Below are 243,793 nucleotides of genomic sequence, written 5' to 3'. Positions count from 1 at the left end.
CTGCGAGTCTCCCGAAAAGTGAGTTTGGGAAGCTGTCGATTCCATACCTGTCGCACGAAATTAGTGCAGAGGGGATTCGGGCAGTTCCGAAAATCGCTAAGGGAGTTCAAGACCTGCCATTCCCGAAGACTCTGAAAGGAGTGCAGTCTTTCCTTGGAAGTCTGAACTACTATCATAAGTTTATTGAAGACTTTCCGGTAGTGGCTGCAGTCCTGTACGAGCTTTCAGACGACCAAGTGCAAGCCGGACGAGATCTCACCAGGGCCAAGGCTGCGTTCGAGATTCTCAAGAAGAAGATCGTTTCGACCCCACTGCTCCGGCATCCAGACCGGACAAAGTCGTTCGTGATCATCCCGCATGCCAACCGTTGGGCTGCTTGCGCGGTCCTCGGTCAGGAATACGATGGAAAGATCCAACCGGTGCGGTTTACTGGACGAGTTCTGAATGACGCTGAGCTCCGATATCACATAGCTGAGAAAGAGGTGATTGCTGTGTTAAGAGTCCTTCAAGTCTTCCGAACACGTCTCGAGGGTTGTCGTCTGGAAGTCTACACTCGACACTCAGTCTTCAAGTGGATACTCCAGTCGAAATCCGCTGACGGACGCTGTGTTCCGTGGGGGGTTATGCTCTCACACTGGGACATCACCGTCCGGAAGGTTCAGAAGGATGAAGACGGTCTGGCGGCTATCATGGGAGCTGGGATCACCCCACGTGAACATTTGGACGAAGTCGCGGAAGCACTGATACCTGCCAAGGGACGCGTTCAGAAGCCCCCAGTTCTCAGTGTGGAGATGCTCGACGATACCTATCAGGGCGTCGTCTTGAGTTTCGATGGTGCGGCCAAGACGTCGACTCGGCGAGGAAGCTGCGGATGTATACTTTGGCAGCTCCCAGGTTGGAAGGTGCTCGAAGCCCGAGGTTTTGTTTTGGACGACGTGACAGTCAACGATGCGGAATATCATGGATACCTGAAAGGAATCCAGATGGCGCTCGACCGTCAGGTCGAAGACTTGGTGGTTGTGGGAGATTCTCGGATCGTGATTCAACAAGTCCAAGGTCTCATCAACTGTCACCAGCCGAACCTCCAGATACACTTGGTTGAGTGTGAAGTCCAGAAGGGTAAGTTCCGGACGTTGCGACTGGTCCATGTTAAGCGCGAGTACAACCAAGCTGCCGACTACCTGACGTCGAAGACGCTGGCGCTCGGAGTGTCCTGGACCGTTCAGGATTCCGAAGAGCGGACACACCCGGAAAGAGTGTCGAAGATCGCAGAGAAGCTGATGAAGCCAAAGGTGGTCCATTTGGACGGAGACCCATCTCCGCGTCCTTAGACTTCGGCCCGGATGGAAACTGACGCAGTGGTTGCAGACCCGCAGTCCGCGCCGCTCTCTCGTGCGGCAAGAGTCTTCGCCGCGTTGACAAGGTCGAAGACCAAGGACGCCGTGCATCCGGATCCGGGAGTTGAGGACATTGCTCCTCCTGGTGATGGTGAACCTCAGCGACCCATGGGTCCCCTCGAGTATCAGGCCGAACGGTGGAGACGTATCAGGACGCACCAGGATCAGGACGCACCAGGATCAGGATGCCTACTTGTCCGAAATCAAGTCGTTCCTGAAAGGGGATATCGACAAATTCTCGCCGAGAAGGCTCCGCAAGATCGCCAAGGTGGCGGACTTGTTTGCGTTGGATGCTCGGGATGTGTTATACCGTCTGGCCCGATCGACTCGAGACCGCCCTCGCGACTTTGTAGATGAGCCGAGACTGGTGATCCCGAAATCCCTGCGGCCAGACATGCTGCACTACGCACACGAGGATTTCCAAGGTGGTCACCAAGGTGTCACCCGGACGTACGAGAGACTCCATTCGGAATTCTACTGGCCGGGGATGTACGCCGATGTTGAGCGTTGTGTCAAGGAGTGTGTCGACTGTACGAGTGGCAAGGGACGACCGCCCAACGAAGGACCGTCGCCCGGAAATATTGTCTCGATGGACTTTGTCACTCACATGCCGAACGTGGAAACACCTTTCTGCTGTTGTTCCAGGATGCGTTTTCCGGATTCGTGATGTGCAAGCCCATGCGGTCGACTACTGCTCAAGACGTCGCAGAGGTCTACGAAGAGTGTGTCTTCCGGAGGTTTGGAGCGAGCTCCATGGTCCGACATGATCAGGACCCCCGCTTCATGAGTGAAGTCTTCACACGGTTCAGAGAGCTTCTGGGAAGCAAGCAGCGAGCCACTCTCGCTTATCGTCCGCAAGCAAACAGTCAACAGGAGCGTTCCGTCCAGACTGTTGTTCGAAGTATCCGAGCGTACATTGCTGAGGCGGACCAAAGTGACTGGGACGACCACGCGGAGAGGCTCATGTTCGCTCTGAACACGTCGTTTGATGCCACGCGTCTGGACACACCCTTCTACCTGGTGCATGGTTGGGACGCTCAAGGGACGCTGTCTGCGATGTTGGGTCCGAAACCCTCTAGCGTTCCGGCGCGGACTGCCTATGAGTGGCGTCGGAAGCTTCAGCGGCAATATAGCTATGCGCAAGCATGTGCCGAGGATCTGCAGAAGAAGGCGAAGCGCCAGCGTTCTGAGGTCCAGATGCAAAGGTGGAGAGAGCTGTCCGCACGACTGAAGGCTGGGTTCGAGAAGGGAGATTCGGTCTGGCTATACATTCCGAAAGTCCAGCCGGGTCTCAGCGTAAACTTGCCCACATGTGGCATGGCCCCTTCCGGATTGAGGAGATGCACGACGACTTCCGAGTCAGGCTCAAGATTGATGACACTGGGTACCGGGTTAATCCCTGGGTACATGTCAGTCGACTTAAGCCACGTGCCCTCTTCCCGAAGCGTCCAGTCGGAGAGGTCGAAGTGTCCGGAGACGATGACTTCGATGCGGCCTTACTTACGGAGGACAGCTGGGAGCCAGACTCATAGCGTGACGAGTATGAAGTGGAGAATATTCTGGACCTCAGGTGGTCTAAACGGACCCGAACGTCTAGACGCACTCGAGAGTACCTCGTTATATGGAAAGGGTACGACGACCCCGAATGGTTGCCCGTGTCTCAGCTCAGTTGTGGAGCATTACTGTACGCGTTTAATCAAGGTGCACGTGCACGAGCCCGGTTCCAGACGATGCAGGCTGGGGACGATTACCCCAGAGCCTAGTACATGTCTGAACTGGATCGACTGCGTGAATGTGCCCCTCGACGGAACGTGCTTTGAATCGATAGGTTTGCGATGTGAGTTCAGATATGATATTTCGGAGTGTCAAGTGGAGAACGAGTGGAGAGTCTTGGAAAGGTGAAGTTTGGAGTCTGAGAGCGTGGTGTTTCAGGACTTAGGTGACAAAAGATAGGAATGAGGAAAAAAGGAGAAGATGTATTCAAGAGGAATTACGCAGAATGAGTGCGGACGCTACGCCTGCGACTTGGTCCGGAGATTAATCTTCGATCGAGTCACGCTGTCCGGCTGGAATCAGAGTACGGCGAACATCTTCCGGCAGATGGGCGATGCGCTCGTCGTCCGAAGAGCAGAGTCCCCATTCCGTACGAGCCGGCTCGCGAGCATCCAGAAGCTCCATCTGTTCCTTCAGAGTGTAGCGGACATCGGTTCCAGGCTTGGTGTGGTCCCGACTCATCAGGATCCAGTAGCAGACACGCTTGGGAAACTTCCAGATGCCCGGCTCGTTCCAGATGGAAGCCGGGACGACCTTGTCAATGTGCTTCTCCTTGGTGGCAGCCCGCTTCCTGACGCTCTCATGGTTCTTGCCACGCCGGAGGCTGAGTTTTCGGACAAACTTGGAGTCGCAGTCCCGATCCAGCACAATCCAATGGAGCGCATGCCAAAACGCCTCTGCGTTGTCTTCCATGAAATCGATCCAATCTTCGATTGCCTTGATCGCACTTGTGCTGAGACTGGAACCCCGGTGGAAGAAGAACTCCGCCCGGCGCTCACCGGACATCTTGGCCCAGGGATGTGTAGCCAGGAATTCCTTGAGCTCGTCGGGTTGACAACGGTCTTTCAAGATGTCCAGATCAGGTCGATTTGGCTCGAAATCCGGAAAACCCAGCGTCTGGAATGGTGCATGTGCGGTCGGACTACCAGGCTTCATACGGACGCCAAAATACATCCAGGACACTTCATTCGGGCCAGGTGACTCAATCCGTCGTCGCTCTTTCGCCGTCAGTTTGGCCGGACGCTTGGCCGCGAGTGCAGTCGGGCCTCCAGAGCTGCGGCGTTTCGACTTTCCAGACTTGGACTCCGCCTTGATCCCGGATCTGTACTTCTTCCTGGACGACGACTTGGACTTGGTCTCCGGCTTGAGCTTCTTGGGCGTGTCCGATTCAGCTGAAGACTGACTCAGACGTCGACGCTTGGAGGCTCGCTTAGCGATGCTAGGAGGGATGCCATCCGGAGAGCCGTTATCATCATCGTCTGCCTCACCGTGGTCGGATACTTCGCCTGCGTCATCATCCCCGTTGCCTCCGTCATATTCGTCGTCGACACCGTCGTCCGGATCTTACTGAGGGTCGTATTCTTCGTCCTTGTCTTCAGCCTCGTCATCCTCGTCGTCCTCGTCTTCTTCGAGCTCAACTGCGTCTGGATTGAGACTCGGGAGCGAGCCATCCCATTCCGGGACATCGTCGTCGACCTTGCGCAGACTGTCCAGAGCAACCGAGGCGACTGACAAGTAACGACGCGGCACGTGCTTAGTCCACAGTGCAGTATCCAGACGGTGCCAGCGCATCATCGACACGAGCATGGCCACTAGGTGATACAGGGGGAACCTCGAGTGGAGGCACTTGTCCTGATTGATCAAGTCCAGTGCATCCGGGAATTCCAGACCATCCTTCATCAGGAGCTATAGATCAGGACGCAAGTCCTTCCAGACGACCGGATAGTCCGCCAAGTGTGCCCGGTCCTTCGCGCTCGACAAAGGCAGAGGCGACTCCTCTGGACGGCACCGAGAGTTCGAGTCCGGAACCCAGTCTGTTGGGAACTCCTGCACTTGGTCCGGAGCCACCTTGCTCGACTTGGACTTCGACTTGGGAAGGGACTCCGCTTGACCCGAACGCTTGCGCTTGGACCCGGATGTCTTGGACGGTGAACCCTGCGACAAGTCGATGACAGGACCCGGCGGAGGCGGTCTACTCTCCTTGATCTCCTCATCCTCGTCCGCAAGCGGGTCCAGCTGAACGAAGCTTGGTGCCTGGAACCCCAGATTGTCGTTGGCCATGACCGTAATGACAGTCTGCCACTCTGGAGGGACTGGGGTTCCAGACTCCAGATGGTCCAAGAGGTCCCGGAGCCTAGGCCAATTCATCATGACCGCCGCGTGCGCGTGGAGAAAGTTCATCACATGAGCCGTTCGGAGACGCGGTCCTTGCAACCGTGGAGCCAGGGTCGGTCGAGGCGCCCGCGCGACCTTCAACTCCGCTTCCAAAGTCTTGACTTGAGCGCGCAAGCCCCGGACGTCGCTCTCACGCTCCTCCATCAGAAGTAGGAAGTCAGCACGCGCTTGAGCCATGGTCGCGTTCTTCTCTTTCTGGAGCCCCGCCACTTTGGAGACCCAGTAGTCCGCTTGGAACTGCTGCGCGCGCTTGAGCCGAAGAACTTCCTCCTGAAGTTCGACCTCCGACTTCACTGCTGCGTCCTGTCCCAGTCGACGCTTGATCATGTCGTACTTGGCTGTCACCTTCCGAAGGAGGGACACCGTTCCGAACGTTCGATAGGCCAGTTGCTTGGCGTCGAACTGAGACAGGATGCTCGCCAGCTCGCGCTTGACCCGGAAGCTCTTGAGTTGGGCCGTGAGCTCGGACTCCGAAAGCGGATCCTCGCGCGGAGTCAGGATGCAGTCGCTGATGACGTCGTCTTCCTCGAAGAAGTCGTAGAGGTGGGCCAACTCAGTGGCCCCCACACTCTCCATCTGGACCAATGCCTCCAGACCACCGAAGCCATCTTGCAGGAAGATCCTGCCGTCGTTGTGTCTCTCGGTCGCCGGAATCCCGACAACCCGGACGGTGGTGTCTGGAGCCTCCCCTGGCGCGATGTCAAACGCCGCAGGCTGACTAGGCGTGGAGCCCTGCCCGGACGAAAGCCGATCCTGCGCTTGGAGAACCTTCGCTTGCTCTGTGTCGAGCGTTTGAAGGCTCTTGAGGACCGCGGCACCTGACCCTTGTGGCTGATTCACCGGGCTCGAGGCTCTTCTGCTGGGTGGAGGCGTGGGCGTCTTGTTCTTGGACCCGGAGGCCGGAGTCCCCCCTTTCGGGGCGGGCGGCTGCCACTCCGTCTCCTCCTCTTCCTCCTCCTCTTCCTCTTCCTCCGCCTCGCTCTCATCGCTCGAGCTACGAGAGGCGCTCGGACGAGGTCCATTGCCTACGCCTGGTGTGGCGGAGCCAGCCCCGGCCGGGGCGCTGCTCGCGGCGCTCGCTGCAGGCGCGACCACCATCGTCTTGTTTGGCTGATGGGAAATCGCGATTTGGCTGCGTTTCGACGAAAGAAGTTTCCGATTGATGTTTTGCGACCCGATTGGCTGACGCGACATGGGACAAAGAAGGGAGGCCACTTCCGCGAGCTGGGCTACCTTGCCGCCCTCCGGACCACTCCGACGTTTGGACATTTTCGTCCGCCTTGCTACGCGTGGTCTCATCGCAACCTATCAGTTCGGGAGTAAATTCCTCTATGAGAGATTGGAATGAGAGGGACGGTTGACACGAAGCGGCTCCAGAAAATTTGCCCAAGTCTCTGCTCAGTGACCCGGCCAGCGACAGGCCCGTAAGACATGCGACGGAAGAGCACAAGAGAAGAGCGAAGACACAAGCGAGAAAGAAGGCTCAAGCAAGTCCAGACAGAGAGCCGAAGAATATTGCTCAAGATCGTCCAGACTCCCGCCATAGTGAAGTCAAGTCAAACTCCAGACTCATTGGTCTCCGGACCCCGGACGCAGGATTCCAGACACCAGGCTCCGGACGAAGATCTTCGATGGGCGACCGGTCGCGCCCTGTCCCAGCCTGATTTGTACCCAGAAAGGCCTTCCAAGTTTCAAGTATACTCCGACCAAGATGTTAACGACCGACCATGATATGTTATGCACTGACCAGATTCCTGCCCTATCCATGACCTGCTCGACATGCGACGTGATTACGCCACGCCCCGACTATAGTGAAACCAAGATAAAAGAGCTGATTCCAGAGAGAACAGTGGATACAGAAGCCTAAGAAAAGATAATCAGAGAGTTCAATTTGCCAAGAAGGGCGCAAGTGCTTCCCCGTCCCCAGGGACGAGGTGTGCTGTCAAGTAAGCGAGAGGAACAAGCCTCGACCGGAGGGATTAACCCTGCCGGCGGCCCTAAGCTACAAGACCTGCGTTTGGACGCGTCGTGACCGCGAATACCGCCGTGGAACTCTCCCAAAGGCTAAGACCAAGTTAGGCGGTGATCGGGCGACGCGCGCTCCGAGGTGACCTGTCCTATTTCATATTCCAGTTGTTGGTCCTTCGTTCGGAGGTCCCATTTCATATTAACTGCGTTTCTAGGAAGTTGTGTGTAGTCACCCCTAGATCCGATTGATTGACTACTGTGTGATAGGATTGTATATTGTCTGACCGGAGGTTGCTCTCCTTTTGGGAGTTGAACGTTTGGAAAGTCTTCCGCCTGGAGCTAATTATCTCCTTGCGGGAGCTAGTGCGCGTGAGTGAAGGGTGCTTTCGGACTCGACCGGTGGCCCGGAAGAAACCCCACTAGACCGGTGTACGGGCCCCCCGCTCAAGGGCCCCCCAAAGAATAAGTAGCGGCTGTATATTTGTATATTTGCATATTAACTCTCTGATTTTGAAGGTTTGGCTGGAAGGATCTGCTTGTGATCTCAACCCCAGTCGTGGAGACCTACGTTTGAAGTAACGTAAGCGCTCCACACCCAAGACCTTATCATTGTGAAGACAACTCACCAGGTGAAGTTCGTTCTATTGAAGATAAACGACACCTACAGGGATTCACAAGGTCACACGGCACCTCCGTTGGGAGCACCTAGTGCTGCTATCGGAGTCTGACCCCATTGGGAAAATCCGTAAGGAGGAGTAATTCTCCGGACGGGCGGCCCCGTGGCATCGTGCTATACACCTGGGCGGCAAAAGGCGCTCACCCGCCTCGCCACACTCAGGCGCGGTGGGTACCAATATTGGGATCCCTAACTGGCGAGTACAAAATTGTGCTTTTTGAAAACGAATTAGTCTTTGTCGCGAAAGCTATCAATTACGAATTAAAATCAGATTATGGCTAGAATCGCACTTCTATGTGTCACCTAGAGTTAAGTTGCGATTATGAATGGTCTGGGTTGCAAGCCTCGGGTGGTTTTCACGCAACTTCAAGTTAATTGTCAAGTTTGACGCTCTCTCCTGCCGTCGACGACAAGCGCAAATTCAAAGACTACTAGGTGGATGCGAGTAGATGGTAGTATCGCCAGACTTTCCCCACCGCATTGCCCCCAGTTCGACTGTTAGAAGCCTGTTCACCCGGAGGTCACTATGGCCTAGGTCACGCTACCGTAGTCAGGGAAATACGGGCAGCGTAGGACCACCTCCCGTGAAGAATTTTCATCGGGACCCGCACTTGATGCCTTCGGAGACAGTAGAGAGAGCGAGACGGAAAAGCAACAGGCACATAGCATCTTTTTCGTTAGTATATATGGCCGTGTTCGAGCGAAGTGTGATTTACCAGAGCCTGATTTCAACGCGGTCGCCAAAGAGAAAGATATTTTCGCGACCACGGTGTTGAACGTGGAGACGCGCAGCGCGCGCCCCACTCGCAGAGCAACATCTGTCTGCCAGTCGAGAATTTTTTAAGGCGTTAATATTACATTAGCAATTACGAGAGGAAAATGTTCAGATCGCCTGCTGCGATCTGGATAATACAGACAGAGCGCTGCCTGCCATTCATAGTGGGATGACGACTAGAGGTCGAGGAGCGAGCCCGTCGAGGACAGCCCGAAGACGTGCGCACTTCCTCTTTTACCTCTAGGTACCGAGCACGGGTCTAGAGTAGTAGGCATATGAACAGGGGACAAAGAGAAATACATTGCAGTGGGTTACTTGCACTGTGTGTTCGGTTCATTTCAATATATCAAGTAAAATGAGCAAGACCCAAGTTGACAAGAGCTCGGTCGACTCGCTGTGGTTCAACGGAAAGCCCCTGCGCTTCGCTTCACGGAAGAGCAAGCTGATCATCCACCTCAACGCGCTGAGCGAGCAACGCGCGCTGGACGAGCTGCAGCACAAGCGTGCAAAGCCGCTGACCCGGTTCGAGGATTTGCTCGAGGTCCAGCCGCCGCGTCCTCCAACAGAGGATAAAGACGCGATGTGGCAGCATAACTTGCACGAGACGCTGCTAAGTCAACAGTCGCCGTGCATCAAGCGGCTGCTATGTGAACGCTGCCGAGCGATTTCAAGGGAATCGCGACCACGCGAATGAACGAGTCTGTGCACGTGATTTGGCGGCTCGTGGAGAAGCAGTGCAGCCTCGGCGACACATATAGTATATTCCGTTGATTCTCACGTGGCTCACTGTGTGCCGAGTGTTACCGGCGTGGCCTAGCGGGAGGCCAACGAGCAAAAGACACTGGCGCTCCGAGCTTGCGACGCGGCCGAAGAGAAGTGACCTTAGTCCTTGGGGCCCACGCCCCGGTCGCACAAGATTGATGAGGTTAAAACATCGGAACCGGAGCGCAGGCTGTACTGCGTTAATTATGTACCCGCCGAATCGAACGTTGTCATGGTTCCTTCGACATTCACGGATTCTGCCCAGAGTAGTGTAAAAAACCATATATTTGCATACAATCATTGGCAGCATATAAAACACAAAGTGCATATTTTTCAGACGTTTCGCTCTGGTTCTGGCATACGATTGTCCGACCACCACTACGAGTCATCATTGTGCAAACAGAGGTTGTGATAATGTCCTTAACCTTAAAAGGCACTCAATGAGTCGGAGACCTGTCCGCAAGCTGTTCTGTCAGGCTCGAACTCACAGCTACGGGCCGGCGGGGGGGGGCGGCAGTTACTCTCTCAGAAAATTATTTTTGATTTGTATTTACGGTCCTTCAATTTAGCATAATTGAGCTCGAGAGAGGCTGTCAGTTATCAGTCCCACCATGCAAAGCAGTAAATTGTAAAACCATCACAAAGCATAATTGACGTTTTACGGACGTGGGTACAAAACTCTAGGGATACATATATTGGAATTGGTGGTTCCTAGAGCTGCCACGCGTCCGAGGCTTCGATCTCCAAAGCCCCAGTACAACTGTCTTTCTCCTTTAACATGTACACAAATACACTCACTTTCCAGCTTTCCTTCTTGTGATCTCCTCTCCGGTTCTCTCTCTCTTTTCCTACCTCAGCCCTAATGGCTCGACAGCCTCCGAGCAACTTCGAGGTGCCCGTGACCCTTGCTTGACGCCATTAGTACAACGATAGCTGTCGTAGGACCACTGAAATCCACGGGGTAGTTGGTCTTCATGGGTGCTGAACATTAATCAAAATATCAATATAATCGTCAATTTCAATTGTATCATCGCACTAAACAATCAAACCTATTATACAACGCCATTGTTTCCAAGGATCGAACGCGGAACTTGAGGTTGTTCTGTAGTTAGTACTCCTTGAAAACTTGGTCAAATTGCGCACATGTCTCGATGACTCCAGATGCAAAACTCGGTAACACATTTAGAATCTTATTCTGATCCTTGGCAAGCGCTTCGTATTCACCGCAATGTGTGCTTACATACTTTCGAGGCATGTACTCCGTGCCCACCAATTCGTCATTTCCATCATCATCACTTCTGTAACGGGGTTACACGTACAAGTGGCTGCAAGCCACTTGTGGATTTAACAAATAGGTTAGCTGTTAAAAGTTTTGGATACTTCCTCACCTTGGTGTAAGACACACCAATGGATACATTGAAGTGGGCCACCACAATGAGTGGTCCACACATACCCAAAAATCCTATTGGTAGAAAGCAGCATCTTTCTACCAATCAGAGACATGCATATTAGCGGGGCTCTGACAGCCAGCCGCTGCCAACCCCTTTCATAGATGATAAACAGTTTTAGCAGATTTAGGAGAAAGATCAATTTACAAACAATACAGTTCTCATTTTACCTAATCTAAGTCACTTGGAATCCTTTCTTGTTTAAATTATATTTGTGTATTCAAATATAATTAACTCAAGTAATTACTAAGTATTTACGCTTCCTCATACACGTAGCGCGACGTGTAAGCTAAAGTAGTAAGTCAAGTTAGACCCACTACACCTGGTAGCACTTTGAAGTCCGTCCAACAACCGACTGCTTGACGTTCGTACGAGGTGTACGAACGCGGAGCCGAGAACCACATGAGCACGGAGGTGCCCATGGAGAGCTCCAACACGCCTGCAACGCATGTTGCACGCGCTGACTGCCCCCACCTGTCTGACCCAGAGTGGGAGGCCCTCCAACGACTGTCAACAGTCATTGGAGAAGCGGCGATAGCTACGATGTTGCGTACGCTATCGCCGACGGAGCAACATGGTGTTGCTCTACGATTCATCATGAAGGAGCAGCGTGATGCTGCTTCCTCAGTGACGGCGTCGTCAGGGACGACACCGCGTGCTCAATCATTGAAATTGACCGTAAGCAATTACGTGGGAAGAGATGGCGAGCCTCTCCTTCGGTGGCTTGTCGAGCTCGACACAGCCATAGCGGCTCGACGCATCGTCGACCCGCTGTCGAATGTCGCGTTCGCCATGTCCTGCCTTGGCGGACGCGCAAGGAGTTGGGCGTATGGACGCCGACTCTCCGATCCTACGTGCTTCAGCACGTACGCAGTGTCCAAAGAGGAGCTCAAACAAGCGTTTGATCCCCCGCAAAACGAGTTCCGGTCGAGGGCGGAGTTCCTCGACCTTCAGCAGGGTAAGCATGACGTCCATGCTTACGCGCAGCGCGCACGATACTTGGTATCAAATATCGTGACTAACCCGATTGACGGGGCGACCAAGGTCGTCACGTTCATGAAAGGACTTAGAGATGGGCCCGTGAAGACCTATCTCTTCCGAGAGTACCCGAGTACTCTCGAAGCTGCAATCACCCTTGCCATGCAAGAAGAGTTTAGCCTGCGGCAGGCTAAACTCCATGTAAACGTACAGAGGCCGCTACCGCGCCCGGTAGCGAGGACGGGAGGTCCAGAACCAATGGACCTCTCGAACGCAACAACTGCTGGTTACCAGCAGCAGGGAGGCGACGTGCGATGCTTCCGTTGCGGAAGGATCGGTCACTTTGCACGGGAGTGCACAGCTCCCATGCCCCCTGGAGGTGGCCGTCGTGGCGATGCTAGGCATCGCCGCGGACCAACAAAAAACGCGAACATCCAGTAGGCGCGGGGCGCCCTACTGGTAATGCAGTCGCGCGTGCCGACATCGGGCACGCGACACTGAGGCCTGCAGCCCCCAGTGAGACCAGCTCTCACTGCAAAAAACAAGATGACAGGCCGAACCTAGTCATCTTGAAGATTTACACGAAGAGAGCGAGTGACTCTCTTCGAGCTTTGGTAGATTCAGGCGCGTCGAACAACTTTGTTCGACTACAAAGCCTGTCGAGACTTGACTTCGAGGAGGTAAATGTACCTCGAAGTCTTCTGGAGGTACGACTGGCAACAGGTGCCATCGTGAAGACCGAGAAGCGCGTCGTGAACGTGCGCTTCTCGTACAAACAACGAGTGTTTGTCGAACGCTTTATCGTCCTGGACCTGGACGATAAGTTCGACGTGGTAATGGGCATGCCGTGGCTTGCACGGCATGATCCGGTGATAGACTGGAAGAAGCGCACGCTCGTGCGCTTCGGACGCGACAGCGGAACAGAGAGCGATGGCCCTGTTACCGCAGCGCACGCACCAGCAGGTGCGCGCGGCTTACCAGTCGAGACAGCGCTTAACCCTTTGACTACCAGCCAGCTGGAGTGATTTATAGGTCCATAGGGACCCATAAGAGGTCTAATCGCAAGATGCGATTGGCCAAAACTAAAAGCTACGAGACGACGGCAAAGCACTGTACAACCTAACAGGTCTCCATGGACCTGTAAAATGCATTACCGCACGAGCCACAAACAGTTCGTGTGACCTGCCATAATTGTTTTCTCGTCTAGCTAGCAGCCCCGCCTCCCCTTCGTGGACAAAAGAACTTCGATGCGTTGTTCAATGTAGCCGACGACGACACGTGAGACTGGGAGACCGACATGGACCCTGGCCTGGAAGGGTGCGGAGCAGGTTCGAATGTATACGAGCTAATATTCAAATTCATACATCAGGCAACGCTACAGAATCCTAACCAAACTAGATAAGCTTACAGTGATAGCGTTATAGCAAGCCAGTGTGAATGTTACGCAGGATTGCATGTGCAGGAGTGCGAGCGGTTGGCGGATGTAGATTGAAACTGCTACTACATGGGGTGCTCGGCTAAGCACGCATACTTGGGATAATGCTATAACGGAATGACGCTGAGTCGAGAGCGCGCGGGCTCCGACGCCACCGCTCGGAGGTCAGCATCCTCAGTGGGCTCGCCGTGATGTCCACCCCAAACGGCTCCTACTTCCATAGACCATTGCCGTTGTAGCGACACTGACCAGGGCGCGACGGCATGTAGCTCGACCTCTCAAACTTTTGATTGGGAGTACCGTGAAGTAAACCACCGTCGCCACGTGTAAAAATTGGTGTTTTTGATTGGTCGTTTTTTCCCCTGTGCGTTGAATTGATTTGCTGGAGCCATAGGTCCAAGGAGACCCGTAAGAAATCTCTGGTAGTGAAAGGGTTAATGCCGCTGTCCCGGAGTGCCCAAGAAGTGCGCGAGGGCGCGCACAAGTGAGACCCACGTCGGCAATGCTGCCGACGTCGGAAGAAAAAGATGTGTTGGTTCCGGGAACCAACACCCACGTTCAAGCATGTAAGGGACAGTCCCTGACCCGAAGAGGTCAGGTCGACAACGACGCGTCGGCTCCGGGAGCCGACGCACCCTCGGTCACGAGGGCCTCCGCCAATGAATGGCGTCGAGGTGACGAAGGCGTGTCAACTCCGGGAGTTGACGCTGCAAACAGTGCGGACGGTTGCAAACGTACCGCACTGACGCAATTTGCATGCTGTCGTGCAGCCGGGCTGCACGACGAAGCGCCATGCGATCAAGCCGGGCTTGATATCGCGCGCCCACAGATGGGGTCTGCCGGCGAAAGGACACATTGCCATGCAGCCGGGCTGCACGAAGGAACATGCGGTCAAGCCAGGCTTGATACCGCGCGCCCGCGGACAGGGTCCGCCGACGAACAACTGTCCACGGCCGGGCCTGGACCAGAAGAACAACTGTGCGGAGCCGGGCTCCGCACAACAAGAAGACGGCGCAAGCGGAGAACGCTGCGCAAGTCTCGGTCCGGGACCGAGCCGCATCAAGAGCAGTCTGCTGGGCAGACTGAGGCGGTGACGCCGGATGTCGAGACGCTAAGCGTCTTGACGCGCACCGATACTGGATTCCAGTATGAGAGATGGAACTCGCTAATCCTCCGACGTCGGCGTCGGAGTTGACTTCGCTTCCAGCCATGAGCTGGAATCGCTTCACACGCGACTTGCACGATGGACGCATCGAGCAGGTCTGCGTTCTTTCGAACAGCGAAAGAACGGAGAGCGAGAGCGAAGAGCTGAGGCAGCTCTTCATGGGAAATACCACTGAGAGTGAAGACACTCTCAGTGCGAAGACGAAGCGAGAGCGCTTCGAGGAACAAGGTTGGGACTCGTTAAGGTCGAGTCCCTATTACGAATTGTTGAGGGAGTACAAAGACGTACTCCCGGAAGAGATTCCTGCGGAGCTTCCGCAGGATAAGGGCATTCAGCACGAGATTGATCTCGTGCCGGGCACGAAGTACTGTGTCACGCGGCAGTGGCCACTGCCGCGAGAGCAAGTAAAAGCAATCGACGACTTCTTTGAAAGTCGTCGCAAAGCAGGACAAGTGCGGTAATCAAAGTCCCCGCACAGTGCTCCGACGTTCTGTGTCAAAAAGCCACAGGGCGGATGGCGCATCGTTCATGCCTACAACAAGCTGAACGATGCGACGGTACCGGCGCAGACGCCGATACCGCGAAAAGATGTTATCATCGATTCGATGGCCGGGAGCACCGTTTACAGTGCTCTCGACTTGCGAGATGGATTCTATCAAATCCTAATGTGTGAGAGCGATATCCCTCTCACAGCAGTGAGCACGCCAAGCGGCATGCTCTGGGAATGGCTGGTAATGCCGCAGGGGCTTAAGAACGCCCCTGCGACCTTCAACAGGTGCGTGACGCACTTGTTGCGCTCGGTGCGCGACTTCGCACCGAGCTACTTCGATGATGTGTTCATCCACAGCCGAGCTGTGGACGGGAAGACCGACGTAGAGATGCACAGGGTGCATCTCCGGAAGCTACTTGAGCTTATGCGAAAGCATAAGCTCTACGCGAACCTGAAGAAGTGTATCTTCGGGGCGAGCGAGATACCCGTCCTCGGGTGTCTCGTAGGGAAGAATGGTGTTCGCCCTGACCCAGAAAAGGTCAGAGTGGTTAACGAATGGCCAACGCCTTGAAGTGTCAAGGAACTGAGGCAGTTCCTTGGCTTGGCCACGTACTTGTGCAAGTACGTGGAGGATTATGTGGGCAACATCCGCCCGCTGTCGCAGCTTCTTATGAAAGAAGCTGTGTGGATTTGGACACTCGATTGCCAAAAAGCATTCGATGCAGTCAAGCGGGGCTTGACTGAGGCGCCGATCTTGGCAGTGGCTGACCAAGATCGCCCATTTCACGTAGTGTGTGACGCATCCGATTTCGCGATCGGATGCGCGTTGATGCAGCACGATCACGAGGGCCGTGATCGTGTCGTCTACTACCAATCGCGTCAGCTGAAGCCAGCTGAGCGCAACTATCCGGTGCATGACAAGGAACCCCTTGCCATGAAGTACGCACTCGCAAAGTTCCGAGTGTACTTGCTTGGAAGTAGACCATTTGTGGTCTACACCGACCATGCTTCACTGCGCACCGCAGTGAAGTCGCCACACATATCACAAAGAATGGCGAGATGGCCCTCATTCTTTGCGGAGTATAACTTCCGGGTCGAACACAAACCCGGAAGATTGAATGTAGTGGCCGACGCGTTATCACGTCGACCGGACTACGCGGAAGCTGCTGACGTCAATGCTATTGACGTCATGCGATCAAGCAAACCCACATCGTCCCTGTTGGATGATGTGAAGGCCGCGTACGCGCACGACGCGGACGCGAAACTCTTGCTGGCCTATGGCACAGCGCCTTCTGACAAGTCCCGTCAGAAGCTGCCCAAGCACCTTCGAGCGCGTGCACACCGCTTTCGTGTGCACGACGGACTACTGCTTTACAACGCAGTCGACGACAACGCGGATCGCGTTGTCGTGCCGAATGACCATGACCTGCGACTCAGGATCATGTACGAGTATCATGATGCCCCGACTGCGGGACATCTCGGACGTGAGAAGACTTACGTCCTTCTCACGCGCGACTTCTACTGGCACCACCAGTATAAGTGGGTGCGCAAGTACATCCGTGCTTGCGAGGTATGCCAACGCGTAAAGCCTGCGCCATTCGCGCAGGCTCCACTGCAATCACTACCGACTCCGTCGGAGTGTTGGAAGTCCATGTCTTTGGACTTCATCTTTGGTCTTCCCCCGGACAGCGGAGGGAACACCGGTGTTGTGGTCTTCGTCGACCGCTTCAGCAAGATGGTACATCTTGCTGCGGTGCCGGCAGAAGTGACCGCGAAGCAGACGGCCCGTCTGTTCGTCGACATGGTGTTCAAACACCATGGCATGCCGTCGCACTGGGGCAAGAAGTGTTTACACTTCTTTAGAGCCAACTTTCAATGTCGACTGCGGATCATCCGCAGTCGGACGGCCAAACCGAGCGCGTGAATCGCGTGCTCGTCGACATGTTAAAGAGCTACGCTCACTCGTTCCAATACTGGAGTGAGTGCTTATCGATGGCAGAGTTTGCCATCAATAACTCAGTGCATGCCTCGATCGGGCATACACCGTTCTACGTGAATGCCATGCGGCATCCACGTCTACCGAGTTTACTCGGAGTGATGGCTCCCACTTTAAGTGGGGGAGGATCTACGACTGCAATACAGCAGCCGCAGAAAACCGCTGACACTTGCACACTGTCAGCTGCAACAATGGACAAACCACATGAGTCTGCGCAGGGCGCAGACTCCCTCAACAACAAGGCTAACGACTACGGGTCTGCGCAGGGCGCAGACACCGCAAAGAACCACGCAGAGGCCGGGCCTCTAGCGGAGAGCGAGCTGAATGACTTCAGCTCGGACGCAATCAACTTCATCACCAAAAGACAAGCCGTAATTCGGTTTGTCCAAGACACAATAGCAGCTTCTGTTGATCAACAGAAGCTGAACGCAGACAATGCGGGCAGAGGCAACACAAATGAATTTAAAGTTGGTTCATTAGTTTTGTTAGCTACACAAAACCTGCCTAGACATGCAGTTTCGGATTTCGGAGCAAGCTTGCTTGCTCCGCGCTTCATCGGGCCGTTCACTGTGTTGGCACGGCACGGCAACGCATACACGCTAGACATACCGTCTAGCATGCGCCTCCATCCGACCTTTTACGTCGGACGGCTGAAGCCATACCTGCAGCACGAGCCATCTAGCTCGGCTGACCCGAAGCCTCGGCAGGAGCCGAGGCAGAAGCGGAGGACTTGGCCTCGGCGACGAGCAGCCTCTCCTCCAGCGCGCGGACGCGCTGGAGCAACCCCTTCATCTGGGTCCCCAGCTCGACCTGGATATTCGAGGCGGTCTGCGAGACCGCCGCGACTTGGGCCTTCTGGTTCGCCAGCTCCTGTTTCAGGGCGGCGAACTCAGCGCCCTGAAGACGCTCCACGGCGGTCACCCGGTCGTGGAGAGGCGCATACTGATCAGCCCGGGGCTGATCATACCCGGGGCGTGTTCTCACCCCCGCCACCGCCGATCCGTGACGCCCGCGGCTCAACCCGCTGGATTGTTGAGCGGATTGTTGACCATAGTATCCCGAAAACGAACCCTCAAGGGGCTCGTTTTCGTATTCGTTGGAGAGGATTTCCTCCCCATCGAGATACATGGGAGCCGCGGAACGTCTTGCTGGAGGACGTTCCGGAAATGGTGAGGGCGTACGAGGAGCAGTACGCGCTGGCGCAGCGGAGTAACACGAGCGCTGCGAACATCGCCAGCGCCCGAACCCTCACGTGCTAAGAACTTAGCACGGAGCTCTTGAGACTCTCGGGCACACGGAACGACGTGTACCCGTTCAGGTCGCGGTCGCTCAAGCGGACCGCGCCTGAAGCACTTCGTGCACTGAAAGCCCTCGGGCACAGCGCACGGCACATTCGCCTCCTCAGCAGCAACATGAAGTTGCTCCAGTTTTCCACGCTTCGAGTACGTCTCGAAGCGATCACGCGCTTGCTTAATCCGATCACGGTAAGCACTCGGCCTCTTGTTGAAGTTCTCAACAAAGGCGTTCCAGCTTTGACAAAGTGCCTGCCATTCGGGCACTTTGCTGCGAGAAGATGTCTTCTTGCTTTGAAACCATCGGAGCTCATGAAAGAGTCCGATGTAGTAATCGCGCCTTTGATGCGTTTCCGCATCAAAGTGCAGCTCAGCAGCCACAGCGTCATCTTTGATGGCGCTGCATACGTACAGCGGTACCTCGTTCGGAGGTACCGAGTTCCCATACCGGTCCGTAATCTCGGACGCAGACGGCATCCACGGATCGCGCGCTGCAGGCGCAGCGCGCGGAGAGCCTTGAGCTTTAGTATCACGCGCTGCAGTAGCAGCGCGCGGAGTACTGAGAGCCCCAGCGGAAGCGAGTGGGGTATTGCTCTCAGTACGCGAACGCTTCGAGCTCGAAGCGTCCGATTCGTCCCCTTCACGCGGGCGAATGTTCTTCGCATGAGGGTCGAGCGATTCGCTCGACACTGAGTCTTTACGCTTTGAGGGCGAGTCCTCCTCGCCCTCCATGTCTTCATCGTCGTCGTCGAAGTCGACGACGTCGCCGTACTTCGCCTTCTGGCGTTCGAAGTAGTCGTCGATGGAGAGATGACTCCCCACCGACTTCGAGGTCTTCTTCGGAGGCGCGCTCATCGTTGAATGAGCGCGGATTTCTTCTCCAAACGCGGAGAATTAACGAATGGTCAATTCCGAAGATTGACGTGCGGAGACCCCGCGCGTCTAACCTTAAGGGGGGGATGGTGTAACGGGGTTACACGTACAAGTGGCTGCAAGCCACTTGTGGATTTAACAGATAGGTTAGCTGTTAAAAGTTTTGGATACTTCCTCACCTTGGTGTAAGACACACCAATGGATACATTGAAGTGGGCCACCACAATGAGTGGTCCACACATACCCAAAAATCCTATTGGTAGAAAACAGCATCTTTCTACCTATCAGAGACATGCATATTAGCGGGGCTCTGACAGCCAGCCGCTGCCAACCCCTTTCATAGATGATAAACAGTTTTAGCAGATTTAGGAGGAAGATCAATTTACAAACAATACAGTTCTCATTTTACCTAATCTAAGTCACTTGGAATCCTTTCTTATTTAAATTATATTTGTGTATTCAAATATAATTAACTCAAGTAATTACTAAGTACTTACGCTTCCTCATACACGTAGCGCGACGTGTAAGCTAAAGTAGTAAGTCAAGTTAGACCCACTACAACTTCCATCATTACCAACAACATCATTGGTGCATCAAAGAGTATTAGCCAGAAACCGCTCGTACAATTGAGCTTAATGGAAAATAATCAATGCCCTTTTGCGCAGATACCGGGGCTGAAGTGAGTGCGATTGGGAGTGGACATGTTCAGAAATTAATGGAAAAGGATCGCTCGGTGAAGTTAATGGTTATTGACAAACCAGTGACAGCACAACATTTGGAGGACATAATCTAACAACAAGTGGACAAGTCAAACTAATGTGAAGTTGAACACGGCTGCAGGACACGTGAATATTGTTGAACCCAGCGATTGCCTTGTGGTGGAAGAAGATGACGATGTATTCATCTCAGGTATAGACGTGCTGTCTGATTTGGGGATCGATGTGGACCGACAATTGGAGCAACTAGCGGATAACAAGGAGACGGTGGATGATCCGATCGGACGCGATGATGATGAACCTGTGAGTTTTGGCGTGGAAGATAATTTAGCCGTAGCGATAATGAAAGTGATAGGTACAGCTATCGAAAATGGTTTCCCTGTGGAATACTGAGACCACCTTGAAGCGATTTCTACGGAGTTTGATATCTGGAGATTGCGCCTCGGCAATGACCCTCCTGTTAAAGTGCCACCACTGTTCATTCGGTTAAGGAAAAGATGCAGCACCCGTGAATGTAAGGCTAGGCAGTATCCACCGCACCAAAGAAAAATTCATAAAGAAACTTAACGAGAAGTTACATAACCACATCAGTCACTACCACCAGATTACTCCCGGTTCCTATGAAGAAATCACTTCACCTGATTGTTGAGCGCTGGATTCGTCAAATGAAAGGTGTTCACGGCTGTCAGATTCGTTTTCCTCTTCCAGAATGAAGTCAGCATCGCTGCTGTCATCCTTCTCGATCCCACGCGCAGCGTACATGTAGTTAAGGCTTATCCTTGACTTGTCGCGCAAGCGTCGACCTGCTGCGTGTGCAATGAAGAGATACAAGACATGTCAGTAGTATCCATACGAGAACACATGAACATTTATCTTACCGCTCGCAGGGTTATCCTGCGCAGAAGCCATAGAACCACAGCCGCTGCGGCTCGATCCGTGATCCACGTGGCGTCCTTCCGGCAATTGAGCAATGGGAGGCTGTGGGTGGCTGAACTTTCCGATCGCATTTAACCGAATCGTACCTAGTGTGCGAACTTTAAATATTACCGTACCTAATCTGTGTGGGAATTTAGAGATAAGAATTACGCCCGGAGTTTTTGAAGTCTCAGACTGAAGGTCGCGATAACCACTCCGTCGAATTTGGCGGAGTCACAAGCATACATGGGACAAATTGACTTGATATTAGTATACCTTCTGATAGCACTGGCCAAGCATACAGCCTGATTTGGTGTAAAATGCCGTGGTTTTTGTGTCCCGGTGGCGCTATATTTTGGTAAAAAAAAAAAAAAAAAAAAGAGTCAAGCCTATACAATATTCAAGTGAAGAGGGTAATGTGTGATAGTTATAAATGCTTTTGTGCACACGAAATTTCCCGAAAGGGCTCTAAATGAACCTGTCCGCTGGAATATCCTACCGTTGGTCATAGTTATTTGACCTATAATACCAACAGTTTGATTGGAACAATTCGTATGGGGAAGCTATCGCCTCTTTCGTTTTAGCGCAGCCAAGTGCTTGCAGGTAAATTAAATCGTGGTCGACTAATCAACCTTATACATGTATAAGGAGTTTTGTTCGACTAGGTACGAAAATCCTTACCATACGCATGTCAAGCAGTGGAAAATTGACGGGCTTCACGAAACCATATGCAATGTTTACGTCCAACGTACGAAATGTAGTGTAATGTATGGATGTTCGCATTGGGCGTCGTTGCCTATCCCTTCTGCACATGCCACCTGCACCATCATCGACGCCGAGAAATGGCTAACCACTCATGCCGCGGAAAGCGGAGCCTCCTTCTTCGGGAGCTGCGCTAATAGTTCCGCTCGTTGATTGATAATTACCCCCCCTCGTCAACCACCATCTTCCATCGCTCTTACTGTGCCCGCCCGGGGCTTCCACTTAAGTCTTGTCTGCCTGCCCTTTATGCTACCTTGTGACTGTCTGGGCATCCGTTGTATCTGTTGAAATCGCACTGCACTCCACGGGTTCAACTGGTCGGCTCTTCCTCCCGTATCTGCGTGTCTTGAAATCCCATGAGGTGACCGTCCAGCATCGCAATAAATCGCTCGTACTCCTCCAGCTTCTGCTTAAAACCGGTCATCTGTTCGCGCAGCTCATGCATTTCCTGCCGCACGGCCTTGTATTTCTCTTGCAGCTCCACCAGTCGGGACTGCTCGAGATCCGTCGCGTTAGGCTCGGTTTTCACGGTCACGCTTTTCTCCTGTTGAAGGTTCTGTTGCTCCCTCATCAGCTTAGCTGCGAAGAGCTGCTTGTACTCGAGCTCAAGTGCCTGCGCGGTTGTCTGCAGTTCCAGGAGATTCCTCTGTGGCGGACAGATTGGCAACGCACACACCGGTAAATCAGTCAGTCGGCCCGTTACCCAATCGATCGCCTGCGGTTTCCAAGCGCCACCGCATTGCATTCGTCAATTGCTCTCACCTTCTTGCGCTCGCGGGACTTCCGTTTGAGGTCACGCTGCTTGCGCCGCCGCTCGATTTCCGCGGCATCCAGTTCCGGTGTCGCGCCGGGTTCCGTTTTAGGCTGCGGGCTCGCCATGACTGGTGCTCGCCAGAGAAAGTAGTAGAATGACCAACGCTATGCCACCTCAGGGGTGCAGGTGTCAGCGTCAGCATGCCCAGATGCAACCAGGTCGAGCGAGAAAAGGACGCGTTGTGCTCCGGTGCTCCTGCAGGACGTTTCGCATGTGCTCGCTGCGGCGACTCGCGACGCAGGGCTGCGTATTCGTTTACTGCCAGCCACAGCGCTCTGCACGCTTGCCAGTGCTCGAGCTGGATTCTCTTCGCTAGCATCGACACGAGATTGAAAAAAAGCACTCGATGCACCGCGATTTGAAAACAAAACTTCCGAAATAGCATATTTTGTACAGTGCGTAACGAGACCTCTTAATGTTGCCGACTATACGACCTGCTGTATCTTATAATGAAGCGGCGTGTTCAGCACCCCACGAGTCTCCGCTCAAATCGCTGCGGCACGCGGAGCGAAGCGCCGGCGGACAAGGGCGCCTAGGAAGCCGCGTTTCTTTTCCTTTGGGGACGCGCTCTCGCCAGCAGCAACCCAGTCAAGCGCACAGCTGTTGCTCATGAACTTCTCCTCGCGTAAGACCCGTGCAAATGTGCATCGGCATGAGCCCAATAAGCATAATATTGATGTCGAGGGCTCTACATGAGCGGCATACATACCTTTAAATTAAATACCTGGTACGCTGGGCTTATCGTCTGCTTGGTCTCCGTCCGCTTCGCCCGAGAGATGCAGTTAACATCAGGGCTGGTCCCATCGGAAAAATGTTCAACAGCGACATTTGCGAAAGCCACGTGATCGGCGTGTACATTGAACACCGAGCCGGTGCGGCCGGAGCATAGCTTGCTCATGCAGCTTGCTAGTAACGCTTAGTCGATGCCTGTCCACATTGCGCCTGCTACAGTACCAGTAGGTTTCTTCAGCGACCGTGTACCTATCAGTCAGAGAGCCTGCTTACATGTCCTTTGGGAAGCGCGCCTTTGCGGAAGAGCTGTCGCCGACACCGTGCTGCGTCGACTCAGTGGTCGAGGTGTGTGACACTGGACAATCAAGCTCGAGCGAGACATCAAGATGGACCCGACAAACGCGAGGTAGACATGTCGAAGCCACGAACGCAACAGCTTTTTGTGGCCAGCAATCGAGAAGATTATGCCCAAAGCACAGAAACGAGTTGGCAAGGCGCACACGCCAGTGTATACATTGCACCTAGCATCATCGAGTTGGCAAGGCGTACATGTACATGTATTAAAACATAGCATGCCATTGTAGTATACATTGCACCTAGCATCATCAAGCAAGGATTAGTGATGTCCATCCACGTGACATGTTTATCATGTTCACACGCGTTTGTAAACACCCAACGTGTACCATACCTCTTCAGCGCGAAAACGGGGAAGAAGGTACTTCCATTATATGTTCCCGCGTTTAGTTTTCAGTCCACTGTGCGTTTTCCAGCGGCATTCACTACAAACCTTAACTCTAAAGCGCGTTGAATGAATATAAATCTAAAGGCTGCACGCACCGGTGCCCTTCAATTCAACTTGCATGCATCCGACCAGCACTGCAACCGTAGTTCTTTCAGCACTCTAGATGATGTCTAGACCGCGCAGGTACGAAAAGACGACATATGCCGCATACAGCATCAACAGGAACGCGCAAGCAAGTGGGTATAACCTCCAGCGCGACGAAACCAGTACTGCCACCACGAACAGAAGCACGGCGAACAGGATGGCAATCGAGACGTCCAGGTCGTCTCCTGATACGGGCACGGTCTCGCTGTACACTAGGTTTGACAGGAAGAATGGTAGCCCTAGGCCGAACAGAATGTCAAACACGTTGCTGCCGAGTGCATTGGACACAGCCATATCGCCATGGCCATCGCGCGCCACGAGGATCGAGCTTAGCGCGTCCGGAATGGAAGTGCCTGCGGCAATGATAGTGAGTCCCATGAGTGCCGACGGAATGCCGGTGATGCACCCGAACTTGGTCCCAAAGGCGACGGTGTAGTGTGAAAGCACGCCGATCCAGATGATGGAGATCACAAACGTCGCGGAGTAGCCCTTGGGTCCAGAGAAGGCAGGGTAACGGCAGTCTGGGATCGTGATGCGAGCCAACGCCACAATGGGCCACGTGAACACAAACCACATTTTGGCCAGAGCGCCTTCGGGTGGAACGAGTACGTCATCGAAGTACTTGGGCAGCTGCTCCTCGGTGTCTCCTGCAGCAGCCACGTCGCTCGACGGGTCCTTCCCACTTGTCTTCACAACAACCTTCCCAGGTGAGGCTGGTGCCTCGACGTCCACAAGCTCTTCTGTCAAGTGCGTGTGGTGCAGCAATTGCTGCGCCTGGAACATGCGGTACTTGGAGCGCAGCATCGGATTCATTTTGTCCTGCTCGCCGAGAAACCCATGCTGGCTGTGCGAGCGCCCCTCTTCTTCCAGCGAATGTTGCACGTCGCCAGTCGCCACAACCACCTCCGCTGTCGACGCGGTATCCGACGTAGATTCTGTCATCGTTGTCAGTTTCTCCTCCTCCTTCTCTAGCGCGTCGGCCTCCGGCCGCTTGCAGCACAAGTTGACCACCCGCTCGTTGAACGCCATGTAGCCGATGTAGCTCGCGTACGAGCAGACCATGATCACCGAGTCCAGCACGTCGATGGTGCCGTCCCACACGGCGAAGGCCAGCACCGCGATGGACCACGTGTACCAGAGCGAGTCGCGCAGCAGCGGGCGCCAGTCCAGCTTGAGCACTTGGCCCGCCAGCAGCCCCGAGAGCGAGATGATGATGAGGATGTTGAAGATGGCCGAGCCCACGATGGTGCCGACGCCCAGGCTCTCCGCCGGCTTCTTGAACACGTTGTCGGCCAGGGACACGAAGAGCTCGGGCGCGGAGGAGCCCGCGGCCATGAACGTGGCGCCCGCCACGTCGGGCGACAGCGCCAGCGCGTCCGAGATTTTCTCCAGCGCCGACACGAAGTAGTCGTCGCAGATGATGGCGAGCGACACGAAGATGTAGCCCAGCGCCATGATGTACAGCACGATGCCGCCGCTGGTCTCCCAGCTGGCCAGCTCGCCGCACGAGTCCGAGTCGGACGAGGCTTCGGCCAGCGCGCGCGTGTCCGCCGCCGTCTCGGCCAGCAAGCGGCTGCTCATGGCCACCAAGCCGGCCGCGCAGCCTGCGACCACCACCGCCACGCCCGCGGTCTGCCGCGCCAGCCTCCGCACGCGGCGGCGTCGCTGCTGCTGCTGCTGCAGCTGGAGGGTCATCGGTGCCTGGGTCTTGCTTGTAGCACGCGGCGCTGATTTGAGAGTGAGACGGTGGCAAACCGCTACAAATCAGTTTTGCGGGAAGTGGATTTTAAACCTAAAAAAAATGTTGTGCCTCCCTGCGAGCCTTCGACTAACTGCAGAGTTAGTCGATGAAGTGCCGGTAGGTATTCGTGCCAACCAGCTAAATAGAGGAGAGCTATCCGGATAGCTAGCATAGGTATGCTCGTACCTACTTGCACTGTAGTTGCAGTTTATTGTTATACGCAAAGTTTTGATATGGGAACTTGCGCCGTTCCGTGGTGGTTTTTAGTGAAGTCGATGGTTCATGCTCTGCGACTTCGCTGGTCAGCTACCGCGTTAGCCCGACTGCAAGCCGTCGCCGCTCTTGCGTCACCTCGCCTGGTGGAACGTGCGAGAATCTGCGGATCTCGCGGTGAACATGTTGTCTTTTTGAGGTGCAGGCTCGAGCGACGACTACAGGCTCTGTGTAATGCTCGCCGAGTAACGCTGGGGTCAGCTGGAGACAAGAATGAGCCGTTAACGCCCGCTCCGCCTCAACGCCTGCAACCCAGCAGAGAACACCAGCGGAGATCATGGAGCGGAGATAGACCTCTAGCATTAGACCTGAACGGACGCGCTCATTCTAGCTTTTCCCCGTATCGTCGCAGTGCTCGAAACCACAGCACCGGCCCTGCCTTCCAGCCGCACCCCCACTTCTCTGTCCGAACGATGCAGCTCGTCTTCGCATCCGTGGCGCTTCTCGCCGCCGTATCCTCTGTCGCCGCGACCCCCCAGTCCGACTTGGCGCTAATCACCGGCGCGGCTCCCATGGATCCGAGCGACATCGTCAACGAGCAGTTCGCTGCCGTGCCAGCTATCACGGGCGCTTCGAGTCCCAGCGATGTCGTCGACTGGCTCGTCGGTATGGACGAAATCTTTACGCGGGTGGCCACGGGAGGGTTGAGCTCGCTGCCCCCGAACGGACTAGCAGCAATTGAGACCATGGAGACCGATATCGCAGCCATCCCCGCTCTCCTCGACAACGCGCCCGTGCTCAAGCACTTGCTGCACGTGCTGCCTTCGCTCTGGGACATTGGTTTCTGGTATCGCCCAGTGAGCGAGTGGAAATCGAGCTTCGGGTGCATCTTCAACCAGGCTGTCGCCGCCGCCAAGGTTGCGAGCGACGCCAGCTGCTACGACGCTGCTGTGAACGCCACCTCGCTCATAGTCCGCTTCACGAAGGACCAGGTCTTCTGGGACGGCGAGGACCACGGCGACAGCGTGGAGCTGCAAGGGCAGAACAAGGACTACTTGGCGTACCTGCCCGAGCTGGTGGAGCTCTTGTCGAAGCAAGAGTACTTCACCGTCACGGAGGCACAGCTTCGCCAGTTCATGGCGACCAAGTTGCCGTCCAAGACAGAGGGCATGAACACGGCCGTAGCGTTCCCGGTGTACGTGGACACCAGCATCTACAGAGCCTCGGACGCCGCCGCGCTGTACAAGTTTGTCTGTAGCTAAGCTTGCACGCACCTTGCTGCGTTGCTGTGTAGTGGAGCTCCATCTTCTAAAATCGCATAGTACACGTTCACACGTTCAGATCACGTCCGAGCCGTTCATGCTGGTGAGGAAGTCAGCGTGTGGTGCCGACTTCAATGAAACGGACAGTTAGCGCTGATGACGGCACTTTCTCGCTGGCTTTGCTGGCTTTGCGGGGCTGCAGCGTATGTGTACACTGAGCACTACAACTTGTAGTCTACAAGGCGATGACGGGCACTGGGTTCTTGCACTTGGCGATTGCAAATAAATATGTGGCATTAACAACATGCTGCCTTGCATGCGCGCTGTTCGCTTTCTAAAATATGATATAGTAGCCTCGCGCACTGGCGGCAGCGAGAGCCGTCAGCAGCAGCGCACGCACCGCCAGGGCCGTCTCGACTCGCCACTTCCTTCGTCTGCGGCAGTTGCTCGTACTTCTCACTCTCCTGCCGCGTCGTTCTCGTGATAACTTCATTCGTTCAAAAATTTTGCCGCAACGCGCGGCTTACACGATCTCATGGTCGCGGGGCGCCGCGTCCTCCTTCTCCTCCTCTTCTTCCTCAGCGGTGACAGCTGATCGTCGGCCAACCCGCGGCTGCTCGCCCTTGGGCGTGGGCGGCACCAGCTCGTACACCGACTCCTCGTCCGAGTCGTTCGACAAGTCCGACGCGCTCGAGGACGCGGCCGCAGCGGAGCTGTTGGACTCGTCCACGCGGTCGTTGATCTCCACGACGCGGATGTCAAACGGGACGGCGGGCGTCGAGGCGGCTCGGTTGACCGGCGCGCTTCGGCTCCTGCTGCTGCTTGTGGTAGCGGTGGCGCTCGCCGGTTGAGTCTGCTGGCGCCGGTACTGCGCCGCCTGGATCTGCGCCAGCTTGTGGTGCAGGCGGTCGTCGTCGCCGCCGCCGCGCTTGACGTCCTCGCGCCACGACGCCAGGCGCAGCGACAAGCGCGAGCGCCGCGCCTGGTATAAGCGGTAGGCGCCGTTGATGCCCACGCTCTCGCGCTGCGGTGGCTCTTCCAGCTCCCGAAGCGTGCGCAGGTCCGCCTCGTCGTAGTGCACGCGCCGCACGCAGATGTCGCTGCAGTCCTTGCAGCAGAAGGTGTCGCGCAGCCGCTCGCGGTACGCCGCGTTCTTCCAGAGCATGAGCAGGAAGGGCGAGAGCCCGACGACCAGCAGCAGCACGAAGATGAGGTACTGCAGCAGGTTGCGCGTGGTGTCGTCGTCGCCGTCGGCCATGGGCTCGTGTGTAGTGGTGGTGGGTGGTGGTAGTTGTAGCTTGCTGGGTCGCCTTGAATTCGGGGAATGGCTCCCGTGTCGAGTTCAGCTGCAAGGCCGGCGAGGTCCCGCCGATATAGACGCGCAGATACGCCGTATGCGTTTCTACGGTTCTAATTCCGACACATTGTTGTTTGAGCGGCCCAAGCATCGGTATACGTCCTGGGAGGTTTGAGACGTCGGCCCATCTCTATGCAGCAGATGCCCATTTCGTGAAATGAGCACGCAAACGAGTTTTCCGGCGCGCCTCACATGGACCGCGATGCAGTGAGAGCGCTCGCCAGCATGGTTGCTTCACTGCTGACGTGCTTCCCAAGTATCAGCAGTAGGAGAACAATACAGAACCGGATCTGCAGATGTAGTCGCGAAAAAAAAAGTTAAATCGATAGACCCTTGGGGCCAGCTGGGAGAGCCGCTCCGAGAGACGATGAAGGGCAGGGCAATCACGAGGTGCTCTGCGACCTCTGAGGTCGACGTGCTGTGTGCATCTACATGTATGCTGCTTCGCGCCGCGCAACACACACCGTTCGCATCAGCTCGAGGCCCAATTCCATTCAAAAGGGCACATGCGCAGCGTCCATGTCCAAGGGTTCCACGTTTTGGACCCGTCTCGACACTTGCGGTTTGTATGGCACCGCCATGTGTTGAACTTCAAGCGCAGGTGTTTTTGACTATACTCGTGACTCACGAGTCGTGAGTCTCCATGTGCATCGTGCATCCGCCGCATGTGCCAGGAATGGTGGAGGGTGGCTTCTAAGGAGTCTTCCTATACGGGCAAGGTGCTGCACTACATGAACATGTAGCGCGCGCTTCGAGTTTGAGTTCACGTGGCGGGCAAAAAAATACGCACGCGAACGAGTCGCAAAGATACGTTATGTCGCTTGCTTCAGGATCACCACGACCACCGAGAGGATCTCGGTGCCGGCGTTCGGTTATCGGTCAGCAGGCAAGCTTGTCGTTGCGAGGAGGGCTTGCACTGCCTTCGGGGGCTCGCGCGCGAAGATGAAGGATCGCAGCGCTCACGCAGCGGAAGATTGAGCACATGACTCACCGTGCTTCCCGCGGCGATATAACTTCAACGTGCATTTTTCCGCCTGGATCCGCAGCGCCTTTTTCGGTGTCTGCTTGCACACGACCGTTTTTCGCTGGGAGTCAATTTTGCGCCAAGTTGTCCGCAAGGGCGGACTGGGCCTTGCAACGAGTCGCTTTTGCGCACGCTTCGTCTACAGACTGGGTCGATTGGCTATCATGTACACAGGGGCTGACATCCGAAATCGGGCAATTCGATGATGCAGGCACACGATGTGGGCTCAGTAAGCAGCATCAGCAACATCCCGCTAATGCGGTGACTCCAGCCCTACTTATATTTGTACGGCCGTTTGGTCTTGGCAGCAGGCGGGAGTGCTACATCACGTTTCGTTGCTGCAAGGGGAGCCTTCCTGGTACTGTGCGGTTGTTTCCCATGGCTTATGGACGACGGAAACCAGATGACGCGAGCGCTCGAGGAGGATCATTATCTGCGGACGGTGGTTGGATAGGTGGCAGCAAGCTGCTGCGGTTCCTCCCCGACAACAGAGCGACTGGTCAAACCAGAGACTGTAAGGAGGACTTAAGAAATTGCTCGGAAGGCATCACGTGGTTAGAGACAGTAGCTGACAGCAAGCTGTTGGCCTTCGATACTCAAGCTGAAGTGCCGCTGTGGAACGCGATCGACCGGGTAAAAGTGCAGTAGTTGAGAGCAAGCACCACGTGGAACAGCTCTATATGCAGATTTGGCGGAGCGCTGTCAGCATTGGCAGTGGAGCCCAGCCGGGAAGCTCTGATACACAGCGAACGAAGACCACTTCAACTTGAACTCTGCATGTACCCGAGGGAAGCTCTCCCAGCGACTTCACCCGCGCCGAGCGTGCGCTGGGCTTCGTCTTGTGCGCTGCAAGACGCAGATGCACCTGCGTCCCCGACGGAGCTTCTTGTCCACTGGACAACCCCACGCTTCGTGCTGACGAAGAGAGACATTGCGGCGGCGGCGAATGACTCGCCTCGCAGTGATGGCCTGACCGACTGAAGCAGGCGGCAGAAGCAGGGCGGGCTTCAACTGGGCCCGTCAACGAGGGCCATTGTCGATGAGTGGTGGCAGCTCGCGGTGAGGGCGCGTGCAAAGCTGACGTTCTCGCCCGGGCTCTGCACGTGCGTTCGTCGACTGGCAAGCGCTCCAGCACACGCCCGGAATCGCCTGGCGCGAGGCTTGCTGGCAACAGGAGACATACCTCGCCTGCATGTCGGTGGCCCAACAGCGTGGCGGCGAATGGATGGCACGCACAGCTCGCTCGCCGCCATCGCTTCCGCTGGTTGATGCCATGGTTGACCTCGTTGGTTTTCGGCGATCCTCCAACTTGAACTTCGACTGCCCATCCCCCTTCGCCTTCAAGAACAGCGCAGGTGCGTCATCGTCGGGCTTGACTGGACTTACTGTAAATCCGCTAAATATGTGAAAGTAGGCACTAAGATACTTCAACAGGTGTATCAATTGACAAAGGTACATTGAAGCTGCTACAACGTTTTCCCCAACATGCTTTATGCAAGTTTATCGGATATCGACATTTCAGGCGCGACATTGGCGGGGGCTTCAGAATTTGGCTTGACAGGCATCAGTCGGCCATGTGGTCTCGCCTCGCTTCGAGGAGGTCTCGCTCTGCCGCCGCCTTCGGGCACTCACTTCCCAAGTGTCTCCGAGCAGCTCAAGCGGCTCCCGTCTCCCCGTTCCCCGCCCCCTTCTCCACCATGGCCACGTCGTTCGTGGGCGCCATCGACCAGGGCACCACCAGCTCGCGCTTCATCGCGTTCGACCACAGCGGCAACATCGCGGCCACGCACCAGCTGGAGCACAAGCAGATCTATCAGCAGCCGGGCTGGTGCGAGCACGACGCCGACGAGATCACGCGCAACGTCGAGATCTGCGTGCGCGAGGCGCTGGCCAAGGGCGGCATCGAGCTCTCGCAGCTGCAGGCCATCGGCATCACCAACCAGCGCGAGACGGCGCTCATCTGGGACCGCGTGACGGGCAAGCCGCTGTACAACGCCATCGTGTGGCACGACACGCGCACGACGGAGATCGTGCACCGCCTCAAGAACGGCGAGGGCGAGGGCTTCCTGGGCACGGGCGGCGACCGCTTCCGCGCCGTCACGGGCCTGCCCATCGCCACGTACTTCTCGGCCGTCAAGATCATGTGGATGCTCGAGAACGTGCCCGGCCTGCGCGCCAAGGCCGAGGCCGGCGACGCGCTCTTCGGAAACATGGACACGTGGCTCATCTGGAAGCTCAGCGGCGGCGTGGACGGCGGCGTGCACGTGACGGACGTGACCAACGCCTCTCGCACGAACCTCATGCGCCTCGACACGCTGCAGTGGGACGACGACATCCTCAAGTGCCTCAACATCCCCAGGGCGATGCTGCCGAGCATCCGCTCCAGCTCCGAGGTCTACGCCTCGGGCCACAAGGACAGCGTGGTGCCCGGCATCCCCATCGCGGGCGACCTCGGCGACCAGCAGGCTGCTCTGTTCGGACAGGCATGCTATACGCCGGGCGAGGCCAAGAACACGTACGGCACGGGCTGCTTCTTCATGATGAACACGGGCACCAAGCCCACTCCCTCCACCAAGGGCCTGCTCACGACCGTGGGCTACAAGATCGGCGACCAGCCTGCCGTGTACGCGTTGGAGGGCTCCATCTCGTACGCCGGCTCGCTCGTGCAGTGGCTGCGTGACAACCTCAAGATGATCAGCAGCGCCCCCGAGGTCGAGGAGTACGCCAAGCAGGTCAAGGACAACGGCGGCGTGTACCTCGTGCCGGCCTTCTCGGGTCTGTTTGCGCCGCGCTGGCGCGACGACGCCCGTGGTGTCATGGTCGGCCTGACCTCGTACGCCACTCGCGAGCACATCTGCCGCGCTGCGCTCGAGGCCACGGCGTTCCAGACGCAGGAGGTGGTGACCGCCATGGAGGGCGATAGCGGCGTGCACTTGACCAAGCTCAAGGTGGACGGCGGCATGGTCGTGAACCAGACGCTGATGCAGTTCCAGTCCGACGTGCTGAACGTGCCTGTGGTGCGTCCTGTGGTTGCTGAGACGACGGCGCTGGGCGCCGCGTACGCTGCTGGTCTGGCCGTGGGCTTCTGGAAGACCGTGGAGGAGCTGCGCGAGAACTGGCAGGTGAGCGCCACGTGGAACCCGGACATGGAGCCCGAGAAGCGCGGCCACTTCATCCACCAGTGGAACAAGGCTGTCGAGCGCACGCTCAACTGGGAGGAGCAGGAATGAATCGCAGACCACGGGCCCGGGGGTAGTAGATTATAACGCGGGCAACTACGCACAGTTGTGCAGGCAGTAAGAAAGCAATGTCAAGTGATGTGTATTCGGTCGTGCGTGTTGTTCGTGCTGTTACGGGCTTGCACTGCAATGTATCCTCTGTCAGTCTGTGACCCAACATTTTAATCCGGTGCATTCCCTTGCGTTTCAAGAGCGTCGACTAGTGAGTTGAAGTTGACTAGCCCCGCTGAACTTACGATCAAAGGCAATCACTTGGGCATTACAGTTGTGACGGCCGAGACGGAGACGTTGTACTTCTCCAGCAGACTCGAGAGCCGCTCGGCCGAGTACTCCCATCGCGACACCTTCGCGACCGCCTCGGATTGTGGCTCGGGCTGGGGAGAAGGGAACGTTGGGGTCGGGAGCTGGCGTTGCAGTGGGAATAAGGTGAACGTGTTCTCTTCTGCCACTGGGGGCAGCGGCGCGGACATGCCCATGGCGTCGTGTGGGTCGTCCTGAGGTAGCACGTCCTTGGCCAGCTCGTATGCCCACGACACAGGCTTGATTTCCGCTGTAAGAGGGGCCGAAGCGTCAACCATACGACGGGGAGGCTGCAACGACAACGGTGAGGCGGATACCCTCTTGCTATTTGCTGTATCAATGCCCACTCGAGCATGGAGCTCCTCGAACTGGTTGCTAGCATATTGCTGTTGGTGCGGTTTGCTCTTAATGTAGTGCTTTTGCTCCTCCAGGGGGCGAAGCTTCGTAGTTTTCGGAGCAGGGCTCTTGCCCTGCCTGCGTGCATTCTGTTGGCTTTTGCTGCGGTGACTCGTCACTAGCGTTGCATTGTTGTCAAGCGTTTGCCTTCTCTTCATAATGGTACTGGTAGCCATCGGCTTTGGGAAGGGCAAGCGCCTCGGCTTCCGGCCGTCGATGAGCGGGGAGAGATCCTGCGAGTAGCAAACCATCATCTGTCTCCGGCGCTCGTATAAACTGGCCGAGTGGGTCTCTGCTGCGCTACCATGGGCAGCATTGGTGTTGGTATGGGAGTGAGAAGTCTCCGTTTGTCTGGGCACCGTATCAACAACGTGGGGAAGAGAACCATCGCCAGCATCCAGCGCAGCAGCGGGCTCGGACTTTCGTCGCTGCAGCGGTGTGTTGTTCTCCGGCTTGGGTGGTTTCGCCTTCTTCTTCGGTTTGTCAGCACCTCCCTCCTGCTCGGAGCGACTGGTGTGCTCTTCCACTTGGAATTGCTGAAACTTGAGCTCTTCCTCGCGCTTGCGGCGCTCTTGGATCAGGAGAAAGTGCTTCCGGCGCTGCCGAGCGAGCTCTCGTTCGGCTGCAAGGGCCTCCTCCTTGGCGCGTTTGGTCGCCTGGAGGCTCTCTCGCTGCTGCTTGAGAATCTCTTGCTGGCTGCGTAGCAACTGCAGCTGGTCCTGGCACTTGGCCTCCGCCTTCACGAGGAGACTCAGCTTGGGCAGCGGCGACAGCACCGCGCCGCCGGCCTGGGCCGCTGGGGATTTGCTGCTGCTCTTGCCGGCTAGATGAAGGATGCAGGATGCGCACAGCAACTCCGGCTCGGGCGGTCCGTCGGCCTCGCCGTTTTCCGGTTGCAGTGTTCCCGAAGGCGGTGGCATCAGGCGAAGGCAGCCGATGCAGCAATTCTGCTCCGCCCCCGCACTCTGCCTGCCATCCTCTTGCAGATAGCCGTCGTCCGGCGAGTGCTCCGCGCCCAAAGGCCGAGCTGCCGTCGCGCTCCAGGACTCGGTCTGCGCTCGGAGGTGAGTCATGGATGGCTTCAAGCGCGCTGGACCTGCTGCTCCTCCTCGCTCCGACCACTATTTATAGGGGCTCCGCCCTGCTGACTACGTGCCCCGCGCACTTGATCACCTCGCCATGAACAGCGCGCTGTTAAACGGCCTGCGCTTCACTCGAATACACATCGGCTCGGCTAACTTCAACTCTACCTTGAAGTTCTCGGCCGCCTCCGTATAGCGACGGCGATGGGCCCACGCATCGGCCGTTGACCGGGCCAGCGCTCAGTCTCCGTCTTGCGCCGCAGCCCGCACCCGCCCAGCCTGTGAGCATGTCCACGTCCAACGTCGCGCCGCAGCACCACAGCGACGCCCACCTGGCGCACCTGCACGCCGTGGGCGTGGCTCAGAGGCACGCGGAGCTGCAGCAGAGCGTGGGGCTCAAGATCCTGCTGGGCGGGGTCGCCAACACCATCTCCGCGGCGGCCACCAACCCCATCGACGTGGTCAAGGTGCGGCTGCAGCTGCAGGCGCTGGAGCCGACGACGGCCGTCGCGTCCTCGGCGGCGGCAGCGGCGGCGGCTGGCACCGTCGCGCCCACGCGGTACCTGGGCTTCGGCCACGGGCTCAAGACCATCGTGCAGGAGGAGGGGTGGCGCGGCCTCACCAAGGGCTGGCAGGCCTCGCTGCTGCGCGAGTTCATGTACTCGGGCATCCGCTTCGGCATGTACGACCAGGTCAAGCAGTTCTACGAGGACCAGGTCTTCCACACGTCCGCCGCGGAGCACCGGCGCACGCCGCTGTACATCAAGCTGCTGTCGGGCGCCACGTCCGGAGGCATCGGCAGCGCGCTCGTGAACCCCATGGACCTCGTCAAGGTGCGCATGCAGGCGGACCGCACGGGCACGCGCTACCACAACAGCTTCACCTTCGCCTGCCGCAAGATCTACCAGGCGGAGGGCCTGGTGCAGGGCTTCTACCGCGGCGTGGCGCCCACCACCTTCCGCGCCATGGTGCTCACGGCGGCGCAGCTCCCCAGCTACGACCACATGAAGGAGACGCTGCTGCACCACACGCCGCTGCAGGAGGGCGTCGCCGTGCACATGATCTGCAGCATGTTCGCGGGCCTCACGGCCGCCACGGCGTCGTCCCCGCTGGACGTGATGAAGACGCAGATCATGAACGAGACCAAGCTCGGTGGCACGAACGTCATGGGCCGCGCCTTCATGCGCGTGCTGCGGACGGAGGGCATCCCGGGCTTCTTCAAGGGCTGGCTGGCCAACTGGTTCCGCCTCGGCCCGCACACGATCATCTCCCTCATGGCGTACGAGGAGCTGCGCGCCGCCATGGGCATCAACCCCGTGTAAACAGTGCGTGTGTCCATACCCGATGTACCTGCGAGCAGACACTTGCGTATGATGAGTCCCTCGCTAACTATGAATTGAATCCTCATGAATGCTCACCTCGCCCGTTTAACAGCACAGCGTTAAACCGCGCGCGCGTTTCCAGACCGCGGCAGGGAATGCACGCTGAGTCACCACGGCGACCGCCGGCAAGAAGGCACAGGTACCGGCGGTCGCGAAGGCCAAACCGTCCGACGAGCGAACGCTCTCCACTCGTTCAACGGGGTCCCAGACTGCAGAGAAGATCAAGTGGTCGACTACAAGCGCTCGCCTCGCACGCACCTGCATCCCCTCTCCGGCCTGCCTGGCAGGCAGTGCCTGCTTGAGGAATCTGAAGCGGGCGGCAAATCGGCTGCGTGTGCTGCTTGGTGCGTGACGGCTGGCCACCAAGCAGCACGAGTCCCGGCTAGCCGCGAGCGCGCGAGCCCTTCCCTTTAGGGACCTCTTCTCTCCACCGCGGCTAGCAAAACGCGCTGTGGCCAGGCACAGAGCTCCTTATCAACAGGTCACGCGCGTCTGCCAGGAGCGCTAAACACAATGCGAGACATGCGGCGCCCGTGTTGGATGAAAGGAGTCGGAGATCAACTGACCCCGAGGCCGCCGTCACACGCAAACGACAAGCGAGCGACGGTGGCCGCACGATCGCCGCAGCGCAATGCTCGAGGTGCGTGGTCAGTCTCCGATCGGCCTCCAAGCCCGTAGCACCCGGCAGCAGCAGCGTCACCTCCGCAGTCTTCGACCATGGCCTCGACCAGCGCGCCTCTGCCTCTGCAGCGCCACGAGAGCGCCAAGCTCACGCAGTTGTCGGCGGTGGCTGCGGCCCAGCACAACATCGACTGGCAGCAAAGCGTCGGCGTCAAGATCATGCTGGGAGGCTTCGCCAACACGCTCGCGACGGCCGTGACCAACCCCATCGACGTGGTCAAGGTGCGTCTGCAGCTGCAGGCGCTGGAGCCCGAGACGGCTGCTGCTGGCGCGCAAACGCGGTACTTGGGCTTCGGCCACGGCCTCAAGACCATTTGGAAGGAGGAGGGCTTCGCGGGCTGGGCCAAGGGCTGGCAGGCCTCGCTGCTGCGCGAGTACGTCTACTCGGGCATCCGCTTCGGCATGTACGACGTGGTCAAGGAGACGTTCGAGGACAAGGTCTTCCACATCTCGGCCGACGAGCGCGCCACCTCCCCACTGTATATTAAGCTGCTAGCAGGAGCCACGTCCGGCGGCATTGGCAGCGCTCTTGTGAACCCCATGGACCTCGTCAAGGTCCGCATGCAGGCCGACCGCACCGGTGCTCGGTACCGGAACAGCTTCGTGTTTGCCTGCCGCCAGATCTACCAGCAGGAAGGTCTTGCTGAAGGCTTCTACCGTGGCGTCGCTGCTACGACGTACCGTGCTATGGCTCTCACGGCAGCGCAACTTCCCAGCTATGACCACATGAAGCACACCCTGCTGACGCACACCTCGCTGGAGGAAGGCGTGACGGTGCACATGATCTCGAGCATGTTTGCCGGCCTGATGGCGGCCACGGCGTCGTCGCCGATGGATGTGATGAAGACCCAGATCCAGAATGAAGCCAAGAGTGGAGGCTCCAACGTCCTCGGCCGCGCCTTCATGACAGTTCTGCGCACGGAAGGCGTCCGAGGCTTCTTTAAGGGCTGGCTGCCGAACTGGTTCCGCCTTGGCCCGCACACCATCATTTCGCTGATGGTATACGAAAATCTGCGGGCCACGATGGGCATGGGACCCGTTTAGGTTTATGATAGACTTGCTTCGGCGTGGCTTACGGGTCTGCTGGCTGTCGGAAGACACAGACAACGAATGAATTATTACCTCAATACACGTCTTGTACTGCGTTGGTCACGAAAAAAAGTTGTTTAATTGGTATGCTCGTATTTCTCTTTACTACAAGAAGACTCTGTACAACAAGGGAACTTACTCCCGTCAACTTAAGATAGCTTGGAAATATGGTTTAGTTGCATCGCAGCGAAAACAGTGGTGCAACGACGGCACTCTCCCAGCGCAAAGTGAGCAACAGTACCTCGCACAGCCAAAACTGTTCCCATGGGTGCTCCACCAGTACATGACCTCCGTACGACATGCGGCAGCCGCCATCTTCGTTCTCAAGGACAATCCTGAGAAGAACACAAGCACTGTTAGCGCTAACTCCAGGGACCAATTAGTTGACCGCACACTTACCAACGGAAATCTTCGTGCCAAACTTCCGCCTTGCCCACCATAGCCAGCGTGGTAAAGTCATCCTCGAGTCGAGCAGGGTCAAGTCCGTGCACGAGGATGATGAAACCCTTCTCGGTCTCGAAACGGGTCAGTAAATACAGGCTCTTGAGCACCACATCATGATCCGCCTGGTTGACCGTCCGCAAGCACACGATGTTGTTCATATCAACATGCTGGACGATGTGCACGTCCACGTTCAAGAAGACGGAGAAGAATCTGCTCGCGCGCTTCATATCTGCGCCGAGCTTCCACGTATTCTCAGCCAGCTCCGCCGACGAACGGTGCGCGAAAAACTTCGAGAAGCAGTAGCTCATGACGCCGTTGTCGAGTCTTCGCCGGTCCGTCCAACCCAGCGTCGCGCCCTTGTGCGGGCTTCGACGATGCTTCTCAATGTCCGTCATGATGCGACCATACGCGACGCGATTAATTTCTAGACACTCGCCGATTTTGAACTTGCGCCACACCATGAGCTGCGTGCGCTTGGACACGGCGTCGTCCTCCTTGTCGTCGTCAGCACGGACGTCCACGAGGTGCTGCAGACTGCCGTACGCCTTGGCGAACGTCATCTTTCTTTCCCGGAGCGACTCGTTCTCCTCGTACAGCGCCTTCCGCACGCGCGCGAGCTGCAGCAGCCGCTTCTCGCGGCTGCTGGGCGCCAGTGGGAGCGGCTCGATTGGCTCCAGCTCGCCGATGGCCTCCAGGTCTTCCAGCGGCTCCAGCGTCATGTCCAGCAGCGACTGCGCGTCCGTCTCGCTCAGAGAGTCGGTCAGCGCCTGCGCCGCCTTGCGCTCCTGCGTCTGCAGCAGCCGCTCATACTCGTCCTCGAGCGTGGCCACTTGGGCGCGCAGCTCGTTGAGGTTGAACTGCACAGCACAGCACAGCAGCGAGTGGAAAAGGAATCAGAGACGCGCGCAACGAAAATTAACTCATTCGACTGGCGCGCACGATTTTGCGGTAGTAGCTGCGGCGCACTTTGCTGCGGTTGCGCTCGCGCCGCTGCAGCTCCTCGGGCGAGAGCTGCTGCTGCTGCGCGCTCGTCGCCACCATCGCTGCCTGTCCGAGCGGAATCCACTGTGCGAGCGCGGCCAGCAGATCTGACACGGCGATGGTGACGGTGTCGCGCTGGTTGAATGTTGCCGTGACCTTGCGAAATAGATACGGAACGGAGGTTGGTAATATCGGAGCTCGTATACTGAAACATAGTTGCACCCGTCGCATATCGACCTACAGAAAATAATACCTCTCGATTTCCGCTGCCACCGTGTTCGACGGGGCGATGCCGCCCGGAATCGCTGCTGCTGCTGCTGCTGAATGCAAGCGCGCTGCTTCCACTCTTCTAGCCAAGGCCGCCGCTCGTGCTCCCGAAAATCGAGTTCTTGTGTGTGCTGTGCGCGGGCGCGCTCGACGCGGCGCTGCTTGCTGCTGTCCTGCTCCCCTGCCTGCCTCGTTGGCCATCCAGATGGTCGGTCGATGGCCCGGAGCCATCTTTGATGCGTGAGTTCCGGTCCGTCCAGCCTGCGCTTAGCTGCTCTAGCTTAGCGGCTCGCCCAGACCGAGGTTCTGCTCCCAGCGCAGCGCGATCTGGAGGTTCTCGAACAGCCAGAAGGAGCGGCTGCGGTCGCCCATGTTGTTCATGATGCCGCCGTGCACGACCTTGAGCTTATTCTCCACGTCCTCGCCGCACATTTCCTCGCTGTTGTTGTTGTCGTCGACGGGCACCTCCTCGATGTTGATCCAGTACATGGACTGCCGCCATTCCTTCTTCTTCTGCAGCGCGACGGCCTCGCTGAACTCGACGTGGAGCGTGTGCTCCTCGCGGCGCAGGCCCTTGCAGATGATGAGGCAACCGGAGTCGTTCGGGTGCGGGATGCGGGTCATGACGATGAGCGCCGTGGTGATCGAGTCCTCGCCCTCCTTCTCCATCGTGCGGTAGAGCACGTAGCTGTTGCTGTCGAACTGCTGCATAATGTGGAAGCGCGTGTGCAGTGCTGGCGCGTACAGCTTCGAGTGCCGCTCGGGCGACGTGAGCGTCTGCCAGGCCGTCCGCGCTACGTCGGACGCGCTCACGTACGTGCTGCGGCGGAAGCTCTTCTCGAAGTAGTAACCGAACGAGTTGTCCTTGGCCACGTGGGAGCACGTCCAGCCGAGCGCCGTGTCCGTCGTGATCATGCGGTGGCGGCTGGCCACGAAGCCCTCGAACGTGCGCTGCGCGTCCTGCGCGAACTTGTTGAAGCTCTCAAAGGACATCTCGTCCATGATGAGCATGGGCGTCTGCACGCGGCGCTCCTTGTTCTCCTCCTCGATCGGCGCAGCGATCGAGTGGTCCATGAGCTGGTAGTTGACGTCGAATAGTCGTTGGAAGCGGAACGAGATCTTCTCGCGGTCCTCGAACTGCTCGTGGAGCTGCGTGTTCTCCATCCAGAGCCGGTCGCGCAGCCGCGAGAGCTCCAGGTATCTCTTCATGAGGCTGGACGGGTCCTTGGCCGTCTCAGCCTTCTCTCTCTCCGTCTTGTCCTCCCACTGGGCCAGCAGGCGGTTGTACTGCTCGCGCAGGTACTCGGTGTGTGCCCTCAGCTCTCCCAGCGTTTCCTACAGCAGCAGTCGTACAGCGAACACAACCAGTCAGTAAGCCATTCAGAGGCGATAGAACCCCAACGTTGTGGAGCGGAGCGGGGGTCGTCGTACGATTTTGCGGTAGTAGGAGCGCTTGACCGAGTCGCGGTTCTTCTCGCGCTTGAGCTCGTCGGCGGGCGAGGCCAGCGCCAGCGCCTTGCGGTGGCGGATACCCGTGGTGCTGGGGCCGGCCGTTTTCAGGTTGCGCTTGCGCTTCTTCTGGGACATCTCCTCGGCCAGCATGCTCAGCAGCTGACTCGTGATGTCGTCGTCGTCGTCGATGGCGTTGAGCGGCGGCGGCGCCAGCGGCATGCGCTCTGAGGACGAGGACGCCTCCTCGGAGGACGACGAGTTGCCGCCGCCGATCTCCACCTTGGGCGCGAAGGCGGCGTCGATGTCCAGCTCCAGCGCCGCCATGTCGCTCTCCACGTCCTTCATGGTAATAACAGCTCCTCGCGGCTGCTGCGGCTTCCTCGGCAATTTAACTCTGGGAGCCATTTCGAAGGAAAGGCCGGGAATTACAGAACGGCCCCTAAATTTTAAGGCCTTGCCTGCCTATTTCGTATATACTGCTATATGAAATGATGACATAAAACATGTTGGATGGTTTTCCTCTTTGAGAATACCTAGGAGATCACATTCCCTTTGAGACTCAATTCCTGATCCGCAGCTGATTTCGGACCAATCCGGGAACGGCTCATCACTCAACCGAAGCGGAGATGGGCGCAGCGCCAAAGAAAAGCCTTATACCCTGCTCAAACGCATTTGCGACTTCAGAAATGTTTTCGGCGGGGGAAATTGGCGAAAATGCGAACACGGCGCTCGTCATGCAGCTGGGCCGCTGCCCGGTCTCCTCCTCCGCCGCCGCCGCTGCTGCCTGCCTGCTGGCCCCCATGTCTCTGTCGGTGCGCCTCCTCGAAGGAGATTCATCGCGCAGCGGGGTTATCCCAGCTGGGCCAGGCGCAGCGCCGCAGGCGTTGGTTCTATGATAGCGAGCAGCACCAGGCGCGGCATGGCGCCGAGCACCGGCCGAACGCAGCGGGTGGACGCGGCTGCGGCGCAGCAAAAGCAGCCCTGGCTGGTTTTCGCTGCGCGGGGAGCAAAGCACGGGTATGTCGCCGTCCGTCGGTCGGTCGTCCAGAGCCGGTCATGTCGAGAATGGTGACGGCGCCGCTCGGGGACATGCACTTTGGCTACTGCGACGACGGGCGCGGGTTAAGTGTTAGCAGTGCTAGCTAACCGCACCGCTTATAACGATGGCCGGGCCCATAGAGAGAGAGAACGTTTGGAGAGGCCACTACCACCACCTCCGCTGCCGAGGACGACCTGGATGGTTTGCGCGCGAAGACGAGCTGGGTTCGCGAGAAACGCGCGCCGAGTACACTCGGCTTGGGATTAACCTGCGCCAGCTGGAGATTGCGTCCGCGCTGGGCGAATCTCTGCCCGGCTGCACGCGCCCCGCTTGGTCAGCCTCGGCGACATCGGCGGGGCACCGGTGGTGGCCATGCACTGCAACCTGGTGCTTCGAGCGCGCGCAAGAGAGACGCGCCGTCGCGATCTTTGTGCGAAGCGGCGTCGCCGGAAACGACTCGCCACCATCGTTCCATTGCCGCTGGCGCACCTGGGCAGGCCTTCATGGCAGTCCAGCCGAAGGCTGTGCGCGCGGACGCTGCCGCCGTCGCCAGCGAGCAGTGGCTTGCCGCATCGCCGCCCCATCTCGGCGTGAGGCCAGGCAATGCTGCCAGCTGACACCGAGACCACCAAGTAGATACCTGTAGCCGACAGGCCTGTAGGCGACCTACAGGTCCTATCGTTCGAATGGAGTCATATCGATCACGCTCGTGTTGGCTACGACTCGTAGGCTACGGTACGAGTGGCTCCGCAAAGAAGCCGCCGCCGGTGGTGACTCGGTCGCATCTGTCTCGGCTCAAGGGCGTCTTGAGAAGGAACGTTCATGGAGGGTGGAATGCAAGAACCGGCGGCAAGGCATTCGAGCCTACGCACGCCAACGCAAGAGAACAAGCTGCAAGTCGACTGAATTTGAATGTTAACCCGCCCACGTGTCGGTGGTGCGGGTGGCCTACAACTCTCGGCTTTAAATACTGGATCCGGTGCGGACGCGAGCAGCGTCGGCCGGATGTGGACGGCAAGGCAAGGCAGGGCGCGGCGTGTTGTGGAGCGCTGCGGCTCGCTGCTGGACGGCACGACATGGCCGCAGTTAGGCGGCGCTCGATACAAACACGACGAAGGTTTGTTGTTGCGCGGGTTGGAGGCGATCAGCGCGTGGGCTCGTAGAGCTGCTGCAGCCGCTGCCGGAAGAGGTGGCGGTCCGCGAGCCGCAGGTTCAGCCGCTGCTGCTCCTCGACGAGCGAGCTGCGCACGATCGTGAGCTCCGCGTACAGGTCCTGCGGCGAGATGCGGCGCTGGCCGTCGCGGAAGGCCTCGGCGGAGTGCTCGTTGCGCTGCTGCCAGCGCGCCAGCACGGCAGTGAACTCGCCCTCGAGCTGGGCCACCTCCTCGCGCAGGCTCTTGAGCGCCTCGCGCTTCTTGTAGTAGCAGCGCTTGACGAAGAGGCGGTTCTTGGCCTGCTTCTCCTCGTTGGAGAGGCGCTTGGTCGGGAGCACCTTGGCGCTGCTGCTGCGCTTCTTGAGCTTCCTGGCGGGGCTGGGCCTGCCTAGCTCGGAGCAGGGCGAGGAGGAGGAGGCCGTGGAGGACAGCGGCGTGTGCTGCTCGACGCCCACGTCGTCCATGTCGAAGAAGTCGAGTGAGATGGAGAGCGGCTGCACGGAGGGCGGCATGGCGGGCATGGAGAAGGCGGTGGGCGCGACGGCGGTCGTTATGGTTGCTGCTTGGGGGGACCGGCCGCGGAGGGGCAGGTTGCAGCGGGCGGAGAAGGAGGGCGCTTGGTTGGAGTCGTAGCTAGAGAATCCGGGAATGAAGTCTCTCTGCTCGAGCCTCGCCGCCGCCGCGGATCACGCATCGGCCGCCCGCCTCGAGAAGAGGCAGCGCGAGCATTCTCAACTCTTCGTGTTCGGAAGAGTGCGGCGCGATCGAAAGTTAAGACCCTGGCGAGCGGCCCGCTTAAGTGCGAGGAATAAGATGGCGCCCTGTCTGCGCGCCACGCGAGTCCAAAGAGTGGCATGGCGTCCGGTTCAACCACTGCAACGAGGTCGCGGCGACTCGCTCTCGCTCGCCCCAAAGTCTCCGAAGCAGGCGACAGCAGCAGCGGCGACTGCCGCGATGGCTGTCAGCGCCCGGCATCTCGCGCTCGTTTGGTCCAGCGCCATGGCGGACCCGTGGCCAAGGGGACGGCATGGCGGCTTCGGTGTACGCCGCGCGACCAAGCGGACACCCGTCGGTCTGCGGGCCCTCCTGGATTGCATCCACCGAGCCCTGTGCCCAGAAGCGCCTGTCGGCGACCTGCAGCAAAGAGCGGCGTGCATACCTACGATGCCAGGCGCACGCCACGCACGCGCGGACCGTGACTCGCACTTCAACGTCGCCGACCCGAGCAGTGGTTGCACCTGCTGCTGCCGCTGACGAGTAGTTGCCCCCCGCTTCTTATTCGCGTGGGACTCGCTTTTCGTGGCGCGAGCGCGCTCCCCGGCGGGCATCGAGGCGTCTGTGTGCTGAGTGTGCTGATGCTGGAGCAAAACTTTTGCTGCAAAAGGGACTCCGCTGCGTCCAGCGGCGCTCGCGCGCGTTGTACTTTCAAATCGGGTCCGCTGACGCACGCCGAGCAGGATGCGATAGGCCCGGGACCTTCCGCGATCGCTCTTTTTCGAGCAACAGCGCTCCCGGCCTCGCCTCGACCGCACGACCCGCAAAAACGCGCCGCGCTCGCATTCGTTTATCGAAAAGCGCGCAGGACAGCCCCGCGTTACTGCCGCGGCGGCGACAGAGTGGCCAAGCGCCACGCGGGCCGTGGCGGCTTGGACGGCCTGGCGGGAGCCGGCGCGGTCTCTATTGGCGCTCGCCTCAAACCAGGGCGCGCACGACGCGACTTGCAGTGAGGCTCCGGCCCGGCACCCCCTGATATCCGCATTCACTTGACCGAACCTTCTCCCGTGCAAGCGGCGTGGGAGCGTTGCAGCAGTCGCGAGCTATACGCGTTGCACCGTCGGACTAGTCGTGAACCTGAACCTGCCCCCGCACACTCCCCGCACGCATCAGATAGCAGCGGTTATATCTACAGTGTGGGCGCGGTTTCCACTCCGCCTGACCGTTTGCGTGGCAGCAAAATGAGCCGCCAACCCTCTTGTCGCGACCGAGGCAGGCGTGAATTCGCCTTGTGCGGCATCCGTCCCCACCGAACTGTGAAGCCGTGCCGAGATGTAATGGACCGCTTCCCGGGCGGAAAGTATCTTGCGTGTCTTGGCTCCAAAATGAGCCTCGGACGCAAGTATGTAGCGGTGGGAAAGGAGCCGCTGCTTCCGATAAGCGATGGCTTCGTGATGCGCGTGTAGCGGCCTCCACCGAACCGAGCCGTGGCCACTCGTTAATTGTTTGCAGCTGATACGTTGTAGTTTGGACTCTATCGTTTTGTATCCCATAAGAAGACGTGTCTGGCGTCTTGAGGAGAGTGATCCCGCTCCACGTCTTGGCAGCAAATGAGCAGTGCGTCCCATTAGTCGCTTAACATACTGTATCAACACCTGCATGAAGCAGTTTGCATTGCTACGTCGAAATAAATCGTTGGGTTTGGCTTACTACAGTTTCACGCAGTTAGTGGCGAATGGCAGTTCCGACGACGTGGATAATGTCGAGTGAGAGCGGATGCGTGTCTTGGTGCCAACGGAGTTGCTAACAGCTGCCAGGTCAGGCTCAGTCTGGCCTGGTATGAGCGGCAGCATGGGAGCCGCTACGACTCATTGAATCATGAAGCCCCCACCGAACCGTGGCGCGTTGCCTTTGAGCATTTGACGCTCATGAGTCGTGCTATTTCTGAAGTCGACGAACTTCAAGTTGAAGCACATCACTCATGACCATCACTCTGTTCTGATGACCAGCAACCAACACTTAGGAACCAGCGCACAACAGGAACCACACGCATTTAACAGCTAGAAAGCCACTGATACTTTTCCGGATGCAAGTGTGCTAGGCTCCTGGGGGTTTCACCCTGGCGGGACTTGGACAGCAAGCCAGCATGCCCTTGAGCACATATAACTTGGGTGTGGATGATCCAATCCTCCCGCTCCTCGAGCTCGCGTGCAAGTGGTTCGCTCTCTGTTTACATCTCCTATATGGCAAGACTCGCGCGCAGTCCAGCCTGCCTACGACTGCCTGCTCACCTTTTTCGGAGAACTTCAGACCGCCCGTGGTCGCCTCGAAGTGCCGCCTTCTCAATACAACCGAGGACATAAACGGTCACTTGGGATCGGACAGCAAGGATACCTTGTGATTTCTATGGTCGTGCGGTCCAGCGAGCAGCTTCCCACACGCCGAAATTGGGGAGCAATTGGCACAGTGCGTAGTCCTGCCCTGCATGGCGTCACGCTCGTCGCGACGGAGCGCCGCAGCGCGATCCCCACCGTCCAAGATGGCCGCGAGCGCGTCCTCCTCCCCCACGTCCGCCTCGGAGGCCGTCGAGGCCGCGCGCAAACGCAAGCACCGCGAGCTGGTCAAGCGCTCGTACTACCAGAAGCTGGTACTGTCCAGCGATGCCTCCCTTGCGCTGCCGGGAGTTTCGTTGCTAACCCTTCGACGCTCTGTGTGCGATGCCCAGGAAGTGCTGAAGGAGCTGCGGCAGCAGGAGCGGGCGCTGGCGTCGCACCACTCGGCGCTGCTGCGGTACGTGCAGTCCAGACCCCCGGTCGTGACGATCGGCGGCCCGACGGCGTCGGTGCAGCTCGCGCACGACAGGTACGTGCAAGCCACGAGCGAGAAAGAGCGACAGGCCAAGGAAAACGCCACCCTGCGGCGGCTCCACGGCGAGCATCTGACGTTCCAGAAGAAACTGGCAGCTGCTAGCGCCGCGGAGGAGCGCGAGCGCCGTCAGGACAAACAGCTCGCCGGCCGCAACGCAGAGGAACCGTCGAAGGAGCCCGAGACGGACTCGGACGACAAACTAAATGTGGTGATGAAGCCGGTCACGGCCGATGCGTGCTACGAAGTGATCCGAGCAGCATACGCGGAAGTGTGCAATTTCCGCACGAGTCGAGAGCTGTACACGTCCAAGCAACAGGTTCTGGGCTGGACACATCGCTATCGTCTGGAAGGAGAGAACCTGCAGTACTCGATCTGCAAGTTCTTTTCGGGGGTGGAGGCGCAGGAACTGTCGGATCGGGGCTGGGCCATCATGACCACCGAAAGCTCGTACAAGGCGCTGCACTCGCGCGGCATGACCTCGAATCTCCATGACATCCAAACCGTGAATGGGGATAACCGCGTCTTCTGCCGAGAGCTGCAGCGTCCAGCTCAGAGAACTGTCATGCAAACGCTGTTTCTCTCCTCTCGTTTCCAGACTGCGGAGGGCTATATGACAATCTACCGCGCGCTGGATCATGAAAAGTTTGGTTTTACCGGGGTTAGTCGTCCCAAAACGGAGAGCAATCCTGCGAAAGACACGCTCAACTCGAGACCATCTGAGCCCAATGTTGTCTGGCTGGATATGTTCGCCTGGACTTCGTTTGAGAACCGCAGTGACGGCTCCGGAGTGGAATTCCAGTTCGGCGGCGAGATGAAGCACTTTTCAGCTGACAACGCCAAGTTTTGGATGATGGAGGTGCTGCTGATGGCACTTCGCTGGGAGAGCCGCACAGTCGGCCCTCTCATCACCTTGCAGGGCTGAGGTAGGTGCGTCCACCGGATAGGGAAAACAACATCAATATTTAATCCGATTTACTACCTTCGTGCTCGTACAAGCGCAATTATCGGTTCATTCGGCTGTGAGCGTGAACTGCGAGCCTACAGCCATGCTTTCCCACCGGACGGCGACGAACAGCACCTCGCGCAGCCAGAGTGTGGTGTTGGTGGCACCACCGAAGTGAAACAGGCACTTCTTGGGCTCATCTGGCACATCGTAGAACAGCACTTTTCGACCCACGACTCGGACGATTCGAGCGTCGCGTCCGAGTCCACGCGGACTTCGGGTGCGCCGCCGACGTCCACCTCTTCGAAGTGCACAAGGTCCTTGTCAATGGACCGGAAAAGTAGTAGATAGCCCTCTGCAATCTGCCGCCTCGCGAGCAGGAAGACCGTTTTGACTACGCGAGAGCTATCTGCGGGGTGTGCTACGCGTCTGTAAAACAAGATCGTGTCGGCGTCGACGCGCTGCAGAACGTGAAACTGCACGTCCAGCGCTGAGCCGTAGATCTTGGGGAACTCGTGCGAGTCGGAGAAGATCGACCAGCTCCTCTGCAGCAGGTCGCGCGGCGAGAGCGCGAACTCCTTCTGCAGCGCGAACTTGAGCGTGCGCCCAAGGATCTTGCGCTGGTCGGTCCAGCCGAGCACGCGCGCGCCAGTACTCAGCTTCTCGGGGCTACGAGCGAAGCGCAGCACGTCGCTCGTGGCGCTGTCGATCACTTTCGCGTACGCCGCCGTCGGTAGCGCGCGGATGTGGTACCGGCGCGAGGTGGAAATGCCTGGCAGCGGCGCTTTGGCCGCCTCGGAGGCGTCCAGCAGCTGTCCCATGCGGCTCTCGACCTTCATATGGAAGGCGTTGAGCTGGTACAGCCGGTCGTTCTCGCTCTGATACCATTTCTTGAGCTCCGTGGCTTGCAGATACTTCTGCATGATTGGCGTGTGGGCGGCGGGCCGAGCCAGCGCGTTGGCCGCGGAGGCGCTGTTCTCGTCGTTCTGCTGGGCGCGGCCGCTCTCGGACAGCAGCAGGGTCGCGTACTGCTTGTCCAGAGCGTCCAGCTCGCGCCGCAGGTTCTGCAGCGTCGTCTGCGGCGCCACGAACGACTCGACTCGGTGAGCGTGACGCGAGGACAAAGACACGAAGAGCGTGCGAGACGTACGAGCTTCTTGTTGTAGGACTTTTTCACATACTCGCGGTGCTTGAGGCGCTTGCGCTCCGACAGTTTGGCGGCCGCGACGGCTGCGCTGTCGGCGTCGCAGCTGCTGCCGCTTCCGGGTGTCCTTTGAGGCTCCATCACTGGCGACGGAGTACGGACCCGACGAGCTCTGAACTCCTCCAGCGAGGCGTAACGCAAAATTCGCAGTACGAAACGTGACATTCATGTTGAATTTTGAGGAGAACGCAAGTTGAAGTGGTAGGTCAGTACATGTATCTGCAAGTTGCAGCCATGGCCCGCTGGTCTAGGCGCCGGCCGCGCTGGAGTCCTCGCTGGAGGCCACGCTCGCGGTGATGCTGGAGGAGAGACTCGGCGACGAGCATTGCTGCACTCGGCGGGCGCGCACCAGCTGCACGTTGTACGCGACGCCGTTGACGATGACCTCGCAGTCGGGCAAGTCCAGACCTTTGACGACGGGGGTCAACGAACGGCAGGCGGCGCTCGAGCACATCGCAGTGAGCTGCGCCGTCGTCGGCGGGGCTGTGAAGGGAAGCGCCGTGCCGACGTCCGACGAACACGTAGTGTAGTTTTCGCAGGTGTACAGTGGCTCCAGTGCCACGGCGAGCTCGGTCGAGTTGCAGAGTGCGCCATCGATCGTGGTGGGGAAGAGGAGAGCGAGGAGCCCAATGACGAGGACGGTGAACATGAAGGTCGTCTGCATCCTTTGAGGGGAGGGAGGGAAGTAGATTGTCTTTCGGGGCAAAATGGAGAATGAAGTCCGTGCTCGGAAGCCACAACCTCCACGGTGTAGTCCACCGCGTGCCCACGAAGCAGACGTCGACGCGAATCTTGCACCCTGTGCGTTGACCAAGCAAGTCGCACGTTAACTTACGTCTAGATGTTATCTAGTGTACAGGAGCTTTACCACTCAGGTCAGAATGGTGTCCTGGCAGCGGGATCGTGGGCACTGCGTGCATGCTGCAACGCTGGCCCGATCTAGATCGATCACCTATGTGAAATGCCGCACGAAATCTCGATCCCGTCATCGGCCAGCGAGTGGCGCCACGAAAGCGCTGCCCTCTATCCACCGTGGATTCCACGCGCGTGCCGACTTGTTGGCTCTCATCCAACCCTCCGCCTCGAGCCGCGCGCTCTCTGGCTCACGCCAGCAAGTCGATGTAGCGCTTGCCTTCCTGAGCGGAGACCTGCGGGCGATCTGTCGTAGGCGTCAGCCCAACACGCACTTCGGACCGGCACGAGATGCATACATGTACCTGCATGCAGCTGCAGCGGGACGTACCCTATGGGATCGATGCCCAGCCTTGTTGAAAATGCACAACTGATATCGCTCAGAACGCAGACCCCGGCATGGCAGCACCGACTGTCGGTCCGACATGGAGCGAGTCAGCGATCAGCCGCTGATTCAGCGCTGAGCTGAGACCAAGGAATGCCTCTTGTCCGACGACGTTTGCTGCACCAGGGTATCTTAGGCAAACAGTACTAGAGCTCTCGGCTGAGTTCTCGCTGCGAGTATTGTGCGTGCACGCTTGCTCGGCCATCGCTGCGGGAAAAGCTGCAGTGCAGCCCCAACACCTACAGCCACGTGTAGGCGAGTTCAACTTGGCGGCCTCTTCTTTTCACTGCTAGTCACCGCGCTTACTCCTTCTAACGACGCTCATCTCATCAGCAGTGAACCCAGTCGCCACTTTCGCTTTCGCCCTGACTTCGGCAGCCATGCAGCTGAGCCGCGCAGCGGAGCCCGAGCTGGAGCCGCTGGCTGCGGGCCAGCAGGGCGCCGAGTCGTGCGGGGACGACCCCGTGCTGCGCGACTTCCTGGCCTTCGTGGACACTTTCCCGGCCGACAGCGACCAACTGCTAGACGAGAACGCCGCCAGTGCAGACGAACCGCCCGTCATCGAGCTGCTCGACGACGAGGAAGACAATAATGCCGTAGGAAGTAGCACCGCCGTGCCGCCGTCCAAAGAGCAGCGGCGGCGCGAGGCCACCCGCCTTAAAGACCGGAACAAATACCTTAGGAGGAAGGTTAGTAACGTCCCTCGATGACGAGCAACAGTAAACGTTGCAGTGTAGTCGCCGTGGTCTAACCTGTGGCCGTCGAACAGGAGAGGATCCCCAAGCTTCGGGCGGAAGTGGAGCAGCTCACCAAGATCCTCTCGGACTATGAGAAGGGCAGGTCGCTGCAAGTTCAGGTGTCGCCGTCACTGACTGAGCAGGAGCAGCAGCTGGTGCAGGTCGCGCAGCAGAAGAACGAGCTGCTGGTTGAGAACGCGCAGCTCCGCAAGCAGTTCCACCGGTCCACGGCCTTTGCCACGAACCTGCAGCAGATGCTCAACAACGAGCACAAGCTGTACCTGGCCAACTCGTCGTACTTCCTCGTGCTCAAGCCGCTCACGCCGCCCGACTGCCAGCGGGAGTTGAGGCGGTCGCTGAACGTGATCATGCCGTGTTACGGCGTGGCCAAGAACGTCAACCGCAGCCGGGAGATCTGCGGTTGGAACGAGAAGCGCCTGACTGAGCGGGCTGACTTCCACAACTTGAAGTCCAAGCTGATACGAGGCAAGTCCGCTCGCTTCGTCTTCAGCCAGACGTGGGAAATGTTCCTGGACCCGTTTCGGACCGAGAAGCTCTTCGCTCCGATCATGAACGTTCGATGCCGCCTCGTGCAGCGCGTGGACGACGACAACGTTCTCTTCTGCTACGACCACGCTGCTTCTCGCGTGCTGTCCGAGAAAACGGATCTCCCCACTGTGAGCACCATGGCTCTGGTGACTCGGGTCTCCACTGGCACTGGCCACCTCATCATTACTCGTGGCCTGCGGCGCGGGAGCGTCGAGGTGCAGGACGTGCTTCGGTCGGCGTCATCGGATCGCAGACGCGAAATGTGGCTAGAAACACTGACCTGGTAAGGGGAATTCCACAATGTGTGATGGATAGTTAACTAACTTTTTTGCTGTGAATGCAGGATTCACTTTGAGCAGCGCGGGCAGGACTGCGAGGTAACAATTGGCGGGGTTACCCCTGCGCTCCGACAGAGCTCCTACTTCTGGATGGTGGAGTGCGTTCAATTGGCGCTGCGGTGGGAAATGGCTGTGTTTGGGCCGCGGTTTCGAGCTACCTAACGGAAGAGTGCCGAGGTCTGGTGCTGCATGTAAAGTGTATAACCAAAATGATAGGACAGTTCAGGCCTTGAGTCAATGAAAATCATGCGTTCATCACCACTGCATCACTATCATCATTGCAGCGACCATGGACCTCCAACAGCGAGCCTAAGGTCGTGATTAGGAATTCACATTCGAATCCTCGCTCAGAGGCTCTGAGTCAGAGCATCCCATCGCTCAAAGTGGATTGCGTCGCCAGTCATTCCTCATTCTGCCGGGCAGCGCAATGTCACGCCTGACACCCCTCGAGCTCCGCGAAGTGGACCTGGACGCTGTGCTTGAGTTTGTCGACAGCTTTTCAGTTGATAACGATGGCCCGGGCAAAGGTAGCACTGCCACCGAGCGACTCCAAGCCAATGACTCCATAGCCACATCATCATCCATCGCTTTTCCAGACGACCATGTCGAACTAAAGCGCCGGAAGGCAAGGCTTAAAGCGCAGCGTCAGTACCACAACAAAATCGTACGTGCTCCTGTTTAGCACTATCGAAATGTCTTGGTCACTAATACTGTCATCCACTCTTCGTTAGCAAAAACTGCAGAGGCTTCGGGATCAAGTTGCCATGCTGGAGGCAAAGATCCGAGTCTTGTCGGCACAGAAGCAGATTTCGTCGTCGTTTAGCCCCGAGTTCAAGTGCGCCAGCCACAAGATGAAACTTCTCATCCAAAGCCGCGAGTTGCAAACCCAGCTTGAAGCGGAACGATCGCTACTTCAAAAACTGCTGAGCGATAGCTGCCTACAGCTCATGACCCTACGAGATATCTTGAACGCTGAACATCAGCTTTACCTGGCCAACTCGTCCTACTTCATGGTGTTCAAACCGCTCACCCCTGCTGACTGCCACATGATGTCGATGCAAGCTCAAGCTGAGATAGCCAACTATTCCGTCATAGCAACAAGTTTGGGCCACACTCGTGCAGTTTGTGAGTGGGCCGAAAAGCGCTTTACGAACCTGGGGACTTTCTTCACAAGCATCCAGAAGACGCTCTATCACAAGTCTGCGCAAGTTATCTCCACGCAAACATGGCGAGTTTTTACGACTCAGTGGGAAAAACTCTTCTCGCCAGGCATGAAGGCGCGTAGTCGGCTGGTGCAGCACATTGACGACGACAATATTCTCTTCAGCCAAGATTTCTCGGCGACACGGATGCTTCCGCGTGATGCCGAACCTAGCGAGGTAGTTATGATGGCACTCGTTTCGAAGCAGTCCACCGATGCAGGGTACTTGATCGCACACCGTGGTCTTCGGCGTGACGCAGTGGAAGCGCAGGATCTCTTGAAGACTTCGGCGCATGATCATCGAAGTGAAGTCTGGCTGGAACATTTTTGCTGGTGCGTGTGAAAACAGGATATCGAAAAAATACGCTGTTGCTTCTGTACTGATGACCTGTCTTTCACTTCTCTGCTAGGATCAACTTGGAGCAGACGGGAGAGCACTGTCAGGTGACCATAGGAGGCATTTCCTCGGCTTCGCGCGCGACTTCGTACTTTTGGGTAACCGAGTTCATCCAGTTCGCGCTTCGGTGGGAAATGGTTGTCTTCGGTCCTCGATTCGTCCTGCCGCAGTAATCCGTACAAGAACTCCCAGTCCGAAGTACCCACACGGAGGAATCTTCACCAATAACTTTGTTCATCGCGCTCGCTGCATGGCATCCCACTAGTCGGGGCCAACTTCAACTGCGACGCATCGCGCACGCTAACGTCGACAGCAGTCGACCAGCTCCACTTCCGCTTCTTCTCCCTCGAGCGCGATGGTGGGCAGCGCCGTCTTGTGGACGGTCAAAGTGGTGGCGGCCATGACCTCCATCACAATGATCTGCAGCCCGTCGATCTCAATCTACCGCATCCACAAGAAGCAGGACGTGGGCGTCGCGTCCGTCATCCCCCTCGCGTCGCTGATGGCCAACGGCCATTTGTGGCTTTGCTATGGATATATCGTCAAGAACTGGTTCCCCATCTTCTGGGTGTTCGTGTTTGGCGATGTGGCCGCGCTGGTTTACCTGGCGGTCTACTGGCGTTACACAACCGAGCGCCGCTACGTTGGACGCGTCCTGGCCGTTGTGTTCTCTATCCTGGCGATTGCCAGTATCTACGCCATCGTTGGCGGGCTCGGATACTTGGGGCAGACTCGACACCAGGTCGGCACGGCGTTAGGCTATATCTGCGACGCTGTCGCTGTGTGTCTGTATGGTGCTCCCATGGAGAAACTCTTCCACGTGCTCAAATACCGCTCCGCCGTCTTCATCAACGTGCACATGGTGATCGCCGGACTATCCAACAACTGCACGTGGATCACCTATGGCATCCTCACAAGGAACTGGTTCATCATCTCGCCCAACATCCTGTTCATCACGCTCAACTCGTCCACACTCGTGCTGTACCTGGTCTTCAATCCGGAGACGCACCCCCTGCCCGACCACATTCATCAGACAACAGTCCCTGATGGAGCTGAATCCGTCATATCCATCGAGCTCACCCCCAAGGAAAGTTTCGGACGGAAGATTGGCAGTGAACTCCCAAGCCCCGCGTTCGAGGCTATGGCATCTCCATTGGGGACGCTGCCGTGGTAGCGACTTGGGTCTGACAAGTATCACGGTGTGCGTTCAAACCTTAATCGGCCCGGGGTCAGTAGGCGGTGTGTAGCGGTGCGGTACAATCTGGCCCTCCTGATAGACTTCAGCGGTAAAATGATGCCGGGCATCACACGGTGACGTCGCAAACCCACTTCATCGAAGTGCAGGGGTTTGGATGCCTCGGTAGGTATGTGCATCCCGTAGAGTAGGCGGTTTGTAAACAAGGAGCAGATCCATTCTGTGCTGTAGCATGTCAAGCCTTGATACACCCTGCTCAGTCGAGCAACTTGGGACGATGACACTCGAAACCCTCATTCTCCGGACCAAATGTTTAGTCACGCATGATACTTTCCGGGTAAGGACGTCGGCGTGGCGTTCATGGTCCCGCTTGTCACACAGGACAATCCGATTGTCTTGTCTTGGCTCTTTATGGCGCTGTGATCGAGAACTGGTTCCCCATTTTCTGGGTCATCTTCGATCCCAAGAATCGCCAAAAGACTACTGTAAACTGTAGTCTTGAAAATGGTTTAAATGGTAATAATGCTCTTGTTCCTTCCGCCGCGTATGGATAAATAGTTCGAGGCGCAATACGTGATGTGTTCCTGGTCACACAGCAGCCACTGCCTGCGGGAGTGTGAAGATCAGTCGAGCCACAACACTTTCGTCTTCCGCATCGTTGAAGCTTTGAACCGAGCTCCAAGGCATAACTCTTTGCTGCTCCGAGTCTCCTTGGTCGTCTGGAACAACTACAACCATCGCAGGCGATGCCGTGGTTTCATCCACAAGTGCTGGCCCAACGTTGCGGAGGATAATGACCGGCATCTCCACCTTGACGCTTTTGCTGAGCATGAACCGGCACTTGACCTCGAGGCGATACTGCCATCGAATGAACGCGGCACTGTTTGTGGGGGCAACAGGTCGGCCATTCACGTCGTCGATAAGCGGTAAGTACAGCATCTCGTCCAGCAGTTGGCCTGCAGCGACACCAGGGAAGTCTTGTGTGCACACCACGCGCGTGCCCGTGCTCGGTCGGCGGTTCGGCAGCTGGACAGTCAAGTCCTCGTAGAGCAGCACCGAAATGCTGTGCATATCGCGCGTCGAGTAGTTGCTAATTCGCGCCTGCACTGCCAACATCGAGCCGGAGATGTGGACATCGCTGTCCAAACACGCCGAGACCTCGCAAGCGCCCTTGGACTTCATCACGCTCAGCAGCCGCACCTCATCCGTCGACGATCTCCGCAGCGAGCGCACGGGGTGACACAGCGACGGTCGGTGCACCACCAGGTCGTGGGAGGTCTCCAGATCTGCCGCCAGTTTGCCCTGCACGCTCAAACGAGCCTTGATCGTGTACGTGACGCTGGCGTTCACTTCGCGCATGACCCCGGCAAAGCCCTCGGCCACACGGAATACAGGCGGCAGCGCGTCGTCCAAGTGGTAGCGGAATCGGAATCGGTACTCGCCAGGCGCGAAGGCACTGGGCATGGGCTCCACGAGCGCGATCCGCTCGCACAGGAACTCGTCGCGCATGTTGCAGCTCGACAGCGCGTGGTTCGCGCCTTCCGACCACGCGATCGTCTCCGCGCCCTCCACGTGCATCGAGAACGCTGCAGGACACGCAGACCAGAAGGTTAAGCGCTACTTCACAGCATGCTCGGCTCATGGGTCATCTTCTCACCTTCGCACTCAATGGGCCGCGACAGCCGCAGCACCACTTGGCCTTGCACGACGTCTCCGGCGGCGTAGCTCTCGCGGTGCAGCATCACGCGGACGCTGCCCTTGACGCCGAAGCCCAGACACTTGGCCACCTTCCCCATTGACTGCAGTAGCGTCCCGCCGTCCGCTGCTAGCGCTGCACTTTCAATTGTGTCCCCGCCATCCCCAGCGTCGCGGGCGAGTGGCGTGTCGCCGCGGTTCTTGCGCGCAAGTCGCTGCTGCTGGCCAGTCAAGCGGAGCTCATCGCCGGCGAGTGTACACTGCCCACGCTCGTTGGCTGGAACTGAAGCGCGCTCGTGTCAGAGACGCGCGAGCGCATGCGACCTGCAAAGCTGGAGATGAGGGGCTTCCCTCGGCCTTGGGTGTCTTGCTTGCGTCTGCAGGAATACTTGCTGCGTCAACGGAGACCGCTTACCAAGCTTGCGAGTCGCCGCGCGCTTTTATCTGCACGCCTCGCCTCGCCCGCTGAGCGTGGTTGAAGTGCCTGGCAGACGCTGATCAGCATTGAGAGTACAAGTCTTGCGACGACCCTCCTCCTAACGTACGACTTCAATTCGCCCTGAGCTCGACAGCACTAGAAATACTAATGCAACGCGTCGCCATTTGCACCAGGACGTTGCTGTAGACGAACGCATGTCCAGCTGCGTCATTTCGCCGCTGAAAGGCGGCCGCAGAGTTCAAAAGTCATGCCTTCGCGGCTGCATTTCCCCATTGGTTTTACCAACTACTCAAATACTTACTACACGACGCCACTGCCAGTTCGGCTGCCGTTTGCGCTGCTCAGCGACACAATCTCTGTCGGCGTGAAGGTGGCCACCGGAACCTTCACCGTCTCGTCCTAATATATACGCCTTCATCATGCAAAATACGTCGTCATCACCACCGTCTAGTCCAGGCTTGTGGGCGACCGGACCGAGTTCACGGAACTCCTCGAACTCCTCGAGCTCCTTCCGTCACTCGCCGACTTTCTCCTGGGGGCAGCAGCCACCGCCACCGCCTGCATCACATCCACGTCCACATCCGACGGCGACGCAGCAGCGGCGGCAACGGTAGTGGCGACTGCCGGCATCACAGCGGCCGTCGCGTACGCAGACTGCAGCACCAGCTTCCGCAGGATCTCCACGGGGAAGTCCACAGAGACGCTGCGACAGAGTCGGAATTGGCACTTGATGACCAGGCGGTACTTGGTGGACAAGAAGCGTGACTCGATGGCAGCCGACACCGGCCGCGCGGGGGACGTTTTGGTCACGAGGGGCAAGTCCAGCACCTGCTCGAGCGTCTTCCCGGCTTGGACGCCGGGGAAGTCCTGTCGACTGACACACATGGACCCTTCGGATTTCTGGTTGGACGTGCCCAGGTCCACCGTCACGTCTTCGTACAGCATCATGGACAACTTGCTCATGTCCTTCGAGGAGTCGTTGCGGACAGTCGTCTGCGCCAGCAGCGTGTCCCCCGCGACGTGGACATTGCTGGGCAGCTGGGCGGACACGGAGCACGTGCCCTTCTTCATGAGCCGCAGCATGTGGACCTCGGCGGACGCCGAGTTCTCCAGCGAGCGCACGGGCTGGCCGACCGGGGGCTGCTGCACCACGAAGGGCTTCTTGGCCTCCATGTCGGCCGAGAACTTGCCCTTGACCGTCAGCACGGCGGTGGCCGAGTAGCTCAGCGACGCGTCGATGCGGCACATGACGCCGGCGTCGCGGCCCGAGATGTGGAACGAGTTGGGCAGCGTGTCGGCCAGCTGGAAGCAGAGCGGGAACACGTACTCGCCGGGCTGGCACGACTGCTGCTCGGCGCTCAGGACGACCTCCTCGTCCAGATGCAGGTGCTCTCGCAGATACACGGCCGCGGCCTGGCCGCCGCCCTCCGTCCACGTGAGTAGCTCCTTGCCGCGGAGGCGCAGCACCAGCGCTGTATTGATTTAATACGTTATGCAGCGTTAGCACTGTGCTAACCGGAGAAAATGAAGTGAATTGAATTGTTTCGATTGTCACTCACAGGTGAAATCGAGCGGCTCCGTGACGCTGAGCACGACGCTGCCGTGCAGCAGGTCGCCGGCCAGGTAGTGCGAGCGGTCGAGAGAGACACTGAGGCTGCCTTTCACGCCGAGGCCGAGAGCTTTTGCCATCTTGCCCATTCTCTTAGGGGTTGTGCGGGTCGGTGTTCTGGCGGTGGGCGAATTGTCGAGTGAGTTGAGACCGTGGTGCGGCGCAGCTTGAAGGCACTTCACAGTGAGCTGAACTGCACCTGCTGCCGGCTCGGCCAATCGGCGGCCAGAACGCGGGGTGGGAACTTTCCCTTGAACGTTTCTCTGTACAGAGCCGCGGTTAGCCAGCTTCAATGAGCAAGCAAGTCTGCTTGGCGGCGTCCGTGGGTGCTGCGCTGCGACTTGCACACGCTACGTCGGACGAATTCCGTCGTCAAGAGAGTCGCTCGCTGGTTTGGCCAACTATTGTGGTGACAACCTGCTGCAGACTCCCCCCCAGAGAAGCCCCGCCGCCATCGCAAGCAGCGAAATGCGCTTGGCCCAACAGCCGGCGGCGGTACAACTGCGCCGATCGCCACCGCTTTTCCCTATTTTTCGACGGGATGCGCCCTCAAAGATTCCGCACATGGCAAAGAGCTGCCGCTGTGATAGCGTGCGCAGCTGCGGAGGACTGTACACTCGATCGGTCTCACGCTTTCGATGGTGTAGTTTTCAAACTGCCGCGTTGAGGCGCTCTTCAACCGTAAGCTGCGCTTAGATCGTAGGCCGCTAAACTGCGATCTTTGCGTGGCCCACATCAAGGACGCGCGATACTGAAATCAAGACGAAAATCAAGGCGGGAACGTCTTTACAGAAAAAGTGGTCGGAAAATTAGTCCGGCTACCGTGTCCGTCTCTGATTTCATAGTAAAGTCAAGTGATCTTTGAGTCGGGATCGGTAGTAAATATCTATCGCTACATACCCGACGGGCGCGCTACCGAATTTGAAGCTCAAGCACAAAAAGAGGGTCGCTGCAAAAAATGCGCCGAGATGGCTACTTCTGAAGTTGAACTACCGCGGCGGACCAGCACTGCACCTTGCTGCTTGGCGTCGAGCACCACTGCATCATGCAGTGCAAGCCTTCGTTTAGGCATGGTCCGTGACCTCGCCTCGAGGCCGAGGCTGCCTGGTGACGTTACCGCCGTCAAAGCACCTTTACACCGGCTAGCTCTGGCGAGGCCGCTACGTTGAACCCTTCGAGCGAGAGAGCGTCGTTTCGACTCTCGCCACTGAAGCCACTCGTGCGCATTCGTCTACAGGATGACAATCGCCATTTCGGACTTGGTGACGCTGTTGCTGCCGAGAGGAACGCACTCCACGGCCAGGCGATGTCTGCGCTCGACGAAACTGGAGCAGAACGAGCGCTCGAGCGACGGCGTGATTTGCGGTCCGGCCGCGAGCTCCAGTGCGAGATCGAAAGAAGCCGCGCCCGCCGCAATTGGGAATCGCCGCTCGTACAGCAGCCGACTTCCTTCGCTGCGTTTGGACGGGGCCACCGTAAGGTTAATATCCTCGTAGAGTCTCAGAAACGCGGAGAAGGCCTCGCCACCGCCGGATCTGGAGTTCACGCGACATTGCACCCGTAACGTATCGCCTGAACGGTAGGCTGGTTTGTCGAGCGACGTCGAGAGGAAGGGGTCGTTGTCCTGTGGCGCTACGCCTGGCTGCACTACGTGCACTGGCGCAGGCACCACGTCGAGGCCCATGAGCGGTCTGGCGGGCAGCACCGCCTCTTGGAGGATGATCTCCTGCTGCGCTTCAACCACGACACCCTGGTTCGCATTCAGACATGCTTGGAAGACATATCCAAGTTGTGCGTGGACGCTGTTCATGACGCCAACGGGGTGGCGATTTAGCTGGAAGGTAGCGGGAAGCGTGCTGTGGAGTTGGTAGACGACCGGGAAAATGTACTCGCCCGGACCGTACATCCTGGGCTTGGCCACTATCATCTGCAAGCGGGACACCGAGCGATCAGAAAGCTATCGCGTGGTCTGGCACGTTCCAGCAATACCTCTTACCTTGACGCTTAGGAACTCATTCAGCTGGCTGTAGATTTCCTCGCCCACTGCGCGGCGTGGCGACTTCTCCGACCAAGTGATTTTCTCCTCCCCACGCACAAACCCCACGATGCCTACAGCGCGAAGACACAAAGCTCGTAGATCATCCCAACTGAAGCCGTACAGAATACGTAAAATGATCTTACCATTGCAGTGAACAGGCTCGACAACACATAAGAACACGTTGGCTTGAAGAATATCCCCCGCGTGATATGTGTCGCGATCCAGTGCCACTCGCAGGGTCCACTTCACGTTGCCGCTTCGAGCATTGCGCAGAATTGTATGGGAGTACGCCATTTGAATCGTAGTCGAAACTGCGTTTGCCTTTGATTTTCGCATTGGAGACAACGCTATAATGGGCCCACTTGGTTTCGTCTTGCGAATCTGACCGGCTGAGCCTCGACCAAATACCAATCAGTTCGCTAAGCTAGATAACGCGCTATCCATTGCAGGCGCTTTTCGGTTCAGGCGACACGAGCCGCGTGGTCGGCACACTGCTTGGCAGACCCCCTCCCCAAGTAAAGCAAAACTTCGGGAGACTAAAAACTATGTATACAGGACTTAACGCACAACGATGGAGTATGGTGGTCAATTCGAGACTTCAGAACTCGACTTCAGAACTCGACCGTCGAGTCGACGAGCTCGATCGCCGTGGACAGAGAGCATATCGTCGTTCCACCTGCTCGAAGAGAATGTGATGCGAACAGCGAACAGATACTGAGATCCCTGAGCTGGTTTCTGGATTGTACGGCCCAGTTGGGGCTTTCTGCTGCTACTGCTGTACCAGAGTGTACTGCGGAACTCATTGTTGGGGTGTTGCGGGCCGCAACTTGCGGCCATTCGGTACACGTACAGTTGGCTGTTCATATCCCGCGTGTGCTACGACTTTCGTGCGAGGGCGGTAACACGATCCGACAGCTGATGACGCCGACAAATTTGTCCTGATGGCCTTCCTTCATCGCATTGTAGCGTTACGACACGACGGCAAGATCGTCATTTGTCTGTCAAGGCGACTCCCTGCTGTGAATGAAGACACCGCGAGTTGATGACCCCCCTCGCTGAAGAGCAGGAACTTTGGGCCTCTGTTGCGCCCTTCAGCTTGTGACCAAGAGCTGCTGCTGGAAGCCGGTCCGCCCTCGGTCAAGCCGTCGATCATAGAACGAGGTGCCATGGAAAGCCGCATTGAACACGGCAACAACGATGTCCGGGAATCGTGCTAGACTTCCTCGCTAACCTCTCGTTCGGTAGCCAAGAGTCTTCTGAGGTCCCCATCGCGCTCTTCTTTCTGCAGAACAATTAAGCTCTGCTAGTGCATACTAATAAGTACGTGTAGGAAATGCAGGACATCTACAACAATACCGGGGTAAAGCCCACAACACGAGCATTGCTCGTCCGTCGAGCAAGCCCGTGACATCCTCACAATCGAACGCTCGCCTGGTCTATTTGCTTTCGCGATTGATCCTGCCGATCTTACGCTGGTATCCGTTTGATGTTCGCGCGGATCGTGGCTGGGGAATACTGCTCTCTGCAGACAGCACTCGACGGTAGGCCTCACTTTCACTCGCTCCCCCAACTCGACACGACACGGCTAGGTCAGAGTAGTCTTGTCCTACAACACAGCAGCATGAAGTTCTTCGCGCCGCTCGTCGTGGGCGTTATCGCCTTCTTCTCGTCGCAGGTGGACGCCAACGGCGTGTGCTACGACCCCAACCACGACTCGGGCATGAGCGCCTCGACCGTGCAGGCCGACATGAAGACCATCGCGGGTGCCGGCTTCGACAGCGTGCGCACGTACATCTCCAAGTTCGGCGACACGGAAATGGGCCCCATCATCGCCGCCGCCGGCCTCAAGGCCATGCTGGGCGTGCCATACCCGCAGAGCGACTACCAGGAGCAGATGGAGGCCGCCATCAAGGCCGCCAACGCCGGTGGCGTGTACGCCATCATGGTGGGCAACGAGAACCTGGCGGGCGCCTCGAGCGTGCCGAGCGACATGATCAGCGTCATCCAGCAGATCAAGTCGCGGGTGCCCAAGGGCGTGCTGGTCGGCACGGTGCAGCGCAACACGGAGGTGATCGGTTGCCACTCCATCTCGGGCTGGACCGAGCTCGTGGCCAACTGCGACCTGGTCGGCGCGAACGCACACCCGTATTTCAACCCCAACACGGCGGCCGACAACGCCATCCAAGTGCTCAGCAACCAGTGGCAGACCATGGCGGCCTCCATCGGCAGCAAGCTCATCCTGACCGAGACGGGCTGGCCCTCCAGCGGCACGCTCATGGGCAACGTGGGCAGCCTCGAAGGCGCCGAGAAGTTCTACAACGCGTACCAGCAGTGGAGCAGCTCCATGGGCGAGAAGTTCTACTTCCAAATGTTCGACACGCCCTACCGGAGCGAGGACTTCGAGAAGACTTTCGGCCTGTACACGTCGAACTCGCAGCCCAAGTTCACCATGTCCCAGTCGCCCTCGACCTCGTCGAACCAGCAGCAGCAGACGCCGTCCACGGAGGCCCCGAGTACCGATGCCCCCACTGAGCAGCAGCAAACGCCCACTACTGATGCTCCCACTGAGCAGCAGCAAACGCCCACCACCGATGCCCCCACTGAGCAGCAGCAAACGCCGTCCACGGAGGCCCCCACTGAGCAGCAGCAATCGCCGTCCACGGAGGCCCCAACTGAACAGCAGCAATCGCCGTCCACGGAGGCCCCCACTGAGCAGCAGCAAACGCCCACTACTGATGCTCCCACTGAGCAGCAGCAAACGCCCACCACCGATGCCCCCACTGAGCAGCAGCAAACGCCGTCCACGGAGGCCCCAACTGAGCAGCAGCAGACGCCGGTGACGGAGGCTCCGACGCCCGCGCCGACCACGGTCGCGCCCACGCCGGAGCCCACGACTGCTACGCCGCAGCCCACTACGGCCACGGAGGCTCCGATTGCCGCCCCCACTCCTGAAGCCACCCCCACTCCTGAAGCCACCCCGGCGCCGACGGAGCCTGTCTACCAGAACTCGGGCTCGGCTGGTTACAACTCCACCGCGGGCTCGAACGAGGTTCAGTTCGGCTCGGCCTCCACTTCGAACTCTGCCTCGAGCGGTGACGAGGCGGGTGTCGTGAGCGGCAGCTCGGCCTCGACGGTGTCCTCGAAGTCCTCGGAGAACGAGGAGCAAGAGCAGCAGCAGCAGGAGAAGAAAAAGAAGGCCTCGACGTCCAAGTCGGACGAGACCGACCAGCAGCAGCAGCAGCAGGCTGAGCAAACAACGCAGCAGGCCTCGGCTCAGAAGCAGGATGACACGCAGCAGGCTAACACTCGGAGCGGTAGCACCGGTACTTCGACCACCATGGCATTCGGTCTGGCCGGCGGTGCCTGTGCTGCTCTGGTGGCCTTCGGCTTCATCTACCAGGCCCGCAAGCGTGCCGCGGGCCTCGAGAGCAAGGAAAACCTCTCGGTCACGCCGATGGAAAACCACTGCGCTCTGTAAGCACACATTCATCACATGCTCGACCAAGTAGCGACCAAGTTGTAGATTCATGCACTCCACGTCAATGGAAAACAGTTTTGGGGGCGTGTAAAATATTTGCCAACTTATACACTAAGTCTTGTCAAAGCGTACAGCTTGTTCACTTCAACGTCTTGCATGCATTTGCTTTTCACCTGCAGCTGCGGCTGCACGAGCGATCTGGAGTGTGCTGTTTTGGTGGGCGATCGTCACGGGGAACTCCAAGCGCACGCTGGGGCTCATCAAGAATGTGCAGCGCACAACCACCCGGTAACTCCAGCTCACAAAGCGCGAACTGGTCGACGGACGCATGGGCCGACCGGATAGCCACTCTACCAAGTGCAAGGACACCGTTCTGTCAGCGGACTCGCCTGCCATGATGCCCGAGAACTCGCCCTGACACAGGCAGGTTGAGGTGCGCGTATTGCTCCCTCTCTTGTGATGCAGCTCGAGGTCTTCGTACAGACGTAGTGACAGCGCTCGAATGTTCATTTTAGACAGATTGAAAACGGAGCATCGCATCATTAGCTTCTCCCCGGGTGTGTAGACGTCACGATCCATAGAGGCCGAGAGCTGGCAGCTCCCCTTTCGAAACATTGCCATCATCCAGACTTCGGTGCTTGTGGAGCGCTCGAGGGGACGAACTATTCGAGCTGTGGGGACGGGAACAATGAAAAGCTCTCGCTTCGTCTCCAAGTCGGCTCTGAACGCGCCTTGGACAGGTTGCCTAACCTTTAGTTCGTACTTCACTTGAGCTCGGATACCTGTCATGACACCAGCACTTCGGCTCGACAACTGGAAACTGCCTGGCAACGTCGGCTCGAGCTGGTAGCTGAACGGGAAGATATACTCCCCAGGAACGAAGCTTTCTCGGTGGCTCAAAGTCTCCAGCTCGTGTCGTAAAACCAGACTCCTGTCGTGATGACCCGTTCTGTTCTCGGTCCACGCGATGGTCTCCCATCCGCTGATGCTCAACACCAAATCTGCCGCCACCAAATCCAAAATGAGTCTCAATACATCGATGACAAACAAACGATACTGTACCCACCGCCATTGCAGCGAATTTCGTCTTCGAGGCCGTGCCCTGAACCAAATCACCAGCTTGGTAATTATCGCAATCAAGTTCCAGCCGTAGACGACCCTTAACACCTACGCCCAAAACCTGAGCGAGCTTCCCCATTGTTCTCTTCCGAGTAAAATGGCGAATGAACAGACGAGCTACCAAATGCTGAGTCGAAAATGGGTGTGAAGAATCCTAATGTTGAAGCCATCAGAAAGTTGAACTGGGCCGAATAAGGACTCTCAGCATATTTGATGAATGATTTTAATCGTTAAAAAAGGTAAACAAGCCTTGTATCAGGGCCAACGTGGCCACAGTACGGGTGTGGAGCTAGCAAGAGCAAAGCACTCAGATAGCCTTCGACTTGATGTCCATAGCTAGCTCCGACGCTGTTGCTGCCGCTGCTTCTGTTAGCTGCGGAGCCAAAATTTTAACTGGAATCTCAATGTGCACGTTCGGGCTCATGCGAAACTTGCAGCGAACTTCGACGTGGTGTCTCGTAGTAACCAGACTCGAAGTCATCGGAGGAAGAACGGCGTATCTCTCAGAACGTCCGACCAGGTCGAGCGAATACGCTTGGTCGATGGTAGTGGCTCCAGCTGCAACACCGGGGAACTCCTTCTTGGCGAGGCATGTTGTTGCCTTGATCTCGCTGTGGTCGCTGTTCGCACGAATGACTAGGTCCTCTACGAGCCGTACGGACACCGACTTGACGTCCATCTTCGAGCCGTTGACAATCGAGGCTCGAACCTGCAGCGTTTCGCCAGCGATGAAGACATCGCGCTCCAGGGAGCCCGAAATCTCGCAATTGCCTTGGCGAATGAACCCCAGCAGCTTGGCTTGTTGGGCAGTGGCATCCGTCCGAGGTTGCACTAGTTGTGCAGTTTGCGCGGGTTTGATGTTAAGCGAGCGCTCGGCCTTGAGGTCGGCACTGAAAGCCCCCTTTACTGGCAGACGCAGCTTGAGCGCGTACTTCACCGCAGCGTCGATGTCGCAGATCTCGCCAGCGTGGCGACGGTCGACGTGGAAGCTGCCCGGGAGTGTGGAGCGCAGTTGGTAGGTGAATGGGAAGACGTACTCCCCTGGTGCGAAGGACTCGCGGCCGTCGCACAGCGTAATGTGGTCGGCCATTAGTTTGTTGATTTGCTTGCGCGGCACGGCCGATTCGCCATAGACTTCGTTGTACTTGACGTACTCTTCGCCGTTCACCTCCAGCACCAACGCTATTGCATGAGACAACGGTGAGTGGGATCACGAAACCGTAGATGCAGTTGGTCGTCGACTAGATATCTACCTTCTTTGCTCTTGATCTCGTCGGAGACCGACAAGTAGACGGTGCCGTTGATGACGTCCCCAGGATGGTACGTCCCTCGGTCGAGTTCGATGCGCAGGCTGCCTTTCGAACCCACACCCAACGCCTTGGACAGTTTCCCCATGATCGAGGTGGAGCTTGTTGGTGTGGAGGTTGGAGTGCAAATGTCAAAATGGCGTTAAGCGTAGTCTGTTCAGTGGCGGCACTTGGGTCCATGACGGATTTTTTGCCTGGATAATGGACGCCAAATATCCCGCGCTTGCAGTCACTAGCACATCGTGCTTGAAAAGAACAGACAAAGGCGTGACGTTCTCGTGGTCTTGAAGTGTTTTGTTGGCTACACGGCGCGAAGTGTTCAATCGTTTTGTTCAACATAGACCCAGAACGTCTTGCGATATCCACCGCGGGCAGTAGATCTTTGCAGTTGCTGGGGCCACGAAATATGGAGCCAAAGAGGAGGTTCAATCGACATCCTAGCTCCAAGTGAAAATCGTCGGAGGGTCCGCCATGGGGATCAATCCTTCATGGATTCCCAAGGAATTTACTCCTTTCGAACACGAGCAAAAGCCCTCAAAGTTCTACAACGAATCCACACCATCGGGGGGGGGGGGCTTTATTGACACCTTGATGATCCAACGAAGCGTTGGCACGACAACTTCACACTTAGGATCATTTTGCGCTGCGCGGTGCTACAACCGGCAAGACGATGGCAGGTCCGCATTCATGGCGTCCGAGTTCGGACAGTCCCATTGACGTAATTGAAGCTACAGCTCATGTGCTATCCAGTCCATGGAAGCCAATTTCAGTTGCAGTCGTCGCGATGAATAGGCACGACATGCAAATCTGCCCACGAATCAGCGAGGTGAAGGTGTAACCCGGCTCCCAAATGGCAGGATAAGCTCGCCATGCTGCGTCTTTTGTGGGCATGCATGAAAGCTTACCATGCGTGGCGGCCGTCAACGCTTCGTGTTATCTTGACTCGCAACAAACATGACTACGTGACGCTGGTCGTCCACCCCGGGGCCAGAAATATGACATGCTTTCCAGGTCAACGTGCTGCTCGAACTACAGCTCGCTTTCGCTAGCGAGCGGTACGCACATGATGTAATGCCGTTTGTACATGTACACATCCGAGCGCGTTACTGTGGGCCACAGTCTGTGGCCGCACGCGGGGTTTTTGCTGGCGAAAGCCAGACTGGCAAAGGTGACCCACGCGCGGTGCCGAGAAGGGCATTTCGGAGCAGAGACCGCCTCCGTTCAACTCCGAGCGCTACGGTTTCGGCCCCGACAGCACAACCGTTGTGCAGCACGTAGACTGCAGTGGTGGCACGACACCCGCGCCGTGTTGGTCGGAGGAAAATGGCGACTGCCTCTGGTGACTCCATTGCCAGAAAGTGCGTCGACTTGAGGTCGTCCCTGTTCCACCGTGGTGTACATGTGCATTTGCGTCAAGTTGCTAACGATGTACTGACGGACATGTCGGCGCGAGATCCGTTGGTAATCGCCGTCTCTGTTGCATTGCGCACTTCTCGCAGCCGGTCCCAAACCACGAACTCGGAGCTCTATGTCGCTCAGGTGATGGCCAACCCACGCCGTTCACTCCGACAGGCATCGCAGCAGCGAGACCATATGAAAAGAGCCGGCCGCGGCGCGTCCGCGCGCTGTCCGTGGATGTCACCACGAGCCACACAAAGTCTCAATCCGATCCCGGTTCCCGTGCCGCTCAACCGGTCAGTTGTCTGTCGCGGTCCCCCCTTGACAACGCCACGCTTTTCCTGTCCGACTGGCAAGCGCGTTGACAGGCATCAGCCAAGCGGACCGGACCCCGTGGCGGGCGGCGGTCTCACTTTCACTCTCTCCTCCTACGGCTAATAGTTACGACTACGTAGACTTGTAGACTTTTCCAGGCGAAAAGTACTCGTGACCAACACCACCACCAGCATGAAGTTCTTCGCGCCGATCGTCGTGGGCGTTATCGCCTTCTTCTCGGTGCAGGTGGACGCCAACGGCGTGTGCTACGACCCCAACCACGTCTCGAGCATGAGTGCATCGACCGTGCAGGCCGACATGAAGACCATCGCGGGTGCCGGCTTCGACAGCGTGCGCACGTACATCTCCAAGTTCGGCGACACGGAAATGGGCCCCATCATCACGGGTGCCGGCCTCACGGCAGTGCTGGGCGTGCCGTACCCGCAGAGCGACTACCAGGAGCAGATGGAGGCCGCCATCAAGGCCGCCAACGCCGGTGGCGTGTACGCCATCATGGTGGGCAACGAGAACCTGGCGGGCGCCTCGAGCGTGCCGAGCGACATGATCAACGTCATCAACCAGATCAAGTCGCGCGTGTCCGTCAAGGTGGGCACGGTGCAGCGCAACACGGAGGTGATCGGCTACCAGTCCATCTCGGGCTGGTCGGACCTGGTCTCGGCCTGCGACCTGGTCGGCGTGAACGCACACCCGTTCTTCAACCCCGGCACCACCGCGGAGGGCGCCATCGACGTCGTGGACAAGCAGTGGCAGACCATGATGGCCAACTTCGGCGACAAGCTGCTGCTCACGGAGACGGGCTGGCCGTCCAGCGGCTCCGTCTCGGGCAACACCGGCAGCCTGGAGGGCGAGCAGACCTTCTACAGCGCCTACCAGAAGTGGAGCAGCGGCCTGAGCGAGAAGTTCTACTTCCAGTTCTTCGACGTGCCCAGCAAGGCCGAGGCCTACGAGCAGAGCTTTGGCCTCTACACGGCGGACTCGCAGCCCAAGTTCACCATGTCCCAGTCGCCCTCGACCTCGTCGAACCAGCAGCAGCAGCCGCAGCAACAACAACAGCAGACCACGTCCGCCCCAACGACGCAGGCGCCTGCGCCGACCACGCCCGCCCCCACTCCGGAGCCCACGACTGCTACTCCGCAGTCCACCACGCCGGCTCCGGAGACCCAGCAGAGCTCGGGATCGAGCGAGACCAACTCGAACTACAACTCGACGTCTCCGATCGCGTCCTCCTCGGGCTCTCACGAGTCCAAGCAGCTCAGCTCGCATGAGTCCAAGCAGCACGGCTCGCATGAGTCGAAGCGGTACGGCTCGGCGTCGCTCGAGGGCAGTGACAAGGACGCTGGCGTGTACAGCAAGAAGTCGTCGTCGTCTACCAAGCAGGAGGACTCCAAGGCGGAGAAGACCTCGCAGACGTCCGAGACCTCGCATAGTGCCCAGTCCACCGTCAGCTCCATCGGTAAGAGCTCGGAGACGGAGCAGCAGACGTCCGGCACGAACGATGGCACGCAGAAGGCCAACACCCAGGGCGCCGACAAAGGCAGCGGTGGCGGCTTCGTCGGACTTGCCGTCGGCGGCGGTGTCTGCGCCGTGCTGGTTGCCTTCGGCTTCATCTACCAGACCCGCAAGCATGCCGAGGAGCTGGAGGACGACAAGGACCAGAGCTTCTCGGCCATGACGCCCGTCGAGAACATTTGCTCGCTGTAAGCAGGCATCAGCTATCCGATAGTTTTGTCATTGAATGAACTCGGTTTCAATATTTTGCTGTTGTGCTCATCGTGTCTTCGAGCTCGCAATGCATCAAGCGCGGTTGGTGACAGCATCTAAGCTAAACGAAGCAAGTTCATGTGGTTCTCACCGGCAGTTGAGATAAAGTTTATACTGCTTCTGCGTTGGAAGCACACTACGCCTCTTATTAATGCGTCACTGGCGCCGCAGGGGCCGCAGGTGTCGGGGTTGGAGCTGCCGGCGTTCCACCCTCGGTTGGTGGCGCTTTTGCCGTCGCCTTCAACGCCCCCAAGCCTACCGCAGCGATAGCCGGCTTCGGTGGCTCGAAATCGCTGGCACTCACGCGCTTCTGGATTGAGTGCAAGGCCGAAATGGTCTTGGCGGCCATGATGCCAGCGCGGAAGCGGCGACGAGCGTTGTAGCGCTTCATCTCGTGCGTGAAGTGTGGCAGCGCGTCGTCACTGACGGCGTGGATGTCGGCCACCCACGGGTGGTCGAGCACTTGCTGGGCGCTGAACCGCTTCTTGGGGTCCACGACCAGCAGCCTCGAGATGAGGTCCTTAGCCGAGTCGGACACGCAGTCCCAGTACGGACTCGGGTAGTCGTACACGCCCGACTTGATCGACTGGAAGAGCGCAGCGTTGTTCTCGTCGTAGAACGGAGGGAATCCGCACAGCAGGATGTAGGCGATGACACCGAGACTCCAGAGGTCTACCTCAGCTCCATACGGACGTCCTTCGAGGATCTCCGGAGCCACGTAGCCCGGAGTTCCGCACGCCGTCTGCATGAGCGAGTCGCCCTTGATGAGCTTGGCCAGGCCGAAGTCTGCGATTTTGATCTCCGCGTCATCGTCCGTGGACTGGTAGAGCAGGTTCTCGGGCTTCAAGTCACGGTGGACGATGCCCTTCTGGTGGCAGTAGAGCAGTGCGTTGGCGAGCTTGTCGACCACGCAGCTGGCCTCTTTCTCGGAGTACTTCTCCTTCTCCACGATGCGGTCGAACAGCTCGCCGCCACTCATCTCCTCCATGACCATGTAGAAGGTCTTGTGGCAGTCGAATACTTCCTTGAGCTGCACGATGTTGACGTGGTGCACCACCTGCAGCACTTCCACCTCCACGCGCAGCGCCTCCTCGTCCTCCGCGGTCAGACTTGCCTTGTCGATGCATTTCACGGCCCACCGCGAGTTGTCGGCTTTGCTGATGGCGCTCTTCACGGTGGCGAAGCTTCCACTGAAGTTAACGCAGCAAGGCACAACACGTCAGCTTCGTAACATCTCCCAGCACGACGAGAGCAGACCCACGTACGTTCCGAGTGTCTTGCCCAGCTTGTAGTACTTGCTACACTCGTCCTTCTTGTAGAACTCGGTGACTTTCTTCATGATGCCTGTCATTCTCCGATGGAGAGTGAGAGAGTAACGAGCGAGTCGCCTGGAGCAGCCTTCTTCGTGAATGGGGTGTTTCAGCGCCGGCCTGATGCTGATATAGCAGCAGTAAGTAGAAAATAGCGGCCGCGTCGAAACTACCTCGCGCCCAGCCTCGACAAGAACCGCGAGCTCCCATTCTTGTCCATCGTAGCAGCCTAAAACAATCGACACAAGATCATCTTGAAACCACTTCAAATGTTGTCGCCAACGCGGTGACGGCCAGCCACCTCAGCATGGGCTTGTATCTAGCACGGGAGCGCCAAGTGGATCAAAAAACGCAGCCGACCAACCGGCAGCGCTGCACGTTAGTCGTTAGGCAAGCAAACACCTCTATCTAGTATGGTCGGGAGGCCTTGCGCGCCTTCCGGATGCCTGCCGGGTCGAGGCCCGTCGCTCTTCTGCCAGACGGCGTGGAGGAGGACAAGCCGGCGCTGGGCTCGGCCGACGCGCCGGGCACCGTCCACTTGCAGAGCCGCGCGTCCTCTCCTCCGGAGTACAGCGTCGCGCTGTCCGGGTCGTAGTACACGCAGCGCACGCAGGCCTTGTGGCCGCCCTTGAGCGCCGCCGCGTGCTGCAGCCGGCCAGCCGAGGCCTGGTCCGTGCCGATGTTGACGGCGTGCATGTCTCCGTCGTGGTTGCCCGCCAGCAGGAACAGCTCGTCGGAGCGGTCGTCGTACAGGCAGTCGATTAAATAGTCGGTGGGCAGGCCGTGGGCGTTGCAGTCGTCGCGCACCGTGGCGTAGTGGTGCAGCCGCTGGGCCGTCCAGAGGTTCCACAGGTCGAGCGTCTCGGTGCCCGTGAGGCAGAAGATGTTCTCGCGCTGCGGGCCGAAGAAGCCGACGGTGGTCACGGCGCTCTCGACGTTGAGCACGCTCTCGAGCGCGTCGTCCTCGTCGGGCACGCGGCAGTCGAAGACGCACACGACGCCGTCCTCCGACGCCGTGAGCACGAAGGCCGGCTGCGTCGGGTGGAAGCGCACCTTGGTGACGGCGTCCACGTGGCTCTCGCCGTACTGGCCCAGGCGCTTGCCCGTGCGCACGTCGAAGAAGAGCGCGCGCTCGTCCGTGCCCGCGGCCAGCAGCGTCTCGCCGCAGCCGATGGCCAGGCTCCAGACCTCCGTCCCCACGGGCACCACCAGCGCCGGCAGCGCCGCGCGCGCGTCCCAGAGCTTCACGCACTCGTCGCTGGAGCACGTGGCCAGCAGGTGCGGCTGCGACGGAGACGCCCACACCTCGTGGATCGTGCTGTTGTGCGCGTGGAACTCGTGCACGAGCGCCAGCGTCTCGCGGCTGCGCAGCTGCAGCTTGAACGTGGACAGCGCCAGCGCCAGCCCGCTGCGCTGCGCCGTGGGCTGGCAGTCCAGCACGTAGTCGTAGTCGAAGTCCGCCACCAGCGCCGTGTCGCCCTGCTGCGAGAACGACGCCACCGCCGTCTGCGCCAGCGTCAGGCCGCCGCGCTCCAGTGCCCCGCGCATGGTCCCAAGCGGTCGATAATGGCAACATGTAGCCATGATCGACTGGCGGACCGGTCCGCTGCTGCTTATTGGCGGAAAATCCGACGCACCTGTCCCCTGCTGCTCATTGGTGGAAAATGTACCACCTCCGATCAGTGATAACCCTCCGGATAGGCATGCTATTACGCGCACTTCAACATGGACGGCCACTTGAAGCGGCACCTGCGCGGCGCCACGGCGCGCCGCAGCTCCCTGGACGCCGCCGCCGACTCTGGGTCACCGCGCGTGGCGCGCTCCATCGCGGCGGGGAACGCGCTGCGCACGCGGGGACACGCGCGGCGCGAGCTGCAGCTGCAACAGGCCGCCGAGGCTCCGCAGAGGGCCGCTGAGGCGGATATGGACGCCATCGACCGCGCGAGCGCCTACGCGCAGTCGCGTATGTACGCGGACGAGCAGCAGCTGCTGGAGCTGCGTCAACGCCCGCCCGTGGCTTTCGTGGTGCGCAACGCGGCGCCAAAGGACGAGGAGCTGCAGGCGGCTGCAACGGCTGCAGCGGCGGCAACGGGGAAGGCCCCGCCCAGTCGCGGACAGAGCTGGCACGCGCGCGTGCACGTGCCGCTCGCGCACCGCAAGCTGGTGCAGCCGCCCGAGATTTTCCGAGACGACCCGCCCTTCCGCCCCATCGCTCCGAGAGCTCCGGCGGGGCCCAAGACAGCGAGGGCGCGAGATAAAGCGGCTACGGCGGCGAGTAAGGCCGTGCAGAAGCCCACCAAATTGGCCCCGATGACAACCGCAGCGTCGGAGATGCGAGATCGACTCTCGGATCGGTACGTGGAGTTGACGATCGGGTTTGTTGCTACATAGTGAAGTGATCTTTTGTGTGCGGTTGTGTGTTGCTGGTAGCGCGTTCGCGCAGAAGCTCCGGGAGAAGAACAAGGAGCTGTTTGACCGACTGGTCCAGCGGTTTGCTGTGCTACGACGCGCGAGCTGTCAGGAGCAGGGAGGCGACGCGGACTCTGGCGATAACAACGCACCGCCGACGAGTGTCGAGTTTTCTGGCGTGGAAGACGCCATCCTGTTCTTCTTGGATGCCAAGCACAGACACGACGTGCTGTATTTCAAGTGGAAGACTGCACGAGTGGCAAACCCCGGGGTAACCGCAAAGTTGTCGCTGGGATTTTCGTCCGCACCTGCCTCGACGGGGAAGTATTTGCCCTACGACCTGGTGAGGATCGACGAGGCACCCCGATCTGGCGCAGGCGACTACTTCATGATGACGTCCACGTCCCTCGTGCATCACACGAACAATAACGACAATGATGTATCCGGCGAGGTCATCCCGTTGTCGCAATGGATCATGGAGAGTAAAATGTTTTCACTGCTGCTGGCAGGTATCCCGCTCTTCCAGAAATTCTTGGTGCGCAAAGTGTTTGTGGGGTGGGTGCGAGCAATTCGGCAGATCATTTATCGAGACAACCGCAAACGCATCGCTCACTGCCTACCATTCGCTCGACAAGCTTTTATTCGGCCATTGTTGCATTCGTGTCGCGCCCTTCGAGACATCCAGGAGATTAGATCGTTGACGCTACCGACTGCACGGCCGGCAGTGGATCTTGTCGCGGTTCAAGAACACCAGAAAGATCGTCTAGCTATTACGGAGATGAAGCTTATCGATGGGAAGGAGCAACTTCTTGGCCTCATGGAAGAGATGGTGCAACAAATTTACGATGATCTTCAACCTCTGACAAACCTGGACGAATTCTACAGTGCTGAGGCCGCATCTGTTCGAACGATCAATGCCAAGTGGAAATCGGCCCCGATAACTGCGATGCACAAGCGCAAAAAGGATCTCCAACAGCAAAAAGACACGGCAGCTCTGGATATGTCGCTCCTGGCAACCTACATTCGGATGATGGACTACATGTTCACTGAAAGCCTATACTTGATGATCATCGGTTGTGTCAATAATTTGCGGGAGCAGCTCTCGTCTGAAGAAAACTCAGGGGCACTTTGCGCTGCAGTGACGATCGCTGGAGACTCACTCGAACTCTCTCCATCCCTCAAGCATACGAAACAAGTGCTGTTAGACGGTCTGGCCAGACTCATTCGCCTCGTCAGCAATTTTCACTTTACCAAGAACGCGATCACGTGGAGCGATAACCGTGGTACAGGAGTATTAGCTGTGGTGGCAGAGGCATTTACAGCTAGCGATACCGATTGCGATCTCCAGTCTGTACTTCGAAAGGACCCTACGTTTGATGAAGTCACGAAGGAACTGACGTCTGAGCTCGGATTATGGTTTGATCGAGCGGCACAGCAAATGCTCGCGTTTGAGTCTCTGCGGCTTATTTACTTGGAAGTTCAGTCGGTTCGAAAGTTCCATCAATCCCCTTCAAAAAATTCCCACCATCCAGGTTCAGATCTTTCTCGTCTCATAGGAATTTCCACGGGGGAGGTGTCACGCTTTTTGAAGAGCATCGATCATCGCCTGACCGTACTTGATCGGTCGCAGCATGCCTGTCAAAAACTGCAGTCTAGCTGGAAGGTGGGGTTTCTCGAAATTCAATGCCGGCGGTCTATTTCGGAGATTTTGGATCTGATTTCTCAGGAACGGAACGCGTTGCATGAGTCTCTCTATCACCTTGCGGTTGAAGGAGTGGCGGAATGTGTCGGTGCTCTACAACGTGCCACGTTGATACTGGAAGACCGCCCGCAGCTCATTGAATTTTTTTGTGAGCAGATGAAGCAGGTTCGACTATTGAAGGATGGCGAAAAACACTTGAATCAGAATATCCGCAATGTGGACGAAACAGTTCGAGCGTTGAAGCGATTCGCACCCCCGTTGGGATCCGAAGTATCACCGCAATACAACGTCATGCACCAGTTCTTGGGCAAGTACACGTCGCTGGTACAATCCCATGGCAAGTTCGCTGCGAAGGTATTGCCTAACATCACATACCAGGTCAACACAGCGCTGCAGAAGTACACGCTGCGGTGCCAAAAACTGTTGAAAATGTACGACGAGTTTTCCGATATGGAAGAAGAGGAAGACATGGAGAAGAATGTGGGGATATTTCAGGAGGTGGTTTGTGAATTAGCGGCAATTGAGAAGGCAACAAAACTGTATCAAGAGTACCAGAGGATGGTTGGATTGAAGATCGTGGACATCCCGTCACTAGCCGAAGCTACGACAAAATGGGGCGAAGTGCAAGAACTTGTCACGTTTACGATGCAATGGCTGACTACGATTAACTCGATGGAAAACGGCATTTTCTGCGAGCAAAACTGGGAGGCGCATGCCGTGAAAGTACACAGCTTCTTACCGGTCATTCGAGAGCTTCAGAGTCGGGAGCGGGCTGGGTTTGCGGAGAAGTTGCTCGGGAATATTCACCAAGCTGTCATTGACTACCTGCGGAAGTTGAGTTTAGTCAAAGAAATAGCCCAGCCCTGGGTTAAGATTCACCACTGGAAGGAGATTCTAAAGCTCATGGACATTCTCAACTACGTGTCCAGCATTGGTGTTCTGATCACTGACGGCTTTACGGTAACCCTAGGCTTTCTTCGAAGTCGGGAATTGTGGAAGTATGAACTGCAGATTCGGGAGATCACCCAGAAAGCTCACCACGATGCTGTAACTGAGAAGAAGCTGAATGCAATGAAAGCCCGACTACATGATGCTACGCTCCCAATAATTCGTATTCAGGACTCATACGAGCTTGATCTCCCGCGAGCTAGTCAACTTCTTGAGTCGTTTGAAGACGATCTCTTGACGATCCAGTCTCTCGCTCAAGTTACAGCGTCCGGTTCTCTGCAGTTGCAACTTGTGCAATGGCGTGATGAAGTTCGCCACTGCGAAGAGGTCTTGGATAAGTGGAGCACTGTTCAGCGCAGCCGCACCAAGTTGAGCCTCTTGTTTTCGCTGCGTGACGTCCAGCAAAGTGTCACTGAGGCCTCCTTTGAGTTTCAAGCAATTGACCGGAAGTGGAGAGGCATGATGCACGCTGCCAAAGGCACCTCATCACTGTCGATTTGTCTTCGAGAAGTAGTTACAATAGGATTTCTGGTCGGTGCACAGGAGTCCTATGCAAAGCTGTGGCTTCAGCTGGGGGCGTACCTCGACGAGAAGCGGAAGTACTTCCCGCGGTTCAATTTCCTCTCGGACCATGATCTGTTTCAGTTGATGATACACGCTCGGGACCCGAAACACCTGTCCCGTATGGTTTCAAAATGCTTTCGAGGGATTAGTTCACTTCGAGTGGGGCCCTCCAGAAGAACGACAACGGGAAATATAGATCTCCTGGCCAACTCGTCAACATTAACCGATATCAGCGGTGGAGCTACTGAAGACAGTGAACAAAAGGATACAGCTAACCACCAAGATCCTCTACTTTTCGCTACTCTGCATGATGGGACTGATATTGATGCCGTTTACGGATCTGCACCAGGAGAGGAGCTCCCTATCAAGCCACTGCGCGTTGGCACTAACCCGCAATTTTGGATGAAAGAGCTGGATGAACGAGTACGAGCTGCAATGGTACAGGCTGTCAATAGTGCGATGGATGGGAGCTTGGTAACCTTGTTCGAGGAAAACCTGGAATCTCTGATCAAACCCCGGTCAAGTAGCTCGAAAAAAAGGGTATCATCACGTGGTGACAATGGTGAACGGAGGGGGAGTGAGATAGGAGACACTTTATCACCGTCAGCAGATACGGGTACTCGGCTTAGTGTAATAGATGACCGGGGATGGATGGATTTCCCACTCCAAGTTGTCATTCTCTGCGTTCATATCTTAGTCACGCACGAAGTGACCCCGTTAGTTCGACTCGACCGCACAAGTGCTGCCTGGCAACGATTTTGGCACCTCTTTCAACTGAAAAAGGCCAACTTGATCGAGTATATTGTGCGTCGGACCTCAACGCCAAGGGAAAGGTGGATTGCAAGCTCCATATTGACTCTCTTACTCAACAAATCTCAGGGTATTCGAGAACTGTACGAGGATCAGCCGTTGACGCTCGTGACTCAGTCAGTTGGGGCAACAGGAACACACCAGGCCGGAAGCGATGCCTCGGTCTATCACTACAGCTATGCGGCTGGAGATTCCTTTACGTGGATTAAGCTTCCGAGGTTTTACTACGATCCGTTTGAGAAAAGGTGTACCGTTCACCACTTGGTGAAAACGTTCCAGTACGAATACTCGTTCATCGGAAATTACTCTTGTCCAGTTCTGAGCCCTCTCTGCAAACGTACCGTGTTGGCTATGAGCACCGCTCTGTCCTTGGAGCACGGCTTGTTATTACACTCCCCACGCAGCGGTGGGTGCACGAGAAAGCGAACACTCATGCGCGATCTATCTGCAATGGTCGGCCGAGAATGCTTCGAGGTTGACTACTCGAATGGACTCACTCTCACGCACTTCAAGCGGATTCTGCGGGGAGTTTTGCAAAGTAACTCGGTCTGGCTTTCGTTTTCTGGCGTCGAAGTGTCAAGCATGCTGCGGATGTTCGTGCTGGAGATGAATCAGATCGTGGATGCGTTGCGGGCCCACCAAGACTCCCTCGTTTTGGACGGGGCTCCTGTGGACATCACTAACAACGAGTTGGCCATCATCGTGACATGCTCGCTTGACTATCAGCACCCCCATCACCAGCAGGTTTTTCTACGCCTTTCAACGTGTTTTGCTCCAGTGGCATGTCCTACGGTAGAACCGGAGCTCATAGTCGAGGCATTGTTGCTTGTGAATGGATTCGAGGACTGGAAACCGCTCTGTCTGAAGCTGGAAGCTCTTTTCTGCCTCCTCATCGACGATCCTGCACCATTTACCAAGGATTTAACGCTCGGTAGACTACCGTTGGCCTTTGCCATTGTCAGAAATGCTTGCAATCGACTGGATGTGAGCCCGTGGCAGGCAGCAGAAAAATCTCTCGTCGCGGCCATTTGGGACGAGTTTTACACTAAAGTCCTGCCCGAGAGACGAGTTGCATTTTTGAAGTGTATTCGAACCATTTTCCCACACGCTGCCGATTTGGAGATCAATGGATTTGGCATGCTGGCACTACGCGCACCCATGTCAACTTCGACTTTTACGCCTGTAAATACTCAGGATCAATCCAGCATTGACGAATATGCCGCCACTTCATACAGTAGTGACGAAGAGGACGAACACCACGAGCTGAAAGCGCTAAAACTCAAGATAGAAACTACAGTAAGCGCTCGCCGGTTGAGTGTAAGCGAGTTTTACGTCCGCAAACTACTCGAAATGTACCAAGTCGTGTCGAAAAGGGTGATAGTTATTGTAGTTGGCCGTGGTGTATGCGGAAAATCTACCGCCATTAGTGTACTGAACTCGTTGATTGCGGACGAATTGGCGACTTCGGACAGTGGAGAACGGAAACCAAACGATTTACAGGGCGACCCAGGCCCCGATAAGCACATCCGGACCATTCGACTGTACCCGGAAGCTTTCACGTTAAAAGACATCTACGGAGAGGTAACTGGAGACTCGACCTGGGACGACGGCTTTTTCAGCTACTTCTTTCGCCAGAATTGCGTCGACGCTGCATCAAACGACAGTAGCTTCGACTACACGTTAGAGCACTCAAACAGCGCGGAAGGAACATCGGTCTCCAGCCCGCAGCTATCGCGGAGGGGGTCGCTCGTTATTCATGCTGCAGATGCTGCAGCACTATCCTCGAATCGATCCTTAGCTCCTGCATCGTGGATTGTTTTCGACGGCGTACGCGATGCACCAACTCTACTAGAACCTCTTCGCAGCCTAATTGACGTCTCGCCCAAGGACACTAAGAGAATAAGCCTCCCGAACGGAGATCAACTGGAATGTACTCAGGAGAGTCTACGGATCTTCTTCGAGGTTGAGAGTCTGGACCAGTGGTCTCCAGCGTGTCTAACTCGATGCGGCTTAGTGTACATGCAAACAGATCACATGGTATCGTACACTTTGCTGATCAAGAGCTGGCTGCAGCAACAACAACCCAAACGCAAGCGCTCGAGCTTAGCGCATCTGACCAAGCTAGTGGAGCCGACTAGCGAATTCGCGGCAAAACTTATGCGAACGCACTTGCCAGCGGTGTTGGAGGTTTTCAAACGGTATGCCCCTCCTTTCCTCGAGTGCTCCGTAACCCACGGCGTCGCTAATATGCTCCAGGTTCTCACCCCGCTGGTTGCTGAAGTTGCGAAAGGTGTGGTGGAAGATGACGCGGAGTGGATGGCCGACGCGAAAATCATCGTTGCATACGCCGCAACGATGGCCCTCGGCATGATCCTACCATCTCGCGCTCGACAGGAATTTCATCACGCCGCTATTGGAATTGCACCCCATCTGCTAGAAGGACATCCTATCTTCACCCTGGATTCTTCTGCTACGCTTTTTGATGTTGGCCTCCGCTTTCAAGACCACCGGGCCGTGCTGTTTCTGTGGAGTAGATCACTACTGGAATTGTCAAGACCTGCTACACGCCGAAGCAGCTTCGCGTATCAATCGGAGTTTCCTCGTCGGACGAGTGCAGTACTGAAAGCTCGAGGACGAATCGTGACCAGTGAAGACACAGAAGATGCTGAAGGCGACGAGGAGCTCATCGGTGACACATCGACGATCACAAGTCCCCTCTCCATCATCTACGTCCCCACTGCGTTCACCGTTAGTTGCAATGCGTGGCTCACGATGATCGGCCTGGCGAAGGCAAACGCATTGGTGGTGGGTGAGTCGGGCGTTGGGAAGACGCTCATCGTAGAAAACTGTTTACGCGAACTCGGACAAAAGGAGCGGGTGAGCGCCACCGCACTTCAGATTAACCCCGCGATGGCTGGATCTGATATCCAACGGGCAATCGAAAATGGGATGACAGGCAAGCTGAAAGGTGCTAATTGTCCTGGAGTTGGGAAACGTGCACTGGTGTTGCTCTTGGAGAATCTCAATCTCGACACCCAGGTGCGGCTATGGCGAGAACTATCCTGCTACTATGTATCCTTCTTTCTTTAACACAAACATGTTATGTTTCTTCTTGGTAGGATTCTTCGGCGCAGGCTAACGGCCCATGCTCCGCGATGATTCGACAAGTGATCGATGGTAAAGGAAGCTTCATTAAGTCTACGAAGGAGTTTGTAGAGTTTCGAGACTTGGCCGTCTGGTGCTCGTTTTCGCTGTCCGCGATCGGGTATCCTCGTGTGCCTTCTCGCTTGCTACGGCACTTCCACATGGTACGTATTTGGTTTTCAGCTGCTCCTTCCTTCCTATCTCTAACCCACCGTTGTTGCCATCCGGGCGACAGATATGGGTTCCTGACCAAAGTGATCAAGTATTTGCTCAAGTGGTCCCGATGTTTACGACGAACTTCCGAAGACGCTACGAAGGCCCTTTCGGCGATTTGACTAGCGCTGTTTACCGACTGACTCAGTTCCCCGTTCAAATGTTCAAGAGAGCAAGGAAGCTCTGGAGGTCATCAGCCGTCGCGCCACACTTGCTCTTCAACATCGGTAGTGTGCTTTCGGTATTCATTAGCTTGATGAACGCGTCCGTGTCGCGAGTCCCAGCTGAACCAATTCTCGAGTTTGAGCTTCTCACGATGTATTTCACCCTTCAACTTCATCGTAATCGGCTCCTAGAGCAGTCAGACCGAGACCAACTGCGGCCAATAGCGCTTCGAATTGCCAAGAAACAAGGATTTACCGCCCAAAGCTTGGGATACCTCCGATCCCCGGAAGAATACTTCTTTGCCGATTGTGGAGACACGGAGGGGATCACACGAGTCAGTTCGAGAACGCTTACGACAATTTTCGTGGCCGGTGAAGAGCGCTTCCACTGGTACCACAAGGCAACTCTAAAGGCGAATCCGACATCCCCCGAGCTCTCTGTATCTGGACCTGAAATCTTAGCGGTGCAAAGCGAGCTTAGCCCACGAAGTCTACGCGGAAAGGGGGCACGATCCGTTCGCCATTTACTGGCCGCAAGTGCAGATGCGATTGACAATGGCCCAACGTCCTCTACTACTCATGAAGCAGCAGCAGTACGGCGTTCTTCATTAGCGATGGTTGCGCTGAAAACTGGTCTTCCCGAAGAAAAAGTGACCGTCGTTCCATCATTCCATCAACTCCAGAACACGTTGGACGTCTACAGCTTCCTGCAGAGTGGTGTCCGTCACTTACTTCTGAGCGGTTCGGACACAGCAGATCGACGAAGCACAACAATGGTCGCCTGTGGAACGCTATCGTTTCAATTCCGCGAAGTTAGTGCACAGTTGCGACTAGCAGATTTTATCGACCACGTCAAGTCCATCGTGCTGGAAGCAGGTCTCAAGGCGACTCAGACGGTAGTATACGCTGAGTTTGAGGACTTGAGTGCTGAAGAAGCTGCTCTTCTGGTGCATTTGATCCGCCAAGATGACCTTCCACCGCATATGTACTCTTCGGCAGACAAGGTAAAGCTGCATGCAATCGAGCATCAGTCGAAAGGATTGCCACCTCCTTCGCCCAGGAAATCGTTTCTTCAGGATGTGTTATCTCCTACTGAGAAAGAACAGGGAACTGGAGGAGCGAGACGATCGACTACGACGACGCATTCGTTAACGCATTTGTTGACGGTTTTCCGAGAAAATGTGCGACGCAGTCTCTACATCGTGTTATCAATCGGGTAAGTTCTTGCTGTCGACAAATTCACAGTCAAACGACTCTAACATATACTCGCTGTTCACAGATGCAAAGCCAAATTGCTTGAGTTTATGACTCTTCAGCCGTGTGCGTACTACAGGTTTGTGATCAAAATGTTTCCACGATGGCAAGACGTGTCTGCAGAAGCGGTCTGCAACAGCGCGCTCCATGAATGGATATTGATGAATGACATCTCAGCAGGCTCTGGGGCGAATGCATCGAGTGAAATTGGGCGACATGTGGTGGATGCTGGTGTTCGCGCACAAGTGAGGGACATCATGATAGTTGCGCATCACACAGCGGAAGACTTCGTGCAAAACAAAAGGTCTCGTTCCAAGCAGCATTTGCCATCCCCAACACTGCGTGGAAGACGATTCGGAGCGGTCACCACTCGACTTGATGACATGTTGCGAGCGTTCAAAATTCTGTTTTCCTTCCAACATCGAAAGCTCGAGCGTCAGCTCCGCGATTTAGGCAAAGCGCTTCGGTTTCTGGCGAAAAGGGTGTCCCAGACAAACGTCCGCGTGGCGAAGGAGGAGACGAGTGAAGTCTTGCAAAACGATGCCACCCAGGCTGTTCTGGACACTACTACCCAACTTGCAGCCCAAGAATTGATCGAGAGGGAGGCTAGGCGACTGTTTTTGCTGGATGAGGAGCGGTGTGCCAAAATCCAGAGTGAAATCGAGCTAGAGCGCGCCAGCATCCAGCGCGAGTTGTCGAAAACGCTCCCGGAGGTGCAAGAGGCCACTGAGGCGCTTTCCCAGATCAACAAGTACCACATCGTCGAGATGAAATCCTTTACGAATCCCCCACAGCTTGTGCGTTTGGCGATGCAAGCTGTTTGCGTACTACTAGATGTCCCACCGACGTGGAGCGAGGCGCTGCGAATCCTTGCGGATATCCGCTTTTTGGAGCGCCTTCGTAACTTTAATCGAGATAGCATCGATCCTTCGCTGATAGACCGCGTCAAGTTTTACGTTAACCACCCTGACTTCTCGATGGAGAATATGAGGCGTGCGTCTTTGGCTTCCACCACGCTTTGCAAGTGGGTGCTAGCATTGGTACGTTACTTTGAGGCGATGAAACGTGTGGCGCCGACGCAAAAGTTGCTGGATGAAACAGAGCAAAGTTTTCGCGTGATTGAAGAGCGTGCACGCGCTGAGAAGAAAAAGTTGATAGACATTGAGATCCACTTAGCTGAGCTCCGGGTCCTCCACGCACAAAATCTACATCATGAAGCGGAACTCCAGCGAACTCAAGAAACTAGGCTGCGGTGGAAATCTTCGGTTGCGTCCTTCGGTCACGTTATAAAGCAATGGTACGATATCACGCGGGAGCATTTCGAGTCGGTCGAACAACAGCGAGTAAACTTGCTCGGAGACTGCGCCATCGTATCAACTTTGATCACCTTCGGCGCTGAACTTTTCCATGAAGACCGAGAAAAGCTGTTGATACATTGCCGAGCTGCGATTCAAAGGCACTTCTCCTCACCCCCGAACGAGCCATACCCCATGGCAGCCGAGATAACTACAATGTTACGGCATTGGGTGCTCAGCGGAGAAAGTGCCGCGACCCATTTACGGAAGACGATCGTCGACATGCAAGACGAAGAGGACGATGCCTTTGCTGCCAGTCTGTTTTTGGTGGACCAGGTCCAACAAGTTTGCTTCAAAATTCCATTCCTCGTAGACCCTCTCGATCGCGGAGTTACATGGATCAAGCAGGCTTACCGTACCTCAACCAGTGCTACGCCGTCCAAGGGATCTATGCGGAACGAGGTTAGCCGATCATTTGGTGATAACAATACAGGTCCGCGAGCGAAAGACGAGCCTGGGGCAACAATTGTAGTGGATGCGGGTGACCCGAATTTGATTCGAACGATTGAGACGTGTCTAGCACAGAATCCGCCGTCCATGGTTCGTTTATCATTCGAGCTGAATTGTACGACAGAATGTCAAGTTAAAGTGATATATGCTTGCGTTTTCGTTGCAGGTGCTCATAGAAAATGCTGCTGAGGGAAACGAAACCGCTGTTGAGGCTGTGCTGGAACTTATTGTCTTGCTCAAGGAGAAAAGCACTTGCGCTGTATATTTTGCAGCTAAATCTCTCGAGAAAGCAGCCTACTGGACCCCGAAGGTGCGCCTGCTTACCGTTTAGCGTTATGTTATATTCGCTGGCTGATTTTTTTTTACTGTTGTGCGCGTAGACTTGGAGTTATTTTGCAGTGGTGGACTTCACCCCTACGAGGCGAGATCTCGATAATTTTTTTCTGACGATGCTCTGCCATAGCTCTGGAGCATTCGTCCAAACAGACCTTGAATCGCTGAAATCCAGACTGAGTATTGAAAGGACTAAAGAGGAAGTGCTTTTCAAAAAGTTCCTAGTGAATTTGTGCGCCGCAAGCGATGAAACAGCCAAAGCGTCGAATGCAGGCTCGAGTCCAACCACGACTTCTATTTTGTCTGCTTGGATTTCATCTGGTACCGGGCACCAGGGGTTTTACGATGAAGAATCAATGGAGCGCATATCAGCGCAACTAAACGATTTCATGTCTGTTCGGAACACGCGAAAGCACCTACAGCACAAGATCAAAGACTTATACACAGAGCGAAGAAAATCGCTCGCGTTTGCATGGCGTGGGCGAGCTTTTGCTTTGGCTGAAGATGGAATAGCACGACTCAATCGATCGCTACACCTCTCGCTATCACAAACACTGGCAAACATTGCTGAATGCCTGGTGCGGTTACTTCCTTCTCCACCGCGGACGCCCGAAAGTAGTAACACACCCTATCGAACGCGGATTCAACAGCAGGAAGCTCCAGCAGAAATTTTGCGTTCAAGCGTCGATGTCACCTCAACCACGACGCTGACAACTGCTGCGTACATCTGTCAACGCCTCGCTGGGCTCCCGACTTCACTGCACAGAACGTATCTACTCTCTTTGGTGCTGGCAATAGGAGAGATCGATGACGAAGAAAACGAAAGCTTTGGAGAGCTTCAGCGCGTTCTCACCGAGAGAGTGCGCGAGCGTATCCTTCGGCTTCGTTCAGAACCGAGTTTGGACTGCCATCATTTCGCTCAAAACCTTGCCGAGGACACGAGCGGTGCCATTAAGCAAGCAGCTCAGGCCTTTGTTGGTCAGACCGTGGACATAGCCACCCTGGCTACTGCAAGTGCCGTTTGCTGTGGTAAATTAATGGGGCCGTGCAAACATCTCGATAACGAGCTTATCGCTGCATTCCTGAAAATCCAAAAGGGTTTTTTGCAGGATCCAGGTGCAGCGACGACGCAGGATGTTCGTAATACTTTTCGACAATCGCTTTACCATGATATGGTCGAGAACGCGTACGACTGGAAGGCGTACCTCAAGTCTTCACTGGCATGTATGAATCCTCTCTCTTCGGCGAAGAGCGTGCAATGGCCACCATGGGTGAAGCGAAATCTTCGGCTGCTTGGGCAGCTTCAAGTCCACGTGTGCTTGTTTGATTCCATCCCACTTCAAGTGATCGACGACATGATCAAAACGCACCTCGGAGAGCAAGAGGTGTTGTCATTACTTGGTGCATTAGAAGACAGCGGAGGAATAGTGAGGCCGAGCTTGGATGGAATGGCTAAAACTGCAAGCTTTTCGACGCCGTTGCTCATTCTTTCGGACTCGAGGGAATTTGCAGTGGCTGGGTCATCCAGTGTTCGCCATTGCGCGAGAAGACACAAAATCCCTGCTGAGGCGGTTGCGTTCATGTCCGTAGGGTTAGATGTTGCGGCCCAGACTGCAAGTGGAATATGGTCATATCGTGATAAGGCTGCCACCAATACTGCAGACGGCGATCCCGCAGCTCACGATGTCGCCGCAGTGACAAGGCTGAAAGAGATCTCGATGGACCCCGGGTGGACGATCATTGAAGGGGCTGTGGCAGCACCATCGTTGAGTATCGCGAACGCCTTGCGGCTCCAAATCGTGCGCTTTAGTGACGTGAAGTCGACGAATCACGACTTTCGTCTGTGGCTTGTTGAGGAGCTGTCGAGTGCATCAACCGAGCAAGCGATCCATTACCGCGATGCGAGCCTTATTCCAGCCCAACGTTTGTTCTTGGAGCCACCGCAGACACTCCGACAACTCTACAATGACTTCCTGCAGGCTGAACAGGAGAGGAAGGAGACCGAAAAGCTGAAAAAGAAGTTGGAAATCGCACAGCAAAAAGAAGAGGCACCAAAACGCCCTCCACCGCTTTCGCGGCATGCTTCATCGATATTAACCGCTCTTCAGCGCAGTAGTGCCGAGCAGCTGCAACTTCGGGCGGCACTTTGGCTCTTTCACTCAATATTCCGACTTCACATCCAGAACCCGCAAAGAATGGCAAAAGACGATCAAGATACCAATGCAGTCCCGGCAGACCTGTTCCTATCTCACTGCGAAATGGATCGAGTGACGCGTTTGATTCAGTTTCATTTGCAGCAACGTGTCGTCGCAGCCACCGTTACGTCGGGCACGTCTGCGCTCAGTCAATCAGCCACTCCTTCTGCGGCAGTAGCCGCGGAAGCACATGGGAAAACGCTGACAGAGCTGGCAGCTTTAATTTACATGGGTCGGCTGTGGGGTGATAATCGAGCAAACCAATGTCGAGATTTGCTGAACTGGTGTCTCCATTACGACACCCTCGATCTTCACAGCACCGATCATGATGCACAGCTATTATCTCGAACCCTCCACCTCCGTGAACGACTTGTGACCACCACAATGGCTCCATGCGCGAAACTCTTTGAGAACCTTGAGCTTGATTTGGTGCCCCCCGGTCTTCAGCGTCAAGAGCGTGCCCGCGAAACCTCCTGTGTTCTCCAAAATTTGGTGAAAATGTACGACGCAGCTCCATCGTCTTCGTCGATTAGAACGTCAACTGTAGCAAATCTTGCTCGCGTAGCGGCAGCGAAATTACCGTGTGCTCAACAGCGCCTTGAGGAGCTGACGGCTGAACTCCCTGATAAAACCAGTCTGTCGAGTAGCATTAAGCAGCTCCAGAGACAGAAGCGAGAGAGCATGATCATCGGGTGGGGCAAGAGCAAGGCACGCGACGCTGTGGAAGTGTTGATGAGCTACAAATCGAATCGTCAACCTCCAAGTCGAGTCAGCACACTTCAGCGACAACAATATCTGCAGACTCAATTGCAGCAGCAGCCGACTGCACACTTGATCCAAGTGGAGCTTCCGGCAATGGAGACGTACTTGACATTCATCTGGACAAATGCCGAGATGATTCTTTCTCTTCGAGCAGATAGTGTCGAGCTCCTGAACCCAGACATGATGGCAACAATTGAAGCTCTTGCGCGCGGCGACCTGCCCTCTACGTGGAGAGGCGATCCGATGAAAACCGAGCGTGGTGGGGGTTATTCAACGCCGACGCGGTTGGCCTGTTGGCTTCGCTGGCTCAAGCAAGCCGTCAGTTTCTTCCACACTCATCAGAAATCTGTATTGGCGCTTGCTCCTGTAAGAATTGATTCGATCTGGTTGCCATCCTTGCATCGTCCGAAAGGTTCGTGTGTCTCGAATCGTTCCAGAGTTGCAGCTACTATGTCACTCACAACCCATTTTGTTTTGCTACGTAGCGCTCCTGTACTCATTCCGACACAGCATATCCATGAACTCGGGAATACCTCTCAGTAAGATTTCGTTGGTGGTGCTGCCCTCGAAACAACCACCTGACTCGAAATCCTCCACGCCCGCGACGAACGTAATCCCTGCCGAAGAGCTCCTAGGCTCCATCGTGCTTTCAGGGCTGTTTCTCTCGGTACGAGTTCATAGGATTTCCCACCTTTGTGTGCAAATTGCTGACTCATTTGCCTATCGGTTGTGTAGAATGCTGGGTGGTCTGTGGATTCGTGCACCCTGTTAGAACAAATGACCCCTTCATCCTCCGATGGCGTACCTCAACCAGACCGATACCAACCACTTCCACCGTTGACGCTGCACGCTACAGCTCGGTTCCGATTCGGACCCGAAGGCTTGATGCTGCCGTCTACAGGCCCAGCAGCCCGTGAGGATCCGCGGCCGCTACCAAGTCAAACGGCGACCAATTTGGGGTTCTACCGCTGCCCCCTGTACAAATGCCCCGCTCAGTTGGCCTTGTTGGAAAATGCGTTAGGATATGTGTTTCTGCCCATCCCAGTCGACCAGAACCCCGGGACCATGTCCGTCCACGGCGCCGCTCTATTCCTGCTCGAGCCGCAGTTTTGAAGCTTAGACGGTGGTGATGGTCAGTATTATATAAAAGCACGAACCGAGTCGTTGAAGTATTACACGAAGTGATGCTAATATTAAAAAACGGCTCTACAACTGTCGTCGCAGATTAATAACCAATGAAGTGGTTCGATCTCTTTCCAACAGTTTCGCCACTAATTTCCTGGGTAGAACGCCGCTCTACCCCGCTCTACGCCAGCCATGACGATGCCGCTGTCGACCGCGGGGCCCTCGGACGACGACAGGAACCTGAACGACGAGCTGCTGCGCACACTCCAGTGCGTCTGCCACCTCTTTGAAAGCTGCTCTCCAAGTGTAGTACGCTCTAACGCCCCCACTACTGCAGGTCCTGCGGCCTCTACGAGAGCCCCGAGCAGCTGGCACGACGCGAGGCCGTGCTGGAAAGACTGCACCATGTGCTGCAGGAGTACGCGCTGCACGAGGGCGTGGCGCGCTTCGGCGAGTCGCAGGCGGCGGCCAGGCGCGTGCAGCTGCGCAGCTTCGGCTCCTACCGCCTGGGCGTGCAGAGCCGAGAGGCCGACATCGACACGTGCGTGCGCCGTAGAATATTCTACCAATTCTACCAAATTTTGGTCGAGTTGGGTAGAATACCCTACTTTTGAGCCTACTTTTGACTGTAATTTATGTACATTTACCGGCAGGTTGTGCATCGCACCGAGACACTGTACGCGTGCCAGCTTCTTCGAGAAGGCGCCGATCCTGCTGGAGGCCACGCCCAGCGTCACGGGGCTGCACGTCATCAGCGACGCGTACGGCGGCGGAATTTATTACTTACTGTTTTTTTTTTTACTTATTTTGTGATGTTTTTTTTTTTGTGGTGACAGGTTCGTGCCGGTGATCAAGATGAAGATGGACGGGATCCCAGTGGACCTGCTGTTTGTGTCGCTGGATCTGGACTCCGTCCCGGAGGACATCGACATCCTGGACGACAAGTACTTGAGAGGACTGGACGAGTCCTCGGTCAGGAGCTGCAACGGCGTGCGCGTGACTGAGAGGATTTTGCAGCTCGTACCCAACCAAGACAGGTTCCGGACGACGCTGATCGCTGTCAAGCACTGGGCCCGGGTACGCTGTAAAAACTCGAGTTTTGGCCGGGTTGAGGTGTAATCTGTGCGTTGCTGTTGCAGGTCCGCGGTATCTACTCCAACGTGCTGGGCTTCCTGGGAGGAGTGAACTGGGCCATCTTGGTCGCGCGCATCTGCCAGTTCTACCCGAACGCGCTGCCAGCATCTTTGCTCTCGCGGTTCTTCCGCATCTACCAGATGTGGACGTGGCCCAACCCGATCATGCTCGACCGGGTGGACAACCCGCTGAACCTTGGCTTCCCGGTGATGCATACGCTTTTGTTCGGATACTTTTTCTTACCGCTCTATCCGCAGTAATTGGGGTTTCGAGCTCCAAGAACTAACGTGGTTGCTTGTCTTTATGTATGAAGGGCTGGAATCCTAAGATCAATGTGCGCGACCGGTTACACTTGATGCCGATCATCACACCAGCGTACCCGGCACTGAATTCGTCATACAACGTGATGGCTTCGACTCGTCACATTCTCAAGGCCGAGTTCGGCAAGGGGTTTAATCGGACGCTGGAGATCGAGACGAAGGTAATATGTCCTTGCTTGAGTCGGGTTCCTTTTCGTTTTTGCTGCTGACATCATGTGCGCAGAAAACTTCATGGGCAAAGCTCTTCATAGCTCCGGTGTTTTTCCAAAGGTTCCCTTGACCAGTGTTTGGTCTCTTTCAGCTGTCGAGACTTGTGATTACCTGCGCTCGCTCGGTGTTGTGACTTTTGTTGGATTTGCTTGTGCTTTCTTTGATGCCCAGGACCAAACACTTTCTCCGTGTCCAGATAACAGCGAACAACGCCGAGGACTTCGAAGGATGGTTCGGTTGGGTTGAATCAAGGCTGCGTCACTTGTTTCTTAGGTACGTAGACTACGTGGTCAGGCACTATGTAACGTAGTGCCTGACCACTCGTCCAGGGTTCTAGTGTTGCGGCTCAGCTCCGACGCAGGGATCAGTTGCTGTGTTTTCTCTACAGCTACCAGTCTCCCGTTGCTCGAAACGAGCGTTGGTTTCTTCTCCCTGTAGATTGACTTCATGATTGTGTATTCAGGTTAGAGGCGCTCCCAGAGCTTCGGGTTCACCCCTTTGCTCGCTTCTTCGACTTCGTTGAGAGCAAGGACGTTTCCCCAGAAGGCTCATCGAAGTCCGAGGTGCACACGTCATGGTTGTTCATTGGTCTGGGCTTCCCTGCCCCGAATCCTGTTGCAGCTGCCGGCGGGACACACGATGTGGACCTGACGAGTGTGATCCGCGACTTCGCCTACTACACAGACCAGTGGGAGGCCCGGCACGGAGGGATGGACATGCAGATCGACCACGTCACTCGCTCTGCGATCCCCGAGTGGGTCCTCGAGTCCGTGGACAACGGCGCGAGTGACAGCAAACACGTGCAGAAGAAGCTTTCCAAGAAGAAACGCAATGCCAGCGACTGTAACGGCGTGGCGAGTGGTGTGAACGGGACGGTTGCAGCTGGCAACCCTGCAAGGAACTCGTCAAAGAAGAGCAAAGGTACGTGAAGAGAGGTGCTGACGGACGTTATCACAGCGGCCAGGCAGCACTAGTTGTTGCGACAGACTCTAGCAGTCCCAATAGGCCAGCAGCCATGGTGCAAGAGAGCTCCAGCGGACGGACGTGGCGGCAGTAAAGGAGCAAGCTCTGCTTCTCTTGCCTACCGTCGCCACATCCGGCTGGAGCTCAAGTCTGTAGTGCAGACAGCCATCGAAACAGGTAGAGCTCCTTTAATGGCAGTGGGTTTCAACGTCGATAGTCTGTTTGATTTGAGTTTGTATCTCGTCTTCTCGACCCGAAAGGTGTCACGTCCACACACACAGGACAGGACAGGGCAGGCTAGGCTTACTCGTCCTTGAACTCGGCCTTGCGCTTCTCGACGAAGGCGGCCATGCCCTCCTTCTGGTCCTTGGTGGCGAAGGAGCTCCAGAAGAGGCGGCTCTCGTACTTGAGCCCCTCCTGCAGCGACTGCTCGTAGGCGGCGTTGACGGCCTCCTTGGCCATCTTGACCACTGGCTGCGAGAAGGACGCGATCTTGTCGGCCGTCTTGAGCGCCTCGTCCAGCAGCTGGTCGGCGGGCACGACGCGCGCCACGAGGCCGTCGCGCTCGGCCTGCTGCGCGTCGATCATGTTGCCCGTGAGGATCATCTCCATGGCCTTGGCCTTGCCCACGGCGCGGATCAGGCGCTGCGTGCCGCCGCAGCCGGGGATCGTGCCGAGCGTGATCTCGGGCTGGCCGAACTTGGCCGTGTCGCCGGCGATGATGAGGTCGCAGAGCATGGCGAGCTCGCAGCCGCCGCCCAGCGCGTAGCCGTTGACGGCGGCGATCACGGGCTTGGACACCGTGGTGATGTCCCCCCAGTTGGCGAACATGTTGCTCTTGAAGGCCTCCACGAACGTCTTGCCGGCCATCTCCTTGATGTCGGCGCCCGCCGCGAACGCCTTGTCGCTGCCGGTGATGACGATGGCGCCCACGCGGGCGTCGGCGTCGAAGGCGTGCGCGGCGCCGTTCAGCTCCTCGATCAGCGGGCTGCACAGCGCGTTCAGCGCCTTGGGCCGGTTCAGCGTGATGATGGCCACCTTGCCGCGCACTTCGGTGCGGATGTTCTCGTACTCGGCTGCCATGGGCGACGCGCTGGGTTAGTCGGTTGCGTTGGTTAGTCGGTTGTGTTGGGGAGAGGGGGGCGGGTCTACCTTTGGCGGCGAAGCTGCGGGCGAGCGGGCGGCGCAGCGCGGGGGAGGCGTGGCGCAGGCGGGCGAGCATGGCGGCGCACGTGGGAGCTGCTGGGCGAATCTGCGTCTGACGTCGGCTGGGGATCCGGATTTGTTTAGCGATCAGCGGATTGGACGCCGCCGATTGGCCGAAAAGGAGAGCTTCAACTTGAAGCCCCGCGAATCGCTGCTGCTTCAGCCACGGCGATTGGATGCAGCGAGGGCGTCAGGAGACGGAGGGCCCACGGTCTTGTTGAAGGCGACGATGCAGGACGGAAGTGCATGGAACCAGCGGGCGTGGATTCGCGAGCTCGGGCGACAAACCAGAGGCGTCGTGGGCAAACCGGTCCGCCATCGCCGCTTTGGTCGCCTCGTACGCCGCGAAGTAGGTGCAGCATTTCGCGCCCCGCAGTCAGCCAGAAGCCGCGATCGAGCCCGCCCACTCCGTTTCGGCCTTGACGCACTGCCAATTGCTGACCCACGTGCGCACATCGTCTGCACCCGAACCTTGATGGTCTACAAGGGACCAAGCCAGCAGTTACCAGCGAGTAGTCCGCTGGCGCTGCACGATGAGGATAAACATCGCTGCACAGTCACAGCCACCACCAACAGCAAGCACATCAAAAATCTGCACTGAGAACCCCGCCAACAGCGGGAAATGGTTAAGGTACTGCCCCATTTCCAAAACGGCGCCCCAGTGAACCGACGCCCCCCCCCCCCCCCCCCCTCCTCCTACAGACTCGTCTTGAGGTGCGGGGCTTGGCCGTCTCGAGGGGATATCCGACCACTGCCTTGCACCCGCCTTCTATGGTGCCACTCGCGAAGTTCTTGGTAAGCTTACTGTCAAGTTGGCGACATGGGCAGGCTGGTCACTCGGGTGCGCCCGCCACGGACATCTATAATGATCAGTCGCTATACTTGTATCCACAACCATGATAAATAGGGGATACCGAGTTGCTGAGTTGCACCCCCAACGTGATTCAGACCGCACCAACGCCTTCCAATAAGCAATGTGAAACTTCCCAACAAAGCTGAAACCTGTCAGAAACTTTTTAGTGCCGTTCTAACCAGAGGGAGATCGAATTGCAATTATTTTGAAGTTGCGATTCGATACCAAATACAGTAAGCTGTCTCGGGGGCTGTCACGACGGGTCTCGACAACGTTTCGCGCTTTCCCTCTCACCATTGACATACCGAAACGCGAGGGAAATGTGAAGGACGGTGAGTCTGCAACCAAATTTTCTCCAAGTGGACTACCTTATCTCCGATCAAAGCTATTGTTGACTCCCCGATGGCTCCAGCTCAAACTTTCGTCTGCTGGCGCTCCGACATCTCTCCCTCGCCGCGAATGCTCTCTTCAATCAGTCCACCCAGCACGCTGAAAGTAAAGGTAGATGTGCAGAGCGACGAACACCTTTTGCAGCCCACCCGAAAAGCGGAAAAGCTGGATATACATCTGTCGCCGACACCTTCACCCGCCATATCTCCAGTAACTTCTCCTCGCAAGGCTGCCCATTCTAGTGACGAGGAAACCTCGGGCGAGTCAACACCTAGAAGGCGCTCGAGCAGCCCTTCCAAAATAATAGAAGCAACGGGCTCCGCATCATTCAGGCCGTCGCCTCTGCCTAGAAAGCTGTAAAAATAAATTCCCCTTCGCTTCTTGGTTTGATTATTTCCAACATTTGGCGAGATCACCTGGATCAAAAGGAAAAATGGTTCTCGGTAGCATCTGTAACGCATTGCGTTATATACATAACTCCTAAGTTATTACGGGGCGACTTACGGGACGACTTGCAGGACGGCTTCAAGGTGAAGTTTACGGGGCGACCCGTCAACTAACAATTGCATTCATGATGTGAGTAAAGTAGCTGGTCTAGAATACAAGAGAGTACGGATGTTAATGTACAATATCACTTTTCAATTTGCCCTTTACGAACCCTAGCTTCCACTACATACAGCATCCCAATACAGCAAAATAAGTTACAATAGCGTTATCAATGTTCACTAGAAAGCGTAGAAATGGTTGTCATAGGACAAGTTGTCCACCTTCATCGAGTTGTCTGGAATAAGTATGCCGAAGTTTCTGCTGTGTTCGCGGACTCCGAATGCGGCGGTACCTTGGTCCACCGCCGTGTCCATGTACTCGTCGGCAATGGGCACTTTGTTGAAACCGCTGGAGCCCGAGCACGTGGACGTCTATAATAGTGATGGTATCACTCACTACCACATTCAACACAGCGAGAGCTATTGCGAGCTTCATCGTCGTCTCGGTCGTGGGGAGCTGCGCGTCGGAAGTGGGAAATAGAAAAGCGCGTCGGGACTTCCGCTTTGGACCCCGCTTTGGACTCAACTGGTGGCCCTGGGATATCCACATGGGAACGCTGCACGTGCCGCACTTTTACTGCCTGCAGCATCGCAGCATTTTTTATACCTGTTTGAACATTCCATGCATAGAAACAAAGACTAGGTAGTTACGAAAGATGTGCTGCCTGACAAGATTATGGATACACAGATTGCGGATGTTGTCAATTGTAAGTTTGCGTTTTTGGCTAACAGGAGGACCCCTACTGGTGCTGTTTAGATCCACACCTAGAATTGAAACTTTCCAACAAATCTGGAGCCTACTGTAGATGACAACCTTCACAGACCACACAAGAAAACGAGAAATTTTCAGCGTAGAATTGTTTAATCAGCTTGGCACTCATATTCTGTTCTTTTGAAGACTTTAAGCGAATCATGCTGATGTTTAATTTTTCTTCTCAATGCTTGGTTTGATCATTTTTCTTTGGGTGCGTTATCCCATATCCGGCTATCCAGAACTGGTGAATCGCGCGAGATGCCTATACGAATAAGGCAATGTCACGAATACGGGACTCTTGACCACGTGGAAAGCGTTACATACACGTGTATTTATCATGAGTCGAGATTCACGACATGACTACAGTATACACTCGTACACTCATGCGAAGTGACAGAAGTTAAGAAGCAGACCATTGCGGGGGCACAAAAAGAAACGGTGAGCCAGGGCAGAACACCGTCCTTGCCTGCCTTAAATCGAGAGCTCGTTACCAAAGCATCATTTCCAGAATCCCTCTTCCACCCACAACGATGTATTTCCAAGCACTTGCCATCGCCGTCGCAGCCTGGCTCATGTCAATCGAAGCAGGCATCATTGACCACGACCAGGTCGTTCCGTTCCCGCAGTCCCAGCCCACGACCATCACGAACAAGGCTGCGATCAAGTTCAAACCCCAGCTTTTCATCAACAATGGCTGCCACCCGTATCCCGCTGTGAACGCCAATGGTGACACGGGCGGTGGGCTCAAACCCAAGGGCTCGCCGGAGGGAGGCTGCCGAGGCTCAGGCTACGGCTCGCAGGTTTACGGTCGATCGACGTGGGTTAACGGAGTTTGGGCCATTATGTACGCCTGGTACTTCCCAAAGGACGAGCCAACTAATGTCGACGGACACCGCCACGACTGGGAGCATGTGGTCGTGTGGATCGACAACCCCGATGTCGAAAACCCCAAGATCCTGGCCATGACGCCGTCCGCCCACAGCGGGTACTCCAAGTACGCACCCCCTCCTGCCGATATGGTTACTGGTACCAGTTGCATGGTCGAGTACACGTCCAGCTGGATCTTCATCGATCATCATCTTGAAGGAACGTCAACTGCAGGCGAGTTCCAGGACTTGATCATGTGGTCCGACTTGACCGACGCGGCACGGTATGCGCTGAACACAACCGACTTCGGCAAGGCCGACACGCCAATGAACGATGGCAACTTCCAGCCGAAACTCGATAAGGCGTGGCCGTGGAAGTAGTGGGCTCTAATTGCATAGCTTTTGCATCTTAACTGCGTGACACACTTCTACTATAACAGCATGTACAAGGTCAAGTAACTTTACAAACGTCAAGTCATCCGTTTATCTTCACTCCAGTATGCCGTATTTGGTCCGCTTCTTGTGTGGTCCACACATTTTGTGCATCGCAATTGCAACGGACACAGTTCTCGCCAATCATGACGAGCGTCCATGGCTCGAGCGTGCAGGAGGCCTTCGCGCTCATGGCGACGCTGCTGGGGCCGCGCGTGTCCCTGCGCTACCTGGAGCTGAGCGGTCAGCTGCTGCAGCGCCGGCAGATGGAGGAGGTCTTCGAGGAGCGCGCCGCCGCCAAGCGCTGCGCCTTCCCGGCCTGCGCGAACCCGCTGCCGACGTACGTAATCTATTTTCAGCCAATCATAGCGTGTTATTTGTATTTTTAGCCAATCTAACTAATTGCTTAAACAACGCAGCACGAAGGGCAAGCTTCGAGTCTCTCTGGCTCGCAAAGAGATCTACGACGCCCACTACGAGCGCCAGTTCTGCTCGCAACTGTGTCTCAAGGTCTCCGACCCCAAATTTCAGGCTCTAAATCACCACCAAAATGCTTCAAAATGGGGTTGCAAATTGTGGTTCATGCTGACCTGCTGCTTATTTTTTTCTTGCTGCAGAAAGCTCGCGTGCTGCTCTCCAGACTCGCGCACAAACCGCCGCAGCTGGTGCCGTCTCTGGTTGAAGTTTTCGGCACGGACAAGCCCAATCCGCTTGACTACGAGGACGAGAAACCTGTCGACCATGTTGAAGCCCCAGCAGCGCCCAAGCCAGAGCCGCTGCCAAAGGCCAAGTCAGTCTGGGCCAAAACCAACGACCTGGGAGTTGTTGAGAGGAAGCACTCGACGGCAAACGCCATGTCTGTGGGGGTCCCGCCAGCTCTGGAAGCAACCACAAGTACGAAGTTGAAGGAGAACGAGACCCCCGCAGCACCCGATAGGAACTTCCCGACTGCTGAACACGCTACACTTATTGAAGGCTACGTGTTCCCTGCGCACAAGCAGAAACTGGCGAAGAAAGTGGAAAAGCTGGTCAAGAAAAGCCAAGAAGAGGGAGACGACGAAGACGACATTGTGGTTAGCGACAGCGACGAAAGTGATGCTGCCGCCAGTGATGTATCGTCAGCGGATAGCTTTGAAATCTCCGATTTTGACGAAGAAGAAGTGGTGACGCTGAATGATTTGCCGCTATTTAGCCATCTCTGGGGGCTGCTCTCAAACTGGATAACCCACGAGACGACGCTACTAGTGGCTGGACTTCCTCTGCCTGCAAAGGAAGAGGAGAAAGAAGATGTAGACCCTTTGCTTCAAGGGCCGGAAAAGGTCGAAGCAGACGCTGCACGCCGACGTGCGCGTCAGATTCGCTTGGAACGATGGAATTCTCTCTCGCTGATGTTACGACGACCGCTGCCTCAAGTCGCGCTGAAGCTTAAACTTGCTAGCGACCGGTTCGCAAACCACCGTATCGACAGGATAACAGAAACGTTCGCACTGCGCGATGCTATTGACACTCGCAACGCACATCAGGTTGGACTCACCAGCGCTTACTGCAGCTGTCCAATGTCGCAGCTATTGACGAGTCATGTGTGTGTGTGTGTGCTAGTGGACTTGCGTGGCAACAATTTTGATGCTTGTGGCTTACGACGTCAAGCTCGACGATCTTCCGGAAGGAGAGCGCAGGTACGCCATTCACGAGTGTGCTGAGAGGCTGAACTAGTATATGTAGCGCTAACACATTCGATCCGACCTCTGTAGTGATCAAGTGAAAATTTTAACAAAGCTGGACACGTCGGAGCTCCAGCAGTTGCTTAGCCTGTTTTACGAGGTGCGCAAGGATAGCGACGTAGCTGTCGACACGGACGTGGCTCCTATCCCGGAGGAGGAGTCAACAACCAAGGACGCTACAAAGGACGAATCACCCGATAACAAACCGCCGGCATTTTGCCGAAAATGCCGTCGTGCAAAAAGCAAGTGTATTTGCCAGGCCCGCGCTAAAGCACCCAAGGATGAAGAGTTTTCAACTTCTGAGTTGGAAGGTATGCTCCAGGAAGCTCTTGTACTGCGCGAGGAGTACGATGAGCTGCTGCAACCGGACGACTAGCCACTTACGATGTGGATTTGAGTTGCGGATCTCCATGACGACTGCTGGCGGATTTTAGAGTTCAATCCGACGTATGTTCTTCCTATCATGTGACTGATAACCTTTTCTGCATCAGTATGCGTGATGAATTTGCAGCCGTGAGTCTGGGTGAACGTTTCACAGGTAGACCAAGCGAGGTGTAGTATGACCACTTACTACTGTCCATAGCGGAGTTCACCACCCGGCATATTCAGGCGGTAAGGACAACTCCCGGTCTATGGTGTCATTCAGTTTTGCTGTTATTTTTTAATGTGAACATGAAGGTGTTGCAACGCAAGTCTATCTTCTACAGCGTGAACTTCGCGTTGCCGTCTTCGTCGCAGATGCCGAAGTGCGCCTCGAAAACCGTGTCGGTGCGCGAGGGCAGGTCGAACATCTGGAAGTAGTGACTGCGAGACGCGTCCAGGTTCTCGGCGGCCCACGTCATGTAGTCGGAGTAGAACTGCTCGGCGCCCGCAACGGAGCCCGTGTTGCCGTCCGAGGAGCCGGCGCTGGGCCAGCCCGTCTCGGTGATGGCGAGCTTGTCGGCCAGGCCGGGGAAGCGCGACTCGGTGTCGCTGCCCTGCAGCTCCGTCCACTGGTCGGACACGAGTGTGATGGCGTCGGCCGCGGCGGTGTTGGCCGTGAACACGGGCTGGATGTTCACTCCCACGACGTCGCAGGCCGTGAAGAGGTCGGCGAGGCCCGAGATGGCGCTGTAGCGAGACGAATCGAGCATCTCGGTGTTGCGCTGCACGGTGCCGATGGGGACGTTGGGCAATGCCGCCTGCAGCTGCTTGATGTAGGTGAGCATCTCGGACGGCACGGAGTCGACGGAGGCGAGGTTCTCGTTGCCGACGAAGATCTGGACGACGCTGGCCGAGCCGTTGGAGAGCGCGCCAGCCGAGATGGCGGCTGTGACGTAGGTGGCTGTGGCGCTGGGGTCGTCGTTGTCGAAGGGCACGCCGAGCGACACGTTGAGGCCCTGCGCGATGGCGAGCGTGGCCATGTCGGCGGAGCCGTAGGTGGTGACGTAGGTGCGCACGAGGTCGAAGCCCTTCTCCTTGATGGTCTGGAAGTCGGCGGAGATGGTGCTCTCCGTCACGGAGTCGACGTGGTCCGGGTCGTAGCAGACGCCGCCCGTGGTGGTGGCATCCGCGAGGTTCGTCGAGGAGATCATGGCGAGGGTGGTGGCCGCGACGAACGAGAAGATCTTCATGGTAGGTTGTGGTGGTGGTAGTGTTTGCTTGGCGAGGCAAGTTGTGGAATGAGTGCTGCTGTGACCCCGGCGTTTTGTTCGGTGACCGTCGTCACTACTGGCGATGGTTTGTGTCTCCTGAAGATCGAGTCGTGGCGTGTATTATACATGTAGGACACCGCCGTCAGATGGTGAATGTTATGCGGCAGATGGCAGTCTACTCGGTGACCAATGGTCACGGAGTTGACCATTGTGGCACGCCTGCTGTCTCGTGCTGCACAAGGTGCGCGGAAAGGATAGCCAGGGATGCCATAACGCACGTGGACTCCACTCCTCGGGGATCGAGTCAAGTCGCGCGTTGCGTTGTATGGAGTACGCGGCCATACTTGGCCCAGGCATGGCGAGGCTCACGTCAGTAGGGCAGAGCTGCAAAGGCGACTGCTTTTCAAAATCCACTGCCGGTGCTGCGGTCACGACACGAAAGAGTTTGATATATTTGCTCTTCGAAGAGGTTCTGAATGAGCTTGTCGTGCAGTTGTGAAGGCGTTTAGTGTAGGTAGACACGAGTGCTTGCCATGCTTCATCTCAGGGTATCCGATGGGTTTCGGTGGCAGCGTGTGAGGGTTTTGAACTCGTGTATCGTGGAAATACGGCTGGGTCGTGCGTTTGGCGTGGGGGTTGATTTTCCCAGCGGCGCGTATGGAGCTTTTCAACGTTGTCGTGGTGGATGTTGCCAGCCTCAGACTGCTGCTACGTCGCAAGATTTGCGCGTGGTGCTGCAGGCACTCAATCCACAGATATCGAGCTGAAGGACCCACTGCTGTTGTGAGATCCTGGATAGGAGTACCATGTACGGCTGGCCGCTGTAGAAAGCGTTCAAGGAGCAATAGAAAACGGGAAGCGCTAGGCAACGTACAGATGAGCGGTTGACATGTGAATTGAGAAATCTGCTCTGCCGCAGCGCTTCAAGATTAATAAGTACATGTATCGGTCTAGGGCGAAAAAGCTGGAGCGATGCGCTGCATCAACGCTACTACTTGTCGATGGTGCATCTGATCCCCTGGAAGCGGCTACGCTTATTCATCGTCATCCTCCATCTCTTCCTCTTCCTCCTCACCCATGTCAGCATCCTCGTCAGCGTCGTCGTCATCTTCGGAAGTGAGGCCGTCGTTCTCGGGCAGCTCGCCCATGACGAGGTCGTATTCGGTCATGTCACCCGCAGCGTGAGAAACGGGCGCCGCCTTAAAGGTGAGCACACGCTTGTGGCCGGTGGGGTTGGAGCTGTACAGCAACGTCTCGGCGTCAGGAAGCTGAACAAGGATAAACAAATGCAGAGTTAGTTTTCGTGACAAATAAACACACATGAGTCTCAACGACGGCACAAACCTTAGTCAGGTCCAGCTTCTTGAACCAGGCCGGCAGCTCGAATCGGGACTTGGACTTGACCGGCGGCAAGCACGACGGGCTGTACACACCCTTGCCCAGGTTCTGCAGGAACGTCCGTGCCACCATGAGGATGTCCGGCTCGCCTCCCTTGCGCAGCATGTTGCGCTTGACGGCCAGCTTGGCGAGGAACTCCTCGTGGTTCCGGAACACGGGGATCTGCAGCGTCTGCATGAGGTTCACGGCGTCACCGCGCTCAATGACGCTCTTCACCACCGGCACGGGGTCCTCCACGAAGACGCTGGCGATGCCGTGGCGCATGATGGCGGACGACTCGTCGCTGTAGTCCGGGTCGAGTGCGGGGCAGTCCACGAGCGTGATTTTCTCGCCGTACTGAATCTCCTGCGCCGTCTTGGTGGACTGCGGGTTGCTCGACACGTTCACCACCTGCTTGCGCTTGAGCGAGTTGATGAGCGTGCTCTTGCCCACGTTCGGGTACCCGAGCACGGCCACGTTGACGGTCTTGTCCGCCTTGTCGGCCAGCTCGTCCAGGAACACGCGCAGCGGCTGCACCTCTCCGTTGTCGCGCATGCCGCTGATCTCCTGCTGGCGGTCGTAGAGCGCCTTGTGGCCCTTCTCCTGCTTGGTCTTCTTCGAGTTGTCCGAGATCTTGGCGTTGAGCGCGCGCACGGGGATGGTCGGGTGGAAGCGGCGCAGGTACTTGACCCACTTCTGGGCCGTCTCGGCCGACACCAGGTCCACCTTGTTGAGCACGAGCACGACGTGCTTCTGGCCCTTGGCCACGAGGCCGTCCTCGAGCGAGAGCGAGCGGGAGCCCTGCGGGTCGCGCGCGTCCAGCACCACGAGCACCACGTCGGCCGCCTGCACGGCGTGCTTGAGGTCCTTCTTGGCCTGCAGCTCGACGCTCAGCGGCGTGACGGCGGGCACGGCGCCGGCGTCGAGGCGCTGCAGCTTGGCCAGCTGCTTGGCCTTCTTCTTGTCCTCCTTGCGCTGCTGCTGCGCCTGGCGCTGCGCGTCGATCTCGGCCAGACGCGCCTGCTCCACCTGCAGCAGCAGCTCCTCCTTGAAGGGCCAGTTGTTGGGGATGCCCGGGTCCTTCTTCTTCTTGTGCTGGTTGAGCTTCTCGGCCTTGCGCTCCTGCCGCTTGTGCTCGCGCACCTTGCGCGCGATCTTGTACTTCTTGTGCAGCGACAAGCGCTTCGACTTTCCTTTCTTCTTCACCATGTCGGGCTGTGGCTGTGGCTAGAGAGCTGGGGCTGTCGCTGGAGCTAGAGAGCAGGTAGGTAGAGCCTCGCTTCGCTTCACGCACGCAGAGCTGCCGGAGCCTTTGACACTGACCCGTTGAGGTCGGGCGTCCGCTCCAGTCGTTCACAGCCCTAATCGCAGCCGGGTGCTGATTGGCGGAAATAGGGAACTGCGCCGTCCACTTACAAACGCCAAGTCGCCGTCCACCATAGTGGACGCTAGTGATGCTATTGCCCCGAACTGGTGGCCACACTCCGCTTCCTGAGCTCGACCGCCATGCGCCTGCTGACCCACAACATGCTCGTGTGCCACGTCAAGGTGCGCACGCACGCAGTGTGCAGCCACGTGCCGATGCTGTCTGACGCTTTGTATTGCTGCTGCTCTGTGCGCGTGACGACAGGCCTGCGCCGACACGGCCGGCCGCGACGCCGGCGCGCGTCCGCTCAACTTCCCGCTGCGGGTACGTCCTGCGTCATTTGTCGGCCATGGCGGCAGCAATAGGACTGACAGTTGCGACACCATTGCTATGGCGGTGGGCGCAGATTGTGCCGGAGATGGACGGCGTCGTGGTGCTGCAGACGCAGTACAGCAAGAGCTTCATGCTGCACATCATGAGCTCCATCGACTACCCGGCGCTGTGCCACACCACCAAGGAGCTCAACCACCCGGAGGTGCCCGTGCTGCCGGAGCAGATCCCCGCCGACCTGTCGGAGCAGGACGAGCTGCTCCAGACGATTCACCGCGTGCTCTTCGACGTACGTTGCGGCGGCTTTTCTGAGTCAAATGGGGGACGAGAGCGTTGGCAACTGACCTTGTGCTTGTTGTCTTCTTGTGCGCAGACCAACATCGTGGAGGGAGAGCTCGTGTGCAACAACTGCGGCCGCAGCTACCCGGTGACGAACGCCGTGCCCAACATGCTGCTCGAAGAGGACGAACTGTAAAATGCTCCTCCGACTTTGTATGGTTTAATGTATTGGATGAACCTCTCGACCGATTGGATCGATACTTCTGAGTACAAGCAGCACGCGCGGTGGAACAGCTACGTGCTGCTGACTTTACAGCATCCCCGCAGCTCTTGGTTTTGTGGCGTTATCTCTCGATGGAGGCTTTTGAGCTGTCAGCACCACACGCAAATCCCACGACGTAACACCTGACCCACCACGACAACGAGGAAGAGCTCCGTACGCACCAATGGGAAAATCAACCCCCCACGCACGCCTCCAGCTGTACGTACACGACATGATACATGACACAGTACGCTGGCCCAGAGCCCTCAAACTCGCATCACACGCTGCCACCGAAACCCATCAGATACCCTGAGATGAAGCATGCCAAGCGCGTCGTGTCCACTAGCTGTGACCTTACTTGGGGCCCCAAGTGCCAATAAATGCCCCATAGTGTAATGAGGGGTATCGGAACCCGGTCCCGAAATGGGTCGGATAGCCACAGGCATCCCCACCTCAAGCCTGGTGTGTGGGTACCGGTGTCTTAAATCTCTACTAGCTGTGACCAGGTAAACAAACGCCTTCACAACTGCACGACAAGCTCATTCAGAACCTCTTCGAAGAGCAAACATATCAAACTCTTTCGTGTCGTGACCGCAGCACCGGCAATGGATTTTGAAAAGCAGTCGCCTTTGCAAGTCTGCCCGACTGACGTGAGCCTCGCCATGCCTGGGCCAAGTATGGCCGCGTACTCCATACAACGCAACGCGCGACTTGACTCGATCCCCGAGGAGTGGAGTCCACGTGCGTTATGGCATCCCTGGCTATCCTTTCCGCGCACCTTGTGCAGCACGAGACAGCAGGCGTGCCACAATGGTCAACTCCGTGACCATTGGTCACCGAGTAGACTGCCATCTGCCGCATAACATTCACCATCTGACGGCGGTGTCCTACATGTATAATACACGCCACGACTCGATCTTCAGGAGACACAAACCATCGCCAGTAGTGACGACGGTCACCGAACAAAACGCCGGGGTCACAGCAGCACTCATTCCACAACTTGCCTCGCCAAGCAAACACTACCACCACCACAACCTACCATGAAGATCTTCTCGTTCGTCGCGGCCACCACCCTCGCCATGATCTCCTCGACGAACCTCGCGGATGCCACCACCACGGGCGGCGTCTGCTACGACCCGGACCACGTCGACTCCGTGACGGAGAGCACCATCTCCGCCGACTTCCAGATCATCAAGGAGAAGGGCTTCGACCTCGTGCGCACCTACGTCACCACCTACGGCTCCGCCGACATGGCCACGCTCGCCATCGCGCAGGGCCTCAACGTGTCGCTCGGCGTGCCTTCGACAACGACGACCCCAGCGCCACAGCCACCTACGTCACAGCCGCCATCTCGGCTGGCGCGCTCTCCAACGGCTCGGCCAGCGTCGTCCAGATCTTCGTCGGCAACGAGAACCTCGCCTCCGTCGACTCCGTGCCGTCCGAGATGCTCACCTACATCAAGCAGCTGCAGGCGGCATTGCCCAACGTCCCCATCGGCACCGTGCAGCGCAACACCGAGATGCTCGATTCGTCTCGCTACAGCGCCATCTCGGGCCTCGCCGACCTCTTCACGGCCTGCGACGTCGTGGGAGTGAACATCCAGCCCGTGTTCACGGCCAACACCGCCGCGGCCGACGCCATCACACTCGTGTCCGACCAGTGGACGGAGCTGCAGGGCAGCGACATCGAGTCGCGCTTCCCCGGCCTGGCCGACAAGCTCGCCATCACCGAGACGGGCTGGCCCAGCGCCGGTTCCTCGGACGGCAACACGGGCTCCGTTGCGGGCGCCGAGCAGTTCTACTCCGACTACATGACGTGGGCCGCCGAGAACCTGAACGCGTCTCGCAGTCACTACTTCCAGATGTTCGACCTACCCTCGCGCACCGACACGGTCTTTGAGGCACACTTCGGCATCTGCGACGAAGACGGCAACGCGAAGTTCACGCTGTAGACCTTCTTCAAGCTGTAGATGATAGAGTCGTATGCCGACCGAAAGTGTCACCAACTCCATTCTGTGTAAAGCACCATTTTGAACTCGTTGTCATCCTGAATCAATCGTTCTTGGAGTTGACTGTACATTATGAGTTGCTCTCTTTGTTCAGCTCTACAAAGCAAGCAAAATGGTAAATCACTGGGCAAGATGGCAAGGCTTACCGCTTGAATTATTCTCGCCAGTGTGCTCAGCACGCCTTCTAATGATGATGCTGATCAGCTCGCTGTTTCTGCTGTTGTTCGTTGTGCGTCGCCAAAGTATCGAGTTGCTTGCGGTAAAACGATTTGAGCTCGCTCACTTCGGCCTGCAGTTCCTCGACCTGCTCCTCTTTCTCGCCAAAGAGCTCAAGCAACACCACCTGACGCTTCTGCAACTGTGCCAGCTCCTGTTGGGTCTGTTCCCGCTGCGTCTCACCACTTTCCAGTAATGCGTTTCGCGTACTCAGCCGAACGATCTCGTCAGTAGTCTGCTTTTGCCGGGCCTCCAGTGTCTCTAATTGCTGCTTCAGCATACGGTTCTCACCTTCGCGCAAGCGCAACCGCTGCTGTAGTTGACTTAGTCCAAGAACTGACGTGTTGCCACCATTTGAGCTGAAAGAGTCGCCCATCGTGGTCTCTAACGTTGTTCGGAGAATCGATGCTTCCCCGTCAGCTCCATTGCGCTGGTCGCTCTCAATACTACGTCTCACATACTGGTGCTGTGAAGATGTAGACCCGGTCGACAACGGCGCTGGTGCAGGAGGCTGCGTCGTCGACACCTTTAGCCGCAGAAGCTCCTGCTGATGCCATTCTAGGTCTTGTCGAAGCTGGGCCTCACGCATACGAGACTGCTCTAATTCTGCAGAAGCTGATGCCGAAGCCTCCACCGTTTTGGAGGACTTCTCCGCACGATCCAGTCGGGCTTGAAGCTGTAGCTTTGCCTCCACTTCAGCATCACGTTGACGCTTCGCCTGGTCCAAGTCAATCTGCAATGCATCAGCCTGCCCACGCAGTTCACGAGCTTCGCCCTTGGCGCTTTCAGCAGCTTCTTGTGCACGGTTCAATTCAGCCTGTTTTCTCGTGAGTTCCAACTCGCTGTTTTCTAGCTTGCGTTGAAGCTCCCGTAACTGTTGCTCAACCTCAAGTTTTTCCTGCTCAAGTACGCGACGCTGTTCAGTGGCCTCGTCAATACGTTCGCTCAGAGTACTCTCCGTTGCCTTCCACGTCTCTTGTCTTGCGCGCTGGTCCTCCTGCAAGGCATGGATCTGGCGCAAAAGCGGTTGAGTGGCCTCAGATATACTCTGTCCTAGCATATCCACGCGAGCCACCGCATCCTGCCACTTGCGCTTCAAGTCCGCAATTTCCGCCCGCGCCATCTCCTCGCGGCGAGCTGCTTCCTTCTCCAAGTCACGCACATTCTCCTGCAAGAACTCTAACGTTTGCTGGAGCTCTTCTTTTTCCAGGTTAAGCGCCTCGTTCGATTGAGTGGCCGACTTGAGTCTCGCAATCTCTTCGCTTTTGCCGGACACCTCGAGGGTGAGCTGCTCCACCTGTGCCTGCAGCTTCTCCAGCTGCTGTTGCGCCTCCTGCGCATCTTGCTCCGCCTTCTCCGCCTTCAAAGTGGTGGTATCTGCACTACTGGCCAGCTGGTGGTTCTCCTGCGCCAGACGCGTATTCTCTTCATCGCTGGCCTTGAGCTTCGACGACAGGTCTTTGACCTCTTCCGCCGACGCCTCGAACTGCGACTGCGATTTGAGCGCGCGCTCTTCCAGCTCGTCCTTCTCCTTGCGCAGCGCGCGCAGCCTCTGCTCCAGCTGCGCCTGCTTGACGGACAGCGCCTGGCCTTCGTCCAGCAGCGCGCTGAGCTTCTCCTCCTTCTCGGCCAGTGCCATCTGTAGCGCCTGCACGTCCGCGCTCTGGCTGTCGCTCGTGTCGCGGTGCAGCTGCGTGAGCTTGGCCACCTCGCGCCGCATGTTCTCCAGCTGCTCCGTCAGGAACTGCGCGCGCTCCACCGCCGCCACTTCGCGGCTGCACGTCTTGTCCAGCTCGTCGTGCAGCTCCCGGATCGTCGTGGACGTCGCCAGCAGCTGCGACTCCCGCACCGCCAGCTCCGCGCGCAGCGTCGCCACGTCCGCGCCAGCAACATCCCCCTCCTCTCCCCCCTCCTCTTCCTCCTCCTCCTCAACTTTCTCCTTCTGCTCCTCCTGCTTCAGCTCGTCAGCTGCAGCCTCAGCCCCAGCCACTATCTGCTGCTCTTGCTCCTGCTTCTCTCCACCCTCTTCTTCTTCTTCTTCTTCTTCTTCCTCCTCCTCCTCGTCTTCTTGCTCCCCCTCCTGCTTCAACTCTTCACCTGCAGCCTCCAGCCGCTCTTCTTTCTCCTCCTGCTCCTCAGCCTCCAGCTCCTCTGATGCCTCGCCTGGGTCGTCGGCAGCGTCTGCTTCGGCCTGGAGCGGCGCTGGGGGCTGCTGCTCCTGCTCTTCGTCCGCTTCGTCCGCTGCTGCTGGGATCTTGTCCTCGTCTTGCGCTTCAACTTGAGTGGGGGTAGGGTCCGCCTCCTCAAACAGGGACGGAGCAGCCTCGCTCGCCGCTGACGTGGCCTCCTGCGCCTCCTGAGCCTCCTGCGCCGTCGCCGTCGGCCTGGCCAGCGGCAGCCGCGCGGCGCCCGGCGCGCCCGCCACCACCTGGTCGAAGGACTTCTCCACGTCCTCGCGCAGGCTGCGCACCTGCTCCAGGCCCTGCGACACGATGGACGTCACGTTGAGCTTGGAGCCCCAGCCGCCCCACGCCGTCGACATGGCTGCGCTCTCTCCTCGGATCGACAAATGGAGACTGTAACCAGATGTAACCCAAACGTAACCTGTATTGTGTAGCCATATGTACCCCATGTAACCTGGTCAAGTTGAAGTTGCCCTGATTGCTGCGCTCGCTCACCTGTCCAGCCCGGACTCGAGGATGTTCAGCAGCTTGGAGAACTGCGGCAGCTGCCCGATGCTCACTACGGCGACGTCCCAGAGGGAGGCGTTGGCCTCCGCCGGTGGGAGCCCCGTGTCGCCACCTCCCGCAGTGCCCGACAACACCTCGAAGCGAGGGATCAGCCACGGGGGCGCCAGCCACGCGTCGCCGAACGTCGTGTCGGTCGCTAGAGCGCTGATACTGAGGGTTATCACGCCGCTGCCGGACACGGAGTCCATCTGCAGGGCTTTCTGCTCGACAGTCAGGAAGAACGGGTATGCGCCGAGTTCCGCCTTGATCCACGCGCTCAGCCTGACGGTAGCGTTGTACGGCGACAGGGAATAGTCTGGGGTGTACCACAGACCCCACACACCCAGCCACATGATCCATGCAGTGTCCGGGTACGAGCGGATCGAGACGGAGGCCGACACGTCCTCGATGGTCAACGAGGTCATCACGTGGCTTCCCGAGAACGGCGACACCACGTCGTCGTACTCCAGGTCGCAGTTGCTCGTTGCGTTGAAGCACGCGATCTCCAGCGCGAAGGCATCCCAGTGTTCACGTGGGGGAGCAGTGCCAGACGGAGCGGACACGGAGGAATTCAACACCGAGCTCATGTTCAGGGCGACGCGGGCCGCGCCGTAGTCGTTTTGAGGTCGCACACTCAGTTCCATTGAGGTGCTGCCCAAGAGCGAAGCGAGCGAGGTTTGGAAAGTCAAGCAATCCGCGTCGGCCCGGCACGAATCGATGGCGTGTTGGCAGTTCTGACGACACGGATCATCAGCGGATATTGTTGTCGAAGCCGAGGTCGGCGTCGGCGATGGCGCTGAGCTCGTCGTAGCCCCCGCAATACCGTGAGATAGCAAGTTGATCAGCTTGCTATACTGCGGCTTGAGGAGGTCGGAATAAACCACAAGTTCGGGAAGTGTGACATATCCTTGGGCAGACCCGACAGAACCGTCCGTAGTTCCAGCAGCTACGGCGAAGCTGGGGATCATTGTCGGATTCACGATCGCGTACTGGTACAACTCGTCGATGTACGTCCCTAGGAAGCGAATATTGAACGTGGCGCTGCGTGTATCCGAATCGGCCTCCTGTTGAATCACTTGTATCTCAAGTGGCAAAGATTCGTCGTCATTCAGCGCCTCAAACCAGGCTTGAAGTCGTTGGGCTTCGTCCTCAATTTCCAGGCCTGTTTCGTCGGGTATATAGGAATACACGTTGCCATTAATTGTCATATCCCATTCCGTGTCTGCGTACGTTAGCAACCGCACGTCGACAGATGAGCGAGCCAAATCCATATCCACTCCGGGACACGAGTCAGTGCCCCTAAATGAGACGCAGACATCGCTGTATTCTACCTTGCACGTGTCGTACGCGAGGCAGTAGAGTTCGGCGGCCACCAAATCCCAGGCTGCCGGCGTGTTATTCACACTGGAACTCAACGGTAACAGTATCGGATACAGGTCAGCTCTGAAGGACGCTGCTCCGTAGTCGTTCAATATCTCTGTGGTAATAGCCAGCTGTGCGTCTTGCAGCAGAGGAATCACTGAATACTGGGAGAACGAGACGCACGCGGCGTCATTCTGGCATTCAGCAAGAATTGAACCGCAGCGCCGACATGTATCGTTCGAGCCCATTTCGTGAGATGGAGAAGCAATTGTTGAAGCCGGTGTGGGTGTCGACGCGGTGGTGCCGGCGATACCGTAGCCTAGCAGGAGGTCCAAGAACTTGCTGTATTGAGGCTTGCTGCCAACTGAAGTCAGCGATAAACTCCACGGCGTCGTGTTTATTCCGGCTGCTGGGAGATTTGGCGCATTCGTAGAAATAGTAGAAAACGACGGTAGTCCCGATAAAGGTGCCATCACATATCGATTAATGAGCTCGTCAAACTGCCCATAGATCGCAATAACACCAACAGCAGCCCCTGTACTTTCCACTGTCCAATTTCCTAAGTGCAATACGGTGGCTTCGGGCAGTGTTTCGCTTATCGTTATCTCCACCCAACCCAAAAACGCATCGGCTGCAGCAACAGCAGAGACGACGTCAGAACCAGGTGTATACATGAACTTGTGATTTTGTGTAGTTGCAGTCCATTGCGTGTCAGGATATGTGCGCACCGACAAGTTGACAAAAATGCTGTCTAGGCTTAGATATATCGGGAGGTGGTTTCCAGTGGAGGCTTCGGCCACGCCTTCATATTCCAAATCGCACTTTACATCTGCAAAACAATACAATTCGGCAGCTAGTGCATCCCAGGCGTCAAAACTCTCGGGTAAAGTGGCTTGAAGCGTTGGTACGAGATCGAATTCATACGTCTTCCCCCCAGGGCTATCCGACAAGACTTTTGCTTGAGTGATATCGATAGAATACAGAGACGGTGCGAGTATTTCTCGTGAAAAGGATGAACAAACTAAGCTGTCCTGGCATCTTTTCATTGCTGACGCACACTTGCGGCACGCATCGTCCGATAGTAGCGTTCCAGAGGGGCCAATTGGCTCGATCTCAGACTGCATGAATATTGTAGATTTGTTGCGCGGCACCGTTCGAAGCTGAGCCTCACCGCCTTCCATAATAACCTGCTTTATCGTAGCAAATTCTACAGAAGTATCATCCACCGCTGCGACCACGACAAACGAATCCGCTGGCAAGAAAACATTGTGGTAGATAATCTCCAGTGTCCATTCGCCGTTTCCGCTCAAAGAGCTCACGGACACATCTAAACCCACCGCTTCTTTAATGACCGCTTCGATCTCAAGCTCGGACCAAGTAGAGTTGATGGGTTCGGTACTCCCGACCAGAAGCTCGCCTAGATTAAACGAAATAAGTATGCTAGGCACAGTGGACGAGCGGGGCGAAATTCGCAGCAACTGGATATACGACGTCGTTTCCAGCACTACCGCTTGCGTTCTCTGCACCAGCGCAATGGGACCAAACGGACATCGTGTTTCTGCAAAACAAGACAATGCACTTAACAAGCCTAGCGCATCCGCGTTAGTCGTAGATGAACCTTCAGGAAGACATCGGTAAAGCTCGTTGCTGATAGGCCTCGAGCTGAAACTTCCTTTCATAATCCCCTCAAAAAGGGCAGGCGGCACCTGCTGCCGAATGCACTGTCCAAATGCGCTCTTCATCGAGTTATAGTTGCACAATTTTCTGGTAATTTCGTAAGCAGAGCATCCGAAGAGCTGTGTGCTGCATGACAAGCAGTCTAGAGACAGTATCCAGGTATCGTCAGATGGATTGACGCGTACTCGAAGCTCCTCCAAAATTATATCAAGGTTTGGTCGAGACGATGAAGCTGCATAGTCAATAAACGCTCGCGCAGGAGACTCATCAATTACGCTGAGATTCCCCACCGTTGTGTAGAAATCCACCGACCTCAGCATCAACGCGTTGAAGTATGTCAGTGACACTTCCAATGCGCTTGGATCGGTAGCAGAGGGTTCGACCAGAACTGAAACGTCCGCAGCTTGGTTCAGCACAAATGCTCTCAAGAACATTCCCAAGTAGGACGCCGACGCCATGTACTCAAACGTCTGCTGGTCAGTCACACCCGATCGAATATCTTTCGTCACTATTGTAAGGTTCACGTTGTTGGTCCCGCTAATTGCAGGAGTCGCGTGAAACTTCAGCGACCCGTTTGTCATCGTTATAGTGGTAGGGTATTCTTCCCCTGCAGCATTGCCTAGGACCCTCCCAAGCGCGCATTTGGAGCGTGCGACACAAAAAATTGCCTGTCTAATGGGAAACCACACTGCCGCCGGGAGGTCGGCAACACACGAAGCTAACGGCCACAGTAAGTCGATTTGATTTGTGCTGTCAGATCCTAAAGCCCCGGTTGAACCACTTGAATCCTCGGATCCGGAGTCCACACCAGAACTACCGCTTGCGCTATAGCTCGCTGTAGCACTCTCCCCCAGACTCTTACTGCCGCTCCCACTGAGAAAGTCAGCGTACCATGCATCAACATCATAAGCTCCACTTTCGCCACCGTTGTCGTCGAAGCTCCCAGCTTCCACTTCCTTCATTGCGTCACTTCCACTATAACTTCCAATATCCCCAGCGTTCACGCCTTGACTACCGCTGTAACTTCCAGTATCCGCACCACCGCTAGCCATTACCTCCAATTTCGACAGCAAGCAAGGCATCACCTCCGTGTTGCATACTTCAATATCCCCACACGAATCGAGAAACGCAAGACAATCGTCGCACGAAGCTCCAAAGTCGGTCGTGTTCTCCCACGTGGAGTTCTCTAGCAGAGGATACGCATCGGACAAATCCACATCGCGCTTTTCACTGTTCTTCGTGATGGCGAGATCCACTTGAACGACGTTGGAGTCGACCCGACGCGTGCTCTGCTTCACGAGTTGGTTGCCATACACCCCGTACGCTTGGACAGCGCTGGTCGTAGTGCTTGAGTCCACCATCTCAATACGCAGCTGCACGAGCAGTTGATCTCGAGCGGACAGTCGTTGACTGCGTTGTCGAAGACGCAGCAGCAGATCAATCACGGGCGGTGAAGAGGTCACGGAAGCCCCGACATCCGCCGCACTCGAGTTGGTCTGGAACCACCACACCGTCGCCTCCGCATTATCCCCCGTTGTCCCCGGAATCAACGGTAAGATGTCGTTGGAGTCGTATCCGTCGAAGGTGGCGGAGACTAACGGGGTGTTGGTGTCGTAGCGACTCAGGAAGAACGGATCCAGGAGAAACTCGGACGAAATCCGCAACTTAAGACACAGCCGCGCGTCGGTGCAGACAACGGAATCTTCCGTTGGCGCGACAAACTCGTAGGCACTTGGGGACGACGAAGTGGGATCTCCGAACTGCACGTGGCTACTGACGGCAGACAACGGGTAGATCATGCCCGCAATATCCGGCACTACGACGCGCGTAGCCGAAGCTGCATGGGTCGGTGTGAGTGACGCTGTCACCAGCACCAGCACCACGATGAGCAGCTGCAACAGCGGCTTGAACGCCATGGCGGCCTCAAGAGAAATCTTTTGATTGACAAGTGCGACCGCTCTGATGGGTCGTGGGTTGAGCGGCCACCAGTAGAGAACCCGAGCACGACTATCAGTGTACACTTTAATCAGGCAACGGTATGATGTTCAGTATTACAAAGTCTTGCGCAGAAGCTCTGAAATTTCGTTACCAAATTTGAAGAAGCAGATGAAACGAAACTACGCCCTGCCTCGGTTTGTTTATTTCTCGTAGCTTACGCGGCGTGGACGCGGTCACAGACAAGCTCTAACAAAGGGAAAACATAATACCTGTTGTTCCAGCACTACTGACCTGTTGGCGTTGCACAGCTCGTTTGACATGTCGGCGTCCCTGTTCAAACTGTTAGGCCGTGTTTGCTGGCGAGATAATGAGGGGTTATCTACCCTGGCTTAGTGTGGGTCTCGGTCCTAAGATGATTTGTAAGGCGGAAAAGACGCGAGGCAAATATCTTTTTTCATAAATTTTATCCAATCGAGGGGAGATTCATATTAACTCGAACAGATTCATATTAACTCGAACAGAGGAAAAAGAAAGCAAACTACCGTGGTTTCATGTCCTCGTGAAGTCGCTGGTGGAGAAGAGCGCGATACTGCTCGGCCTTCGTCGCATTAAACCTACCGCGGGTTGTCCAAGACGTGATGTCGTCCACAATGGATGCAGGCACAAGCTCAGAAATCAAACTTGCAATAGTGTCCATGTAGTGCAAGAGATAGATACCGCAATCAAGCGAATTAGTTTGCTGCGGCTTTGTCTGGTACGCGTAGGTTGTAGCTTCAAATCCTGCAACAGGGAGGTTTGTATTATAAGCCAAGCGGCGACTGAGAAACCACTTGAATACCTGAAAAACGTAATCAAAATTGTGTGTGCCTTTCAGAGAATCAACATGATACATCTTGCAATGCCCATTTTCTGCTGCATTCTCACCAATTAGAAAACTCCAGTGATTTCTGCCTGAAAGCGGGATGAGAACATATCGATATGCAGACCAATCAAAATCCTCCATCAACGACTAGAGCACAATTGCTTTTTTCTTGCCGCGTCCCCGAAAAGTAAATGCCAGTTCCATTTCAGCGAATACAGCAGTTCCAAACGCGCAAACAATGCCTGGTTTATTAATCATATACCTGTAGATGTAATAGTCAATTGCGTTTCCAGTAGTCGACGTACTATTCAGAAGACTATCGGAGTCGTCCATGAATACATGTAGCGTATACTTTGTCTGTGGATCTGTCCACACAACAAGTGGGGCGTAGCTCGGATAACGCGTTCGAAAAAAACGTTGCATTGTAGCACTTTGCGTATTTTTTTTGCGATAGCAGCCGCAATACCACCCTTTTGAATACCCACATCACTGTCCAGCATCTCCACGTCGCTCTCACTGTCGGCCGCTGGCGGCCGACTTTCAGGCTCATCAACTTGATCAATTTTCCTGCTACCACTAGTTTCGTCAGGTTCACATTCACTGCTATCACTGCTATCACTGTCATCACAGTCACCACTGCTGTCACTGTCACCACCACCCTTAGCAGCGTCACTACTACCCTCAGCACTGTCACCACCCGCTCCATTGTCACTACTGCCTGTCAGTGTACGTGTTCTGGTCTCTGCAGCCTCCACATCCTCTGCATTCTCAGCAGCCGTTGCGTCTGCAGCAGCCTTTTCAGCTGCTTTTGTTTCCTTGACCCGCGCTGCAACAATAGCCTTGTATCTCACAACAAATCGTTGAACCCATGTCTTTTGGCCGCTGTCAGACGAGGACCTGCCTTTTCCACAATAATTTATGCCACGAGCACTGAAACAGTACATTAACACCACAAAGTCCTCTGCCCTCACGATAAACTGACGATTTGCACTACAACGAACCCGCAGCAGCCATTAATTTACCGCCTCCACCACTAAGTCCTCATTCACACGGCGAACCACTTTGAACCAATCAAATGATGGCTGAGGGCCTACTTTTAACCAATAGATACACTACTCCCTCGAAAAATCTGGCAGAATCGAATCTACCATCTAGTTCGCACCCCCCCGCTCCCCACCGCCTTTGCTCCCCATGCCTCGCCACCTCCTCTGGAACAACCTCGCCGTCGGGCTGTTCCGCGCCGATGCGGACATGCTGCTCGAGACGCTCAAGAGATTCACCATGGCCAGGAGCGACGTGGGGCAGTGCTGCATTTGCAGTGACGCCTCCCCGCACGCCATGCGCGCGCAGCGGCTGCAATGTGGTTGCGCTGCTTGTGCCACTTCCTTGCCCGCCTTGCCATGCCCTTGGCGCGGCCGAGTTCGGTAGTGCCAGCTGCTGGATGTGGTGAACCTGGACGAGCTCCACGCGCATGTGACACCAGTCCGTGCGCCAGCACCAGCTCGCTTGACGCAACCGATGAAGCAAGCTGCGCGCGACTGGGCGCGACAAGGGCTACGACCAGCACGAATTTGGCACTCACTTCTACAGCGCTACAACCTCGACGGGCCGAGCGCGCCATCGCTGTCAGTGGTGCAGCGCTTTGTGCACCACTACGTTGCGAAGCAACTAGGGGGTAGCGACCTGATGGCGGCTGTTCGCGCCAAAGCGCGGAGCGCAGGTTTTACGGGCTAAGAGGAGGAAAACGAAGCGTTTACCTTCTCTTGGCGCACAGATAGAGAAGGCAAGCCGGTGGTCGGGAACGGTAGCGATGCCAACCCATTCGTGGTTGGCATCAGTACGAAGAAGCTACTCCGCCAAGCGCATCGTGACCCTAGCTCGTTTGTGCTACATCTGGACGCCACCTACAAGCTAACGCAGGCTGGCTACCCTGTCATTGTCATCGGAATTTCAGATCAAGCACGCCGCTTTCACTTGCTGGCTATTTTCATCGTGTCGCAGCAACAAGAAGAGCAATATTGGGAGGTGCTATCCCTCCATTCTCGGGTCTTTGCATCTGTGACTGGGAACTCTCTTAGCATCAAGTGGGCCATAGGCGATGCCGATAGTGCGCAATGGAATGCGCTACATGCTGTGTTTGGTGGCGAAGCCAGCTCGTTCAGTGTCCTGATGTGCTATTTCCATGTAGCCAAAAAGGTGTTCGAGAAGACAAGGGCACTAGACTCTGAGACGGGAGCGATGGTTCACCGTCATCTACACGAGCTACACTTTGCTCGCGATGAGAGGGCTTACAATGACCAACTAGCTGAGGTGCAAGAAGAGTGGGGAAAATGGCCGCAGCTAGCGAAATTCGCTGCCTACTTCAAGAAGGTATGGCTAAACGAAAGGTCGTGGCGGTGGCAGTGCTACCACACGCCGAGTGGTTTCGCCACCACCACCAACCCTTGCGAAACCTACAATGCATCACTAAAGCGTGACGTCACGCTGCGGCGCAAGCTAAAGGTGGGAATGCTAATGGATCGCCTGCTGATCCTTTGCCGGGCTGAGAGTGTGCGCGCGCTACCTGTCCTGACCGCTCCGGCGTTCGACGATCGCCTCGTGAGGCGTGCCAATGATCTTGCGCAAGCTGGTCTATTGCGTGAATGCCGTCCAAACCGCAATAGCATCGCATACCTACTTGGTAACACAGCAGACGAGGGAACGAGGGAAGTTATTAACGTGGTTGCGCTACCAGCACCGAGAATTTACGACGTACATGACAAGCGCTCACGCGAGGACCTTCCTGTGACAGCCCAGCTTGGCGTCGAAACTGCGCGGATGGAGCACCTCGACATGCCTGTCACTGGATGGGAAGTCGACATTGTTGCCCGAACGTGCCCCTGCCGCGCGTTCTTCAAGGGAGGCAGCTGCGTGCATTTCCTCTACGCGTTAGGGGTTGTTGGTGGCGTCGACAAATCCGGTCGTGAGACGGTGGTCTACCGAGGACCGAGCAAGCGGAAGCGCGCGCGCATTGGTCCTGGTGTTGGTCGGCCTACGCACAACAAACCTGCGCTATCGATGGAGTGAGATAATAGCAGATGAATGCGAGAACGGTAGATAACAAAACAATAACAGCTACCATTACCTTAGCTTTTGGCATGTGTTTGTTTGATCTCTAGACTCCAGCATCAAGCAAGTCTTGGGCAGGATCGAAGATCGCACCACCCTTCTGCTCCTGCTCGCGAAGGGAGAGACGGCGTGGGCCTGAAGCGCTTGTGCGACGCTGGCTGATACTGGCCGCGGTCCTCCAGATCACGCCGGTCGGGGTGGGCATGGCCGCGGTCCATTGCTTCGTGTAGTCATCCTGCGCCCCGCCGCCTTTGGGTTGTGGCCGGTCCCGCTGCCCTGGCGCTACGGCGCTCCTAGCCGGCAGCGTTACCGCCGAGCAAGTCCGAGCAGGTTTCTGGGCCGAGTTGGCGGCGCCGATGTCCAGCAAGTCACGGATGTTCCAGGTGCTTCCTCCTTGGCATCGTCCAGCTGGCCGTGGAAGCGGTCCGCGTACTTCATGTCCTCACCTTCTCCCAGCTCGCCGTCGTGTCGCCGCCCAGCACCTTCGCCTTCATGGTGTCGTCGCCTTGACTTCAACTGGAGCGTGCCTCGCGGTTATCTGCTTTGACGAAGGAGGAGATGTGGGCAGAATGAGAGCCAGTCACTGTTTGCCCTTTCTAAACGAATACGTATTCATTATTATTATCGTGATCTCGTTGGTGAGGCTCTCTCAAGTTGTACGTATTTCTTTGGGAGGGGGGGGGGGCTTCTGGTTTGCTTGCTCGGAGAGGGTGTGTTCGATTTGCAAGGTGGTAATGCACGATTTGCAGTGATCAGCACTGAATCTACAAGTGTTTGTAGGATTCCTCCTGTCAGACTTGGCTCTCACAAACTCCTCAATTCCACGGCAGTACTTCTGCAAGTCGATGTTGCTGCACTTTCGTCATGATATACAGTTCTCATAGTACTCCAGCACGCGTAGTTCGTAAGGGGCTAATCGGTGTGGACGCCCCGCTCTCTTCTTGCGCTTTCTTTGAGCAACGTCAGCAGGAATTTCTTGGTCCAGCAGATGCCAAAACATTTTTTCCATCCGTGCAGTGATCCTTTGGGGACATTCAACTCCTCAGACGCCACTTTGAGACTCCATTCAGGGTGTTGTTTCCGCCGCTGTAGCTTGGCTATCTTCTCCTCCAGCGTGAGGTTATTGCAGGAGCGCAACATCGTCGGCTTTGGAGGGATCTGTCGGCTGGAGGGGGGAATCCGAAGTGATGGATGAGAGGAGATCAACCGGCTATTTGACGTATGACGAGTTAGAGGTTTTTGCATCGTTCGAGTTAAGGCGAATCCGTTCGACTTAAGGTGAATCCGTTCGAGTTAAGGTGAATCTGTTCGAGTTAAGGTGAATCTGTTCGAGTTAAGGTGAATCTGTTCGAGTAGAAAACGTCTTCCTAATGACGGGTACGACATATTGGGAATCACGGTCGTCGTGAAAGTGTTGTCCCGAGCTCTACTGATAGCTCTTCCGCGTGCACAGAACTCCAATTAAGAGATTTGCGCTGTTGTACACGTACGGCTTCAATAGTGGAGATTGCTGAGCTCACGGCTTCCTCTTGTGATACCTCCTGTTCGGAACGCAAACTCCTTGCCTTAGCTTGAATAGATTAATAATGCGTCTCCGGCGATTAAAAAAACGTCGCCCTTCACTACTGCACCATTTTGCCCCATACTGATCCTCGAGGGATCTCACGGATACTCCACCGCCGAGACCTTGATCCCATTCTTTCCACACGTCAGAGATGGTGTTAATCCCGCGGCTCATTTTATAAACGGTGGAAGCGTTGATGGACGGTTCAACATTCGGTGTTTCTGAAGCAGATACACCCAGACTACTTAAGATTGGATCTGTGGAAACGTGTTGGGATACATCCTGCTGGACTAGCTTGATTTGTACTGTAGCTGTTCCAGCTGTAAGCAGTGATATGGCCTTCGATAAGCTAGACATCTTGCTCTCCACTGCTAACACAGAACGACGAATACCTTCTAGGGAAAGCTTCACGCCTTGGTGCACTCCATCTAGTTTTGCTTTCAGAATCGGCATTGCACGCTCTAGTTGCTGTTCACTAGGGTCCTCAATATGATCAAGTGTAGTGGGTCTAACTTGACCCACTACTTTAGCTTACACGTCGCGCTACGTGTATGAGGAAGCGTAAGTACTTAGTAATTACTTAGGTTAATTATATTTGAATACACAAATATAATTTAAATCAGATAAGACTCCAAGTAGCTAGTTTAAGGTAAAATGAGAACTGTATTGTTTGTAAATTGATCTTCCTCCTAAATCTGCTAAAAACTGTTTATCATCTATGAAAGGGGTTGGCAGCGGCTGGCTGTCAGAGCCCCGCTAATATGCATGTCTCTGATTGGTAGAAAGATGCTGCTTTCTACCAATAGGATCTTTGGGTAGGTGTGGACCACTCATTGTGGTGGCCCACTTCAATGTATCCATTGGTGTGACTTACACCAAAGTGAGGAAGTATCTAAAACTTTTAACAGATATCTTATCTGTTAAAATTAACAAGTGGCTTGTAGCCACTTGTACGTGTAACCCCGTTACACCATCCCCCCCTTAAGGTTAGACGCGCCGGGTCTCCGCACGTCAATCTTCGGAATTGACCATTCGTCAATTCTCCGCGTTTGGAGAAGAAATCCGCGCTCATTCAACGATGAGCGCGCCTCAAGAGAAGAAGACTTCAAAGTCGGTGGGGAGTCATCTCTCCATCGACGACTACTTCGAACGCCAAAAGGCGAAGTATGGCGACGTCGTCGCCATACTTCGCTCGGACGCTTCGAGTTCGAAGCGTTCGCGAACTGAGAGCGATACCCCACTCGCTTCCACTGGGGCTCTCAGTACTCCGCGCGCTGCTGCAGCAGCGCGTGATTTGAAAGCTCAAGGCTCTCCGCGCGCTGCGCCTGCAGCGCGCGATCCGTGGATGCCGTCCGTGTCCGAGATCACGGACCGGTATGGGAACTCGGTGCCTCCGAATGAGGTGCCGCTGTACGTATGCAGCGCCATCAAAGATGACGCTGTGGCTGCCGAGCTGCACTTTGATGCGGAAACGCATCAAAGGCGCGATTAGTACATCGGACTCTTTCATGAGCTCCGATGGTTTCAAAGCAAGAAGACATCTTCTCGCAGCAAAGTGCCCGAATGGCAGGCACTTTGTCAAAGTAGGAACGCTTTTGTTGAGAACTTCAACAAGAAGCCGAGTGCTTACCGTGATTGGATTAAGCAAGCGCGTGATCGCTTCGAGACGTACTCGAAGCGTGGAAAGTTGGAGCAACTCCACGTTGCTGCGGAGGAGGCTAATGTGTCGTGCGCTGTATCCGAGGGCTTTCAGTGCGCGAAGTGCTTCCCAGGCGCGGTCCGCTTGAGCGACCGCGACTTGAACGGGTACAAGTCGTTCCGTGTGCCCGAGAGTCTCAAAGAGCTCCGTGCTAAGTTCTTAGCACGTGAGGGTTCGGGCGCTAGCGATGACCGCAGCGCTCGCACTACTTCCGCTACGCCAGCGCGTACTGCTCCTCGTACGCCCTCACCATTTCCGGAACGTCCTCCAGCAAGACGTTCCGCGGCTCCCATGTATCTTGATGGGGAGGAAATCCTCTCTAACGAATACGAAAACGAGCCCCTTGAGGGTTCGTTTTCGGGATACTATGGTCAACAATCCGCTCAACAATCCAGCGGGTTGAGCCGCGGGCGTCACGGATCGGCGGTGGCGGGGGTGGGAACACGCCCCGGGTATGACCAGCCCCGGGCTGATCCGTATGCGCCTCTCCACGACCGGGTGACCGCCGTGGAGCGTCTGTAGGGCGCTGAGTTCGCCGCCCTGAAACAGGAGCTGACGAACCAGAAGGCCAAGTCGCGGCGGTCTCGCAGACCGCCTCGAATATCCAGGTCGAGTTGGGGACCCAGATAAAGGAGTTGCTCCAGCACGCGGACGCGCTGGAGGAGAGGCTGCTCATTGCCGAGGCCAAGTCCTCTGCTTCTGCCTCGGCTCCTGCCGAGGCTTCGGGTCAGCCGAACTATATGGCTCGTGCTTGCAGGTACAGCTTCAACCGCCCGACTTAAAAGGTCGGATGGAGGCGCATGTTAGACGGTATGTCTAGCGTGTATGCGTTGCCGTGCCGTGCCAACACAGTGATCGGCCCGATGAAGCGCGGAGCAAGCTTGCTTGCCCCGAAGTCCGAAACTGCATGTTTAGGCAGGTTTTGCGTAGCTAACAAAACCAATGAACTAACCTTGAATTCATTTGTGTTGCTTCTGCCCGCATTGTCTGCGTTCAGCTTCTGTTGACCAACAGAAGCTGCTATTGCGTCTTGGACAAACCGAATTACGGCTTGTCTTTTGGTGATGAAATGGATTGTATCCGAGCTGAAGTCATTCAGCTCGCACTCCGCTAGAGGCCCGGCCTCTGCGTGGTTCTTTGCGGTGTCTGCGCCCTGCGCAGACCCGTGGTCTTTGTCCTTGCTGTTGGGGGAGTCTGCGCCCTGCGCAGACTCATGTGGTTGGTTCATTGTTGCAGCTGACACTGTGCAAGTGTCAGCGGTTTTCTGCGGCTGCTGTATTGCAGTCGTAGATCCTCCCCCACTTAAAGTGGGAGCCATCACCCCGAGTAAACTCGGTAGACGTGGATGCCGCATGGCATTCACGTAGAACGGTGTATGCCCGGTCGAGGCATGCACTGAGTTATTGATGGCAAACTCTGCCATCGATAAGCACTCGCTCCAGTATTGGAACGAGTGAGCATAGCTCCTCAAAATGTCGACGAGCACGCGATTCACGCGCTCGGTTTGACCGTCCGTCTGCGGATGATCCGCAGTCGACATTGAAAGTTGGCTCCCAAGAAGTGTAAACACTTCTTGCCACAGGTGCGCTGTGAAGCGCGGGTCTCTGTCCGACACGATGTCGGTCGGCATGCCATGGTGTTTGAACACCATGTCGACGAACAGACGGGCCGTCTGCTTCGCGGTCACTTCTGCCGGCACCGCTGCAAGATGTACCATCTTGCTGAAGCGGTCGACGAAGACCACAACACCGGTATTCCCTCCGCTGTCCGGGGGAAGACCAAAGATGAAGTCCAAAGACATGGACTTCCAACACTCCGACGGAGTCGGTAGTGATTGTAACGGAGCCTGCGCGAATGGCGCAGGCTTTACGCGTTGGCATACCTCGCAAGCACGGATGTACTTGCGCACCCACTTATACTGGTGGTGCCAGTAGAAGTCGCGCGTGAGAAGGACGTATGTCTTCTCACGTCCGAGATGTCCCGCAGTCGGGGCATCATGATATTCGTACATGATCCTGAGTCGCAGGTCATGGTCGTTTGGCACGACAACGCGGTCCACGTTGTCGTCGACTGCATTATAGAGGAGCAGTCCGTCGTGCACCCGATATCAGTGTGCACGCGCACGAAGGTGTTTGGGCAACTTCTGACGAGCCTTGTCAGAAGGTGTTGTGCCATAGGCCAGCAAGAGTTTCACGTCCGCGTCGTGCGCGTATGCGGCCTTCACGTCGTCCAACAGAGACGCTGTGGGTTTGCTCGATCGCATGGCGTCAATGGCATTGACGTCAGCAGCTTCTGCGTAGTCCGGCCGACGTGATAACGCGTCGGCCACCACATTCAATCTTCCGGGTTTGTATTCGACCCGGAAGTTATACTCTGCAAAGAATGAGAGCCATCTCGCCATTCTCTGTGATATGTGTGGTGACTTCACTGCAGTGCGCAGTGATGCATGGTCGGTGTAGACCACAAACGGTCTACTTCCAAGCAAATACACTCGGAACTTTGCGAGTGCGTATTTCATGGCAAGGAGTTCCTTGTCATGCACCGGATAGTTGCGCTCAGCTGGCTTCAGCTGACGCGATTGGTAGTAGACGACACGATCACGGCCCTCGTGATCATGCTGCATCAGCGCGCATCCGATCGCGAAGTTGGATGCGTCGCACACTACGTGAAATGGGCGATCTTGGTCAGCCACTGCCAAGATCGGCGCCTCAGTCAAGCCCCGCTTGACTGCATCGAATGCCTTTTGGCAATCGGTTGTCCACTTCCGCACAACTTCTTTCTTAAGAAGTTGTGACAGCGGGCGGATCTTGCCCGCGTAATCCTCCACGTACTTGCACAAGTACGTGGCCAAGCCAAGGAACTGCCTCAGTTCCTTGACACTTGAAGGCGTTGGCCATTCATTGATCACTCTGACCTTTTCCGGGTCAGGGCGAACACCATTCTTCCCTACGAGACACCCGAGGACGGGTATCTCACTCGCCCCGAAGATACACTTCTTTAGGTTCGCGTAGAGCTTATGCTTTCGCATAAGCTCAAGTAGCTTCCGGAGATGCACCCTGTGCATCTCTACGTCGGTCTTCCCGTCCACAGCCTGGCTGCGGATGAATACATCATCGAAGTAGCTCGGCGCGAAGTCGCGCACCGAGCGCAACAAGTGCGTCACGCACCTGTTGAAAGTCGCAGGGGCGTTCTTAAGCCCCTGTGGCATTACTAACCATTCCCAGAGCATGCCGCTTGGCGTGCTCACTGCCGTGAGAGGGATATCGCTCTCACGCATTAGGATTTGATAGAATCCATCTCGCAGGTCGAGAGCACTGTAAACGGTGCTCCCGGCCATCGAATCGATGATAACATCATTTCGTGGTATCGGCGTCTGCGCCGGTACCGTCGCATCGTTCAGTTTGTTGTAGGCATGAACGATGCGCCATCCGCCCTGTGGCTTTTGACACAGAACGTCGGAGCACTGTGCGGGGACTTTGATTCCCGCACTTGTCCTGCTTTGCGACGACTTTCAAAGAAGTCGTCGATCGCTTTTACCTGCTCTCGCGGCAGTGGCCACTGCCGCGTGACACAGTACTTCGTGCCCGGCACGAGATCAATCTCGTGCTGAATGCCCTTATCCTGCGGAAGCTCCGCAGGAATTTCTTCCGGGAGTATGTCTTTGTACTCCCTCAATAATTCGTAATAGGGACTCGACTTCAGCGAGTCCCAACCTTGTTCCTCGAAGCGCTCTCGCTTCGTCTTCGCACTGAGAGTGTCTTCACTCTCAGTGGTACTTCCCATGAAGAGCTGCCTCAGCTCTTCGCTCTCGCTTTCCGTTCTTTCGCTGTTCGAAAGAACGCAGACCTGCTCGATGCGTCCATCGTGCAAGTCGTGCGTGAAGCGATTCCAGCTCATGGCTGGAAGCGAAGTCAACTCCGACGCCGTCGTCGGAGGACTAGCGAGTTCCATCTCACGATACTGGAATCCAGTATCAGTGCGCGTCAAGACGCTTAGCGTCTCGATATCCGGCGTCACCGCCTCAGTCGGCCCGGCAGACTGCTCTTGATGCGTCTCGGTCCCGGACCGAGACTTGCGCAGCGTTCTCCGCTTGCGCCGTCTTCTTGTTGTGCGGAGCCCGGCTCGGCACAGTTGTTCTTCTGGTCCAGGCCTGGCCGTGGACAGTTGTTCGCCTGCGGACCCTGTCCGCGGGCGCACGGCATCAAGCCCGGCTTGACCGCATGTTCCTTCGTGCAGCCCGGCTTCACGGTAATGTGTCCCTTCGCCGGCAGACCCTGTCTGCGGGCGCGCGATATCAAGCCCGGCTTGATCGCATGGCGCTTCGTCGTGCAGCCCGGCTGCACGACAGCATGCAAATTGCGTCAGTACGGGACGTTTGCAACTGTAACGGGGTTACACCCACAAGTGACAACAGTCACTTGTGCATGACAACGGTCACAAGTGACAACTGTCCCTTGTGCATGACATTTGTCACATGGTTTAACAGATAAGATATCTGTTAAAAGTTTCAGATACTTCCTCTCTTTGGTGTAAGACACACCAATGGATACATTGAAGTGGCCACCACAATGAGTGGTCTACACCTATCCAGAGATCCTATTGGTAGAAAACAGCATCTTTCTACCAATCAGAGACATGCATATTAGCGGGGCTCTGATATCCTATCTGTTAAATTCACAAGTGGCTTGTAGCCACTTGTACGTGTAACCCCGTTACATCAAGAGTCCAAATAGCTGTTGATCGGAAAGCCTTAAATTCAGCAGACTTGAAAATCGTGTGATTCCACACGGGATGGCGAGGAAACACATCCATCATCAATACGGTATCTTGCAGAATCACAGCTCTCAAGTATTCCAGCAGTTCCAAGAATCCACCAGCAGCAAGGCTTTGTTCACACGTTCCATTGGCGAGATTTTCTTTCCATTCCTCCACAAGCGGGAATATTTGACGCTTCAGATTCTCTGGTGGTTCTATCGATGCACGAGCAATAAAAAAGCTACCTCTCCCTGGCTCAAAGCCAGTCAAATATCGCATTGCTTCTCGTGGTAACGATGTCAAATAACACTTTTCTATAGCTTGAGTGTTCCAGCGGCCTAACCTTCTGATCTGAGCTTCACTAGCACCACCGAGATCTGCCATTCTGGAACCAGAGCCTCTACCAACATGAGTTTTCGTACGGCATCTTAGCCCAATATGCGAAAGAGCTCCAGCTACAGCATCGAAATGAACTTTGTAAGACATCTCAGTAGATGGATTCTGTTTTGTTTTCAGCAGCTTCACAGGAAACCACTCCTTGGACTCCGAAAAATTTGGAAAAGGCTCCTGTTCACAATGCCATCACCAAAACAAATAAAAACCAAGATGCCCGTGGGGGCAAATTTGAACATTCTTATTTCGAATGCACGCACCGACTTCAGTCCGCCCAACCTGGTTTGGCTTCCCCTGCTTCATAATCATAACCAACGCTCGACATGGACTATACCCCTCATTTTCAAGTCGAATCGAATGCAAGTCAGCTAGCTCCATTTTTCTCGCGCACTCTCCACGCATGAGTGCGTAATGAGAAAGCAAAAACGTCAACAGATTTCTTAAGTTCGTACCATAATCTCGTCGCATCGTCCAAAAGTACGTCGAGATACACTGAATCTATTCGTTAGTAGTATAGCTATCCAAAAGCGTATCGGAACCCCGATCAGCAAAAGTTTTGCGCTTTCTGTCTTATTCAGTAAACTCCGCCATCTTTAGGAGAGCTTGCACTGCATCGTCGCGTGGAGAAGGGTGACTGTTGACATTAGCGAGTTTTTGTTGCCGCCATAAATCAACCATCGCGGCAACATAACTTGTGACAGTAGCCTTACCGACCACTGCGTTTGTAGTGCCATTTTCTTCTGTGCTAGATTGCTGTTGCCCCCGCCTGTTCGATTTGTGTCTTTTTGGTCTACCAATTACACATTCTTTCAGGAAAAGATGCAGCTTCGGCCCTGTAACTGTGTATCGGGTGAGATCGCTGAAAGCAGCCCCTGATCGTCGCACCACGTCAGGAACCCGTTCTGCTTGCTCTTGTAAACCCTTACTGTGTTCGTAGGTCGAATCACCGACGCATGCTGGTACGTTTGGAGGACAGACTCGTCGAGGCGAACGTTCATGCGGGACTCTTCCTGCGACATAGGCTCTGCCATGGTTGGTGCTTGCTGGAAGCTCGCCGACTGACGTTTTTGGCCCTCTCGCAGGTAGTTCTGGCTGGATTTCTACCAATAGCTAACCGAAAGCCCTGAATTCAAATATCGCCTCTATCTAACTACCGAGCCGATTAATAACACCGTTTATGTGCGACCTCTCTGGCAGTAGGTGACAGTCCCGGACCGACCCCCAGTTGTGATAATACGCGTTATCAGCGAACACGGCCTTATTATTCAACAGATAATTACTACAGTAATATTGAAAACCTGTTAGTCCAAGAAGCTGTTGGTTACCTACAACAGAGCACTCCAGAGGCGATCAAACATCAGCACCAGTATGCAGCACTTGGATTGTTGTAGTGTGCGTTGTGAGGCCGTGTAGCTGCAGCAAACATAGGCAGAATACTCGCCAAGCAGGGCCGCGCGATATTTGCGGTCCTGAGATTGCGGAGGAGGTGAGCTCTCCGGCGAATGGACCCGCTGCCGCCACTCGGGGCTAGTGTTCTTTTTAGGGCTCTGGGGATACGACCCCACCACACCTCCGTCTTAAATAACAGGTTAGACAAATGTCCCGAGCCGGGGCCCGGGGACTATAAATCGTAGCACTCCTTGCCGAAAGGCCAGGCGAGCGCGAAAAAGTGTAAAAAAGTGCTGTTGTGTTGTTTAATGCGGTCTTGTTCTCAACTGCGCCAAAAGAAAAGTGACTAAGTAGCTCGGGCTGTCAGTACCAACACATTCCTAAGCATGACGCGCCATCTCAACGTACTGCAGCGCGCCATCATGGCGACCTCCATCCTCAGAAATGGCAACCCGCCTCCTCGTACCGACGGTGGCGCTGAAGTCACCATGACGCCTGTCCTCGGCAGGACCTTGCAGCTGGAAGCGCTCTCGCCATGGAGTACCGTGCTAGGCCATCAAACTTATGGGTTCCCCACGGAGATTTGGTGATTATACTGGGAACACCCGAAGAATGAGGGGGAGGGGGGCGGTCCAAACGGATTAATTGCGTGCGCGTAACTCGAATTGGCGCAACCTTCGCGTCACATTTAGCTTTGTGGAATGTTGCCCCAGTAGCTTCAACGGCTTGGCAAATGTGGTTGACAAGATCTGACTAATTTTGCATTTCTTCGTGGCTTTCGTGGCAGTTTGTTACATTCCTCCGAAGTGATGTCTAAGAATTTTATGCCGTCAAATGCTACAAGTGATGTTCAGGGGACGTAGCAGCGTCGGGAAGGAAGCCCTCAAATGTTACCAGCCATGTTTCAGGGGAAGTAGTAGCGTCGGAAAGCAAGCGCGATCGTGATAACACTCAGCAAGCAGCTCATGTAGAGCTGCCTAAAAGCAAGCAGAAGCGAACCATTCACATACGCGATTACCGAACCAGCCAGAAGCGGTTAAAGGTTGCTACAACTTCGAGTGGTGGTGTGACTCCTGAAATGACGGCAGGTAGCAGCGATCAGGGCGCTTCACGAAACACGCTGCAGGCCGAAACAGTTGAGCGCGACGTTGGTGGCGACACGTCTACAGAGCTGGCTGCTGAAATGACCAACGGTGAAAAATCAGCTGCGTCGCAAGATAGGAAGCGCAAACGGGCTCTTTACATGCGCGATTACCACGCGAAGCGCAAGCAGACTGTCCCCAGTAAGCGTTGTAGCCGAGAAGATGTGACCGAAGGATGTAATTTTAGCGATATGGCATCTCCGGTGATGGCTACAAAAAAAAGCTGCAGCGACATGCACAAAGTATGCGTGCACTCCGGGCTTCGCGCAAAAAAAAAGGTTTCGAAATTTTGTTTCGCTGGGCGTGCTTTATTCTAGTCTACGACTGAACGTTTTGCCAATGTATTGGTCACTGTGACGTGGACGTCCGTCTGCCAATGAGATGGCAGAGGACTCCCACGTCAATTGCTAAAGCATACCTTTCTGTTTACGCTGTACAGCGTAATAAAACATTGCATGGCTTATATTCGTTACATGCTATCCTACTGGTCAATATCAAGAATAATCATGATTATGGGACGCGTAAACATGGAGTTTCATGCGACCTCATTGGCTAAAAATCCTTGAGATGTGCAAGAATCAAGTTTTCGAGCCGAACTTTTGATTATGGGACGTCGCATATTTGGATCAAGCAACGTTTTGGATATTCCCATTGGTAGATCAGGATAGAATTAGGATCTGAGATTGATAGACTTTAGGATGGGACCTGGATACTTGTTTGCGTGTCCAGGTCGCCAAGAACTACTGGTTGTGCGGCGGCAATGAGCCGACGCCAAACTAACGATTCAATCAAGCACTTTTCAACTTCCAATCTTCCTCTCAAGTGTTCGACGGGAGGCGGCCACTGCGCCCTCAAGCTTCGGGTCTTCGCATCGGTTTGTGTGACATAGTAGCACTTGCCGTGTCCAGCTTCGGTTCAAGTTCAAGAAAGGTTTACTCGTGGCCACATCGTGGGAAGCGAGTTTTACCTGTGACTATTGGAGCCAGCCACATCGTGGGGAAGCTCTAGGTTGCGAACGTGCAGCTTTTGAGGAGCAGACTTCGAAGAAGTGGGTACATTATCACTCCGTGTGGCCGGTGGAAATACCACGTAGGGGCTTTGCCTCCGCCTAGATCGGATTGTACCTAACCTTCGCTGTGTGCTGGGCTTTCACTAGAAGCCGGTTTAACACCAGGGCGCCTGCATTGTGTCTGCGAAAGCGGAACTTTGTAGAAGTATAACGGTCCTTGGTTACCCGGTGGTAGTCCCTTGCCTCTTTTTCGATCTTTGGAGTTGGTCTATGACCCGCTACAAGAAGGGTCACAATCAAAGCAGTAAGAGGAAGCATCAGAAAGCGAGTGACGTCAAAGTATTATCGACGTCCACTCCTGCTCCTCCACCTGTTACGGCGATTGACACCAGTCGTTTCTTCTCGCCAGACGAGGCGGAGAGTTTCGCTAAACTTCAAGTGGATCTCCTCCGCCAAGTCAAAACGGCTAAGCGGGTTTTGGGCAAGTTTCGCAAAGAGACTTTCTGGATCAAGGACGAGAGCATCGATGCCCAGGTTGATCGCCAACTTAACCTGGCGTTTCTGAACCTTTTGGAGTGCCAAGACAACCTCGCTGCGAAGCTTAACAGCCTTATTCGCCAGAAACCGCAGCAACACTAAGTTGTAAAACACTTTTTGAGCTTTTAATTCCTTTTCCGTTTTATTTCGCCGTATTTTACGGATCACTCACCGAAAATTCCATCTGTCCTACCCCTAATGACTATGACAAGGAGTAGGCAGCTGAGAGTGAATCGCCTAACCCTCGGCAACACCAAGTGCCACGAACGGCTCAAACGGAGGCGGCAACGCCGCAGGAAGCTCACCACGAAGTCCCACCCGCCGGAACGGCAAACGTTGCACCTGACGCAATGTCAATGCAACAGTTAATGATCTGGTTAACGCAACAACAACAAATGTATCAGACGCAGATGCAAACGCGATTTCAGATGCAAATGCAGCAAGCCAATAACCGTTTTGAACACGTGCTCGCATCGCAAGGTGAACGACGGAAGAAGGATCCTCCCATGTATGAAGGGAAATTCGGTGAAGATTTGGAACTATGGATCTTTATCATGGAGGAATATTACGCTAACAAGCGCGGATTGATGGAGGCCGATACGTCCGATTTTGTGACCATGATATCCAGCAGTTTAGGTGAATCTGTGCTAAACTGGTATCGCGCTTTTTCGTCAGATTGTGAAGCGGCAGGAGTTCCCAAAACATGGCAATTGTTTAAGGCGAAGCTACGTGAACGCTTTCGTCCCAAAGACTTTGGATACAATCTACGTGAGCGATTGTTTCAGCTGAAACAACACGGGACCATCCATGAATATGTGTCATCGTTTCAGGATCTGATGTCTCAATCCGAGTTGGAGATTTCGGAGATGGAGAAGCGGTTCTACTTTCAGAACGGACTTCGGCCGGAGACAGCGAAAAAGGTGAAGGAGCGAAGAGTGGACCAAAAGAGGATTGGCGAAAGTCAGCCACTTGTCATAATTGTGGACAAGTCGGTCATATCAAGCCGCAATGCAAGTCCACCAAGGAAAGCAATCACTATGTTGGCGGATCATTCTACGCCATTTTGGAAGTGAAAGCTTTAGCCTACAATCAGGAGGAGGCAGCGACTGACGTCTCAATATTCGTCGACAATGGAAGCAGCCTCAACGGTGTCACTGAAGATCTACCTGTACGACTTCAGCTGGACATCAAGGAGCATCCTAACGACATGATGACAGTTCGTCTAGGATACAACCAAACAGTGCAAAGACCGAGACGTACCGTCGAAATGATGTTGCAGACTCCGGATTTCCCGGTGACGTGTGAAACGTTTACGGTCATGCCTGTCCCGGAGGATAAGGATGTGCTTCTCGGAATGAAGTGGCTTCGGGAGAATAACCCGGACATCGATTGGGAACGTTTACTATTGCGCCCGCGTACAAGGACTGAGGAACCCCAGGCTCTTCAATTGGTGGTACCTAACAGACCTCGAACGCGTATGATCGGAGGCCGTCGTTTCAAGAACGCAAACCAGTAACGCGAAATCTTCCATTATTACCGTCGGCAAGGGTGCGTTCGGTGAAACGAAACTGATCACAACGAAGCAATTTCTGAAGGAACTCCGCAAAGAGAAGGATATCGAAGCTGTGTTTGTTGTCAATCCACACGACTCAGAAAAGGCTGAGCGTTTTAAGCAACAAGGATGGGAGGCACTGGTGAACAACCCCGCATATGAAGTCTTGCTCAAGTATCGCGATACTGTGTTTCGCACTGAGCTGCCAAGTACCACACCCCCTGTCCACGAAGGGATTGAACACGAAATTCAACTTCAGCCGGGAACACAACCGATTTCGGTGAAACAATGGCGCCAAAGCCCGGAGCAGCGAACGGTGATCCAGGATTGGACGAAAGAGATGGCGCAGGCAGGTATTATTCGACCTAGCACCTCTGCATTCAGCGCTCCGACGTTCTGCGTGAAGAAGCCCGTGGGTTGGGCGCATTGTGCACGATTATCGTCAACTCAATAGTGCCACCATTTTGCCAGCGATACCGATGCCGAGAAAGGAGGACACATTTGATGCGATGGGCGGTAGTTACTGGTTCTCCTGCATGGACCTCTTGTGGGGATACTATCAGGTTAAACTTCGAGAAGCTGATATTCCATTTACTGCTTTTTCGACGCCCGATGGGCTGTTTGAGTATCTTGTAACCCCGATGGGTTTGAGCGGTAGTCCGGGCACATTTAACAGGCTGTTACAACGAGTGTTCAGTGACTTGCGCGATGTGATGCGCATCTATTTTGACGACATCTACGTTTTTACGCAAGACAAGAACGTGCAGGTGCATGTCGACGCGTTGGACAGAGTGCTTCAACGGTGTCAAGAACAGCAATTGTACGTAAAACTGTCGAAGCGTCAGTTCTACGTCGAAGAGATCCCCTGTCTCGGTGACTTTGTGGGTCGTCATGGTGTTCGAATGGACCCTGACAAAGTGCACGTAATCAGCGACTGGCCGATTCCACGTACCAAGAAACAAATGGAAAGCTTCTTAGGTACGACGGTCTACGCCTCTCGTTTTTGCGCCGACTTCGCACAATTTGCAGGCCCACTGCACGAAAGTATTAAGGGTTTACGCCCAAAGGAAACGTTACACTTGTCTGAGCATCAGTTGGAATGCTTCCATGAACTCAAACGCCGTCTCTCCACCCCTCCTGTACTACAACTTCCTGATTTCGACAAACCGTTCGGTATTCGTATGGATGCCTCGAATTTTGCCATAGGGGGAGTCTTGTTTCAAAACGAGGGAGGGTTGGAGCATCCGATTGCATACACAGGACGCAAAATGAAACCAGCGGAACTCAACTACCCTGTTCGTGAGCAGGAGTTACTAGCTGTCATGCATGCCCTTCGTGTGTGGAGAGTGTACCTTCTCGATCGCCCATTTACCGTGGAGACAGACCACAAGAGCATCGAGACTATATTGACGCAAAATACAACCAATCGTCGTGTTGCGCGCTGGTTTAACGAGCTAGCTGAATTCCAACCGCAGTTCAAGTGGATTCCAGGAGAAAGTAACCAAGTGTCGGATGCAATGTCCCGAAACCCACTCTTTGAGCATAAAGCCGCTCAGGTTAGTCTCAGTGAGCTCATCGAAGCTGCTCGAAAACGTGAAATTGTTACTAGTATCCAAAGGCCAAGTGCGACTGTGACGCACTCGGCCAAACAACTGTACTCTACCGACCGGGGAGTTCAGGAGTTGTTGCAGAGTATTTCTAGTGGTAAAGAGGTACCACGCTACTCTGTGAAGAATGGATTGTTCTTTTTCCAAACGAGAGATGATGAAAATGCTCGACTGGTAATTTCGGATAATGAGGATCTGAAGAACCGTGTTATTTGTGAAAACCACGATGTGGTCACGGCAGGTCACCCCGGATACTTTAAGACATACTTGGGTGTCCAGAAAAGTATTACTGGCCCAAGATGTCGAAATACATTCAACGCTATGTCAACACGTGTGAACGTTGTCAGCGGAATAAGGCACGCCAAACGAAGCCGCCCGGACTACTACAGCCTTTGGAGATTCCAGGAGGTAGATGGGTTGATGTGTCGATGGACTTTATGATTGCACTGTCAAGCACAGAAACGGGAAAATACGCCATTATGGTTATTGTGGACCGGTTGACGAAGCGTGCGAAGTTCATCGCAACCAATACGAATGCGACAGCAGAAGAGACTGCTGCGCTATTTATGGTCAATTATGTGAAAGACCATGGCGTGCCGAAATCGATCGTTTCTGACAGAGACTCCAAATTTACGTCCAAGTTCTGGCAAGAAGTGATCAAGATTTTGGAGACGACCCACAATCTGTCGTCTGCCTTTCGCCCACAGACTGATGGTCAGACCGAACGTACTAATCGGTTTATTGAAGACTATCTTCGGGGTGTGGTGAACCCATTCCAAAATGACTGGGATGAATATTTGCATCTCGCTGAACTCGCGTACAATAGACGTGTTCATTCCTCAATTGGTATGTCACCGTTTGAGGCTGATCTGGGTTATGTGCCCTATATGCCAGATGATGTGGCTAGGGACCCGGAATTTGAACAGTTGCACAAATCGGCGCAAGAGTTTCTACTCAAGCAAGATGCAATTTTGAAGATGGCACAAGATGCAATGAGTGAAGCACAAACTCGTATGAAGTCTTACGACGACAAGAACAGACTTGCGCAAGACTTCAAACCTGGAGATATGGTACTCCTAGATGGACGAAACTTGGACATTCGTCATAAAGGCTTCGCACAGTCAAAGAAGCTCGCACCGCGGTTTATTGTACCTTACCCGGTTGTGAAACAAATTCATCGTGACTCATACGAGCTGAAGTTATCAAAGGGTCTCAAGTTGCATCCCGTATTTCACACCTCATTGCTCAAGCCATATCGCAGTGGTGAATCACGGAGCCAAAGTGTGAACAAAGTGATTTTGAATGATGGTACGGAAGGTCAACTTGTGCGCGAAGTCATTGGTCATCGTAGCAAGAAGAAGAAACTCCAATACCGGATTTGGTGGCTTGGTGAATCACGCGAAGAAGAATCAGATTCCAGGTCTCATTGACAAGTACTGGGAAACCAAGAAGAAGACAAAGCCAGCTTCGAAATAGCGGGGTCTTCTTGGAAGGGAGGTCATGTGACATGGACGTCCGTCTGCCAATGAGATGGCTGAGGACTCCCACGTCAATTGCTAAAGCATACCTTTCTGTTTACGCTGTACAGCGTAATAAAACATTGCATGGCTTATATTCGTTACATGCTATCCTACTGGTCAATATCAAGAATAATCATGATTATGGGACGCGTAAACATGGAGTTTCATGCGACCTCATTGGCTAAAAATCCTTGAGATGTGCAAGAATCAAGTTTTCGAGCCGAACTTTTGATTATGGGACGTCGCATATTTGGATCAAGCAACGTTTTGGATATTCTCATTGGTAGATCAGGATAGAATTAGGATCTGAGATTGATAGACTTTAGGATGGGACCTGGATACTTGTTTGCGTGTCCAGGTCGCCAAGAACTACTGGTTGTGCGGCGGCAATGAGCCGACGCCAAACTAACGATTCAATCAAGCACTTTTCAACTTCCAATCTTCCTCTCAAGTGTTCGACGGGCGCCGGCCACTGCGCCCTCAAGCTTCGGGTCTTCGCATCGGTTTGTGTGACAGTCACAGAAAGGAATTCGTACCAACAAGGTGAGAACGAACATCTACAAAAGTTAGCCGAGGCTATCTTGCTAAAACAAAGCATATCCGATGACGACATCACGTTAATGACAACTGGGCAAAAGTTTACGACTGATCCAAGGTTACCGTTGGCTTACTATTACTGCTGTGGAGGTCATCCGGATGCGTTCGTTTTCAATGACGAGCACGTTCGCGAAAGTGAATCAGTGCGAGAACGACTGTTGAATGCATTGGATTCTCCTCCTGGCGTAGCTGGATATTCACGCTGTCAAGCATCAGCGGCAGCTGCAGACCCATCATTGAGTGGTATTTTTGCGTGCGCTTCTTGCTGCATTTCTGGTAGGGCCTCAGTGTGGACACGCATGCTTACCACTTTCAGGTTTGCCAGAAACATTTCAAGTATCAAATGATGAATATAAGAAGAGCTATGGCCATCTTTCTGGCGACAAGGTTAAAAAGTATGCGCAAGTTCTTGTCATGCCGGATGGACATAAGTTTTACCTGAATCCGGACCTCGTTCGAGACACAGAACGAATTCACCTTTGCTCAAAGTGTGCGCAAAATCCTTGGAAGTCAAAGTTTAGCCTCGCGAATGACCATGACTACGAGCGCTCCGCAGATCTTCCTGAGCTGAGTGCAGTCGGAAAAAATTGCATTGCCCCAGCTCGACGCTTTGGACTGGAATTTTCTCTATCTGGCAAGCATAGTAGTGGTCACGCAATTTGCTTTCCATCAACTGGCCCCCAGGCCTGTGCTAAAGTTCTCTCTGCCACGGATATTGACCGAAAACCACGAGTAACCTTCATAGGGCCTTTGGAGGAGTGGAGAGAGAGCACAAACACATCTTTTTCGTAGACTGTATGAGCTTCCAAGTGCGAGTATTTTCAAATGACTCGGTTTTAAAGGAAACACACAGCTATTTTCGCGAAGAAAATATTGAAATTGACGAGTCCCAGACTCAAGTGGAAAGATTGGTCGCTCTACAGGAATCAATCGAAAACGATGCGGTCGTTAGTGATGACGCTGCATTGCATGCTGTCGATGATGCCGTAAACTCGGAACGCTTCGGCGACGATGCTACAGCTAGTGGTGCTGACAAAGAGAGTGTGGTGATGCAACAGTCTGCCGTTTTGCAACTTGCCCACGGTCAAGTCAGGTCCATCATCATTGATGCGATGATAGACGTCGTTGGAACTGACGAAAACATTGCTGTAGTGCGAAGAGGAGGAGTACGAATCGTTGAATGGGATGAGAATGGTCGCTTAATTGCTGGTGCATTCCCTACACTATTCATGATGGGAGGTGATATGCTCCCTTCGGGGTCGTTTCCACAAGACTTGGTAAAGCAGCTTTTGTGCTACTACGATGGAAGATTTGAGGACAACGTCACTTTGATAGCGACACGATTCAATCAGTTGCAACGTCATGCAGCGGTAAGAAAAGCTGTCCGCGCGCCAACAACACACGCAAAAACATTGAAAAGACTGGGGCACTTGGCGAGCTTGCCTGAGTTTAAAGAATCTCTGATTGCCGCAAGAAACGACCCTGATTCGCCAGCTGCGAAGCGTCTAAATGCTGGATTGCTGCGAGTGCTATCAGTAGTCAGCGGTACGGTGCCCTTTTCACCATTCGAACGTGCAGCTACACGGCCGAAGCTAGCTGCGATGCGTCTTCGCTTTGGTTTGCCTCAGTTTTGGGTCACAGCGGCTCTTCCGGAGCAAGACGATCTCACGCTTCATCGTATAGCGATATTGCGTAAATTAAAAGGGTGGAACGATGGAAACTGCATATATGGTAAAGCTAATTTCAGTGGTCAGTGCTTCCAGAAAATCTGAAAAACAGTCCAAGACTGCGGCTCTCAATTTCAAATAGGTGTCCAGCTTTGGCAGCGCTCGCGTTTGAACGGAAATGGAGCGTTATTCAAAAAGCCATTCTGCGCTGCCCCGCCTCGCAAGAAACTCGAGTGAGCCGTAACTACACTCAGCGAGAAGCCGGCGCATACGGAAAGGCGGCAGGTTTTAACGCCGTTGTTGAACAACAGATTGATGGGCGCCTGCATTTACATATGACAGTATATGGATCATCGTTTACACCGGAGATTTTGACTCGCGGGGCATCAACTGAGGATCTTAGACGATATATTGCAGACTGGATTGAAGCCGTGTGTACGAACCGACTGTCTCCTGAGACGCGGAGCTGGTTAGCGAACCGTGAAAAGCCGAATCCAATGCTCCATTACCGCGTGCATGCGAGGTGACGTTGTCGTCAGCGCGAGATAACATCAAACTGTCCAACGATATGGTGGAAAAAACATAGTGACCACCAATATGCATTGCCACTCGAAGACGTGCATTAAAGGCAAACGTGGTAAAACACAGTGCCGCCTGTGCCGTCCTGCGGGCGTACACGAAGATAAGACCCAGCCTTTGCATATCCACAAGGACAATCAGACTGGGGAAATTGTGGGAACTCCGCTCGATTCGGTGTTAGAAGCTCAGTTAGATGCTGGATACGATCCAGCCAAAGGAGAGTTTCTTCGTCCTCACATTTCTGGCCCAATTGTATGGGAACAATTTCGACCAGAATATGATAGTTTGTTTATCGAAACGAACATACTGCTTTCTGGTCTCACCGGTTCTCATTGCAATTCGAGTGTGATGAATGGGGAAGATGCAGGCGATATGGTGGACGAGTATCAGCAAAATTACATGACGAAGGAAGGCGCTGGGTTAAAAAACGCTGCCGCTGTTGCTGGACCACAAATCATACGTTTTGTCAAAGTCTTTCTGGTATGTGTTTCCTCGCGGATTCATAAATGCGTTTAGGAACTCCAAACATGCAAGCACAGATGCCATCAACGAGGGTAACTGCGCCGGTGATGATATTAGTTCTACTGCTGGATCAGATGGTAGTGACTTTGATGATTCGAGTGACGACGATTTTGCTGATTTCATGCAAGACACAACTGACAGCTCTATATCCATAGACAAAGCCATCGAAGATCTTGCCAACTTCGCCCATTCAGAGGATCTTGGAGCGGTAAACGCGTCACTGAACGATAAACGTACCACAGGAGGCACTCGATCATACAAGGTGAAGGGAAAATACGTTTTTATCTCTCAGTTGGAGTCTTACCGATATCGTGATGAACATTTTGTGAACTACTCGCTTGCGGAATTCTTCTGCATTGTTGATATTGTACCTCGTCAGCAAAATGAAGCAACTACTGCTGGTCGTGGTCGCAAACGCCGCAAAGGATTTCATCTGGATCCCCGCCATCATCTATTTCCGCACTACGAAGCGGTCATTCGAGCGAAGATGTTCACGCCGATGTTCGGTGGATCGCCCCCACCTTCGTGCCCCCGGCAAAAGGCTGCTGGGAACCATATGGACCACCTTGCACGATATATTATATCTGTGCTAGCCCCTTGGAACCATAACCAACGACCGGAATTTAATCTTGATGCTACCGGACTAGCAGCATTATGCGCTGCTTGGGATTGTTCTTCTGTTCCTTTCCTCCTGCGGCAAAGATACCGCCAAGTTCACAATGTTATTCAAAAACGTGTTCGGAGTAGCGAGAACGAAAAACTGTGCTCCACATGGCGAGCTCGAAACGCGACGCGGTGGAGTACAACGCCGTTTAGTGAGCATGACCGCACTGCACGACGAAAGTCAGACCGCCATGTTGATCCAGATGCTGACGGCGTTCTCACTGGCGATGACAATTATTTATACTGGTTAACGCAAGCAGCGGCGCTGGGAAACCCAACTCTTCGAGGCAGCATTGAAGCGACACAATCGACATTCTGGTCAGTAATGGGCTCTCAAAATCAAAGTGAGCAACCAGGATCGAACGAAAGACATACGTTGAGCGCCTCAGCCATACAAGCCCACATATATCATGACAACACCGTGGAATTTAGCCAAAATGACTTTTGTCAACCAAGCCTTCAATCCATAGCACACCGAATCCAGAAAATGCCTGCACAAAGTCTTGCTGGAAATGTATCAAATGCTGATCCTGTCACTAGCGTTCGCGCAAATGGTAGCGTAAATGACGAGCTTGCAGTTCCGCAGACATAGCCGACCGGACCTATTTCAACTGCATCACCAGAACAACAAAAAATCATTGACTGGGTTTTGACTAACTTGGACAGATCGGATCCTATTCAAACCTTGACACTGATGCACGGTGGAGCAGGGACCGGCAAATCGTTCGTAATTCACAGACTCCAAGAGGATTTAGAACGGCGTGGGATGAAAACTGTCAATACTTGCCCCACAGGAGCTGCTGCAACTCAGTTTCGAGGAGGCCAAACGTGTCATAGTGCCTTCAAGGTTGGTCGCGACGGCGATTACATTTTAGCTGCGAATCTTGCGGAGCTACGACTGGTTTTCGACAATACGGTTGGTCTCGTTGTTACGGATGAAGTTTCAATGCTTGGAAGCGAATTTGCCGTTAAAACGGACAAGCGGCTACGTCTAGTATACAATCCCGTTCTCCCTTTTGGCTAAATCTATACGATGGGTATGCTCGTTGAGCGGTTGTTCCTCTTACGACGATATTAACTAACAATCTGATTTACACTATTACTACTAGGGTGGTGACTTCTTACAACTTGAAGCGCTCACGGGAACTCCGCTTTGCAAAATGATGTACAAGACTGACCCCAACAGCGTACTCGTTCACGCTCGGGATTTTCTGCGCAGGTTTCATGTGTTTTTCCTGGAGACGCAGCAACGAGCACATCAGTTTCATGTACAACAGAAAATGCTTGATGCTTTTCGTGCACTGCCGCCAACGTACCCGGGAGACCCCAACATCGTCGAGACGTTCTAACCACTGAGCGATGGTGTTATCGATGCATTAACCCACGAACTCACCGCTGAAGAAGTCGAACGCGAACCTGCATGGATTGATGAATCTACTATTTTAGGGACAAGCAATGTTGATAAAGCTGCTCTTACTGCATGCGCAGCGAAATTACTTGCGATGCGATGGAACACCGTTGCATTTCGCTGGAAGAAACCTATTCTAGATGTTCCTAGAGGGCATTCCAGGAGCGCTCAAATGGCTCTTCCGCCATTTATACATGGGTACATCGCGCGTCCGACTCGCCCGACTATTGCGTTGCCTTCCGTTATCGGCTAACTTTAAGCGAAGTGCTTTAAGAGCATTGCAACCAAATACTGACACTACAAAGTGGCGCATGGATATCCGACAAGACGGCTTTTGGCACCCCACAGTCCCGATAACTAAGCAATATATTCCGAAAACTTACCATTAACTTACAAGGTCAACAAACACGAATGCCTTTTCAACTGCCGCATCCTTAAAGCACTTTCTTAGATTTTTTTCTCTCGCCAATCTTCAATGCCCAGCTGGCTCAACAGCCCTTCCACCTTAATGTTTGGCTTCATTACTCAATTCAAACCGTTCCTCACACATCAAGCTACAAGCCACGATGGAAACCGACAGCATTCCTATCCCGAAAGACTACAAGTCGCCTCTCCAACAGCGCGGAGAAAGCGCGAAAAAGACTCTGCCCCTCGCAAAATTCCGACGAAAGGAGGTAAGTCCTTTGAATTTTAAATCTCGTTATGTGTAAGCTAACTCTATACAACCGACAGCTTTTGTAGCCTATGTGAAGGAGAATCCGACGAGCACGCAAAACACGCACATCTGCAGCAAGTTTATCTTCGCCAGCGCTCATATCTTGAGGGATGGCCGTCGCGTCCTTCGAATTCACCGCACGGATCTTTCCGCTCCAGAAACTGATGAGAGACTAAAAGTGGTACGATGTACCTACTGCTTACCCGTATTACCCTGTCTATACACACGCACCGAAATACGAAGATAACTACACCATCGACCAGTACTCCGTCGATAAAGATCTTATGACTGGACCATCTGGGATGCTGATGAGACTTCACCGGGCCTGCCCTCTCGTGGACAAATGGTTACAGTTGTGCGACTCTCAAACCCCAAGCTATTTAGGGGCAAATGCTGCCAATTCACGACCCGACTAAAAGACTTGCAGTGCAAAACGTTGATTAAAATGACCGCTCCTATCCCCATCACAAAATCTGTGACGAGCGGTAGTATGATTACGAATACTGCTGAAGTCGTGAACCCCGACAGCGTTAACACACCTATGCCAGACTCAGCGTCGCCGAAGAGGAGAATCATATCAACCAACCCCGGCACCAATCTCGCGCAGATTGCCAAGCCAGGCGACATCGATGCCGAAGCTGCTCATAAACAAAAGAAGCGTAAAACGAACACGTGAGGATGCTTCCTACCTGATTGCAGATGCCAGCAATCTTGCACACTTCGTTTTTTGCTTGTCAATGGTAGCTATTGCTCTCTATCTGAATATTGTCACGTTGTGATTGTTCTCATTTGCCCATCGATTCGATTCCGAAGTTGTAACCACTTCGCAAGTACAGACTAGAACGCGTGATAACATATCTGCAACATATATAATATATATATTATATAGACGCCATATATTATATGGAAGAATGTCATAACTTATTTGACCGTATTTAATATTATTTATTACAAAACTCCAGTTAATTTGTGCAAATCATCTGGCCTCGTATCAAATATAGTGAGACTGAGTCAAACGTGTTATGTACAGCTCTGATTGGTCCGGCACTGTGGACGTATGGCACGAGCGAGCGCAGCCAGTCCCCGTCTCCGGTTTGACAGTCCGTGTGCGGAGCAGGTGTTGTCCATACAATATATATCACCCAGCTACGCGCTCCGCACGATCCCAAACACCCTAAAGGCTCGCTACGTTCACTGGGCCAGAGCCCTGAGCCCTCTGCGGCTCGCACGCGTTGCCTCCACTTGCAGCGCAGACCACTGCTGGGTCCTAGGTTTGCAGCCGCGCCTCAATTCCTCGGTTCCCATATGTTGTACCGTACAACATAAGGGGTGTATACCCTAATTCACTTCCTGTCGCGGAATCTCTGCTATGTTGGACCTCCACATAACACTGATTTATACTTGGATATTGTATGGGACAGGTGGCCATGTACAGCTATAGTGACATCGAAATAAAAGTTTGAGTGTAGAACCGAGGCTTAGGTTCGCAGTCGGTATGGTTAGGTTGTAGATGGTAGAGACAGGAACGACTCACCCACTCGGGTCGAGTGGCTCACAGCCATCAACTCCTCATTCTCCAAAAAGACGGCGGGGCTCAAGATGGTCGCGCCGGTGGAAAGTCGCCTCGTTAACAGCTCTCGCAGCGAGGGCACCAGCGGTGCCTTAAGGCGCTGCTGAGCGAGCGTCACGCGCGCCGCCTCCGGCATGCGGACGCAAAAGGAAGGTGACACGAAGCACCAAAAGGGCTACAAGAAGGCGGCCAAACTCACGACACAGGAAATGGAGAGAGCGTAATCGATGGGCGAGGACGCTCCAGCGGAAACTACAGAGCGCACGGACTCGGCAGAGGCCAAGGACGGGGCGGATACGGTGAAGATGAAGTTGAAGACTTGGACGATATTCGCCAGCGACTGGCTGCTGACGTTGAAATCGATCCATGGGACGTATTACACGCGGTGGCACTGTTGGTCGTGCGGATGCTGATGCCAATCCGCAAAGGTATTGCTGCACATTACTCTACCGAGCACATCGGTGCGCTGCCAACAAATCGGTTTATTTTTTTCATGACGAAGAACCGGTTTTCCACAATATGGGGTACTTGCATTTCTCGAACAAAAGTCTCCGCATGCAAGCGTCGATTGTGCATGGAAGGTTAGGCTAGTGGTTGACGTGTTGCAACGCACGTTTGCTCGTGGATACCGGACACAACCAGTCATCAGCTTCGACGAGGCCACTATGCCATCGCGCACGAGCGCGATGGTATATGTTGTCGCTGCCCTCACTATACCTCTTGGTCACATCCCATACCCACACCATACCCCGACGTACTTGGCGACGTCCCATACAAATATTCATATGTTACTATACGGCACCGGTAAAAATAATACCTCGTAAACAGGTCCGGGAATCAAGGGGTTGATAGTCTGTATAACATTATCACTGACGACACCATCGCTAACAAAAGAAAATACTCAGGTAGCACGTCCACATAGGTTTCCCGAATCCCGCAGCAATATCTAGCGCTCACGACTTCCCTCTTAACATGTCAAAGACTACATCTATACCAGCTACAGCACTTCTTAACACAGGTGTTTCCAGCTAAGTCGCAGACGCCCTAGTCCACTGAGGGATGGTGTGAAATCACCTTCGATTTTGTTGAGTCCTGCATAACATCGTGTAAGCCACGTAACATAAAATGTAAAAAGCATAATTATTTTCTAAATATATGTTACGTTTCGCGCATTTTTGCAAACTAATATTTTGATTATTTAGAGGACAGTTTAATGATTTGGACAGAGCAATAACGAGTTGCAAAACAGATAATGGCGGGTGGACGAACCGCAATTCCTTTTCATATTTTCTGGTGTAGCGGGATCAGGAAAATCTACGAGATCGCTCGATTCAACTTCTCAGCAGCGCCCGGGCACGTACTAACGGAGGGGGTCCCCCGATGATCCGTGATCTGTGCTGAACTTCTCACCTTGTGTACCCGTCAGTAGGGCTAGATCTGAGCTCCTCTGACCTCTTCTGAAGGGTCCAAGCGGTGGAGGATGAATGTATTGGCGAGACACAGGGTTCCGGGTGGAGCAACGTAAAAATCCTAACTCTGCTCGCGGTAGATACTCCACATCGAATACCCGTGTACTTGGATCTGACGCCGTGGATCTTGATCCGACCGAAGGGTCGTTGTAGCACCTTTCCTTGCCTTTGAAGGTCTTCCTTCGTTGTACTTGCCGTCTCCTATGACGGGATCTTGAGTTGCGAGTGTGATAAAGTGTCAATCAAGAAACGTTCCCTGAGGAGGGCGATGCCCATCAATCGCCAGCTAGGACCGGGACGGATCCATATCCAAGAAAGGCGATGGAAGAAGAAGACGGAAGAAGACGCACGATCCGGCTAAGTGACGCCCGAGTGTCAGGGGGGCGAAGACATCCGATCCCGTGTGGTCGCTATCGATCAATGCAAATAGAGGCTACCAGATCTGGGACCGGGCTAAGTCGGCAAGCCTAGAGCCGGAGGAACGCACGCGTGAACACTAGGAACGACGGGATCGGCTGAGTGGGACCGCGACTGAGCAGGATTGGCAGCCGATCGAGACGGGTTACCGATCGGGCATACGGGTCGAGGCAGATCGTCGGTCGGCATACCGGTTTGGGAAATTTCACGATCGGCATACAGATTCGAGCAGATCGCCGATCGGCGGTGTAACGGGGTTACACGCACAAGTGGCTTGTAGCCACTTGTGATTTTAACAGATAAGATATCTGTTAAAAGTTTTAGATACTTCCTCACCTTGGTGTAAGCCACACCAATGGATACATTGAAGTGGGCCACCACAATGAGTGGTCCACACCTACCCAAAGATCCCATTGGTAGAAAGCAGCATCTTTCTACCAATTAGAGACGTGCATATTGGCGGGGCTCTGACAGCCAGCCGCTGTCAACCCTTTCATAGATGATAAACTGTTATAGCAGATTTAGGAGGAAGATCAATTTCACAGACAATACAGTTATCATTTTACGTTACTAGCGGCTCTTCGGAGAGATAACAAACAAACAGAGCAGAATTTTCCAAGTCCAAGATAAGCCTACACTGTCTGGTAAGTCCCTGCGCGGGCTGGATTATGTCTGCCGTCAGCACCCGAGAGACATAGCTTGTAGGGTGTTGACAGGTAGCGCCAAGAGACAAATCGGCCCGGGAAGGGCAACACTCGCCGAGCGCGCCAAGGACAAGTCCCGCCGAGTCTCCGGGCCTGTACACCGGATAGTCCGGGTGCTGTAACACTTCTAGCCGAGAAGCATTTGCTCTCGGTGGCCCGTGAAAGCGCTCGCGCGCCGTTGTCCATCCTTTGGTGGACGGCACGGGTTTGAGGAACGGGAGTCAGTGAGCTCAGCTGACTTCCGGAGGATGGAATGGCTTGGTTGCCTGGGCTCGGCGAGAACCGCCACCGCTGCCCCGGAAGGGCCGAACCGCTGGGGACAACCTAGCGCAGGCCAATAAGCGCCGACTAGCTCGGCGATTGTTGTGTGTGTTTGCAAGGACTAATTTGCGCGGTCTGCTACACCACAACTGGTGCCGCGACCCAGGAGCAGGGCGTGCGTGTTGTCGCAGGTACCAAGTAACCACGTCAAGTGAGTACAAGTGAGCAGGATGGCCAAGGGATCTCCATCGCCGAGTCGGGAAAGGCCAGCGCGAACTGGATCACCGGCGGAGCGATCGAACTTGGCGAGTCCGCTGGCTGCACCCATGACGATGGATGCGACCCGGACCGTTCAGTTCGAGGATGACGACGCTCGAGGCCAAGGAGATGAAGATGAGAATGAGAAGAAGGAGGAAGTCGACAACTGAGTTACTCAGCGAAGTGGATGAGTTGTCGCTCCAGGTGAGTCGGATGGGAAATCCACGTCCTGTTGAGCGCAGCCTCGCCGCCGAGCTGAACGCAAGTGCCGGCGAAGACGATGAAGATGATGATCAAGGGGTTGCTCAAGGTGAACGTCCGCCCCTTATCCCAGGAGCAATCCGGAACGCCGACACGCCGAGTGCCAACAAGGAGCTCAGCCGACTCGGCGAGGAGATGAGAGTCCACAGTGAGTGGATGATGATGCTTGCGCCGGTCGCGATGGCGCAAGTGAAGTGGCCGGTGCTGGGGACCGAGCTGAATCTGCCAATCAACAGCACCAGTATGGACCAACTCGTCGAAGACACGGCGCTGTTGCTGAAGGCGATGGGCTATCGCTGCACAAGCAGGCCCAACAGCTTTGTGTTATCGGGCTGGGATGTTCGCCGAGCTGGGAGTGAGCTGCTTCAGTGGAAGCGCCGGCTGCGCGCCGAGTTCGGTTTGGAGCGGGTTCCCGGAGCCAAGCAGACAATTGCTAACCGGATCACCGACTTCGGTGAAGATACAAGCAAAGTCCCGCTGCCCTGGACCCAAGAAGATCGAGAAAGCCGAGAAATTCCGGTCGACTGTGGGACTCCGTACTTCGAGAACTCCCACATGTTGACCCCGAAGAAGGGCAAGCCGAGTCGTGGTCGCTATGACCACCTGTACGACCCCAGCGATGAAGCGGAACTCGGCCACGACCCGTGGGACGACAGGGGTGATCCCGACGAGTCGGTGCAGGCGCAAATCCGCCGACTCAGTTATGACGGCGAGGAACAAGCTGACACCAGGTATCTGGAAGTGCGCACTCCCTTCTCGCTCGACAAGATCGCCGAGTTGTAGGGCAAGTGATACCATTCAGACGCGACTTTGCAGCGGTTGAAACGCTTCATCATCGAGATGAAAGGGACTAGCCAACCTCAAAACTCGTAGTGCGAGCCATTTTCGCTGAGTCTCGGCCGAGCGGATAATAGCTGGTATCGCCAGCTGCCTAAGAAGACTCAACAGCGTTGGAACCTGCTCAGCTGGGCGTTCTTCGACTATTAGTGCTCTCAGTTAGACCAGTCAGCGCGGACCAGATACTACTCGGCTACACGCAAAGAGATTGAGCTGATCTGCGACTTTCTCTTCCGACTCAACGGATTCGCCCGCACCGCCAAGATCCAGTACGAGAAGGGCGGTGAGGATGCAGCCGACCACGGTGAGCAGTTCTTGCTCAACTGCGGCGACGACGAAGTCATGGACTTGCTGTACCCGCTCCAACTCGCCGACATTCAGCGAGTGTAGCAGATCATCAACAAGAAGATTCTTGGCGAAAAAAGGAAGAAGCAAGGCGAGTTTATGATCAGCAGCCGACGAAGTGAAACTCGGCGGGGGTGACAACACTCGGCGAGATGACCGCCGAGAGAGTCGCCGAGACGATCGACGCGAGCCGCGCTGAGATGATCGCCGAAGTCGACGCGACGAGGGCCGAGACCGCCGAGTCAACGCGGTGGACGCGTCGGTGGATGATTTGTACAACGGCTCCGACTCGCGCCAGTCGAATCGGCGAGGCAGCGGATATGAGCCGTCGAGCAGCGAAGGTGACTATAGCAGCTTCAGCGACGCTGACTCCGACAAGCGCCAAGATTACGTAGACGCTGGAGCCGTGGGTAACCGGTCCTCAGGTCGGTCAGGTCGGGGCAACTCGGCGGAGCGACGCAGGGGTGATCGCCCAGCTCGTCGTGAAAAGTCGGGCGAGCGGCAATGTCCCGGTCGCCGAGATGAGTCAGCTGAGCACCAACGCTGGGATCGCCGAGATGATAACCGTGACAGGCGGAGTTACGACCACCAAGATCGCCGAGGCGAGTTCAGTGAAAGCCCTCGCTATGGCCCGTGCGCGGCGTGCGGGAGCAACAGTCACTCGGCGCACTTCTGCCCAAGGCGATGCAAATTCTGCATGCAAGTCCACAACGTGGGTTGTTGCGAGATTGTAGTGGGTCTAACTTGACTCACTACTTTGCTTACACGTCGCGCTACGTGTATGAGGAAGCGTAAGTACTTAGTAATTACTTAGATTAATTATATTTGAATACACAAATATAATTTAAATCAGATAAGACTCCAAGTGACTTAGAATAGGTAAAATGAGAACTGTATTGTTTGTGAAATTGATCTTCCTCCAAAATCTGCTAAAACTGTTTATCATCTATGAAAGGGGTTGACAGCGGCTGGCTGTCAGAGTCCCGCTAATATGCACGTCTCTAATTGATAGAAAGATGCTGCTTTCTACCAATGGGATCTTTGGGTAGGTGTGGACCACTCATTGTGGTGGCCCACTTCAATGTATCCATTGGTGTGACTTACACCAAGGTGAGGAAGTATCTAAAACTTTTAACAGATATCCTATCTGTTAAATTCACAAGTGGCTTGTAGCCAGTTGTACGTGTAACCCCGTTACACCATCCCCCCTTAAGGTTAGACGCGCGGGGTCTCCGCACGTCAATCTTCGGAATTGACCATTCGTCAATTCTCCGCGTTTGGAGAAGAAACCGCGCTCATTCAACGATGAGCGCGCCCCAAGAGAAGAAAACTCCGAACTCGGTGGAGAGTCATCTCTCCATCGATGACTAGTTCGAACGCCAGAAGGCGAAGTATGGCGACGTCGTTGACCTCAGCGATGACGATGAAGACATGGAGGACGAGAGGGACTCGTCCCCAAAGCGCAAAGACTCTGTGTCAAGCGAGGCGCTCGACCCCCACGCTAAGAACATTCACCCGCGTGAAGGGGACGAATCGGACGCTTCGAGTTCGAAGCGTTCGCGAACTGAGAGTGATACCCCACTCGCTTCCGCTGGGCTCTCAGTCCTCCGCGCGCTGCGCCTACAGCGCGCGATCCGTGGATGCCGTCCGTGTCCGAGATCACGGACCGGTATGGGAACTCGGTAGGTGCCGCTGTACGTAGGCAGCGCCATCAATGAAAGATGACGCTGTGGCTGCCGAGCTGCACTTTGATGCGGAGACGCATCAAATGCGCGATTACTACATCGGACTCTTCCTTGAGCTCCGATGGTTTCAAAGCAAGAAGACATCTTCTCGCAGCAAAGTGCCCGAGTGGCAGGCACTTTGTCAAAGTTGGAACGCCTTTGTTGAAAACTTCAACTAGAAACCGAGTGCTTACCGTGATCGGATTAAGCAAGCGCGTGATCGCTTCGAGACGTACTCGAAGCGTGGAAAGCTGGAGCAACTTCATGTTACTGCGGAGGAGACTAATGTGCCGTGCGCTGTACCCGAGGGCTTTCAGTGCACGAATTGCTTCCCAGGCGCGGTCCGCTTGAGCGACCGCGACTTGAACGGGTACACATCGTTCCGTGTGCCCGAGAGTCTCAAAGAGCTCCGTGCTAAGTTCTTAGCACGTGAGGGTTCGGGCGCTAGCGATGACCGCAGCGCTCGCACTACTTCCGCTGCGCCAGCGCGTACTGCTCCTCGTACGCCCTCACCATTTCCGGAACGTCCTCCAGCAAGACGTTCCGCGGCTCCCATGTATCTTGATGGGGAGGAAATCCTCTCCAACGAATACGAAAACGAACCCTCAAGGGGCTCGTTTTCGGGGTACTATGGTCAACAATCCGCTCAACAATCCAGCGGGTTGAGCCGCGGGCGTCACGGATCGGCGGTGGCGGGGGTGGGAACACGCCCCGGTATGATCAGCCCCGGGCTGATCAGTATGCGCCTCTCCACGACCGGGTGACCGCCGTGGAGCGTTTGCAGGGCGCTGAGTTCGCCGCCCTGAAGCAGGAGCTGGCGAACTAGAAGGCTCAAGTCGCGGCAGTCTCGCAGACCGCCTCGAATATCCGGGTCGAGTTGGGGACCCGGATGAAGGAGTTGCTCCAGCGCGCGGACGCGCTGGAGGAGAGGCTGCTCATTGCCGAGGCCAAGTCCTCTGCTTCTGCCTCGGCTCCTGCCGAGGCTTCGGGTCAGCCGAGCTAGATGGCTCGTGCTTGCAGGTACAGCTTCAACCGCCCGACTTAAAAGGTCGGATGGAGGCGCATGTTAGACGGTATGTCTAGCGTGTATGCGTTGCCGTGCCGTGCCAACACAGTGATCGGCCCGATGAAGCGCGGAGCAAGCTTGCTTGCCCCGAAGTCCGAAACTGCATGTTTAGGCAGGTTTTGCGTAGCTAACAAAACCAATGAACTAACCTTGAATTCATTTGTGTTGCTTCTGCCCGCATTGTCTGCGTTCAGCTTCTGTTGACCAACAGAAGCTGCTATTGCGTCTTGGACAAACCGAATTACGGCTTGTCTTTTGGTGATGAAATGGATTGTATCCGAGCTGAAGTCATTCAGCTCGCACTCCGCTAGAGGCCCGGCCTCTGCGTGGTTCTTTGCGGTGTCTGCGCCCTGCGCAGACCCGTGGTCTTTGTCCTTGCTGTTGGGGGAGTCTGCGCCCTGCGCAGACTCATGTGGTTGGTTCATTGTTGCAGCTGACACTGTGCAAGTGTCAGCGGTTTTCTGCGGCTGCTGTATTGCAGTCGTAGATCCTCCCCCACTTAAAGTGGGAGCCATCACCCCGAGTAAACTCGGTAGACGTGGATGCCGCATGGCATTCACGTAGAACGGTGTATGCCCGGTCGAGGCATGCACTGAGTTATTGATGGCAAACTCTGCCATCGATAAGCACTCGCTCCAGTATTGGAACGAGTGAGCGTAGCTCTTCAAAATATCGACGAGCACGCGATTCACGCGCTCGGTTTGGCCGTCCGTCTGCGGATGATCCACAGTCGACATTGAAAGCTGGCTCCCAAGAAGTGTAAACACTTCTTGCCACAGGTGCGCTGTGAAGCGCGGGTCTCTGTCCGACACGATGTCGGTCGGCATGCCATGGTGTTTGAACACCATGTCGACGAACGGACGGGCCGTCTGCTTCGCGGTCACCTCTGCTGGCACCGCAGCAAGATGTACCATCTTGCTGAAGCGGTCGACGAAGACCACAACACCGGTATTCCATCCGCTATCCGGGGGAAGACCAAAGATGTCGTCCAAAGACTTGGACTTCCAACACTCCGACGGAGTCGGTAGTGATTGTAACGGAGCCTGCGCGAATGGCGCGGGCTTTACGCGTTGGCATACCTCGCAAGCACGGATGTACTTGCGCACCCACTTATACTGGTGGTGCCAGTAGAAGTCGGGCGTGAGAAGGACGTATGTCTTCTCACGTCCGAGATGTCCCGCAGTCGGGGCATCATGATATTCGTACATGATCCTGAGTCGCAGGTCATGATCATTCGGCACGACAACGCGGTCCGTGTTGTCGTCGACTCCATTATAAAGAAGCAGTCCGTCGTGCACCCGATATCGGTGTACACGCGCACGAAGGTGCTTGGGCAGCTTCTGATGAGCCTTGTCAGAAGGCGCTGCGCCATAGGCCAGCAAGCGTTTCGCGTGCGCGTCGTGTGCGTACGCGGCCTTCACGTCGTCCAACAGAGACGATGTGGGTTTGCTCGATCGCATGGCGTCAATGGCATTGACGTCAGCAGCTTCTGCGTAGTCCGGCCGACGTGATAACGCGTCGGCCACTACATTCAATTTTCCGGGTTTGTATTCGACCCGGAAGTTGTACTCCGCAAAGAATTAGAGCCATCTCGCCATTCTCTGTGATATGTGTGGTGACTTCACTGCAGTGCGCAGTGATGCATGGTCGGTGTAGACCACAAACGGTCTACTTCCAAGCAAATACACTCGGAACTTTGCGAGTGCGTATTTCATGGCAAGGAGTTCCTTGTCATGCACCGGATAGTTGCGCTCAGCTGGCTTCAGCTGACGCGATTGGTAGTAGACGACACGATCACGGCCCTCGTGATCATGCTGCATCAGCGCGCATCCGATCGCGAAGTTGGATGCGTCGCACACTACGTGAAACGGGCGATCTTGGTCAGCCACTGCCAAGATCGGCGCCTCAGTCAAGCCCTGCTTGACTGCATCGAATGCCTTTTGGCAATCGGTTGTCCACTTCCGCACAACTTCTTTCTTAAGAAGTTGTGACAGCGGGCGGATCTTGCCCGCGTAATCCTCCACGTACTTGCACAAGTACGTGGCCAAGCCAAGGAACTGCCTCAGTTCCTTGACACTTGAAGGCGTTGGCCATTCATTTATCACTCTGACCTTTTCCGGGTCAGGGCGAACGCCATTCTTTCCGACGAGACACCCGAGGACGGGTATCTCGCTCGCCCCGAAGATACTTTTCTTCAGGTTCGCGTAGAGCTTATGCTTTCGCATAAGCTCAAGTAGCTTCCGGAGATGCACCCTGTGCATCTCTACGTCGGTCTTCCCGTCCACAGCCCGGCTGCGGATGAATACATCATCGAAGTAGCTCGGCGCGAAGTCGCGCACCGAGCGCAACAAGTGCGTCACGCACCTGTTGAAAGTCGCAGGGGCGTTCTTAAGCCCCTGTGGCATTACTAGCCATTCCCAGAGCATGCCGCTTGGCGTGCTAACTGCCGTGAGAGGGATATCGCTCTCACGCATTAGGATCTGATAGAATCCGTCTCGCAAGTCGAGAGCACTGTCAACGGTGCTCCCGGCCATCGAATCGATGATAACATCTTTTCGCGGTATCGGCGTCTGCGCCGGTACCGTCGCATCGTTCAGCTTGTTGTAGGCATGAACGATGCGCCATCCGCCCTGTGGCTGTTTGACACAGAACGTCGGAGCACTGTGCGGGGACTTTGATTCCCGCACTTGTCCTGCTTTGCGACGACTTTCAAAGAAGTCGTCGATCGCTTTTACTTGTTCTCGCGGGAGTGGCCACTGCCGCGTAACACAGTACTTCGTGCCCGGCACGAGATCAATCTCGTGCTGAATGCCTTTATCCTGCGGAAGCTCCGCAGGAATCTCTTCCGGGAGTACGTCTTGGTAGTCCCTCAACAATTCGTAATAGGGACTCGACTTCTGCGATTCCCAACCTTGTTCCTCGAAGCGCTCTCACCTCGTTTTCGCACTGAGAGTGTCTTCACTCTCAGTGGTACTTCCCATGAAGAGCTGCCTCAGCTCTTCGCTCTCGCTCTCCGTTCTTTCGCTGTTCGAAAGAACGCAGACCTGCTCGATGCGTCCATCGTGCAAGTCGCGCGTGAAGCGCTTCCAGCCATGAGCTGGAAGCGAAGTCAACTCCGTTGCCGTCGTCGGAGGATTAGCGAGTCCCATTCGCGATACTGGAATCCAGTATCGGTGCGCGTCAAGACGCTTAGCGTCTCGACGTCCGGCGTCACCGCCCCAGTCTGCCCAGCAGACTGTTCTTGTTGCGTCTCGGTCCCGGACCGAGCTTGCGCAGCGTTCTTCGCATGCGCCGTCTTCTTGTTGTGCGGAGTCCGGCTCCGCGCGGTGGTTCTTCTGGTCCAGACCCGGCCATGGACGGTTGTTCGCCGGCGGACCCTGTCTGCGGGCGCCGCGCGGTATCAAGCCCGGCTTGACCGCATGTTCCTTCGTGCGGCCCGGCTGCACGACAGCATGTAAATTGCGTCAGTGCGGTACGTTTGCAACCGTCCGCACTGTTTGCAGCGCCAACTCCCGGAGTTGACACGCCTTCGTCATCTCGACGCCCTTCATTGGCGGAGCCCCTCACGACCGAGGGTGCGTCGGCTCCCGGAGCTGACGCGTCGTTGTCGACCTGACCTCTTCGGGTCAGGGCCTGTCCCTTACACGATTGAACGTGGGTATTGGTTCCCGGAACCAGTACATCGTTTTCTTCTGACGTCGGCAGCATTGCCGACGTTGGTTTCACTTGTGCGCGCCCTCGCGCACTTCCTGGGCACTTCGGGACAGCAGCATTAAGCGCTGTCTCGACTGGTGAGCCGCGCGCACCTGCTGGTGCGTGCGCTGCGGTAACAGGGCCATCGCTCTCTGTTCCGCTGTCGCGGCTGAAGCACACGAGCGTGCGCTTCTTCCAGTCTATTATCGGATCATACCGTGCAAGCTACGGCATGCCCATTACCACGTCGAACTTATCGTCCAGGTCCAGGACGATAAAGCATTCGACAAACACTCGTTGTTTGTACGAGAAGCGCACGTTCACGACGCGCTTCTCGGTCTTCACGATGGCACCTGTTGCCAGTCGTACCTCCAGAAGACTTCGAGGTACATTTACCTCCTCGAAGTCAAGTCTCGGCAGGCTTCGTAGTCGAACAAAGTTGTTCGACGCGCCTGAATCTACCAAAGCTCGAAGAGAGTCACTCGCTCTCTTCGAGTAAACTTTCATGATGACTAGGTTCGGCCTGTCATCTTGTTTCTTGCAGCGAGAGCTAGTCTCACTGGGGCTGCGGTCCTCAGTGTCGCGTGCCCGATGTCGGCACGCGTGACTGCATTACCAGTAGGGCGCCCCGCGCCTACTGGATGTTCGCGTTTTTTGTTGGTCCGCGACGATGCCTAGCATCGCCACGGCGGCCACCTCTAGGGGGCATGGGAGCCGTGCACTCCCGTGCAAAGTGACCGATCCTTCCGCAACGGAAGGATCGCACGTTACCTCCCTGGTGCTGGTAACCAGTAGTTGTTGCGTTCGAGAGGTCCATTGGTTCCGGACCTCCCGTCCTCACTACCGGGCGCGGTTGCGGCCTCGGTACATTTGCATGGAGTTTAGCTTGCTGCAGGCTAAACCCTTCTTGAATGGCAAGGGTGATTGCAGCTTCGAGAGTACTCGGGTACGCTCGGAAGAGATAGGTCTTCACGGGCCCATCTCTAAGTCCCTTCATGAACGTGACGACCTTAGTCGCCTCGTCAATTGGATTGATCATGATATTTGAGACCAAGTATCGTGCGCGCTACGCGTAAGCACGAACGTCATGCTTACCCTGGTGAAGGTCGAGGAACTCCGCCCTCGACCGGAACTCGTTTCGCGGGGGCTCAAACGCTTGTCTGAGCTCCTCTTTGAATACCTCGTACGTGCTGAAGCACGTAGGATCAGAGAGTCGGCGCCCATACGTCCAACTCCTTGCACGTCCGCCAAGGCATGACATAGCGAACGCGACCTTCGACAGCGGGTCGACGATACGTCGAGCCGCTATGGCTGTGTCGAGCTCGACAAGCCACCGGAGGAGAGGCTCGCCATCTCTTCCCACGTAATTGCTTACGGTTAATTTCAATGATTGAGCACGCGGTGTCGTCCCTGACGACGCCGTCACTGAGGAAGCAGCATCACGCTGCTCCTTCATGATGAACCCCAGAGCAACACCATGTTGCTCCGTCGGCGATAGCGTATGCAGCATCGTAGCTATCGCCGCTTCTCCAATGACTGTTGACAGTCGTTGGAGGGCTTCCCACTCTGGGTCAGACAGGTGGGGGCAGTCAGCGCGTGCAACATGCGTTGCAGGCGTGTTGGAGCTCTCCATGGGCACCTCCGTGCTCATGTGGTTCTCAGCTCCGCGTTCGTACACCTCGTACGAACGTCAAGCAGTCGGTCGTTGGACGGACTACAAAGTGCTACCAGGTGTATTGGGTCTAACTTGACTCACTACATTTACTTACACGTTGCGCTACGTGTATGAGGAAGCGTAAGTACTTAGTAATTGCTTAGGTTAATTATATTTGAATACACAAATATAATTTAAATCAGATAAGACTCCAAGTGACTTAGAATAGGTAAAATGAGAACTGTATTGTTTGTGAAATTGATCTTCCTCCAAAATCTGCTAAAACTGTTTATCATCTATGAAAGGGGTTGACAGCGGCTGGCTGTCAGAGCCCCGCTAATATGCACGTCTCTAATTGGTAGAAAGATGCTGCTTTCTACCAGTGGGATCTTTGGGTAGGTGTAGACCACTCATTGTGGTGGCCCACTTCAATGTATCCATTGGTGTGACTTACACCAAGGTGAGGAAGTATCTAAAACATTTAACAGATATCCTATCTGTTAAATTCACAAGTGGCTTGTAGCCACTTGTACGTGTAACCCCGTTACAGAGATGTTCAAGCGGCTCGAAAAGCTCTCCAAGTTCGTCAGCGGTGCCCGCCTACCTCCACGATGTCTACGAGCCGAAGGATTTAAAATTTGTGGCCCGCCAACTCCGACTGTGTTGGATAACATTGGGCTGCCACAGTCAGCTGAGCCGGCGGTCGAAGCGAACTTCGTGTTGCTTTCGTCGGCAAGGCGCAACGGTCCGAGATGATGTGCGAAGAAGGCGAAGAATTTGAGTGTGGAGCCAACGGACATGAACGTGAATTTGATTGGAATAATGAACTCGGTGACGCAGAGGAAGGTCGCCGAGCTATAACGAACCTGGTGAGGGAGAATCAGCTGAGTACAGACGAACCAGACCACGCCATGACGATGAGACTGCACTCTCGTGAGCGGATGGGGTCGGGGTCAGCGAGGAAGTACGACCGCCGAGCCCGCATGCGCGCCCTAGTGATGGGTGCAGTGAGCGATAGGCGAACTCAGATTCTGCTTGACACTGGAGCAAACGTATCGACGATCACTGAGTCCTTCGCGAAGAGACTATGGGAAAACGCATTGCGAGCAACGATAAGCAGATTAATGTGCAAGGTGTCAGCAAGGGCAAGCTGAGTACGACAGCTCGAGCAATAGTGAAAGTGACTCTCGGCTGGCAATTGGTCTACGAGTTTGAAGTCTGGATTATGCCGCACTATGCTGGCGTCGACCTAATTCTCGGGACGGATTTTATGTTCCCAGCAGGTGTGCGGTTGGATCTGTTCAACTCGACCGAGAACTCGCCTAAGTATCGCGATTGGCAGGTTCTCGCGTACGAGACTGCGATCGACAAGGCCTTGTTGAGGAAGGAACAGCGCCTGCACGACGACTGGCTGGCCAAGCAACCACCTGCAGTGGAAACGAAACCGTATTGGACACCAACAAGGGTGCTCAAGCGAAGCCTGAGGCACGGTGATGGCGAGCTAGCCGAGTTGACGTGCGCCCAAAGACACGAACACCTTGAACGATTTGCTCTGGCAGATATGGGGAACAAACCCACCGAGTCAGCGGAACTGGCGCCGTCAGATGGGCACAGCGCCGAGTTCGCTGAGTTTCAAGCGGCGATGGCGCCGATGATCCAGGGGGTGAGTGATGAGTCCACCGCTGAGTCGGCTGGGGTGACGGATGCTCTCCGCGAGAAAAACCGAGTCCATGACGCAGAAGATGAAGATACTTGGCTGCGCCAGTCACCACAATCCACCGGTGTTTGGAACGCTAGATTGGCAGGGAGTGCTGATGCGTCGCCTGGGGCGATGGCCATGAATGCACAGAATGAGGGCGAGATTGAAGTCAACGATGACTCACTAGCCGGTGACCCCGGTGAGGATTTGCGCTTACGCTTTGCCGCAGCAATGGCGCGGTGTGAAAGCGAGTCGATTGCTTCGATGGGCGACTCAGCTGATGAATCCGCCGAGTTCGAGACCACCGGAACTGAGATAGATTTGATTGACTACGCCCACGAGCTGGCGTTCCTGCCATATCTCACTGACTCGGCACCGACGACTTTGGATTATGAGGGAAAGAACGTGGTGTGCACGGTCCACTCGGCGAGTCAGCGAGTCAGCGAGAGAGGGTAATCGCTACACTCAGGTCCCATGAAGGTATCATGATAGCCAGCGGCAATGCTTTGCCACCTCCGGCGTATGGGGCGATTTGCGATATTGACGTGCAAGGACACCAACCCATTGAACAGCGGGCTCGCCGAGTTCCGTTGAAGCACCTGAATAAATTATACGAGCTGTTGAAGGGGCTGGTCACAGCTGGGCTCATCGCGTTCTCGAAGAGTCCATGGGCTTTGCCCATTGTGATCGTTCTGAAGAAGAAGGGGTCGACATAAGGCTGTGCATTAACTATAAATTGGTCAACGCCATCACGGTGTTGATGGAATATGCGATGCCTTGGTCGACGACTTGCTCACCGAGTTGGAGAGCTACCTGTGGTTTTGCTCACTCGATGCAGCAAGCGGGTTCTGGGCAGTTGTGACGACTCAGCCAGCTCGCGAGATCTCAGCGTTTGTCTGTGCCTTGGGGCATTTTAAGTGGTTCCGAATGCCATTTGGATTGAAGAATGCGCATATGATATACTAGCGAGTCATCGACAACGCGCTCTGGGGATTTGTACAGCCCCGGGTGAAATGCACATGCGGAAGCGTCCGCCGAGCTGAGCACCTACTACAACTCACCGACAGCATCGCTAGCGTGAACTCGGGGCACATCCAGATCGCTGAGTTCGATGCCAAAGTTTAGGCGATCCAGCCTCCGCGAGTCGGACCCACCGCAAAACCAGTCAACGGACCGGACGGAGATATGTTCTCCACTGGTGAGTCAGACACATCTGCGCTGACCTCGGTATTCTAACGGCGGTCTTTTGTCGACGGCATCTGTTGGGGAACGACTTTCGACAAGGCCTGGAGACGCTAAATCGATTGCTGACTCGGTTCGCTGAATGCAGGATCAGCATCAGTCTCACCAAGAGTATATTTGTCCAACCGGCAGTCGACTTCCTTTTCACGAAGTTTCGCTGAGTGGAATCGAGCCAACCGAAAATGGCAGCGATCGCCGAGTTGCCGTTCTCAAAGTCAAAGAGAGGTATGCAGGCGTTCCTCGGTGCTCTGAACTATTACAACCGGTTTATTCAGAACATGGCCGTCTACGAAGCAGCTTTGTATCACTGATTTTAGCGAAGGGGGCGACCTCACAGCCGCTGAGTCCGCCTTCGCCGAGTTGAAGAAGAAGGCTGCACAAGCTCCGATACTCCGACATTTCGACTCGGCGCGTGAGGTGCATATCATTCTTTTCGCCAATGAGTGGGTGCTCAGCAGTACCCTGCTGTAACCTCACGATGAGAAGCTCCACCCCGTTTGGTTCTGTGGGCGCGTACTCAACGAGCATGAACTCGGCTACCATTCCGCCGAGAAGGAAGTGTTGGCTTTGCTGCACCTACTGAAGATCTGTCATACTCTCCTCGCTCGGAAGACCGTCCATGTCTACACGCGATTCTCTACCCTGGAGTGGGTCTTCCAATCGAAGTCGTTATATGGGAGGGTAGTACGCTTCGAGGTCTCACTGTACCCGTATCGCCTAAAGATCAAGCGAGTCAGCGAGATGGACGCTGACTTCGCTCAGTTGCTACAAGCGACCGTCACACCTCATATCGGTATCGACGAGTCGCTGAGTCACCTTGCCCCGCCGTCCAAGAACTCGGCTAAGGTCCGACTCGATCCGGAGTTGCTGTATGCTCACGTACCCACGACCTTTGAAGGGCACGTCTTACCGTTGGACGGGTCGGCGAAGACGGCGAGGAATGGAGGCTACGGCAGCTGCTCGTGGGTGTTATGGCGCTTACCGGCGTGGGACATTGAAATCGCTGCGAGTGCGTACCTTCCGTCGACTACAGTGAATATCGCCGAGTACACTGGCATGAACAATGGAGTCATGGCGGCACTGTCTCGAGGAATCGCCGACTTGATTATTGTAGGCGACTCATGACTTGCAATCCAGCAATCAATGGGGGTGATCGCGTGCAAGACGGAGACGTTGCAAATGGAGTTAGCGCACCATAAGAAATTGACCAGCCAGTTGAGCTCAGTTCGCTACTTGCATGTAGTGCGGCACTATAACGCGGCAGCCGACTCCCTGGCAACGGAAGCCCTAGAAACTCAGCCAGGTCGAGTAGTACTCAGTAGTGAGCGAAAAGCCGAGCTCAATGTCCTGAATCGAATATCGGAGGACCTATATGCTGAAGCTGACTCGGTGGAACCAAAAGCCGAGATGGAGGTAATGACAAGGAACCAATCTCGCCGAGTCCACTTTGAAGACGACGTCAAATCAGAATCAATCAGACGTCGGTCGCAGTGGAAGAAGCAGGCGGAAATACCCCTCTCGCTGAGTCCAGAAGGCGGGAACAACGAATACGAATCGGACCCCCCCCCCTCCGCGAATCCGTGGAGTTGAAAGCCAAGCGGAAGTTGAAGTCGATGAAGACCGCGTACCGGGCTCAGCTGACATCGACACGGCGGTGGTGCAGGCAGAACGGCGTCGACACATTTCGAAGGTCCAGGATGAGGAGCTGAAATGGGCCGCTTTAAAGGCGCTTCTACGAGGAGAACTCGACGGGCTCACACATCGCCGAGCCCAGAACGTGAGCAAACTCGCCGATAATATCGTACTCAGCGAGGATGGTCTGCTGTACTACCAAGGTCAACGGAGACGCTTTGCGGAGTCTGACTCGGCGGACCTTGCTTTCCGACTGGTAGCACCGACGACTATGATTGGCGAGATACTCCACAGTTGTCACAACTCGACCGATGGAGGGCACCAAGGCATTGTGCGAACCTTCCACAGAGTGAAAGTCGAGTTCTACTGGGTCGGATTGTACACGGATGTGGTCAAACATGTCCAATCCTGAGAGGGCTGCAGTACCAGCAAGAGCTAACCTCAGCTGAGAGGGTACTCACCTGGCAACGTGGCATGCGAGTTCCCGTTTCAAATGGTGTCGATGGATTTCGTGATTCCGCTCCCACTAACTCGGCGAGGCAACACCGCGTTGCTGCTCTTCCAAGATCACTTCACAGGTTATGTCATCGCCAAGGCGATGAGTGAGACGGCAGCATTAAATGTAGCCAAGGCTTTCGAAGAATACGTGTTCCGGAGGTTAGGGGCACCTTCCCTCATCCGACATGACCGAGATCCTCGGTTTATGCGTGAAGTGTTCTAGGCGTTCGCCGAGTTAATGCAGTCGAGATCCCGAGCCACGCTGAGTTACAGACCGCAAGCCATGGCCACAAAGAGCGCTAAGTCGAGACGATGATCCAGACTATACGGGTTTACATCGAATACCCACTTCAAGCGGACTGGGATGACATCGCCGTCAAGATGGTGGACGCTATCAATGACGCACGAGACTCAACTCGGCGAGAGACCCCATTCTATCTCGTACATGGTTGGGACGCCCAGTCGACTCTCAAAGCGATGACATCAACAATAAGGAAGGACTCAGCTAACTCGGCGGAGGCCGCCCAGTGGCGTCGAGAAGCCAACCGACAACGAGAGATTACCCTTCAACTCGCTAAGGAATACCAGCTAGCCGAAAAAGCTCACCGAGCTGAGGAACATAACGCTCGACTCAGAGGGAAGGAAAAAAAAGCTCTTCCTAACTCGGCGGAGTCAGCTGGAGAGGCTAATGAGGAAACAGCAGAGGTCGCTGAGCCCGCCTCTTCATTGTTCAAGGCCGGAGACCAAGTCTGGTTGTTTATGGAGCGAGTGAAGTCGGTTGTGAAGACGAAACTTGCCCACCGCTGTATGGGCCGTTCTGTAACGGGGTTACACGTACAAGTGGCTATAAGCCCGTTTTGAATTTAACAGATAGGATATCTGTTGAAAGTTTTAGATACTTCCTCACCTTGGTGTAAGCCACACCAACGCTCTGCCATCCCATTCTGCTGAGGGCTATACGGGACGGTCTTCTGGTGCATGATCCCGTTCTGTAACGGGGTTACACGTACAAGTGGCTACAAGCCACTTGTGAATTTAACAGATAGGATATCTGTTAAAAGTTTTAGATACTTCCTCACCTTGGTGTAAGTCACACCAATGGATACATTGAAGTGGCCCACCACAATGAGTGGTCCACACCTACCCAAAGATCCCATTGGTAGAAAGCAGCATCTTTCTATCAATTAGAGACGTGCATATTAGCGGGACTCTGACAGCCAGCCGCTGGCAATCCCTTTCATAGATGATAAACAGTTTTAGCAGATTTTGGAGGAAGATCAATTTCACAAACAATACAGTTCTCATTTTACCTATTCTAAGTCACTTGGAGTCTTATCTGATTTAAATTATATTTGTGTATTCAAATATAATTAACCTAAGCAATTACTAAGTACTTACGCTTCCTCATACACGTAGCGCAACGTGTAAGTAAATGTAGTGAGTCAAGTTAGAGCCAATACACCTGGTAGCACTTTGTAGTCCGTCCAACGACCGACTGCTTGACGTTCGTACGAGGTGTACGAACGCGGAGCTGAGAACCACATGAGCACGGAGGTGCCCATGGAGAGCTCCAACACGCCTGCAACGCATGTTGCACGCGCTGACTGCCCCCACCTGTCTGACCCAGAGTGGGAAGCCCTCCAACGACTGTCAACAGTCATTGGAGAAGCGGCGATAGCTACGATGCTGCATACGCTATCGCCGACGGAGCAACATGGTGTTGCTCTGGGGTTCATCATGAAGGAGCAGCGTGATGCTGCTTCCTCAGTGACGGCGTCGTCAGGGACGACACCGCGTGCTCAATCATTGAAATTAACCGTAAGCAATTACGTGGGAAGAGATGGCGAGCCTCTCCTCCGGTGGCTTGTCGAGCTCGACACAGCCATAGCGGCTCGACGTATCGTCGACCCGCTGTCGAAGGTCGCGTTCGCTATGTCATGCCTTGGCGGACGTGCAAGGTGTTGGACGTATGGGCGCCGACTCTCTGATCCTACGTGCTTCAGCACGTACGAGGTATTCAAAGAGGAGCTCAGACAAGCGTTTGAGCCCCCGCGAAACGAGTTCCGGTCGAGGGCGGAGTTCCTCGACCTTCACCAGGGTAAGCATGACGTTCGTGCTTACGCGTAGCGCGCACGATACTTGGTCTCAAATATCATGATCAATCCAATTGACGAGGCGACTAAGGTCGGCACGTTCATGAAGGGACTTGGTCTCAGAGACGAGGCGACTGGGTCACGTGAAGACCTATCTCTTCCGAGCGTACCCGAGTACTCTCGAAGCTGCAATCACCCTTGCCATTCAAGAAGGGTTTAGCCTGCAGCAAGCTAAACTCCATGCAAATGTACCGAGGCCGCAACCGCGCCCGGTAGTGAGGACGGGAGGTCCAGAACCAATGGACCTCTCGAACGCAACAACTGCTGGTTACCAGCAGCAGGGAGGTAACGTGCGATGCTTCCGTTGCGGAAGGATCGGTCACTTTGCACGGGAGTGCACAGCTCCCATGCCCCCTGGAGGTGGCCGTCGTGGCGATGCTAGGCATCGCCGCGGACCAACAAAAAACGCGAACATCCAGTAGGCGCGGGGCGCCCTACTGGTAATGCAGTCACGCGTGCCGACATCGGGCACGCGACACTGAGGACTGCAGCCCCCAGTGAGACTAGCTCTCGCTGCAAGAAACAAGATGACAGGCCGAACCTAGTCATCTTGAAGGTTTACTCGAAGAGAGCGAGTGACACTCTTCGAGCTTTGGTAGATTCAGGCGCGTCGAACAACTTTGTTCGACTACGAAGCCTGCCGAGACTTGGCTTCGAGGAGGTAAATGTACCTCGAAGTCTTCTGGAGGTACGACTGGCAACAGGTGCCATCGTGAAGACCGAGAAGCGCGTCGTGAACGTGCGCTTCTCGTACAAACAACGAGTGTTTGTCGAATACTTTATCGTCCTGGACCTGGACGATAAGTTCGACGTGGTAATGGGCATGCCGTAGCTTGCACGGTATGATCCGATAATAGACTGGAAGAAGCGCACGCTCGTGTGCTTCAGCCGCGACAGCGGAACAGAGAGCGATGGCCCTGTTACCGCAGCGCACGCACCAGCAGGTGCGCGCGGCTCACCAGTCGAGACAGCGCTTAATACTGCTGTCCCGGAGTGCCTAGGAAGTGCGCGAGGGCGCGCACAAGTGAAACCAACGTCGGCAATGCTGCCGACGTCAGAAGAAAACGATGTACTGGTTCCGGGAACCAATACCCACGTTCAATCGTGTAAGGGACAGTCCCTGACCCGAAGACGTCAGGTCAACAACGCCGCATCGTCTCGGTTGGACGACGTGAAGGCCGCGTACGCGCACGACGCGGACACGAAGCTCTTGCTGGCCTATGGCACAGCTCCCTCTGACAAGGCTCATCAGAAGCTGCCCAAGCACCTTCGTGCGCGTGTACACCGATATCGGGTGCAAGACGGACTGCTTCTTTATAATGGAGTCGACGACAACACGGACCGCGTTGTCGTGCCGAATGATCATGACCTGCGGCTCAGGATCATGTACGAATATCATGATGCCCCGACTGCGGGACATCTCGGACGTGAGAAGACATACGTCCTTCTCACGCGCGACTTCTACTGGCACCACCAGTATAAGTGGGTGCGCAAGTACATCCGTGCTTGCGAGGTATGCCAACGCGTAAAGCCCGCGCCATTCGCGCCGGCTCCGTTACAATCACTACCGACTCCGTCGGAGTGTTGGAAGTCCAAGTCTTTGGACGTCATCTTTGGTCTTCCCCCGGACAGCGGATGGAATACCGGTGTTGTGGTCTTCGTCGACCGCTTCAGCAAGATGGTACATCTTGCTGCGGTGCCAGCAGAGGTGACCGCGAAGCAGACGGCCCGTCCGTTCGTCGACATGGTGTTCAAACACCATGGCATGCCGACCGACATCGTGTCGGACAGAGACCCGCGCTTCACAGCGCACCTGTGGCAAGAAGTGTTTACACTTCTTGGGAGCCAGCTTTCAATGTCGACTGTGGATCATCCGCAGACGGACGGCCAAACCGAGCGCGTGAATCGCGTGCTCGTCGATATTTTGAAGAGCTACGCTCACTCGTTCCAATACTGGAGCGAGTGCTTATCGATGGCAGAGTTTGCCATCAATAACTCAGTGCATGCCTCGACCGGGCATACACCGTTCTACGTGAATGCCATGCGGCATCCACGTCTACCGAGTTTACTCGGGGTGATGGCTCCCACTTTAAGTGGGGGGAGGATCTACGACTGCAATACAGCAGCCGCAGAAAACCGCTGACACTTGCACAGTGTCCGCTGCAACAATGAACCAACCACATGAGTCTGCGCAGGGCGCAGACTCCCCCAACAGCAAGGACAAAGACCACGGGTCTGCGCAGGGCGCAGACACCGCAAAGAACCACGCAGAGGCCGGGCCTCTAGCGGAGTGCGAGCTGAATGACTTCAGCTCGGATACAATCCATTTCATCACCAAAAGACAAGCCGTAATTCGGTTTGTCCAAGACGCAATAGCAGCTTCTGTTGGTCAACAGAAGCTGAACGCAGACAATGCGGGCAGAAGCAACACAAATGAATTCAAGGTTAGTTCATTGGTTTTGTTAGCTACGCAAAACCTGCCTAAACATGCAGTTTCGGACTTCGGGGCAAGCAAGCTTGCTCCGCGCTTCATCGGGCCGATCACTGTGTTGGCACGGCACGGCAACGCATACACGCTAGACATACCGTCTAGCATGCGACTCCATCCGACCTTTTAAGTCGGGCGGTTGAAGCTGTACCTGCAAGCACGAGCCATCTAGCTCGGCTGACCCGAAGCCTCGGCAGGAGCCGAGGCAGAAGCAGAGGACTTGGCCTCGGCAATGAGCAGCCTCTCCTCCAGCGCGTCCGCGCGCTGGAGCAACCCCTTCATCTGGGTCCCCAGCCCGACCCGGATATTCGAGGCGGTCTGCGAGACTGCCGCGACTTGAGCCTTCTAGTTCGCCAGCTCCTGCTTCAGGGCGGCGAACTCAGCGCCCTGCAAACGCTCCACGGCGGTCACCCGGTCGTGGAGAGGCGCATACTGATCAGCCCGGGGCTGGTCATACCCGGGGCGTGTTCCCACCCCCGCCACCGCCGATCCGTGACGCCCGCGGCTCAACCCGCTGGATTGTTGAGCGGATTGTTGACCATAGTATCCCGAAATGAACCCTCAAGGGGCTCGTTTTCGTATTCGTTGGAGAGGATTTCCTCCCCATCAAGATACATGGGAGCCGCGGAACGTCTTGCTGGAGGACGTTCCGGAAATGGTGAGGGCGTACGAGGAGCAGTACGCGCTGGCGCAGCGGAAGTAGTGCGAGCGCTGCGGTCATCGCTAGCGCCCGAACCCTCACGTGCTAAGAACTTAGCACGGAGCTCTTTGAGACTCTCGGGCACACGGAACGATGTGTACCCGTTCAAGTCGCGGTCGCTCAAGCGGACCGCGCCTGGGAAGCACTTCGCGCACTGAAAGCCCTCGGATACAGCGCACGACACATTAGCCTCCTCCGCAGCAACGTGGAGTTGCTCCAACTTTCCACGCTTCGAGTACGTCTCGAAGCGATCACGCGCTTGCTTAATCCGATCACGGTAAGCACTCGGTTTCTAGTTGAAGTTTTCAACAAAGGCGTTCCAACTTTGACAAAGTGCCTGCCACTCGGGCACTTTGCTGCGAGAAGATGTCTTCTTGCTTTGAAACCATCGGAGCTCAAGGAAGAGTCCGATGTAGTAATCGCGCATTTGATGCGTCTCCGCATCAAAGTGCAGCTCGGCAGCCACAGCGTCATCTTTCATTGATGGCGCTGCATACGTACAGCGGCACCTACCGAGTTCCCATACCGGTCCGTGATCTCGGACACGGACGGCATCCACGGATCGCGCGCTGTAGGCGCAGCGCGCGGAGGACTGAGAGCCCAGCGGAAGCGAGTGGGGTATCACTCTCAGTTCGCGAACGCTTCGAACTCGAAGCGTCCGATTCGTCCCCTTCACGCGGGTGAATGATCTTAGCGTGGGGGTCGAGCGCCTCGCTTGACACAGAGTCTTTGCGCTTTGGGGATGAGTCCCTCTCGTCCTCCATGTCTTCATCGTCATCGCTGAGGTCAACGACGTCGCCATACTTCGCCTTCTGGCGTTCGAACTAGTCATCGATGGAGAGATGACTCTCCACCGAGTTCGGAGTTTTCTTCTCTTGGGGCGCGCTCATCGTTGAATGAGCGCGGTTTCTTCTCCAAACGCGGAGAATTGACGAATGGTCAATTCCGAAGATTGACGTGCGGAGACCCCGCGCGTCTAACCTTAAGGGGGGATGGTGTAACGGGGTTACACGTACAACTGGCTACAAGCCACTTGTGAATTTAACAGATAGGATATCTGTTAAAAGTTTTAGATACTTCCTCACCTTGGTGTAAGTCACACCAATGGATACATTGAAGTGGGCCACCACAATGAGTGGTCTACACCTACCCAAAGATCCCATTGGTAGAAAGCAGCATCTTTCTATCAATTAGAGACGTGCATATTAGCGGGACTCTGACAGCCAGCCGCTGGCAATCCCTTTCATAGATGATAAACAGTTTTAGCAGATTTTGGAGGAAGATCAATTTCACAAACAATACAGTTCTCATTTTACCTATTCTAAGTCACTTGGAGTCTTATCTGATTTAAATTATATTTGTGTATTCAAATATAATTAACATAAGTAATTACTAAGTACTTACGCTTCCTCATACACGTAGCGCGACGTGTAAGCTAAAGTAGTGAGTCAAGTTAGACCCACTACACGTTCAGAGAGAAGAGAAAGGTCGAAGAGTTTGCCTATGAGGTTGAATTACCGGACAAGAGCGGCTACAGGTTTTACCCGGGTGTCCATGTGTCTCGGCTGATGAAAGTCGCTGACTTTGGACAACGGCCGTCTGTCCCGCTGGTCGATGAACTCAGCGAGGACCAACGTTACGATTTCGTTGAGGAAATACTCCACGAAGACAGCTTTGAACTCGGCGAGGACTCGGAAATGTACGAGGTGGAGGCTATATTGGATGACGAAATGCCCACATCGACAAGTACCAGCCGAGCTCAGCGGTTGTTAAAGTTAAATGGGTCGGCTCTGACGAACCGACGTGGGAACCCCTTGCAAATCTGTCGTGCGGAAGCCCGCTGTTTGATTACTTGCGGCACAAGAAGAGTGGAAATCGTCTACATATGGTGTAGGTTGCAGACGAGGACTAAGTTACTGCACCACATGTTAACCACCGCCGAGTGATAAACAGGCTCGGCGGAATGGATAAGCTACTGTTGAAATTGGATGATATATATTGGAAGAAATGACTGGAGTACGGACTCAGCTGAGTTCTTATACGCTACTCGCCACTCGACAACCGCTCAGCTGGGCTATTGGAAGAAATCACAAGACTACGAGGGCGCCGGCATCGTCAGTTGCGTCATGCTCGCTGTCTGAGTCGTCGAGAACGTTGTCGAAGATGACAAGCTCCCCGCGTTTGACTGGACTCGGCGCGTTTGGGGAGCAGATAGGTAGAGCCGACTCAGCTGAGGCTATGTCCTCGACAGTAGTCCGCTGGGCCTGCTCCGTGGCGAAGTCAGCTGAGGCGAACACCGGAAACTCCTGATTTAGCGCCAGGAAGCACTCAATGTAGGGGTGCGTAGCCGGATCGTGGGGCCACCATGTACGCCAAGGTTCTTCATGGTCGATGTCGACGGACCCAAGCGCCCAGTCAGTCTTCTCTGGAAACCAGGGGAGTTTAGCTGGGGGCGCGAATGGAACCGAAGGGTCGAAGTAAAGCTCGGGATCCAAGTCAGGGACTGGTTCGTTGTCCGTGGGGTCGAAAGCGACAGCCGCCTTGTGCAGGGTCCCGTACAGCTCGGCGAGAATGGGGCGCAGGGCGTCACCTCGGCGCTTACGCTCGTGGCTATACTGCTGCCACAGCTGGAAGCACAGTGCTAACTCAGCGATGGGGCGGCCCAGATTCAGGTCGGCGATGTAGACCCAGAACGACACTTGAGTCCACGAACCAGTGCATGCGCTCGTAGACACGATGAACACCTTCACGAAGTCAGGTCGGTCACCCCGAGACTTGAGCCAGCACTCGGCGACAATCTCGACGGGCGGAGCTGACTTGGGTGTAGAAGGCCGGGATCGAACTTGGCGCAGCAAATCTGGTGCCAGGAAGAATGCGGTGTCGCTGAGCTTGGATCGCAACAGCTGACAAGGATGCAGAGTCGACGTCACGTCGAGGAAAGCAGCAATGCCCTCGGGCGAAGGAGGCGTCGGACGAACGCATAGCTTGGCGCCGACTCTCTCCAGCATGATGTTGACAGCACAGTGGCGGAGGATCTTGTTCCAACACCGGGCCGAGCCATGATGGAAGAATGACTGATCCCGCCAAATCTTCATTTGAGCGGGAACGCGGTTCTCAGGAGCCACCGCTTGGGCGCCCGGGTCCGCAGGGTAGCGAGCGGCAAAACTAACACCTCAGGAAGCGGCGTGTCCGACGCGCTCGATACGCTAGCTGAGTTGGTAGCTGGCGTCGACCCGACCACAGCCGACTGGACCACTTGCGTGGAGGCGGCTGACTTGGATGGACGCTGGGGTTTGGCCGAGCGGTGGACCGGGGCGTACCTGCCTTGCCGCTGACTTGGCGGTCCCCTTACCCGTCGGCTTAGCCGCTGACTTAGGTGCAACTTTGACCGTCGACTTGGCCGTCACCTTGGCCGCCGACTTAGTCACGGACAAAACTGCTGGCTTGGCCGGCGACTTCGCGGCAGCTGGCTTAGACGACCGAGCTTTCTTGGACGCCACGCGAGGAGAAATAGGTCGAGCGCGCTTAGTGCCGCTGGGAACCGGGGGAGATGACGGTGCGCTCGAGACTTGGGCCGCAGCGGTAGGAACTGCGGTCGCGACTGCCGCCGAAGGAGCCGGCGGCTTGTCCTCCAGCTCCTCGTCCTTCTGGTTGGCGGGAACCGAGGCAGAGGTCAGCGAGGACTGTCCTGGCGCGGTGGGAGATCCAGCCGAGTCGGAAGCACCCGAAGGCTCGACACCCTGCGACGAACTCGGCGAGGAAGAAGACGACGGGCGGTCCGGCCAACCCAGCACCTCATCATCCGAAGCTTCCAATGTTTCCAGAGCCAACGCCTGCAACGCCCTAGCATTTTTGGCAGCCATTCGGGGAAGGGATCGCGTTCCGGCGGCTCTGGGATAGGGCGACGGAACGGGTCTTAGCCGGAGTCTTGGCCCGGGAAGCTGCAGGCTGTTTCGCGGTAGCTGGCTTCCGGGACGGCGAAGAGTGCTTCGAACCCGCCGACTTCGGGCGAGCTGGAGACTGTGTAGTATGTGCAACTGACTTCGGTCCCCGAGGGGACAACAAGGAGGACTCGGCGATCCAGGCAAGTCCAGCACTGACACTGCTGGCGCCGAGGAAGAACTCGCGGAACGAGCCCCAGTCGTCGACACAGGCGCCGAAGAGGGGGAACTCGAACCCAGCGAGATGGATGCAGTGGCCGCCGATATCGCCGAGACAGCGAGGTCAGCGGTAGGAGAGGAGGATCCTTGCGTCCCTAAGTCAGTTGAGCTGTCCAGGTTAAGCACGGCACCGCGGGAAGAACTCGGCGCGGCCGACGCACCAGCTGAGACAGGAGGGAGATGCGCTGAAGACCGAGTGTCTGGAGTCAAGTGATCACGACGGTATCGACTCTCAGGAACTCGGCTGGGCTCGAGTAAAGGAACGTCGAGGTCCAGCGAGCTTTCATCCAGTTCGTAGGAACCTCCAGCTGAGTTGCCGGAGCCACATGACGCGCTGGTCGACGCTTGACTCGGCGAAGGATCCGAAGGTGGCGTGTGGATCGGAGCAAAGGCACCGTTGACTCGGAGAGTAATATCCCGGCTCTCACCAGTCGGAATCTGAGCAAGCTCCGGCCAAAGAGCTTCGAGGAGACGACACAGACGAGCATTGAGCGCCAACTGACTCGGTGAGAGTCCTGTGGCGTCCACACCCGCAGCAGCAGCCACGGCCAGAGTCTGGTTTGTCACCGAGATCTGGCCCTGGTTGCGGAGTATGTTCTTCTGCCGCTGGATAACTCGGCGTTGGTGCTCGGTGGTTTGGTTGGCGAAGCGCAAAGCCCGGTCAGCGCCGCTGGACGAGACGACTCAAACCGCTACTTGGACCCGCTCGAAGTAAGAAGAAGTCACACCTTGGAGAGTCGAGTAGGCCACGTCGCGCTCGACGAGTTGTTCCAGGTCCTTATCAAGCTACCGAATAACTTGACGGAGGTGGTCGATCAGCACTTGCGAGGAATCAACGCGGCGGTTGGCTTGCCGTGTTGCCTCCCTCAGCTGCAACTCCTGCGTGCACACGGTCTTGCGGAGAGAAGAAACAAACTCAGTATTGTACTGAGCTCCCCTCTTCCACTGGTCCCGCTCACGGATAACAGCGGCGAGCTCGTGGGTCAACCGAGCTGACTCGGCGATAGCCACCTGCATCCGGCGATCCAGAGCCCGGTTCGCCCGAGTCGCTGACTCAACATGGACCGCAAATCGGCGAGTTCTTGGGTCGAGCACGGGAGTGAAGGAGCCTCCGAGGAGAGCAACTCCAGCATATCTCGAGTCGTAGACTTGGCGAGAAGGTCCCGGTCGAGCGCTGCATCAGCCGAGGAAGGAGGGCGAAGGAGAACGTAAGCTATTAAGCAGGCTCGATCACTCTCTTCAACTCGGCGAGCGTAGTCCCAGTTGCTGAGCCGAGTCCACAACTCAGCGATCATCTGCGGAGGCGGCCGACAGCGTCCGGCGGCACAGTGGACCCCATGAACGCGACTCGAACTCGGCGAGGTGGCGAACTCGGCAGGAAGCTGTCAGAGTTGGCGGCTGGAAGAGGTGGCACGCCGTCCACGAGCAAGCCATCGCGCCGGTAGCCAGCAGGCACAGGACTGCGAGCGGGGCTCGGTGAAGGGGTCCTGCGGGGCGAGTAGATGTCGCTGTGGGCGACCGAAGAACATCCCCAGCCAAGTCGGCTTCGGCGACCGGAGAAACGGCCGCATAGCTGGGTCGTCGGAGCTCGGCTTGGAGGGGGACTCGACAAGCGGGAATCCTTCTTGACCAGAGCGCACCCTCCGGATAGAGCGGGGCCGAGCCAGCTGCGAAGTCGAACTCGGCGAAGCTGCCGCGGAGTCCGAGGAAGTTGTCGGAGGTGCTTGGACTCGAGGAGTCGACGGCGAAGTCGGAGAGAGGTCTTGGAAGAACTCGGCGAGTTCGGCCGCCGACTCGAAAGGCTTGGCATCAGGGAAGCACGGGCCCGCAGCAACCCCGATTAGTGGCGCACGGATTGTCGAGCTGTTGACGACTGAAGCCATTCTCGCTGGCGCTGAGCTTTGTGAGTCCTGTAAGACGAAGCGGAGGTTAGCAGCGCGTCACCGTGCGTGTGAGAAGGGGTTGGCGTTCCTGGTTAGCGGGAGCAGTATCGTGGCGGAGGCCACGCGTCGTCGACTCGCCCTCCTCGAGGTCAGCGGAGGACACTGGAGCCGAGCTGGGACTCAGCGAGATAGCATCCAGCTCGGTGAGCGGGGCCGCCGAAGGCGCCTAGTCGGCGGCGACCAGAGCCGGCGAATCCGCTCCGGAGGCAGGGGCGACGCTAGCAGCGGGTGCTGGAGGCAAGAGTGGAGCAGCTCCAGCACTACGCGAAACCACAGCTGTCAGAGGGGGGGGGTCGCCGAAGCAGGAGCAGAGTCAGGGTGTGACGACGCACCCCGGCAGCGGCACCAGCCGAGTCGGCGCGAGGCGAGCCAGCCATGGGAGTATCTGGGCATCACAACAAGCATGTCAGCTTGATTATAACACCCAACAGCGACCCAGGTGAAGCGGCGTACCGACAGGAGCGTGAGCGGCGAGCGGCAAACGTGCGAGATGACTTGGCGGGTGAATGTGAGCGTGGAGTGAAAGCACTGACTGACAGAAATGGACACATGCTGCGACACAGCAGTTGGGTCAAGACATTCAGCAGCTGGGTCGTATCATGACCGGGGCGGTTGTGGTGTAGTGCGACACCAAAATTATGTGACGGGCATGTAACTCGACACCGATTTCCGGTGACAGCAGCCTGGGCGAGCGAAGGCGTTGCAGAATGAGAGCGGTCGGGTGTCTCAGAGTCAGATCTGCTACGGTACTATCACTGTGTCTTAGAGTAAGAGCAGTTTGGTGTCTCAGAGTGGGAGCAGTCACGGTAATTCCCACTGAGTGCCAAAGTCGGTGAAGTGTTTCAAAGTCAGAGCGGAATGGAGTTGCAAAGTGAGTGCGGATACGGTAATTCTCACTGAGTCAAGAAGTCAGCGAGATCGCAAGATAGTTACATACGGTCTCAGTGAGGGGTCAGTTGAGATCCGAAACCCCTTCATTTCATTAGGTATTTGTATAGGACACAGGGAAAAGTAGGCTAGAGCCCTAGCGGCTCTTCGGAGAGATAACAAACAAACAGAGCAGAATTTTCCAAGTCCAAGACAAGTGTACACTGTCCGGTAAGTCCCTGCGCGGGCTGGATTATGTCTGCCATCAGCACCCGAGAGACATAGCTTGTAGGGTGTTGACAGGTAGCACCAAGAGACAAGTCGGCCCGGGAAGGGCAACACTCGCCGAGCGCGCCAAGGACAAGTCCCGCCGAGTCTCCGGGCCAGTACACCGGATAGTCCGGGTGCCGTAACACTTCTAGCCGAGAAGCATTCGCTCTCGGTGGCCCGTAAAAGCGCTCGCGCGCCGTTGTCCATCCTTTGGTGGACGGCACGGGTTTGAGGAACGGGAGTCAGTGAGCTCAGCTGACTTCCGGAGGATGGAATGGCTTGGTTGCCTGGGCTCGGCGAGAACCACCACCGCTGCCCCGGAAGGGCCGAACCGCTGGGGACAACCTAGCGCAGGCCAATAAGCGCCGACTAGCTCGGCGATTGTTGTGTGTGTTTGCAAGGACTAATTTGTGCGGTCTGCTACACCACAACACTTCCCCACCAACAACATCCACCCAGTCACGAAGACTCAACGGGCTTGTTACGGTTAGAACGTAAAGGACCAGGAACTTTCTCTTGCACCGGGTTGATGTTTCCCCTTTGTACCGATCTTTCGCTTGTCGACCGACAGAAACTCAGCGTCACTAACCACGAGCACAGGCTAGCACGCTCTCACACTCAAGATATGCCTCGCAGGCCCTCAGAAGGTAGGGCCCCGGCCTTTTGCGGCGTGGTACGAGGGTGCCGGAGCAATACTCCGGCGGGAAGATATAAATGGAGTGCGCTCTCGCTTCTCCAATACCTGGCGACGACCCGTCGCTACCAATACACTGGCCACAACTCGCTTGGCCCTGCCAGGGATGAACACACGCTACACTAATAGATGTGCCCACCGACAGTCATAATCCTACCTACTAGGTTTACCTTGAGCTGCAGGTCGTTCACTGCAGGCGCCGGTGTCGCCCTTGCGTGGTTGGGAGGAAAACCTGTTCTGTTATTGTTGCCCGAATGGCTTGTCTGTGTTTCCTTAAGTTTCCTATCGATCAATGCAAATATCAAGTATAAACGCGTCCATTTTGGACTGCTAATTGTAATCACAACTCTTTGGCCGTTTCGCTGCGACGTGGCGACCTACCGACGACTCAAACGGCCGCCGATACGCAATCGACGACTGGGGACAGGCGCCGAAGACTCATAAGTTCGGATCTTGCCAGTAGCTTCGCAACCGTACTTAAAGAACCTCCCGCGATGGACTTGGGGCGTCGACGAGTCATCGTCACCGACCTATTTAGGCTAATCAGCGACCGGGGAGTTTGGTCCAATGACTGGCGATGGGTTGTGACTTGCCAGTTGGTGCCGGCGCCTCGAGTCTTCTTCGCACCCTGTCTCGGCTTCGGCATTGGCTTCTGGTTCATTTCCCGATACCTCAACTGCCCCCACCTTGACACGAGCCGCGTGTTGACGAGCGTCGGGGTGCTCCTGCGCCATGATTGGGACTTCGCGCGTCGCCCTGTCCGCCGTGAATCCGCGCTCCGGTGTCTTGGCGTGTCTCGAACATCGCTTCAGGTAATCTGTCTTCCCTTGTCCGCTCGCCACCTTCATTATTAACCGAGACCATGGTATCTTCGCCCAGTCTTATTCCGGTCAAGGGAGTGCGCTTGCTGCTGGTAGTCAATCTGCTGCTCTTGCTGCTCCGCAGTCGGCGGTGTCCGAAGATGGGAGCATCGCTGAGTCGACCGTCAACTCGTCCACGGTAAGTCCCTTGTCACCTTCTGTTTTTCGTCGACTTCCGCGCGAGGTGCTGACGCGTGATGGCTTCGTGCGGCTGCCTCACAGGTTGTCTCGACGTCTCCGGGGTTGTGTTCGCCTGCTGGCGGCGACCCACCACACCGGGAATCGCTGGGTGTGTTTGCTGGGCCGTCTGCGTCGTCGGTCACCACTCCGCCGCTTCTTGGGTACGTCCCGTCCACTTGCACCTCGGTTTTGGGCTGCATTCGCTCACGTTTGCTGTTGTTGTCTTCGTTTCGTGTCTTGCAGGCCACTTTTTTCGTTGATGTTCCCGTTGGAAATGTTGCCAGCGACTCGGATGTGAGCCTGTTGTCGCAGCTAGCTGCTGGATGTTCTGCTTCGAGTGTTGGAGCTGGTTCATCCACCACTGGCTACTTGTAGGCATCTGGTGACGCTGTACCGCGTGGCTTTCTTGAACAGCTCATCGTGGTGGCTTGTGCTGAGTCATCGGAGCGCGTGATTGCAGGGTTGGGCCCTCGACTGGAGCTTCTCGGACGGCTCAACGTCACCTTGTACCAGGGTCCGTACATCAGTGGAGACCGTCACGTGGGTTATCGCTTGGCTTCCGCCCACTCGCTGGATGACGTGGTAGTGGCAGCTCAACCCAACATGGGAGTACACGACGACGTTAACTTGGCCTTGGCTGTGATACGAGGCCAGTTGCATTACGCCGAAGCTGCGCGTGCTGCCGCCGAGACCTCGTTGATGAAGGGGTCCTTCTAGAACGAGAACGCCCTGGTTTTCCTCAAGCAGGCGCGCGCGGAGCTCGAGCATTCCCAGAAGGAAGTCAAGTGCTTGCCCGTCTTGGAGGCTCAATACCTCCAAGAGAGGGAGGGTCTCCGGAGAGCGGTTGACGCGCACACCGAGACGGCAGCTCGCTTAGAGAACCGCGCGAAGACTGCTGACGTCGAGTGCAAGCGTCTGGTATTCCCGCTCACTCGAGAGCAGATGGTGATCAAGGCTGCCGTGGCGTCGTCGACTGCACAGGGCAAGCGTCTGCACGACCTGCTGGATCGCTTGAATGCTGGCGATGACTCGTCGTCGACTCGCCTCCAGCATCGGAATGAAGACCTCCAAGAACAAGTGAAGCGGCTGACGCGCGCCAACCGGACTCTTCGAGCGCACGACACGTTTGAATACATGGATCCAGACGTCCTTGTGCTGATACCCGAAGGTTCGTGCCGGTTGGCGAGATGTTGCGTTTCCTTGCATGGCGGCTTGCGTTCTGACTCTGGATGATGACTCATTCTTTTGCAGGTTTGTCGACTGGCGATTTGAACTGGGATCTGCTGGACATCAGCCAAGAGACCCGACGCGTCCTCAACAACATGCTGGCTGATGCCGATCTATCTCGCACCGAGGATACCATTGCTGTCGACTTTGTCTGCGCTGCAGGAGCTTCAGGTTGAGTTGCGCCGGAGGAGCGAGCTGCTGAGGCGAACAAGACTATGCCTGGAACAAGCGCTGCTGACGTCGAAGCAGACCGAGACCGTGCTTCACGCGCCGCGCAAGTTGGTTGCCCACGCAAGCTCTCGTCGCAAGTGGCGCCCAGTTCCCAGCGTCAGCGTGGCCGATCAAGCTCCGTATCTCGTTTGGTGCCGCAGAAGCGTGCTAGATTGTCGTTATGTCGCCGCAACCCGTCCGCCCAAAAGACCTCGCCGCCCTGCCGAAGACGCAAGGTCTGCTGCTCGAGGATCTGGTACACCATCTGGGATAGGTGGTGGTTGCGAGTCTTCGCTGCAGCTCCTGGTGATTCTCAATCATCTGTTCAAGATGGTGAGCGCTAGGAAGTGGAGGTGTAGATCGTCGAGTCTTCCAGAAGTGCCCAGCGGCTGCGGCATCACGTCCCAAGTCGACGTCGCAAGCTCCAAGTACTTCTGCGAACCCATCGCCCAACGGCAAGTCGAAGCGGAAACCCAAGGGGCGATGGGTGCGCTCCATGCCTGCTGCCGGTCCGCCAGCTCGTGCCGTTTTTGTGGGAAGCGCTGTCAAGCCTTCGTCGGATAATTCACCTGTCGTTCCTTTGCGCAAGCCTTCTCGTGTGGTGGAGTCTTCGGATGAAGATGTCGACTCGTCAAGCACCCGTTCTCCCCCTTTCGAGCATACTCACATCGACGCTGGCGTCTCTCTCGATTGGTTTCCGAATATTGGCTCGGATGAAGACGACTTGGTTGCTGGATCTATCATTGAGTTGGCGGGGGCTGTTTCCAGCTCTTCTTCGCTTTCGGAACATCCGGGTTTCGAGTCGTCTGGATCCGTCCAGGGTGTTGATGCAGCGGCTGAGGAAGCACCTCCTGCTCCACCGAAGACTCAAACGCGTCCCCGTCGTCCCCGTCGTCGTTCTTCGGTTCCGCGTCAGCCTGCTTCATCTAAGCGCGCTCGAGTCGTCGCTACCCTTTCATCCACCCAAGCTCCCTGCGTCCGCTTGCGGTACCGCCTCCGGTGCGCGGTCAGCAGCCTCTCGTCGATTTTCCAAGCAAGTGGCCAAGTCGGATTTGCCCTGCATGGGTCCGTCCTTTACGCTTCCCGGTGCTCTCAAGTGCTGGACCCAGATTCGGAACGCTCAGTTGCCTGCACCGTTGCCCCATGACCTCCGGATCCCTTCCAGTCCTGAAGGCATCGCCGCATTCGGGGATTACAAGAACCCCGATCATCCATGGCAGAAGCTGCGCCGTCGATTCTCTCTCCAAGCGTGCCTTTGACACTTCGGAGTTTGACCCCGACTCCAAGGTGTCCTAGCGAACGTCACTGATGACTCGGGTGATGGGATATTGGAGCAACTTCCGAGGGGGTGGCGACCCGGACGACGCCGACCTCATCTTTCGCTTTGGGAGCGTGATCACTCGATCCTCCTGAAGGCTGCGAAGACTGCATTTGGCGTCGTTGCCGCTGATAGACTGGACTCTTGCGAGGAAGACTCAGACGAAGAAAGACATAGACACTCTGAAAGCTGCATGGGCGAAGTACGTGGTTGAGCACAACAAGCGCAGCGACCGGTATGTCCAAGCGAGTCGACGGTAGCGTCTTCTATCCTTTTGGCTTTCATTTCCAGTCTCGCTTCTGAGTTGTAGTTGATTAGCTGTCCGCTTCCGGTAAAGCTTAGTTTCAAATGCAATAAGGTGATGCCGCTGTAGCTGTTTTCGTCTGTAGTCTTGGGCTGCGTTGCCTCAAGTACCGGGCATCATCGCGGTGACTCATAGCCACCTAATCTTCGTCAGCGACTTGAACCATCTACAGGCGCTGCTCAATTCTTTTGCGTCGCAGATAATCGTAGAGGAATCTGCCGCAGGACAGGTTAGCGGGTGGCTCCCATGTTGACTCGTCGTAGTCGACCCATTTGACTTTAAATTCGCGCACTGCTCTCTTGGTTCCCGTGGACAACGGCACATGGTCGTCGAGGATGGCTTCAACTTCATATTCTCCTGCCACGTGATCCGGCTCCCAACTGTCTTCTGGGAGCAGCTCTCCATCAACATCTAACCGCGCGTCGTCCATGGCGCCAGGCGCAAGACGAATCTTCGATCGATCTCCAAACTCATCAACCAGATTTAGTCGGGAGATATGAACGACTGGGAAAAAACGAATCCACTGCGATCCGGCAACTCGAGTTAGAAGGCATAGTCTTCTACCCTCTTTTTGATCCGGCAGGGCCCATGCCACTGGTGTGTCAGTTTCTTGGCGAGGCCGGGATTGCTCTCTCCATGTACAATCAAACCCTGCTGCCGACGTCAAACGAGGTCGGCAGCATTAATTTCCGGCTTGCAATCGGCTCAATTCCGCCTGTATTCGGCGCGTCCGCGGTGTTCCGTGGGACATGTGCCCCCTGTTTCGTAAAGGGTTGGTTTGAAGCGCTCGCAGGCGACTCGCGAGTCGTTGGACGCTCATGCGTACTCGTTTTGTGCGACGGGTCATTTGGGACGGGAACCCCTTGTCCCATAGACGGTCGATCTTGTGCTGTCGCCAACCACTCGGGCTCATGAGTCTTCGCCAGTATTGCCTTCTCTTTCGTGCTTAGTTTGGCGTTGTGTTCGCGGGCCCCGCGAGTCTTCTCGGTAGCTTGGTATTCCTTGGCCATCTCCATGGCAATCTGGTGCTGTCTGTTGACCTCGCGGCGCCACGCCAGTGCGTCTGCCTGCTTCGGTGTGTCATGTCGTAGTGAGGGTGACATCGCTTTCAGTGTTGATTTGGCATCCCATCCGTACACCAAGTAGAATGGTGTTTCCTTCCCAGTCTTGTCATGAGAGTTATTGATGGCGATGGCTAAGCGCTCCACGATCTCGTTGAAGCGGGTCTTCGGCGTATACCTTGACGGATTGCAGTACGGTTTTGACTGACCGTCCTTGCTGTCAGTTAGCTTGCGGCCGGTAACTCAGCGTTGCCCGGGACCTTGACTGTATCATTTCTGCAAACGCTTGGGACGCTTCGCTCATGAACCGTGGGTCGCGGTCATGGTGGATGAGTGATGGCGCACCGAATCGTCGGTAAATGCATTCCTCGAACGCCTTTTCGAGCTTGAGTGCGCCCGTATCCGCCATGGCTTTCGCAATGACAAAGCCCGTAAAGGAGCATTGGAAGAGCAGGAGGGCTGTGTTGCCTCACCGAGTGTTCGGTAGTGGTGTCACGAAGGCCATAGAGGCTATCTGGAAAGGCCGTTCTGCCAGTACGTTACCAGGAAAGTATCCTTTCAGCTAGGGGCGGCTTCTGCTGGTGCTGCGGTCGGGGCACGACATCACGTGCTTCTCCACGTCGGTGTAGAGTCCCAGCCAGTAGTAATCTCGCTTGACTTGCTGACAGGTTCTCACCACTCCTTGATGGTCACCTTCCAGCGAGTCATGGCAGTTCTGGAGTACTTCTTAAATCATCGTGGTGGGTACTACCAGACGCAGCGAAATCTCCTCTTGTGATTCAGCGTCGCGCCGGTGACTCGTTACAATATAGTGTAGGAAATTTACCTCCGACAACCCGAATTTATCTGCGATTTTCCATGCGTCTCTGGTAGCTCGGTATCCAAGCTTCTCGATTTCTCCACGTAACAAGGGCTTGATATTAGCCCATCGTAATTGTTCGTCTTGTATAGCAGCTATTCGTCGTCGTCTCTCCTTTTGGACTTCCACTGGATCTACGTCTTCTGCGTTATAAGCTGCTGGTGGCGATTGAGTTGTTCTGGAGGTTGATCTTCGGGAGGGTTTCGGTTAGGGCGTCTCTTCGGCGATGTTGTTGACTTGTCTTTCGCGAATCGGACATGCTTCTTCTTGTTCTTAGACTGCACCCGAGTCATCGCCATCACCATACGGGGAGACGGACGCACGAAATCAGCACAGGTTTTGCGCTTTAAGGTGGAAGCCCCGTCCAAAATTTGAATAGAGCTTCCATGAGCCGGGTTTTGTGTCTCTGCTCGGCGACTCGTAGATTACTTCTTGTATCCGGTTAAGTACGGCAACTCTGCTTTTCCGGTTTTCGCTCAGGATGACTTTGAAAACTTTGATTCCAAGGCTTCGGTTGCCATCGACTCACCGGCAGCATTGTATTCGCGAACAACGTGCAGGTGCTTGACCGATCGCAACCGTGCCGTTATCTCCTTGTGATGATTTATCTGCGCCATCAGTGATTACTTCCGGCAAGCTATCACCCTAGGGATTGCGGGATCGAGAGTATCGAGTCCCTGACAATCACCAAGGCTTCGGCACCGTGTTCAATCGCTGTGAGAACTCCGTTGTTCATGCCTGTGTATTCGGCGATGTTAACCGTGGTCTTCTCGAGGTAAGCGTCCGCTGCAATCAATATTTTCTACTCCGGAAGGCTCCATACGATCCGTGAACAGCTGCCGTAGCCACCATATTTATCAGTCTTCGCAGATCCGTCGAAAGATACCACGAAGCCTGTGCGAATCGTCGGTAAGCGTGCGTAAAGCAAGTTCGGGTCCATACGAGTCGTCAGTCAGCCCTTAGTCGGCGATTCAGCAACACAACCACTGTCGTCACTGAAAGCCACCATTTCGACGATTTCTAAATTTCTATGCTCGCAATCTACCCATCGTGCATTTCGCCCCCATTGCTATCGTGTACGTGCACGCCATCAGCCAGTTTGTTTCTCTTCAAGGCCAATGGCAACTGCTGGTGTTTACTAGCACTAGCATCGGACTCAAGTTGGTCTTTCAAGAGCTACAGAATCTTGTCATGGTCGCAACTTGTCATGTGTTACGAAGAGTAATGGTCATTCTCGTAGTGACACCGACCATTCTCGTGGATACGCAAGTGCGAATGCTGCTGCTTCGGCAGCCGAACACAAATGTCTCGGTCGCAGGAACTGTGTTGTGTGCTGTTGTTGAGATTATTGTTCGAGCTGCAAAGGCATTCATCACAAATGCAGTGCCGGTGGTGCCTGCACCGAAGCCGGTGTCTACCAAGCGAGTGAGAAGTGGAACAGCATACATTAAGGCACGTGGGGATGCTGAAGAGCATCGACGGAAGTGTCTCGCACTTTACGCAGCGGAAATCTATTCCGACATGTACGTGCAATCGATTGCTCATATGTATTCTGCTTTTCTACCATAATCACCCGCATTTCCAGTTTAGTTTGCTACTTTCAGCTTCGTCGTCGTCAAGATACGACTCAAATGGTTCGGTAGAAAACTCAATGGCCTTACGGGAGCGTCAGATGAGATATATGAGCGGTCTCCAAATGGGTGTTGAGGTGGTCGTGGATTTCCTGGCATGCGCTCTTGAAGCTGCTGAGGGCGTGGAATTTAAGAGTTTTGATCAGAACGACCCGTTCCTCGTGTTTTTCCCCGCACTATTGACATTCGCTAATGTCGCCATCTCTGCAAGCCTGTACGTGCGGTGAGTGCTCACAAACCCCGTTGTCGGGAAACACGATGCGAGATAAATTCTCGGCGATTTTGGCCATGATAAATGAGTACAACAGGATTTTATGCTCACGATTTTTTGGATTTGATTGTCGCAGTGCTCCAGATGGAGCGTATCGGTGCATTTGTGCCGAGCTCGATTAGCTTTGCATGTTCCACGAGTTGAGGATACCGTATTTCAGGTATCCAGAGATTGTAAAGGTCACTGGGAGCTCAAGCTTGAGTTAAAGACGCCATCGTACACGTCGTCGGTACTGAAGTACGTGGCCAGGTAGTCCATTGATAGCGTCAGATTGAACTTGGGCATTTCGTCGACGCAAGACTTGTCCAGGCCCTTGAGTTTGCCCTTGTTACTGACATACGATGCGAGTATCTTGACGCCGCAAGTTGGAGACAGCTCACTACCAGAATCCATCTGGGTCCACACCAGCACACCGTGAACAGAAGTGTTGAACGTAACCAGCTCCTTTGAGTTCCCGTCTAGCGTTTCCAGCAACGTTTCAGCATACTCGTGCAAAGTCTGAGCGTCAAGCTTGCTGCTCAGGAGCAGTACGCTGGCCTGGCGGGGGATTGTGGCAGTCTTGTTCCAGTACTTGTCCCGTTTGTAGGTAATGCTGTGTGCAGTATAGTTGCCGACGTTGAACTCATTGCACGCCGGAGATTTTTCCTTGGAGAAGGCGCAATATTGCGGAGGCTGCGCGAGTGCTCCCGCAGAGATAAGAGCATCCTTAAACCGTTTCTCCATTTCAGCTGCTGAGGGCTGCGGGCGTTCATACATCTCCGAGTACATGATGAGATCGGCGAGAAGCGGAGAGTACAATCCATCGTCTTGGGTTGACGCGCCAACGTATGAGTTAAAGTAATAGATGAATTGGCCCAGAACATCGGCGTCCTTAGCCTCACATCGACTCAATCGGTAAACGACCGGAGGAATGAGTTTCCGCATCTCCGCGTCCATCAACATTGTGCCGAGAGTAATCGTCAATGTAGCCGATGGCAGCATCTCGCCAAAATTTTTCACATCCTTCAATAGCGTCGCACATGTGGAGTTCGGGTCTTTGTCGAAGTCGGTCACCAAGGCACGAAGCGTGGTAGGAAGAGTATTTGGCTTTTTGAAGTGGCCACTGCAGGTAACGTCCTGCGAGCACAGCTCCAAGAAGCGGTCACCCACTATACCGAAGTCAACATCCCGCTTTGACATGTAAAAGGATTTGTCCTCTGGTGCTCCCGATGTGGCTGCGACGCCGTCTAAGACGTACCCCGTTACCTTTGGGGGGTTCAAGTGAATCACGCGCTCCACAAATATGGTTCCGTAGCTGGCGCCGTACACAATGGTATTGGCGTCGTTTGTGTACTTCGAGATGAATGTCGCCAAGTCAGTGGCAGAACTGGTGACTGAGAACGCGGCTAGATCGCCGTACTTGTTTTGTAGTTCTTGAGCACAGGCTGGGACTTCGGATGGGTCGAACTCTCTACCGTATGGCGACCCGGTGGTAGTTGCCTGCGCTGCGACGCAGTCCAGAAGCGTGCTACGACCAAGACCGCGGTAGTCCATCGTGTATATGTTCGCTGTCCCATTGAGTTCAGCGAGCAAGCTAACCATCGATGGCTCCACTGAAAACGACAGCGGAGTTAGGCAGGTGACGCAAACGGACGAAACTCAGAATGTCACGTACATGAAGTCGAGGAGCTCGGACCACCTGGCAGGAGCCAAACATTCGTAGCGGTCTTAGGGTCGCCATTGGTCGCTGGCATGCGCTTCACGAAGACGTCGATTGTCGGGTCGGCAAACTGCGGCGTCTTGCAGATACCAGGGTAGCAGAGCGGCGCGTTGAAGGTAGCGCACTCGGAGTACTGTCCACTTGAGCTCCCTTCGTCAGAGAAGGTGTGATCGGAACACTTGTACCAGCCATTGAGCCGGGTTTTGAGGGTAGTCTTCGCTGCTGCTGAGGGTTGAGCGGCAATAGCCGCTAGCACGAATAGTTGATAGAACTGCATTTGCGACTTTGCGGGCAAATTTGGCAATGCGAGAGGTTTGGAATTGACAGGGGGGGGGGGCTATGGCACTGACTGTGTCGCTGCGCTGCACAGGAAAGTTAGACGGATTACTTATGAAACTTTGATACCAGTTCAGCTTATTATAGACGAGCTGTCCACTCAATACCACCCTTGCCGCGATGTACACAACATTCGGAGCTCACTACCGTCGGCTGCTTAGACAGACCGACAAGCCGAATCAAAAGATCTTCACAAGCATTCTCAAAAATTTGGCAACATCCAGTTTCTTCGGGGAGTTCCAACGAAGAAACCACGATATATTCCGAGTACGTCATGTTCAGCTACATCTCACCCAACGGACAGGCATCGTATTCCAGACACTGATCGAATAAACGACAAGAAGATAGCACTACTACTTATCAAATTGAGAAGACCACTAATCGGTAATCGACCATTCTTCCATTTCCATTACAGACGAGCTGTCTTGCCGAGACTCTTGGAGACAAGACGTCGGATTGTTTGAACCATAATCCCTCCGATGGACTCCCATGTCAACACGATACTGTGTACATTCCCATAAGGAAATGACTATAATACAGAAACAACTGCAGGGAAAATCCTCCGCTACAAATATATCGGGTTAGAATGTGCTATTTCTCACTATTGACTGTGCTACAATACTCCAAATATCGTGTGTAGTATCTCGTCGAGCACAGTGTTTAACGAGCTCCAGATACATGTATGATTATCTCACGCTGTCTCCACCACTGACGAACAGTGCCCGGATAGAGGGACCAGCCCAGCCTGCCGAAGTGACGGACTGCTCTGGTTGGCTTTCGTTCCACTTGATAACCTCTTGTTTCTTGGCGAGTGGGATCGTGTAACGCACTGCATTATATAGTACTGGCTTCGTAATTTATTACGGAGCACGTAATTTATATTTGTTGTGGTACGTATTACAGGACGACTTACGGGACGGCTTCAAGGTGAAGTTTACGGGGCGACCCGTCAACTAACAACTGCATTCAACAAGGAGTGGCCATGAAGTGAGTAGCCAGTCTGGAGTACAGTGCGACCCCCCCCCCCCCCCCGTTTTCGCGGCTGCTGACCTCTAATAAACTGTTAGAAATAATACTCCGCACATTCGGAGGAATTCGGATGATAGCTTTTGGGATAGGACTGGATTGCGCAAGGGCGTGCACATCTCCGTTTTCAAAGGTTTTCCCTGTATCAAGGGAGGGATGACACGTTCTCCGAGATTGACGTAAACTCGGGTGCATAGACCTTTTCATACCCCTGCTCTCATTAAACATTTTTGTGTCGTACAAATGTTGCGGCGCCCCTCCTGGTACACTACGCTGACACTAACTCAGAAACACGAACTTTGTCTTAGCGCCAACATGGTATAAGACTGTGGATCTCTTCTCCGCAATGAAGTGTTCCTCTGAGGGCTTTAAAAGATCTCCGATGAACTATTCGCAACTGCTGGTGCCGCACAGGCTTCATTTATAAGGCCCGGATTAAGTGAAATACAGTATCAAATAGCAAATCATTTTAATGTATATAGCACAGGTTATTACCCCCTCGTTTCTTTTATGGTCCACCCTCCGCGAAAACGGGGGGTCGCACTGTACAAGAGAGTACGGAACTTAAGTTACACTAGGTCATCTAGGGAGTTGGTCGGCACCTAGGCAAATATCGCATCTTTGGCGATAAAGTACCGCATCGCCCCTGTCCTAAGCGAAGTTTTGTCCTAGGCGAATTTTTATTTTAGTCAATGAAAACAATGCATTGACACCGGGATGTCTGTAGTTAAAATTCCATGTTGACCAGCTAATTATAGGCTGCCAGCAGCCATTCGGTCTCAGTGTTGAAAGTGCTATGGGTAGACCACGCACCACAGGAACCGGCAAAAAAACAAAGCGCTACACCCGCATTGCAGTCGACTATACGCACAAGCGCCGCCTTCTCGAATTCCAGGCTGCTGGCTATTCTGTAAACGAAGCTATTGCACTCTTCTACCCAAATTGCAGCAGGAAAACCAGTTTGTAGTGATGATGATTATTCCAGCAGCTCCGACCATGAGTTTTTCTAGATGCACAATACAACACATTACTTTGATGAGACTTAATTGCGAAGGTAACCAAGCGAGCTTGGACACGTAGCTCAATTGGGATAGAGCACCGCAATTTTATGCGGATGGACGCGGTTTCAATTCCCGCCGCGTCCATACTTTTTGATTGGTCCAAAATACCAAGAATTATTATAACTTTTACTTTTTATCATTTAATTCTGAGAATTGGCAACAGATTATGTACCGTAAACTGCATACATTGCAGTATGCTTAGGACAGGGGCGATGGGGTATAGATCCTCCCGAGACCATGCCAAATCGCACGAGGGACCTATTAACCTACAAAAAACTAGGTAATTCGGGATAATCTATGGTTTTTCGTGTGCAAATCAATCGCTCAAGAGAAGCAATGTAACTATTTGAATATCACGCTTTTCACGAACTCCTGCACTTGAGCACTCCCATGCCAACTGTAACGCGATTACGCTCGCTACCCTTCGATCTTATCCAAGTGCATCGACTCGAGCATGCACTGGTTCGATCGGGAGCGAGATCAACACGTAGAGGCGAGGGTTCTGAGCGAAGTATGAGGGGGCATACTGCTTGCTCGGTGTGGTAATGCACAGACATGGTATTGAATTGGTGCGAATATGAACCCGCTTGCATGCGAGGACACATCTCGGCATCTGTCCAGTCACCAGCGTACCGGTCGAGATCATTAACTGGGGTTCGTCAGTGTGCAGGCAGCACTGGACACACTTACACTGGTATTTTGATTTTGTCTTGTATGTGGGCATGGAAAAGTCTACGTAAATCGGCAGAACACACAGGTAATCACGATATGCTTGCTGTCTCGAGAAAGATGTGTCTCCTCAGAGAACCACCACTTATTCGCGCAGTTAGGGGTATTTCACCATCTACCGGGTATCCCGCTGGGTTTATACCCGGTCCCAGTAAAAGACCCAGTCTTTGACCAGAATATGCCGAACATGGAAAGCGTACTAGTATTGTGGTTTGCAGATATTTTGTCGCTCGGATTTAGGGCTTAGATCGATCTCTGAGATAAAATAATTCGAAGACATAAACATGCGAGACGGTAGTAAATCGACCTCCAGGCGTAGGTAAGTCGCACCACCTCTTCCTACTTAACATAACGGGCGCATCGTTGGTTCTCAGGACACCGAGGTAATGTCGCCGGCTACTGCTGGTCGGTACGGCTCTGTTGGACGTGTTTAACGGCTCGTTAGCTTCGTCTGTGAGTGCATCCTGCAACACTGCGCTTTCCGCTTCTAGACCACATGTTGATACTACGCTACCATTTTACTTTAGGAAAAGCGTTTCGTATGAACCGCTGTAGCTCCTCTAAATAAAATGTAGGGGGGGGGGGTCACGTACTTTCGAACACGGGTTACCACGTCGTTCGGCCAACGCGACGAGCGGTTAGTCCGATCTCCTTCAGCAACCACACCATCGGTCAAAAACAACTTGTACCAACGTTGCAGTGTTCGCACGTTAGGCCAAAATATATCGCTAACATACTGCATACATATTCCATACACATGCATAAGAAAGACGGCTCGCCAACGGTAGTCGAGAGGTACATTGTGCGGTGCGTCAGCAGCGCGATTTCGTTTTGGATCGGCAATTCGACCACAGATAGCGTGATATCGATATCCTGGCGATTATGGAGATGGCGTCATTAAATCCTCCAAGTTATAATCGCCAACCTCGATATCGATATCGATTTACGCTATCTGTGGTCGAATTGCCGATCCAAAAACGAAATTCGGGCCGATTTAATTTAAATCGCGATGGCTGTGTACGGATTATAATGCCGCGCTTTAATTATATAAAATATGCAATTGGACACTTACATATGGACACTTGACGAGTGGTCGGCAGATCGCGCTGCTGATCTGTCGAAGCACCGCAGCTTCCGAAAACCTTCACCTTGCACAAGTGTAGCATGTACTCTCTCGACTACCGTTGGCGAGCCGTTTTTCTTATGCATGTGTATGGAATATGTATGCAGTATGTTAGCGATATATTTGGGCCTAACGTGCGAACACTGCAACGTTGGTACAAGTTGTTTTTGACCGATGGTGTGGTTGATGAAGGAGGTCGAACTAACCGCTCGTCGCGTTGGCCGAACGACGTGGTAACCCGTGTTCGAAAGTACGTGAAAGCCCACCCTACATTTTATTCAGAGGAGCTACAGCGGTTCATACGAAACGCTTTTCCTAAAGTAAAATGGTAGCGTAGTATCAACATGTGGTCTTACATGGCGGGGAGCTGCTCGCGCCACAGAGAAGCGGAAAGCGCAGTGTTGCAGGAGCCGCTCGTGCACTCACAGACGAAGCTAACGAGCCGTTAAACACGTCCAACAGAGCCGTACCGGACCAGCAGTAGCCGGCGACGTTACCTCGGTGTCCTGAGAACCAACGATGCGCCCGTTATATTTAGTAGGAAGAGGTGGTGCGACTTACCTACGCCTGGAGGTCGATTTACTACCGTCTCGCATGTTTATGTCTTCGAATTATTTTATCTCAGAGATCGATCTAAGCCCTAAATCCGAGCGACAAAATATCTGCAAACCACAATATATAGTATCATTTATCTGTCGTACATAAACAGTATGTAAAGCGAGTGCAGCGAGCCGATCCCCACGTAATGCTCGGTACATGTATGTTTAAACCCACCCGAGCAGAGCGAGCCAAACCCCACGCGAAGGGCGATAGGGTTTTATGCCTTACTGTGAAGGATTTTCGGGTTCAGGCTGGGCGATAATCAAGTTCCGAGAACGCCTTACACACACCGTACAGTGCTGTACCAGCACAATAAGTCTGCGTGGGCACCATACAAACTGGTCAGCACCCTCCCAGATGAACCAGCACACTGCCAGCACCATACGAGGTGACGCCGGGGGAAGCGTGCAAAAGGGCTGCGGGTAGGGTGAATGTGTGGCTCTGCGGCCAGCGGCCTCCCGGCCATTTGTGGTGTGACCCACTGCATTCCCGGAAGGCACGGCGAGCGGCGAGCATGCCGAGGCGGGTACAGTGGCGAGATGTCGCTGTAGAGGTGGACGCGGCCGAAGCCGAGGCGGTGGTGTCAAAGCTAAAGTCATTTGATATCGACAAGAGCAACTCTATGGGGTGCACCATGTGCCTAAGCGCTGAGCACAAGATGCGCTATCGCCTGCCAGAATACAGTGCTGATTCCTGCGCCGCGGTGAGCCCGATGAAGTGCGCGTGGCGGGGGAAGATGCTCACGTGCTTGACCACGGAGAAGGTCTCTGTGTTCGAGTTCGGCTAGCACAACTCGGCCGCCCCCTCGCCAGCGCCCAAGAAGCTCACCCTGGCGCACAAGGAGTTCTGCCGCGACCTGGCGGAGAGCCACCTGCGACCGATGCGCATTCGACATGCGCTGTCGCGCAAGTTTTCGACCCTCTGAAGGAGTTACCTGGCCCTTAAGACGGTTCAAAACTTTGTCAATTACTACAGCCGCACTCAGATGGAGAACCATGACCGCGTGGAGGGCCTCACGGCCTGGATCCGCGAGCGCGCATACTCCAGGTCCGAGCCCATGACCCAGGCGTTCACTTTCGCCTGGCGCATGGACGATCTGAGCAAGCCCATCGTGGGTAATGGCTCCGACATGAAGCCGTTCTTAGTGGGCATCTCGACGAAAGCGCTAATGTCGCGCCTGACCGTGCCGCCGGAGAGCTTCATCCACCACCTGGACGGGACGTACAAGACCAACCAGTGCGACTACCCCATCCTGGTGGTCGGGGTGTCGGACCGGTCGCGGAGGTTCCACCTGGCGGCCCTGTTCGTGATGTCGAAGTAAACGCAACCGATGTTCCAGGATGCTCTGCTGTCCCTATGCCGTGTGTACTTCTGGGTGTCTGGGAAGCACCTAACTGTCAACTACGCTATGGCGGACGGCGACAGGGCTCAATGCAACGCTCTCGCTGCGGTTTTCGGCGGCAATCCCCAGTACCGCTTCCTGATGTGCTTCTTCCACGTCATGAAGCATATCCAGGAGCGGGTGAAGCTTCTTTCCTCGCGTGCACAAGCAAGAGTACTACGAGAGCTCTACGATCTGCACTTCGCGCGCAGCCAGACGGGGTATTTGGGGATTCTGCGTCCCGTCTTACAAGCCTGGATGAGCGACCCGCTTTTGGTTCCGTTCGCGCAATATTGTCACGCACAGTGGCTGACTGGCCACTTCAGGGCGTGGCAGGTGTTCGCCACACCCACTGGTTTCGCCTCCACGAACAACCCCGCCGAGACTTTCAACGCGTTGTTAAAGCGGGACTACGCGCTGCGTCGCCGGCTCAAGATGGGAACACTCTTGAGGGAGCTGAGTGCGTGCTGCCAGGATCAATCGAGTAGTGCCCGCGCTTTTAAGTTCACCGTGTGCCCAGCTACAAGCCTCGAACGCAGGGAGACCGAGCTGGTCCGCTCGAAGTTACTGGGCGTGGCGGAGCACCAGGATGTGGATGCTGTGCGCGCTGGCTCCTGTTGTATTCTGCGTGTCATCTCGCTACCTGCGCCTCGTGTGGCTGTTGCGCCAAATAAGCGCAGTGTCGAAGCCATCGCGGTGACGGCCCAAATGGGCTCTAACTACGCTAGGAAGGAGTTCGAGGGAGAACCAACGGACGGGTGGCCAGTTGACGTTCTGCGGCAATGGTGCCCGTGTTCATATTGGTATGCATTCGGGGCCTGTGTCTACGTCCTGTTCGCCATGCGTGTCACCGCTCACGTCGACAGCAGTGGCCGGGAGGTGCTAATAAGTAGACGCAAGCGGTAGCGAGGCGAAATTGCCGTGCTGGCGGACCTCGGCCGACCGGCGAGCATTGGACCCGCGCTCAGCCTCGTGTGACCCAGCGGCTATACATCTTCAGCCAGTGGCTATACTGCCTAACATATTTACTTCAGTGCGCTCCAGCACACAAACAAATAAAAGAATGGTCGCACCTTCAGATTATATCAGAAATTAAGCACTCTACCAATATGATAGACGCGAGGAAGTTCGTCTCCTTACTCCTCTTCGCTGTCACCACCGATCTCAGTGCGGTTTACCCAGCATCCGTCACACGCGCACTTGAACCAGCGCTCGTTCCCGTAGTGGACGGTCACTTGTGCGCCAGCCTTCACGTTCTTGAGCATCTTAACGAGGACGCGCACTCGGGAGCGGGTCTGCTGCTCCACGAATGCTGCATTCGGCTGGCAGGAGTGCGACAGGAAGCGCGTTATCGACCCGCACCTCAGCGCATCCACATAGTCGTAGTTGCCCAGCACAGACTTAGCGTTGTATAGCATTGTGTACCCGCTGTTATGCTTGAGCGCTTGAGCAGGTTGACCTTCAACGACGCCGCAAACTCGGTCAGTTCCGCGCAGTACTCTCCAATCACGTCGCCGACGTCCAGCGCCGTGGTGGTGTACACACTGAGACCGACCCGGCCCGTGTCGAACAATTTGAGCGTGTCCAGCGTCCGCGGAGCGTTGCTGCACCTCGCCCCAAGCTTGCAATAGTTGGGGGTGCAGACCGACGCGGATGCTACGTTCGAGCATGTGTCCAAGAAGCAGTCCCCGAAGCAGCTACAGGGGTTGAAGCTCCCAATGTCGGGGAACTTGACCCCGTTGCGCTTGCACGTCGTGAGCTGCCCCACTTCGTCAGGCCACTGCACAGTGCGGCAGTAAGGGTACCCCTTCTTGGATGAGGGCTCCTCGTACGACCTTCGCCGGTCGTGCAGTTTCTCCACCTCTTTCATCACCTCGGGGCTCTTCATCAGGGCCTCGAACTTCACGGGCTTGAACGCCTTCGCGTGGTAGATCACGCTCCCGCTCCTCGGGATCGCGCACTTGGCCAGGTGCCGGCGCTTCCGCGACCTGGGCACGTGCCACTGGGCCCGCTTCTTGGAGGCCTGGTGCCGGATTTTGTCACGCGCGTGTCGGTTGGGGATGGCCCGCATGTAGGCTGCCGCCTTCCGGTCGCTGACGGAGCTTGGCTGGTCACCGGCTGAAGCCACCTGCAGCTCCCGGTCCTCTTCGGAGGACACGAAGCCCACAATCTCGTCCACGGACGACCGCACGAAACTTTCCTCGCGAGCAGCATTGGGCCAAGACGTCGCGAAAGCTCCTCCGCTGTGCGGCGGCGCTAAATTGGCGCTGTCGTGAACGCTGGGCGCGTGCACGTCCTCCGACCCGGACACCCGGTCCGGGGAGCTGCATACGCTGCTCTGAGGTGTTTCTGGGACGATCTCGCCGCACGCGTCCTCTAGCGCCTCACGGACAGCTTCACAAGCAGCTGTGACCGCTCCTTCCAGCGCCGTTTTGAGCGCGCCGGCACGGTTTGGAGCCACGAAGGTCCCAGGGAGCAACCGGAACGTCCGCTGTTTGCGCCAAAGACCGGCAACGAGCTTGCTGGACCGCGCCTTGATCAGCTTGACCATTGTGTCGGTCGGCATGGCCTCGGCGGTGTCCACCGAGATCGGGAAGTTGCCGCTGCTGCCGCCGTCAACACTGGTGACGACGGCGCGACGAAACCCTCTGCTGTCCCCCCACACGAAAGCGCGCGAGAAATACTCTATCACGTCGCCTGCGTGGAGCGCCTGCGGAGGCCCGGCATCGTCGATGGCTGAGTGTTGGACGCGCGGACGCGCTGCAAGCTTCCTGTTGTGCCGCTGCTGCTTCCTGGTCAGGGAGATTGTGGCGTGCACCACAGCACGTTCTTCTGGTGTGGTCCACATGAAATGGAGCCCAGTGCGCATCGGTGCCACCAGGATTGGCGACTGGGCGCAGTCGGGGAGCGGGGCGCAGCGGGGCTTCCGAGCCTGATCCGTCCCTGCGTATTGTGGGAGATGGGTTATGGTGCTGGTCAGACTTTAACGTGTGAAAGTTATATGTCCTCTCAAGTTCCCGACTTTATCCGGATATGCATAGCGACACTTAACACAGCGTACAAAAGATGTGGATCGGTTGCAGAAGTTCGCGCTACAGCGACCTCCTGTCGGTGGCAGCAACACCTGCCTACTCATAATCTTCAATGCATAGTTGAAGATCTTCTAAATATATATTGTGTTTTGCATCGAAAATGTTCCATCGTAAGTTTCCGCAATTTAATTTTGAAGAGAGGTCAAAAGCGAGCAAATAATCCAGTCATCAGCGTTGCATTGAAGTTCATCGGTCTAGCGTCAAATTGCTGGAAATGGCGTTTTAGATTGGCATTTCCACATCAGGCACATTACCTAGGTAGTGTATCTGCTGCTTGTTGTGAAGGTGCATGTTCGCATTCAGTCTCTCGGACAATTCTAGGACGATCGATTTCTAGTTGCGGGCCAATTTATATAGTCATTTTATCTGCCCAGCGTTTTGGTTTTGACGGCTAAATCGGAGTGGTATATATATACAGTAGGTACGTTCTGATGGCCAAGTTTTACCCCCCTGAGAAAAACAAATGTACACTGTATGTCTACTGTTGTTTTTGGTGCTTGTGTGGAAGAGGGCAAATTCCGAAGTGAGATTTATCGTTAAGCCTAAATCTACGTTACTGTCCTCCTCTTCCTGTTGTCCCCCTTGTGCTCCTTGATGCCTCTCATCATGTTGTTTACCCTACCGAGGACTCAGTGCCAGTCTTCGGTCTATCCAACCACATCACGGCTAGACACGTGCCGTGCCCACCGTCAACTCGTTCACCGCGGAGTCATCTTCGGACGAGTCTTCGCTGGGTCCGTCCTGTCTACACTGGCGGTACACAATTCCATCAGTCCTGTCTACACTCGCGGCGCACAATACCAACACTCCCACTCACCGCTAGTGTTGAGCAGCCTTGGCGATGACTCGACTCGCCTCGAGCAGGTACTGCAGGCGCTTGGTTCCCACAGCCTCGTTAACATGTCGGCGAGCTGATCCTTCGATGGCACGTAGTCGACCGCGATGACTCCACGCGCCACGTTCTCACGGACGAAGTGGTGCTTGATGTCCACATGCTTGGTTCGAACGTTGTAGCCTGCGTTACTTGCCAACGCGATGGCACCTCGGTTATCCTCCCACACTCGCGTAGCGCCCACTTGCCTGTGGCCCAGGTCCTTCAGCATGGGTCGGGCCCACAGCACCTCCTGGGTGCACAGTCCGAGTGCCATGTACTCGGCCTCCGCGGAGCTTAGCGCCACCGTTTGCTGGTACTTCGACTTGAAGACCACCGGCGCCCCGCTGATCGTCACCATCGTTCCGGACACCGAGCGGCGGTCGTCCTGATTGCTGCCCCAGTCCGCGTCCGTGTACGCCTCGACCACGATCTTCTCCTCGTTGCCGTTGTAGATGATGCCGACGTCTCGGGTGCTCTTCAGGTACCGGAGCACTCGAACCGCAGCCTTCCAATGCGATTGCCCAGGATTCTCCAAGAATCTTGACAACTGTGTGACTATGTATGCCACATCCGGGCGAGTTCACATTGTGATGTACAACAGACATCCAATGACTGCTCGGTATGGCTTTACCTGTATTGTCTCACGTTCGGCGTGAGTCGTCGGTGACTGAGTCTTCGTCAGCTTCAGGCCCGACTCGCACGGGTTCACCACCACCTTGGCGTCCTGCTGGTTGAACCTCTTCACCACGTCGTCAATGTAACGCGTCTGCTTTATCATGAGCGTCTTGGCCATGTAGTCGTGGTTGATCTCCATACCAAGGATGAATTTGGCCTCGCCCAACTCCTTCATCTTGAACAAGTTCTTGAGCGCCACCTTGACCTCCTGGATCTCGGCAGTCGTCTTGGCCGCAATGATCATGTCGTCCACGTACATGCAGATGTACACGTACTTGTCATCCTTGCCCTTGACGTAGACGCACTGGTTGGCGCCGCAACTCCGAAATCCGATGTTCACGAAGACTCGGTGGATAGTCTTGTGCCAAGCATACGCTGCTTGCTTCAGACCGTAGATCGCCTTCTCGAGTCTGCACATCATGTACCTCGCGTCCGCGACGCCATAGGGCACCTCCATGTACACGCGCTCCGTGAGTCCGCTGTTGAGGAACGCAGTGTCCGCATCCAACTGCTCGGCCACGTACGTCTTCGCCACCACCACCGACAACACCACTCGGATTGAGTTCATGTTGGCCACTGGCGAGTATGTCTCGAAGAAGTCTACGCCAAACTTCTGTTTGAACCCTTTCGCCACCAGGCGAGCCTTGTACCTGATTACTTGGCCGAGCTCGTTGCGCTTCTTCGCGAACACCCATCGACATCCGATCGGCCGAGCATTCGCTGTCCTTTGCACCATCGTCCAGGACCCATTGTCGGCGTGTGCTTTTAGCTCCGCGTTCATCACCTTGATCCACTCCGAAGACTCGTTGCTACGCATCGCCTGTTAATACGTGCTTGGCGCGTCGTCCGCCTAACCGACATCTGCAGCGTACGCCAACACAGCTTCAGCAAGTAGGTTATCCTCGTCATACCTCGGTCGCTTAGGCGATGGAGGCCAGAAGTGATCGTCGTTGTCCGAGTCTTCCCTGCTGTGCATCCTCGAGTCTTCGGCGCCTTCTAATCCATCTCCAAGAATCGCAGATTCACGTACACGCCGGATTCGTTCCGCTTCTGGGTGGAACACCATTTCCTCAGTCATCGCTGGGTTCCTCACCCTTTGGAAGTTCATCAGATCCTGTACCGATGACTCGTTCAACTCCGCCTCTCGCATTTCCGAGTCTTCGGTGGTTTCTCCCACTGACTCCAATGGGTTATCAGTCGAAGTTTGCTGCGCAGGTTCCGGTAATGCAGCATCCTCTCCATCCTTCGTCACTTGGATCGTCACCGAGTCTTCGGTGGACGCCGTGTCGTAGATGCCATTTACTTCTCGTTCGTCGAGTTTCACCGATCTGGTCACCTTCACCTTGTTTGACTCCAAGTCGTACACTCGGTCACCCTTCGAGTCTTCGGCGTACCCCAGGAACATGCACTTGAAGCTCTTTGCTTCCAACTTCGTGCGTTTTGCCTTGTCAATGTGTGCATACCCGATCGATCCAAACAGACGTAAGTGGTCCAACCGAGGTTTCGCCTTGAACGACAACTCGTACGGAGTATTCGTTGGGTGCATACTGTTGGTCGACCGGTTGGTTAAGTACACTGCCGTGCTGACTGCCTCTGCCCACCACAACGAGGTAACACCCTTGTAATGCAGCATGCTCCGAGCCTTCTCCATGATCGTACGATTCATCCGCTCTGCCATCCCATTCTGCTGAGGGCTATACGGGACGGTCATCTGGTGCATGATCCCGTTCTGTAACGGGGTTACACGTACAAGTCGCTACAAGCCACTTGTGAATTTAACAGATAGGACATCTCTTAAAACTTTTAGATACTTCCTCACCTTGGTGTAAGTCACACCAATGGATACATTGAAGTGGACCACCACAATGAGTGGTCCACACCTACCCAAAGATCCCATTGGTAGAAAGCAGCATCTTTATACCAATTAGAGACGTGCATATTGGCGGGGCTCTGGCAGCCAGCCGCTGTCAACCCCTTTCATAGATGATAAACAGTTTTAGCAGATTTAGGAGGAAGATCAATTTACAAACAATACAGTTCTCAGTTTACCTAATCTAAGTCACTTGGAGCCTTTTCTGATTTAAATTATATTTGTGTATTCAAATATAATTAACCCAAGTAATTACTAAGTACTTACGCTTCCTCATACACGTAGCGCAACGTGTAAGCAAAAGTAGTGAGTCAAGTTAGACCCACTACACCTGGTAGCACTTTGTAGTCCGTCCAACGACTGACTGCTTGACGTTCGTACGAGGTGTACGAACGCGGAGCCGAGAACCACATGAGCACGGAGGTGCCCATGGAGAGCTCCAACACGCCTGCAACGCATGTTGCACGCGCTGACTGCTCCCACCTATCTCACCCAGAGTGTGAAGCTCTCCAACTACTGTCAACAGTCATTGGAGAAGCGGCGATAGCTACGATGCTGCGTAGGCTATCGCCGACGGAGCAACATGGTGTTGCTCTGGGGTTCATCATGAAGGAGCAGCGTGATGCTGCTTCCTCAGTGACGGCGTCGTCAGGGACGACACCGCGTGCTCAATCATTGAAATTGACCGTAAGCAATTACGTGGGAAGAGATGGCGAGCCTCTCCTCCGGTGGCTTGTCGAGCTCGACACAGCCATTGCGGCTCAACGCATCGTCGACCCGCTGTCGAAGGTCGCGTTCGCCATGTCCTGCCTTGGCGGACGCGCAAGGAGTTGGGAGTATGGGGGCCGACTCTCCGATCCTACGTGCTTCAGCACGTACGAAATATTCAAAGAGGAGCACAGACAAGCGTTTGAGCCCCCGCAAAACGAGTTCCGGTCGTGGGCGGAGTTCCTCGATCTTCAGCAGGGTAAGCATGACGTTCATGCTTACGCGCAGCGCGCACGATACTTGGTCTCAAATATCGTGACCAATCCAATTGACGAGGCGACTAAGGTCGTCACTTTCATGAAGGGACTTAGAGATGGACCCGTGAAGACCTATCTCTTCCGAGAGTACCCGAGTACTCTCGAAGCTGCAATCACCCTTGCCATTCAAGAAGGGTTTAGCCTGCAGCAAGCTAAACTCCACGCAAACGCACCGAGGCCGCAACCGCGCCCGGTAGTGAGGACGGGAGGTCCAGAACCAATGGACCTCTCGAACGCAACAACTGCTGGTTACCAGCAGCAGGGATGTAACGTGTGATGCTTTCGTTGCGGAAGGATCAGTCACTTTGCACGGGAGTGCACAGCTCCCACGCCCCCTGGGGGTGGCCGTCATGGCGATGCTTGGCATCGCCACGGACCAACAAAAAACGCGAACATCCAGTAGGCGCGGGGCGCCTTACTGGTAATGCAGTCACGCGTGCCGACATCGGGTACACGACACTGAGGACTGCAGCCCCCAGCGAAACTAGCTCTCACTGCAAGAAACAAGATGACAGGCCGAACCTAGTCATATTGAAGGTTTACTCGAAGAGAACGAGTGACTCCCTTCGAGCATCGGTAGATTCAGGCGCGTCGAACAACTTTGTTCGACTACGAAGCCTGCCGAGACTTGACTTCGAGATGGTAAATGTACCTCGAAGTCTTCTGGAGGTACGACTGGCAACAGGTACCATCGTGAAGACCGAGAAGCGCGTCGTGAACGTGCGCTTCTCGTACAAACAACGAGTGTTTGTCGAACACTTTATCGTCCTGGACCTGGACGATAAATTCGACGTGGTAATGGGCATGCCGTAGCTTGCACGGTATGATCCGATAATAGACTGGAAGAAGCGCACGCTCGTGTGCTTCAGCCGCGACAGCGGAACAGAGAGCGATGGCCCTGTTACCGCAGCGCACGCACCAGCAGGTGTGCGCGGCTCACCAGTCGAGACAGCGCTTTATGCTGCTGTCCCGGAGTGCCCAAGAAGTGCGCGAGGACGCGCACAAGTGAGACCAACGTGGGCAATGCTGCCGACGTCAGAAGAAAAAGATGTACTGGTTCCGGGAACCAATACCCACGTTCAATCGTGTAAGGGACAGGCCCTGACCCGAAGAGGTCAGGTCGACAACGACGCGTCGGCTCCGGGAGCCGACGCACCCTCGGTCGTGAGGGACTCCGCCAATGAATGACGTCGAGGTGACGAAGGCGTGTCAACTCCGGGAGTTGACGCTGCAATCAGTGCGGACGGTTGCAAACATACCGCACTGACGCAATTTGCATGCTGTCGTGCAGCCGGGCTGCACGAAGGAACATGCGGTCAAGCCGGGCTTGATACCGCGCGGCGCCCGCGGACAGGGTCCGCCGGCGAACAACCGTCCATGGCCGGGTCTGGACCAGAAGAACCACCGCGCGGAGCCGGACTCCGCACAACAAGAAGACGGCGCATGCGAAGAACGCTGCGCAAGTCTCGGTCCGGGACCGAGACGCAACAAGAACAGTCTGCTGGGCAGACTGGGGCGGTGACGCCGGACGTCGAGACGCTAACCGTCTTGACGCGCACCGGAACTGGATTCCAGTATCGCGAATGGGACTCGCTAATCCTCCGACGACGGCGTCGGAGTTGACTTCGCTTCCAGCCATGAGCTGGAAGCGCTTCACGCGCGACTTGCACGATGGACGCATCGAGCAAGTCTGCGTTCTTTCGGACAGCGAAAGAACGGAGAGCGAGAGCGAAGCGCTGAGGCAGCTCTTCATGGGAAGTACCACTGAGAGTGAAGACACTCTCAGTGCGAAAACGAGGTGAGAGCGCTTCGAGGAACAACGTTGGGACTCGCTGAAGTCGAGTCCCTATTACGAATTGTTGAGGGAGTACAAAGACGTACTCCCGGAAGAGATTCCTGCGGAGCTTCCGCAGGATAAGGGCATTCAGCACGAGAATGATCTCGTGCCGGGCACGAAATACTGTGTCACGCGGCAGTGGCCACTGCCGCGAGAACAGGTAAAAGCAATCGACGACTTCTTTGAACGTCGTCGCAAAGCAGGACAAGTGCGGGAATCAAAGTCCCCGCACAGTGCTCCGACGTTCTGTGTAAAAAAGCCACAGGGCGGATGGCGCATCGTTCATGCCTACAACAAGCTGAACGATGCGACGGTACCGGCGCAGACGCCGATACCGCGAAAAGATGTTATCATCAATTCGATGGCCGGGAGCACCGTTTACAGTGCTCTCGATTTGCGAGACGGATTCTATCAGGTCCTAATGCGTGAGAGCGATATCCCTCTCACGGTAGTGAGCACGCCAAGCGGCATGTTCTGGGGATGGCTAGTAATGCCGCAGGGGCTTAAGAACGCCCCTGCGACTTTCAACAGGTGCGTGACGCTTTTGTTGCGCTCGGTGCGCGACTTCGCGCCGAGCTACTTCGATGATGTGTTCATCCACAGCCGAGCTGCGAACGGGAAGACCGACGTAGAGATGCACAGGGTGCATCTCCGGAAGCTACTTGAGCTTATGCGAAAGCATAAGCTCTACGCGAACCTGAAGAAGTGTATCTTCGGGGCGAGCGAGATACCCGTCCTCGGGTGGCTCGTAGGGAAGAATGGCGTTCGCCCTGACCCGGAAAAGGTCAGAGTGATTATTGAACGGCCAACGCCTTCAAGTGTCAAGGAACTGAGGCGGTTCCTTGGCTTGGCCACGTACTTGTGCAAGTACGTGGAGGATTACGCGGGCAAGATCCGCCCGCTGTCACAGCTTCTTAAGAAAGAAGCTGTGTGGAAGTGGACAACCGATTGCCAAAAGGCATTCGATGCAGTCAAGCGGGGCTTGACTGAGGCGCTGATCTTGGCAGTGGCTGACCAAGGTTGCCCATTTCACGTAGGGTGTGACGCATCCGACTTCGCGATCGGATGTGCATTGATGCAGCACGATCACGAGGGCCGTGACCGTGTCGTCTACTACCAATCGCGTCAGCTGAAGCCAGCTGAGCGCAACTATCCGGTACATTACAAGGAACTCCTTGCCATGAAATATGCACTCGCAAACTTCCGAGTGTGTTTACTTGGAAGTAGACCATTTGTGGTCTACACCGACCATGTATCACTGCGCACTGCAGTGAAGTCACCACACATATCACAAAGAATGGCGAGATGGCTCTCATTCTTTGCGGAGTATAACTTCCGGGTCGAATACAAACCCGGAAGATTGAATGTAGTGGCCGACGCGTTATCACGTCGGCCGGACTACGCAGAAGCTGCTGACGTCAATGCCATCGACGCCATGCGATCGAGTAAACCCACATAGTCTCTGTTGGACGATGTGAAGGCCGCGTACGCGCACGACGTGGACGCGAAACTCTTGCTGGCCTATGGCACAACACCTTCTGACAAGGCTCATCCGAAGTTGCCCAAGCACCTTCGTGCGCGTGCACACCGATATCGGGTGCACGACGGACTGCTTCTTTATAATGCAGTCGACGACAACGCGGACCGCGTTGTTGTGCCGAATGATCATGACCTGCGACTCAGGATCATGTATGAATATCATGATGCCCCGACTGCGGGACATCTCGGACGTGAGAAGACATACGTCCTTCTCACGCGCGACTTCTACTGGCACCACCAGCATAAGTGGGTGCGCAAGTACATCCGTTCTTGCGAGGTATGCCAACGCGTAAAGCCTGCGCCATTCGCGCAGGCTCCGTTACAATCACTACCGACTCCGTCGGAATGTTGGAAGTCCAAGTCTTTGGACGTCATCTTTGGTCTTCCCCCGGATAGCGGAGGGAATACCGGTGTTGTGGTCTTCGTCGACCGCTTCAGCAAGATGGTACATCTTGCAGCGGTACCGGCAGAAGTGACCGCGAAGCAGACGGCCCGTCTGTTCGTCGACATGGTGTTCAAACACCATGGCATGCCGACCGACATCGTGTCGGACAGAGACCCGCGCTTCACAGCGCACCTGTGGCAAGAAGTGTTTACACTTCTTGGGAGCCAGCTTTCAATGTCGACTGCGGATCATCCGCAGACGGACGGCCAAACCGAGCGCGTGAATCGCGTGCTCGTCGACATTTTGAAGAGCTACGCTCACTCGTTCCAATACTGGAGCGAGTGCTTATCGATGGCAGAGTTTGCCATCAATAATGCAGCGCATGCCTCAACCGGGCATACACCGTTCTACGTGAATGCCATGCGGCATCCACGTCTACCGAGTTTACTCGGGGTGATGGCTCCCACTTTAAGTGGGGGAGGATCTACGACTACAATACAGCAGCCGCGGAAAACCGCTGACACTTGCACAGTATCAGCTGCAACAACGAACAAACCACATGAGTTTGCGCAGGGCGCAGACTCCTCCTCCAACAAGGCTAACGACCACGGGTCTGCGCAGGGCGCAGACACCGCAAAGAACCACGCAGAGGCCGGGCCTCTAGCGGAGAGCGAGCTGAATGACTTCAGCTCGGATGCAATCAGTTTCATTACCAAAAGACAAGCCGTAATCCGGTTTGTCCAGGATGCAATAGCAGCTTCTGTTGACCAACAGAAGCTGAACGCAGACAATGTGGGCAGAAGCAACACAAATGAATTCAAGGTTAGTTCATTGGTTTTGTTAGCTACGCAAAACCTGCCTAAACATGCAGTTTCGGACTTCGGGGCAAGCAAGCTTGCTCCGCGCTCCATCGGGCCGTGCACTGTGTTGGTACGGCACGGCAACGCTTACACGCTAGACATACCGTCTAACATGCGCCTCCATCCGACCTTTTAAGTCGGGCGGTTCAAGCTGTACCTGCAAGCACGAGCCATCTAGCTCGGCTGACCCGAAGCCTCGGCAGGAGCCGAGGCAGAAGCAGAGGACTTGGCCTCGGCAATGAGCAGCCTCTCCTCCAGCACGTCCGCGCGCTGGAGCAACTCCTTCATCCGGGTCCCCAACTCGACCCGGATATTCGAGGCGGTCTGCGAGACTGCCGCGACTTGAGCCTTCTAGTTCGCCAGCTCCTGCTTCAGGGCGGCGAACTCAGCGCCCTGCAAACGCGCCACGGCGGTCACCTGGTCGTGGAGAGGCGCATATTGATTAGCCCGGGGCTGGTCATACCCGGGGCGTGTTCCCACCCCCGCCACCGCCGATCCGTGACGCCCGCGGCTCAACCCGCTGGATTGTTGAGCGGATTGTTGACCATAGTATCCCGAAAACGAACCCTCAAGGGGCTCGTTTTCGTATTCGTTGGAGAGGATTTCCTCCCCATCAAGATACATCGGAACCGCGGAACGTCTTGCTGGAGGGCGTTCCGGAAATGTGAGGGCGTACGAGGAGCAGTACGCGCTGGCGCAGCGGAAGTAGTACGAGCGCTGCGGTCATCGCTAGCGCCCGAACCCTCACGTGCTAAGAACTTAGCACGGAGCTCTTTGAGACTCTCGGGCACACGGAACGACTTGTACCCGTTCAAGTCGCGGTCGCTCAAGCGGACAGCGCCTGGGAAGCACTTCGTGCACTGAAAGCCCTCGGATACAGCGCACGGCACATTAGCCTCCTCCGCAGCAACGTGGAGTTGCTCCAACTTTCCACGCTTCGAGTACGTCTCGAAGCGATCACGCGTTTGCTTAATCCGATCACGGTAAGCACTCGGTTTCTTGTTGAAGTTTTCAACAAAGGCGTTCCAGCTTTGACAAAGTGCCTGCCACTCGGGCACTTTGCTGCGAGAAGATGTCTTCTTGCTTTGGAACCATCGGAGCTCATGAAAGAGTCCGATGTAGTAATCGCGCCTTTGATGCGTTTCCGCATCAAAGTGCAGCTCGGCAGCCACAGCGTCATCTTTGATGGCGCTGCACACTTATAACGGCACCTCATTCGGAGGTACCGAGTTCCCATACCGGTCCGAGATCTCGGACGCGGACGGCAACCACGGATCGCGCGCTGCAGCAGCAGCGCGCGGAGAACCTTGAGCTTTGACATCACGCGCTGCAGCAGCAGCGCGCGGAGTACTGAGAGCCCCAGCGGAAGCGAGTGGGGTATCGCTCTCAGTACGCGAACGCTTCGAACTCGAAGCGTCCGATTCGTCCCCTTCACGCGGGTGAATGATCTTAGCGTGGGGGTCGAGCGCCTCGCTTGACACAGAGTCTTTGCGCTTTGGGGATGAGTCCCTCTCGTCCTCCATGTCTTCATCGTCATCGCTGAGGTCAACGACGTCGCCATACTTCGCCTTCTGGCGTTCGAGTAGTCGTCGATGGAGAGATGACTCCCCACCGACTTCGAGGTCTTCTTCTGAGGCGTGCTCATCGTTGAATGAGCGCGGATTTCTTCTCCAAACGCGGAGAATTGACGAGTGGTCAATTCCGAAGATTGACGTGCGGAGACCCCGCGCGTCTAACCTTAAGGGGGGGATGGTGTAACGGGGTTACACGTACAAGTGGCTGCAAGCCACTTGTGAATTTAACAGATCGGTTATCTGTTAAAAGTTTTAGATACTTCCTCGCCTTGGTGTAAGACACACCAATGGATACATTGAAGTGGACCACCACAATGAGTGGTCCACACCTACCCAAAGATCCCATTGGTAGAAAGCAGCATCTTTCTACCAATTAGAGACGTGCATATTGGCGGGGCTCTGACAGCCAGCCGCTGTCAACCCCTTTCATAGATGATAAACAGTTTTAGCAGATTTTGGAGGAAGATCAATTTCACAAACAATACAGTTCTCATTTTACCTATTCTAAGTCACTTGGAGTCTTATCTGATTTAAATTATATTTGTGTATTCAAATATAATTAACCCAAGTAATTACTAAGTACTTACGCTTCCTCATACACGTAGCGCGACGTGTAAACTAAAGTAGTGAGTCAAGTTAGGCCCACTACAGCCAGCCCTCGTGATGCAAACGGAGAAGTTCGAGTTAGGCATGTCGGCATCCTCGTAGAAGCCTGGGAGCCCAAAACCGTGACCAATTTCGTGCGCAACAATAGTAAGTTGCTCGTCGTCAAGGGAGGCGAACATGTTCTCGGGGTTGACTTCCTGCCCAGTCGTCGCCGTATCCACCCTCCAGGCCTTGATTCGACTACAGCGAGATGTCGATCGGCTGACCGTCGCACGAACTGGTGTCCAACCAAGCGCCGGGGGCGTTGTCGTAGAAACGGTATCAGCTTTGGGGACACTGCGGTACACCGTCCGAGTCGAGGTCGCCGGTGAAATGTTTGCCGTCGTTCCAGTCAAACAGCGACGCATCTTTCACAGCAACGTCCACGTTGTTGACCTTGATCTCGCTGTACAACCAGTAGTCGTAGCCGATGAGCCACTGGTTCCAGGACTTGTATTGGCGGTTCAACATACGCTCTGATGGCGCTGCTGTGTTCTCACATCTGGGACGTTGGGCACCGAAAACGCTACGTTGGTTTGCTTTGAACACACTACTTAGATACATCATTCCGTGTAAACGCTCAAGAGATTTCTAGAAGCTCAACCCACATCACTCAAGATACTTCTTAGCAACATCCTAGCGAGAGCTGTCGCTAAGAAGTATCCTGAGTGATGTAGATTGGTCAAATTGCGCTTGATATTCTATCACTACCCAAGCCGCGCTCTTGGCAAGCTTTGACGACACGGCATCCCCCACCCCTCTGAGGGTTATTTTCTGCTGCCGTGCCGGATCGGTGTTCTGCTGCATCCTGTCGACAGGGTGCAGGCAGATTGTGTTTCATGTCGACACACAAGGACGTTCAGATAGCGTTCCGAAGTGGATATGAACCTAAGTGCATGTTAGGAGTAGATAGGTGCAATTCGTGTGTTCCAAAGGAGGCCAAGAGGGCCACAGAAAAGGTAAAAGCAAAAGATAATAAAAACCCCAGTTGGAAACTGGCAGCCGAGAGCACAAGTGAGTGCGACGTCGGATCAAAGTTAACTTTAGTTCAGCGAGTTCGACCACTAGCTGTTCTCGTCATGGAGCCCCCACCGGAACCGTCGCGCGTGCCAACTGCGGCGACAGGCGAAGGTGTTAATGAAGGACTCCAGACATTGACAAGACAAGCGCGATCATCTCGGAAGACGCGCATGTCTATCAAGACGCATGCTCGGTTGGGACGCGGCCCGTTCAGGTCGCTCTCGCCGAGGCGGACGGCAGACACTGCTGCGGCCCGACGCGGGGTGGGTGGTGCTGCTACTGGGGCTGCTAATGCCGCAAGGCACAGTGACCCATTTCGCTCTCGGTCGTGGCGACCGGCCCAAGACCAGGCTGGACACGATGGAGGTGACAATGATAGGCCGGGAGATTCGAGACGTGAAATCCCTGGTAACCCTGGTGGTGTTGGTGGTGGTGGAGGCGTACCTCTCGCTTACGGCGATGGAGGTGAGTCTGAGGATTACTTCGACTCTGATGAAGAAATGCCCGATGTAAGTGAGATTAGTCGTGTGAGCAACGCTCCATCACTTCCGCGGGCACCTTTGTATAAGGGGCGTACGATGGCCGAGCGCAGAGAATTCATGCGCGCATATCAAACCTAGTGTTTTGCGCTGAGTGCGTACGAGTCAGCATACAACAAGCCGTACGTGATGCCGGTTAAAAATTGTGTTGAGTCTAGAACGTTGCGGCGGATTTGTTTTTACGAGCTGGAAACTACGGTGGAAAACGTGACTGAAGCCATGCTAGTTCAATATTTTCTCGAAGCACGCGTTCCCGAAAATGATATGTTTATACTGCTGTCGACAAGGAAATGAAGTCCTTCAAGATGGACGTGTCACTTCCTGATGCGGTGTCTCGTGTTGAAAAATCGATTGATGACATGGAACTAGTGTTGATCAAGCATAGTATGGACCATGTTATCCGGGATCGTGAACCAAAGAAGTCGGTGAATTATTTGGTCGCTGCGTTAGCACCTCCTGCGTTCAAGCTAGCTGTGGAGCGGAAGTTAACTCAGGAGCAGTTCAAGGCTTACAAAAAGGATGTCGTTCGTTTCTCCAAGTGGGTTCGAGAGCTGCTTCGCGGATACATTGTCTGGGAGACTGCCATGGGCTCGACAAGCTCGGGTGCTGCGAAGCCAAAGGAACAGCAGAAACCTGGGGGACAACAAGGGTCGGGCCCAGGACCATCGAAAGGTTTACAAGGCGGTCGAGGGCAGCAGCAACAACAACAGCAAACACCGAAACAAAAATCGCAAAAATTTTCGAGTGTGAAACCAAACACTCAAGGTGCTGCAACACCGTCGCAAAAAGTTCCTGAGCAAACGGCGTTCCCTTGCCTAAAGTGCAACTCGACAGAACATCGAGTAAAAGACTGTCCGTTAGCTGTTGAGGGTGAAGCCAAGACACTGATTGCTGTGTGGCGAGCGGAGCAGCGCGAAAAAGCAACCAAGATTACGAAGATTTAGGTCCCAGTGCCGGAAAGCGGCCCTGGCCAACAAGACCACCTCGATTCTCTTTTTGAAGACGATGATGGGTGCGTGGATGTCACCGTGGACACTGCTCCAGTTCGAGCTGCTCTGCTGGATTCAGGGGCCGATGATACGGTGGTTAGTGTTGGTGTCATTCGCCATCTTGAAAGTATTGTCAAGTTTATCTGATTGGCCCAGAAGAAATGTGAACTTTTACCATTCGGTGACAGGACTCTACCTGTGACGCTCATGGTATGCTTTGATGAAGTGATTCTTACTACTTCAGCTGGTCCATTGCGTTGGCGAAATCTAAAATGCTGGGAGTATGACGGTGATGATACGTTATCTCTCGGTATTGGACGTCCGGTAATGAAGAAACTAGGTTATTCAACGGATGGTTGCCTTGTGAAGGCTTTGCGGAAACAACCTGTGTGGGATTTGGAAGCGATGAGCCCTACTAATATTGCTTTGGCTGGTTCAGATGCGCTATCGTCCGTGGATAAGCCTCCGATAGTTCGTGTTCAGCAGCTTCGAGAGCGGGTCCGGTTGGAAGATGACATCATGTCAGCGCCGGATGAAAAAGATTTTCGTGCTTCAACTCCCGCTGTCGACCAAGATAAGTCAAAAACAACGGCGGATGTTCGTAGTGCACTAGAAGCTACGATTCAAGATGCGGTGGGGCAAGGATTGCCGCCGAATGCTGCGAAAGAGCTGCGTCGAATCGTTTTTCAGCGTGAAGATGTTTTTCGTCTCAAATTTGGTGGTGATCCGCCTCTGAAGGCCCCACCACTTGAAGTGCATTTGAAATCTGGTGCAAAACCTGTGAAATGCTATCCCCCGTTGCATCGGGAATTTCTAGAACGACACGTTGACGAGCTTGTGAAAGCTGGATTGTTATATGAAAACCACCGTAGCAGATGGGCTTCCCCAGCGCTTGCGGTTCCGAAGCAGGATGATGGTCTACGTATGGTTGTGGATACTCATCGTGTGAACAAGTGCACAGAACCAATGACTTGGCCTATGCCAAATCTTGAAATGGCTATGAGCTCTTTGGAAGGGTCTGAATTTTATTTTGTCCTTGACAGGTTTCGCGGGTACAGGCAGCTGTTGCTAGCACGCATTTGCCAAGAAATGCACACCATAATGACTCACAAGGGGATGTATACACCAACGAGGGTACCCATGGGCGCGTCCGATTCTGTTGCCCATTGTCAAGGTTCAGTTGAATTGGTTTTTGGTGATATTCTGTATCACGGAGTCCTAGCGTGGCTTGATGATATCCTTGGCTATGAATCATCAATCTCTGGTTTATTGAATTTGTTGGAACGAGTGCTCCAGCGCTGCTCGGAGTACGGTCTCAAACTTCATCCGAAGAAGTGTCATTTTTTTCACGAGAAAAGTGCAGTGGTGCGGCCGAACGATCGGTGGTGATGGCATTTCACACTGTTCGGACAGAGTGGCAGGTTTGGTTGAAATGCCGATGCCACAAACTGCAGCCGATTTGCAGCAGCTATTGTGCGCCATTAACAGGACGAGGGCTAGTATTCCTGATTACGCAAAGCTGTCGGGTGTACTATACGAGCTACTGGATGTAGCCGCCAATGTGGCGAAAAGCCGAAAGAAGAACATCCTAGCTCGTGTCAAACTAAGTGACGTGGGATGGGATAGAACTCATGAAGAAGCTGTGGCCGTTGAAAAAAGAGCGCTGTTGAAAATGGACCCGTTGGCGCATCCAAAAGATGACGCACTGGTCTGCCTTTTTACAGATGCAAGTGCAGAATATTGGGGTCGGTCGTCACGCAGATACCGAAAGAAGACGCTGGAAAACCGCTCGATGAACAGCGACACTCGCCTTTAGCATTTTTGAGTGGAAATTTTACTGGTGCTTCATTACGATAGCCAACGGTTGAGAAGGAGGCTTACGCAATAATTGTAAAAGACTCGAATATTTGCTGCTCCGCCCAGGCGGCTTTACAATTTTCACTGATCACAGAAACTTAATGTATATTTTCAACCCCGAAGTCTTTGACAGCGGTATTGCACGCTATCAAGCAGATCGCTTGCAACGCTGGTCGATCGCGCTTTCACTATTTCCGTACGTCATCGAGCATATTTCTGGAGCTGAAAATGTTTGGGGAGATTTATTGTCCCGTTGGGGAGCAACCAATCTAGCTGAGCAAGGCACTACTCCGGTGCGTGTCGCCGTGGTAAGTGTAATTGATGAATTTCCTATTTCCCCTCTCGAAGCTCGAGATTTCGTGTGGCCATCACTAGCAGAAGTTCGAGATTTAATCAGTGATGCGGTTTCGGTGGGGGAGGGACCGGCAGCAGCGACCTCTACTGCTCCGAATTCCGCGACCAAGCACAAACTGCATTGGGATTCAAACAGTGAAGTTTTTCGTGATGAACGCGAGCGTGTGTGGATCCCGGCAACGGCTACGAATTTTCAGACAAGACTGTGTATAGTGGCCCATGCTGGTATTGCCGGTCACCGTGGTGCGCACACGACACTCAAGCATTTGCGCGAGTTTTTTTTTATCTGGGATAACATTGAGGAAACAGTTCGGGCATTGTCCCCAGACCATTTGGTGAGGCAGTTCATGGGACAAAACCAAACGAGGTTCTTCATTTTGATTTCTTGAGCATGGCTACCGGCTCAGAAGGACTGTGCTACGTTTAGGTTTTGAAAGACGATATGTCGGGTTTCGTCGAGCTCATTTCGTGTTTCGTGGCAACTAGCACCGATGTGTTTCACGGACTAACAAACTGGTTTAAGAGATATGGAGTTGTTTTCCAATGGGTATCTGATCAAGGATCTCATTTCAAAAACACCGTAATCGAGATGCTGCAAAAGAAACTAGGATCTCAGCATCATTTTGTGACCGCCTACACGCCATGTGCTAATGGCACTGTTGAGGTGGTGAATCGGTGGTTGCTGCGCTGCGTTCGTGCTTTGATGAGTGAGCAGAAATTGGCTATGACTCATTGGCCGGATATCTTGCCGCTTGTGCAAATGGCACTTAATCACATGCCAGGGGTCGGCTCGATGATGTTGCCCCGGTCACTGCATTTACTGCGTTACCCGCACAAACGCCGGTTGGCGCTGTTCTGCATGAACAAGACCAAAACGTTGTGAGTCTCGACTGGGTTATCGAGAAGCAGAAGCAACACTTAGTCGCTGTTCAGGAGGCTTTGGAAATGATGCATAAGAAGCTCGCAGAGACAAGTGATAAGCGGCGCTCACAGGCACGTAAGCGACAAGCCGCTCGCCCTGGTGTTGTATTGACTAAGTTCACTGTTGGTGATTTTGTGCTGGTCGGCCAAGTACTCTCCAGAGTGAACAAATTGGCCGTTCAATGGAGGGGACCCCGACGAATAATCAAAACGCTAAACGACTACACGTTTGAAGTGCGAAATATGGTCGCACCATACGACATTCAAGTGGTGCACGCGTCGCGATTAAAGTTGTATGCAGAAGGTAGCCGTGAAGTCACAGAGGATCTTATCGAACACATCATTCATGGCGAAGGCGGGCATCTAGTTGAGAAGTTTCTAGAATGCCGTTTTGGTCGTGAGCTGCGTGCCTGGGAAATAAAGGTGAAATGGTTTGGCTTAGAAGAAGTTGAAGCTGCTTGGGAGCCAGCGAAAATTATGATGGAAGATCAACCTCGACTTGTTGAACGTTTTGTCGAGGATAACGCGTCAGATCAGGCGGTGCAGAAGAGGGCACACGCGCTTGGCATTGAGAGTGCACAGCCGGCGCAAACCCGTCGTGGACGGCAAAAACGTCGTTAACATCATCCCGCATCGCGCATTATCGATCGACCGAGCAGTAAATGTTTTAGTGCATATTCCCGTCTCACTGTTCGAGGGGGAAGTGTTCTGCTCCATCCTGTTGACAGGGTGCAGGCAGATTGTGTTTCAAGTCGACACACAAGGACGTTCAGATAGCGTTCGGAAGTGGATGTGAACCTAAGTGCATGTTAGGAGTAGCTAGGTGCAATTCGTGTGTTCTAAAGGAGGCCAAGAGGGCCGCAGAAAAGGTAAAAGCAAAAGATAATAAAAACCCCAGTTGGAAACTGGCAGCCGAGAGCACAAGTGAGTGCGAAGTCGGATCAATCGGCTTACCGAGAGTACGGTTTGGTAGTCAACCAAGCTGCCCCCACCCGCCACGGCGACCATTCCTATTGTTCTTTCCGAGGCCGTCGCTCGTTATAAAGCAACCTGGTACAGAGCTGGAATGGGTCCAGCTCAGCAAAGGTTCACAATTGGTGAGAGAAGTGCGGAGAAGCAGGAGTCGTTTTTGCTTTCAAATATGAACGGTTAGCTCGTCAGGTGATGAACTATTATCGAATACTATTAAAATTGCAAGTGTGGCGGCACCGTAGACTGCGGTAGCGCGCTGAATAGTATAGAGAGAAGTGAAAGGGGAGAATTGAGAGTGTGCGAATGAGGCTTGGTAGTCGAGTGAGTAGTTGGAAGGAAATCCGAAAGTGAGCTCGATTTAGGTTAGTGTGTTTGCCAGCTAGCAGTCCCTACTGTATGCAATGTTCCCTAGTAGGTGAGGCTTGTAGATGTGGTCCAAACGATCTCGGCTGCGGTCCAAACGAAGTTGCCAGTCGTAAGACTGATCCGCCTAGTCACGGCTGCGGCTCAAAACGGTTGACTCAACACATGCAAATCATAAGCACCCAAATTGAAGTTGTCGTCCAATCACATTCCAGTATCAGAGATAGTCCAGCCAATCAGGTTGCGAGATCTTCCCATCTTCAACCACAGACCCCGGTGGCACATGGCAGCACGCGCAGGCCGTCTGCCTCGCGGTAGGGATCCAGTCGATCAGACAGCGAAGTGCAACCTCAACACCCCCACTCAATTCGATGTCTCGAGCTTGGGTCCAACGTTGCTACATATCATCAAGTAGCGGAGCGTCTTCGACGATAGACCCTTCGTCATGAAGTCAGCGAGCTGGTTCTTGGTCTCCACATACTCCAGCTCGACTTCGTTGCTCACCACCTTCTCGCGAATGAAATGGTAGCGTATGTCGATGTCCTTCGTGCGAGCTTGGTATCCAACATTCTTCGCCAGTGCCATCGCGCCTTGGTTGTCTTCGTAGATCACCGTAGCCCCCACTTGTTCAGTGCCAATGTCCTTCAATAGACGGCGCATCCAGACGCACTCCTTCACGCATTCGCTCAGAGCCATATACTCGGCCTCTGTAGAACTTAACGCGACAGTCTTCTGATACGTCGAACGCCACACCACAGGAGCACCGCACATCATTAACATCGTCCCGCTTACGGTACGACGGTCGTCGCGGCTGTCGGCCAAGTCCGCATCCGAGTAGGCGACGAGCTCGGTTCCACATAACCCATCGTACGTGATGCCCACGTCCTTGGTCTTCAGTAGGTAGCGCACTACCTTGATTCCGGCGTCCCAGTGCTTCTGGCCAGGGTTCTCCAGGAAACGACTCAACTCGGCAACGGCGACCGAAATGTCAGGTCGTGTTCCACATGCCAGGTACATCAGGCTGCCCACCAGCGATCGGTAGGGCTTCGACTTCATCTTGGTCTTCTCTTCTTCCGCCTGCGGTTCGTCGGCCTTGGTCAGATGAACTCCAGCTTCCATAGGCGATGTGCACGGCTTCGCGTTCTCTTGCCCAAACTTCTTGATGATCGACTCGGTGTAAGCTTGTTGAGAGATCCTCAGTGTCTTGCGATCCATGTTGTAGTCGATCTCAATTCCAAGAATGAAACGTGCGCGCCCGAGGTCTTTGATTCGAAACTTCTCCGCGATTCCAGCCTTCACCGATGTAATCACCGCATTGTCCCGCGATGCGATCAGCATGTCGTCCACGTAGAGACACACAATGCAGTGGTCGTCTCCATCCCCTCTTGTGTACACACACGGGTCGGCGTCAGCAGGCTTGAATCCCATCACCTTGAGGTGCGCGTCAATCGTTTCGTTCCATACTCGTGACGCCTGTTTGAGTCCGTACAAACTTTGCAGCAACATACAGACGACGTCCTCTTCACCATCTTCTTCGGCAAGTGTCAAGAGGTCTCGGAGTCCCTCCGGCAAGGCCATGTAGATCTCTTCTTCTAGCCTGCCGTACAGGAACGCGGTGTCGACGTCGCATTGCTCGATGTCGTATCCATCTGCGTCGCACTTTGCCAACTTGGCACGAATCGAGTTCAGGTAAGCCACCGGGGCGTACGTCTCTTCATAGTCCACTCCGTGACGTTGCGAGTAACCGTTGGCTACGAGACGGGCCTAGTGACGAATGACTTGTCCCTTCTCGTTGCGTTTCAATGCGAATACCCAACGACAGCCGATCGGTCGTTGGTGAGCTGGTCTCGGCACCAGCTTCCATGTCTTGTTTGCTACGAGCGACTTCAACTCGCTCTGCATAGCCCTCTTCCATTCCACTTGGTCCGCACTCGCCATAGCTTCTTCATATGACGTCGGGACCTCTTCCGTTGCAGCCATTGCTTGGCCACCTTCAATTGCATGTTGGTCCTCGTTAACCTGAACTCTGCCTTGAATCATCTTCTGGCGCTTCGTGCCAGTAGTCGACGGTGCCACGACTTGCTTCTTGCGAGCGCCTGCCTCTTCAGGATCCGTTGTCTCGTCAATGTGGCGAGCACGCGATCGGGTAATCATATGATGTGTCGATCCGTATGGCACGATCGCATCGTTTACGCCCATGTCACGTTGAAGTGGGATAACGTCCCCAACTTCAGAATCCATTGGCACGACTTGTCCTGACTCGTCCGGTTGATACCCACCATGGCTGGGCTGCTCCACCTTGACTTCATCGTCATCCAGCTCCATTTTCTCCACCATGTCATCCAGACTTGTTGTTTCCACGAACTTCACGGTGCGCACGATTTGCACCTTTCCCGTCGCCACGTTGAGAACTCGGTATCCCTTGACACCATCCTCGTAGCCCACGAATTGACACTTGAAGGCCTTAGCATCCAACTTGCGGCGCTTCTCGTCGGGAATGTGCGCGTAGCCAACTGAACCAAATACTTTCACGTTCTTGAGCTGCGGCTTGGTTCCACGCACAATTTCGTAGGGCGTCTTGACGTTCACCGAGTTGGTGATCCACGCAGCCGTGTTTACGGCTTCGGCCCACCACCTTTTCTCAATGGCTTCGTGGTAGAGCATACAGCGCGCCATCTCCACCAAACTTCGGTTCATGCGCTCAGCCAGTCCATTCTGCTGAGGCGTGTATGGCACCGTCTTTTCATGCTTGATGCCACTGCGGTCGAGGTAGACCTTGAACTGCTTGCCCGTGTACTCGCCACCATTGTCAGAACGTAGGCGCTTGATCGCCTTGCCTGTTGCGTTCTCCATTGCTGCCTTGAAGATCTTGAACTTCGACAGCACTTCCGATTTGGCCTTCATCAAGTAGATGGTCACGTGACGTGAGTAGTCATCAATGAAGGTTGCCACATACGTGCAGTCACCGCGTGTCTTGGTCTGCATCGGACCCATCAGATCCGTGTGCACCAGATCCAGTACGCCTGCACTCTTGACGAGCTTCTCCGGGTGTCGCGGATAATCGTCCGCTCTCATCTTGCCCATGCAGCAGCCTGCGCAGACGGTACCACTTGTGACACCATCCAAAACGCAAGGCACTCCGTCTGCCATGGTCAACAGCTGTTCGTAACGTTTGAACGGGATGTGGCCGAGACGGGCGTGCACAACGGCCCATGGCTCCTTACGAGATGCCGTCGCCGCACGACACACCTCGCCCCCCACTGTCTTCAACTTGTAGACGTTTCCAAAACGCTTGGCCTCCATGACGGTAGCATCGCCATAGCGAAAGACACACTTGTCCTTGCTGAACTGCGCGACGACGTCCTTCTCGGCCAGCTTCGCAACCGAGATGAGGCTTCCATCAACTTCAGGGATGTATAGCACATCCGACAGCGTGACAGACGTTCCGTCCATCAGCTTCATTCCGACGGTGCCCTTTGCAACTGCGTCGATCTTCGTGCCATCCGCGATCGTGATGCGGACTGGCGTCGTGAGCTCCTTCATGGACACGAACTTGTCCCGGACGCTGGTCATGTGCGAGCTGGCACCGGAGTCCACGAGCCACTCCGACTTGTCCATCGCACCCGTTGCCGTAATCGCGAAATCGGACGCAGCTTGTGCGACTTGCCCACGTTCATTGTCGACCTTCTTCTTGCGGCACTCGAATTCCTTGTGGCCAGTCTTCTTGCAGTAGAAGCACTTGCCGTTGAACCGATGCTTGAAATTCTCCTTCTTCTTCGTAGCAAACGCCTTCTCTTGAGCCGATGATGATTCATCCGAGGCTTCAACACCAGCGAGCGCTTGGATTGCGTACGAGAGCGTCATGTTCGGCGTGTTCTCGAGCACGGTACTGATCATCCGGTACTCATCGGTCAAGCTGCCGAGCAGCAGCACGAGTTGGCGGGTCTCGTCGAGAGGCTCACCAATCGTCTCCATTTGGAGCACGATTTCCTTGAATCGGTCCACGTGCGTCGTGAACCGCGTACCGGGCTCCATCTTGAAGTTATGCAGCTTTTTGGTGACGAGGAGTCGGTTCTTGAGCGTGCTCCGGTTGAACTGCTCCTGGAGCATGGTCCATGCAGTCATCGCAGTCATCGCACCACGGATGTAGACTTGGAATGTGAGGCTGACGTCGCCAGCGATCACTCCAAGGACTTCCAGATCGTCGGTCTTCCATGCATCCGTGGTGCGGTTGCTCACCGGGTCGAACTCTGCCTTGATGATGTGGGGCAGCAGTCCCTTGCGCGAGAGCTTCATCCGCATGTTGAACTCCCAGTGGAAGTAGTTATCTTCCACGAGCTTGACGGTGTCCGCGTAGCTTGGGCTCATAACCAATTGAGAGTGTGCGAATGAGGCTTGGTAGTCGAGTGAGTAGTTGGAAGGAAATCCGAAAGTGAGCTCGATTTAGGTTAATGTGTTTGCCAGCTAGCAGTCCCTACTGTATGCAATGTTCCCTAGTAGGTGAGGCTTGTAGATGTGGTCCAAACGATCTCGGCTGCGGTCCAAACGAAGTTGCCAGTCGTAAGACTGATCCGCCTAGTCACGGCTGCGGCTCAAAACGGTTGACTCAACACATGCAAATCATAAGCACCCAAATTGATGTTGTCGTCCAATCACATTCCAGTATCAGAGATAGTCCAGCCAATCAGGTTGCGAGATCTTCCCATCTTCAACCACAGACCCCGGTGGCACATGCCAACACGCGCAGGCCGTCTGCCTCGCGGTAGGGATCCAGTCGATCAGACAGCGAAGTGCAACCTCAACAGGAAGATCGATATTGGCCGACGTGTAATAGATTTGTTGCTTTGCAATATTGCAATTGTACGATATCACTTCATTATTTCCGATATCTGGCTAGAGTCCCATACACATAAGAGATTTAAGCCACCAGAACCCACACATCAGGCTTGAGGCTTGCTCTGGTGGGGATGCCTGTGGCTATCCGACCCATTTCGGGACCGGGTTCTGATACCCCTCATTACACTATGGGGCATTTTTGGCACTTGGGGCCTCCAGCCCACCCAACTATCCTACACCGGGGTGCGGGTTGGCAGGGCGGACCACTCCACGGAGTGGCTGCTCGTCCAAGATATTGCCTATCTCCGACCTCCGTGGAAAGTCCCGCACTCGGCGGGGATCGATCCCGGTACCTCCCGGTCTCCGCGTCAGCCCATACACATAAGGCGAACAATCACAGGCGCCTTCACTCTTCAACTTTATTCCTCTGTAGCTTTGACACTCCATACCCTGTCATGTTTGATACAAACCTAAGTTTTTATAAGATGACTACACTTGAAATTTGTATTTATGCACTTAGTTACAGTTTTGTGGTCCACAATTTTGAATTAATCCTGTTAGGGCTGTCCGTACAACGTACCCGTTGCACTACCAGGAATATGTGTTTATATAGATAGTTGCACCTGCACTCGTGCCGCCCCAACAGCTCTGGATAAAATCCAGAGAAGTTACGTAAGCTTTTTGTGGAGCTGCTGTAAGCAGATTGGTTTATGATGTCCTGGAATCGGTGGTATTCCCCCTTGTTTTGAATGAGGCTTGCCGACGATTAGACTCTTATTGGTCAAAACCTACGTGGCAGAAGAAGTGTTCTTCTAGCACTTGTGCTAGCAAGTGCTATCGTCATGGTGCTGGCACGTTGTGCGAAAAGGTAGTGAAATACAATGATATGCTACGATTTACGTGTTCGTGTGTCAAATTAAAGCTGTGTTAGTCTCAATTATAAGTGTTGCGTTAAGTCACGTAAAGAGATGCGAGCGCCCTTGACAGCGCAATTCATTGTACGGGATGCGAACGCCCTTGCAAGCGGAAATTCGCGGTGGATAGATCCCGATAGTGTAGTGCGATCAATAACAGACGTAGGCAGCAGCGAGATTTGAAATATGGTGATAATACCGCAGCATTTCTCGGGATTTGACTCAAGGACACCTGCGTATTCTAACAACGATGTTCGCTCCACAACAACAAATATATACTGTTCTGCTGTCGTACGGAGTAATAGAACAGGAATTCTAACCTACTCAGTAAATATATGTAGCGGCAGCTACGAGACGTGCAACTCGACGTGCAGCTTGTATAACCTCGAGGTTAGATCGGCAGAGCGAGCAACTCGCAGGGTGCTCGCGCCAATGCGTACCGTGGGCCACGGCACGACAGTGACCAAGTAGAACGCGCCAATTTCTCGCTGTCTGTTCACTTCCTAGATTTTATATTTTGCGGTCAACAATGATTGCACTCATTCATCAAATATCGTGGCCCGAGTTTATCATGCACCCGGCCGGCGGCTATAGCAATTCGAATTTTTATCGTGATGGCGCGGTTTGTTGCGCAACCAAGTTTTAGGAAGCCTGGAAAGCTGTTATACCTCGGTAAATGCCAGATTTTCGCGGAAATCTGTGTTTGTGGTACAGGTCGTGTGTTTTTTGGGGAAACGATATAATTTTGCGGGGCCGTAAATGAATAGTCATTACAACTGCTCAGCTAGTTGCCTTCTACCCACTTTCAGGTGAATGGATTCCGTGCCCTCCAAAATTCGCTTCTGCGGAGTTAATGACCATTAAAGGTGCCGTACCTCGCCCTATACGCATCTTGGCCAGGTCGTCTAGCCTTTTGCCTGATTAGCCGGCTTTGGGTAATTTGATTATTCTGACCTGACCAGGTGCTTTGCCCCTGTCCAGCCAGCGATTTAGATTTTTGGTTGATGTCTTCATGATGGCAGTTGTACCCCCTCTTCATTTTCAGCATAGTCGGTAGAATCGTCGTCGATCAACTTATATGACCTCAAAAATCTTTTCCCGTCACCTGCATCGATCTAGTTGCTGCCTCATCTACCGTAGACTGCTTAACACCACCAGAGAGTAGGACAGTAACGGCAACGAGAAGGAGATAAACGGAACACATGGTCAATCTTGGATGGATGATCGAGAGGGGAAATTGCAGAATGAGCTTTTAGTTTTGCCAACCCCAATGCTATCTTTGCCAAGGTTTCATTCGATTGGACTTCTCATGTGGCCCTTTCGCGAGTCTCCTTGATCACACGATATGTTATCATATTATAATATAAAATCCTATGATATTCCTTCTGCATGTAATGGGCGCACTTGGCGTGTTTTTACAAAGTTACGGAACCTTTTTGACGTGTATCATGTGACATGACGTCTAGGGTGATTTGTAGGATACATTGTATGGATGTGCATTACCATATTTGTAAAATAGTAGTAAGCGATTGCATTACGACAACTCAAAAATTTGGCGTCCTCCGGCGTTCTGAATGATGCAAGGGAAACACGCTTTTGACAGGATATATGTAGCAGCAACACAATCCCCAGCAACTTTGAGATAGCGTCGGGGAATTGCAACATCGTTTACCCCCGGCCCCAGACACGGACGGATAAACTACGGCCCAAGGCCCTAGCACCCCTGCATTCGATACCAAAACGAACGTGGGCACCAAAGCTGTGGCTGTCCATTCCTGCTTGCTCAACCGCTACAGCACGTGTCTCCAAGCGTAGGTACCGCCGAATGATTCGATAAGTAGCATCGTGGAGGATTGTTTCAATTCAAGATTGGCACCTGAGTGGCAATCGCCTATTCTCTGGGTTTTATCCAGACTCTGGACTCTAGAAAAATTCAGAGAACAACTAACACAACTCATCGATCTTATCCTGTCCGTTATCGTCAACGTTATATCTCAGTCGGCCTGCTGGAACGTTGAGAAAATTGAATTCCGCTCTAGCCACTGTGTAATGGACTGGTGTCGCAATCCGGCCACTGTGGAGCAGGTGCGTTCACCGGTGAATGCGCTGACGACAGACGCCGAAGTGGACGACGGCAAGCTGACGTGAGCACAGCCGAAGAGAAGCCAGTATACACAGGATCCGGCGTATACGGCATGTTGAGGTACCTCGACGAGGCCAGATTTACTGCACGGAACGATGAAGGCGCACGACGGAGCGCCGACAGAATCCAATTTGCACCGCAAGACGCTAGCACAACCGAATCTGCGCCGCGAGACTCAAGTGGAGAGCGAGCTGTGGCGAGACGAGAACGAGACGAGAGCGAGACGAGTGCGAGTACGAGTACGAGTTGACCACAGGAGACGAGCTTCTGTGGAGTGCGTGACGAAAACGAGACGAGCGCAGCGCGCGAAGTGGTGGCTGAGTCACTGCTGAGCACTGTTGCTGGGCGTGTGGCTGGGCGACCGATTGGGTTTCAGGCGGTATTGGACGTGGGTGGGAGCAACGGCGGACAAGTGCGGTCCGGGGGCGTTCCAGAAGCGTCTCGGTGCGGGATCTGGGGACAGTTGGTAGTCTAGTTGCTAAGGCAGTAAGAGGAATTGCGAACGAGTAGATTGTTGGCTTAGACTAGCGTTCTATTTGCTAACGTGTAATACTAAAATTGGAGCGGACGCGACGCAGGCGGACGTTCACGCAGGGGGAAGCAAGTGGTTCCTGGCGGCCATCAACGTTGTTAAGTTGAAGCAGCTGCGGAAAAACGACCACCGCAGCGCAGCTATACGATTTGACTCACGACCGGGCAAGATAACTGGTCCGTTTCATGGTGGTCATACAGGGGCCTCAGCCACGCCAATCATCGAGAACGAGCACGATGACGACTTTGACGCCCACTAGAACGAAGTCCATGACGAGATCCGGGTAGACGCGCCGAGTCCAGCGCACTGTCAGTGACATGATAGCGCGAGAAGATGACTACAGCAACGAAAACGCGAACAACAATGAAGGCCAAAAGGGAGACGACCAGACGAGCAACCGCGGCCACGTCGAGAACCAACGAGTGCAGGCGGTGAAGCCGACCAAGCGTCGGCAGGCGGGCATCAGGAGAAAGCATCGGCTCCGACAGCTGACGAGACGGTGCCCACGGTGGATGATCCTGACGACGAAGATGTGCACGACGAGTAGCCGCCAGAAGCACCACGGACGACGACCGGCGCAGGTAGCGCAGAAAGCGAAGGACGAGCGGCACCTGCAGCAACGATGGAGGTCGCGACCCTCGCGACGGCGCTCCAGCAACTCACGGCGGTGGTGTCGAGCTTGTAGGCGCAAGTGACCTCCGTGACGACGCGTGACGACACAAACCCACACGGTATCTACAATGCGTGGTCTGGCACGTGGGACCCTCCCCCAGGTCACAGGTGGAACGGTAAATACTGGTACGAGCCTATGAAGACGGAGCAGAAGCGGTCGACGACAGCGGCCAGCAAGCCAGCATCTGCGAAGCCCCAGGCGAAGACCAAGTCTAAGCGAGAGCCAGTGGTGTCGAGTGGCGACGAGTCGGATACGCGGCCGAGGAGGAAGCGGGTCAAAGCGGTGGTGAAACAAATCGCTGGCGACAAGGACGGCTGAGACGCGCAAACGACGCGCAATGTGAACGGTGGGCAGAACGACGGTGGCCAGCGCGGCAACACCGCGTGTTTTTAGTGCGGCTGTTGGGTCACTTTTGCCTGCGAGGAAGCGCCCTGACGCGGAGGTGAAACCACGGAACGATGCGTACCCGCAGTCGCGAGTACGGCAAGTCAAGGCCCTGGCTGAAAACGAAGAGCGGACGCAATAATGGGGTTACGGCGTTCGATGTGGAACAAGGATCCCGGTAAATTAGGAACGTGGTGTGTGATGGCGGTATGGCACACGAGCAGTTGATGTCCGAGATGCTGAGCGGCCAAGAGGCAATGGACGATGAGCCAGTGGCGACGGTTCGGCGGAAAAATCGCCAACAGGTGTCGAATAAGGCTTTCGGCCAAAGTTCGAGGAACGGACGGACTAGGATCAAGAGACGGTGACGAGGTGACGGTGGTCTTTGTGCGAACGACGAGGGCTACTCGAGCAGTACCGTGATCAACGTGAACGAGATGCTGAACGAGATGCACGCGTGGGTGGTCGTGCCCGACGAAGAGCGCGCGACGGGCTACGTGGGGACAGTGAGACCAGTGTGGCGAGGTGCGGGCCAATTCCCGGCTTTCGAGATCGAGCCTTGAATAAACGTAGACCGCCGAACGTCGGACTAGAGCTCAGAAGGCTCAGCGTCTTGGGGTCTCAGCTGAAATACCTCAGCTGAGCCCAACAACGGCTCGGATGAAACTTTCCAGCTCCGGTCCTTGGTCAGGCGCGGCGTGCACATCCCCTGCGATCCCCTTAACGGTTCTTCCTAGGGCTACGCTTTGGGCCCAGACGTCAGCCAGCCACAGCAACTTTGTCCTTACTTCAGATGTCTCCAGCGCTCTCCAAACGAAACCTGCTCCCCACTCAACAGGTCTCAGCTCGCACGTGTCCAACCCAATTTGCCCCGAGTTTTCTCCAATACAAAACACGACACTCCACACGTAACTAGTCCACCTCTTCCGAGACCTTGGACCTGGTCTCCGTAGCTTCTTCACTTCCTCCGGCAGTTCCAGCTGAGAGCCGCTTCCACAGGTCTTCGCTCGCCCCTCAGACCTAGAGTGGCCCCGAGAAAATTGGCTCGGTTTGAGCCTGTCCGTAGTCTGGGTTCTCTCTCTGTACCCAGGGACGCCCGCGCACCACGCTCCAAAATGAGCGAAATTCAGCAACCGCACTGAAGACTTGAGCCTATCTCAGCCCCCGCGTAGTCGCTCCGCCGAAACCTCAGGAGAGTCACTTACTCCCCGAAAATACGAAATACGTGTCGGTAATGTCGTCCAGATCACGTAATAATATAAAATAGCTAATTAAGCTCCTCCTCACACCGAGGCACACCCAAAAAGACTATATGGGGTTGAGTTTTGATGGAACCGGTCCTCGGCATCCTTTTACACAAGGAAACACTCCCACTTGCGACCTTCGGGGCAAATTCGATTCTGATTCAATTATTACACATGCAAACAAAGACATATCAAGTGGGGGCGCACAGCGCCGTTCAGAGAGCACCCACAAAGGGTGCTAAGACCATCCTGAGAGTTGCCAGTGTCCCTAAGGCATTCGGCGCTTCAACCTGAGTTTTCGCCAATAATGGGCCGAGCTCAGCAAAATCCAGCGTGGTCAGGCATGGGTTCAGCAGATCTTCAACGAAGCTTCAGTGATGAGTAGCTGATCCCCGGTGACTCATTGGCCGAAAGTATGTCGTAACCTGGGTACAGCTGGTCCCATCCCGGCTGATATATGAGTCCGCCATCATTGATGACGCGACCCTCCAGCAGCGCGCTTTCGCCGTGTACCCATTGGCCACTCTGAGCCCCATAGTCTCAGGCGAGATTCCAACAGAGACCCCCGGCATGAATGTCCACCAGTGTCCGCATCATCTGAGACCTGGGTCGCCAAACTGAGACTCCGGGGCGTCCGCTGAGCCCAAGCCCATCCCGCTGAAACATCTGAGCCGAGACATACAGATTCCAGCTGTTCCGGCTGAGACCACCCAAGCTCAGAGTAGTGAAATCTGAAACCAACTGGCTTTAACTGAGACCAGCTAGTCTCAGTGATCCAAGCTGAGACCCGGGGACTTCAGATCTTCCAGCTGAGACTTGAAGACTTCAGCGCCTCCACCACCAACGCTGACCGACTCTCAGCCGAGCCGCAACGAGTTCAGCTGAGACCAGGTCGACTCAATCTTCCACGCATCCAGCCATCAACAGGTGTCTATCCGGGACGTCTGAGCTCAGCATAGCTCAGCGGGGTGACCGCAATCCAAACTTCACAGGAGTCAAGCCAATCCATAGTCAACTTCAGTCATCGTGGCTTCAGAGTCGAAATAGTCTTAGCGAAATAGCTGAGCCTCCCAGCTGATACCTGGGGCTTCGGCCGAGAGTGTGTCCATGGTCTCCGAGCCAGTTCTCGTTGAAGCGGCGGTTCCTTGAAGCCAGCTGCCCTCTCCCATCCACTAAGGGTCGTGCGTGGGACATAGAGTGCGTTGGCGGCAGGCTATTGACGGGTTCGCCGGAAAGATCTGAGCGAGACTCGTCACACCGGCAATGGCAGCAATACGCTTCGTGCGTGAGGAACGCGAGCGTGAGCTACGAGACGACGTCGCTGGGAGTGATCGTGCTAACCGACGTGATGGTGGTGCACGGAGTTGTGACAGAGGCCGACAGTAGACTGGAGAAGGCGGAAACCCTTCCAAAACTGGAGAAGGCGCAGCGAAGCCGACGCGAGTTGGCACCTTGGTGGCGAAGATCAGCAAGATGGTGACGCCGAACTCAAGACGAGAAGTAGAGATGAACGACGAGCGCATGGGTGACGAGTGCGAACCGCAGCTTGACGCGGGCAAGGTGACGAGCGACGGGTACAAGCAGCTGATCGACGGACACATGACCATGGGCGACGAGCATGAGTCAAAGCCCGACGCGTGTGAGAGTGCAATCGGTGAGTGCGATGGGGAGAACGACAAGCCGAGCTGCGAATTGACGGAGCCGAGCGACAGTAGCACCGACGGAGTGTCGATAGGCGGTGAGGACGATGCGACGAGCGACGACGTCGAGACGAAGCTCGGCGAGGTGGTAAAGACGACCGACGAGTGCTAGATAGCACGGAGCGAGCGCGGACTGCCGACGAACCTGGTGGCGGCGGACTCGGCCTTGACCTCGGTGACGATGGCCGAGTGCACGACTGCGAAGTACGCGAACGGCTAGCCCAAAGAAATGAACGCGCCTTCGGAGAGCGATGCTGGCAACGACGAGACGGTGGGCGACACGCCGGACGGCAGTGATATGTCGGGTGGGGGAAGCCTGAAAGAAGCGGTGGTACGAGTACGGCTGGCGAGATGCAAGGCACGCAAGCAGGATAAGCGTCAACGGGTCAAGCTCCTGATGGCACACCAACAGCGTATCAAGAAAGAAGATGCTGACGAGCAGCATTTCGTACGGCAGCGCGTGGCGGAAGGTGCACTGCGCAACTCGATGCGAGGCGGTCGCAGCGACTGCACGGCAGCGCGACGAGCAGTAGTGGACGGCACGTCGGAGCAGCCAGAGTGCGTTTGGTGAAGCATCGGCGTGACGACGCAGAATGACACGGTGGAGTACGTCGGTGCGGACGACGGACTTCCCACCGCGATGATGCAAGTTGCTGGGGTGATTCGGCAGGTGAAACTGGACAGCGGAGCACGATTCACGGTCGCTGGTACTGAGTGGACCCAGTACGATAATCGCATGGACAAAGCAGCTCCGGTGGACTTGGTGGAAGGCATCGGCGAGTTCTTGTAGGCGTATGGACATTTTAACTCCGTAGTGTGTTTCATGAATTGATCATCGTTGACGCATGCATTGTCTCTGGGCTCACGGACGAGTTCTTGGTAGGTTGGCGTTCACTTCATGCGGACGCATGGCGCTACCATGGACCTCGAGCGTAGTAAGGTGAGTTACATTGAGAGCGGTCGGTCGGTGGTGACACCTTTCCACACGTATGATGGAGAAGGGCGTGGTCGAATCGTCGTTTTGCGCATGGCGAGGAAGACGCAGCTGGACATGTTCACGATGACGCTCGTGGAAGTGGCGGTGACCAAGGAGGACGGTGAGAACGGAATATTCATCCTGACGAAGCATACGGGAGCTGTAATGTTGGCCCCGGTGGCGACTACGGTGAGGAACGGCAAGGCCTTGATGCCCACGATCAACGCGAACGGCGAAGAGTCGCAACTCCCTACTAAGAAAGAAGTCGGTAGGTGGATACCACTCGACCAAGGCGCAACGATGCTGCAGATGAACGGTGAACTGCGACGAGAGCGAGTCAGTGCTTGGTTCGATGAGATCGGCAGAGATGGCGGTGGCGAGCCCCTAGAAAACGAACACGACGTGAACGTTGGAGTCGATGATGAAAAAAAAGCAGTTGGTCATTAGGTTGCTACGAGCGTACCGGCAGTTGACAGCGAGCACTGATGATTGCCCGTCAGCCGCTACCCTAGCTACTGAACACCATATTGACACGGGTGATGCAGCACCCACAATGTGGAAACGCCGATGGCAGGCACAGTCTGAGGACGAGGTGATTGAGTAGAACGTGAGGAAAATGATAGCAGCTGGTGTGATTGAAGAAAGTGACGGCGCGTGGGGGGGGTTCCTGCGGTTCTTGTGAATAAGAAGAATAGAGGAGTTCGATTTTGTGTTGATTATCGAGCACTCAACATGGCAACGAGCGCGGGAGCAGTGTCACCGGAGGAGGACAGGACGGCGACGACAGACGGACACGCCGCGAAGACGATGGTCGCGGCGACAAGCGAGAAGAGGCCCACGACGTGGCCACGAGGAAACCGGCGTCGGCGCCGAGACGAAGATCGGCAACGGGCGAGACGGTGGGGGTCGATGTCGCGACGAGAGGCGCTACGCAGGACTCCTGCAGAGTCTCGCGAAGTGAGGCGTGTCGTGTGTTGGCGTGGCATGACCACGGCGAACTCAAGCACCACCAACCGACGAGGACGAGGTCAGCGGGCGCAACGTGGACGAAAATTGCGATCCCGACGACAATGATGATGGCGAGCGCAGTCCCGGCGAACGCCGCGGACTCGACGACGATGATGATTACGAGTACGGGCACGGTGAAAGCCTCAGTTCCGACAATGATGATGATGACGAGCGTACGTCGAAGCTCACAAACCCGATAACGATGACGAGTTCGACGTTGGCGGACGCGACGATGACGATGGCGGGAGAGACGGACCCGACGAAGACGAAGGTCGCAGTCTCAACGACGCCGATTAGAACGATGGTGAGTGCGGTTGCGACGAGAGCATGGGCAGCAGTACCATTGAGCAACGCAAACGCGGCGCGAGCAACCACCTCGGACGACGAAGACGCCGAGCAGGCACCAGCAGGCTGAGCGCCACGGCGACGATGATGACCACGAGCTGACGGAAGCCACGATTGACACATCGACGAATGGGCGGTGGAGGAGCGAAGAGTCGGTGACGAGAAGCGCTGTACGACCGGAGGCTAGGGCGGAAACGATGCGGAACGACGAACGCGGGACGGCGACGCCGAGAGGTGACGCAGCGAGACGAGCATCGCAGCGAATGGTGCGCGCTAGCGGAGCAGGACTATGAGTGCGACGCCGAGCAGGACAACTGGTGTGGCGGTTGGCGGATCAAAATCAACACCGTCGATACGCGGTGGAGACAGCGGCAAGACGACGGCAGATGCGTTGGCCGACGAGGTCTCGACGGAACGAGTTGCGCAGGATGCGGACGAGCGCGAGCGAGATCGAGATCGAGATCGAGAGCATATGCTCCAGCTGACGGATGATGAGATTGTGAGGGCGCGAGCCAAGAGCCGGATGGTACAGCGGATGGCGAAAGCAGGCGAGCACGGAGGCATGAAGGTCGAGATGCGGTATGGGTTGGCTCTAACCACCACGAAGGACGGTCAACGAGTGATATTGCCGCCGGAGTTGTGAGCTATAGTGTTCAAAGAGGCACACGATTCCGTGTGGGTGGGGCATCTGCGTGCACCCCATACCCACGCACGAATCGCACGAGTGTATTGGTGGCCGGGCTTACTGCGTGAAGTGAAGCGGTGGGTTCGAGGATGTCAAGAGTAAGGTAGTCGGAAGGCACGACGACGTGAGGTGGTGCCTCCACTAAGAAGCTTAGAGGAGGTGATGTCGGCGACAGATGAGCCTTAGGCGTCGCTGGGCCCTTGTCAGCGAAAGAAGGTGGGCCATGACGTGTGGTTGCCGTGGTGGAATATGTGACGCGGTATATAGTGGCTGCGGCGGCGAAGCAGCATGAGGCAGAGCACGTGGCGGAAGTTTTGATGCGCCTAGTTGTTCTACGATTCGGCCCATTCCATGAATTGCTAACGGACAGAGCGCCGGAAATGTCGGTGGAAAATGTGGTCGCCGTACTACAGGCATAGCATTGAACCCTGGGCCGTACAGACCACAGATGATCGGCTTAGTTGAACGATTTCACTGGACCTGGAAGGTCTGTGTAGCAACCTACAAGCACGAAGACGAGCAGAGAGACTGGGATGTGTGGTTAGATTTTGCGGTTTATGCCTACAACTCGGGGCAGCACACGACCGTGAAGCTATCACCTAATGTACTAATGATGGGTCGCACGTTGAAGAGTCCGAACGACTCGCTACGAGTGACGAGCGTTGCGGAGGCAGGAGAGATGATTATCTACCACAGACGGCTACCAGCTGCGATGCGAAGCAGCCACGGGATCGCTGGGTCGGCGTTGTTGAGCGGAACGTAGGGCCCACAGTCATCCGAAGTCTGGTCCCGCGCCGAGATTTGGAGCGTCGTCCTGAAGCTGGCTGGGACGTCCGTCTGGCTCTGGAAACGCTGAAGCAGCTCATACAGGCGCGCCCAGTGCCCCGAAGCGCTGCAGTTTGCCATCAGGAAGTTCATAAGCGCCTCAGCTGAGAACGGGACCGCGCTCAGTAGCTGGTGCTTGAGCTGGGTGGTGTAGACGTCGCTGGTGTGCAGGGTGCTCTGGCAGGCGGCGAGGTCGCTGCCGCACTTCTTCAGCTGCCCGCAAAGCGCATGTTTCTCAGCTTGCGAGCCGTTCAGTCTCTTGGTTAGCGCTTGAACTTCAGCTTGAGGTAGTCGAGCTGGACTGTTGGCCGGAGGTGGGGCTGGTGGCTGTGTCCTGAGCTGAGCCCGAAGCTTCTTGTTCTCGGACAACTGGAAATTGAGCTGAGCCTCGGCGGCCTAGAGCTCACCACGAACCACCTGTTCTCGCCCGGCTGCGGCAGCATCGTACTGGTGATAGATTTGACAGTCGCGCATCTCCTGAGCGTGGCGCTCGCGCTCGCGCTTCAGCTCCACGGTCAGCCGATTGATCTCGGCCGAGAGCTGTCCGACTTGGATGTGGGTCGCACCACCGGGGCTGGGACGCTCAAGCGCCTGAGCGTAGTTCAGCACGCGCTGCAAGCACTGGGCCGTACCGACAACGCGGTGCGCGAAGTGTTCCACGCCGAAACACTGCGCAAGGGGGTCGGTCTCTCTCTCGAAGCGAATACGCGATCTTGGATCCGAAAAGTTCAGCGGCGCGGAAGCGACTGGCTGGATAACGTCCTGCGAAGCGGTGACACGTGCCATCCTGCTCAACCACGCCAACTCGTTGCTCGAGAAGCGCGTGACGTCTTCAATGCGCGCGACACCATCCAACCCATCAACGAGGTTTGCGCGGTTCTCGATGTCGTCAAGCGTCGCGGGGGCCCGAATGGTGGACGGCACAGGCGACGAGTGCGTTGCGAGGGACTGAAGAGCGTGAACGACCGCCGTGGACCCGCCGGAGACGTCGCCGAAGGCGTCTGCAACGCTAGCGGTGGCGTCAAGGCTGCCGTGCTCACTGATGTGAGCGTCGTGGTCGCGGAGGGGGGTGTAATCGACGTGCAGGAGCTCGTGGTGCTGCCGAACGGTGGCTGCGAAGCCGGCAGTGCCGGTGCAGAGCGCGGGGCCGTCGAGGCGGATGCTGGAGTCGCCGGAGACATGCTGGAAGCTGCCGAAGATGTCGTGGAGCCCGTGTGCGCCCTCGTGGAGGTCGCTGATGACACGAACGCGCTTGTGGAGGTCGCCGTCGCCTTGAACACGGAGGCGGAAGCCGTGGGAGTGCTGCCAGAGGCCGCGAACGTGCTGCTTGTGGTCGTGGACACGCTGCCGGAGGTTGTGGGAGCCGCAGGAGAGTCCCGCGACCCCGCATCTTGTCCGCCGCCACCTTGCGATGGTGCGGGGAGCCGCCGGTCGTCCGCGTGGTCGTCGGCCATCCGGAAAATGTGCTGTGCGTGCCAGCGCTGCAATGTGAAGTTCTGTGACTCCGGACTGTTCGTGAAATGGCTGGGCCCGAGACCCGGCAGCCGCGGCAAGAGATTTCGCGGCCGGGACGGGGCGAATGTGGGCATCTTCCGGTTATGTGCGTTGGGGCCAACTCGAGAATGATCTCTTTGGACCCAGCGCACATAAGGGACCGTTGTGACGAGGTCCGAGCCAATTCTTGGCCAAGACCCATCAGTCAGAAGCCCAAACCCTATCACGTACCGGCCATATGTCACTTGAAACGTGGATATTTCTTGACCCAAGTCTGGTTTTTGTTTTTTTTTACTTTTTTTTTTACATTTTTACATACTTCAAGTTGTGCTGACTACATCTGGAAACAGAGCTCTGCGAACGTCGAGTTGCAGCGACCCCAGATCCCCAGGTCTGATATTTGAATTCGGTCTGAGGTCTGAGAATCGCTCTAGAGGCCACAGAGCTGAGGTTCCAGGCCTTGAATCGGACTCTGGGCGGAGAGCTGAGCCCTGGCCTTCTGGGTCTGTGATTTGAAGCCCCATGGTTGCTTAGGTCTCAGACTCCAGGTCTCAGATTGGTGACCTCGCAGTTTGGAATGCCCGGAGTTCTGAGACCTGAGAGTGATGGCAAAAGTCTGAGACTTTGTGATTTGGAGTTCGGTCTGAGGTTTGCCTGTGGACCAGACCCTGAGATGTGCAGTCTAGGGTCTGGGAAGAGGGCATGGCGTGCGGCGTCTGATTTCATCTCGGCTCTGGGGTGCCACTGCTGAGATAAGGAGTCAACGTCGTAATTTTGCCCCCAGCTCAGATTCCCAGACTCAGAGTCCCAGAAGTTGAACCAAAACTGAGACTCGTCAAATTGGTTGGACAGCCGGGATATGGAATCAACATCGTAATTTTGCCCCCAGCTCAGATTCCCAGCCCGGCAGTCCCTCAACTTGTGCCAAAACTGAGACACGGTGATTGTGGGCGCAAGTTGGTGTCTGGATACACGATGTTCGTGAGGATAAGTGGAAACTGGTGAAAGACAGCTGACGCTCCGAGCCTAGGACGTGACTAAAAGCCTGCGGCGTGCCTGTAGGGCCCGAAGCGCAACTTCGTGGTCTCGCATATGAAGTGGGTACACAAGTGATGGCTACGTTGCCGGTCTGGGAGCTGCGGTTGTTGCTCTTTGAAGTTGGCGGTTGCCGCTTGGAAGGTCGCTCTGAAGGGTCGCCCCGTTGTGGCTTTTCGGCCCCTGGTGTCAGGCACACAAGATTCGGCCTGAGCAATCGCCTATGGATCTGGGCCAACGGGAGCCACAGGATCTTGGCGTCATCCGGATTACACCTGATTTGTACCCATAGTAATCAGTGTAATCAGGTGATGACAGACCAAGTCCGCCCAATCCCGGCCACAAGATCCTGGCGTAATCAGGATATCACTGATTTGCACCCAGGTGTAATCAGTGTAATCAAGTGATGACTGACCCAGACAGGCCAATGGAAGGGCGCCAAGGCAGCGACGCGCATTCACGGGCGCCGCCAAGCCAGTAGCTTAGTGGGTGTCTCACCTTTGTTCAAGGTGTACCCAGGAGATGTTTGCACCCTTACTTGATAGGCCCTTTGTATGTGCATGTGCATGATAATAATCAGAGTTTGTTTTGCCCCGAAGACCACAAGCTGCGGAGTTCGTCTTGCGCCGACGGGCATGTTGCTTCACAGGGACCAAGTCCCTGCCCCGGCGGCGCGCGCAAGGTCAAGTGGAGTCGCTACGAGTGTTCTACGGTCAAGCTCAGCTAACTCCAAATAAATTCAAGTTCAACAACCAAGCCTTTTCGTGTTTCGGCCCGGTTTGCCTTCGTTGTTGTATTTCCACACGCGGGACATTGGTTTTGCTGTTTTTCCTTGCTGGTGAGCTGGTTTCCTGGCGGTGCTTCATATTTTCGGGCGGAAGGTGCTCCGCTCTGAGGTTTCGGCAGAGCAATACCTGGGATAGTGGTTTCTGGGGTTGCTAGTGGTATCCATGTGGCGCGAATAGTCTGGGATAGTGGTTCCCAGCTTCGCTGTGTCGCCTACATCAAGGCGTGGTGCGCGGAAGTCCCAGGGTGCAGAGCGAGAACCCTGGATCAAGGCAGGGTCATACCGAGCCAACCCTCGGGGCCACTCTGGTCTGAGGGGCGAGTGAAGACCGTTGTGCGGCTCTCAGTCTGAGCCGCCGGAGGAAGTGTTGTGACTGGAAGCGACTCGAAGCCGGAGTCGCTGAGCAAGGAGGAGGCTGTTAAGGCCCAGAGTCCAAGGGCCTGAGAAGAGAAGTGGACTAAGTGTGTGTGGAGTGAACGTGTTTATATTCAAGAAAACGGGGCACAGCGGATTCAGCACGTGTGTACAAGGGCCTTCCAAGCAAGGAGCAAGCTTCGTCTGGGGGCATCTGGGAACTGTCGAGTTCGGAGGCAGCTGGTGTGGCCGACGCAAGTCTGGGCCCACAGCGTAGCCTTAGGAAGAACCAAGTCAAGGGATTGCAAGAGTGAGGAACACACGCCTCACCCAGCTTGGGATCTGAGATCTAATCTCAGATTCTGAGTTGAGTGGTCTGAGATCGAGGTCTAGCCGCGAGGCTATTCCCTGATTTTGGAGCCCGCATCGCCACATACGACAATTTTATAGTTGAGCACGAGGACGCGGAAGCAGAACCTGAGAGGCACATTTCGCACGTGTCTTTCCTGGTGACCTACTATTATCCTACGGAGTTGCTAAAACGAGCGGCGACTGACATTGCCGAGCAACTGGAATATGAAGAGCATGTCGAGACGGAACCGGAGGCTGAGCGAGTAGAGGTGGCACCGGTTAACGCAGCAACTGCGCATCGACGCCGAAAACTAGGCCAACGCACAACGGTCGGCGCGAATGCAAATGAGCGAGCGAGTGAGTGGCTGGTGAAGTTACGACGGCGCCAACGACAAAACGGAGCATGACATTATGTCCTCGAGTACGAGATACGGCCTGCGAGGCGCGGACAACACGCCACAGCGCAGGACGAACGACGATGGGTTTCTGCAGCAGAGTATGATCGGCTTTTCAAGTCCGTCGTGGAAGGCTCTGGGGAGGAAGAAGGCGTGTAATGGACTGGTGTCGCAATCCGGCCACTGTGGAGCAGGTGCGTTCACCGGTGAATGCGCTGACGACAGACGCCGAAGTGGACGACGGCAAGCTGACGTGAGCACAGCCGAAGAGAAGCCAGTATACACAGGATCCGGCGTATACGGCATGTTGAAGTACCTCGACGAGGCCAGATTTACTGCACGGAACGATGAAGGCGCACGACGGAGCGCCGACAGAATCCAATTTGCACCGCAAGACGCTAGCACAACCGAATCTGCGCCGCGAGACTCAAGTGGAGAGCGAGCTGTGGCGAGACGAGAACGAGACGAGAGCGAGACGAGTGCGAGTACGAGTACGAGTTGACCACAGGAGACGAGCTTCTGTGGAGTGCGTGACGAAAACGAGACGAGCGCAGCGCGCGAAGTGGTGGCTGAGTCACTGCTGAGCACTGTTGCTGGGCGTGTGGCTGGGCGACCGATTGGGTTTCAGGCGGTATTGGACGTGGGTGGGAGCAACGGCGGACAAGTGCGGTCCGGGGGCGTTCCAGAAGCGTCTCGGTGCGGGATCTGGGGACAGTTGGTAGTCTAGTTGCTAAGGCAGTAAGAGGAATTGCGAACGAGTAGATTGTTGGCTTAGACTAGCGTTCTATTTGCTAACGTGTAATACTAAAATTGGAGCGGACGCGACGCAGGCGGACGTTCACGCAGGGGGAAGCAAGTGGTTCCTGGCGGCCATCAACGTTGTTAAGTTGAAGCAGCTGCGGAAAAACGACCACCGCAGCGCAGCTATACGATTTGACTCACGACCGGGCAAGATAACTGGTCCGTTTCATGGTGGTCATACAGGGGCCTCAGCCACGCCAATCATCGAGAACGAGCACGATGACGACTTTGACGCCCACTAGAACGAAGTCCATGACGAGATCCGGGTAGACGCGCCGAGTCCAGCGCACTGTCAGTGACATGATAGCGCGAGAAGATGACTACAGCAACGAAAACGCGAACAACAATGAAGGCCAAAAGGGAGACGACCAGACGAGCAACCGCGGCCACGTCGAGAACCAACGAGTGCAGGCGGTGAAGCCGACCAAGCGTCGGCAGGCGGGCATCAGGAGAAAGCATCGGCTCCGACAGCTGACGAGACGGTGCCCACGGTGGATGATCCTGACGACGAAGATGTGCACGACGAGTAGCCGCCAGAAGCACCACGGACGACGACCGGCGCAGGTAGCGCAGAAAGCGAAGGACGAGCGGCACCTGCAGCAACGATGGAGGTCGCGACCCTCGCGACGGCGCTCCAGCAACTCACGGCGGTGGTGTCGAGCTTGTAGGCGCAAGTGACCTCCGTGACGACGCGTGACGACACAAACCCACACGGTATCTACAATGCGTGGTCTGGCACGTGGGACCCTCCCCCAGGTCACAGGTGGAACGGTAAATACTGGTACGAGCCTATGAAGACGGAGCAGAAGCGGTCGACGACAGCGGCTAGCAAGCCAGCAGCTGCGAAGCCCCAGGCGAAGACCAAGTCTAAGCGAGAGCCAGTGGTGTCGAGTGGCGACGAGTCGGATACGAGGCCGAGGAGGAAGCGGGTCCAAGCGGTGGTGAAACAAGTCGCTGGCGACAAGGACGGCTGAGACGCGCAATCAATTGGTGCCAAGGTAAGGGATGCCTGATAGTACCGCATTGCAAGCGAGCAAGATCAAGAGCTGGGCGGCATCCGCGGAACGAAGCTTGACTGCATGAAGCTACATGGAACGGTTACGACCTGGGGGAGAGCTGATCATGTCGGCACTGGATGTGCGGTGACGCCGTTGAGAAGGCTGACTAGTAAGTACAGTGTGAGAGCGAGAGCTGTAGGGCTAGTGAGCGAATTCGACGGAGCTAACTTTTTCAGAAGCCGGATTTTTTTAGGTCAATCCCACATACTGGTCACGCATCAAATCATTGATTTGGTCACGTGATCTAAAGCAAGGAGATCACACTCAAGAGGTGTAGTTGCTAAAGTAAATGCATTATATAGATCCTACTACAACGCTATTCTGGAGGATACCAACTTCGGCTCCATTATACCACTGCTGATGCATCGCCGTCGTAGTCAAATGAACGATTTGATCCAAAGCCTTCTCTGTCATGATTCATCTCGGCGGTGTCTCCCTCCGACCTCAAAGCACTACTGCACGATTCGGGACCATCAGCAGCAATGATGACCGGCTGCTCGTCTTCGCCTTCACTTTCTTCAGACTCCATAATGTCGACGACGCGAGGCAGTTGCGGAGCACGTGGCAGCTGGATGCATTATCGTTGAGGTGGCCTTATCAGTCCTGAAGGACAGCAATGCGCTGCGCCACATACTCACGAGAAATACCCTTAAGTGTGTCAACAAAGCTGGCTATTGGAGGATGTGGGACTTTGATTTTCCTGTTCAAATGACGACGGAAACGCTCAAGCGGGTTGTTAGTTCTACTAACAATGTCGCGCCCCATGCCGTGCACGTTCCAATACGTTGGCGGGAACATGTCTAGCCAAGTTCGTCGAAAGTAATTCCAAAACTGACGCCGTTTCCTGTGCGAGTAGCTCACATTCTTCACCACAGTATTTTTATCTTGGCCTTGACCCACGCAACCCCTTGAATTTCTACTTTACTCGGGTCGATCACCGTCAGAATGTCAAAGACATTCGGGACCATTGCTAGTTTAACTGTGTCTTTTGTTATCTGATTCTCCGTCTGATTCCGACGGAACGCTTGTTTAAAATGAATTAAACAACCAATAATACAAATGCGCTCTCTGATACCCCACGAACAGGAGGTCCGGGTTGCATGTAAAACGTCTCCATCACCTGAAGCCAGATGTCCCGTTGGGCCATGTTCATTTCAACAGCGAGTTGGTCAACTTGCTCCAGTATAGCCTCGCTAATATATGTACAGGGAATACCATCGGCTAGAGTCACCCTACTTCGAAGTGCCGAGTTCGTCCGACAAGTATGAGGCACGTGTAGTATCGGGAAATGAAGCCGAAGCCAAAATCCAAAGGCGGGACGAGGGACGAAGAAGACTCGAGGCGCCGGCGTTAACTGGCAAGTCACAACCCATCGCCAGTCATTGGACTAAACTCCCTGATCGCTGATTGGCCTAAATAGGCCGGTGACGATGACTCGTCAACGGTCCCAAGTCAAGATCGGGCAGTTGCAGCTCGCTAAGTGCGGGGCGAACCTACTGGCAAGATCCGAACTTATGAGTCATCGGCGCCTGTCCCGAGTCGTCGGTGGCGTTTCAGCGGCCGTTTGAGTCGTCGGTAACGCCGCCACGTCGCAGAGAAAGCGCCGAAGAGTCGTGAGTTACAACTGGCGGTCCAAAACGGACGCGTTTATACTTGATATTTGTATTGATTGATAGGAAACTTAAGAGAAGACAAGATAAGCCTTCGGGCAACAATAACAGAACAGCTTTTCCTCCCAACCACGCAAGGGCGACACCGGTGCCTGCAGTGAACGACCTGCAGCTCAAGGTAAACCTGGTAGGTGGGATTATGACTGTCGGTGGGCACATCTACTAGTGTAGCGTGTGTTCATCCCTGGCAGGGCCAAGAGTTAGTGGCCGGTGTATTGGTAGCGACGAGTCGTCGCCAGGAACTAGAGGAGCGAGAGCGCACTCCATTTATTTCTTCCCGCCGGAGTATAGCTCCGGCACCCTCGTATCACGCCGTAAAAGGCCGGGACCCTTCCTTCTGAGGGCCTGCGAGGTATATTTTGTGTGTGAGAGCGTGCTAGCCTTTGCTCGTGGCTAGTGACGCTGAGTCTTCCGTCGGTCGACTAGCGGAAGCTCGGTACACAGGGGAAACATCAACCCGGGGCAAGGGAAAGTTCCTGGGCCTTCAGGTTCTAACCCTAACAAGCCCATTTGAGTCTTCGGTGACTCGGTGGGTGTTGTTGGTGGGGAAAGTGTGCCATATATAATTTAGCGCGTGTTCCTACACGACAACTGGTGCCGCGACCCGGGATTGGTGTGACCTTCTGTGTTTCGTGCTACTGCAGGTCGATCGACTTTAAGAGCAACCAAGAAGAAGAAGAACAAGAACAAGAAAAAAGAAGAAAAAAGACGAAGAAAATGGCGAAATGATCACGTTCAGCGGTACCAGCAACTCCAATGAAGCTTTGCGGAACGCGTGCCGACGACTCGACTGCGGCCCTGATCACGCCGCACCTCGACCCGATTGCTGAGCGGACCGTCAGCTTCGACGACTCGATGACTGGATCCGACGCCAAGGACGAAGAAATGGATGAAGACTGCGACGATTACCTGGAGGATAAGGCGCCTGCGCCAGCGGTGGTGACACCCGAGACTCCGGAAGATGCAGTGCTGTCTGCGGGACGCAGCGCGGGCACGCGTTCGTTGTCGCGAAACCTCGCGGTTGAGCTTGATGATGACACGCGCTCCGTGACGCACAACCTCGCGGATGAACGGGATGATGTGGATGGCCCAGGGCCAGCGTATGACGACTGGAAGACTTTGAAGACGCCGCCGACGACTCGAGGTCACCGGTCATGACGACTCAAGTGACCGAGCAAACCTCCGGTAACCGGCCGCCACTCAACGGTGACACGTCGGCGGCCAACAAGGTCTCGGTCGACTTTACGAAGAGATGAAGAAGAGCGACTGGGGTGAGCTAATCGAGCCAACGATGACTCGCCAAGCGGTTTGGGCCGATTTGTGTCACCAGTTGGCTCGCCCAGTGAGTTCCGTAACAATCAAAGAAGTGGTGAAGGAAACCGAACGATTTCTGAAAGCACTGAGGCTTCGGCCTCTGGAGCACCCTTCACCGTCGACGCTGGAGGGCTGGATGCCGGCCGAAGCGGGCGCGGAGCTCTGGAAATGGAAGAAGCGACTCCGCACAGCCATCGGCGTGAACTCGTTCACTCTGGACGACTCGCGGAAGACTCGTGCGGCTCGCGAAGTGGTCGACCCGGCTAGCGTACCGCTGCCGACGACTCCGAAGAGGGCAATCCGCGAAAACCCCAGCCGAAAACCCACCGGAGGGGTGTTTAGCGCGTCAGGGGAGCGATCCCCGTACTTTCAAGACTCCCACATGGTGACTCCACCAACTACGGGCTACTCAGACCGCGCTGGGCACACCACCGATTACTCAAAATCGGCCAGGGGCACGAAAAGCAGCTCAGGACGGAGCAGGATCCGCCGCAGCGGGCCCACCGACGACTCGTCGGACGAAGAAGCGGACTTTACCGGCGATGGAGGAGCGCAGATGGGCGAGTACCTGCGCCAAATCCGTGAGGTGACCGAATCCGAGTTGCTTAACGCGACTCCGAGGATCGAGGTGGTAACGCATCGCCCACTGGGACAGATCAAGGCGTTCTCGGGCACCAGGAATAAGAGCGAGCACTCGATGCAATGGCTTCGCGCCTATGTCTACGAGATGAAAGGAACACGAGCATCGCCCAACGAATGGTGCATGCCTTTCGAGCTGAGTCTTCGGGACGGCGCTCTACATTGGTACCGACAACTGCCCAAGAAGACCAAGCGAACGTGGAGCCTCTTAAGCGAAGCTTTCATCAAGTACTATTGCTCCCAGTTCAGCCAGTCAGCGGAGACTCGCTACTACTCAGCCAAGCGCGAAGACAAGGAACATGTTTGCGACTACCTAAACCGGCCCAATGGCTATGCCAGGAACGCTAGAATTCGGTTTGAGAGCAACGGCCGCAAAGCACGCGACCACGTCAAGCGGTTCCTCGAGACTTGCGGCGACCGAGAACTCGAACGGCGCTTGTGCCACCTGAGCATCTCAGACATACATGAGTTGGAAGAGATGATCCAAGAGATATTGAAGATTGACGAGCGCAATTCGTCCCGCGAGTCGTCGCTGCCTCACTCTCGAGCTCGGGATGCCTCCCGACGACGTGATGACAGACGTCGCGATGACTCGCGCCGCCACGAGCGCTCGGAAGACGCTCGCCGACGTGATTACCGCCGCCGCGACGACTCGCGGGATGCTTACAACCGTCGCGACCGACGCGAACGAGATTATGAGCGTCGGTCGCGACGACTCACGCAATATGCCTCGCGTGAGCCTAGCTGAAGCATCTGTCGCCGACATCGTCGCCGAACTTCATGGACGGGACACGCGAGAGACGCGGAGCGAGCTGCAGCAACAACGCCACAGATATGATGGCGACAGCAACAGCGAAGATGGAAGTGAACACGGCAGCGACGACTCACAACGTTGCGGCGAAGACTGGGGTGATAGCTATTCGTCAGACGGAAGCGACCACTACCTTGCGGCAGCCAATGACAACGAACGACGAGTCGCCGCCGAAGGCACGTACGTCCGGTCCGCCAACCGACAACCCTGGGGTGACTCAGCGGGGCGCAGCCAAGGCCGGGACAATCGGCTCCAGAACCGCGGTCACCGCGACGAGAGACCTCGCCAGTATGGACCGTGCGCGGCCTGCGGGGGTCTCTATCACTCGGCGCACTACTGCCGACGTCGGTGCAAGCTGTGCAAACAAGTGCACGACACCGGAAAATGTGAAGTGTTCCAAGAAATCACCAAGATCATCAAGTCCAAGGTGGACAAGAAAGACCTCACACACGAGCTCCAGGAACTCCTGTTTTCGGACCATTTAAACTAGGCAGCCCGCCAACTACGACTGGGTTGGTCCCAATCGGGCTGCCACAGTTAGCCGAGCCCGCAATTGAAGCCGAGTGCATCTTTGCATTTGTGGGCGAGTGCGGGTGGACGAAGACTGAACAAGATAACGACATGAAAACGACGGAATTGGAAAAGGAGAGAGGCGATTGCCTCGGTGGAGGTGTATGGTGTAAAGAAGACGATAACGAAGAGGTGGGAGATACCGCCGAAGACTGGCTGACAAGCGCAATACAAGAAGACTCGCGCCGACGACTCCTTCCAGAAGTGCGACTCTTAGCTGGAGAATGGATGGGATGGTGGTCGGCGCAGAAATTTGACAAGCGCGTAAGGATGCGGACACTGGTGAACGGAGCCGTGAATGACTCGCGCACGAGGATATTGCTGGACACTGGGGCAAACGTCAGTGTCTTCTCGGAGAAAATTGCCAAGCGACTGAAACTCCGCGAAGTAGTGGGGCATGGACGTTGCATGGATGTACAAGGAATCACCAAGGGCAAGATGATGACGACTCGCCGAGCGAAGGTGAAAGTCACCCTTGGATGGGAGCGCGTTTATGTTTTTGAAGTCTGGATAATGGATCACTGCGCCGGGGTAGAAGTGGTGCTTGGCACCGACTTTATGATCCCGGCCGGTATCCGACTGGACCTCCTAAACGCAACGGCCAAACTCCCCGACGAGGTAATGATCCCGCTGATCAAGACTCAAAACATGATGGACGAGGCCGAAGGAAGCCACGTCGCGTACGGTCCGACGGAACCAATGCAAATACAGGGCCATGAATGGGACGAGTTCAAACTACAGCGGCGACAACCCGAGCCGACGACTCACGTGCCTTGGATTCGCCGAACTGAGACGTTCATCCCGACTGTCACCAGGTTCTACAAAGGACGTCCGGTCAGGATTCGACTTACCAACGCCACGGATAGGCTGGAGAGTTGTCCGGTGCACTTCCCGGTGATAGTCTGGGTTCCGATCGGGTCGCTGCCGAAGACTGAAGGCTACGTGCGGCTAGACTCTGCAAAGTACAAGGAGTGGCAGGTACTCGCATACGCTGCCGCACGGGACAAGACACTACTCAAGTGGGAGGCTGAACTCTACCAACAATGGTTGGCCAAGCAGCCTCCAGCGGTGGAACGAGTGAGATATCCAACGCCTAAGGGTATCCTGCAACGACCTGACGAAGACTCGGCCGAAGAACCACCCGTTAACAGTAAACGTGACAGTGCCGACGACTCGTCGGTGACGGATGACTCAGAATGGATAGCAGAGGAACATCACCGACGACTCGACGCTACTGCTGGCGACTCGACGGGGGTGGCGACGACTAACAATGAAGCCATGACTCGAGAACCAGCTGGACCAGGACTGGAGACTGCTGAGTCGACGGTGCACCGCGACGAAGACCAAGGACTAGAGTGCAGTCCGAAGGGGCATCCACCGGTGACTCAGACTGCACCCAACCGAGAAGCCGGAGACATCTCAATGACTCTCGACCAGACGTTCATAGCAGTAATGCGCGTACTGGCCACGGAAGGTACCGACGACAGAAGCGACGAGACGACTGAGCACCCGGCGGCGGACATCGAACTGGAGGACTACGCGCATGAATTAGCGTTCCCCCCCCCCCCGATTTATCGGAACCGGCGCCGACGACACTCGACTACTCGGCGGCGAACGTCAAGAATCCCGAGTTGTCGGCAGACCAACAAGGGAGCCTGACCGAGGTACTCCGACTCCATGAAAGTATCATGATTGCAAGCGGGAATGCACTCCCTCCGCCGGCATATGGCGTGGTCTGCGACATAGATGTGCAGGGGCACGCGCCGATCAAACAGCGGGCCCGACGGATCCATTCAAGCATCTCAAGAAATTGTACGAACTCCTCAAAGGACTGCTCAAGGCAGGGCTCATCGCGTTCTCGGACAGCCCGTGGGCCTCGCCAATCGTCATTGTCCTCAAGAAGAATGGCCAAGACATCCGCCTCTGCATCGACTACAAGATGGTCAACGCGGTAACGGCAATCCTGGAGTACGCCATGCCGCTCGTCGACGACTTGCTCACGGACCTGGAGACTTACCTGTGGTTCTGCTCGCTCGACGCGGCCAGCGGATTCTGGGCCATCCTGATGACTCTACGTGCGCGCAAGATTTCGGCATTTGTGTGTCCTCTGGGGCACTTCGAGTGGCTACGAATGCCTTTCGGCCTCAAGAATGCGCCGATGATCTACCAACGGATGATAGACAACGCGTTGTGGGGATTTGTGGAACCGAAGGGCGGCTGGAACGCCTTTGCAGCAAAAATGAAGGCCGCCGAAGACTCGGCAGAGTACTGCCGACGACTCGAGTCGTCGCCTCGCCTACCAGGCACTACAGCGACGACTCGAACCAAGTTTGCAGCCGCCCGCGATGACTCGAAGTCGGCTGAACCCATTACTCGGCTCATTAACAGCCCAGAAGCCGATATGTTTACGACCAACGAAGCCGACGAGTCGTCGCTGGTGCCTGTGTTCGACCGGCGATCCTTCGTGGACGATATCTGTTTCGGTGGCGAAGACTTCGACAGTTGTTTGGCGACGCTGGATCGGCTCCTCAGTCGTTTTAAAGAGTGCCGGATCAGCGTCAGCTTTACCAAGAGTACCTTCGTGCAAGGACGCGTTGACTTTCTGTCCCATGAAGTGTCAAAAGACGGCATTCGGCCCAATCCGAAGAAGCTGGACGCGATCACTAAGCTGTCTTTCCCACGAACGAAGAAGGGAATGCAGTCTTTCCTAGCTGCGCTGAATTATTACAACCGCTTCATCCAAGACTTCGCTGTCTACGGCGCGGCGCTGTACCAGCTGAAGGAAGACGATTTCGCGTTTTCGCGAGGGTGACCTCACAGTTGCCCGCCGGAGTTTCCAAGCTCTCCAAGACAAGGTTGCGGCAGCGCCGATACACCGCCACTTCGACCGCACCAAGGACGTGCACGTCATGCTGTTCGCAAATGAGTGGGCATTAAGCTCTACGCTGCTACAGCTGCATGATGACAAGTTGCACCCTGTTCGCTTCTGCGGACGTGTATTGAAGGAGGCCGAGATGAACTATCATGCGGCGGAGAAAGAGGTGCTAGCACTGTTGCTACTGCTGAAGACTTGCTACACTCAGTTGACGGGGCGGACAATACGAGTCTACACTCGCTTCTCCACAATGGAATGGATTACCAAGTCGAAGTCACTCTTTGGGAGAGCTGTACAATTTGCGGTATTGCTCTCCCCGTGGCACCTGATCGTCCAACGAGTCAAGGAGACGGACTGTGCCTTCACCCAGCTGCTCCAGTCGACGGTGACCAACTTCGTGGATCTCGAGGATTCATTGGAACTGGTTGCCCCGCCGACTAAAGGCTCACCGACGACTCGCATGGACCCAAACTTGCTCTATGCACGCCTACCGACGACTCACACAGGCTTCGTGGTCTCTTTCGATGGGTCAGCGAAGACTGAGAAGTACGGTGGTTACGGCAGTTGCTCATGGATCGTGTGGAGCCTTCCGGAGTGGAAAATAGTTATTGCAGCGAACGCTTACCTCGCGAAAACCACGGTCAATATCGCCGAGTACACCGGCATGAACAACGGCGTTCTCGCCGCGATCGAACTCGGCGCCGAAGACTTAGTGGTTGTGGGAGACTCGAGACTCGCGATCCAGCAATCCCTAGGGGTGATAGCTTGCCGGAAGGAATCACTGATGGCACAGCTGAATCATCACAAGGAGATCACAGCACGATTGCGGTCAGTCAAATACCTGCACGTGGTACGCGAACACAATGCTGCCGCGGACTCGTTGGCAACAGAAGCCTTGGAGTCAAAAGTTTCCAAGGTCATTCTGAGTGAAACCCGGAAAGCAGAGTTGGCCGGACTCAATCGGATACAAGAAGTGATCTACGAGTCGCCGCCGCAAGGATCAGAAGCACAAAACCTGGTTCCAGGAGGCTCTGTTCAAACTCTGAGCGGCGTCTCGACCGTGAAACGCAAGACATTTGCTGATTTCGTACGTCCAGAACCTGGAATGCTACTGGCGATGACTCGGGCGCAGACCAAGAACAAGAAAAAACATGTCCGATTCACACACGATAAGCCGAAGCTACCGCCGAAGACACGCCCTAACCGGAAACCTCCTGATATTCAACCCCCAGAAACGACTCAAGCTCCACCAGCAGCTCCTAACGCACAAGACATTGATCCTGTGGAAGTCCAAGAAGAAAGACGACGACGAATAGCTGCCGCTCAGGACGAAGAATTGCGATGGGCTAACCTGAAGACCTTGTTACGTGGAGATGTGGAGAAACTTGGATACCGAGCCGCCAGAGACGCATGGAAAATCGCAGATAAGTTCGTGTTGTCGGAGGACAATTTGCTACACTACATGGGAACGAGTCATCGGCGTGACGCTGAGTCACAAGAGGAGATCTCGCTGCGTCTTGTGGTACCCACCACGATGATTCAAGAAGTGCTCCAGAATTGCCATGACTCGCTGGAAGGTGGCCATCAGGGTGTGGTGAGAACCTACCAGCGAGTCAAGCGAGATTACTACTGGTTGGGACTCTACACCGACGTGGAGAAGCACGTGAGATCGTGCCCCGATTGCAGCACCAGCAAGAGTCGCCCCCAACTGAAGGGATACTCTCCTGGCAACGTGCTGGCGGAACGGCCTTTCCAGTTAGTGTCTATGGATTTTGTGATACCACTGCCGAAGACTCGGAGGGGCAACACAGCCCTGCTGCTCTTCCAATGTTCCTTTACGGGTTTCATCATTGCGAAAGCCATGGCGGATACGAGCGCACTCAAGGTGGCACAAGCATTCGAAGAATGCATATACCGACGATTCGGTGCGCCATCACTCATCCGCCATGACCGCGACCCACGGTTCATGAGCGAAGTGTTCCAAGCGTTTGCAGAAATGATGCAGTCAAGGTCCCAAGCAACGTTGAGTTACCGGCCGCAAGCCAACGGACAGCAAGAACGGTCAGTCAAAACTGTAATGCAATCCGTCAAGGTATACGCCGAAGACCCGCTCCAACAAGACTGGGACGAGATCGTGGAGCGCTTAGTCTTCGCCATCAACTACTCACAAGACACGACTCGGAAGGAAACACCATTCTACTTGGTGCACGGGTGGGATGCCCAGTCAACGCTGAAAGCCATGTAATCCTCGCTCCGACACGGCACGCCAAAGCAGTCAGACGCACTGGCGTGGCGCCGCGAAGTCAACAGACAACAGCAGATTGCTATGGAAATGGTCAAGGAATACCAAGCCACCGAGAAGACTCGCAGAGCCCGGGAACACAACGCCAAACTCAGCAGGAAAGAGAAGACAATACTGGCGAAGACTCGGGATCACGAGTCGGCGGCGGCGGCACAAGACCAACCGTCTACGGGACAAGACACCCCCGTCCCAAGTCACCTGTCGCTCAAACCAAGTGCGCATTTGCCACCGACGACTCGCGAGTCGTCGGCGGGTGCCCCACACCAACCGTTTGTAGGACAGGGGGGACATGTCTCTGGATCCACCGAAGACTGGCCGAATTGAGCCGATTGCAGGCCGAAAGTCAATGCTGCCGGTCCCATTCGATGTCGGCAGCAGGGTCTGGTTGTACATGGAGAGAGTCAAGCCCGGCCTTACCAAGAAACTGGCACACCGGTGGCATGGACCCTTCCGGATAAAAAAGAAGATCGAAGACTATGCCTTCGAACTCGAGTTACCGGACCGCAGTGGATACCAATTCTACCCAGTCGTCCATATCTCCCGACTAAAGCTGGTTGATGAGTTTGGAGATCGACCGAAGACTCGTCTCGCGCCCGGACTTGTCGACGACACGCGACTAGACTTTGACGAAGAACTGCTCCCTGAAGATGGTTGGGAGCCAGATCACGTGGCAGGAGAGTATGAAGTTGAAGCCATCCTCGACGACCGTGTGCCGTTGTCCACGGGAAATCAAAGAGCAGTGCGCGAGTTTAGAGTCAAATGGGTCGGCTACGATGAACCAACGTAGGAGCCAGTGTAACGGGGTTACACGTACAAGTGGCTGCAAGCCACTTGTGAATTTAACAGAT

At 55.2% G+C, this 243,793-nt stretch overlaps 48 protein-coding genes across 51 annotated transcripts; 23 read left to right on the top strand and 25 right to left on the bottom strand.

Annotated features, from left to right (window-relative positions):
• Nucleotides 1–9,119: 9,119 nt before the first annotated feature.
• IUM83_05096 (uncharacterized protein) lies at nucleotides 9,120–9,458 on the top strand (the record flags this gene model as incomplete). Its single annotated transcript, XM_067929211.1, has 1 exon — nucleotides 9,120–9,458. The coding sequence occupies one exon, from the start codon at nucleotides 9,120–9,122 to the stop codon at nucleotides 9,456–9,458; it is 339 nt and encodes a 112-aa protein (XP_067794573.1).
• Nucleotides 9,459–20,470: 11,012 nt separating this feature from the next.
• Nucleotides 20,471–20,828, bottom strand: IUM83_05095 (Glycoside-Pentoside-Hexuronide (GPH):Cation Symporter Family; the record flags this gene model as incomplete). Its single annotated transcript, XM_067929210.1, has 3 exons — nucleotides 20,471–20,481; nucleotides 20,558–20,725; nucleotides 20,798–20,828. 3 exons carry the CDS (start codon nucleotides 20,826–20,828, stop codon nucleotides 20,471–20,473), a joined length of 210 nt encoding a protein of 69 aa, XP_067794575.1.
• A 1,078-nt stretch (nucleotides 20,829–21,906) lies between these two features.
• On the bottom strand, nucleotides 21,907–22,475 carry IUM83_05094 (uncharacterized protein; the record flags this gene model as incomplete). Its single annotated transcript, XM_067929209.1, has 2 exons — nucleotides 21,907–22,242; nucleotides 22,359–22,475. 2 exons carry the CDS (start codon nucleotides 22,473–22,475, stop codon nucleotides 21,907–21,909), a joined length of 453 nt encoding a protein of 150 aa, XP_067794627.1.
• Nucleotides 22,476–24,043: 1,568 nt separating this feature from the next.
• Nucleotides 24,044–25,723, bottom strand: IUM83_05093 (Ca2 :Cation Antiporter (CaCA) Family; the record flags this gene model as incomplete). The annotated part of the gene is made up of 1 exon (XM_067929208.1): nucleotides 24,044–25,723. One exon carries the CDS (start codon nucleotides 25,721–25,723, stop codon nucleotides 24,044–24,046), a length of 1,680 nt encoding a protein of 559 aa, XP_067794577.1.
• A 732-nt stretch (nucleotides 25,724–26,455) lies between these two features.
• On the top strand, nucleotides 26,456–27,244 carry IUM83_05092 (uncharacterized protein; the record flags this gene model as incomplete). The annotated part of the gene is made up of 1 exon (XM_067929207.1): nucleotides 26,456–27,244. One exon carries the CDS (start codon nucleotides 26,456–26,458, stop codon nucleotides 27,242–27,244), a length of 789 nt encoding a protein of 262 aa, XP_067794576.1.
• A 523-nt stretch (nucleotides 27,245–27,767) lies between these two features.
• IUM83_05091 (uncharacterized protein) lies at nucleotides 27,768–28,502 on the bottom strand (the record flags this gene model as incomplete). Its single annotated transcript, XM_067929206.1, has 1 exon — nucleotides 27,768–28,502. The coding sequence occupies one exon, from the start codon at nucleotides 28,500–28,502 to the stop codon at nucleotides 27,768–27,770; it is 735 nt and encodes a 244-aa protein (XP_067794579.1).
• Nucleotides 28,503–31,322: 2,820 nt separating this feature from the next.
• IUM83_05090 (Glycerol kinase) lies at nucleotides 31,323–32,855 on the top strand (the record flags this gene model as incomplete). The annotated part of the gene is made up of 1 exon (XM_067929205.1): nucleotides 31,323–32,855. The coding sequence occupies one exon, from the start codon at nucleotides 31,323–31,325 to the stop codon at nucleotides 32,853–32,855; it is 1,533 nt and encodes a 510-aa protein (XP_067794578.1).
• A 257-nt stretch (nucleotides 32,856–33,112) lies between these two features.
• On the bottom strand, nucleotides 33,113–34,633 carry IUM83_05089 (uncharacterized protein; the record flags this gene model as incomplete). Its single annotated transcript, XM_067929204.1, has 1 exon — nucleotides 33,113–34,633. One exon carries the CDS (start codon nucleotides 34,631–34,633, stop codon nucleotides 33,113–33,115), a length of 1,521 nt encoding a protein of 506 aa, XP_067794757.1.
• A 296-nt stretch (nucleotides 34,634–34,929) lies between these two features.
• Nucleotides 34,930–35,964, top strand: IUM83_05088 (Mitochondrial Carrier (MC) Family; the record flags this gene model as incomplete). The annotated part of the gene is made up of 1 exon (XM_067929203.1): nucleotides 34,930–35,964. One exon carries the CDS (start codon nucleotides 34,930–34,932, stop codon nucleotides 35,962–35,964), a length of 1,035 nt encoding a protein of 344 aa, XP_067794758.1.
• Nucleotides 35,965–36,741: 777 nt separating this feature from the next.
• On the top strand, nucleotides 36,742–37,749 carry IUM83_05087 (Mitochondrial Carrier (MC) Family; the record flags this gene model as incomplete). Its single annotated transcript, XM_067929202.1, has 1 exon — nucleotides 36,742–37,749. The coding sequence occupies one exon, from the start codon at nucleotides 36,742–36,744 to the stop codon at nucleotides 37,747–37,749; it is 1,008 nt and encodes a 335-aa protein (XP_067794764.1).
• Nucleotides 37,750–37,966: 217 nt separating this feature from the next.
• Nucleotides 37,967–39,279, bottom strand: IUM83_05086 (GPI transamidase component PIG-S; the record flags this gene model as incomplete). The annotated part of the gene is made up of 3 exons (XM_067929201.1): nucleotides 37,967–38,129; nucleotides 38,194–39,095; nucleotides 39,178–39,279. 3 exons carry the CDS (start codon nucleotides 39,277–39,279, stop codon nucleotides 37,967–37,969), a joined length of 1,167 nt encoding a protein of 388 aa, XP_067794765.1.
• Nucleotides 39,280–39,762: 483 nt separating this feature from the next.
• On the bottom strand, nucleotides 39,763–41,283 carry IUM83_05085 (Gamma-secretase subunit PEN-2; the record flags this gene model as incomplete). The annotated part of the gene is made up of 2 exons (XM_067929200.1): nucleotides 39,763–40,821; nucleotides 40,918–41,283. The coding sequence occupies 2 exons, from the start codon at nucleotides 41,281–41,283 to the stop codon at nucleotides 39,763–39,765; spliced, it is 1,425 nt and encodes a 474-aa protein (XP_067794762.1).
• Nucleotides 41,284–43,121: 1,838 nt separating this feature from the next.
• IUM83_05084 (uncharacterized protein) lies at nucleotides 43,122–43,595 on the bottom strand (the record flags this gene model as incomplete). The annotated part of the gene is made up of 1 exon (XM_067929199.1): nucleotides 43,122–43,595. The coding sequence occupies one exon, from the start codon at nucleotides 43,593–43,595 to the stop codon at nucleotides 43,122–43,124; it is 474 nt and encodes a 157-aa protein (XP_067794763.1).
• A 2,789-nt stretch (nucleotides 43,596–46,384) lies between these two features.
• On the top strand, nucleotides 46,385–47,635 carry IUM83_05083 (uncharacterized protein; the record flags this gene model as incomplete). The annotated part of the gene is made up of 2 exons (XM_067929198.1): nucleotides 46,385–46,492; nucleotides 46,571–47,635. The coding sequence occupies 2 exons, from the start codon at nucleotides 46,385–46,387 to the stop codon at nucleotides 47,633–47,635; spliced, it is 1,173 nt and encodes a 390-aa protein (XP_067794760.1).
• Nucleotides 47,636–47,751: 116 nt separating this feature from the next.
• Nucleotides 47,752–48,941, bottom strand: IUM83_05082 (uncharacterized protein; the record flags this gene model as incomplete). The annotated part of the gene is made up of 2 exons (XM_067929197.1): nucleotides 47,752–48,732; nucleotides 48,807–48,941. The coding sequence occupies 2 exons, from the start codon at nucleotides 48,939–48,941 to the stop codon at nucleotides 47,752–47,754; spliced, it is 1,116 nt and encodes a 371-aa protein (XP_067794761.1).
• Nucleotides 48,942–49,107: 166 nt separating this feature from the next.
• Nucleotides 49,108–49,780, bottom strand: IUM83_05081 (elicitin-like protein; the record flags this gene model as incomplete). Its single annotated transcript, XM_067929196.1, has 3 exons — nucleotides 49,108–49,554; nucleotides 49,631–49,659; nucleotides 49,729–49,780. The coding sequence occupies 3 exons, from the start codon at nucleotides 49,778–49,780 to the stop codon at nucleotides 49,108–49,110; spliced, it is 528 nt and encodes a 175-aa protein (XP_067794791.1).
• A 757-nt stretch (nucleotides 49,781–50,537) lies between these two features.
• Nucleotides 50,538–51,943, top strand: IUM83_05080 (uncharacterized protein; the record flags this gene model as incomplete). The annotated part of the gene is made up of 3 exons (XM_067929195.1): nucleotides 50,538–50,846; nucleotides 50,927–51,726; nucleotides 51,787–51,943. The coding sequence occupies 3 exons, from the start codon at nucleotides 50,538–50,540 to the stop codon at nucleotides 51,941–51,943; spliced, it is 1,266 nt and encodes a 421-aa protein (XP_067794759.1).
• A 265-nt stretch (nucleotides 51,944–52,208) lies between these two features.
• IUM83_05079 (uncharacterized protein) lies at nucleotides 52,209–53,552 on the top strand (the record flags this gene model as incomplete). The annotated part of the gene is made up of 3 exons (XM_067929194.1): nucleotides 52,209–52,445; nucleotides 52,513–53,315; nucleotides 53,393–53,552. 3 exons carry the CDS (start codon nucleotides 52,209–52,211, stop codon nucleotides 53,550–53,552), a joined length of 1,200 nt encoding a protein of 399 aa, XP_067794569.1.
• Nucleotides 53,553–55,162: 1,610 nt separating this feature from the next.
• Nucleotides 55,163–56,370, bottom strand: IUM83_05078 (Arrestin domain-containing protein A; the record flags this gene model as incomplete). The annotated part of the gene is made up of 2 exons (XM_067929193.1): nucleotides 55,163–56,160; nucleotides 56,232–56,370. The coding sequence occupies 2 exons, from the start codon at nucleotides 56,368–56,370 to the stop codon at nucleotides 55,163–55,165; spliced, it is 1,137 nt and encodes a 378-aa protein (XP_067794593.1).
• A 785-nt stretch (nucleotides 56,371–57,155) lies between these two features.
• Nucleotides 57,156–58,406, bottom strand: IUM83_05077 (Arrestin domain-containing protein A; the record flags this gene model as incomplete). Its single annotated transcript, XM_067929192.1, has 2 exons — nucleotides 57,156–58,180; nucleotides 58,268–58,406. The coding sequence occupies 2 exons, from the start codon at nucleotides 58,404–58,406 to the stop codon at nucleotides 57,156–57,158; spliced, it is 1,164 nt and encodes a 387-aa protein (XP_067794592.1).
• Nucleotides 58,407–59,548: 1,142 nt separating this feature from the next.
• Nucleotides 59,549–60,649, bottom strand: IUM83_05076 (Arrestin domain-containing protein A; the record flags this gene model as incomplete). Its single annotated transcript, XM_067929191.1, has 4 exons — nucleotides 59,549–60,067; nucleotides 60,191–60,244; nucleotides 60,314–60,426; nucleotides 60,499–60,649. The coding sequence occupies 4 exons, from the start codon at nucleotides 60,647–60,649 to the stop codon at nucleotides 59,549–59,551; spliced, it is 837 nt and encodes a 278-aa protein (XP_067794591.1).
• Nucleotides 60,650–64,822: 4,173 nt separating this feature from the next.
• IUM83_05075 (Arrestin domain-containing protein A) lies at nucleotides 64,823–66,347 on the bottom strand (the record flags this gene model as incomplete). The annotated part of the gene is made up of 4 exons (XM_067929190.1): nucleotides 64,823–64,834; nucleotides 64,900–64,935; nucleotides 66,070–66,134; nucleotides 66,206–66,347. The coding sequence occupies 4 exons, from the start codon at nucleotides 66,345–66,347 to the stop codon at nucleotides 64,823–64,825; spliced, it is 255 nt and encodes an 84-aa protein (XP_067794590.1).
• Nucleotides 66,348–68,164: 1,817 nt separating this feature from the next.
• IUM83_05074 (glycoside hydrolase family 17-like protein) lies at nucleotides 68,165–69,694 on the top strand (the record flags this gene model as incomplete). Of its 2 annotated transcripts, none has more annotated exons than XM_067929189.1 (1): nucleotides 68,165–69,694. In XM_067929189.1, one exon carries the CDS (start codon nucleotides 68,165–68,167, stop codon nucleotides 69,692–69,694), a length of 1,530 nt encoding a protein of 509 aa, XP_067794589.1. The 2 variants fall into 2 exon arrangements, with proteins under 2 accessions (XP_067794589.1, XP_067794588.1); XM_067929188.1 differs by having other exon boundaries at nucleotides 68,747–69,694.
• Nucleotides 69,695–69,902: 208 nt separating this feature from the next.
• On the bottom strand, nucleotides 69,903–71,105 carry IUM83_05073 (CAMK/CAMK1 protein kinase; the record flags this gene model as incomplete). Its single annotated transcript, XM_067929187.1, has 2 exons — nucleotides 69,903–70,944; nucleotides 71,020–71,105. 2 exons carry the CDS (start codon nucleotides 71,103–71,105, stop codon nucleotides 69,903–69,905), a joined length of 1,128 nt encoding a protein of 375 aa, XP_067794723.1.
• A 367-nt stretch (nucleotides 71,106–71,472) lies between these two features.
• On the bottom strand, nucleotides 71,473–72,612 carry IUM83_05072 (WD repeat-containing protein 89; the record flags this gene model as incomplete). The annotated part of the gene is made up of 1 exon (XM_067929186.1): nucleotides 71,473–72,612. One exon carries the CDS (start codon nucleotides 72,610–72,612, stop codon nucleotides 71,473–71,475), a length of 1,140 nt encoding a protein of 379 aa, XP_067794587.1.
• Nucleotides 72,613–72,789: 177 nt separating this feature from the next.
• On the top strand, nucleotides 72,790–84,408 carry IUM83_05071 (Dynein heavy chain; the record flags this gene model as incomplete). The annotated part of the gene is made up of 8 exons (XM_067929185.1): nucleotides 72,790–73,418; nucleotides 73,495–74,032; nucleotides 75,332–76,722; nucleotides 78,925–80,536; nucleotides 80,617–80,805; nucleotides 82,824–83,265; nucleotides 84,061–84,167; nucleotides 84,244–84,408. The coding sequence occupies 8 exons, from the start codon at nucleotides 72,790–72,792 to the stop codon at nucleotides 84,406–84,408; spliced, it is 5,073 nt and encodes a 1,690-aa protein (XP_067794586.1).
• A 2,878-nt stretch (nucleotides 84,409–87,286) lies between these two features.
• IUM83_05070 (uncharacterized protein) lies at nucleotides 87,287–88,480 on the top strand (the record flags this gene model as incomplete). Its single annotated transcript, XM_067929184.1, has 3 exons — nucleotides 87,287–87,779; nucleotides 87,853–88,034; nucleotides 88,103–88,480. The coding sequence occupies 3 exons, from the start codon at nucleotides 87,287–87,289 to the stop codon at nucleotides 88,478–88,480; spliced, it is 1,053 nt and encodes a 350-aa protein (XP_067794836.1).
• Nucleotides 88,481–88,684: 204 nt separating this feature from the next.
• On the top strand, nucleotides 88,685–91,085 carry IUM83_05069 (Poly(A) polymerase; the record flags this gene model as incomplete). The annotated part of the gene is made up of 9 exons (XM_067929183.1): nucleotides 88,685–88,761; nucleotides 88,830–89,033; nucleotides 89,146–89,253; nucleotides 89,329–89,569; nucleotides 89,632–89,832; nucleotides 89,940–90,107; nucleotides 90,170–90,216; nucleotides 90,328–90,429; nucleotides 90,620–91,085. The coding sequence occupies 9 exons, from the start codon at nucleotides 88,685–88,687 to the stop codon at nucleotides 91,083–91,085; spliced, it is 1,614 nt and encodes a 537-aa protein (XP_067794784.1).
• A 337-nt stretch (nucleotides 91,086–91,422) lies between these two features.
• On the bottom strand, nucleotides 91,423–92,341 carry IUM83_05068 (Enoyl-CoA hydratase; the record flags this gene model as incomplete). The annotated part of the gene is made up of 2 exons (XM_067929182.1): nucleotides 91,423–92,195; nucleotides 92,272–92,341. The coding sequence occupies 2 exons, from the start codon at nucleotides 92,339–92,341 to the stop codon at nucleotides 91,423–91,425; spliced, it is 843 nt and encodes a 280-aa protein (XP_067794785.1).
• A 3,970-nt stretch (nucleotides 92,342–96,311) lies between these two features.
• On the top strand, nucleotides 96,312–98,262 carry IUM83_05067 (uncharacterized protein; the record flags this gene model as incomplete). Its single annotated transcript, XM_067929181.1, has 5 exons — nucleotides 96,312–96,505; nucleotides 96,585–96,675; nucleotides 96,783–97,688; nucleotides 97,765–97,841; nucleotides 97,917–98,262. 5 exons carry the CDS (start codon nucleotides 96,312–96,314, stop codon nucleotides 98,260–98,262), a joined length of 1,614 nt encoding a protein of 537 aa, XP_067794779.1.
• Nucleotides 98,263–98,587: 325 nt separating this feature from the next.
• Nucleotides 98,588–99,499, bottom strand: IUM83_05066 (beta-glucosidase btgE; the record flags this gene model as incomplete). The annotated part of the gene is made up of 1 exon (XM_067929180.1): nucleotides 98,588–99,499. The coding sequence occupies one exon, from the start codon at nucleotides 99,497–99,499 to the stop codon at nucleotides 98,588–98,590; it is 912 nt and encodes a 303-aa protein (XP_067794780.1).
• Nucleotides 99,500–100,554: 1,055 nt separating this feature from the next.
• IUM83_05065 (Guanine nucleotide-binding protein) lies at nucleotides 100,555–102,106 on the bottom strand (the record flags this gene model as incomplete). Its single annotated transcript, XM_067929179.1, has 2 exons — nucleotides 100,555–100,788; nucleotides 100,865–102,106. 2 exons carry the CDS (start codon nucleotides 102,104–102,106, stop codon nucleotides 100,555–100,557), a joined length of 1,476 nt encoding a protein of 491 aa, XP_067794781.1.
• A 297-nt stretch (nucleotides 102,107–102,403) lies between these two features.
• Nucleotides 102,404–103,068, top strand: IUM83_05064 (Multifunctional methyltransferase subunit trm112; the record flags this gene model as incomplete). Of its 2 annotated transcripts, none has more annotated exons than XM_067929177.1 (4): nucleotides 102,404–102,445; nucleotides 102,528–102,587; nucleotides 102,682–102,882; nucleotides 102,967–103,068. In XM_067929177.1, the coding sequence occupies 4 exons, from the start codon at nucleotides 102,404–102,406 to the stop codon at nucleotides 103,066–103,068; spliced, it is 405 nt and encodes a 134-aa protein (XP_067794782.1). The 2 variants fall into 2 exon arrangements, with proteins under 2 accessions (XP_067794782.1, XP_067794783.1); XM_067929178.1 differs by having other exon boundaries at nucleotides 102,670–102,882.
• A 1,106-nt stretch (nucleotides 103,069–104,174) lies between these two features.
• On the top strand, nucleotides 104,175–105,085 carry IUM83_05063 (beta-glucosidase btgE; the record flags this gene model as incomplete). Its single annotated transcript, XM_067929176.1, has 2 exons — nucleotides 104,175–104,417; nucleotides 104,528–105,085. The coding sequence occupies 2 exons, from the start codon at nucleotides 104,175–104,177 to the stop codon at nucleotides 105,083–105,085; spliced, it is 801 nt and encodes a 266-aa protein (XP_067794776.1).
• A 241-nt stretch (nucleotides 105,086–105,326) lies between these two features.
• IUM83_05062 (Transcription factor TMF, TATA element modulatory factor) lies at nucleotides 105,327–107,900 on the bottom strand (the record flags this gene model as incomplete). The annotated part of the gene is made up of 4 exons (XM_067929175.1): nucleotides 105,327–105,543; nucleotides 105,650–105,694; nucleotides 105,820–107,326; nucleotides 107,456–107,900. The coding sequence occupies 4 exons, from the start codon at nucleotides 107,898–107,900 to the stop codon at nucleotides 105,327–105,329; spliced, it is 2,214 nt and encodes a 737-aa protein (XP_067794777.1).
• A 132-nt stretch (nucleotides 107,901–108,032) lies between these two features.
• Nucleotides 108,033–113,042, bottom strand: IUM83_05061 (uncharacterized protein; the record flags this gene model as incomplete). Of its 2 annotated transcripts, XM_067929173.1 has the most annotated exons (2): nucleotides 108,033–109,491; nucleotides 112,018–113,042. In XM_067929173.1, the coding sequence occupies 2 exons, from the start codon at nucleotides 113,040–113,042 to the stop codon at nucleotides 108,033–108,035; spliced, it is 2,484 nt and encodes an 827-aa protein (XP_067794773.1). The 2 variants fall into 2 exon arrangements, with proteins under 2 accessions (XP_067794773.1, XP_067794772.1); XM_067929174.1 differs by lacking the exon at nucleotides 112,018–113,042 and having other exon boundaries at nucleotides 108,033–109,358.
• Nucleotides 113,043–145,535: 32,493 nt separating this feature from the next.
• IUM83_05060 (uncharacterized protein) lies at nucleotides 145,536–146,075 on the top strand (the record flags this gene model as incomplete). Its single annotated transcript, XM_067929172.1, has 1 exon — nucleotides 145,536–146,075. One exon carries the CDS (start codon nucleotides 145,536–145,538, stop codon nucleotides 146,073–146,075), a length of 540 nt encoding a protein of 179 aa, XP_067794778.1.
• A 21,035-nt stretch (nucleotides 146,076–167,110) lies between these two features.
• On the bottom strand, nucleotides 167,111–168,886 carry IUM83_05059 (uncharacterized protein; the record flags this gene model as incomplete). The annotated part of the gene is made up of 2 exons (XM_067929171.1): nucleotides 167,111–167,926; nucleotides 168,344–168,886. 2 exons carry the CDS (start codon nucleotides 168,884–168,886, stop codon nucleotides 167,111–167,113), a joined length of 1,359 nt encoding a protein of 452 aa, XP_067794617.1.
• A 12,172-nt stretch (nucleotides 168,887–181,058) lies between these two features.
• Nucleotides 181,059–182,854, bottom strand: IUM83_05058 (Serine protease family S33; the record flags this gene model as incomplete). Its single annotated transcript, XM_067929170.1, has 2 exons — nucleotides 181,059–182,470; nucleotides 182,533–182,854. 2 exons carry the CDS (start codon nucleotides 182,852–182,854, stop codon nucleotides 181,059–181,061), a joined length of 1,734 nt encoding a protein of 577 aa, XP_067794616.1.
• Nucleotides 182,855–188,437: 5,583 nt separating this feature from the next.
• On the top strand, nucleotides 188,438–188,773 carry IUM83_05057 (Intraflagellar Transport Protein 52; the record flags this gene model as incomplete). Its single annotated transcript, XM_067929169.1, has 1 exon — nucleotides 188,438–188,773. The coding sequence occupies one exon, from the start codon at nucleotides 188,438–188,440 to the stop codon at nucleotides 188,771–188,773; it is 336 nt and encodes a 111-aa protein (XP_067794623.1).
• Nucleotides 188,774–188,860: 87 nt separating this feature from the next.
• Nucleotides 188,861–189,739, top strand: IUM83_05056 (uncharacterized protein; the record flags this gene model as incomplete). Its single annotated transcript, XM_067929168.1, has 1 exon — nucleotides 188,861–189,739. The coding sequence occupies one exon, from the start codon at nucleotides 188,861–188,863 to the stop codon at nucleotides 189,737–189,739; it is 879 nt and encodes a 292-aa protein (XP_067794622.1).
• A 230-nt stretch (nucleotides 189,740–189,969) lies between these two features.
• IUM83_05055 (putative set domain-containing protein) lies at nucleotides 189,970–191,702 on the bottom strand (the record flags this gene model as incomplete). The annotated part of the gene is made up of 2 exons (XM_067929167.1): nucleotides 189,970–190,155; nucleotides 190,293–191,702. 2 exons carry the CDS (start codon nucleotides 191,700–191,702, stop codon nucleotides 189,970–189,972), a joined length of 1,596 nt encoding a protein of 531 aa, XP_067794625.1.
• Nucleotides 191,703–218,966: 27,264 nt separating this feature from the next.
• On the top strand, nucleotides 218,967–219,640 carry IUM83_05054 (uncharacterized protein; the record flags this gene model as incomplete). Its single annotated transcript, XM_067929166.1, has 2 exons — nucleotides 218,967–219,230; nucleotides 219,335–219,640. The coding sequence occupies 2 exons, from the start codon at nucleotides 218,967–218,969 to the stop codon at nucleotides 219,638–219,640; spliced, it is 570 nt and encodes a 189-aa protein (XP_067794624.1).
• Nucleotides 219,641–222,423: 2,783 nt separating this feature from the next.
• Nucleotides 222,424–222,762, top strand: IUM83_05053 (uncharacterized protein; the record flags this gene model as incomplete). Its single annotated transcript, XM_067929165.1, has 1 exon — nucleotides 222,424–222,762. One exon carries the CDS (start codon nucleotides 222,424–222,426, stop codon nucleotides 222,760–222,762), a length of 339 nt encoding a protein of 112 aa, XP_067794619.1.
• A 117-nt stretch (nucleotides 222,763–222,879) lies between these two features.
• Nucleotides 222,880–223,440, top strand: IUM83_05052 (uncharacterized protein; the record flags this gene model as incomplete). Its single annotated transcript, XM_067929164.1, has 2 exons — nucleotides 222,880–223,208; nucleotides 223,335–223,440. 2 exons carry the CDS (start codon nucleotides 222,880–222,882, stop codon nucleotides 223,438–223,440), a joined length of 435 nt encoding a protein of 144 aa, XP_067794618.1.
• A 237-nt stretch (nucleotides 223,441–223,677) lies between these two features.
• On the top strand, nucleotides 223,678–225,049 carry IUM83_05051 (Gag-pol fusion protein; the record flags this gene model as incomplete). Its single annotated transcript, XM_067929163.1, has 2 exons — nucleotides 223,678–223,894; nucleotides 224,631–225,049. The coding sequence occupies 2 exons, from the start codon at nucleotides 223,678–223,680 to the stop codon at nucleotides 225,047–225,049; spliced, it is 636 nt and encodes a 211-aa protein (XP_067794621.1).
• A 1,302-nt stretch (nucleotides 225,050–226,351) lies between these two features.
• Nucleotides 226,352–226,702, bottom strand: IUM83_05050 (uncharacterized protein; the record flags this gene model as incomplete). The annotated part of the gene is made up of 1 exon (XM_067929162.1): nucleotides 226,352–226,702. The coding sequence occupies one exon, from the start codon at nucleotides 226,700–226,702 to the stop codon at nucleotides 226,352–226,354; it is 351 nt and encodes a 116-aa protein (XP_067794620.1).
• A 156-nt stretch (nucleotides 226,703–226,858) lies between these two features.
• On the top strand, nucleotides 226,859–232,680 carry IUM83_05049 (uncharacterized protein; the record flags this gene model as incomplete). The annotated part of the gene is made up of 2 exons (XM_067929161.1): nucleotides 226,859–227,903; nucleotides 232,463–232,680. The coding sequence occupies 2 exons, from the start codon at nucleotides 226,859–226,861 to the stop codon at nucleotides 232,678–232,680; spliced, it is 1,263 nt and encodes a 420-aa protein (XP_067794797.1).
• Nucleotides 232,681–243,793: the final 11,113 nt, after the last annotated feature.

This window comes from Phytophthora cinnamomi (assembly GCF_018691715.1).
Source record: "Phytophthora cinnamomi strain GKB4 chromosome Unknown Contig23, whole genome shotgun sequence".
NCBI classification, from domain to species: Eukaryota; Oomycota; class Peronosporomycetes; order Peronosporales; family Peronosporaceae; genus Phytophthora; species Phytophthora cinnamomi.
This window is presented reverse-complemented; position numbering and strand designations above follow the sequence as displayed.